The 288,358-nt window shown below is 47.0% G+C and overlaps 2 protein-coding genes and 1 pseudogene across 3 annotated transcripts; all 3 read left to right on the top strand.

Moving 5' to 3' along the window:
• Window positions 1-516: 516 nt before the first annotated feature.
• Window positions 517-26,061, top strand: Capn14 (calpain 14). Of its 2 annotated transcripts, XM_076833867.2 has the most exons (21): window positions 517-741; window positions 2,464-2,533; window positions 3,363-3,481; window positions 3,614-3,750; window positions 4,152-4,326; window positions 4,915-4,977; window positions 6,355-6,440; window positions 9,109-9,183; window positions 10,661-10,827; window positions 11,836-11,999; window positions 12,472-12,480; window positions 14,488-14,693; window positions 15,586-15,622; window positions 16,109-16,165; window positions 17,587-17,644; window positions 20,754-20,818; window positions 22,291-22,359; window positions 22,994-23,072; window positions 23,674-23,790; window positions 24,182-24,237; window positions 26,035-26,061. In XM_076833867.2, the coding sequence occupies exons 1-21, from the start codon at window positions 517-519 to the stop codon at window positions 26,059-26,061; spliced, it is 2,061 nt and encodes a 686-aa protein (XP_076689982.2). The 2 variants fall into 2 exon arrangements, with proteins under 2 accessions (XP_076689982.2, XP_076689984.2); XM_076833869.2 differs by lacking the exons at window positions 517-741; window positions 2,464-2,533; window positions 3,614-3,750 and having other exon boundaries at window positions 3,459-3,481.
• A 34,780-nt stretch (window positions 26,062-60,841) lies between these two features.
• Galnt14 (polypeptide N-acetylgalactosaminyltransferase 14) lies at window positions 60,842-264,409 on the top strand. Its single transcript, XM_076833382.2, has 15 exons — window positions 60,842-60,970; window positions 189,129-189,298; window positions 215,065-215,163; window positions 222,836-222,903; window positions 225,137-225,202; window positions 225,308-225,429; window positions 233,572-233,659; window positions 234,361-234,445; window positions 237,075-237,178; window positions 247,756-247,882; window positions 249,845-249,937; window positions 252,853-252,936; window positions 253,431-253,572; window positions 263,492-263,611; window positions 264,251-264,409. Exons 1-15 carry the CDS (start codon window positions 60,842-60,844, stop codon window positions 264,407-264,409), a joined length of 1,656 nt encoding a protein of 551 aa, XP_076689497.1.
• On the top strand, window positions 123,706-126,386 carry LOC143380666 (ubiquitin-ribosomal protein eL40 fusion protein pseudogene; annotated as a pseudogene).
• Window positions 264,410-288,358: the final 23,949 nt, after the last annotated feature.

Below are 288,358 nucleotides of genomic sequence, written 5' to 3'. Positions count from 1 at the left end.
AAAACCCTTCACAGAAGGAGTTCACTTAAAAAAAAAATGTAGGAGGCTTTGCATAGAAAAATGAGGAAGATATTGTAGTCGGAGGGACCACGTGTGCCAACCACCCTGTGGTGGGACTGACCAGGCAACCACCATTGCTGCCCGCTGCCAGGGCCCATGGCACCTGGGCCCTGAGCCCCAGAGCTGAGCTTCAGCTTCTTGCTTCTCTTCTCCCTGCTTTCTAGCTCCAAGCTGCCCCTGCGACATTGGCACAGGTGATGGTCCAGGCTGGTGAGACCCTGCCCTTCACAGAGGCAGGGTCTATGATCCCAGGTCCCCCACCAGGACCTAAGCACCTGAGTCAATGCTCAAGGACACCCACTTCCAGGGCTAAGAATCCAACCAGCTGCTCCAGCCTTCCCCAGGGCTCTTTTCTCCTGTCGCATTCTTTCCATCCTCCCCAGGAGGGAGTAAACTGAGTGTCCACACTTTGTTTCAGCAGAGACCACCGTTCTTGAAGACACGGGGGCCTTTGCCATGTCTGTGTGGCCATCTATCCGAGGCAGATGGAAGCAGGGGTGGAAGGACTCCACGCGGGGCTCTTTGCAGCAACCCCAAGAGGACTACGAGGCCCTGCGGGACCGCTGCCTGAAGGACCACTGTCTGTTTGAAGACAGCAGCTTCCCGGCCACCCAGAGCTCCATCGGCAGCGGGCCTCTGCTCCAGAAGCTGCCACCGCACCTGCAGTGGAGGAGGCCCCCAGTAAGGACGGCAGGGCCCATGAACAGCCACAAGATGTGACAGTGACCCGGGCTCGGGGCTAGTGGAGAACAGGTCTAAGAAACACAGGGAAAAAGGGCTTTTCCTACTCTCTCCTCTCCACTCAACACAGCAAATGCTTCTGACACCAAATTATGGGAAGACCCCCTCCCAACAGGTAGTTCTTCAGTGGACACCAGCCGAGTGTCCTCTAGTTCAGTCCAGTTCTGACATTATCTACGCTGCCCTTGCATTGGATCTCACAGGATGAGGGCTCAGTCCCCTCCACCCCCAGAATTCCCTTATAGGAATGTAATGGAAATGGAGACACTTTTGTCCAGGATTTCTAATTTTAGAAACTTTGGGGGGTTTCAGGGAAGAAAGCAATTCTAGTCCAGCTGATTCCTTATCTCTTTAGCCCAAACAGAGACTGCCCTGTTAGTGGAACACACAAGCTGAGCTCCTCTGTTCCTTGCTCCCCAACCCCACCCAGAGAATGCCGGAGGGAACTTTGCAAGTTGCAGAGGAAAACTCACCCTAAAGTATTTGGTTTTGGTACACAGAGATGTGGGTCTATCTAATACAGGGACTGCCTGACACACCTTCTAGTCCATGGAGCCTGGGGACTCGTCTGTCCCCACTTATGGACCCCCACTTGTAGTCAGTGATCTTGATGTGTGCAAGATTCCAGGTCTCTGAGGGGGTGCCTCACACATTCTTGAAGCATGACAGACATGGCCTGCTTGCAGAATCTGTGACTTTTCTGGGAACTGAAGGGCTCAGTCTTGTAAGGTTGGTGCCCACCTTGGATAACCTGTGCTTTTGACCCTGGACTACAGCTCAGTATTACCATGATCCACTCCTTGGGTTCTCTTCATTTGCTAGAGAGATTCATGGAACTCAGGGAAACACAGTGTTTATTATTAAGGATATTATAAAGGATAGTGATGAACAGCCAGATGGAAGAGATAGGGAGAGGATGTAGGAAGGAGTTATGGAGCTTCTGTGTCCACTCTGGGAACCTTCATGGCTCAGTGGTCCAGATGTTCCACAAACCCTGACTTTCAGGGTATGGGGTAGGGTTGGGGGTTAATAGAGACTTCATTACAAAGGCACAATTGACCAGATCATTACATTTGGTGATCAACTTAACCTTCAGCCCCTCTTCACTCCCTAGAAGTCCAGGAGAGTAAGGCTGAAGTGCCCTTAGTCTTTCCCAGAGATCAGCCCCCATCCTGAATCTACTCCAGTCTTCTCATTAGCATACAAAAGACAGTCATCATCCTGTTGGTGATTTCAATGGTTTTAGGAACTAAATGTTGTGAAAGAGGAGGGAGACCAAATGTATATTTCACACTCTCACACCAGGTCTTACTTACTGTCATTAATCCCCAAGAGATGGGAATTGGGTAAGTTCTCACATTCCCCTTTTCCAGTTGGAGGGGACCTGGGTGAACCTCAGAGTGGTCTAAGAGGTGGCTTATCTCTCAGGTCCTGACTACACAGAGTTCTCCAGGACTCCGAATTTTATGAGCTGTAAGAAGGACTTAGAAATAAAATGGACAGAATCTATATCCCAGATTTTTCTGGGACAGCACTGATTTCACATATATTCTTCATCTTTGTCCTTTGAAGTTCAGTTGTAGGAAATGAGAAAACACGGTCATTGTAGCTCCTGAGTTTCCTTGTTCTCAAACATAATGACAATTCTGTCTATCCCTTTAGGAGCTGCACAGCAACCCCCAGTTCTATTCTGCCAAGGCTAAAAGGATGGATTTGTGCCAGGGAGTTGTAGGTAAGTCTGTACCCAGCCCTGGCCACCTGCGAGCCTGGCCCCACCAAGCCAGGGGTGGTAAGCAGGGGACTCCAGAGATCCCAACTGCATAGGGGCAGGCAGATTGCAAATGTCACTCAGCAGCTACTCTACCTAACAGCACCTGGATGAGCTCTGTCCTTTGCTGGAAGTTTATAGAAACCTGTCCTCTCAGGATGTGTGGAAAACTCGTACTTTGCCCAGGCCCCCGGATCATCCTCAGTGTCAGTTTACAGGTCTAAATTTTGTTTGAGAAAAATGAGCCCTTTATTTCACTCCACATAGTGAGTCCTTGGGATGCCAGTTATTAGACTCTCTAGATGATAGCAGGGTTATCATCAACTTGGCTTTTTAAAATAGTAAATGGAAACAACTGTTGGCCCTCAGGGAAGGCACAAATACATTGATACCCATTTTTCAGATGGGAAATTGGGTCCTGGAGAGGTAAGACTTTCTCAGAAGAACATAGATCAGTCACCAGTAGGATTTAGAAAAAGTTGGTTGTGTTTGGGTCCAAATTCCTGAGGATGGCACATTTAGGAAGCTGAAAGCTGATCTAATAATGTGGCTCAATTATTGGTGTCAAGTTTGGATTACAGGCAATGCTCCTTACCCCCTGCTCTGGTCCTTCGCTGTACCCCTTCCTAGTGTATAATTCCCGTTTCCTAAACTAGGCTAAGCCCAGAGAGGATAGCAATTGGAACTAGGTGTTTTTTTGCACGCAAGACATCCTCAGTAGGCGCACGAAGATGCTGGCAGAATGTGCATGCGTGCACAGATTCCCGCAGCCACAGCGTGCTCTCTGGCGCAGGAGACTGCTGGTTCTTGGCTGCTTTGCATGCGCTGACTTTGCACCAGGACATCTTGAGCCGGGTTGTTCCCCTGAATCAGAGTTTCACTGAGAACTATGCTGGCATCTTCCAGTTCTGGGTGAGTGTCTTCCTGGTTCCTCAGCCTGAAAAGGGCCATTGGAAAACAGGGCTCATAGAAGGGCCATGTCTTTGCCTCTGGGCTATCTTCCTCGGCAGTCCTCATTCACCAGTGGGCGCTCTCTCCCTCCAGTTCTGGCACTTTGGGAAATGGGTTCCTGTGGTGATAGATGACCGTCTGCCCGTGAATGAGGCTGGCCAGCTGGTGTTTGTCTCCTCTACTTACAAGAACTTGTTCTGGGGAGCTCTTCTGGAAAAGGCCTATGCCAAGTAAGAAAACCACTAGAAATATTCCCCCTCCCTTCTCTATTTTTTCTCTCTCTCAGTTTTGAGGGCAGGGAGTGGAATCAGGTAAAGCTAATGAAGTGTGATGCCGAGGCATGCCTCGGCCAATGTCGAAGTGAGAACATCTTCAGGTGTTTTCTGTAGGAGTCAGCTGAAGAAGTAGTCAGGAATTTTACCTTTCTCTAATGGATGGAGGGGTTTACGAGGGACAGGAACTCTTAGTATTCATTCTTTCTTTTGATCCTGGGCTGGAAGGAAGGCTTGGTAGATACAGATACGTGCCAAAGAGCAACCCAGGAATGAGTTCCCTGCTCGTTTGGGCCCTCCCATCTATTGTAGAAATACCCTTTGCCTCTCCTTCTCATGTTAATTCCTTCTCTGGGCAGGCTTTCTGGTTCCTATGAAGACTTGCAATGTGGACAGGTGTCTGAAGCCTTTGTGGACTTCACTGGAGGGGTGACAATGACCATCAACCTGGTGGAAGACCCTAGCAACCTCTGGGACGTCCTAACCCAAACCACCTACAGCAGAACCCTCATTGGCTGCCAGACTCGTATAGGGGTGAGAGTGGGATGTGAGGCGGCACAGGGCGGCCTCTCCTGCTCCCATCAGCTCCCTTCATCTGCCTGCTACTGCTCTCTCCCGCGTGGGACCCAGGGCTTCCATCCAATACCACCTGGAGTCCTGATCTTCAAGCCAGGGCAGTGGAGCTAAGTCTTCAGGGCACGGTAGAATAAAAATGGTGTGTAGAGAAGAGAGGTATTAAATATCAACTACATGCGACGTCCACTTCCAATCCAACTACAACAAAGAACTGAGAACCAGAGTAGAGAGCCCTCCGTTCAGACCTGCCTCAGTGATCCGTGTCACCTCACACAATGACTTAGCAATTGACCTGAGTTTGTCCTCTGTAAAACGTGGGTTATAATCACTTCCAAGTGGCTCATTTGTTGTTGAGAAGGTCAAATGAGACTATGGATGGTGAAGAGTTTTGAAAACTGGAAGGTGCCACGTCATTTTGATTCTCTTCTACTTCTCTCTCCAAAAACCGCTGCTCCCTCCAGGTTCATTCCAGGCCTCCCACGATTCCTGGAATGAGCTGCATGCCACTAAGGACTGACTGTGGTCTCTCTGTTGTCTTTGCAGGAGGAGAGAGTGCAGGAGAATGGGCTGGTGGATGGCCATGCCTATACTCTCACAGGAATCAGGAAGGTGGGGTCAACTAGGTTTCTCATATCCCTCTCAGCCTCCTCCTTTCCCAGGGCTTCTTACCAAAGCTCTGGCTCATCTTGGTGAATGCTATTTGTGCCCAGTCTTGTAGTAAAGTAAGCATAAAGTCTCTGGTGGATCCTCCAGGGCCTGCCAAAATTGGTGGTGGACTCCTAGTAACTCTGTACCTATTTTCAGAGGTAAAGTGTTGGGCCTAAGTTTTGCCACTCCCAATGCATCATTTCAGCCTCTCCTAATGGGTCACCCCTTAACTAATCAGCCCTGCTGTGCTTCACTTCACCAGATGGCTAATGGCAGCCTTTGGCCCGGTTCTTCCCTCCCAGGTTACCGCTTCTCTCTCTTATGCTACTCTCCAATAGTCTCTCAGGTTCCTCCGATTGATATTCATCATTTGAGCTTCACGGTGCACTGAGAAGAAGGATCAGACAGGCACTCTGCCCACAAATTGCTTAGTGTCAAATATGGACACCTGAGAAGGTTAAAGAAGCAAAGTAAAAATGGAGAGAGAGGAGAGCATACAGGGAAGACTTTGAGGGCTCAGAAGTAGAAGAGAAGATTCACCAGTTGGCTTTGGGAGAAGTCAGAAAAGGCTCCACAGATGAGCTGGCATGGATTGGCTCTCACAAGATGGGTAGATCCCTGGGAAAGAGAAGGGCATTCTAGTGGGGCAGGGACACTGCATGGGCAAAGCATGGAGATAAGAAATCTTTAAGATCCTCTGACATTCTCTTGAGAGCCAGACTCCCCCAAAACTTTCCTTTAACTGTTTCAAATTTCTTGCATTCAACTCATTTGTAACTTCATACTTCTTGATCTCCAACAGCCATGAACTTTCATTTTTTTCATATTTATTTAACAAATTCATATAGCACTTGCTGTGTGCTAAGTACTATTTTAGGTGTTGGGCTACATTAATCTAATTTCTGCCTCTGGTTTTTGGTGACCTTCTCCTTCGGTGTCTTCTCCCTTTCTCTTATCTTGCAAGAATGATAATCTTTGGATTTAGGACCCACTTCCTAATCCAGGATGCTCTCATATCAAGATCCTTCCAAACAGGATCACATTCACATGTTCTAGGTGGTCAGATGCTTTGGGGATCCACCATGTAAGCTACTACCATAGCTGTGACTGTTAGCTTCATTTTATAGATCCCAAAACTAAGAGACATGAGGTTAAATCATCTGTTCTGGGTCCCACAAAGCTAGCAAGTGCTAGTAGCAGAGCCACATTCTACCATACCAACTCTTCAGGTCTTTGATTTTCCTTTGCAAGTTCTCAGCTGCAGGTCTGAGTCTCACCCAGATATCTGAAAAACTCAGCACTTAGCCAAGCCACTAAACTGCTTCTCATTTTATGTAGGTGACCTGCAAATATGGACCCGAATATCTAGTGAAACTACGGAACCCCTGGGGGAAGGTGGAATGGCAAGGAGACTGGAGTGACAGGTTTGGACTGCTGGGGAATGGGAAGAATCAGACAGGTGAAAAAGGAGGCTGCCATTTCAACACAAATTCAAATGTGTGCTTCCTTTGGCCTTAGGCTGGATTTAGAAAGCTTTCAGAGTGTGTAGCTCCATCTCTCACAATTTAAAAGATGCTTTATGGTATATAGGTCACTTTCTCTTTTTAAAAAATATTTTTCAGCTGTTGATGTACCTTTATTTTTTATTTGTTTATATGTGGTGCTGAGGATGGAACTCAGTGCCTCACACATGCCAGGCAAGTGCTCTACCACTGAGCCACAACCCCAGCCCATCCCCCCCCGTCACTTTCTGTTTTATTAGAATAATTAAAGTGAATGTTTATTGAGGACTTGCTAGAGCTATGCTAAATCCTTTGATCTTTTACTACCTATTCAGTTTCCCCAGACAGTGCTATATAAGGTGTGCAGCTACATTTCCACTTTACTAATGGAAAAAACAGATGCTTAGATGAAGATTTGCTTCTGGCCACATAGCATGACTCAATGAAGGTCTAGGGTACCTTTGTCTAGTGTTCTATCTCTGGAGTGTCCAATGCATTCTCGCGCTTGTTGAGTCAAAGTTAGAGAAATTTGAATTGATAGCTTCTGTCTCGTTACCTTAGTGACCTCTGGGCATTCTGACTGAAAGCTTACATTTAGGCTGTTTTTGCCTTAAGGAAGCCTGAAAGAGATGTGGGTTTCACAGGGAACAGACTGGGTATAGGGCATAGATAGGAAGAGAGGCCAAGTGTGAGAGTCCTTCTGCTCATTGTGAAGAGTTGCCATTTTTAACCCTGTGTAACACTACAGAGTACACAAACATGTCCACATCTACATTATACTTGATCATTTTTGTAGATGAATAAATTAAGACTTGAAAAAGAAGTCTTAATTGAGTTTTGCCCCAATAGTATGTGCTGCTTTGAATAAATTGACAGAGGTGACAGAAGAACTGAGTCTATGTGGAAAAATGTCACACACACCCCCCACCAAAATGCTTAAATTCTAAAGTGATACAGAAATATATCATCATAGTGTTGGTGGTGATTGTTCCTTCCTAGGACAAGTACTAACATTAGAGATAGGCGATGAGTCAAATTATCGTTTTGTTACTTTCTATCTGTATCATCTAAGGCAAGTTTCATAATTTTTCTGAACTAGAGGTTGGTGAAGATTAAATAAAAATAGGGACTTTTATTCCATAATGTTTTATCTGCTGCTAATCCCATCCAGTGTATTTTCCATTTCAAATACTATATTTTTCAGCTCTAGAAATTCCTTTTCCAAATCTCCCATTTCATCTCCCATTATGTCTGTATTTCCTTTTACATCCTTGAGAATACAGAGTATGGTTATAAAAGCTATCTTCACATGCTTACCTGTTATTTCCATCTTAATTATCTGTTAATTCTATCTATATTGGTTTCTACTGACTGTTTTTATTCCTAGTCATGGATCACTTTTCTGCTTCATGTGACTAGCAAATTTTTTTTTTAATTGGATGCTAGACATTGTAAATTTTAGTTTCTGAATGTGGAATTCTATTGTATTCTTTTAAAAAGTTGGGATTTTTCTGCCAGGTAGTCACGTTGTTTAGGGATGGTTTTGATACTTTGAAGTTTGCAAGCACTTGTGGGGCAAGTTAAGAGAAACTTTTATTTCAGTGATAATTTGATTCCACTACTAACTTGAAGACCCTCTGGGATCTCTAGTAAAGACTTTATGTATTCAAAAGGATCTTTTAACTCTTGCTGTTGGAAGTTCACATTATTCCCAGCTCTGTGTCACCTCTGAGAACTGTTCTGTCTATAGACCAGTCTTATGCAGTTTCATTTTAAGAAAGCACAGATAAAATTTCAGGCACAGACTCAAGGGAACCCCTGTGAAGTTTTCCGGAGCTTCTTTATGGAGTGCCCCCACCCCACTCCCTCCAGGCACTTTGCCCAGTACATTTTAGCTGCCTTGATTTCCTGGAACTCCAGACTCTATCTTCTCCATTCAGCAGGACTGGCAGGTTCTTTTTGTATTCCACTTCCTGTATCACTGTCCCGGAAACTCCCTCAGGAAGAAGCCCAGGTGATGTGAGAGCTCAGCCCATGGCTTCCTTCCTCCCAGGATCACAGTCCTGTGCTGACCACTGCCCAATGTCTGAAAATCATTTCTTATATTTTGTCCCACTTTTGGTTGCTTATGGTAGGAAGCTAATAGAGGACAGTTTTACTCCTTCATAGCCAGAAGTAGAAGTTTAATATGATGGGCTTTGCAAATAAGCAATTCCAGACTCAAATGCCAGCTGTGACATTGAAGAGTTTTGTGACTTCAAGCAAGTGACTTGATCTCTCTTAATCTCAGTTGCCTGATCTCCAAAATGGAGATAGATGTCTCTCTGTCAACATTGTTGTTAGCCTTAAGTGATGCTAGCCTTAAATGAAATAAAGTATATCAAGAGGCTAGCCTGGTGCTTGGCTTAGAGTAAGTGATTGATTAATGTTACATGTTGATCTCATAATGCAGACTGTAAGATTTAGTTGTCTGCAAAACAGTCTGAAAATAATACTAAATAATGACACCACCGAGCATTTACTAAAGAATTCTGGCATGTTCTTCACAATCTTGTCATTCCTCATGAAAATGTATCTTTTCTATTTTCAGTTCGAGAAAATGGGAGCTGCTGAGCCCCAAGGAGAAGCTTCTGCTTCTGAGGAAAGACAATGATGGAGAATTCTGGTATTTGACTTGGGGATTTGGGACACATGCCCTGGCTTACATCCAGCAAATATTTTCTGGGTGCCTCATGTATGCCGGGCATCTCATATAAAGAGGTCAGTAAGATACACTCCCTTAACGGGCTGCCAGTCCAGCAGGGCCAAAAGGGAAATAAACGGTCACAGTCCCTTGGATCAGAACAATACTCAACAACTGCTCACTGCCCAACACACATAGAAGCCAACTCTGTGGTTCCCAGTTTTTATAACAAGACCTTTCACTGGAGGCCACCTAACAAGGGGGCAGGTAGCAAGTTCATCTCCCTGATCCATAAGTAGGGGAGGAATTTAAGCATCCCAAGGTTAAGGGAAACAGGGTTGACAGGTGGCAGCCAGAGTCTTGTATGCAGGTCCAGGTGGAAGGTGATGATAATTTCGCTTAGTCCTGTGACTGTTGACGGCACCCTTCCCTTCTGCTCTAGGCCCAGCAGGCACTGCTCTCCTTCCTCAGATTCCATTATGCTCCCTTGGAGACTTTGGTTCTAAGGTCATTCTAGGGGAGGTCCTAGGGTTCTGCACCTGCATTTTGAAAAAAAAAAAAAAAAAAACAGCTTGAACTTTTTTTAGGAACAGGTGAAGATGCCATTTTGAGGGAAGGATCTTTGACATGGAGCCCAACGTGTGCTCCAAGCAGGGCTGGGAGGCAGCGGCCTCTACGGCCTCCATTTTGCTCTCTGCTCAGTGCACTCAACACAAGGTTTATCTTTCCTGTCCTGAAAAGGAGATGAAGACGGAGTAGACTACAGAGTCTCATCAAATGATCTGGGCCCTGCTGAGCAGAGTCACACTACACCTTGTCACCCCAAAGCTATCTCCCGAGACAGCCCAAGTGGGCCCTGCTGCTGCTGGAGTCCCACGGAGCCCCCTCTGCTCCCTCTGCCTTTGTTTCCCACCCTTTCTATTTACCCCACCCATGTGCCGTGGACTGGTGTTCTCCCCTTACCCGTCTACACTGCTGTGGGACCCTCACTGCTGAAGGTCTTTGGCTGAGCTCTAGAGCCCTGCAAATCCAGTCATTCTACCCTGTGGATGAGCAAACTGAGCCCCAGAGAGCTTATGTAGCAGGACTCAGCTCACAGTTAGCATGTGGGGGTGAAGATCTTGATTAATAATCGGGCACTCATCTACCTAGTGCCTACTGAATACCATCAGTCAATTGACTAGTTGTGAACACCTCAGTTTGGTTTTTGTCACTTTCACACAGAAGCGGGACCATCATCTTCAATATTAACAATGCTAAAAGCCAGAGGGCATGGGCTTCTTGGGGCTCCACTTCCCCTGATGGACCATCACATGGATCAGGCTCTGCACAGAGCCTGGAGGACAGGGCCTTGGTCTGAGAGAGGGTGAGGTGCCCAGACCAAGGCCCCATTCCTGATGTGTGTCCTTAGGACAGGGCATCATCTCACTTGTCTGTGCTGTTTCCTCTTCTTCTCCAGGATGTCCCTGCAGGACTTTAAAGCACATTTTGTGCTTCTGGTCATCTGCAAACTGACCCCAGGCCTGTTGAGCTTCGAGGTGGGCCAAAAGTGGATGTACACCATGCAGGAAGGGAGATGGGAGAAAGGGAGCACAGCTGGAGGCCGGATGAAGTCCTCGTGGCAAAGTGGGCACACAATGGGCTCTTGGATTGGGGATGCCATGTGGGGGAGCCCGTGCAGATGGTCCCATAGACTGATCCCTGTACGTGTGGCTAAGGAGGAGGGGGCTGTGCTTGTCAGCTGCCCACTCTAGTCCTGGGCTATGACCACAGGGAAGAGGGGGCACCTTTGGTCCCAGTTTGCACAGATGTACAGTCCTCTCTGTCAAGCTCTCAGCTATGGGTCTGCATCTTTCCCAAGTGGTACCCCCTCTAATCCACACCAAGGGGACACAGGCACACAGGCGTGGTCACTGAGTGGGTGAAATCTTTCTTCAGTTTTGGGATAAGAGCACTGGTGCATCAAAGTAACCGCTCCAGGAAGGGCAGGACTGGAACAGTAACCACAGCCAGGTATCTCCCCACTGGAGTCTGGTAGGCACACACAACCAGGACTCCTGGACTCTCCAGTTAGAGGAGAAAAATGTGCCTAAATTCTTGAGATGGGAGGTTGGTGACCATGCCCCTTCTTCTATGATGGAAGTGGCAAGCCTCCTTTTTGAAGAAAAGACCTCTGAGTCTGATCTCAGAGGGGCAGGGTGACCTTAGCTCTGATGTTCCCTTCCTGCCACCATATTCCCAATTGACTAAATCTGCCCTTATGCTAAGGCTTCACCCTTGCTAAAGCATGAAGGCTCCTGGGATCTTGGGCATGCTCTTCTCAGCAAGTTAACACAGTCACTTATTTAAGCAGCAGTTGTTCATGGGGCAGGATATCTGGGCCAGGCTTTGCTGGGCAAAGGGGCGACAGCATAGGAACAACTCTGGGCAGGTATGTGTAGGAGAACCTGAGGCAGAAGAGCAGGGGGTAAATGGGATGTAGAGCTGAGGACGAAGGGTCTCCACTCTGTCCAGATGGACCTCAGATGTGAAGCCTGGTGAAGGTGTCCTCAGTCTGTGCACCTCTCAGTGGTTTGGGAAGCCAGATACCAGCAGAACCAGAGTCCTGTTCTCACCTTGCTGTGTTTTGCCCAGATACATTTTGGAAAAATCCACAGTTCCTGCTGTCTATCTGGAGGCCTGAGGAGGGGAGGCAATCCCTGAGAACCTGCAGCCTGCTAGTGTCCCTGCTGCAGAAGCCCAGGCACAGGTGCCGCAACCCGAAGTCTCGCCTGGCCATTGGCTTCTACGTGTTCAGAGTAGGTGGCCTCTGGGGCCTAGAGTGTGAGGTCCAGCGTGGGGTCTCCAACAGCTACCACTTTTTCCTGGTCCTTGTCCTTTTAGCTATTTGTCCCTGTCCTTGGGACTGGGTTTAAGTCTTGGCGCTTTACTTAGTAATATGCAATCTAGAACAAGTCACCTCCTCGCACTTGAACATCAGTTTCTCCACCTGCCAAATAGGGGCCATGAAGTTAATGCAAAGATTGCATGAAAGAAGACGGTGTGGTCGCACTTTTCACAGTGCCTGGCTCATAGATGGTGCAGTCAATGTTGGCTCCTTTCCTCTCCCAAGCAGCCTGGGGTTCCTTCCCCAAGGCTTTCCCCCAATTTCCCACCAGGGATCGAAGTGCCCAAGGAAGGGACGGGACCCCTGAGGGGTGTCTTCTGTGTCGGATTTCATCACGGTTTGGGGTCCTTCACTGCCTAACCAAATCTTTCTTTGTTTTCCAGGTGAGCAAGGTGAGGTCCACACTTGACCTTGACCAGAAGCCCTAGTTTGGACTGATGCCATTTTTTGTGACTAAGCCACTATGAGATTGGTTTTGACTGTGCATCCTATGCAAGAAGCTGTGAGAATGTCTGGATAATGGCAACTCTGTGTGTGTGTGTGTGCGGGGTGTGTGTGTGTGTGTGTGTGTGTGAGGGGGGTGTATGTGTGTGTAAGTAAAGAGCATCTGCTATTCTTTTTTTGTCTGAGGATCCTGAGAAATCCTTACACTTCTATAAGGAGATCTCAGCCCAGCACAGAACCAATAAATTTCAGAATTCATTAAATCTCTGCATAAATACCTAGTGCTAATATTGAAGGCTGTCACAGCATAGGAAGGATGATAAATGACAACCTTGCCCAAGTTATAAAGCCCATAATAAAATAGACCTAAAACATACGGGACATCAAGAGACCACACAGCCCACATACTCAGGGACAAGGGATAAAAGCTTGGGGAGCTGGGTGTGGTGGCACATGCCTCTAATCCCAGCAGCTTGGGAGGCTGAATCAGGAGGATGGTGAGTTCAAAGCCAGCCTCAGAAACTTAGTGAAGTGCTAAGCAACTCAGTGAGACCCTGTCTCTAAATAAAATACAAAAAAGGGCTGGGGATGTGGCTCAGTGGTTGAGTGCCCCTGGGTTCAATCCCTGGTACCTAATAATAACAACAACAACAACAACAATAACAGCAGCAGCAGCAGCTTTGGGAAATGGGTAAGGGGACAAGAGCCATCTGGAGGCAGTGTGGAAGCACCAGAGAAGAAGCCTGAGGGATTCCAGCGGCGAGGGGGGGCGGGGGGCGGGGGTCAGCTATTGTTCTGGTTTCCAAGAAAACAAGAGTGAAGCCCTCATTTTCTCCTGTTGGACTGAATCAAGCAAAAGGACTTTTATAAAGAATCCAGTTTGCATTGGGTCGTGTTTTTGGTTTTCTGTTTGTTTTTCCCTCCTGCCAGAACACTGAGTACTCCCAAAGTTGCCTATTAAACTTAAAAAGTTGCCTATTTATATTAAACTTACAGTCTAAATAGAATTTGGGTCAATTTACAATAAAAAGTGTAAGCAAATGAAAACTGCAAACCAGTTATAAAAGTAAAAAGGCAAGAAAAAAGTCATAAGGGAATGAGGGAAGGCAGATCCATCATACAAGAAAAACTAAACCCAGAACAGTGATGAGGGCTAATTATAAAATTAAGCTCTGAGATTCCTAGCAGATAAAGCAAAGAGGGCAACTGGATGGTTCTCTAGTTCTCATTATCTGAAAAAGAAAACATGTATCATAAAGTGATGTATTTTGTTTCCCCAGCCCCAGGTGAAATCTGCTAAACGGGTCTGTGTTGATGGGTGATGTCTTTGTTAGCAGTTATATGTAAACCCAAGGCATGATCCTGGACCTCTTCTTTCTCCATAGCCTTGAGTGAAGACAAAGAGGAGAGGAAGTGAAAAATAAAAATAAAGAGAGGTAGGGGAAGAAGAAAGAAAAGCAGATAACAAAGCACATGCCCAGGCAATGTGAGATCCAGAGAACTGCTTCAGGTCTGAGTTCCCATGCGGTTCTCTTCTTCTGAGGCTGTTTTGGCTGGGGTGACCCTGCCATGTCCAGCTATCTGTACATAGCTCCTGTGGTGCAGGTGGAGGGATGGTGATGGTCCAGATGCACCTGTGACCACTAGTCATATCTCGGTCACCCTGAGATTGTGTCACATACATGGAGGCAAAATAGAGTGCACAAAGAACGTTGGAACTCAGCTGTCCTGAATGGGACTCTCCAGGACAGATGACTTTCCTTGGCTGAGCCCGAGCTCCTGGATGGTGAAATGGAGCCTGCAGGCAAATCAACTCACGTCAGCCCCTGCTGGGGGTAATGGGATTTGCCTGATCAAAGGCCACCTCAGTCCTGGCTCCTGAAAGAGGGCCCCAGGCCTGGTCACCAGCCCTGGGTGATCACCTCCACTGGTGTCGTTCTGTTCCCCACCCACAGCACTATAATGACAGGAGGAAACTGCCCGCTGAGTTCTTCTGGGCAAATGCTCCCCTGAGCTGGCCTGAGGTGTTCCTTAAAGAAAAGGAAGTGAATCAGGAGCTGTGGCTGGAACCAGGCACATACCTCATCGTGCCCTGTGCATCCGAGGCCCACCAGGAGTCGGAGTTTCTCCTCAGACTCTTCTCCAGGAAGCACATCTTGTAGTAAGGACTGGGGTTGGGGCCTGCGAGGGCCATTGCAGGCAAAGAGGACAAGGCTGGAGATGGTGAATGGGGAGTCTCTGCTGCTAGGATGAGAGAGAGAGAGAAGGAAAGCTGGGCACCACAGTGGCTCTCTATTTAGAGGCCATCCCTTTCCACTGTCCTTCCACCAACCCTGGAAGAGAACCATGCTTGAATGTCAGAGATAAAAGGATAGAGCAGACATAGCCCAGGCCCTTGTAAAGTTGAAGATCTGGTAAGGACCCAGACATATAGGCCGTTGTGGATATTGCAATATATTGAATATAAACATTTCTATGTCCAGAGGCTAGAGGAGTATCAGAGAAAGGTATGGGAGCTGAACTCCACAGTCCTGGAGGAGCACGGATGGCTTCAGGGAGGGGTGACTCCTGAGAGAGGCACAGGGCTTGTTCAGATGAAGGGTGGTTGTCATTCATTAGCTGGCTCAGCCACCACTAGTATGCAGTTGAATCTACACAGATTTATCCCAACCAAACTTAATATTTTGCCTGTGATTGATTTAATGTGATAGTCTTTCAATACCAGGTGCTTTGTTTTGGTTTGTTTTTTATGTCATAGCCATAATAGTTTGAGTTGATCTCAGGCCTCACTGCCAGGCCAGACCACTGAGTTTTGAACTATAAGTAGGGATAGTTAGAGGAGGTGAGGGGAGTTAGGAGAGGTGAACTATGCCCTGTGGCCAGACTGGACACTTCAGGGAGATGTGGGAGGTGAGAGATGTGAGCCCAGTAGGACTGCATGGCACTTCAGCTATAGAACTTGGAAGATGAGCTCCCCCAGGAGGGCCAATATTGGTTCAGAGGTTCCCAAGATGATCCCCCAGAGGAAATTCTCTGTCTTTTTCTTTCCTCAGTGAACTTGGCAACAATTCCAGGGTGGTCTACTCCAAGGTGAGAGGTCTGGTTGGAAGTCCACACGATGGGGCCTATTTCAGTGTCAGGGTGGTGGGCACTTCTCGTCCTGGTAAAGGGTCATCAAATATCTGTGTACCCTGGTTCCCTGCTCTATGGCAAAGGTACATGTCATCTGTTGTGCTCTCAAAGTGCCCATGTCAGCTGTTTTTGTACCAGGAAAGTATAGATAATTGTCCTTCTGGTTGGGTTCTCATCATCTAGGGCCCAGCGCTCCAGGGGCATGGGAGATACCTATACTTGCTTGGCTTCTGCTTCTCTCTCCCTGGTGTTTCCTTGGCTCATTTTGCTATTTGTTACTTCCCCAGCATCAGGGAGAACCAGAGAAACAGAGATGTTTGTGAATGCTGTGTTGCAAAATTTAAGACAATGCATGGTCAATTTCAGAGGCCTGGGAGCCCTGAGGTATTAACATTTGCAGGAGAGTCTATTTATACAGCTCTTTTTGTTTTTCTGTTCCTACAGGAAATAGTAGAACAAAATGAAGAGCAGAATGAATTCTTCACCAAATTCTTTGCCAAGGTTAGTTGACTGGTGGTGTTGGGCAGGGGTGGAAGGAGGAGGTGGCGATAAAGTAGAACATAAAATTTTATGAAATGTGGGCTTGTATTTGTTTGATGCTATATGTAAAATGTGATTTAAGGCTTCCTCTTTCCCTGTTGTAATTAGCTTTTGTCTCACCTTGACCAAAATACCTGACAAGAACAACTTAAAGGAGGAAAAGTTTATTTGGAGCTCATGGTTTCAGAAGTTTCTGTCCATAGATGGCTGACTCCATTGCTCTGAGCCTGGGGGTGAGGCAGAACAATATGGCAGATGAGTGGGGTAAAGGAAAGCATCTCAGGCCATGGCAAAAGGAGAGAGAGAGAGAGAGAGAGAGAGAGAGAGCGAGAGAGAGCGCTGCACTCACCAGAAGCACAATATAAACCCCAAAGGCAGTGATCCACCTCCTCCCATCACTCCCCACCTGCCTACAGTTATTGCCCAGTTAATTCAGATCAATGGAATAATGCAATGATTAGATCAAGGCTGCCATAACCCAATCATTTCACCTCTGAATCTTCTTGTATGTTGCACACATGAGCTTTTGGGGAACACCTCATACCTAAACCATAACATCCCTCGGCTGCTACTTTCTATTAAAGTCTTCACATTCTGGATGAGTGTGAAGAGGCATTGTCTCTAGAAGTAGTTAAGATGATTATCTATTCTTGGAAGCTATATTAATTAGTCTTGGGCAAAGCAAAGAGGAGTAATTGGAATCTTATATGTAGTGTTTATAAAGGTTTTCCTCCATACCCAGGGTTTCTAAACATTCTGTGCTGCAGTCCTTTAATCAAATGAATTCTAAAAGTGAATCCAAACATATAACACACACACTCTCTCTCTCTCTCTCTCTCTCTCTCTCTCTCTCTCACACACACACACACACATACACACACACACACAGAGTAAACATTATATATTATGACTATGTATAAATTTTATGAATTCAAGTGTATGATACTTACATTTCATTGATATTTTATAAAGTCAAATTTTAATTAAAAACTCTAAAATTTAAATCTAGAATTTTGGCTGATAAGCTTTTGTGAAGAACAAAATTCAAAGCAAATTGCTGACATTCTAAAATACTTCCACAGAGAATCACTGCTCCCTATAAACCTGCTTCTTAAGGGTTCTACCCTGCTGGTGTGCTCTGGACTTGGCAACCAGTCAAAGAGCATTGTAAAGTTTTTATAAAACCCCAGATTTAATTACATGTCTGGCCACAATCCTTGTGTACGATATAATGGTGTCACTTATTTCTGCTCAAAAATGGCACATAGAACGTGTTGAACCTATGCAGGACAGGATGTTCCCAGCCCCGATAGCTTGTGACCCCTCTGCTAATGAGTGTTCAGGAACAATGGTTTTCTCTCTCCATTCTGCTTTCCATCCAGTATCCGGAAATAAATGCTATTCAACTGCAGAAGATCCTGAACCGAATGACCTGGTCAAGTAAGTATCTTAGAGTCATCCAGTAGGACTCACAAGGGGACACACATTTTTGATATTCCATCTCTGTTTCTCTTGGCTTGGTGGGATGTGTGAATCAGTGAAAGCCGGTCTCACCTGGCAACCATGTTTGACACCAGGATGGGTTTTGTGGTCTGGCAAAGCAGTAGAGCTTTGAAATACTTATTTTTCGCTTAGTTTGGGTGTGTAGAGTATATGGCTATGAAAATGAAGACCTTTCCCCATTTTGCTAGTTTGAAAAGAAGAACTCCTTTCTTGGCATATCAATTCCATTTCTTCAACCTGGGTTATAAATATTAATTATTGACTAGACTACCAGGGAACTCTCTGATAAACTCATATTTAAATTAAGCAAGCTACAAAAATCTAGAATAATATAGCATATCATCTAGGAGGATTGCAGATGGGGAGCGTTCATATGATGTCTAGGATAAATTATTAGGAAAGCTTAAAGTCCATATAAAAACATTGCATGTACATATTTGGAACAAGAAGACCATGGAGGAAATACACTGATTTCTGCAGGGAGGCAACTGAACTTCAGAGTGAGAAAGATAAAACAAATGATTAATATCTAAGATATTTGATTGCCTCTTTATATGAAGCCAAGATTCTTAACCTGTACAAATTACAGTCCAGGGTATGTCTCAGAGTTTAAAATAGTTTCCAGATGTTTTCTCAAAGTCTAATTTACTTATCAGTGAAAGGTCCAGAAAGGAAGACTCTATATGTTCTAGAACATCAGAGACCCCTGAAAAAATTCTATGCTGATTCTAGAAAAATTATCTAAAAGAAATGGCTTGTGCCATTTTTAAGTTTTAAGTTTTATTTGTTCACACATTTCCTAAAAATGTGTGAACAAATTGCTTTTGTTTAGTCTTATGAGAGAATTTCTGGAACTTTCTGTCAGAGAACTACTTTAGGTTTTGACAAAATATTTGGTAAAATCTCCCACAATGTGAGTTGGAAAATAGTAATGCTAGACATATTCAGAAGTCTTAACACCATCCCCACAGCTATGCAAATATACAACAAGAGAAAGAATTATTTATTATTGGTGAAAATCTATATATATTTTAGATGTCTAAAGGAGAATCCTTTTATTTCCCTAACTTTAACCAATGGCTTAGAAGAAGACATAGGATGTAGGGTCAGTGCATCTGCAGATGGTGCCAAGCTGGGAAGAAGCACCTAAATAATAGACAGCAGAATAAAAATCCAGAACTTTCTCAATACACTGGGCCCAAAGCAAAAAAGATGAAATGTAATTAGGATGATCATAAAACACTGCCATTTTAATTTTTTTAAATTAGTTACACAGGTTTCTAACTTTCTAAAGACCTCTTTTTTTTTCTTTTGTTTTGTGTATGTGACAGTTTATGTAAGAGATATTTTTGTTAATTTAGTTGACCTCCAACTTATGAACTAATAATCTCAACTTGCTGCTAAATAAACTAATGCAAATTCAGCTCCGTTTAATGGAAGCACTTAGATCTGTGTTTATGAAATTGTACTCCCAGTAACATGTAACTCACTCTCTCTCTCTCTCTCTCTCTCTCTCTCTCTCTCTCTCTCTCCAAGTAACATTAGAAACTAAGTGGTTTTAGTAAATATTCTAGGAAGTGAAAGAAGTTCATTTCTGTGGTCAGTGACACTTGGGAAATTCTGTGTCACACTATCTTGTCCACAGCTCAGGTGTGTCAGGCCAGTGGGGTAGGCTGCTCCAAGAGGAGTTCGGTGGTGACAGCCTGAACGGGTAGCATCTCTGTCCCTCTAGGAGCCTTGCCAAGCACAGTGCCTCCATCCCTCATGACACAGGTCCAGAAAAGAGTGCCTCTGTCCCTCATGATGCTTTTTTCCAGTGGCAGCACCTGTGTGAGTGACAGGTATCCTCTCCATAGTGCCCCCAGTTCGCCCCCCCGTTGCCACTGAGAGAGGGGTTTTGTTAGGCTGCAGAAGCACTGATACCATCAGCATTAGTTTTCTTAGTTTGCTCACATGATCAGCATCCCAAGGAGCAATGGTCCTGGCGTACATGCAAGAAAGTAGCTTTCTAGAGATAACACTAACTTGCCCTAGTTCCCAGTGTGTACAAGAGAAAACCAACGTCCTTCAAGATAACATGGATCTGGACGTTCCAGCCCAGGCTCTCCCTCACTGTTCCCTTAACTTGGCTAGGTTTTTGGGAACAGAAAGGGGGCATTCAGGGACATGATGTTTTACTATCTCCTTTTTCTTTAAGGACAATAAACACATAATTTCAATATTGGCCAAGATGCTTGGTGAAGGGAGGAAAGGGGCTATAGACACAAATTATATATATATGATCACAAAACTCTCTGCAGAACATCTCCCTTGGAAAATAATTTGGGAAATGCTGACTGAGAACTTTGGAAGCCATAGGCCCACTGTAATCAAATTGCATCAGAGGAATGTGTTCAAGTCTTGGGGTCATATTTTAGACAAACACTGGCAAAGCCTAGGCTCCAGAAAGGGACAACAAGGGTTTAGAAACCATTCCATTTGAGCAATAGTTGGGGATATGATCGTGCGTAGAGGGATGGGAGAAGTCACAGAGGGGACAAACATCATTCTATGCTTTCCTGGAGACAGAACTGGGCCAGTGAGTGAATATTACAGGAGGATCCTTTGGACTCAAAAAAATTCAAAAAGTTTCTCTGGAAGCTCTGTCTGTGTGGAAAGGTGAGCACTCATCATTGACGGAGCAGCCATCGTGAAACCTGAGGCGAAAATCCCCCAGTTTGGGTGGGAACTTGAACCAGCAGGCCTCTCAGTTCTCCTTCAGGTCTGGGATCTGTGGCTAGGATCCTGGCCCTCCCTAGATGCAGAGCGTATGTTCATTCCTCCCACTGTGTAAACAAAGCCCAGCCAGGGGGGTGTGCTCTCTAGGGTGTAGGAGCCACCATCAGGTCCCTTGTCTCTCCACTGCTCTCTCCTTACTCTTTCCACCCTACACACCCGGTGTCAACAGAATCTCTGGCTGCCCTGGGCAGTACTGCCTCCTTCTGTTCAGAAAAAGGGCTGCAGTCCTAGGCCAGCCCCGCCATACAAACTCCTTTGCTTCCTGCAGGTCTGGGGAGCAAACAGCCCTTCTTCAGCTTTGATGCCTGCCAGGGGATCTTGGCCCTCCTGGACGTATCTTTTCAGGTTTGTGGGTGGGTGTGTGCTGCTGGTCGAGATCTTGGCTCATCCTGTCCAGGTTTGTATCCCCACCCAGGCCCTTGCTAGTTGTTTGATCTTGGACAATCATTGAACCTCATCATGCCTGCACATGAGGTACACATCTGATACAGTTAAGAGAGTATTAAAAACTACTCTGTAGGGTTGGTGTAAAAATGCAAATAGATAACTCAGGTAATGTGCTAAGGTCAGAACTGCCATCTATTAACTATCAGTAGCAATAGTCTACTGGGTGCAGTGGCTTATGCCCGTGATCCTAACCCTCAGGAGGCTGAGGCAGGAGGATCACAGGTTCAAGTCCAGCCTGGGCAACTTAGCAAACGAAATTTTTAAAAAGTAAAATAAAATAGGCTGGGGATATAGCTCAATAGTAGAGTACTTCCCTAGCAAATGCAAGGTCTTGGATTCAATTCCTAGTACCAACAAAATCCCCCAAACATATCTTATTTTCCTGAGAGTAAGGATGAGGCATCTGCAGAGTGCTGCCTAGAAGTCATTCTCCAGCATTCATAAGAGAAGGCAAGAGCCACAGGGCTCTGAGTCTTTCCTCTGATGATGGGCAATGGCTGCCCCATTTGCATGTCAGGAAACCAGAGCTCAAGGAAGTCAAAGACACGCAGGACCTCGGCTTTCCTCATTCCGAGCCCTGTGATTTTCCTAGCAAGCGTTCTGACTTTCCAAGTGGACAGTTAAATCAAAGTTTGATTATCTGTACTGCAGAGAGGCAGAGAACGGATCATCTGAGGAATTTTGTGAAAACAGCTCTCTTTGCAGACACTCAGAGGTGGTACAGGATGGTACAGGCAACGGGACAGGTTCCATCTTTGTCCCCAGCTCAGGGGGGAAAGGGGAGCTCATTTCATCTTCTAGACCATGGGGGAGCTAATGCTACAAGGTAAAGCATGCAACTCAGTGCCAGCCATGGAGGGCCCAGAGAAGGTATATGGTGTGTTTTGACCCAGTCTCTCTGATGCCTGCGTATTTTGACATTGTCTACAAGGTCACCCATTTTGCTTATAACTTTTCAAAAAACGAGTAAGTAAAAGAAGCAGCCTTAGCCACCCTGTGCCTAAATTCTTCCGTACATTGATTTTAACTCTTAACGAGAAAAAGTTACTGGATTTTATTTAAATAACATCCAATTGGCCATGATAAAATATCCTGCTTCACTAAATGATGGCTGTTGTCATCACTTTCGACATCATCACTTCTTCCAAAGCCACTGTGCCATGGCTCATTCTGTCCTTTCCTAGCAAGGGCAAGGGAGAGCTAGGCTGGACTGGCCAGTAAAGGGAGGCCAGGTAGGGACATCAGACGTTGAACAGGGCCATCCACAAATTGTACACTGCTTGTAGAGGGCCCAGTAGTGCTTCCAGAACCAAGGATGCAGTGCTGTCCTGCCAGAGTTCACCTTGACCTGTTATCAGCTTAATGCATCAGGGACTGTGAGCATCCAGGAGTTCAGGAGCCTGTGGAAGCAGCTGATGCTGTACCAGGTAAGGACAAGCCCCAGCCATACTCCTCTGGGGAGTGGTACAGAAATGGCAATTCTTCAACACTACGTAAGATATCTCTCTCCCCTTTATACCTGACCACTTGCCACATCTTCTCTGCTCTTCCTGCAGTGAGTGCTTGCTCTTCCTCTCTCCCAAACACAGACAGCCTGCTGCAGTGATCTCCTGAGTTTCTAAGACACACATATGATCAGGTTGCTTCTTTGCAAAAACCTTTTAAAGACCCCCGTTTGCTTTCAGAGGAAGTCCGACATCCTCAGCAAGGTGTGCATGTAAAGTTCTTCCGAAATTGGCTTCTCCCTACTCTTTCAGTCATTACTTAAAACTCTCCCACTTTTTTCTTGAGTCATGAAGTTAGAACCACTTCAAAGTATGGACAATGTACTTAAAATCAAGCACATTGACCCACACCCAGACTGTCCATACCCCATGAGAAGACCTTGGTCTTTTTCAGAACCTGTAGATAATGTGAGATGATAGGAGCCTAGCCTGGACCCTCTGCTGAATTCTAATCCACCAGCGGTCCTCCTGCGGCTCTGACACTGGCACACGTAGGGGCTCAGATGGTGCTTGGGCGTGCCTGCCTTCCTTAGCCTTTGATTTTGGTTCTTGGCAGGAAGTTTTCCACAAGCAAGACAGTAGCAGGTCAGGACTCCTGGACTGGGTGCAGCTGCAGGCTGCTGTGATGGAGGCAGGTAAGCAGGAGGAATGGAGGAGCTGGTGCCAGGACAGGTGCCCACTCCCCAGGCAGGGAGGAGGGGGTCCCATGACATTCTGAAGTGGCTCCCCAAATGCAGAGGCTCACAGGTGTGGATCTGCAAGTATCAAAAACATTGATTGTTCTGGTTGCTCTGATCGTAGCTAAGATTTATCAAGGATTGGCACATCTGGTCTCTTATTTAATCGTCAACAACACCCGGTTCAATCCACCCTACAGAGGAAGAAATTGAAGATCTGAGAAGTTAAAGAACTTGCTTGGGGTTTTAATGCAGGAATACTGGGCCCCGGGATTACCAAGTCAAGCACTGAATGCTAAGTCTGAGTACTAAGCAGTCTGCCTCCTGCCTTGGAGGCCAATGATCACATGATAAAAAGATTTCCATGCTGGTGGCCTAAAGGGGCAGGCATGGGGAATGGAGATGAAATTAATCGATTAAATTGTTAGAAGGTTTGAAATGAATGACATTAAAAAAAATCTTCACGCTCTCAGGATTCAAGTCCCTTAAGTGAAGGGATGGGTGGGGACACGGGTCCCAGAGCCCCAGCACTCAGCACGGGAGCCTGTGCTTAATGCAGGAATCGTGCTTGGGGACGACGTCTGCCAGCTGATGCTCCTTCGCTACGGTGGCCCCAGACTTCAGATTGATTTTGTCAGCTTTGTCCACTTGATGCTGCGTGCAGTGAATATGGAGAGTAAGTGAGTGGGGGACCAGGGGCTTTCTCTTCATGTCCCATGGTTGCCCACCTGTCCTTAGTTCAAGCTCAAGAGAGCATAGTGCCAGTCCAGAAACAAGAGGCTGGGGAGCCCTGGGGACTGTGGGTCATGTGCCAGTCTAAACTAATTCACACCCTGCCTTGCTCCAGAGGCAAAGGGTTGAGATATTTCATTTATAAGAAGTGTGGCCATGTGTGGGTACATGGAGGTGGAAGTTGGTTTCCCTTGCATTTTCAGCATGGATGTGGTTAAGGTATGGGGAGGTATGGAAGGAACTAGTTTATAATGTTTCCAACACACACACACACACACACACACACACACACACACACACAGTAGCTGTGTTCCTTTCTGCTGTATTTTTCACAGATGTCTTCCAAAACTTAACCCAAGATGGCAAAGGGATATACCTCCAGAAGCCCGAGGTAAGACTTCCCCCAAGAAGCCAGCAGTCTTTAGGCCCAGGCTCTGATGAAGTAGGAGGGTTCTGGGGGCCCTTCATTCTATTGTGTTGGAGATTGTTCACTGCATTTATGGACTTATTCATTCATTTATGAAATATTTACAAAGTACCCACTTCGTGTCTGGTATGTCTGAAGAGACCGGGGCGTGACTAGCTCTGATCACAACAATGCCATGTGATAACCCCATAAATTTTCAACAATGTATGACAATCATTCATTTAGTTCCCAAACCACATGACTGGGAGCCAGTGGGTCTCAGCTGGCTTGTTCATACTTCTATGGTCTGGCCGGGAGCTTTGCTGGGACACCTTAATTGAGGAAACTCTGACGGGGCTTGGACTTCTGAGGACAAAGACAGAAGTACAAGAACGAGAGCTTAACACGCAAGGCTCCAAGACCAAGGCTCTGATCTGACACACCACTCCTTGCAGCTCCTTCTGTCAATCAAAGCAAGTCACATGGCCAAGTCCATTTCAACAGACCGGCAAATAGCCTCCTCCTCTTTCATGCCACATGGCAGATAGCAGGCCATGAACCCAGAGATGGGTGAGGAACTGAGTCTAGCAGTGAACTCCAGCACAGTCAGTAATGAGAGATCTAGTCTCCATAGAGCACTCCACGAGGCCTCTCTGGAGGAGGTGGCATTGAAGCTGAAACCCCAAGAACAAGAAGGAGCCAGCCAGGGAGTATTCTGGCAAGGAAAGGCGTTGGCTAAATGGATCAGTGTGTGGAATTCTGGGTAGAGAAGAGAGTGAGAGGAACTGGCTCAAGGTGAGTCTCAAGGTCAGGGTCAGATCAGGCAAAACTTGAAGGCCAGAAATAAATCTCACTGAAGAGCTGGAACCGCTCTACCCCAGGTTCAGGCACTGCATTCACTGTCCTTGTGACCTTTTTCTGAATCTCATTTAGTGCTTCACACACAGTAGGTGCTTGACAAATGTTTGTTGAATGAAGAAGGTGATATGTTTAGGAGAAGACAAACAAATGCATGACACCAATGTTCTCCTCTGATCCTTCAAAATGCTCTGCTTTATCAAGGACCTGCTGTGAGCTGGTCCTAGCTAGTGTTCACTGCAAGGATGTTGGGGTCTGGAGTTGAGTCACCTGTTCTTTTTATTCTGTAATACTTTTTCCATATGAGCTGCTTAGAAAGGCCCCAGTAAAAGCTGAGATTTCTTCCTTGATCTCAAATCTCTACTTTATATCCTATATTTGACGACATAGAGAGGTCCTAAGCATCCGTGTCCTTACAGTCACTCCAGTAATTGATGTGAGTGTGGGGTGCAGCTTCATTGCCCCAGGAAGCTTTCTCTGACACCACTGGTCCTTTCATTAATATCACCTTCATCAGCAGCAGCGTCATTTTGATGCATTGCTCTGTTTCTCCAGACATCCCCTCAATGAGAGATCAGAGGGACCATAATTGTAAACACATAGAAAATGCTTTAATGATGTCTGCTACCCCATTGGCTTGTACACCTGCAGTGTGTGAGCATGCCACAGTTCTCAAGGGGGAAAAATTCATTGAGAATTGAATACAAAATCAGCCTGGATCTTGACAGTCATCATTCACAGGCACCGTGAGAAGTCAAGGTTGATTATATTTCAGGTTGATTTATACTTACTACCAGGTGGTGTGGTCCCTCGGGCTAAACCATCCATTAATGTCCCATCTCCATGACTCCCCAGGAGTCAGGGAAAGGGGCTTCAAGTCAGATGGGGTGAACTGATCATGATTTGCTTTTCCTTCGTATCCAGTGGCTGATGATGACCCTGTATTCCTGAGAAGTCTGGAACCTTGTCTGCCCTCACTACAGACTCTGCATATGGTCCACCGGTACCTTTGGCTGAGACTAACCCTCACTCACCCCAGTTACTGTTCTTCAGGACTGTGCACCAGCCGTCACCTTCTCAGCTGGGAAGATTTCTCTCCTGCAGCTCTCCCCTTTGGATGGTCAACATGCTGAAAGGAAAGGAAGGTGGCAAAGATTGCATTGCATTTGTTAAGTCCAGCTGTCCTTGCCTGTGACCATAACCTTGCCACCATCAGAGATGTTACCTGACATGACCTGAGCAATACAATTGTGGGCCTGGTGGGCTTAGTCTCTATGGGACACTTCATGGCTGTCCCACCTAAATGACCTTACATGCACCAGGTATCATCACACTTGAGATGATAGGTTTCAAGGTTTGAAGAAGGAATGCCGTATCCTTAGATATCTGTAAATTGGTAGAGGTATAGTCTAAGTTTCTACTCTTTGGGGTGGAGTTAGGGACATAGCAGGGCTTTCATGAACATAGAAAATAAGAGAATTGACTGGATCCAGGTGGGAACTGCTGGCTCTGGCACCTGGGACCACTCTTGACTTCTGCTGACAATCTCGTCAGATGATCGGATTTGGGGCCACTGTGGATTTAACATACTGAGTTCTCAAAGGCCTTCTTGCTTGTGATAGGCATCAGTCTATTTTCTTGACCTAGGGACTATTGGATCCATTTGAAATCAGTGTACCTCCTTCAAAGAAGAATGACAAATCCCTGCTAAATTATAGAGTTTGTCAGTGGATGGTTGGCATATCTAATTTTTTCAGCTACTATGATATGTCATTATGTGTGGCATCCCTACCAACCCCAACCCCAAATGCAAAACCAGAACAAAGGCTGTTTTCCAAAGCCCACACATTTCACTCACAGGTTAGCATCCTAGCACCATTCATTACTATTCTATTTGTTCTTAATATACAAATGAGTCTAACAAATAAGTCTACCAGGTCTCTAAGTCCACAGTGGACTAAAGGAAGCAGCTGAACAAGGGGCTAAGAGTGTGTCACTTGCAGAACTAAGGAGATTTGACAGCCTGATAGATAAGCAGTGTACTAGAAACATGGGACACTTTAAAAGCAAATTTCAAGGAGGTAGAAAAGTATTTTACGTAGTTAAAAAAAAAAAACACTTTCATTTATTCCAAATGATAATATGTATGTCTTGCCATAAAGTGCAAGATACGTGAGGTGGCACTGATTTTATAAATGATGATCATGTATTTATAGTTTAAAATTTTTTTGTCCTTTCATTTATTGGTGTATTTGTCCTCAGATTCAGCCATTGTAAATATTGTCTTAATAAAGTAGTCATTGGCTTGATCCATGAATGACATCTTGGAGATTTTAGGTGGTGGGAAGAAGATAGCATTTTTCCATTTGTGACATTTAGATGACAATGTGCTGGTTGTGTTCTGCGTGGATGGATCTACTTCCAAGTTAAGTCAGAGAGCTTTTTGGGGGTCTGCACTGCCCTCCTATACCTCTGATGTGTCACCCTCACTCCCCTGAATCCATGAATCACCAAGGCAACTCAAAGATGACCTATGCTCTGCTACTTATCCCCAATGCTCCCCAAAGCTGATCAGGAGCAGAGCCAGGCCCTCTCCCCATCTTCCGTCATTCCAGGGCAAGCAGAGATCTGGGGCAAGATAAGTGACCAGGATCAGGTGGAAGCTATGGGAGGTGGACATCAGCAGTCTGTAAAGCTGAAAGCCAAGTTTACTGTGACCAAGAACAAGTGACAAGTGTGCAGCCAGCCCATGAGGGACAAATGTCAGTCCTCCCATGCTGAGGCCAGGGGGCGTTCAGGGAATCCAGAGGTCAGGTTGTCTACAAGTCCATCCAAACAGACAGAGCACATACCCATTACTGGCTATCAGAAATCTCGGGGGGAAATACATGACTCTGGTAAAAGAAGAGGAGTAGAAAGGAAAAGGAATAGAAGAGGCCTTTAAAATAGCTATCATTTCTTTATTCTTTGTTTTCTTCTGTCTTTATTTCGTATTTTATATAAAAGCTCAGTCACCAAAGAGAACCTTTTAAATGCCAGGTGGGGCCTGGGCAGGGTAGTCAGCAGCTGACTAAATAGAACTTCTTTCCTGCTGTCACCATGCTGGGTTAGAGAAATGATTTCAGCCTCCAGGACTTTCAATCTGATGTTTCCCAAATGAAATATATGTGTTTATAATGGGGGAAAAAAAAGGAGAGAGAATGTTGTGACTGTGAGTAGATAAAAGTAGGCCAGCCCTGCCTGGCTTCATGGAGGAACAGGCCATGTGTCCAGGTCATAAGGGGCTCTGGAAAGAGGACCACTGGGATCTCTGGCCTCAGATCCTAAGTTACCATCTCTTCTCTAGTGTCCTTAGGACAGAGGGGTACAAAATCTAACAGGAATGAAAATGAAGAGTGTCTGTGAAGGAACAGTCTGGCTGTGTGACACGGAACCTTAGTTCATTCGTTGGTAAAATGAAGCCCAGAACGCCCACATCACTGGGTCATTTTGAAGATTATATAACACCAGCATGATGCAGCCCTCAGTAAATGAAGCTACTGTTTTTTTCCTGTTGGGCAGTAAAAGTATTTTTACAACTGCTGTTTTTAAAGGACATGGTCACTCACAGTGATCATTCTCTGAAACACCCAAGCTTTCATGCAACATTTTTCCTCTTTTTCCTCCTCCACATTCCCTCTCTGAATGTATGAAACCACTTTCTTGAGTGCGACATCAGGCCATTGAAGAAGTTCAGCTGCAGAGACCTCTGGGAAAGTGGCCATCTCGTTATTATAGTGCTTCTCAAGTTAGAGGAGGCCCATGCCCTCCGCTTACCTCTAACCTGAGATGCAGCAGGTTTCTATATACTTCAGAGCCCCATGTTGCCAAATAGGGGTTTCCTGGACCATATAGACCAACCAACTTGAGGAGACTGAGTACTGACCAGGTATTTTTCCAGAAATTCTGTTGGGCAATGTGGTTTCCTAGAACTGAAGTGACACTAGTGGCAGGAAGGAAGTTAGGCAACCTGGAACTCAGTTGCTCTTGGTAGGCTTCAGTGGGCAGGAAGGTCCTCTCTCCTGATGGACACCTGGTCAGTATGAGCTCAGCTGGTCAGTATGTGGTGCTGATGAGGTCCTGGAAGGGCTAGGCGGTTGGGCAGTGAGTTTCATCTCAACCCTCTGTCCATCCATCCTGCTGTCCGCTCATTCATCCATTCATTTGGAAATGTTTGTCAAGCTCCTACAGTGGGTCAGACACTGTGCTAGGTATTGGGGACAGCAGAATGAGCTGGGCCACGCAGGCAGGCAGCGGCTGAATCCTCCATGCCTTGTCATAGCATCTGGACTCTATTCTAAGGGGCTGAGCGTCGCCCAAGAGCTGGAAGCCTGAATGTGAGCGCACCAGTCTTTCCTCTCAGCGGGGCACGGGGTGAGCTGAGTCAAATCCCTGCCTTGCCGTTGGTTCACGGGCCTTTGATCAAGTGATTTAACCTGTCTTGATCTCTCAGCCTCATCCATAAAATGGTGATAACAGAGTCCATCTCGCGGGGCTCACGTGACGTCTAGACAATTTAACCTCTGTGAGCACTTTTGGCCTTTGGCGCAGACCAACTTGATTGAGCTCCACCCATTTCTCGGGGCGGGGGAGGGGGCGGAGCACCTTCCTCTACACTAGTGGCTCCTGCCGGGGCTGATGCCACCGCTAGATGGCGCACGATCCCCACACAAGGGCTCCTTCACGACGGTGGGACAGGAGATGACATCTTCAGCCAGGGCCAGCCTGGAAAACCCTAGCTAATTCAGTTCCCTGCCAGCCTGACTGGGCCCCACGGGGACTCACTCTCTTTTCCTTGCCCTTTTTTTTTTTCTGCCTAGTTTTCAGTTGATGTACTGTATTTTATGCCCTGCATTTTTTTTTCTGAAAAAAAGTAAACCATTTATTTAATCATTCATTTTAAGTACGTTTTCTTGAGGGCTTCAGTGTCACCCAGGGATGGTTGAGTGCTTAGCTCATGTTTAGTGCTTATGAATTTATTAAATGAAAGATTTTTAAGGTAATTTAAGTAAATCCTGTCATTTTAAAAATCAGTCTTGTGAGGTGTGGTAGTGTATGCCTGTAATCCTGATGTCTTGGGAAGATGAGCAGGAATATGTCAAGTTCAGGGGCAGCCTCGGCAACTAAGTGAGGCCCTAAGCAACTTAACAAGACCTCATCTCAAAATAAAAAAAAAAATAAATAAAAAGGGCTGGAGATGCAGCTCAGTGGTTAAGCACATCTGGTTTCCATTTCTGGTACCAAAAATTAAAAATAAATAAATAAATAAAATCAGTCTCTATTAAGTTGCTAACTGAAAATATCAGCTTATGTGATTGCTGAAGGACACATACAACATTTCTCTGAAAAGCCCCCTCCAGTGTTACGTAGGGTTGGGTGTCTAGACACTAGACCCTGGCTAGGGGACACCCTAAACCCTCACAGTCTCCATCTGATGACATTCTTCATAACTTGAGCATCATTTGCTCTTATACTTCTAGAATTCATCCTTCCAGGACGCTTGACTAGTTGGGGCAAGTTCTGGAGCCTGTTGCTTTTAGGTTGGGGGTTGCAGAGTGGATGCCCTGGCTGTAGTGGGAGGTCCTGGGCCAGACCCAGAATAAGGTGAGGCTGAGTTGTTAGTCTTTGTCTCTTCATCTAGCGATGGGGACCCATTTGTTCATCAGCACCACAGCCCTGCCAGGTGGCCCAGCCAGCTGCAACACACTCAAGCAGACCCAGTGGGGCAGGCTAGGGGGCCCGGCCAGCTCCTCCTCTCACTCATTTGGCAATGCACACAAGGAGGCATGGGCCTGGTCAGGCGTCATGGCAAGGCTGGTTTGTGCACTTACACACACTCCTGTTTATGTTGGTGGGTTCCCTGGGTGCAGCTTGGTGGGACTCATGCAGAACTTTTCCCCCCTGCACCTTGGCTTTCTTGACAAGGGAGGAATTAGAAATTGCGAGAGTGCCCAGGCCAGGGGCAGGTGCTGAGAGGACTGTAGTAGCCTCAGAGTGCAGCTGCTTCCTTTCCCAAACTGCTACAGGCCTCTACAGGAATACCCACTGCCCCTCTGCAGGAGCATCTTAACTTCAAGGGTGCTGAGCCCCAGGGGACTTCCTGTGGACTCCTATCATGGAAGAATGACCAGGCAGTTGGCTTGCAGGCCTGGCCTGGAAATGGTCCTTGATATTGCTGCTCAGACCTGCTCACAGAAACAAATCCCATGTCCCTCTCCATGAAGAGAAAGAGAGCAAGAACAGAGGGGACGGGGCTGGGAGGGGGAGAAAGAGAGAGAGAGAGAGAGAGAGAGAGAGAGAGAGAGAGAGATAGCCAAGGTTCCAGAATGATGGTTTCCTCAGATTACCCAGCTTTGGAGTTAGAAGAAGAAATCTGAATCTTATGAACTCTGCAATGAGATTTGGGAGTCCAGGGGTGGGCCGGTGAAACAGAAAGCACCTTGACCAGAATCCAGAGGACTCCAGCTTATGTCCTCTGTGCCCCCACTGAGTGTGTGGCTATGGCCTTGGGGGAAATCATTTAACCTCTGAGTCTCAGGCTTCTTATCTTCTGAGTTGGGGTGTTAACTCCTGCTTCAGGATGGGGGCAAAGGTGAAATAAGATTGAGTCTGACAAGGACCTTCTCATGTAGTAAGTGGGGTTCCAGGTTGTTCTAGTGGACTGATCTGGTGCAACGTGCCTTCCCTGGACTGTTTGAGGATGTTGAATTCTCTCTCATAATTAAGAGAAACAAACAAGTAAGAAGGATATTTAAAGGGCTGGGGCTATAGCTCAGTTGGTAGAGTGCTTGCCTCACATGCACAAGGCCCTGGGTTCAATACCCAGCACCACAAAGGAAAGAAAGAAAAGAAAAAAAAAAAAAAGGATAGTTAAAACCAAAGGTAGAAGCCAATGGCTTGTGAGGTATGTCAGACCTAGATAAAGAATGTGAAGCACACGTGTGTGAACGTAGATAGGAAGGGATGAAGGAGCTGAGTAGGCACTGAATATTCATGAGCCACACTAAATATACATGAGACACATGAAGCAACACATATTCAAAATACTTCAACCACACACAGACCCATGGGGCACCCAATAGTCAATCAACCACCCATTGGCAATGCCTCTGGAAATGCAGACTAACACAGCTTTCAGCAGATGAATCAATAAACTAAATTGTGTCCAGTCATTGTATTTGTCCCTTGTCTCTCTGATGGAGCATATGTGAGATTGGGCCTTAAGCACTTTCTGTCATTTGTAGTTTTTTTTCAAACTTCAGCTACTGCTCATAACCACACCAGCTGCAGGAGGAGCTGACAAGGCAGAGGGACGGGATGCAGGAACATTGTGCAACCCAGGATTCCATAGGTGGTCCTTCCACCCCTCCGTCACAGTACTGTAAGGGTGTCCCCACCCGTTTCTCTCCCCTTGCTTCTTGCTGTTCTAAGTGGACTTAGTTAGCCATGTCATTTGAGTCACTTACTTTGGTCTTAAGTCCTTTCATTTGGTGTCTGGGACAATGTGCCTGTGGTGGACTTGGGATCTGCCATTGCAGCAAGGTAACTTCCCCGGGACACGGAGGCAGATCAGCAGAGGCAGAGCTGGAGCTGGAGAACCCTTGGTTTCAAACAGCCCAGCTTGGCTCCTGAGTGTGGGCGCTACATCTGCAGGGGACTGAGGGGCTCTGCTGCTTCTCTGGTGAGATACCTCAGCCTTCTTCCTCTCTAGCCCTCATCAGTGTGGACCATGACCACAGAAACTGAGCAGAGCTTCTGACCACACACGTGTGGAGAGCTTCCCAGTGACCCCTGCTGCCTTCCCAATCCTGAAGATGCAGAGAAAAGTGGGCTCAGCAGGCAACTGGAAGATGGTCATGCCCTTCTTTCTAGGTTGCAAGAGTACTCTGGCCATTATTTTCCTGTGACCTCTCCAAAGGCCATTCATGAGAGAGGTTGATGTCAGAGCACAGTCTCTGTCACTTACTAGCTGTGTGACTTAATCAAGTCACCTGGACCTCTTATGCTTTGGTTTCTTCATCAGTCAAAATGGCATCTAACTAGATTCAGTAACAGCAGATGTTTATTGAGTAAAGACAAGCACAGTCACGACAGATAGGCCTTACTTTATTTTTATTATTTGTATACTTTTTCAGTTAAGAAAAAAATAGACACACAAGCTCTGGGCTAGATCTAGGATGCAGAGATGAAAATCCAGTTCCTGTCCTGAGGGAGCTAGCAGTGTGGTTGGGGAAAAATACAAGAAAATCAGCGCAGAATAGGGAGTGAGGAATAAAACCAGGGTCAGGGTCCTCACATCAGCCAGAGAAGTCTGGAGAAACTTCTGGAAGCACCTGATACTCAAGACTAAAGGCAGATTCAGGACAAGAAGTGTGCTCTGGGAAGAAGGAAGAGTGTGGGAAAGTCTCGGGGCTTTAGACAGCGGGATTCACCAGGAGAGGGACAGGTGGTTGTAATGACAAGCAGTTTTAACAGGATATAGAGCGCTTTGGAGAAGTCACTCTGGTAGCTTAGCTGAGGAAATACTGGCAAATGTAGAAATGGGAAGAAGTTCAGGGAGTATAAGGGACCCACTGTAGGAAGTGGCAGGTCCTCATGAGTCACTCCCAGACTCCCTCCTCCGGCTTGTTAGAACCCAGAGGCCCCGATAGGTGTCCTTCTGGTCAGGTCTGCCGTCAGTTCCCATCTGCGGGACTGTACATCCCCGTTGCACCACCAGAGACCAGACAAAGCTTAGGTTGAGAGAGTGATGGGGAAGAGGCAGCTGGAGCACAGTCAGGTGCAGAGTCGGTCTCCTGAGCTCAGCTCTCCTGCCTGACTTACGTCAGGAGGGACCCGAGGGCAAGAGGGAAGGAAGAGGAAGGAAGAGAGCCCTGTTTAGCTCTCGCTCCCCCCACTTGTAGAGAGGCATTTTTTGTATTTTTGTTCTATCCATCTTGTGGGGAAAAAAACCCAGATACTATGGATTCAGTCCCAGAAACAAATGGAGCATTCAATGAACTGGACTAGACATTTCTACCTGGACTAACTCAAGACAAGACCAGGCCCTCAGGGCGGGGACCTAAAACACCCTTTCCACGACCATGGAATTTTCTTTTCTTTTTTTTTTCTTTTTTTTAACCAGGGATTGAACCCAGGGGTGCTTAACCACTGAAACACATCCCCAGCCCCTTTTTTATATTTTTATTTAGAGATGGGGTCTTGCTGGGTTGCTTTAGGACCTCACTAAGTTGCTGAGGCTGGCTTTGAACTCGCAATCCTCCTGCCTCAGCTTCCTGAGCCACTGGGATTACAGGCACGGGCCACTGTGCCTGGCTTACCATGGAATATTAATGAACATTTGATGGGCTTTTGGACAAAGGACCAGGGATGGTCTAGAGGCTCCTGGGGGAGGAAGCCATCTTGTCAGTACCATCAATCTGGACCCAACCAGGAGAGACATACTATGCAGGAAGTTGAACAGGGAAATCTAATATAAAGGCTTTAAACTAAAGGTATCAGGGTAATAAGGATTTAGGTAGTAAGATGAAAGGAGGGAGCTAAACAATAGACAGGTATGAGGGCCATTCATTATCCTTAGGTAACACTGGGATAGGCCACCATGGATGAGGACTCTCCCGCCACCCAGAGCCATACAGACCTGTTCAGACAGGGCACAGCTGCAGCTCACTGAATGGCAGAGAAGTCACTGTGGTGCCATGCTGCAGAACTTGCTGGAAATCTGCCCTCAGGCACCCGGGGAAGCTGTTCATGGGAAGGCTTTTCACCAGAGGTACTCTGTTACTAAACAGCTTGCTTTATAAAGTGTAATTTCCTCATAGAAAATATTGAAAAGACAGGTATTCAAGGGTTGGGATTTAATAAAATTAATCATTTTTACTGCTTCATCGAAGACATTCTTAAATGAAATTGGCTTTTTCCCCCTTCTTTTTTACTGCGGGTGTGTGGCGGTGAGGATCATGGTGACTAGTCATTGGGTTTGTGCTGCTGCCTTGACTTGAGATAAGGCATCTGCAGTGTAACTCACTGTGACCTGCACCATCCACATAAATGTCAACACTATGAGAAAGCAAAATAGCATCTCAGAACCATTAGTGAAATAGTTGTGATCCTTCAGTCCCCTTGAAAGGATCCTGAAGTCCCAGGGGTTCAAGCACCACCCTTAAATGACTGAGTTAAATGACTTGTCCAGACTCCAACATCAGGAAGCGACAGAACAACAATTCAGTCATTGGACTCCTAGCTTCAAACCCTGGGACCTTGCCATCAAACCTGTGGGAGTCCCCAATGTATTAGCTATTTCTTGCTTATCCAAATGCTTAGTAAGCTGACATTAACAAGTTAACATCATTCTTATATCTTGAAGAGACCTAGCTGGAGGATGTAGCCTTAATCTGCTAATCAAGTGGGCATGTGGGCTGATTATTGAGAAGCTCCATCCGTCAGCAACACTGGCCTGGGAAGAGGAGAGGGGCTGGGGAGGAGCAAGGCCCCAGAGAGGCCGAGCAGAACTGGGCCTCTCTGCAGCTGCTCACGCCCAGGAGGTAGGGGGGCAGAGCTGAGCATGGTCTGTTGTTCCTGAATTGGATAAGTCTCTCCACCTTCACAAAATTCAGGAGGAAACTCAGCCTTTGCATAGAGTTTCCAGATGCTTCACTTTCCAAATGTCCTCACTTGCCATATTTAAGTGTTTCCTTAACTTCACCTCTGTATCCCCATCCTGCCTGGCCAAAAAAATGTCCCAGTCATCTCTTAGAGATGTTCGGCATCCTCTCTCTTCTTTTTGCAGCTTTTGACATCATCAATTTAAAATGATCACATACTTGTTGGGACAGATAAAAGACATCGGAAGGCCACAGACAATCCCATCCTCAGTGAGAGACAGTGGCCAGATGGGAAAGAGAAGCAGGCCAGTGCCCAGATGGGCCTTCAAGGGGCCAACCTGTGATGGGGGACTTCACAGCTCCAGGCTTAGCTGGTCAGATATGCCTAGGTTAGGGCACCAGAAATGGCCAGTCTTTGGAAAACCGGGTCCCCACCTGTCCTGTTCCCATTCTTATAATGTGTCCTGAGCATTTGGTCCATCAGTTGTCAATGGATGCTGCTGCTTTGGAGTGACCAAATGTTTACATCTCCTGCTAAGAAGAGCCACCTCTGGGCACCTGGAAAAGTAAACAAATCATTAGATGGCTAAGCAGACTTAAAGCCTTGGGAGTGATCGGCGCAGAACTGGCCTTTCTAGTGATTAAACATTTGTGCTGCCAGATGCGCACTGCCCTCGTCCCTCTGGACAGCCCTCCGCAGCAGCAGCAGTGAGCTCTGCTTTCCAAGACTGCACAGCGATCGGCTGTCAGTAGCTTCCCTCCATCTGCCTGTGCTCTCTGTGACATTGCCTCCTTCACTGGAACACAGGGGGCTTCCACGGCAGGCCGCCCTTCCAGGTTAAAGGATCATTTCATGTTGACTGCATCTTCCGGTGGCTGCTTCCTAGTGGCTCTCTCCCAGTCCGCAGTCCCCCCTCCCCCCAGCATGATTGACTCCCAGGAGAGCTTCCTTTTAGACAGTTAATCCCTATCAGGAGCGTGGGTTCCCATTAGGCCTGATCAAAGAGCTTCCCACACCCTGCTCTTCCTTCATGTGCCACAACAGTTGACTTATTTAACTAATAGCTGCTGCCTGGAATGGTGCTAGGAGCCCAGGGGAATATAAATGTCTTTTAAGTCAAAAACAACAGATAGAATTCAGGGGGCTTAAACAGAACCAATCCTTTGAGTTTAAGAGTTTGAGGTTTTAAAACAGTTTCCTATCCTTTTCTTAGACTTTTTGAAAAGGTAAGCAAACAATTAAATGTTGAGAATAGGTATTTAAGAGCTAATCTTTTTTTTTTAATATTTATTTCTCAATTGTAGTTAGTCACAATACTTTTCTTTTATTTATATATTTTTATGTGATGCTGAGGATCGCACCCAGGGCCTCACATGTGCTAGGTGAGCACTATATGGCTGAGCCACAACCCCAGCCCCTTAAGAGCTAATCTTTAGAAGAAACAAGACTTTTGTGATAAACCCCAGGACTTTGTCTTTCAGTGTGAATTATTCTCCCATATTTAAAAAAGATTCTTTTGAGGATTGTCTGTCTGCTCCCTGTAGCTTGGTGTTTGAATTGTTTGTAAGAGTTTTCACTATAAAATCCCATTCATAAGGCAAGTGATTCAGAAATGGCGGCTCCTGACTTAATGGATTACTTGGTTTTAAAGAGTTGCCCTAAAGGGATGAAAATGAAGAACCGAATGTTCTTTGAGGTGTGGAAGCTTGAGCAAGATAAGGGAAAGAGGTCTGAGTGTGCTGGGGGTGATCAGATACCATCAAGATAGCCCAAGAGTTAATAACTAGAATCAACAAACGGGACTTACTCAAACTAAAAAGTTTTTTCTCAGCAAAAGAAACAATAAGAGAGGTAAATAGGGAGCCCACATCCTGGGAACAAATCTTTACTCCTCACACTTCAGACAGAGTCCTAATATCCAGAATATACAAAGAACTCAAAAAATTAGACAATAAGATAACAAATAACCCAATCAACAAACAGGCCAAGGACCTGAACAGACATTTCTCAGAGGAGGACATACAATCAATCAACAAGTACATGAAAAAATGCTCACCACCTTTAGCAGTCAGAGAAATGCAAATCAAAACCACCCTAAGATACCATCTCACTCCAGTAAGATTGGCAGCCATTAGGAAGTCAAACAACAACAAGTGCTGGCGAGGATGTGGGGAAAAGGGTACTCTTATACATTGCTGGTGGGACTGCAAATTGGTGCGGCCAATTTGGAAAGCAGTATGGAGATTTCTTGGAAAGCTGGGAATGGAACCACCATTTGACCCAGCTATTCCCCTTCTCGGTCTATTCCCTAAAGACCTAAAAAGAGCATGCTACAGGGACACTGCTACATCCATGTTCACAGCAGCACAAGTCACAATAGCAAGACTGTGGAACCAACCTAGATGCCCTTCAATAGACGAATGGATAAAAAAAATGTGGCATTTATACACAATGGAGTATTACTCTGCATTAAAAAATGACAAAATCATAGAATTTGCAGAGAAATGGATGGCATTAGAGCAGATTATGCTAAGTGAAGCTAGCCAATCCCTTAAAAACAAATGCCAAATGTCTTCTTTGATATGAGGAGAGTAACTAAGAACAGAGTAGGGACGAAGAGCATGAGAAGAAGATGAACATAAAACAGGGATGAGAGGTGGGAGGGAAAGGGAGAGAAAAGGGAAATTGCATGGAAATGGAAGGAGACCCTCAGGAGTATACAAAATTACATACAAAAGGAAGTGAGGGGAAAGGGAAAAAAATATAAGGGGGAGAAATGAATTACAGTAGAGGGGGTAGAGAGAGAAGAGGAGGGGGAGGGGGATAGTAGAGGATAGGAAAGGCAGCAGAATACAACAGACACTAGTATGGCAATATGTAAATCAATGGATGTGTAACTGATGTGATTCTGCAATCTGTATACGGGGTAAAAATGGGAGTGCATATCCCACTTGAATCAAAGTGTGAAATATGATATATCAAGAACTATGTAATGTTTTGAACAACCAACAATAAAAATTAATAAAAAAAAATAAAACAATCTTAAAAAAAAAAAGATATAAGGAAGATCCGGTGGAGTAGAGGAAGGAGACTGAGAGGGAGGGAGGAAGGACAGGATAGGGGAGGAAATGTGGAGTGAATTTAACAAAATCATGTTCTATAAAATATGAATATATCACAGAAGATCACCTTTATGTACATGTAGGAAGTGCAAATCAAAAATAATAGATAAATAAAAGAGTGAAAGGAAGATGGATAGAGTAGATAAAGAAAAATAGGGGGAGAGAGGAAGGGAAGTAGGGAGAACTGGTAATGAATCAAATTTCTTGTGTGTATGATTTTATCAAAATGAACCCAATTACTATGTATAACTATAATGCTCTAATTAAAAAAAAAAAAAAAAAAAAGAGTTGGCTCAGTGGGTCTGGGTGAATTCCATTTTGTCAGATACCCAAATGCCTTATTGGGTTTCACCAGTGATAGGAAAAATCAAAATCCCTGGGAAGGTTTTAAATAGCTTCCGGGGTTTCATAGATCAACTTTTCATCTGAACACGCTGCACCTCCATGGCATGTTGTTGAGAGCCACAGCCGAAGGGCCCCAGCAAACTTCCAGCTGCCAGCAAACTTCCAGCTGCCAGCTGATGATTGGCTCACAGCGGCCCCAGCAAACTTCTAGCTGCCAGCTGATTGGCTCCTCTGTGGTGATGTTCATTGGGCTGTTTCCCCGCCCTTTCAGACCAGGGAGCTGCTCATTGGGGGACTTTTTTTGGCTCCGCCCACACGACCCAGCCAATTGGCCTCAAGAGCAGGAGGAGTGGGGGGGGGGGGGGGGTTGAGAGGCTTGTGGGAAGCGGGTGGTGGCAGTTGGGCTCTGAGGGAATTCCGGAAGAGCTCCTGTGGTGTGGCATGTGTGTGTGTGTGTGTGTGTGTGTGTGTGTGTGTGTGTGTGTTCTAAAAATAAAGTTAGTTTCTGCTTGATAAGTGGCTCCTGAATTGTGCCCAGCCAGACTGCGGCAGCATGTTGCATTCCTCAAGTTTTCAGATGATTTTGTAGTGGCTGAATTTTAAAGGGGCTTATTCCCTGGGTGTGCAGAGAGGCACCCTAATTTGCAAAAAGCTCCTGAATGATTCTGCTGCACGCAGATCCCTGACAATGCTTCAGAAACCACTAGACAACTTTTCTTTGTCAGTTCTCCTTTCTTCTATCCCTCTCCAAGATGGGCTGCAGCCATAGGTTTCCAGGATGTGACTTCTGTAAAATACTCAGCAGGTGAGCACTGGCAATCCTGACCTCTTGGAGTAATGCAAAGCACCAAGTAAGTTGTGCACGACTGCATTCTTCTTCCTGCTCTGCTCTCTTGGACTTGCACTTTCTCCAGGACTCCCCAGCCCACCCCTGAAAATGGATCCCAAGATGCTGAATCTGACCTGAGGGCAACGCGAGTGCATTATGGAGAAGAGAGGGAAGGAGTAGGAGTGGCGTTCGGTTTACGGGTGCTTGCATACACATATTAATTTTAGGGTCTTCATCTGCTTTGGTAGACAAATCACAAACATTTCCATGAATAACCACGTCTGTTATGCAAATTGGTTTCCGTCTGCTGGTCTGTTGAGAATAATCTTCCATAATTACAACAGTTATTTACTTCTGGGCAAATCAGCTTTCTTACCACCTTCTCCATTCCAGAGAGGCCTCCAACTGTCACAGGAGCCCAAGTGTCTGGACAGTCTCTGGGCTCTGACTTGCTAAGCCTGTGGTCTGGGCTGGGGGTCCTGGGACAGGAGGGCCCTCTCTGCCTTCAGCCAGAGGATGGGAATTAGGTTCTCTGGTGCTTCTCTGCAACTAAGGTGTCTGGGTCCTCAAGGGTTTCACAGCTAGTTGAGGAAACAAGTGAAATGGAACAAATGGAAGGTAATTAAAGCCTAAAAGGTGTAGTTCTGTTTAGAATTAGCACAGTGAGTACTCAGCAAAGAAGACAGAAAGAAGACAGAAGCATGGCCTACGAGTTCCTGGAAAGCAACATGTCCTGCCTGCTCTGCTGAAGATGGGCAGGATCCCTGGAGGGGCCTCCCAGGGGAAGGGTGTGCTGGCCCCCAGCAGAGGCTGGAGGAAGGAATTAGCATAGCAAGGCCTGCCTGGGCCCAGAGGAGGTGGGTCTCTCAGTCTGGAAGGGACTGACATGTAGTGCACAACAGCCCTCTGACCCATGTCCTGTCAGGTTAGTTTAGCTCACCGCTAACAGAGAGGTAGGCGGGGAGAAGTTGGAGTAGAAGTTAACTTGGATAGCCTAAGGTACCCAAACCAGGAAGGCTGAGAGACAGCGTTGAAAGTGTCAGCAGAATCAGAAGGCAATGGAAGTTCTAGAAATCTAGGAGTACAGTCAGCCCTCCATATCCACGGGTTCCACGTCCTTAGATTGAACCAGGACTGAAAATACTTAGAAAAATTTTCATCTGTACTAAACATGTATTGATTTTTTTTTTCTTGTCATTATTCCCTAAACAACACAGTATACCAACTCCCTACAATGTATTAGGTATTGTAAGTGATCTAGAGATGGTTTAAAGGACACGGGAGCATGTAAGTTACATGCAAACGCCATGCCATTGACAAGAGAGTCTTCAGCATCCAGAATTTAGCATCTGTGGGAGATCCTGGAACAGATGCCCCACGGGCACAGAGGGATGACTGTAGTTGGAACATTACTCTTTAGGATCTTGATCTAGAATGAACAGATTAGAGGTTTGGGGTAGGGGAAGATGCCGTGCTTCCTCTTCTAGATCTTTCATCTTCCCTCCTCTCCATGTTTTTCACCTTGATTTTATAAATTGAGCCCCCTGAGAATATCAACCTGTAGGACAGGACAGAACTTATTCTCTATGTCCTATAGATAAGGAAAACGAGACCAAGAGGTGTGTCATCGTCATCAGTCATTTGATCTGTTACGGGATGACCCTCCTGGGATGTGGTCTATCACCCTCAGTTATAATTATTAGTAATACTGATAACATACTAAACTAACCATGGGAGATTCGCTTCAGACTTTCTTGACTGTCCTTCGTATCTGATGGGATCCATCCTTGTTTCCAAACCGCTTTCATTCCAACATGAAGATTTCAATCTTCACTGGTCTGAGGTTTGGGAGAGCTACTGGACCATCTCCTGAGGAACCCTTCCTCTCACCTGGCTGCCAACTTGGGAGAAAAGGGTCAGAAATCTGAAAGCTTGAGGAACCCAAGGGCATTACACGACATAAAGAGGCTGCTAACAGAGCAACTACAGTTTGAATGAAATGAACTAATCTCTTTCCTTCACTATCTAATAGACAGAGGGCAGGATTGAAAAGGGGAGGGGGCTTGTGAGGAAAATCAGCTCAGCCTCAGAGAGATGAAAGGTGGATGTGGTTTTTGTGTGTGTGTGTGTATGTGTGTGTGTAGTAAAGTTGTAATGTCAATAGCTTTTTGGCCAGATCACACTTGAGCTCAGGCAGTTTTATGGAAGGAGGGATGTATACATTATTCACTTACATATCAGCTCAGTGAGAATTTATTGAGCACCTACTTTATGCCGAGAGTTGTGTAAGACTGGGTATGTAGAGAAAAACAGACACAGTCTTTGCTGAACATGATTCAGTCTAGTCAAGAAGACCCAAACCCTCCCGGGATTAAAGCTGGTGCAGTGCTCTGGTGAGAGGAGAATGTGAATAGTTATGCAAATCCAAGGAGGGCCCCTAATGCAGGACAACTTCCAGGAGGAGGTGACATGGACTCTCTATAACACTGTTCACCTGGAAGTTGCACGTTCTTCCCCCTTGCTGTTGATTCAGTATCAGATGCTGTCCCTCCTCCTTGGATACTCCCACGTATCTTTGGGTTTTGTCATCACCCCCATTTTCTCCAAGAGGCTTCTCCTGACCTCCCTCCCCAGAGCTAAGTGATGATCCCTCTGTATCTTCTCTAATATCTTATTCTTTTCTTTTACAACACAAATATATGTGTAACTCTGTGAATTTTTAAGTAATTGTTTACTTTCCCCAGTAGCCTATGAGCTCCTCAAGGTAGACGCTCCTCTACTCTGTCAACTACAGTGTCTGCCACACAGAGAACACTCAGTAAATATTAGTGGGACATATGAATAAAGTTACATGCAAAAGCAAGTTAAGGAACCCTCCAAATCCCAATTTCTTCATCTATCAGTGGGATTTATGTATCTACTTCATAGTTTCTGTACCATGGTAGTACAGAAATGAACCCCCACAAAAGGTTCCTATCCTAATCTCTAGAACGCATGAATACATTACCTTCCATGGTAAATGAGACTCTACAGATGTGACTACATGAAGCATCTTGAGGTAGAAGCTTCTCCTGGATTATCTGGGTGGATCTGATGTAATCTCAGGTGACCTTCTAAGAGGGAGGCAGGAGATTATAGGGACAGAGGCAGCATCATGGCAGAAGTAGAGACTAGAAGATACATGAATGACCTTAAAGGTGAAGGAAGAGGCCAAGAGACAAAGGCTGCAGAATGGAAGAGGAAGAATCTCCCCCCTTGAGCCTTCAGAAGGAACTACTCTGCTAACATTTTGATTTAGCCCTGTAGAATCAATTTTGGGCTTTCTATCTCTGGAATTACAAGAGGAAACAGCTATATTATCTTAAGTCTCTAAATTTGTGGTAATTTGTTACAGCAGCAACCGGAAACTAATACATGTAGAGATCAAATAAGATAAAGTGTGGGAAGACTCTTGGAAAAACACAAAGCCAGCAACCATTATTAGTTTATGACAGCTCACCCCTTGTTTATTTCATTTCTGTACACTGCTGTGTAAGTTCCAGCTACCATAATGAGGGGAGATGCTTAAATAATAGCCCTACACCTCAAGGAGGGATATTTTTTCATAGTTTATAATTGCCAAAGAGCTTGAAACTCTTCCAGGTCTTATAGTTCTTAATTATGTTCTCATGCATATGCATCAATAACCCACATGCTCCTACCTAGCTTGTTACTGCAAAGATAATTCTAAATATATGTATATTTGGAACGGTTTCCTCTGCATGCATCTCCCTCTGAAAATATCCTATGAAATATTTCAACTCCATTGCAATAATCTGCTCCACTTGGGAGGCACTTGCCAATCTTCCCCTGCACAATGGAATTAAACCTCCACTCTCATCTGCTCTACTCCCAGTGCCTGTTTATTTGACCTGGCAATTTTCTCCTTATAACTCCCAATGATTGAAGACTTGGTTCTCTAGGCTCATGTCTGCTTTGCTGGTAATGGTCTGTGATCTAGGAAGGAAAAGGGATGGTCTGACCCAGGAGCTGATATTTAAATGGCAGGAGAGGGGGAAGAAGAGGTGTTAACACTTGCTGTGTCTCCCTGTTGGAAATGGCTTTGTTGGGACTCTGCTTCTGGCCCACTGAACTCCAGCTGTGTCTCAGTGCTAGAGAGGCAGCTTTATCAGCAAATCCATGGCTTTGCCAACTGATGGCATGGGAATTTCCCATGTGGCCCTTGTGGTAACATTCAGTTCCACATGACTCTGTTTATCAGTCTGGAAGTCCATCCCCCTCTGCTTTCTGCTCCTTCTCTAGAGGTGGTGAGAGGAGCCCATAGGAACTCTAACTGCTGGTTTGTGTTGGGAAAATCATGGTGGATCTTCATGATTTTTTATAAGATAGACCAATATAGTCCTCTTCATGAACTAAAGTATGATAATCTGCCCTCAGTTTTTGACTGCTAGAGGACTTGATGTTTTTTTTCAATGTCAGATAAGAGTTTTCTCTTTTGGAGACTGCACTTAATAACACATGACCTATATTGTTAGGTAAATCCCTTAGCCTCTCTGCATTTTTTGTTTTCTTTCTGTAAAGTGAGAAAATGTAAACATGGGAGTGTCATAGGGAGGATTAAATGAATGAATATACAAAATGCTTGTCACATACTGAAGACAGTTGCTCTGAAAATGCTGGTTCCCTCCTCTGCCCCTCACTCCAATCTTCATCTTTGAGAAGGTATATGCACCACCACCACCCCGGGGATTGAGGAAGACTATGGAATCTCTGGACAGAGAGGCAGAATCAATTGGTTTGCAGAGAAGGCTGGTGATGTGCAATTTGAGCAAGCTGCCTGGGGCACATTGATGTTGATGATCGTCAGACTGTACTTTTAGAAACAGTTTCATGGGCTCCGAAGAGGGTGAGCTTGAACCATAAGAATTTTTAAGATAGCACCTGTGTAGGGTTACCTGTGTATAGTCACAATGCCTGTCATAGAAGAGACACCCAATCTATCTTGACTAATGTCAAATGAGTATCTCTGTGCACTTTCAATATTACCTGATTTATTTCTTCAAATTTTAATCCTCATTGGAAAATTGGAAGACTATGCATAAAATACAATAGTGCGGTAACACATCATTTGAACCTTGTAACAACTTCCTAAGGGTTAGCTAAAGCTCCCCTTCTCCCACTTTACAGCAGGTCCAAATCTAACCATCTTTCTGTCTAAATGTCATGTTCTCTATGACAACTTCCCTAGTGAGAGCTGGCCCTACCCTCTCTTCTAACCAGTTTCTCTGAATCCACCCAGAAAGCTCCTGGTTTCACTAAGTCCTGGGACTCAGAATTAGGCAGTTGGCCTCTAGTTTATAAGTCAGACTTGAAATTTTTGTGAAAATTAGTATATGACTTAACTTGGACTCTGAGTAACTACTCTGAGTAATTGTGATAAGACAATCTTCATTGCGTTGAAGCCCTCAAATTCTCTAAGAAATTATATTTTGATGACTAAATGACTTAAGGAACAGAATTTGGTAGACAGATGGCTATAGAGTACTATGACAATGTGAATTTTGGAGACAAATGTTTGAAAGAAATGGTGACAGCTGTGATTAGGGGTGTGTGTGTCTCTGTGTGTGTGTGTGTGTGTGTGTGTGACTCTGTGTGTGTGTGTGTGTGTGTGTGTGTGTTTGTGTGTGGTGGAGGGAAGACGTGGAGTCTCTGGATTAAAATCACATACCCTGCATTCAACTCTGAGATCTAGCAAAATAATGCAAGAGGAGATATGGCTGGCATGGGTAATGGGAAAGTTCAGGGAAAGTTCAAGTTGTATAAAGAAAATGGGGAAGAATAAGAAGGGGTGTTGAATGAAGGACAGCCGTGCACAGAAACAACAGGAAATGGAATGGGTCAGCAGGGTCTGATCATGTAACCTGCAGGTGAAATAGGTTGGGGTACCTGCCCTCACCCATAAACTTCCTTCTCAGGGGATTGTTGAAAGCAGTCCTAACTGCGACCTGCTCTGGGCCCCTGGTCTAGAGCAGGTTTCTGAGCAGACTGGAGTCAATCAGGCCCCTCTCTTGAAGTATGGAATTGGACTATCAAGGGACTGAGAGAGTTATTCATCAGAGAAGCTGGGCCTGGGCCAGAGTCAGCTCCAGGCAAGCCAAAACTGAAATTATGGGAGCATAAACCACAAGAGGAAACAGTTCTGCAGAAGAGAGAGGCTGGCACAAGTCAGAGAGGCAGAGGTGCTGGCTTATGTTCATGGGGCACAATAGCTGCTTTCTAATTCCTTGGATTCCATTTCCAGGAGGCCTGCCTGGGTCAGGTCACTGATACTATATCTCTTTGATAAGCCCTCCTTTGCATGGTCCAACTCAGGTGGGCCTCTCTGTGTTCTTATAGTCAAAAGATTTGAGAAGCAATCAGTGGTTATGTAGGCAGTAAGAAACTACTTACTTTCATTTTTGATTTGGGATGTTCTTGGTAGGACCCAAATTTGCCAAAGTCTAGTGCTAAGAACACAGCCTTAAAAGAAAGGAGGTAAAACTATCATGCTTGTCTGTTACTAAGCTGAGGGTTAGGTCTGGTGTTTGAGTGAAGGAGGTGGTCCTGATTGGACATCTGATCTAGCAGGAGTTGGCCTACTGGCCTGGGAAGGAGGAGCCATGCTGTGGCAGCGCTCCCAAGACTGGGGTCCAAAGTGGAGAATCATCTCTGTGGCCTTGAGAGTTGGTAGTGGAAGTGACCAGCTGGAAAAGATTCCAGCTTTTCCCTCTCTCCCCAAGTGGCGACCTGGCCAAGCAAAGGTCTTGTGATCCCTTCCCTGCTTTTCTAGGTTGTTTTCAAGGGGTTAGGACAGATTGGGACTCAAGTCACACTGGCTGCTCTTCTCTGTGGATGAAGGCTCGGCCACCAGCTGAATGCCCTCAGTAGTTCAAGACGGCAGACTCAGCACCTACCTCATTGGTCTCGGTGTTGCTAGCTGGTCAGAAAGTAGTTTGCTAAACATCCCCTGGGTGCTCATTTCTGCAGGAATTGGCTTTATGTGTGAAGAAAACAGTTGACTGCTCCGTGTGCCGTTCCCTTGGAAGGGTTCTGATGCTTTGGTGGGCATTGCCAGGGCAACCAGGCCAAGAGTCTAGTAACTAATTAATGCTATAGCAATTGCACCCAACCCTAGCTAAACACAAGAGGAAACGGGTGGAAATAACTTTCTTATTGGTAAGGGATGGGTTAAAGAGAAGCACAATTTAAGAGTCTGGGTCTCATTTTAAAGCTATTAGAAAAAAAAAGACACAGAGAAAACTAGTGTGGGGGAAGTTATGGATGTGAAAAGAGTTCATCTTATAAGGAAGCAGATAACCAGCAGCAAAAAATTCAATCATTCTCTTAGGAAAGAAGGAAACCCTGGCATCAAAAGGTCTGTCAAGGGCAAAGCTCAATTGCTGAATTCAGATGCAGGTTCACTTCAACACTGACCATCTAATCAGGGATCCTGAGAAGAGCCACTTAGAAGGGCTTTTATAGAAACACTGGGAATTCAGGAAGAAAGACATGCATATATATATGTGTACTCTATGGTTTCTGTTTTGTTTGAGTGTGTGTGTGTGTGTGTGTGTGTGTGTGTGTGTGTGTAATAACTACTCTTGGGAACTGTGAGATATCCTGCTATACATTTAATAAATTTCTCCTTTTTGATTAAGTCAGTTTGAGGGGTTTTCCTTTTCTTCCTGTTAACAGATTTCATTTTTCAGTCAACAAGGAAAATCTAAAGCGGTTATAAGCTATCTAGAATTTCAGCCAAGGCTTCCTTATCAGTGCATGTGACTCTTTATCACCACCCGATGGCCATATCCTTAAAGTGCAGGGCCTGTAACAAAGGCAAAACCCAGCCTGGCAAAGGAGATGACAGGAGATAATAATTCTGCAACTATTTCTTATTCCAGTTTTAACAAAATTTGAAATAGAAAGGAATTATATTCTCAAAAGTGTTCAAATAGCATGCACTTGTGCCAAGCTTATTCCATTCCAGCTGGAAGGTTCAGGAATCTTAGAGAAATGAGTTGCAACTTCTTGAATCAGGGGCCAGAACTGGTCCCTATCCTGACTTCAATTTATACAGTTGAATGTCTTACAGTTCTGAGCAATTCTACTTGTAATCCTGGGGAATGCTTTATTCCTGCTCTTCTCATGTCCCTTTCACTAAAAAACAAACCAATAAAGTGGGTTGTCTCTAGAAATATATGAATCCTTGAGGTATACAAACATCAGCAAAGAATATAAGTAGCACTGCAGACTGAGGTTATGATTGTTGCCTAGCTTGTGTTTCAGGGAAATATTTATTGAGAACCCTGGTACCAGACCCTGGACACACACTGAAGGGATGAACTTCATTCTGAAGATGAGGAAACTGAACTGCAGAGAAATAAAGTTCTGTGATGGATCAAAATACTTCAGGATTGAAAGCTACTGAGGATTCATCTGGCTGATAAAGCAGGAGTAGAATATTAAAAGAATTTGGGGAGCTCACGAGAATCAGGGCTAAGTTTCTAACGCTGCACTGTAGAATTGCTCTGATTAGCAGGGTGTGAATCTGGGCTCTAGCTGCAAGGGAGGCTGGACAGGAAGTAGCTAGCCTTCTCAACTCTGCTGGGAGAGGCTATGTGTGTGAGCCCCTCATTAAGGATGGGCGATTTTTGAGATAGGAAGCTGTTCAGATGTCAGCAGCCAAAAAAGTGTCACATGCCCACCAGAGTTGCCAACATCAACATGTCCAGTGAAGGGAAGAGTTGATTTCCCAATCATTCCTCTTCATACTTCCCTCCGTAGGGCCACTGAAATAGAAGGAGATTCTTGTTTTAAAACTATTCCTTGCCATGTGCAGTGGTGCATGCCTGTATTCCCAGCAGTGGGAAGGCTGAAGCAGGAAGATCACAAGTTCAAAGTCAGCCTCAGCAAAAGAAAGGCATTAAGCAACTCAGTGAGACCCTATCGCTAAATAAAATTCAAAATAGGGCTGGGGATGTGGCTTAGTGGTTGAGTGCCCCTGGGTTCAATCTCTGGTATCCCCACTCACCTCCCCAAAAAAACCAAACTATTCCTCAAGCATATTGTCCAATATTTTCAATGGGCCTGATGTCACTAAGTGATGGGGTTATAAAGATGCAAAAGACATGGTCCTCGCCCTGCCTGTTCATCCTCACCTGTCCTGAGCAAGAGTAAGGGTGACTAGTTTATGATGACATCTGCGCCAGGTGCTTCCTGTACATTATCTCTAAATTCTGACAGCAAACTTACAAGGAAAGGTTCCCAGGGTCATTTCCCCCACAGATAATGAAATTGAGGCTCATAAAGGTACACCACGTAACAAGTCACACAGTTAATAAAGGTCAGATACCGGCCAAGAACCCGAGGTTTGTGTGATCCACTCCTAACTTGAGAAACAAGAATTCAGTGGCTTGGGGAAAGCCTGGAACCCAGTCCTCTGAGTCTGGTGCCCATGAGCTCAGCCACTGAGCTAAACTGATTCTACACCCTGCATGTCCCTTCCCTGATTCGTGTGGCGCTCGCCTGCCCCTTCTTGCCTTCATTGTTCCGAAAGCCTTCTATTTGGTCCTAATGTTTTAAAATCTGTCTTTCTGGATCCGTCTTTTTGAGGGATGGTGTCCACCTCAGCTGATTCTGAGCAGTGGGTGTCACTAAAGTCAGAATACCCATAGACCCACGGTGTCAGGCAAGAGAGAAGAGGTCCTCAGCCAGCTGACCTCAAATGCCTGCCTCTCCATGAGGAGGGCTTGAACCTAGGCATGTGGGTCGTGGAGAGAAACCTCAGGGTTTCAATTTCCCTCTGTGAACCTGCTGGGCTTTATGATCTCAGGCTTGTCACCCTGTTTCTGACAAGTTCTTTCCCTAAAGGACACAGAGAGTCTACTACTGGTAATTAGCCTCCTAATGAAGGAAATGGACTTTCAAGGAAGGAACTTGCTCAATGAGCACATTATTGTCACTTGATAGGAGTATTATAAGGGACATTATGAGGGGATGCATTTCAGAAGTGTCTGGCAGGAAAGACAGTCTTCTGAAAGAGGTCACCCGTGGCCAGCAGAAATAGATTAGATGGGAGGGGGAAGGAGAAGGGAGGAAGAGGAGGAAGAGAAAGGGCAGAGACAGAATATGAATGAATTAGTGGAGTTAGGTTTCATTTCAGATGTTTCTCCCCTGCCTTCCACCACTGGCCAAGATTTTCCCATGGTTATCCAACCTTAGTTTTCATACTCCCCCTTAATATGCACCTGGTCTATATTTAAGATCTTAAATATTATTATTGTTGTTGTATTGGTATCAATGGACCATTATCATTTGGCTCCTATAAATGGGATCCATATCACCTCTCTTCCCCTAATACACACTCTCTCTCAAATACACATACGCACATCACCAGTGAAAACTTCAGAGCCATTTGCAGCACCCTGGAGATTGCTTTGTCTTTGAGAGACCGGAAAGAAAAACCCATCAGCCGTCAAGGATTTTAATTATTTATTTTTAATTACACAAGCAATGCATGAATATGCTCTGGTAGTAAAAAATTCACACAGTACATATAAAATGAAAGTCTCCCTAGGTGAAGAGTTTTAACTAGCTCTGGTCCTCACCTGTCAGCCCTCAGCACAGCTGTGGAAAGTCAGTGAACCTGGCAGGGGTTTATGGAGACAGAAAACTTACGTATGGGGAAAGGTTGGGGAAGCTGGGGTTACTTGGGAGATAAAGCGGGGGTTGTTGCAGAACTTTTCCTTCCTGCTTACTAAGTTGTTGTGACTGTTGGTAATGCACTCTTAATTCTTCATTTTCTTCCAAAGGAGTGGAGAAAAGGAGGCATAAGCTCCAGATCCCTCTCTCTCACCCTTAAGGCAGTGAGCACTGGAGGCAGATGCTTGGCATTCTGGCCATATTTGGCCATAGCAAGTGGGAAGGTTATGGTCAAATTCATCTCTTCCTCAATAACATTCTCATAGCAGGTATTTACCTTTTGACTCAATAAGCTCCTATATAAATTCGCTCTGGATCCAAATGGAGATGGATAAAGAGTTTTAGAAAAGGAGTCAGAAATGCATTGAATGAAAGATCGAGATGGAAAGGATCTTAGAGGCCACTGATTTAGTTCTTTGCTTTACAGATGAAGACATTGAAATCTACAGAAGTTTGATCTCTTGCTGCAAATCACACCGGCAGTGTTACAAGCATAGTAAAAACACCCAGCCCCGCTATCTTTCCATGGCACCAGAGTTGGGATCCAAGCTGCCACTGTGAGCTCCCTGGAGGACCTGGGGAGGTGACAACAATTCTTGGCTCCAATTTCCTCCTCACTCCTGTTCCTTAGGGGGCCATCACAAAGAGCATCAGAAGAAGTAATAACTGCTAAGTGCCACGCCAATAGCCAAACAATTTTCAAGCACAAAAGGTGCACTTTCAGTTATTGGGAAAACAAATATTCTTAGTCATCTAGGGCAGTGTTTCTCAAAGCACAGTCATCACTTAACTGAATCAAAATTTGGGAGAATCTGGCCCAGGGAGCTCTGCATTTTTTTTTTAATTCCCTAGAAACTTGATCATGGACGAGGTGTTATATGATCTTTAGGCATTGCTTTTAATTAAGTAAACTGTAATAAGAGGATAGGGGTTGGGTTGGAGAATGTCATTAATCTTAAGTAAAACATGCTGAGATATTTCTGGATTGTTTAGGGTTATTTTTTGTTCACGTGTTGCTATAGCTTGCATGTGGAATATCTACCACAGGCCCTGGTAGTGCCATTGTGGTGCTATTGAAAGATGGCAGAATCTTTAGGTGGTGAGAGGTCTTTAGGTCACTAGGGGCATGCCCAGTGATGATATTATGAGACCCTGGCCCCTTCCTCTTTCTCTCTCTTTTGCTTCCTGGACATGAGGTGTATGGTTTTGCTCTGCTATAGGCTTCCACCACCATGTGCTACCTCACTGCAGGCCCAAAGCACTGCGGCCAATTTATCATAGACTGGAACTTCCAAACTTTTAGCCACAATAAAACTTTTCTCTTTATAAGTCAGTTATCTCAGATCTTTGTTACAGTAATGGAAAGCTAACAAGGGTGTTATGTACCATAATGCCTGTAATTATCTTTTTTTTTGTGTGTGTGGGGGGGTACTGGGGATTGAACTCAGAGGCACTTGACCACTGAGCCACATCCCTAGCCTACTTTGTATTTTATCTAGAAACAGGGTCTGAGTTGCTTAGCGTTTTACTTTTGCTGAGGCTGGCTTTGAACTCATAATCCTCCAGCCTCAGCCTCCTGAGGTGCTGGGATTACAGTTGTGCACCACCACACGCAGCTATAATTACCTTTTAATAATTCAGAAATTACATACACATGCATGTATGGGCACATACATACCTGCCAAATGCCGATAATTTGTGAGTCTGGGTTGGAGGTATATTATGCGTGTGTCTGAGTGTACTACTATTCTATTTTTCCACATATATGCCTGAAAAACTTTAAAATAAAATGTCCAGTAAAATAAGTTCCCCAGGTGATTCTAATTCTGATGATTTGAGAATCACTGATGCAGAACTGTGAACCACTGACCAATGGCAATCTGTGAGTGGTCCCCTTCCATACAACTGATCATGAAGTGTGATTGTCTATACTTCTGGTTCTAGTTTAAAAAGAAGATAGGAAATCTTTGAAATTTCTGCCTTTGTGTCTCATCAGAGTTGGAAACACTTTTTCTTAGCAATGGGTTTTTTGTTTCCCTTTGTTTTGTTCTCCCTGAGTTGTCGGTCACACAAAAATGATGAAACAGTAGACCATCTCCCCATTTCCAGAGCCTACCTACTCGACTTGAAGGTGTCAATTAGACCAGTGGGGTGCTAGGGAATGAATTCCCACACTGGGGTGCTAGGGAATGTCACCCATAAAATTTCAGTGGGCTTAGGGTGAGACGGAGGCATGTGATTTTTTTAACACACACACAGATAATTCAAATGTACAACTAGGTTTGCGATGGATTACTTAGATCACGGTGAGGACAAAGCCAAGGTCATGGGTTTCATCCCGAATTTCAGAGCTATTTAACTCTATGTGAAGAAGATGTGCCTTGGTGACATTTTTACCCTATCTTTCAATTCAAAATGGTGTTCCTGGTGGAAATGGGAACCGGGAGAAAAAAAGGCAAAAAGAATCAGAGCCATGGACTAATGCATCAGGGCAATCATACCATATGTATTTATGTTATTATAGAAAAATATATATATTTTTTTCTCCTTGTGAGAAGCTGGCACATTCTCTTGTAGCAGTGACCGCATGTTATTGATGGGTGAAAAGAAGCTTTTATTCTTTCTTCTCTGATTACAAATGTATCAACTACCTCAGGAATTTTGGATGAAAAGGTAAAAATGTTTTGTCAGCATCAGTGAATCGTGATCAAAATGAGTGATGTTTTTAATGAGAAATACTTGATGAACACTTACCAGGCAACCATAAAAGGAGAAATTGAACCTCGGGAAACAGAAAAAATTACTCCCTGCCATCATCTTTATTGTTAATACTTTCTAGGGCCTTTCATGCTGTAAGGAAGACAAGAGCAGCTTGTAGGCATAGCCTGGTTTCTGCTGCAGGAATCAGTAGGGGCCTTGGCTGGCCTGCCGTGAAGTATGTAAGTATGCCCTTGTTCTTATGTAATACGTCTTTGCAGCTTAAACCTTTAATTAACCAGAGATGTCATCAAGAAAAGTTTGCCAAGGAAGAGGATGCCTGGTTTAATTAAAAAGATCTTTAATAGTTATTAAGGAAATCAATTTGGAATTCAGGCCTGAGAGCAGTGATGGGGAAGAAATCACTGAAAGGAACTTTCCCATCTCTCTGGGTAATGGATTTTAACCCTTTGATCTGCACTGCTTCAAAATCCCCTAGGGTGGTGGTGGTCGGGGCATGGAGAGGGATGCCTATCACTCATCATTTTCGAATCTACAACCCAGACCCAAGAGGCAGTTATGTCTTATACAAGGGAAGTCTAACCTTTCTGGAATGCAGTTATCCTGGTAATCAAAAGAAATAGGAAACCTTTATAAATTGAAAATCTCCTACCTCATAAGTATAAGTGATTTCTTTCCCCCAAAGAGATGCGTTATTTCTCTCTGAGGATTTGTGCCTGACTGTACATGAGGCTTCTTTCCATTACAGCTCAAACCAGCCTTCATTGGATCAAACCAGAAAAAGGGATTTGGGCTCTTTGGAGCACAAGAGAAATATTATTTTCACTTGTCTCATGAAAATGATGACACAAAAGGTGAGATAGCCAGAGGATGGGCAAAATAAATTGTCTGCATGAAGGAAACTGCAAAAGGGAAGGCGTTTTTATTTAAAAAAAAAAAAAATCACAGCATTCTGCCAACATGGGGATGATATTAATATCATTTTCTGATGCAGCCCAGTTGAGTTCAAATGCTAAAAGCACTTTTCAAATAATCTTATGTTTAATTAATATTTGTATTGCACTTAGAGAGGGAAATGGAAGACAGGTGCAGGGTATGGCTCCAAAAATGACTTTCCTGTTGCAATGTAGCTATTTCTCAGGTGGACTGAAGCACCTCCATCTAGTCATAACATCACGCAACAGAAACACAAGAAGAGGAACAAAGATCTTTAACACCCAAGCTTTCTTTCAAATTACCAGCTTCTACTTTCTGGAAGAGCTGGGGGCAAGCCATATATTTATTTGCAGCAAATTGCTCCGAGTGTGTGCTCATAATGTCTTTGTTGATTGTTTTGCTGACTATCTGGAAATTTCTGGGCTTAGTAGCCTCCCTTTCCCTGAAATGTCTCAGCTCCCTATTCTACTTGGCCAGTGAAACCTAGGGAGGGATGTCACTCGGGAACATTGGGGGATAAGACAGATAAGGTATAATCCAAGCTCTACCATGAATTTATCTTACCGTGGGCACATCACATGTCTGTATGTTCCTCAAATACAAGATGAGGAACTTGAACTAGATGATCTCCAAGGTCCCTCATTGGAGCCTAAGATAACCTGGTCCACTTTCCTCTTTGTCCCAGCTAGGCGCATCTGTTCCCAAGGTCGGAGATGGTATCCAAGACTATCTCAGTGCTTATTAAACCATGTATAGCTGAATATAGTTTGTAAACTGGGAAGCAGCGGGTTGGATCCAGATTGTGGACCTGTTTAGTTTAGTCTACCCCTTTGAGGAGGAAAGGGGAGAGGTGATTGAATTAGTTAACAACATTTAAAATCTAGAAGATTCCATAGCATCATCTGGACTTCTCTGTCTTTTGGGAAGGTGGAAAATTCTGGAACACTTGATCGCAATGGCAATGATAAGCTGGAGCTGATTTCTTGCTAGTCCTACATGGACACCACCCCTCCCTACTGTGTCCTCATCATGAAAACAGAGTAGCCAGGTCCTTTGTTTTTGCTGTGGTTATGTTGCTGACTCCTTGATGACACTCCATTTCATTCACTCGTGTTTCTTCCACTGACTCATGCAGGCACATGGGTGAGAGGAAGTGGTGTTGGGTGATGACTAGAACCTGAGATCAGGAGTCCTTCATCTCTGGAGAAAATCAGTTGCTTCCATGGCTGGGTGATCTCTACATGAGTGAAATATCTTCAGCTGAGTGGGTGGGATCAGATTACCATTGACTCATGTGCGCAACAGAGTTATTCCTTTATTTAAACCTGTCTTAATGTGTCCACATTGTCTCTTTTTTGAAGAGACATTTACATCATTTACTCAGATTACTGTCCCACATGAACACTTAGCATGCCCCAAACTCAGCACAAATATAACACAAACAGCAAAGAGTCATATTTTCAGTCATCTAAGGAAAGCAATCTTCCTTCTAGAAACATCACTGGGAGTCCTCCTGTTGGAGTGACCATCTAACTTATTGTCTAAAATAGGAGTTTCTTGAAAGTGAAAGGGGCATTATTAATAATGAGCAGAAACCAGGATGGTCCCAAGCAAACTTGGGCATGGGGTTACCCTGCTCCATCTGTAACACCTACTAGTGACATGATACAAAAGGTGTCAGTGGCTTCCAGAAGTTGTCCTGGTTTTGTCATTATCTACTCCTGGGGCATGTTTGGTCTCTCTTTTGGATGCAGTTCCAGTTAGGTTGGCAAGGTCCCTGAGCCATTTTGTTCCTTCTGGGACTTCAGTTATTCTTTCTCCTTTGACTCAGGCCTCCATGTGGAAGCCTACCAAGAAGAACTGCCTTGGACCACCAGAGACGATGCAGGGGCTGTTAGACTTGGTCATCTGACATGTGGGACCCAGGGCATGACTTCCGTCACCAGATCCCTCTATTTCTTCTTCTGCTTGTCCTTTGCTCTTTCAGATTCCCCCCTAGATAATTCAGGTTAAAGAATTTTCTTTCACTTTTTGTTAAGCTAATTGGGTCATTCTTTTATACTAGAACTTTGCATTTTCTGTCTGGGTGGAGGAACACTGTCTCAGATCCCTAGGCAGAATACCATCACTGAAGATCAAACCACTCTCCACAACCAGCAAAGACCTATCATTGTAGCAGTTGTTAAGTTTTTATACTTGGCATTTGGGTGAGCAACAAAGAAAGTTTGGGGCATTTCAAATTAATGGAAGAAGCAGGCTTTTGAAATGCAAAGATATAAATCCCATTCAAGGAAGCAAATTATACAGTGGTACATAAGAAAAAAGGTGGAGGGAAGGGTTGATGGTAGCAGGAGGGTGAAAGGAACTGTTTAATGGATAGAGAAAGATCCAGAAAGGTGACAGTCAGACCCTTTAGACATCCCTTAGATAAACTCTCTCATCTACTCATCAAAGATGAGAGAGAAGTCGGCTGACTTTATTCTGTTGACAAAGACGCACCCACGTGGCAGAAAGAGGGGGCACTGGGTTGATAATGGCACATTCTCATTTACCACTTGGCTTTAACTATTCTGTCCTCACTGTATGTAAAGCGCTTGCAGGAAAGCCGGGACATGCAGTTTTAACAGGATGTACAATGGAAAGAAAAGGGAGAGGAACGCAGAGTAAAGGGGCCCGATGTATTATTTACCCCTGGAGAAACTAAACTGAGCCGAATTCAGGGGTTGGCCCAAGGACTTGCTCCTGCAAGGCTGTGGAATAAAGACAGGTGTCTTTGCATTCTTAGTGCCACTGCTTTTGCTGATGGGGAACACTGCCAGTGCTGGGCCAGCGTGTGAGTCGCATCTCTTCACTGTGCTGCCATCTGCCCGACCACTGCTCACCGTTCCCTATGGCCCAGGAAGGGTTAAGACCTCCACAGAGAACAGCCTGGGCCTCTGTAGGTGAGATTTCATTAGGCCAGCACTGAGGGCATCTTGCTGGGTTGGGACAGGTCTTATAAGTGTGCAGAGGGCAAGATAAGCACACAGCCACATGCGCAGGAACACCCACATACATGCTCCCTGAAGTGGCGCAGTGGGCAGACAGGAGGGACTCGGGAAATCTGATCTGAGAGGAACAAAAGGTGCAGCCTCTGCAGCGAGAGTGACGGGAGGACAGCAAAAGGAAACGAAAAGCAAAGTGTGAAAACCTACAGCAAACGCCGCCAGGGAGCATATGCATCGGACTTCACAGCTTCCTCCTGTTTCCAGCTTACATTTGCTCCATATGCTGCTTTACACAGCTTTCCGGGGCCATAATGGGTTTTATTCCATAGTTTTTATACTAACATGAATGACTCACATCTGCTCCAATACCCAATTTGTTCTCTAATGTCTTCGGCTGTGAGGAGAGAGCAGCTTACGCAGGACTTGCCAATGGCAGGAGTGGGGCAGAGTCCTCATTCAGGGACTAGGAAGGTTACATCCCTGAATGGGGAAACTGAGACCATGAGAAACAAGGCAATTGCTCAAGAATATCATGCCCAGGGAGATAGATCAGTTTTCAGGCTCCAGGATGGTCCTCATTCAGAGCATACTAATTTTTCTCATTTTCTGTCATGTTAAATCTTTTGCTAGGAGCTTTTGCTTCCCATATTGGCTGTGATGAGAAAAAAAGGAACTTGGATTAACCACCAATGATAGCTAATTTCCCACTGGGATCAATTGTGCTCTGTGTTACTTAAGCTGGTTATTAAAGAGTTTTGAATATCTTCCTGAGCATGAGGGACCCCTGGATAGGCTGGGTCCTGGGACAGATCGACAGGGCTGTGCCCCGTCCCTGGCTTCCAGATGTTTGAAGATCCACCTAAAATCTACTTCTATCCTAATGTCACTGGTTTGACAACACCAATATGCCCTTTGGCTGGATACAGTAATGGAACTTAGTGAAACTGGATACCTTGACAGCTTCCAGAGGCCCAGGGAATCTTCCCCACATGAGTGGAGCACAAAATGATAATTCAAGAAGCAAGCACCTTGGAAGGAAACCTCCACTCTCCTGGGCATTATAGGCCCCACATGGAGCTGCTGCAACTCCGGGGCTTTGGTTTCCCCATATGCCAAACAGTCAGAATGAGGCACCTCAGCACCTCAGCAGCAGGCAGTGTGGGGCTGCACCATCTCCAAAGCTTGGCGGTGGTGTTGTGTAACTGTCTGCCATCTGTTACTCAGAAGCGGCATCACAAAGCACTGAGCAATGGACTCTGGTGCTGCAGCTCCTGCCTGGAGCTGACAGCAGCTCAGTGTCTTGCCTAGGGGGTCCCCTGCAGAGCCTGTCGCAGAATGCTTTGCAGGCCTAGGCCTGCAGGTCCAGGGGGAGGCTCCTGGAAGAGACCCAGGGAGCTCAGGATGCTGCAGGGGTGGGTCCTCTTGCTCCCTATCTCCCTTGACAGTGATTTACCTGGGCCTTGGCTCAGCAAACCAGTGATTGGGGAGCCTACCCGACCTTTCAGTAGATGGGATTCTAATGAAGGCAAGTGCTGGACCATCCCCAGAGTTCAGTGTGGTGGTCTGCGAGCTCAGCTACAGCTGGAGATGGGCTGGCAAAAGTGCTCAGCTTTTTCTGGCTGTTTGATTTTCATGGCTGATCCTGACTAAAAACTTCTCTATAGCCTGGTCAAGGATTTTTGAGGCTGTAAGGCAGATGCCCTGTGGCTGAAAGACAAGGTACCAAACACCAGAGGCTTTGTGTAGGCTCCTCCATTTCTGAGTATGTCTTAGGGGCTCCATCTTACTGGACAAAGAATTCTGGGGCCTCCTGATTTATACCTGTCTCACCAGCAGTCAGGTATGGAAGCTTCCTCTATGCTGACCCTGCAGGGACAGAGGCAAGGAGAATAGTGGCTGCAGTATTGGGTTCATTGTGCTCACCTTCAGAAACTTGAGGCAAGCATCCCTACAACTAAAATGACACAGTTTTAGAGGCCACTGCTCCCCAGGCAGAGCAAGGTTTTCAATTTCCCTCTTTGAGCTCTCAAATAACAGCAGCACCTGGCATTAGGAGTTCACAAATATTGACACTCAGTTGTCACAGGAGCGATTGTCCTCCCCACTTCACAGATGAGAATCCCAAGGCTCAGGGAAGGTAAAGGGCTTACCCAGAATTCACACAGCTGGGCTAGATCAGGAACCCCTTGTCTAGTGATTTCACCATTATTCCAGCCTAGTCCAGGCCTATGTTGGAATTGCATTCAGAATTTTCTGTCTCTAGATTCAAGTGGTTTTCAACTGCCAGTGGAAAGAGGATGTACTTCCTAGAGGCAGTTGGGAAAGGGGCTTTTGAAAGATAACCCTCTGCACCCAGTATCCCCCTGCTCAGGATCACTTTTTAAGAGCCTTACGTGGCTAGCCCAACTTTGTACCCCCTTTCTGGCAAGCACAAATCTCTGATGCTTACAGGGAGAGAAAACCCTTCAGGGAGATAATTGCACCTTAATTTTTAAGAGGATATCTTTAAAGTTAAATTTAGACCAGCTCAGATTTCCATTAAGCAGAAAAAGTTGCCAGGCACCTGCACGTATGCATAACACCCTGAGGTGTTGGCTGAGCTCGACCTTGGCTCTGAATGGCTGAACCCAGGTTGGGGCAGTAACTCTGTCAGTCTCACCATCCCAGCGACCGCGGGCGGACACCGCTGTGAGCGCCACGTGCAGCCCCCAGTGGTGAGCGGGAACTCCTAGGCACTGACCCGCCTGAGCGGGCCGGCCCTTCAGTCCCGGTTTGCAGCTGGGATGGCGTGCGTCCTGGATGTACCTACCGTTCCTGTCCCATTCTAAACCAGGAGGGCTGCAGAGCTGCGCTCCGGGTTCGGCGCGGGTGGCCCCTCTACAGCACCGTGCGCCTCGGTCGGCGGGCGGCGGTAGCGCCCCCTCCCAGAGCCCCGCTCGCGCCCGCTTGGCTCCCTCGGAGTCGGTCTGTGGGTCGGGCCCGCCCTCTCCCGCGCTCCCTCCTCTCCCTCCTTCTCGTACTCCTCCGGGGGTGCCAGGCACAGCCTCGGATTCCGCCCTCCCGCCGCTCGAGTCAGTTCCCCTCTCCGCGGCATTGGGCTAGGCGGCGGCGGCGCGGCGTGGGGAGCATCTCTGCAGCCACAGCGCTTCTCCCGTTGGAGCCGGCGCCCAGCTTGACTGCCCCTCGTCCCTTTCCTGCCGCGTCTCGGGCGCCCGGCAGCCCCCGCCCCCGGCTCGATTCTCTCCTAAGCGGAAAGGGCGCCCTGCTGGATCCTGCCCCTCTCCTCCGGGTTCCTGGGGCTAGTGCTCTCCAGAGAGGGGCGCTCTCGGAGACTCCTGCCCCGCCGCCCCTGACCGCCGGGGGGTGCCCCAGGGACGTCGCGTCGCGGAAAGGAGGAGGCAAAGGGGACCATGCGGCGCCTGACTCGCCGCCTGGCGCTGCCGATCTTCGGGGTGCTCTGGATCACCGTGCTGCTGTTCTTCTGGGTAACCAAGAGGAAGTTGGAGGTGCCGCCCGAACCTGAAGTGCGGACCCCCAAGGTACATGGTTTGGCGGCGCGCTGGGCATGGGGCAATGGCTTGCGGGAGGACGCGCAGCCAGCTCTTGGGGTTTGTGGTCTCCGGGAAGCCAGGGTTGGGGGTCTGGGTGATGCGAGCAGGTAACAGACTCCAGATGCGGCCACCACGAGGTGTTTCTTGAATTTAACGTGCTCCGGGCATCTCCGAACCCGTGGTGTGTCTAAGTGGCAGCGGGTGTGGGTGTTGGGAGCGCGCGCTCGCGGGCGGAGCGGGGCTCCCAACTTGAGCAGCGCGCTGGGTCCCGCGGAGGAGGGGGCGCCCAGAGGTTGGCGGTGGGCGGGCGCAGCCAGGGGATCTCTGCGGTTGGGGCAGATGGCACCGCCTGCCAGGGCCGGCGCCCAGGATAAGTCTGGCCGCTGTGCTGACCTCCTTCCCGCAGCTGCCAGTAGTGAGCTGGTGAGGCCGGAGGCCGGGGTGCGCTGCGCGCGCGTGAGCGTCGCGGGCGAGCGCCCTGCCGCCTCTGTGGCCCCAGCCCTCCCGGCCTGTTGCTACAAATATTCCCCAGCCCCTTGGCTGCATTGGAAGGTGAATGTGCTGGAAGCACTACTAAAGAGACTGTTAAGAACAGCCTTGGTATTGGTGGGGAGTTGGAGAAATGGGAATCTAAGTGGCTTTTCCAACTCCTGCCCAGTCGGTGCATCTGTGAGGAGCAAGAAGGTTCCCCCTACAGGATCACTCTTCCCTTGAGCTTCAGGGCTCCTCTTTCTCCTTCTCTTGCACAGACTTGGTGTGGGACACAGAGGGAGGTCTCTGGGGGATTTGCTGGCAGCCAGGCAACGTTTATAAACTATGTTCAGAGCAGTCCTCTAGGGACTGGGAAAAAGCCTGGGAGAAGCTTATGGTCTGAAACTGGAGAGTGAGAAACAGGAGTGTGTGTGAGAATCCCCTTAGTATGCATGGAAATCCTACTATGTGCCTGCTTTCTTCATAAGTAGTTGTGTGAATTGGTGGTGTTATTCTTATTTCATAGATTAGGAAGGAGGTTGAGGGTCCTTCCTAACTTGCCTTAGTTTAACTTGATGGTTTGAACTCCAGCCTCCACACTCAGAATCTTTTTCTCTAAATCAAGTTGTTTCACAGATTCCCCTTTTAACTAAGTCCTCTGGGCACTCATATCTTGGAATCTTGCCAATGTTCAGCTGTTGTTTAAGCATTTATTTAGCACCTGCCTTGTGCCAGGCAGTGTGCTAGGTGTTATGGGTACAGTGATGCAGAATTTGCTCCCTGGAAGAAGGGGATTCATTTGTCATGGACCAGGACACCCAGGCTGGAGGGTTCAGATGGCTCATGGCTCTGGGCATTCTGGGAGCCCCTGGGGACTTACATCAGGAGGGAGACTTAGTGGAACAGAGTTGAGAAGGAGGTACAGGTTTGCCAGAAGTTAGGAGAGCATCTCAGGTAGAGGTTTGCAGGGGCAAGGAATGACACAGCAGTTGCGTCAGCTTGGCATAATTTGAGCACAAAGTATGTGGCCACTGAACCAATGAAAGGTCAAGCTGGGGAGGACCTTGTGTTAGGATCTTGTGATGTTAGGAGTCATGGTGGATGTTAAGTAGGGAAGTGACAGGGTCAGGTTGGTGACTTCAAGTAGCTTTTATAGCATCACGTCTATTTTCTCACTCATCTCAGATCTAGAGAATTTTTTCTACCTTATCCCTAGGTGATTCTGCTTCTTGTGATGCAGTTAATGATGCCTGCAGGGACATGAACTTTCTGTTTTGCGTTGAACCTCATTACCTTAAGCTTATTTATTCTTAGTTTACTCCAGGGACCTGGGACAAGAGATCTGTTTCCTTCTGTGTGTTCTCTGTCATCTTCCTTTTCTACCTCTTCTCCTCCTGGCATGATTATTTTATTCTTCTCAAGTGTGCTCCTGAACCCAAGCTTGTGTGAGCATATGCGCATGAGCTAAATAACATTTGCTGGCATTTGTATAGTACTTTACAAATTCACAGATTCCATTTCACATATATTACCTCATTTAATTTTCACAACAACCACATAAAGGAGGTAATACTTTTATGCAGATGAGATTGAGTGACAAACATTTGGCCCAAGTTAACAAGGCTCTTCAAGTGGGAGCATCAAGACTAGAATGAAATGGAATCACTCTGGTGATTGCCTGCTCTGTGTTTCTTTTCTGTATGGCTCTGCACTTGTGGGTGATACAGCAAGGTTGGAGATGTTTACAGCATCAGCTCCCCATCCACCTTCCAGAGCTTCCTCACTCTTGGAGAACTGCAAGGGGTTGGCATAATTGTTGAGGTGCTAAGACAGGAACTACTTCAGAGGGAAGTCCTTCTCTGTTCTCAGAGGAGTTCACAGGGGGGTCAGGGGGCTTTTCTGCTTTACAGAGTGCACATTTGCAGGAAACATCCTTCTGATGGGTGGTCAGACTCAATACTCGCAGCAACATTGCTTTAGGAACCATCTGCCACTGCGAAGATAATTCCCTTAACAGTAGGAATTCAGATTGTACACTTGCTGATTGTAAGGACCAAATTCAGGTTTTGAGTGAATTCAGTAGACTAGGTTTTTCTAGGAAATGCTCATACATAGTCGTGGGGAAACTTTCTCCGGGACATGCCAAAGTCTTAGGGAAATTTTCATGCTACTGAGGTTTCTTCCCAGGGTAGAGGTGAAAAAAGGGGAGGGCCATTTCCTACCCATCATAAAGGGTCATTGCCACAGTCCGGCTGCAGCAAAATAACCGGGGGTGGGGGGGGTGACGAGCAACTTGTGTAGATTGATACAGCAGGAGTGGGAGCCAGGCGCCATCTTGACTTGCTTACAGACTCTAACAGGTCATGGCTGATGCCTCTGTAACAAAAGGCAGGTTAACAAGAGAAGAGCAAAACAAATTTATTTGATCATAGTTTTATATGATATAGGAGCCTTCAAGAGTGAAGACCTCCAAACCCAGGGTGAACTGTCTATATTTATGTTTAGATTTGGGGGAGACTGGGCAGCAGTATAGAAAAAGGACTGGACTAAAAGGGTACAATGTAGTGCTAATGATGGAGTGGGGAAACCAGCAAGACCTATTTATATGGCTTCTTTGTAAGGCTTTCTTCCCTCTTAGACCTTCTGGAATGGGGGTTATGATCTATCAGAAAAGGTAGGTCAGATAATTTCTTTATGGTAATCTTTAAGTCAGAAAGGTGGGGGAAGATAAGAGTAATATTTTTGGATTTTTGGCTTGCTTTGGGGAAAAGGGGTTCTAGTTTCTATGACCCAACTTGGAGAAGAGAAATTCTAGTTTCTACGGCTCGCCTTTGGTGGGGAGAATGGGGAGCAGGAGACAGGAGGACAGAAAAATTTCAGAGAGAAACTCTACTTCTGAGACCTTGACTTTGGAGTGACATTTTTTGAGCCCCAGTACAAGTAGTGAAGAGGGTCATGATTTTCCAAAGCAAAAAGCAGTAGGCTTCCTGTGGAGATGGGGAGAGGGCTTCTGGACTGGGGACTGCCATCTCTTAGGGTCTGAGGGGCAGTTTGGTTCTGGTCTGGTTTCAGGTTCTGAGTCCCTGTCCTCTTTTTCTCACCGTGCTAGGACATACGTGTCCCATTTCACCTAGAATTGGCACCCTCCAAGGAGGCCCCATACAACCTATGCCTGGTTGGTCACAATTCAAGTGATGTAAGGAAGGCATGCTGAAGTCCTGGTTTAAGAAAATTAATTGGTTTTTTTCCCCTTAGTTTTAAGAAGGGTTGGTTCTATTAATAGCTCAGATAAAGATTTCTTTAAATTTGACTTTTTAATGTTGATTCGATTTTAATACTGATTCCCCATTTCCAAATTATTCAGCAAAGCCCTAATTTCTAATTGGAAATCATGTAACAGGTTTGATGTTTTAATTCAAACTGTATTTTAATGATAAATACTATATCACTGAAAAGGACCCGAAAAATGTTTCCATTTCTTTTTCTCCTGTCATTTGGAGAATTATATAATAACTGACAAAATTAAGGGGAAAAAAAGCGCAAATTTGTCTCTTATTTCCAAGAAACTAAATTTAGTTCAGGGGCTTAGGGCTTAGTACAAGCAACAGATTTTTAGGCCCGAGGGTAATTTTTGAGAAAGGTATTAGAAACGTAAAAGCTTTGAATAAAGTGCCTCGGGCCCATGTAAATGTATTGGTCCTGTACTAGAAATATAGCAAATGCTATTAGAAAATAGCTTGTCTTTCTGTAGCATTTGCATACCACCAGTGCCTTAAGTATATGGCACTGTTATTTTATTCCCCATTTAGTAGATAATTTCTCCCATTAAAAAAAGTTATGAATTTTAGAGGGAGACTCTATTAATCCACTGATGCTCAGTACGTGCACATTGGATGCTGTCCAGGGAATTTTGACTCTGGCATGAGCAGAAGAAGTATCCCAGTATCAGATGCATGCTTGGCCTTTGGTTTGCTGTACTGATGCCCATGCAGAGGGCTGTGCTAGTTTCCCTTCTAACATGGATCCCTGGAGCAGGTGTCGCAGGTGATACCACCTGGTGGTATGGAACACTGCTCCTTTAGCAGTCTGGGTAATAAGCAAATAGGTTGGATTCGTTTTTAGGGAATAGCAAATCTTCACTTTCTAGATAGTAACAAGCTTTTATTTATTATTTATTTTTTAAACCCAGATGCCCTATTCCATCGGGATGGTGGGAAATTCACTTTGGGTCATATTTAGCCCACCCTGGTTTGTCCCAAGGGCCAGGGGCTTGCAGAGAATCCAGGAGTCAGCTCTTTAGTGATGTCTCTGCCCATGTCCCCCCTGCTCACTCTGGCTGTCCTGGCTCCCCCTCTTTCCCAGGTCCAAGTGGGAGGTCCTATCCCAGGGACCCAGGGATCTCTGTGGTGGGGGGATCTCTGAGTCAGCCTGGGGAGCACCTGCTCTCCTTAGCGTTGTTCTCGCCTGTGACCTGGTGTTTTCTGGAAACAAGGATCAGGCATTCCTCTCTCACTTCCTCTCCAGATGCATGGGATGAAATCTGCTCAAGTTAGGGAGGAGCAAAGCAGGAAGGAAGGTAACTTAATGCCCCTGTCACAAGCCTCTCCAGTCTGTCCAGAGAGTCCCCTTCTTCAGAGCTACCTGTCTGTTTGTAGCACTTAAAAGTGCTAATTTCCACTCATCAGAGTTCATTTATAAACGAACAGAGACAGAACAAGGCTGCCGTTGGCCGATGCCTAAAGTCGGATTTCTGCACAGCCTCGTTTCCATGCCGTCTGATTAGCTTCTTGCCACACCTCCCCATCCCAAATTTCCAAGAGTCTCGTTCACATCAGGCTCCCAGGAACCAATTTTGAAGAAATGTGTTGCTTGTGCCTTTGTTTGATTTCTAATGTTTACAGTTTTGTCACTCTTCCAGAGTGTCTCAAAGTCCCCGATGCATTTTTGGAAAATAGTCTGAATTAGAAAGCGGGGATGGATCCTTGGCTCCACTGTTTTTGGGGGAGAGTATGAACCCTGCCGTGGCTTTTGCACATCTCACCCTAGAGACCCAGAATGATAGCCTCGCCATCTGTTTGGGAAAGTGAGTCTGGATGTGCACGGTGCCCTCTGCAGCTGGCTGCCGCCTCTTCCCAGGGCCCGAGTTATCCTGAACTGGTGGCAGGCCCTTTCCTGCCAGGGCCCTCAGGCACTCACTGCTCACTAGAGGCAGGAGACAGAGTCTGGCCCTCTCCATAGCTCCCATGAGATCCGAATCAAGCATGGTTTCACCTTCCAGTTTTTCTCATGGACGTGGCAGCCTGGGTGTCCCTTTTTGTCCTTGGCTGTGCTAGGGATAACTCAGGTTCCCCTCTTCTTGGCTCAGTCTCCTCTCCTATGAAGTGGGAGCAGCACACTGTAGTACTGCCTACCTCCCACCTGCCGGCCTATAGTCTGGGCTGGTTCGGGTTGGTTGTGAATACCTCTGAAGGAGACCTTATGGCTATAAATAATCATACCACAGATACTCTGTGTCTATTACTTATCTTTTAATTATTTTACCAGAAACGCTAGATTAACCCCAAAATAAATCAGTGTCTGAGTCCTCAGATGTGGAGCTGATTAAGAAAGAACCCCTTTGGGATACTGAAGAATGAACACACACACACACACACACACACACACACACACACACACACACGTACCCTGGGGAGTTTTGCAGAAGCTCCTGAAATTTGCTGGCTCTGGTATTTTGGTATTTCAGAATAAATGGCCTGATATGACCTTCTGAGGTGCAGTCTTTGCATTTGGCAGCAGCTGCTGCCATCACAGGACCTAATGAGCACTGGATGCTGCTGGGGGCAGAGAGGAAGAGATGTCTGTGGTGCGAGAAATGTCGGTGTCACCGGGCGTCCTCTCCCCTCCTGCGTTTTCCTTGTCATTCCCTGCTTGCTTTATCACATCCTTCCTCCTCCTCTTACTCATGTCTCCTGAAAAACTGGTGCTGCTGTAGAGCCAGAAGCCCTGGAGTGTTGGGTCAGGAGGCCCCGGAGTGTCTGGAGGGACAGTGGGGTCGGCCCTGTGCTCTGCAGGAGCTCCCTACTTCCCCCGCAGGCTCCAAGGTCAGGAGCAGCCTGCTTTGCTGGTTCCAGGAGTCACAGCACCCTTCTGGACACAAAGGCAGCTCTTTCTGAAGTAAGTAAGTTGCCTCTCTGGGCCACTCTGAGCCATTCAGTCTTTTATCAGCCGGAGCCCTTATCTCTGGAAATAAGGGGCCATCTGATCCACTGCCTCCTGGACAATGCTGATTTCAAGTACAAAGCCTCTCCTGCATACCATTTCCTGGAGACAAGATTAGACACTTAAAAAAATAATTAAATTCTCCTTGTGTCACTTGTCTTCTTAACCGGGAGCACTACAGAGATCTTTTGAAGGAAACACAGGACAGCAGCGCACACACATGTTCCTGCCATTGGTTTGAATGCCCGGATGAAGAGAACAGCCGCCCCATCTGCCTTCTGCCTAAGGACCCTGCTGTTTAAGCCCATTTTGCATCTCATTCCAGGCCTGGAGAGGGTGGGGCAGCATCCACAGAACGGGTAGAACCGTCCCAACTTGACAAGCTCTCTTCAAAGAGGTTCACTTACCCTTGCGTCTGTCCTCACAAAGGCTTGGAAATTAGGATTTTCTTCCATAGTTGTCTGGGTTGAAGATTTATGTGGCTTCTTGTATTCCTCTGAGAACACTGGGACCATTCATGTTAGAATGTTCTTTCCCCCCAGCCATAGAGAGACTGGTCCAATCAATATTTATGCACCCATCACTTGCAGCTGCCACATGCAGGCAGAATGGATGCCAAATTCCTTGATGGCCATTGAAAAATTAGCGGGTGCCTGTATTTCAGGCCCATTGTTTCCCAGGATCTTGGGGAGATCAGATCATGTGATGCACAGATTAATTAAGCTACCCTGATAATTGGCTATTAATAGATGGCCAATTGATGGCTGACAGCTGGGTGCCGAATTGACTAATGTCCTTATGGTGGGCAGGTGGTCTTTGCCAGATGAGGAACTGGCTGAAAGACTTGACTAATTAAAGGGCGTATCAGGAAGAGGCAGATAAGAGGTAGCTTCTTCCCCTGCACCGTTCCTGTGATGTTTTATGGTTTACAAAGCATTTCTATTCACAGATGCCTCATTTGATCCTTACTGCACTCCTGTGAGGCGGATGTTGCTCTTCCCCTCTTGTGAAGTCTGAGGGATCCGAGGTTATAAATAAGAGGGAGGAGAGTGGCTCGCTTGCCTAACCAGCACGTGGGCTTGAGCCTGCTCTTGACTATGAAGCATGTGCTGTTTCTATTATGGCCCTGCTAAACTTCTTCTTTATCCAGAGAAAAATGAAATACCCACTGTACATGTGTATGTATGTATGTATATTTTCACAAAAACACTGGTGCTCTTGTTGAGAAATGATACTCTGCTTTTGATAAAGCACCAGTGTTGCTTTTTTAATTCTAAATGGAAGTGAGGAAGGGATTAAGGGAAATACAGGGCCTGTCTTTGGAGAATCAGGAGGACTGTGGGTTTCTTCCAGGAGAGGCCAACTTTGACACACTCTTGGGGCTGAAGTTGTACACTTTGTGATGTGAGCAGATAGATACTGTCCCACCTACATCCCCCATTCCAACTTCAGGCATCAGCTCTGTCCTGTGCTGGGAGCTGGCCTGCAGGGTTTGACAGCAGGAAAGGAGGCTCGCTGTCATTCATGAGTACGTCAAGTCGTCAACTCGGAAGTCAACAGGATTGTGGAATGAAGACAGAAACCGTTGATTTAATCCCTTTCATGATGAATGTGGTCCTTAAACAATCAGAAGCACTTCCCTTCTAAGAGGAAAAGTGTCATTTGAAAGAACCTAACACATCCTGTTTGAGATGCAAGGCAAGTGCAGGAGAATGACTCCAGGGAAGTGGCTTGGGAAGACACCCAGCATCCCCTTAGCTCCAGCCTTTTAGACTGCAGAGGGCTGGTTAACTGCTGGTTAACCTGGAAGGCTGACTCTTGACTGCTCAGTTCTGCATAGCAGACAGACTGCTGGTTCTACATGAGGCTGGTGTGGAGGTTGGGTGTGAGTAATGTATGTACTTAAACTTAGGAAAGCATGAAGTCAGGCAGCTGCTGGTGTCTTCCTGAGCATTTGGTCTGCAATTAGGGTAAGCTACCAAAGGGCTTATGGTAATGCTTTGTTAGGGAGGTTAATGACAGACAGGGTCCCTGCTGTACCCTGAGATCCTGGGCAGAAGCACAACTTTTCACTCCTGTGCACATCTCCCTAGCCTGGTAACAGTAAGGGGTGCTGTGTTTCTTGAAAACTATTATGCAGAGTAGGACTGAAAAGAAATGTAAACCAAGATAGCTGCTTAGAGGCCCTGATGGCTTTCCCATCATTTGTCCACTTCTGGGTCAGATCAGCTCTGTGATTCTCCCTGCCTCTCTTTAAACTGAGATTATGGCTTCTGCTCCAGGTTTTAGCTTTTCTTTTAAAACTGAGCATATATTTTGGAAAACTTCTTGGCAGTGTCTGCTACAGCTGAACATATCTACAGCCCTGCGATTTTACTTCTAGATACAAACCAACGATTTTATATGCAACCAAGGGTAGACTATCCAAAGAATTTGGCAAACTTCTGTCAAGGACCAAATAATACATACGTATATAGCTGTATGTGTATGTGTGTGTGTGTGTGTGTGTATGCATGTATGTATGTATACACATATACACACACACCTATATTTTCATTTACATGGTTTCTTTTGTAACTACTCAGTTCTGCAGTTGTAGGATGAAAGACAGTATGTAAATGAATATGGCTGTGTTCCAATAAAACTTTTTACTTATGGACAATGAAATTTGAATTTCATGTGTTTTTCACATCTTTTGAGATATTATCCTTGTCTTTATTTTCAAATATTTGCAGATGTAAAATCCATCCTTAGTTCACAGGTTGTATTAAGCCAGGTGGGGTTCTATTTGTTAAAGTATAAATAAGCAAAACTGATCTCTGGTGTTGAAAGTTGGCTTCCTGGCTGCTCCTGGCTGGGGTTAGTGACTGGAAGGGGGCCGGGGGACATTTTGCAGGACCTGGTGCTGCTTGGCTTCTTGATCTGGGTGGGACACAGGCGTGTTCATCTTGTGAAGAGCTATTGGTGGATACGTATTCTTGTCTCTTTGTGTAAACCACTTCAAAAGGAGGTTCAAAACGAAAAATCCGAACTGCGTGTGTGGCTGGAGTGTGACTTCAGGTTTTATCACCTCATTTAAGGGCAGAGCGGAGCAGCAATCTCTATTCTTTTTATAGCCACTGGTTTCTGTCCCCTGAATAAAACAGTCTTTGGAGAAAGGACTTGGTTTAACTTTGCACTTTACCAAATCATGCTCCCTTTTGTATACAGGGAGACATTTAACAGCTGGGGTGGTACAGGCTCCGGCCAACCAAGTAGGTGCTGAGTATTAGCCCTTTTGTTGCTGAATCAGAGAAAGATGAGGTCCTAAGGGTTCAGAGGGGGCAGCAGGAGGGCATCATAGGGCTTTGGTATGGTTGCTCTATGGTATGGCACGGCTGAAATCTACCTATGTTCATAGGTTAAAATCTGTCATCATGCTTGGAGATTGAATGGCAGAGAATGTAATTATATGACACAAGCTACTGGCTTGCACAAAACCAGGCTCTCTCTCTTTCTCTCTCTCTCTCTCTCTCTCTCTTTTTTTTTAATGCGTCCAGAAAAAAAGGCAGGGAGCTATCACCCTGTGCCCATAGTGAGAGCTGGTGCTTTCTGTCTTAGTCGTCCGTGCTTTATAACAACCCTATGTAGGAGGTGAGTTATATTTGTTTTTCAGGACAGAAACACTGAGGTTTTGGGAAGTCTAGTGACTTGCTCAAGGTTAGGCTGCCCATAAGCAAGCAGAGGATCTAGATGCCAAACTGATCTGTTGGCCTCAGAGCTCCTCTTTTCTTTCCACTTCACCGTGCTCACCCCAAGCTTGCTTCTCTCCCCACAGTCACACTGAACCTGGTCCCTTGAAAGTGAGGATTTGAATACACCTTTCCCTTGGCAACCAGCCTCCTGGAGCCTGCATTTGTTCTGCCTCCCAGAATTATATACATCTTGTTTAGATCAGAAACTCCAGAATGAAATCATTTTGTACCAGAGACTGTCTCTTCCAGGGGAAGTCACTTTAAAATGCCATTGGAATAGAAAACTTCACATTTTCAGAGAGGAAGGTGGGAGCTACCACCACTATGTGACCTCCCTTGTGAACACTGCTCTGCTGCAGAGCCCTGGGAATGGCTCTGCTCCTAGGCTTAAACTGGAAAAAAGGAAGCTCCAAAGTGTCATATTCTTGAGCGCACCCAGGGGCTTCCACAATGCCTGCACACTGATTGTAGAGGGGACAGTGAGGAATTAGTCAACAGGTGCTCAAAATACAAAGGCCGTGGCGGATGGCTAAAAACTCCCCAGCATCACCCCTCAGAGAGGACACGTCCTGTATCTAGCATAATCACACCAATTATTTGGTTGTTTGTGCTGAGGAGTTGAAAGCTATCATGTGCTGGGGGAAAATACTCAGCATGGAGCAGTAATTATAGATCAGCTGATAATAGAGGATGCATTGGATTGACTGCTAATTAGATTATTAGCACTCAAAACAAATACCTGCTATTAACCATAAATAAGCTACATTTATGATATTTTCTACTTTTTACATTTATCCCTTTGTATAGTGTGCCATTTATTTTCTTTCTGTGCCAAGACATTCTATTTCCCTGCAATACTAAGCATGTTTGTTTACTGAGCTGCCATTGAATTATTTTCTTGTTTCCTTCCATTCTCAGAAGGGGTTTGAGAGAGCTGGCATATGTTGAGGGTCACATGGTGGGTCCTTGATGCAATGTGAAAGGTCTTCTCAGGAAGGAGAAGGGGCTTCTTTGGGGATGGATGCAGGTCTTCCCTATGGGCCTAGAGTCGTGGTGAGAGGTGAGGGGTCACAGAGTCTTCTCTGTGATTGGTGCTGGGGTTAATTGCAAAGGAAATGACCTGGTTGCTTTTTTTGTGTGTGGCACTCGAGGTTTGGCCTTTGTTATTCTTGGTTCAGGAGGATGGGATGGGCATCTGGATTCTTCAGGATGGCCTGTGTTTCCCCCATCCTTTCTCATCTGGGCATTTTCTACAACTAGTTTGACTGTGTGTCCTCTGTAATGTGGGATGCCATCGGCTTCCTGCCCGTGGTGCCACAGCACTGTGGGGAGGTGATCTGGAGGAGCCCTGGGGAGCTCTCCGGGATGTCTGGAGATGGAAGCTCTGGGGATGGATGCTCCCGTAAATGGTTCAAGTGACTGAGCTCCCTGAACTTCCTGCTCCACCTGCTTTCCACCTCACCATGCTCATTCCAAGCTTGAAGTGTGAGAGGGGAACCGGGGACCTCCATAATACACCAAGAATCCATGCAGAAAGAAGAGGTTGAAGTGGGATGTTACTCTTTTTTACGAGAAGGGCTAGGGCTTCATCTGTGTTAACCTCTGTTGTTTATAACCACTCCATGAGATCAGCAGGCTGAAATTTAGCTGGTGTGTGCCAGGACAGTCATACTGGTTGCTTAAGGCAGGTGCTTTTCTATAAACAGTGTCTGAGCAGTACCAGTTATTAATTTTTTCTCTTTTGGATATTATCTTTGGATGATGTATTGATTATCTCTATTTTACTGATAAGTAACTTGAAGTTCCTAAAGTCCCAATAACTTATAAGTGGTGGAGCTAAGACAGGTCGTGTGATGCTGGAGCCCCGGCTGGAGTGCCACTGGAATATTGGACAAGTGAGAGAGATGGGAGAGCTCTTTGAAAGTCTCCCCCTTTGAGTACTTGTGCAATGTGAGAAGATGGGGTGGGCAAATCCGTCTACACCAGGATACTGGGTCCAATTCATCCATTCATTTAGCAAACTCATTCCTGAGTGTGAAACCCTGTACAGAGTGCAGGGTTGCGTGGGCTGGCCTGAACCAGGGTTCTGTTCTGCAGTCCAGGGCAAATCCCAAGGGAGCAGTGGAGTGTGGAGCAGTGGCTCTCACTGTGTCCTCCTTGGACTCTAAGATGCATTGCTGTTTTACTGTTTCACTGTAAAGATAGAACTGGTCCTGCAGATGACTGCTTAATGGGAGAAGGGACTTCAAGATGGATAGAAATCTTTTCTCTCTTTTGAGAGAAAGTAGATTGTGAAGCCGAGGGGATGGAGAGAATCTTCCTGGGACTTCATGGGGATAACAGGAGATGGCTGCTTTTGAATTGACTTGGAGTTGTTCTGCAAGGTTGACTCTCTTTCCCTAATCACGCCACTCTTCTGTTAGCTCGGAGAACTGTGGTTGAAGTTTAAGCTCATCCTTAAAGCTGTTTCACTAAAATAGGAACCTGTTATTCCACAGGGCCTCTTATTAGAAGAAGGACTTAGAGTGGTCTTTTAAAGTCATTTTAGTGATTCTTGAAGAAGAATTTGCCAGGATCCACTTATCCCCAAAGTGTCCATATTTCAGAAGCCTAACACAAGAGCAAGGATATGGGGAAAGGAATTGAAAACAGGCTATCTGAGCATTCCACTTCTATTTAATCAGTCAAGGATGCCTGTTGTGGGTTCTATGTTCTTTGGGGCACCCTGGATAAGGGATCAGGTCATAGATGAAATCCAGACTAATTTCCTCTACTCTTTTTGTATCTGTGAGATAAGAACAGAATGTTTGTTACCTTTTTAGATGGTTGGGAAAAAATTTCAAAGAAAAATATTGCAGGATAAAATTTACATGAAATCCAACTGACATTGTCCATCAACAAAGTTTTGTTGGAACACAGTCACACTCTTTACATATTGTCTAAGGCGACTTCTGTATTGTAATTGCAGATTCGAGTAGTTATGATGGAGACCACATGACCCATAAAGCTGCAGTTTTTAGTATTTACCTCTTTATTCAACATGTTTAATAGCCCCTGACCTAGATCTTTGCTTCTCGAAGTGTGGTTCGTGGGCCAAGGGGGTTGGGTGTCACGGGTTCGTTTGTTAAGAATGGCAGAACCTCAGGCCACTCCAGACCTCCTGATTCAAATCTGCATTGTAACAAGATCTATAGGGGAGCTGTGTGCAGTGGAAGTTTGAGAAGCCCCGTGTTAGGTAACACTTTTTGCTTATAATGAGCTCATGTGCTTCATCCTTCTTAAAACGAAACCTTTGGTTGTTGTTGCTGCATTTCCTTATTTTCTGAATTCATTTGGCTCTTAGCTCCCGTTCTTCCCTGGGTGTGGGGTCTACTCCTCTACTTATAGCTTCACAAGGAGTCAGGCGCCTTCCTCAATGCCAGGCAGTGTGGGGAGAGCCTATAGTCTTCCAGGTATTACTGTCAGGGCTGTGACATCATCGACCTAGCCCTAGTCATCCTGCTGGCCCTCTGCTGCTGGATTCCTGGTGAGGCCAGGCCCAGGGACTGGCCTTCCTAGGGACTTCCTGTGCTGCCCCCTGGGGGATCCACCACTCTCAGGACCTGCTGCCTCCAACTCTTTCTCTAAGCTGAGAAATCATCTTTTTCTCTGTGTGTTCCTAATGCTCTCCCTCTCCCTCCCTCCCTCTCTCCCTCTCTAGATCTCAAGAGCATTGCATTTCCCCCCACCCTGTGGGTTTGTCTGTGAACACAGGCTTTGGTAAAAGGTAAAGATGGGCTATTTCCTGACATCTCTGCTCAAAGCTCACAAATATCACTCCCTGGAAGGATCATCAAGTTCTGCTGAGGTTAGGGGCTGGGGCAGGACCCGTGAATGGGGTGGGTGGGATGAAGTGAGAACAAACACAGACACCCTCATTCCCCTACCGCACCTACGTGATGTTATGATGCAGTTGAGGGGACATGGCCAGCATTATCTAGGACAGAACCTCATCTAGGGTATCTTCCTATGGGACAGGAGGTCAAGTCTGTAGGAGTTAGACAAAGGGAGGTTGTGTGGGTGCAAGCAGGGGTTGGCAGGGGTTGTTCCTGTAGTGGGATGCAGCAATCATGATCAGAGATCCGTGCAAACCAAATTGCAAAAGAGTTTGGAAGTCAAGTCATTTGCTTATTTTTGTTCTTAGATGAGACTCTCTGTAAGTAAACAGACTTCCCTGGTTGGAAGCAGATTGTACTCACTAGGGACTTTGTTCAGTAAAATGTTTAGGGTTTAAGGGCTTTAACTGCTCAGGGTGTGCCAGTTTCTTTTAAAGGGGAGAGTCCGTGAAGTCTGAACTAAGCCTTGCTTCTACCCCTCTAGTCTAAATGATAGTTGCTATGAATTGTTCCATATTTCTCAGCAATTTTGATTTGGATTTTCTTGGACTACCAGTTTTCATCTTTAATGCATGTAGCTGCTCCTAGAGAAATGCCCCACGAGAAAGTCATCTTGCCTCTTTTGATTCCCTGTGGATGAGGATTTGGCAGAGCCATGGCCAGAAGTCACCTAGAACAGTCTGTTCTGGGAGGGGTGTCTGGACTTCAGAAGTCCCGAGTGCCTGCGCATGTTTTGGAGGAATTAAGATGTGAAGATGGACATCTTTCTGCTGTTATCAGGGCCTGGAAAAAATTCCTTCTCCTCATATACACTAGGTCGCCCAAAGCCTGGTGGGTCTGCTGGTGTTAGGTGAGATGTGTGACTGATACAGTGTGCTGTTCTCCAAACTGCCCTTTTGGGAAGCTGGGCCCAGGGAGGATGGAATGTGGCAGACATGAAAATACACATATATGTACCAAGTTAAAAAAAAAAAAAAGAGTAGGATTCAGAGTTGGATCCATAACAGGATCCCATTTTGTTAAAAAGAAGATATAATGAAGAAAATCTTAGAACATCAAAATGGGTGACGTATGTCCATGAGTTATCATGGGGTATCCTTCAGGCTCTACTCCTCACTGCAGCTTATATATTTATCTTCTTCCTGACTCCCTCCACCTACTCCCTCCTTAACCCCCTATTGGGCAAACAGCATAACAGTGTGGACATGTTAACGTCCATGTCTTTCTCTGTGTAATCAGTTTGTAAATATACGTAAATATTTATAGATCTGTTTTGCTTATGTTTAAAAAGGAGAGCAAGAGATCCATCATATATATATATTTCTTTGCATTTTTCTCTTTACTTAACTACACGTCCTAGAAATCCCCCTGTCAGCCAGCTTATTATTAATGACTGTGTAATAGTCTATGATATGCATGGGACTTATCCAACCATTTACATTTCATGGGTATTCACCTTCACTCTCTTGTCTCTGCAGACGGTGTTGCAAGAAATATTTGGGTACATGTGTTCTTACATATTGGAGCTCTTATTTTTCTGAGATAAGATTTTGAGTGCTGAGGGAATTCTGAGACAAGAGAGATTTGTAATTTTTATATTATGGATATTGTAATTTTTATATTATGGATAAAACAATCTACATTTCCAATGGGAAAGTATGAGAGGACTCTGCTCAGCGTTCCCTTTGGTATAAATGTTTTTGTTTCATCTTGTCAGTCAGGGTATAACATGGAGTCCAGTTGTAATTTTATATTCCTATCAGAGAGATTGAGTAAGTTCTCAGGTGTTTATTGAACTTAAGGATCTGCTCCTGTCTGAATGTCTATTCATATCTTCTGCCCATTTTCCCCTCCTATTTATCTTCTCATTGAAAATTATGGGAACACTTTGAATGTTATAGATAGCTCTTTATTGGTCATATGTGTTACAGGTTTTTCTAATAAATTTTTTACACCATTGACCTTATTTATGGTCTATATTGCCATACAATTTTTTCAGCATAATTTATATGGTCAAATATGTCTTTCTAAGAAATTAGGTGATGAATGTTCCATTTTGATTAAAAAGATATTTATGACTCTTAAGTTCTATGTAGAACATTGTCAATTTCCTCTTCTGTATGATTTTAAAAAGTTTAAAACCTTAGGTTCATCTGGAATTTATTTTTATGACATTTTTATTTTTGTACTAGGAAGTGAACCCAGGGGTGCTTAATCACTGAGCCACATCCCCAGCTCAAAATTATTTTTAATTTTGAGACAGGGTCTTGCTAAGCTACTTAGGGCCTCACTAAGTTGCTGAGGCTGGCTTTGAACTTGTGATCCTTCTGCCACAGCCCACTGAGCTGCTGGGATTACAGGCATACTCTACTGTGCCTGGCTTTTTATGTCAGATTTGAGGTAGTTCAACTCTTACTTTCTTTCAAGTGGATAATCATTTGTGTCAACATCATTAATTACATAAACCATCATTTCCCCACTCACTGAAATACCTGCCTCTGTCATATATTTATTTCTCATAAAATTAGATTCTAGTTCTTAGAACTCCATTCTCTTCTACTGACTTGTTTGTTTCTTCTTAAGGCAATATCATATTTTTATCAGAACTTTAAAGATTAAATCTGTGGCTAATTCTTCTCAATTAGTTTACTGATTTCCAAGGTATAAAGTCATGTCATTGAGCTGGGGTATCGCTCAATGGTAGAATGCTTCTCTAGCATGCACAAGGCCCTGCCTTTCAGTCCCTAGCACTGAAAAAAAAATCATATCACTATCAAAAGTTCAACTTGTCTTTCCTTTTTGAATATTTATTTTGATTATTTCAGTGTGTTGCATAAAAATGAGCTACCAGAGCTGTATAGGACAGGATTATTGATTTTTGATGCATATAACTTTAGTGTTCACTGTTTATTTTTATTAAGTATTCTTATCACATTTAGTAGCTTCCTTTTATTCTTGTTTTTAGGTGTTAAAAATTCTGTAGGAGTTTTTCCATCCTTTGATTGAATCATATTTTTGTTTGATGAGTGATTTATTTTGATTGCTTTGAACCATCCTTGAATTCTCGAACCAACTCTATTCAATTATAGTTTATTTGTATTTATGGCTCTGGATTTTATTTGTTGACATTTATTTGAAACTTTAACATCAATTTTCACATATGATTGGGTTATAAGTTTTTTGTATTCTTGAGATTTTTTTTTTTTAAAGAAAGAGTGAGAGAGAGGAGAGAGAGGGAAGAGAGAATTTTTTTTTTTTTAATATTTATTTTTTAGCATTTGGTGCACACAACATCTTTGTCTGTATGTGGTGCTGAGGATCGAACCCGGGCCGCACGCATGCCAGGCATGGCGCGCTACCGCTTGAGCCACATCCCCAGCCCATATTCTTGAGATTTAAGAGTATAATTGCTTCAAAAAAGGGAGATTTTACACTTTTTTAAAATGTGGAAATAGTTTAAATGACTTTGGCATCTCTGTCATTTAATGGCCATATGACATTCAGTGGTGAAATTAGCAAACCCTTTGACTTCACCAGTGGTAGCCCTTTAATCACCTCCTTGACCTCCACCATGATGTGACAGATACTTCTAATCGCTTGCCGCATTCCAGTCTCTCCTAAGGGCCCACAGCAAGATTGAATTTCCCATTCTCCCTGCATTCGGTAGAATGGGATGAAAATGGTGAGTTCTATCTATTTTCAGGCCAGGCCATAAAATCTCTTACATGCACTGCCTTGTATTCTTCTTCTGCCCCATTAATGCAGATGACAAAACTCTAGGGATGGCAGGGCCGTTCAACACAAGAAGCACTGGTCTCCAAAATGATTAATGGAAGAAAACTTTCTGTTGACCAGAACAGCTGTCTGAGACGACTGCATGAGCAGGAACTCCTGTTGGTCCTGAAATGTGGGCATGTATTTGTTAGCACAGCCTAGCCCATGCTTTGATGGCAACTGATATTTTCCCACAAGTTCTACTTATTTCATCAGTTTGAGTAGTGCTCGTTTTGCTAGTAAATTAACCATGTCCTTTGGGTTTTCAAATTTTACCAGTATTGCACATAGTATTCCCTCATAATTCTCATTAGAATTGTTTCCTTTGCATGTAACATGTGCGCTATCTTAGAGATTTTGGCAAGTCTTCTTCTCTTTCAATTTCTTACTAAATGATTTGATTTGCATTTTCTTTTTGTCCAAAAAGCTATCCAGGAACAGAGGATGTTTCTTAATTTCCAAGTTCTTAGGGTTATTTTGATACTTTTAATTTACTTATTTTTAGTTTTATCAAGTTATGACTAGAGAATAAGGTATATCAAATCTCTACTTTTCAAATTTCTTAAGTTTTTATTGTTAATTATAAAAATCCATTTTTGAAGTACCTTTGGCACAAATGGGGGGAAAAAAACCCTGAACATCCTTTATTCGATAGTTATAAAGTTCTGTGTATATACATATTAGATAGATTTTCTGGATTCGATTTATCATTGTCTTTCTTTGTTTATGTCATTTTTTGGTCTATTAGGTCTGTCCAGTTCTGAAACCGTACACTGTTTTAATTTTAATGTTTTCAAAATCTCTTGCCATCAGGAGCTTTATAATATTTTAGTGCCATTTTATTTGTTTTTTAGAAATCAGTGATTCAAGCTGCACCTTAACTTTCTATCTCATCTGATATTAAATTGTCTGTCCTGCTTCATTTTCATTTGCATTTTTCTATTGTCGATCCTTCTTTATTGCATAGGTTTCTTATAAATCACAGCTCTCTGTTGACTGAATACCTATTTTATTTTTCAATCCAATCTGTTTGAATTGTTTGTTTATTTATTTATTTATTTATTTATTTCCAGTACTGGGGATGGAACCCAGGGCCTTGCACGTGGTAGGCAAATACTCTACCGCGGAGCTACACTGCCTGCCCCTGTGTTTGGAATAGAATAGGAATGTTCAGCTTATCATAATTAGCAAATAACTGATATGCTATTTACTATTTATTTTACTTTCTCTAGTACTTTCATTGGTTTGGCCAATGATTATTTCAACTTTTTATTTTTTTATTTGGCTATTTTACTGCACTATCTGTGCTGATTGCTAACCTTTGTTTTCAGGACATTCAAGTACATATTTCTATGTAAATAAAATGACTTCCCATTAACTCATTCATTCATTAACATTATAATGAATTGAGTCTTTTAGGGATACTTTACTCCCTGTGTTTTCTTTTTAAATTTTTTTTTGTGTGTGTGTGTGTGTGTGTGTGTGTGCGCGCACCCTGGGAATTGAAAACTAGGAGTGCTTAATCACTGAGACACATCCCCAGCCCTTTTTATTTTTTATTTTGAGATAGAGTCTCCCTAAGTTGCTTACGGCTTTGCTAAGTTGCTGAGGCCTTGAACTTTTGATCCTCCTGCTTCAGCCTCCCCAGCTGCTGGAATTAACAGGTGTGTGCCATCAGGCCTGGCTTCCTTGGCTGCCTTACACTGAAGGCAGGTGGCCCTTTGGAGTCTGTTACTCATCCCGCCTTCTAACACCCTGACTCCTAGGTTTTACAGAGATCATTTAACACTTCTTGAACTAAATGTTAAGTTTTTCTTTGCAGAATGCCTCATCTTTCAAGTACTCCTGTTAGTCACTTCTATTTCCTGTTCCCAGTCCCTTTCATGCTACCTATTTAGATTTAACTGTGCAGATTGCAAGGTTCGTCACATCACTATTTCCTCTACATTTTAAGATTTCTGTTTGAATCACTCATTTTTTTTTTTTTTCGTTGGAATATTTTCCACAGATGGTGCATGTGAGTTACGTTTTCTGCGAACTCTTGTTTCCACTGATAATTCCATAGGCAATGATGCCTGGCTTGGGTATCTGGAAGTCTGTCGGTGCTCTTCTGTTGGCTTCTGGAGGTCAGTTTTGCAGATGGCAGCGATGCTTGAAGTCTAATTACGTTTCCCGTGTGAATTTCTGTTCTCTCTGTTGGGAGTGGGTGAGATCTTATCCTCAGAGCCTGGGCACACACCTTGGGGTGTGTCCTTCAGTGCATCTCCTGCACAGAGCTCAGTTTCACAAGCAGAATCATGTCTTTCTTCAAGTCAGAGAAATCTTTTACTTCCATTTGTTTAATTCTCATCTATATTTATTTGTTCCTTTCCCTCTTTCCGGGAACTGTTAACTCACAAATTAAATTTCCAGAATCCATTTTACAAGTATCTCTTTGCCCCTGATTTTTATTTCTTTGCATTTTTGTTCTTCTTGTGATATATTTTTCTGCTTGATCTTCCAAGCCACTAATTTAGGTCTCTGCAGCAACCATCCTTTTTATCAACTCATCTGCTGAGCTTTTCAGTTCGAAAACCATGATGTTTGGTCCCAGAAAGGCTTTTTGGTGCTATAATTGAATGTCATTAAGTGCTGTTATTATTTTTTTGTTTGCGATGCCCTCTGTCTCCTCTCGCAGCTCTGTTTCATCAATGGCTTTGCTTTCTGAGTGTTTTGCTCATTCATTTCTCTGACTTGTGGTCTCCTCCGTGAGAGGTTTTTTCCTTTGTCTGTAGGGAGAGGCTCAGGGTTTCCTTGAGGTGAGCTCCACAGACCGTCTTGATGGTGTTGTGGTCTTAGCTCCTAGACTTTGGAGGAGTAGCACCGTTTGGCAGGTGTCAGTTCCCCAAGACACCTGAAAGAACCCCCTGAGTAGCTCAGACTTAGCAGGACTGGTTAGCTTCCCAGCCCTTTCTCTGGTCTATAGAGACAGGATAACCCCTAAAATGTTCATATCCCCTGGAGCTGCCCTCCTCCCAGGGGCTCATCCCCTCTGGGCCAAGCTGTCCTAAGGATTCAAGGATATCTGATCTTGCACCTGTATCTGTGATCTGCTGATTTTCTCTCTGAGACCTCCTCTCAATCTTGCAACCAACTCCTCCATCTAGACTTGCAGAGCCTCCAAAGTGTCTGTCCCACACTCCATGCCACCCCTGTGTGCTGGTCTCAGCAGCTTCCAAACTCAACAGAGCAACCTGAATTCTGATTGGAGCCAAGAGAGAGACAACTCCATTGTTATTGGGGGCACGTTTAAGCCACCATTGCCCAGAATTGTTCATTGATTTCTGAAAATTCAACAGAGAATTTGTTTTCAGAATAATTTTAAGCAAAGACTCCCTTAACATTTCTTTGTGAAGTGATTAAGTTCTAGTAGAAAAATAAGAAGGTGGAATCTTTGCATTTATTTTGGATCCTACCACCTGCTAAGTGAAGGGTTTTGGTTTAGTTTTGAAATTTTTTATTCATTGAGAAGTGTTTCTACAGTTTTTTAGTATCTGCATATGCTAACAACACTAATTTATTTTTTTACCTGGTTTATTTAGACCAGGATTATATTCTTAGGGGGACATTTGGGGACTTCTAGGTTCAATTCATTGCAAAGTAAGAGTTCCAAAGTACTGGTGAGGAAACTCTACAACCAGAGGAAGGTAGATTTGGTGAAGCCTGAGAATCAAGTAGAAGAATTTGGGGCTGGAAAACATTTGAGAAGATTTTGAAGTAAAATCAGGATAGCTCAAATGGTGTCATGGTCATTGAGGCTCCTACTGGATCCTGTTCCCTAGAGGAGACTGAGGGCCAGCCCCGCACAGAATGCCAGGTCGACTCTGATTCACTGGCTAAGATGTTATCAGATGTCCTTTCAAGTGAGAAGAACCAGAAAACAACCTAAGTCATGAATGTTGACCTTTTTCTTTGAAGGCTGTGACCTTTGATGAGCTCATGAAAAACAATTCTAGAGATCTCATCTTTTTCAAAACTTAAGCACCTGCTCCACAATAGCTCTTTGCCTGCTTTGCTGTCCCAGACTGCCCTGGATCTCCTCCCAGCACTCTGTGTTAGGCAGCATTTTTACTATCCACTGGGAGATGATGAGGAATTTATTCAAGGTCACCTGTGGGTCATTGCCCACAAAACTTCTTATGAGTTGATCAGGAGGCTTGACGCATATGTGTCAGCGTGGTTGGGGAGCATAGGTCTTGCTCAGGCTTTGCTCACACAGTGCTTTGGTTTAGAAAGCAATAGCAGTTTATGTCCTCTTGTGCCCTGGCTTGTTACTTTCTGGGAGGGAGATTTCAGCGATCTAATGCTCCCCAGGCAGGAGCAAGAAGGCAGGAGAGTGACTGCTGGCCTTCCCCAGAGGACAATGTTATGGCGTTGGTGATTGAGTCAGTACCCAGCCAGTCCAGGGTTCTCTGTGGAGCAAGGAGGGATAGGAAAGGGAAAAAACAGAAAGAAAAAACTAAGCAAGTATAGAGAGCTGCAGGGGGAGAAAGCACCCAGCCTCAGCACTGGGGACTGTCACTCTTTGTGGGATAATCCTGTTGGTGATAGTGCATCTGATGGCCTATTTTAAAAATCAAAAGATGAATATACAGTGAATAGAGGAAAAGATCAAGCTGAAATTCAGAGTGCACAGGGAAAAAAAATGACTAATACCAAATAAGGACCATCGTCAAAAAAAGAAAAAGAAGTTTCTTTTTGCTAGTATCTATTTACTTGCGTCATCTTACTTCATTTTAAAAGGCAAAAAGCCCTTACGGTGCACTTTTGACTGTCACAATGATGAAGCCAGGATTCCCATAGGGATTGGTTCAAGGCTGAGCTTTTGTGCAGTTTGAGGTTGCTTGTTATAGTTTATTTTTGGTTTGATGGGTTGCAGTATGAAGTTGTGGATAAAAGCTATATGGGGACTTATAGGAAAGGTGTCCCCAAACCAGCTTGGAGAGCAAACAGTTAGTCGCCTCTGCCCTTGTGGCTTTCTTGCTGTTGATAATGATTCAATTAAACTTCTCAAATATTTAGTGCATCCAATACTGGGCTCTGCATTAGGGGGATAAAAGTGTAAGCCACACCCTTTGCCCTGGAGACTTATATATTTGTGCAGAGTAATCATCCTGGGAGGCCCCTATCCTGGTGGCCTTAGGGTGTACTCATGCACAACCTCTGGGTCTTCCTGGATCTGTGTGGGTTTGTGCCCTGCATGCTGGACAGCTCTGCGTGTTGGCCTTCCCCATTCCATCCCTGATGGTCCCCTGGGGCTTTGGAGCAGAAGCAAGCAGGCAGCCTTGTGTTTGCCTGATCCAGGTTAGTAAGTTGGAGACTCTAGAGTTCCTACTGATTTAGGCCCTTGTGGCTCTGTTCCTAGCCTGCATGGGGCACAAGAATGAGGGAAGACAAAAAGTGCTTGACTCCTCGGGCCATTCAGCAATTTGAGGTTACTGTTCAAATTCCCACCTTTTGCTCTAACCCACTCAAGTCAGAATGGGTCATATCTTTGTAAATCTGACCTTTAAGAATTCTTTCTGTATGGAGGCAATGCCTGTGTGGGAATTGATAGAAATCTTGCAGGGGCCATTTCTCTTGCTCAGAGAAAAGATCAATCAGTTTGATATTAATTCTCCCAAATTTTAGAACAGATGGTTTTCTGAACACTAGGGGAAAAAATGTGGTAATTACCCACAGGGCTAGCTAGCTTGGCTCCACTAAGAACTGAGCATACCATGTGAATCTCAGTTCTTCCTTCCTGTAGTCATCCCCTGGGAGGCCAGGGGACAGACATAGGGATGGGTGGCTGACACCTGCTGCTCCCTTCCATAAGCATTTCAGTTGCCTGGTGAGCAGGATGTGTCCCAAGTTTTCCCACAAGCCAGTCCTGTGCTTGATGTTCCCTATTGTGCTTTGGTTTTGCTCATTGAAGGCTGCTCTCTGGGTAAGAAAGATGGTTCTTTCTTTCCACAGCTTTTTTAATCCTTGGGCTGTTTAATCTCCAAGATACGCGCTGTTTGGGAACAGTTTCCTTAGAATTGCTTGCTCTCTGTAGGTAGGACACACTTTGACTTGTTTGGCCAATGAGTGGTGAATAGGGTGCCTAGAAACGGGAGCTAGGAGGAGACTGCCTGCCCCTGTATTTACAGAGAACACAGGGACTTAGGAGGTGAGAGGGGGAGAAGGAAGGAGCTGGTGTGGTTAATGCAGAGACCTGGAATATTTGTTTCCCAGAAAAAGGCAGTGCAGAAATTAAACCGTTTTTTGAAAGATGGGGCTCAAAGACAAGGAAAGAATGGATCTGTTTTTAACGATTTCAAGTAGAATTGAGGCCGTTCCTGCGATTGTTGGAAATAAAATTGGTTAGAAAATGATGTCAGCAGAGAGTGGGGACTGTGAACCAGGAAAATAAATGAGCTCTGAAATCACCTTCTATTTTATAAATATTGTTTCTGGAGCTGAGAAAATTGAGATAGATTATTCCTTTTTCTCTCTCCCAAGCCATGGGTAGAAGAAGCCCTGAGTATCCCATTTGGACCTTGTGAGGAACATCTCATCTTGTCCTGACGCACTAAGTGGCTTTGTCTGCATTTAGACACACTCCATTTCCTTTTCAAGGACCACTATCAGCAGCAGCCAATTACAAACACACCTCATAACACATTATTGAGACACACTGCACGCAAATAAGCCAGAGAGATGTTTAATGATTGTACCACATCGTGTCTATTCCACTCCGTCCTCACTGCCACAGGACAGAGGGACCGGGGCTGGGTGTTTCTTGTGTCTGTGGGTTTCTGTGCATTTCATTTTTACTGCGTTGTAATTAGACATAACTCAAGCCAAACCAGTTTAGACTTTCAAGGAAGGGAGAAGAGCATCGTTTCCCATTCTGACAGGCTCCTTTTGAGCAGGAGACTCCTTGTCTTTGGTTTTCTAAAAGTACCCGTGCTATTAGCAGCCTGAATTCATCTGAGAACAAGGGTTGATGCGTTTTCCGACTCAATGGGTGGCTTCCTTCTGTTATCTGTTTCTCGTGGAGAGGAGAAAGGTGGGTAATTTAGAGAAATGTTACATAGGCAGTCACTTCCTCTACTTCTTCATCTGCTGGCTGGCTTTTTGCAGTAAGAATGTGCCATATTTTAGTTTCCCTGAGATTCGCCATTGCAGTTGGTTCTGAAGAGTGACTGCATTTGGCCACAGTGACAGCTGCACTTCAAGCCTGGTTGACGCAGCAGCTGACTGACCAAGCACAAGGCCTTCTGTTGTGGTGTTAGGGGTATAGAATCTGGGACTGAGATTACAGCTCAGCTCAGAGAGGAGACCAGCTCCTCCCTTGTTAGCCCGGGAGCTTTTGAATTAATCAAATCCACTTGCCGTGTACCATGGTTGCTGCTGAGACTAGGGAAGGAAAGTTACTTTCTGGGAGTACTTGTCAGGTTAATGCCAGGATTTATCTAGGACCTGTCCTTTTGGTTCCTGGTCTGAGCTCTTTGCAAATGCAAGCCATGCTGTGTTTGCTACTAAAATGCAAAGCTTAGTCGGGAGGGAGGAGGGAGCTGCAGACAGGGGTGCTTGCTGGACCCTCCAGCCATGACAGCCATCACAGAGCATGCAAATGATTAACGCTCCCATAGTCCTCATTCCCCAAGGACACTATTTCCATGCTGCAGAGACTTCTGAAAGGGCATTTGGTTTCAAAGGATTATTTTATCAAAGGATTGTTTTTATCCTTATTCTTTTAGAAAAACCGAATGCCCAGTGCTCCCAGCAGTGTTTCCTTTCTTGTGTGTTGCTCTTGTATTCTGGGCCTTCCTTGAAGAGGTAGCATAAGGAAGAGAACAGACTTCTCTGTTTGCCTGTAAGTCAACCAGAAATGTTTCTGGCCTGATAGAAAACTGGGTTAGGTCTTTTAGAATCTGTTGATGTAGTTGAGCGGTGACTGGTCCAGCCTCCCAAACTTGGAAAAACTTACTGTTCACACTTTATTCATATGTTCCTTGGTCTTTGGCAAGCAAATTGCTTTTGAAGAGTTTATGTGCCCATCTGCGACTTCTGTAAGTAAGGGTGATATTTGTGACTGGTGTAGTGATGGCACAGTCCCGGGACCCTGGTGATTTGATGCTGCCCATTTGCAGCCGAAGTCTTCAGGGTTCACATGGGGTCAGAGGCAGGAGTCTGGGCTGGGTATTCCTGAATCACACTGCCTGGCTGAGGGAGCCTGTGTTTGCTCACAGTCAGGCAGATGGTGCCAAGTAGTGGCATGTTCCTACTGCTGCTTTTGCAGCCAGCAAGAGAAATGTGATGGGGCAACTAGCAAATTGGTATTTTGGAGAATCTGCTTTGTCTTTGAGTGTGAGTCTGTGTGTAATAGGTAATAGGAATCTAAGATGTGGTGTAAGGTTCTAGTCGTGAACTAGCTGTTCTGGATGGTGGTCCGAGGAAGAGCAGGTTTCAAGAGCTGGGGGGCAAACTTAGGGAAAAATAGGATGAGGCCAGGTGTGGTGCTGCACACCTGTAACCCCATCATCTGGAAGACTCAGGCAGGAAGATCACAAGTTCAAGCCCAGCTTCAGCAACTTAGCGAGGTCATGAGGAACTTCGGTTGCCCTAAGCAACCCCGTTTCCAAAAAAGGTTTAAAAGAAAAGAAAGAAAGAGCTGGGGATGTGGCTCGGTGGTTAAGCACCCCTGGCTTCAAACCCTGGCACCAAAAAAGAATGAGAGATAACACGATCAGCACCACGGACAGCACCATGGTCAGCACCTCGGACAGCACCATGGACAGCACCAAGGTTACTGATGTTTGGGAGACTTTACCAGCTGAGAGACTAAGCCTCAGGTCTCTGCCTTCTGCACTCTGCTTTTTTTTTTTTTTTAATTGGTTGTTCAAAACATTACAAAGCTCATGACATATCATCTTCCATACATTTGATTCAAGTGGGTTATGAACTCCCATTTTTACCCCAAATACAAGTTGCAGAATCACATCGGTTACACATCACATTTTTACATAATGCCATATTAGTGACTGTTGTATTCTGCTACCTTTCCTATCCCCTACTATCCCTCCTCCCCTTCCCTCTCATCTTCCCTCTCTACCCCATCTGCTCTTGTTTAATTCTCTCCCTTTTTTTCCCCTTTCCCCTCACAAACTCTTATATGTAATTTTGTGTAACAATGTGGGTATCCTTCCATTTCCATACAGTTTCCCTTCTCTCTCCCTCTCTCCCACCCCACTCGTCTCTGTTAAATGTTAATCTTTTCCTCATGCTCTTCTTCCCTGTTCTGATCTTAGTTGCTCTCTTTATATCAAAGGAGACATTTGGCATTTGTTTTTTAAGGATTGGCTAGCTTCACTTAGCATTATCTGCTCTAATGCCATCCATTTCCCTGCAAAATCTATGATTTTGTCGTTTTTTAGTGCTGCATAATACTCCATTGTGTATAGATGCCACAGTTTTTTTATCCATTCATCTATTGAAGGGCATCTAGGTTGATTCCAAAGTCTAGCTATTGTGAATTGTGCTGCTATGATCATTGATGTGGCAGTATCCCTATAGTATGCTCTTTTGAGGTCCTCAGTGAATAGACCGAGAAGGGCGATAGCTGGGTCAAATGGTGGTTCCATTCCCAGCTTTCCTAGGAATCTCCATACTGCTTTCCATATTGGCCGCACCATTTTGCGGTCCCACCAGCAATGTACAAGTGTACCCTTTTCCCCACATCCTCGCCAGCACTTATTGTTACTTGACTTCCTAATGGCTGCCAATCTTACTGGAGTGAGAGGGTATCTTAGGGTGGTTTTGATTTGCATTTCTCTGACTGCTAGAGATGATGGTGAGCATTTTTTCATATACTTATTGATTGATTGTATGTCCTCCTCTGAGAAGTGTCTGTTCAGGTCCTTGGCCCATTTGTTGATAGGGTTGTTTGTTATCTTATTGTTTAATTTTTTGAGTTCTTTGTATATTCTGGATATTAGGGCTCTATCTGAAGTGTGAGGAGTAAAAATTTGTTCCCAGGATGTAGGTTCCCTGTTTACCTCTCTTATTGTTTCTCTTGCTGAGAAAAAACTTTTTAGTTTAAGTAAGTCCCACTTGTTTATTCTTGTATTTAACTCTTGGGCTATGGGCGTCCTATTAAGGAATTTGGAGCCCGACCCTACAATATGTAGATCGGAGCCAACTTTTTCTTCTATCAGGTGCAGAGTCTCTGGTTTGATATCTAGCTCCTTGATCCATTTTGAATTAACTTTTGTTCATGGCGAGAGAAAGGGGTTCAGCTTCATTTTGTTGCATATGGATTTCCAGTTTTCCCAGCACCATTTGTTGAAGATGCTATCCTTTCTCCATTGCATGCTTTTAGCGCCTTTATCAAATATAAGAAAGTTGTAATTTTGTGGATTGGTCTCTGTGTCCTCTATTCTGTACCATTGGTCCACCTGCCTGTTTTGGTACCAGTACCATGCTGTTTTTGTTACTATTGCTCAGTAATATAGTTTGAAATCTGGTATCGCTATACCGCCTGATTCACACTTCTTGCTTAGAATTGCTTTTGCTATTATGGGTCTTTTGTTTTTCCATATGAATTTCATGATAGCTTTATGTATTTCTGCAAGAAATGCTCTTGGAATTTTGATTGGCATTGCATTGAACCTGTAGAGAACTTTGGATAATATTGCCATTTTGATGATGTTGGTTCTGCCTATCCATGAACAGGGTATATTTTTCCATCTTCTAAGATCTTCTTCTATCTCTCTCTTTAGGGTTCTGTAGTTTTCATTGTATAAATCTTTCACCTCTTTTGTTAGGTTGATTCCCAAGTATTTTATTTTATTTTTTTGAGGATATTGTGAATGGAATGGTTTTCCTCATTTCCATTTCAGAAGTTTTGTTGTTGATATACAGGAATGCCTTTGATTTATGCGTGTTGATTTTATATCCTGCCACTTTGCTGAATTCATTTATTAGTTCTAGTAGTTTCTTTATAGACCCTTTTGGGTCTTCTAGGTATAGGATCATATCGTCTGCAAATAGTGATATTTTAAGTTCTTCTTTTCCTATTTTTATGCCTTTAATTTCTTTTGTCTGTCTAATTTCTCTGGCTAGTATTTCAAGGACTAAATTAAATAGAAGTGATGAGAGAGGGCATCCCTGTCTTGTTCCAGATTTTAGCGGGAATGCCTTCAGTTTTTCTCCATTTAGAATGATGCTAGCCTGAGGCTTAGCATATATAGCTTTTACAATGTTGAGGTAAGTTCCTGTTATCCCCAGTTTTTCTAGTGTTTTGAACATAAAGGGATGCTGTACTTTGTCGAATGCTTTTTCTGCGTCTATCGAGACGATCATATGGTTCTTATCTTTAAGTCTATTGATGTGGTGAATAACATTTATTGATTTCCGTATATTGAACCATCCTTGCATCCCAGGGATGAATCCTACTTGATCATGGTGCACAATTTTTTTGATATGCTTTTGTATTCGATTTGCCAGGATTTTATTGAGGATTTTTGCATCTATGTTCATTAGAAATATTGGTCTGTAGTTTTCTTTCTTTGAAGTGTCTTTGTCTGGTTTTGGGATCAGGGTGATGTTGGCTCATAGAATGAATTTGGAAGAGCTCCTTCTTTTTCTATTTCTTGAAATAGCTTGAAAAGTATTGGTATTAATTCTTCTTTAAAGGTTTTGTAAAACTCTGCTGTATACCCATCCAGTCCAGGGCTTTTCTTGGTTGGTAGTCTTTTGATGGCTTCTTCTATTTCTTCCTTTGTTATTGGTCTGTTTAGATTGCTGCACTCTGCTTTGATGAACTTCCAAAGGAGCTAACAAGAAGGACAGCAATTCCTTCTGCCCACTCTCCTAATGGAAAGACTGAGTCTCAGAGGATAACTAATTTGAGATGTAGTGAGTCAGTCGACCAGGCAAACAGGACCACCAGGGTAATGTGGCCGTTGGTACAGAAAAAGAAAAACAAATAAACAAACAAAAACCTTTTGCTTTTTCCTCTTAGATTCCATTATAGAAGCAATAAGGAGAATAACAGCAAACACCAAAATATTTTTTAAGTGAAATTAAAGGATAAACATGATTTGTGGAATCTAAGTGCGAGGGCTACCCTGAGTGGCTGCATATGAGAGAGGTCAAAAGGCTGATGTGGAGAGGATTGGGAGAGGAGCTGGCAGGCCCAGGGGCAGCAGGATGCAGGTTCTGGAGGTGCAGGGAGGAGGTGACATTCTAAAGAGCTTCAGCTGTATTTTTACTCTGAAAATAATGGATGGGGTAAAGAATTGAAGGAAGGTGCCTTCTGAGCCTTTTGTTTTACAGAAGCAATGAAGTACATATCCATCTAGGGTCACCCAGAGGAGATCCACTTGTAGGGAGTAATGTCCTCCCTCTCTCCCTTCGTCTTTCCCTCCCTCCTTTCTTCTTAAACATGTCTGCAGAGGCATTGAATATATCCAATAAAGTACATAAAAATTTCTCACCTTGGCAAGGTTTTACATATATGTACCCTGTGTAACCACAAGCAGTCAAGTTATAGAATCTTCCTGCACTTCAGGGGCCTCCCTGTGCCTCCTCCAGACGCTGACCTTCACCGCAAAGAAGGCTTTCTAAAAAATAATGAAAGTCTACCCTGGCCCCTCCTCCCATCATAGAAACTTCCTGCAAAGAAGTGGTCCAAGAAAACCCCTTATACAACAATCAGTAACAAAAAAGACATTGAGGCTATCAGGAGAATAGAAGCAACACTATTAGAGGGAAACATGTTGACAAGAGCCATGAAAATTACCCCCAAATAAGGAATGTTCCTGAAGAAATATTCTTAGTGCACAGCTGAAGATTGTAATCAAGAATTTCACAATGAATTTAAAGAATTCAATGCAGCAATCGTTTCTGTGAAGAAAGACCACAAAGCAGAAACACAAATTCTAGAAAGGATGACAGGATGGCAGGGGGTAGTGAAATGTGAACTGGCAGAACTCAAGGAGGAAATAGGAAGAAATAGGCAAATCTGTTTCAAAAGTGAAGATAAAGTTGGAAGGCTCTCAAGGGTAAGAAGACACTGGAAAATACCGTGTGAAACATGGTGCAAATGGAAAGGCAGATGCATGCATTTGAAATAAGGGAAGGATTAATAAAGATTAGAGAGAAAATGGTAGCTATAGAAGACAGGTAGCGGAGATCCAACATAAGCATAATTTTATCCCCTGAAGGCAAACAAACACAAAATAATGGAATAAGACACATATTTAAAATACTAACTAGGAACGCTTTCATGATTATAAAAAGAACACTCCAATCTAAATGTAGAAAGAGCACAAATTTTGAGCATCAGGGAAAATTAACTAGAACGGTTAATACCAAGATAGCCTTGGAAAGTTTTAGCCATTCAATACAGGGAATAATCCCTTCCCTCCCCTCCCTTCCCACACCATGAAAGCAGGGTAGAGAAATGGGTATGGAGATGGTGGAAAGGATTGTGGCTAGAATGGCTGGAAGGTTGGTTATAGGGGGCAAATAAGCTAATTTATTGAAGAAGAAAATAAATATAGAGAGGATAACAGGAACTTTGGTTTTCACTCTTGAAAAGGGATTTATAAACATGGAAAGGGGGATGGCCAGAAAGAACCTAGAATGCTGGATTGGAGTTAGAAGTATCAGTATGCTTATATACCTACATGTATGCACTAGTGGAAGTATTAGCATGTATACATACACATAATGTACATACAGGTACTTCCTGGCTCTTCCTGCTGAGATGACCTAGAGACAGCGGAACTCCAGTGGCAATGACTACATGCTGAATACCCAGTTCATGGTTTCTACACTTAAAAGTTAACAAGGGGCCCTCAGAGTAATGGCTGATTTAAGGGATTTGGCAGAGCAAGTGTAACAAATGAAATATCTCATTATATCAGAAAGTCAGGAAATCCTCAAGAAGAGTTCGATGGGGGTCAAAAGTACACAGGTGCCAATTTGAAGGAGTTTCTACTGGCCAAATGGACAACATGAGCACTAAAATATATAAGAGTATCAGATTATAAACTACCAAATACGATAGGAATCCATGAGTCTATACTCTTAGGAATGAGCAAATGAATGAATGAGTGAATATATAGATAAATAGATAAGTAAGGAAATAAGTACATTGGAGAGAAGGGGAAAGTTTTCCTTACAATAGAATTCCAATTGATAATGCAGAAAGAATGATGGAAATAGATATTCACCACTGGGAAATCATCATAGTAGTAACTGATACAGGTAGGAGTTGCCACAGGATGCTTAAATATGTCTGTAGAGGGGTGGAAATTTCATAAGGAGCAGTATATGTCAAAAGAATAGAGCTTCCCACAAAACTGTGATCACATTCAGTGGTAACATGGTGAATTATCAGTGGCAATCGGTGTTGGGATGAGTTGTCCTTGTATCCCTGGATATGGTGCACTGAGCATAAAGCTTCATTTCCATTGTATTCCTGACAAGAACACATGGCTTATGTCTGGTCATGTGGAGATGTCTGACAGACACAGGCCCTGTGCAATGAAAGGCCTATAGTTTTTGAGACTTCCAAGGATTTGAGAAGTAGAGAAATCCCAAGGAACTATTCCAGGTAGGAGGAAACCGGTGAGACTTGACAACTAAATGCTGCATGTGTTGGTGCATAGGATCCTGGACTAGGCAGGGAAAAGACATTGTTGGGACAATTGGAGAAACTCAAATGGGGTCTTTGTGTGTGCCATATCAGTGTTGACTCCGTGACTAGGATGGTTGTATGGTGATTATATAGGCGACTGGTCCTTGCCTGTGGGAGGCTGCACAGCAGTATTTAGAGGTAATGGGCATCATGAAAAAAATTTTATCTGTGTCTATCTTTGTGTGTGTCTATCTGCAAAAATGGAGGAAATACAGCTGGGGAATTTATGGAGGGGGGTACAAGAGTTTGTGCCTTTCTTGTAACTTCTCTTTGCTTCAGTGAAAGTTACTTCAAAATTAATAAAAGGCTGCTAAAAAAGAACAATAAATAAAAAGAAATAAAGAATCTATGGGGAACTCAGGCAAAGATATGAAGTCACTTATGAGGAGAAAAATACTACATTGGCCCCCATTTCCTCTGCAGCAACGGTCAATGCCCACAGACGGTGAAACAGTATCTACAAGATAAACAAGGAAAGAGAGTGCAAACCAATGATTTATATCCATCCTATCCATTCCTTTAAGTATAAAGATGATTTTGTGCATGCAGTAACTCAAGGAATATTATTCTCCTGAGTCCTTCCTGAGCAAACTAGTAGAGGATGAACTTCAGCCAACAACTGAAGATGGAGAGTGAGCACTGAATGTTTCCAACTGTAAAACTAAACTCAAACTAAGATGGACAGACATGAGGATTAGAACAACAGAGCAGAAGGTCAGCATTCTGTGCCCTGATGATATGGAAATCACACTACCAACAAATCTTGTAAAGAGAAGGGGGAAGAGGAAGTTCTCTGAATGCCTCATTCATAATAGCAGGGAGTCAAAGGATGTAATTAAGAATTGACAGATGAAGTAATACAAGTAAATTATATTTAACAACGAATGGTAAACATTTAGAAAAATAATCTTATTGACTAAAATCAGATGGTGGAAGAGAGACTGCCAGAATCAGTGGTACCCAGGGGCTATATAATATGTCCTTTCCCTCCCTGCATGTGGTCACCATTGCATTAACATCTTTGTGCACTTTCAGAACTAGCTCCCAAGGAAATATGTGTCTTTTTTTCCCCCACCCTAATCATGCCTTTGCTATGCATCTGCAGAAAGAAAAGGAGAAGAAGAGAAAATATAACAATTTTATCTTTGCTTGTACTATTGAATTAATAAATCATGTCTAGAGACATAGGTTAAGATCATTGTGTCATATATAGTTATGAATGCAACCACTGAAAAATAATAACTTAAGCCTTCCTAGAAGGATCACACAGAATAAACAATCATAGAAAGACTAAAAAAAATGTCAGAAACCTCCAGAAGACATAATATAAAATGAGAGCCAGGAAAAGCTGGTTTGCCTTATTGCTAAACATAAATGAGTTTAACTTACCTTTTGAAAAGAATTTCAGATTGGATCACAAATCAAAACCCAATTCTATATTGTTTATAGAGCTATCCCAAAAGGAATGCCATGGAGGAAGGTTGAAAATACAAGGATGAGTAAAGGAACAACTGGTAAATTCTTAACAAGATTAGTAAAAAAAAAATAAATATAGACATAAAAAGTAGTGATCATGAACTTGCATCAGAGAAAGTAGAATTCAGTTTAAAATGCATTAAAGAAGATAAGGGAACTTCAAAATGCTAAAGGGTACATTTCATAATAAAGAAAACCAGCTGCAGTATTGAAAAAACAGATTTCAGGAGATGTGAGTAGAAATAAACAAAACACACTAGTAACAGATCACTTTAATTTACATGTCTCAGTCTCCAGATAGCCAGACAAAAAAAAAAAAATAAGAATCAATATTGAAGATCTAATTAACATAAGTAATAAAGTAGATCTGATAGATAAATATCAGATTGTGTAGACTAAATGAAGAAAATGCATCTTTTGAGGTCCCATGAAGCATTCACAAATATTGACCATCTATTAGGCAATAAAGATAACCTCAGTAAATCTCAAAAGGGAGAAGAAATACAGGCAATATTCTCTGATCACAGAGCAATTAAACCAGGAATTAATAGTAAATCAGAAAACTAAGACCATTTGAAGAGAGTGAAATCAAAATGAAACAAAGCAAAAAACACTAAATGTATGGCTCAAAGAGGAAATAAAACTGAAATTAAAGATTTTCTGGAAAACAGCAATTAATGAAAACATTACATATCCAAACAGATGTGCTATAACTAAAGCAATCCTCAGAGGAGAACTGGTGGTTTTAAATATTTACATGCAAGAATGATAGAACATGAATTAATCATCTGAGTAGGGAGTTCTAATAGAATAAAACAGAATATAGTAAAGGGAAGGCAGAAGGAATAGAGGGAAGTAGAAATTAATGAGTTAGAAAACAAAGTAGTTGGAATATATTTCAAAGTTGTTTTTGGAAGAGAAAAATAACAAAGTAGATAAACTTCTAGTAAGCCATATCCAGAAAATGTAGGGCATGTGCATATACATAGATGAGAAGTGACATGTGGGAAAGAATGACATGACCAAGAAATGAAAGGAATCATGAGACTACTTTGCTTAGTTCTATGGAATTACATTTGAAAGCCTGGGGAACTGGATTATTTTCCAAGAAAATAAAATTTACCCCAGTGACACCAGAAGAGACTCCAAATATTTCAAAGAAGGAGCTTAAAAAAATTCAAACAGGTATACCTTGCCCCAAAGAAAAAAAGCAATGATCCAAATGGTTGAATAGGAAAATTTTTAACAGAATTCCAAGGAACATACAATTCCAATACATTCCAGAGCATTAAAAAAAGAAGGGGAACAAGCATAACACTCACCAAAACCTGATAAAGTAAGCACAGATAGAAAACCAAAGAATAATATCACTTATGAATAGAAAAAACATTTAAAATCTAAAAAAGAATTTCAGCAGTAAAAATAATGTCAGAAAGACTAAAAAGACTATTTGAAGACTAATATTATCACGATCCAGAGAGTTTTATTCCTGGAATGCAGATGTAGTTCTACATTAGTGAACATTAGGAGAAAGAAATATGAATATCTTCCTCCATGCTGAAAAGAACTTTGAGAAAATTCAGTGATCATTCTTTTCTACTAAAAAATACTCTCAAGGCAGGAATAGCAAAGGTTACTTATTTAAAATACTTTCTTTAACATACTGAAATACATCTATCTCAGGTTAAAAGCTGATATCATACTTAAAGGGGAAACAGTAAAGAAACTCTCACTCAGACAAAGAACAAGAATCTGCATTATTAGTACTCTTCATCTTCATACCAGTGAATACTTGCCAATGTGATTAGACAAGGTAAATGAATTAGGAAAGAGAAGTGGGGAAGAAACAATTGTTGCTATATGCAGATTCTGTGATTGCATGGCTATAAAACATAAGAAATTACACTAAAATTATTTCAAGAATAAAAGAATCCTATAAGGTAGGAATATGAAAAAAGTAAATAAACAGAAATCAATGCATTTCATATACATAGAGATAAATGAACTATACTATAGGAAAATCCTGTAGTTGCAACAACAGCAAAAATATATAATAGCTAAAAATTTAAAAAATAAAACATGTAGATTTTATGTAAGGATTTAGAAACATTACAGAAAAATACAGAAGCCTGGATCAAATGGAAAGATATATCATATATCTATGGATAGAAAAGCATTGTCATTCTCTTTCTTTTAAATTTAATTCAATCTACATAAAAATGCAAGTGAACTTTTAAAAAATTACATAAGTTTATTTTAAAATTCAACTGAACAAAACTAAGAATAATCAGGGCAGTTCTGATAAAGAAAAGCAATGTGAGTGAACTGGTGCTACTGGACATTAGAACTTCTTATTGTTAATACAGATACACACATAGTTTAAAAGAAATAGAATGGATGGTTCAGAAATAGACCCAGATGCATTAATCATTTTGTATTTGATAAAGATAAAATCTCAAGTCATTGGCAGAAAATATTAAATGGTGACATTATGGGGGACAATTAGATCCATACCTCACACCATTTATTTATAAGGAAAAAGTTCAAAATTAAACTTTGAAATGTAAAAATAAGTTGACAAAAGTGTTAGAAGAAAACACAGAAGAGACCTTTCTAACCAAGACTTAAACCTAGAATCCACAAAAGAAAAATATGATATATTTGACTAGACAAAAATTGGGGGAGAATCATATGAGTAGCAAAAGAAATCCCATAAGTAAACCAAAAAGACAAATGATAAAGGGCTAATCACTTTAATAGAAGAAGAGCTCCAAAGAATTAATAAGAAACAGAATTTTTATCCAATAGAAAAGACAGGCAAAGAATACAACAGACAGAGAAGTATGAACAGCCTTAAATGTGTTAAAAGACATACTCAATTGTTCTTCATTAAAAAAAATCAAATTAAAACTATGTGGCAATAACCTTATAGCTATATATAATTTCATCTATCAGATTGATTAATGAAAAAAAAAAGCAAGTAGCAGAATAGTGTGTATGTTATATCAACTTTAGTACCAAAGGTGGGTGGGGGTGTGTGGAGGGCTGCAGAATTCAAATCAGTATCTATATTTGCATCTATATGCATGAGAAATTCAGGAAGGATATACAAACTAACAATGGTTCACCTTTAGGAAAGGTGGTGTGAACTGGAGAGGGCGAGGGGTGAAGGGGACATTTTCATTGTATACCGTTTTTTTTTTTTTTTTAAGCCATGTGATATATCCATTTTAAAAAGGATTATTATACTAATAAGATTCTGACATAGCCACTGATCTATTTATGTCACATTATACACACCTCAGGTCCCCTATCTCCAGAAAAGTATATAAATCTTCTGCTCCCACCAAATGTAATTTGCCCAAAGTCCTGCATTCCCTAATCAGCCATGAAGAATGGAGGCACAGCTCCTCGGAGTCCATTGCAAGTTTTTTGGGTAAAATCAGCCTCATCTCGAATCACTAACTTTTATGAGGCACTGGAGTGTGTGTTTGCAGAATGGCAGTGCATTTGCTGAGGGTGCAGTTTGCTTTTCCCCTGATGATACTGCATGGATCTGGATCAAGTGTTAGATGCTGGTTTTGCAGGTTTTTAATAGAGGTGTACAGTGTGATTGATACCAGCTTGGGATAACTCAGCTCCCAATTATAATTCTGAGAGGCGCTGATCATATAGAGCCTTGGGTGTAATGTGTTGAAGGAGGAAAAATATGAGGAAACCCTCCAGCCCAGGTTTCTAGAAGATACTCAGCTAGTTAGTGCTGAGCTGGAGCTACAAGCTGAGATCCTGAGCACCACTTCTGAGTTCTTTTCTGTCTACCTGTTTGCCTACCAGATCAAAGATCTTGGCCCAGTCAATACATTATTACCCCATGGACAAGACAGTGTTAGAGAGGGTCAGCACTGAGGAAATGAAGACCACCTGTGTTAGGATGTGGACACAGGAAACTCTTCACCCCTATGGTCTTAAAATAAAACTTTAAAATATAAAAATAAGTCGACAAAAAAAATCAACGATGTATCTAAAATTTCCAGATAATATCTTTGCTTCCTCTCTGCATCATAAACCCAATTTTTATTTTCTCATGATATTCTCCATATTTTGATTATTTTTTTTTCTCATTTGTTTGTCAGCTCCATAGCAGCAGGGGCTCTGGCTTACCAAGGTGCCCCTTGCCCAGAGCACATTTTTGGTGCTCAGTGAATACTTGTGGAAGGAGTTAATTCTCCACCCTTGGAGTGGAAGGTGGAGGAGGGAGCAAGCACATGGTTTGTGAGTGGAGAGAGGCATTGAGATGTGGCAGTGGATGCCAGAGGCCAAGAGATGATAAACTTCCACTGCACCAGCAAGACTTTCAGGTAATTTAATAGTCTCTTTTTGTTCTCTCAAAAATGCCTTTACTGTTCACATTCTACTTTCCACTGGAGTCTCTTCCATAATTGATTAGTTACTCTATCTCCCACAAATAGGAGGGCTGGAAACCGGCTGGCACTGCAGAGGACATGAGGCTGTCCAGCTTCTCCAGCTAGAGGCTCCCAGATGTCCCTGGTTTAGGACCAGGACGTGCTGATGGCAGGTAGTTTCTCATCAAGGAGGGAAGAACATAGTTTGAGGAAAATGCTTTCAATGGGCACAGCCAGACCAAGGACAGGGATCCAGAGTGGGGACCAGGCCTCTTCAGAGACCAGCACCTGCCGGTGCCATGATCAAGTAGTGCTTTGGCTGAGAGGTGGTGGAATGTTGGCATTTGCATTTTCCCTGTGTGTGCATGTCCATGGTGTGCATGTCACCAAAGATTTTCATGTAGGGCATGTTTAGTTAGACGACTTTAATTTGAAACCAGGGACTCTTAGGGGATCTTCAATGATCTTGGACAAATCATTTAATTACTTACTGTTAGGTTACATATCTACAAAGTGGAGACCAATGGCAGCAGCATCTTCTCTGTCTCCCAGGATTGATGTGAGGATCAAAGGCGACAGAGCTTGGGAAAGTGCTTGGAAGACTGTAACACACAAGACAGAGGCGAATCTTTTAATGATCTTGGTTTGTGTCCATAAAGTTTCAGATCTTAAAGATCTTCCTAGATGAAAGCCTTTAATATTAGATGAGGAAAACAAAGTGACAAGAGACTTGGCCAGGGCCATCTGCTTAGCTAGCAGAGGAAGTGTTCTCAGCCACAGGTGCTGTATTAGGCAGAATAATGTCTACCCCCCCACCCCCCAAAAATCCCGGAAACTGTGAATATGTTAGTTCAAGGGGAAATTAAGATTGCAGATGGAATTAAGTTGATAACCAGCTGATCTTAAAATGAGGGGATCATCCTATATTATCCAGGTGAATTCCTGTAATCACAAGAGTTCTGAGAGTGGAAGAAGGGGGCAGAAGAGGAGGCCAGAGTGATTCAGAGGGAGAAGAACTTGACCCATTATTGCTGGCTTTGGAGATGGAGAAAGAGGGAAGAGGCCATGAGCCAAGGCATGGGGCAGCCTTCTAGAAGCTGGAAAACAGAAGGACAGAGTTTCTGCTCTCCAGCCTCCGGAGGAACACACAGCCCTTGATTTTAGCTCTGTTGGACACATGCTGGACTTCCACAGGGCTCTCTGATGATAAACTTGCATTGTTTTAAGCTACTGAGTTTGTGGTCATTCATTATAGCAGTAAGAGAAAGCGAGTCCAGGGACTACTCCCTCCCATTTTACAAATGAGGAAATGAGGCATAGAAGGGTCAGTAGCCTTTTGCTAAGCCATGGATCTTGCAGCTACTTTGGGAACTCTTTCTAGGGAAAGAGATGTAATGAATATATTCAATAACCCTTCTGTGGGACATAATCTTGGAAAGATTAGGTTATCAAATAACTGGTCTTGGAAATAAATATTCCTTTCTTGTTAGCTAACCTGCACTCCCCCCTTGGAGAAGTAGAATTTTTTAAATTTCTTTTTTCAATAACATGGTGTAATCATTATTTGTCCTGATAAGGAGGCAGGTGACATTTTTAGGACCTGGGAACATCCTAAGGGGAAGTAAAAAGTAGGAAGTCAATGCAGAAATCACTTTTGTATACACGGAAATGGAGACTTTGGTGTGTGTCATTTTGTGGAAATGATTTCTTCTGTGTCCCAGTTAGGTCTAGGTCAGAAAGGAATGGCTTTGTGCAGAACCGTTGGCATGTTGGAGACTTGGCTTGCAGTTGTTCTGTTGTTGGCACCGAGGTGTATCTTGTTAGCACAACTGGCACAGGGTTGAAGTGCATAGACTCTGAGAACTGGCTGGGACCCTACCATCTCACAACAAATCCCCGCTAAGATCCTCAAATCTCTAATGCATCTCTTGTGTTGTCCTCTCTGGACTTTTTGCCACCTATCTTGCTTTTTTTAACTTCCATTATTTCTTCCACGACTCAACTGTGCTTTTGGTACTCCTTGAACTCAGCTCATTATTGGCACTCTGAGTGACTCTGCTGAAGTTTGGAATGTTCATTGATTCCACTGCACACTGGATGTTTGCCTGGTGCTTCTTTGGTCTCCACTCCTAGCCTTTTCCTGATTTTGATACTCTTACCTGTAGCTCTGACCAGGCACCTGGACCAATGTGCTCATTGGATAGAGGAGCCACTGTGCCAGAGAGTGGGATGATCTGCATGGGTTCCAATTTCATTGAAATAGCAATGGGGCCAGAGCCTGGTTCCTCCTACCCTCTCTCCTGCTCCTGTTCTGACCTGCCCCTGTGAGTCTAGAGAGGGCATTATTGCTGTACCAGAAACAGCCTATACCTTCTAATCTCAAAGCCAGCTTCATATTCTTTAGGAAAATTACTTAATGACATACTTTCATTCTTCATATGTGAAATGGTGAGAGCAAAGAAGCAGCCGAGAGACACCTGATAGTGGTGAAAGCTGGCATGCAGAAGAAACTGGATCGAGGGTGGCCCAAGGCTGTCTTCTTACCAGAATGGAGAGTGATGGAGAACATCTGGCTACATATTGTCCATGTCCATTTTCTGTGGCTATGACCACACAAACAGCTGTGGCCTCCCAGTAGGGCCAGGTCAATGCCTACAGCTGGAGTAGATCTTATTGCACCAAAGCAAATATGAATGACCTGAATTCGATAGCTTCTCAGCCAACCAATGCACTTGAGGGGGCTGTCTTGAGTCCTGCTCAGGGTAGTGCAATCTAGGATTTGGGAGAACCTGACAGCTTTAGTGTGCTCATGAATGTTTTTCTTTATAGGAGGCTGCAAGTCTGCAGAAGTGTTTCTCAGTCCATTTACATTCCACACCTGCTGGATGCTACAGAAATAAAGTGATGTATACATGATAGATAATAATAAGAAATGTAGCACTTGTCATTTGTTAACGGTGCTATTCATTATTCTTCACTACAGCGTGGCATGATAGATTCGTGTTATCTTCTTCCTAAAGAGGAGAGATGCGAACACGGTGTGTGCACATTGACATGTCATGACTGTGGTCCCTGCTCAGAAAGTGCAGTCCTGGACTCCCCAGGCGCTACCCTGAGCGTGTGGCGCCTCCCCTCCAGGCTGCCTGATAGAACCTTAGACTCCCAGAGTTGAAAGAGACGAGGCCTCTGTTTTTGAGCTTCCTTTTCTCATAAAAGACATTACAGTTTCTGCAACAAGAAACTGTTTTTATAGTAACCCCAAAGTGTGGTCATGGAACTCAGCTCTCATGAAGAGTTGTAAACCAGAGACGGCAAGGTGCTTAGGAATCCAGGAAGAACTTTCTCCATCTCATCCCTCTTCTTCTCTCCGTATATCTGCATTGTTCCTCTTTCCTAGCAGATCAGCTGCTTGGCTTCTCAGCCCACAAGGTGGGCAGCAAAGTTACACTCCTAGCCACAAGTAGAATACCATTATCTTCTCCCTGGCTCTCTCCCTGACCTCCTCTCAAGCTCTTAGATATGGGACCCAGGAGACATTCCTGGAACATGGCATCCAAGAGCCTACCCCTGTGGATGTTCATGGTGTAGTTAAGAAGGCCTTTGTAAGAGGAGTAGTTTTCTAAGAGGTGCCTACTGCATCTACCAGATGATTGTCTGGTTCATGGATCCTACATTGGGATAGTCACAATGTTCTACTTTGCTCCTTTGAATATTGTTAATGACAGGCAACTCATCTTTTGTGACAGCTCAGTCAGCCAGGCTGCATTTTTCTCTTGAGCTGAAGTGGGTCTTCCGTCCTGGGTTTATTTCTTGCAGCATAAAGAAGGATTCTTATTTTTGGATATTTGCAGGCACCTTCTGGTGATCTGACTGATCATTCTTTCTGTGACACATGCCTGAGTTCCAGCACATTCGTGGTTGCCCTCTTGAATATGGTCCCTCTTGCCTGTACCCTTTGCTGTAGACTGTATGCTTGTGTCATTGCCCCCACCCCCTCCCCTGTACACCCAACTCCTATGTTGAAATCCCAATCCCCAATGTGATGGTGTTGGGAGATGCAGATTTGAGGAGATGATTAGGTCCTAAGGGGTGAATCTCTAGTGAATGGATTAGTGCCTTTGTAAGACAAGCCCCCAAGGGCTCCCTTGTGCCTTCCAACATGGGGGTGTCATAGTGAGAAGAGGGCTGCCTCTGAACCAGGAAGTGAGCCTGCACTTCTCAGACTCTGGAATTGTGTGAAACACATTTCTGTTGTTTATGAGCCACCAAGTTTATGGTATTCTGGTGTAGCAGCCTCAACAGACCGAGACAATCTCTTAAAGAGGAATTCTCAGAATCAAATCCTGATTCAGTCTAGGTTCTTTTCTAGGAAGGGCATTGGGGCAGGTGGAGAAATGGTCGATATTAGAAGTTGTCATCTTCTTTTTCGTTAAAGAACCGGTTAGTAATGCCTTTCCAGGTCACGGGGTCTCTGCTCCAACTGCTTAGCACCAACGTAGTCTCAGATCTGTGAAAGAGCTGGTGTGGCTGTGTTCTCTAAAGCTTTGTTTGTGGACATTGTAATTTGAATTTCAAATATTTTTTTTGATTTTCCCAAACATTTTAAAATGTTAAAACCTCTCTCAGCTTACCTGCTGTACATCGTAGGTGGTGGATAGGATTTGGGTGGTGGCCATAGTGCACTGACCCCCGGCCTGTCTTTGTAATTAAGGGCCCTGAGCATCTGCTCCAGTCCAAACAAACATAATCCCTTTTGCCATACCTGAAGCACCACTGCTGAAGTTTGGAAACCTTGCCCTCTATAGAAGAGGGAAGTGGGAGGTCAGAGGCTATATTTACAATGTGAACTGAACTTTAGGGAGAGGTCATTTGATCTGAAAAACTTAGGTCTGAATCAGCATTGACTTATATTTGCAAAACACCTGCCAGGGTATAAAACATGTTTTCTAATCCCATCCTCATAACACTTCAGAGGTAGATATTTTAATGTTCTCTTCACAGCCAATAGCATCCTTGAAAGATGAGGCTGCACAATTTGGACAGAGCTAGGGTCTCCCAGGTGGATCAAGTGTGCTGGCTACCTATGCTGTTGGTCTAGAACCATTTATTGGGGTGAATGTGTGAAGAATTCAGTGACTAAGACACAGCCCAGCCTCAGAGAGCCCAGAAATCAGTGGGAGAAAGTCCTAAAGGCATTGGCTGCACTTGGATGGGAGGGAAGAATAGGCTGTGACCAGAAGCTCAGAAGACGAGACCCTCACTCAACCTCATTGTGGATTGGAGGACAATCTGGAAATGAGGGATGAGCCGGTTTGAAAAATCTGGTGTCTGGAAATGTTGGAAACTTGGGGGGGTAGGGGGCGGTGGCTTAGAGCCCTTGAGGCATAGAGGAATGGGTACCCCCGCCTGCTTATACTAATGTGCCTGCCATGTCCCTGTTGTCAGGCAACAGCATTATTGGGACCAGTCACATTTCCTCCACCTAGAACTTCAGTGGGTATTAAAGATGGTGGCACAGGACCTTCTGAAACTGTCAGGCTGAGATTCTGAGGCCCACTCAGCCACCCCGACTCAGCCTGTCAGGGCCCCTGCGAGGATGCTTCCTTTGCTCTCTCGGGCATACATAAGTCCACATAGTTGGGATGGAGTGAGCATACCAGCTGCTTGTTATTTCTGGGACCCCTTGCATGAAATATAGTCTCCCTCGCGTCACCTGTCAGATAGGGTGCTTTTTGTTTCATTAAAAATAAAACAGAAAGCCCTTTGAGCAGTGGCATTAAACAACATCTGGAAAATAACCCTTCTGCTTTTCCAGGGAAGATGTCAGTATGTCCAAGGCGGGATTGATGAAAAGAATTTTTGAAGCAGTCAAGAATAGAAAACGGATCAGGCTTCAGGGGAATTGGCATAAGAAGTGAGGAAAAAAAAAAAAATAACCCCAAACCAAAAAATAAGTCTGTCTCCAGAAACAATTGTTCTGGTGGCTAACTCTTAACAGCTGGTCTTGCCTGATTTGTTTTGGTCCAAGCCGACACTCTCCTGTGAAAGGAAACGGTGACGGATACTTTTTCTTCTTGAGTCAGTTAACAAATAATTATGAAGTCCCCTCATCGAGGCCGTCACCATGTCATTGGTGTTGTGGGGCACTCTGCAGAAGCAAACGACGTGCCTCCCATGTCTCATCAAGCTCAAGTCCAGCCGACGGGAAGGGATGCTTAATCCTACATCAAACACGGAGAAGTGCTCATCAAACGTTGGACTGCGGAGGAAGTGAAAAATGCTGTAGGAAGAGGGAGGGTCCTGGCAGGCTGGAGTAGTGAGGATAGGCTTTCCAGGAAAAGGAGGGCTTAGAATTTAGATAAGCAGAGAAAATTAGAAAGCATTTAAGAAAAGGCAAACAGCAGGCAACAAGATATCTGCTCACCACTGATAAAGACACTCTCCGTGGAAGATCTGACTTTGTTCATTGGGAGGTTTTAGTCCATCTGATCTGACCCACTCATTTTTCCTTCAGCAAACCTTCAGACCTTGTGGCATCTACACCCACCTTTTTCCTCCTGGTTTGGATGAAGTATGCACCCCTCCTTTTATCCAAAGCCAAACCCTCCCCCCTTGTCCTCAGGGTCTCATCTTCCTTTGATCCTCTCACGGGCATTGACCTTCCAAAGCTCTCTCCCCTCTCTCAGGCATCAGAGTCCTCTTTCATTTCCGCATACCATTCCCATTAGTATACAAACAATCTACCTCACTGTGCATTTCTCCTTGTGTCAGTCAGCTGTGTCCACAATGATGCCGCATAACAAATAACCACAGCTTCTCAGTAGCATACATCAAGCAGTTCTTTTCTGCCATAGCTATGTGATTTGGGCAGGGTTTCACATATTTAAGCTGTTGGTTTTATATATTGCTCATCCTCTTTCATTCAGAGTCTGTTCTTCTTGTGGAGAAGGTCAGGAACACAGGAGAGGAGGCAAGCAATTTTAAACCCTTGGTCAGGCATATCTGTGCATCCCATTAGCCTCATCAAGTGACTGAGCCACACCCCATTTCAGTGGGTAGGAGATATACTCGACCTGTGGAGCTTGAGGGAGAGAGTGTACGTGCTGATGACCCATCTACTGTGTTCTTCCACCGAAAGCCTCTATTTTCTGCTTCTCTTGAGAGCCCGCCCATTCCTAGAAGGGATTGCCTTCACATGGTGTCCCCAATTTCTCACTTGTCAAGCTCTCTCCATCCCATTGCAATTGTTTCTGCTCCAATGACTCAAGTCCCCTCTTTTCCTTACAGGATGCTATAACAGAACACCATAGACTGGGTCACCTACAAACAGCAGAAATGTATTTCTTACGGGACTGGAGCTAGGAAGTCCAAGATCAAGGCACCAGCAGATCTGGTGTCTGGGAGGGCCCACTTCTCACTATAACCAGAGTGTGTGTGTCACAGGAGGTCTCCGGGGCCTCTTTTATAAGGGCACTAATCCCCTTTACGAGGGCTCCACTCTTGTGACTGATAACTTGCCAAAGTCCTCACCTCCCAACACCATCGCATAGGGGTTGGGTTTCAGCACAAGAATTTCAGGAACACAGACGCTCAGTCTTCGCATTGTCCAGATTGCCAAACCCAGTGGATCTGTGTCCATCCCCATCTTGCCTCCTCCATCTCAGTAACATTCCTCACACTCCCGCCTTGAATTCCTTTCTCTTGTGGGTTTTATGACGTCACCAGGCCCTGGTGTTCCTCCTCCTGCCCTGACTGCTGTTCCCAGTCTCTTTCCTGGTTTATCCTCCTCTCCTTCAGCTCAGTAGAGCTGATTCCAAGGACTTGGTCCAGAGGTCCTCCTCCTTCTTCCCCTAGGTCCCTTGCTCTTCACCAAGTCTGAAGCCTCTTCTCAACGTTGAGGACTCCCAAGTGCATGTCCCTACCACAGCCACCTCTGGATTTTAGCCTCCTGTTCAGTGGTCTCAGCATTTCCACTTGGATGTCACGCATACTCCTCAAACTTGCTACAGCTCAACAGAATTGCAGCTGCTTTTTCCCTGTTACAATTTGCCCTCTTCCTGTCCCCATCGCCATCCATAAAGGTCCTTCCACAGAGCACACTGGCACTGCCTCAGGGCCTTTGTGGGACTTGTTTCTTCTGCCTGGAAAGCTTTTTCCTCCTTCTCCCTGCCACCCTCTCCTCCCAGGGGTGGTGGCTTGTCATCTTCCAGGTGGTATGGTCATAGAGCACCACCCCAGAGAAGCCTTCATTGACCATTCTGTCCACAGGAGGCCACGTTCCCCATGCTGCCTCATTTCTCCTGGGTTTTTGCCAGGCACCTTGGTTGAGCATTCTCTTCTTCATTCTCTTGGATTTTATCTGTCTCTTTAACTAGAATGTGCCCCTCCTAGCATGTTTTTGGTAAATCTTTGTTGAAATTAATGGCCTTGAATGGCCTTTGGAAGTTGTCTAGTTTGCCAGCCCGAAGTGAACCCAGAGGGGATTGTGGAATTATTACCTAGGATCCAAGAGTCCATTGTGTCCCAATTATCCCTTAGGAGAATGGAATAATACATCTCACTCGTGGATACACTAGTCCCCTCTTATCCACATGGGGTATGTTTCAAGACCTCACTGGGCACCTGAAACCTCCAATACACATGCACACAGACACACACACTCTGGTTTTCCTATACATACCTACATACATATGTGTGCTAAAGTTTAATTTATAAACTAGGTATGGTAAGAGATTAACAACAACAACTCAAATAGATCTTAGTAACCTCAGTATGTTATTAAGTTGAGATTTTTCACCTTTATACTTAAAAGAAAGTACGTACGGCTTTTCTTTGGCATATCTGAGTTGCCAGCATCAACTGCTGTTGTGCCCTGGTGTTATTTTAACTAAAAGAAGGGTTACTTGAACTCAGGCACTGCAGCACCATGAGAGTCAAACTGATAACTGAGAGAGCTACTAAGTGACTCCCAGATGGATAGCATACATCATGTGGATACACTGCACAGAGCGGGAATTGCTTCCTGGGGATGGAGCACAATGGTCCAAGACTTCATGATGCTGTGCAGAGCAGTGCACAAGTTAAGTTTTAGGAATTTTTGTTGTTGTTGTTGTTGAAAATTTCCACTGAATGTTTTCAGATCACAATTAAGGCAGGTAACTGAAATTGCAGAAAGTGAAACTGCAAGTAAGGGCGACCACTGTTCTACTACCTTCTATATGATAGTGTGAAACAAAGGACAGATTCATTTGAAGGTGCTACTAAATTCATAGTGCCTTTTTATCTTCATGTGTTTTCTCAGTTAACATATGTAAAAGTATACTCTTATATGGGTTATTTTTCTTTCTTACTCAAAGGTTGAAACACTGCTAATGAAGTTGGATTCCTGTCTTGACAGTGGCAAAAGCTGAGACCCACAGAGATAGTTACTTGCTCAAGATCATGTTCTTCAACTGTGGAAAGGCCTGGGGGAATGGGAAGGAAGAGGTCAGAGCATTAGGAAGCTAGATGCTTGGGTGATGAGGAGCCTGGCCTTGAAGCTGCTCTGTACAGGACTGCTCAGCAGGAAGGTCCCTGGCTGTAGTCCTGTGTCCTTGTGTCCTTGGTTAAAGGACATGACTTCTTAAGGCAAGAGCAGACAGAAGACTTAGTGTCTCTGGGCCTATAAACCAAGGCGTAGCCTGGAATAAACTATGGCCCTCGTTCAGAGATCCTGGGACAGAATGAAGGCCTGATGGCCCGTGGGAGTGACAGTGGCAGAGCAGATGTCACATGTGGGCAGGAATTGAGCATCTCAGTTGGAGAAGCATCAGAAAGGCACAGAGGAGCCGACAGGTCACTGATGCAGAGAAAGGAAATAGAGTGAATTCTAATGGGCCCCCTCCCATGAACACTGTGACGGAGGTGGCTGAAGTTGGTGTTGGGTTGTCCTGGGCTCTATGGCACCAAGTAGATCAGTGCCCAGGCCAGAATGCAGCAAAAACTTACTTCCCCTCCTTACCCTGTGTGCCCCCTGCCCATGGCAGTGTGCCTTCCTGTGGCTAAAGCTTCTCTCACTGCCTCTTGACTTGGATTTGAACTCTTCTGTGGCCATTTTGGGAGCATCTTTTTGAGATCTCTCAATCACATTTGGGCCCTAGCTCCTTCCTCTCTCTGGGGCCCCTTGTCATTGTCCTGCTGGCCCTGGGGTGCCCCTGGTGTTTTGGATAGTCAAAGTGCTGAGGAGATCCTGACCCACCTTCCTGGATGTCTGCAAGATGAGGGAAGTGAGGAATGGAGGCTTTGTGTCAGATTCCGAGTTAGACAAATTAGTCTGGCATGGTTACATGCCATCAGTAGGGAGCGGAAGAGCCTTTGTGTACCTTGCTCATTAGAAGTCACTTTATTTCCTTTCTCTGCATCACCTTGCGCTTCTGGTGGGTGAGCAAATATTGGCCTGAATGACATTTCTCATGTGTGGAGCACGGCACTGTAACTGTGCGGGACATCGCATAGCACATGTTACCTTAAAAACTCACACAAGCTGTGGCTTAGCCAGGTTATAGATGGAGACCGAGGTTCTGGAAGGTTAAGTGACTTGATCAAATCTACCGACTTACCAAGGAGCAGAGCCATTATTCCAGTCCTCTGTGTCTTGCGTGTGGTGTCCAAACCCGTGTTTCTCCTTCACGCTTCAGCTCATCATTGTTTCCAAGGATGTCGCCGATCCTGTGACCTAGGTGAGTCGAGCATTAGATCAGGGTGTTGGAGCCCTGTATAACCATGGAGGAGCTGGACACCTCAGCTGCAGGCTTTACACGTCACACTGGACAACTGGCTCAGGAAGACTCTTCCCCTGGCCCTTGGGGTCCTGTTTCCAGCATCGGCCGTCAGTGCAGCACCTGTTCCCACTCCACGTCCCGGCAGGTTTTCAACCAGCACACCAAGAGCTGAATTCATTGCTCGTCTTCTCCTACGTTGCTATATACGAGTGACAGCTAGAAATCACGTTCCTAAATCTGTCCTTAAATCTCTGCAGGAACCATGACACGCCCTGAAGTTCCCTTGACCACCCAGGCTTGCACCAAGAATTCTCTGGTGCTCCTGGCTTTCACCATATCAAGCTTCCCCAGCAGTGTGAGGTGTAGGCTTAAGGCTGTGTGACTGCCAGGTCCTCAGGCGACATGGGGGTAAGAGCTGGATCGTAGCTAGGGGAAGTAGAACCTGCCTGTGAACTGTGACTCTGTGGTGGTAATTCCTAGCTAGGGTCTCGCCTCTCCACAGGAATGTGCCTAGGAGGTACTATGACACATGTGGGCAGGAACTGAGCATCCCTGCCCACCTCTTAGCTTATTCAGATGTGGTGTACACAGACCAAGTGCCCACCTTGTGCCAGGCTCACCTAGTGAGGGGCTGGGGGGGGGGACTGGGAGAAGGCTGAGGGAATCAGTGGCAGCTCAGTGGCCCACAGTGCAGAGGACCCTGCTTCCTCACTCTCCTCCGACCCCAGTTCTGTTTTCTTTAACTGGAACTGACGCCAGGAAATGATTCGACCAAGCAGCTGGTTAACCATCATCGATTCACTACATTCCCGTTAGCTGGTGCCTTGAAGGGAAAAGCCGGACCATGATCTTCATAGGAGAGCTCTCAGCTTTACCCCCAGGGAGATGTGGTACCTGGCTCTCAGCCTCTCGCTGCTGCTAATCCCCACAGCCAAAGACACTTAGGCCTCTGCAGGTTCTGTCCCACCCCATGCTCTGTGGTCAAGCTGGGTGCAGTCAGGGATAGAATAGGCAACCATTGGGGTAGTCTGCCTTTTCTTATAGCAGTGAATGTCCCTTATCCTGGGAAGCCCCTCAATCCTGGGAAAACTGGAGAGAGTGTTACTCTATCAGAGAACAGCATTGTTATTTCATCTTATTCCTCCTCTGCCTCTTCCTCCTCCTTCTAAAAATGACACTTCTCATAGGACACACACTTAAATTTTCCTGAAGTAGCTTCCAGAAGGCAGAGAGGATCCAGTTAACTCACCTGATCAACCCTTGCATGGTTCTGTTTCCCTGAACTCCAAGTTCATGCTTCCAGCCTCCTGCTGGGGTTGCCCAAATCTTATTCTGGTTCTAGAAACTGGTTTTCTTCAAGCCTCTGCTTTGTCCAGGTCTCTGACTTTCAGCCTTTCTAGGATGGTGACCCATTGACCGTTACAATCCCAGGTGATTGAGGCCAGCCTTGTTCCTGATTTCTTTCATCCCAGAATTCTGCAAGAGCCTGAAGTGCTGAGTTTGAACTCCTATCACTGAGCCTTGGCCTTCACACCTGCTCTCTGAATCCCATGAGGCTGCCTTGACCCCGCCTGCTGCCCGCAGCCTAACCTACTTTTATGCATTCTCTGTCCATCAGGAAACTTTCTTCTCTGTTGCTGGGACTGTCTGCAGCCTCCTGACCATCCAGGACTTTGCTTGAGCCCAGGTCTTGGCATCATTGAAGCAGTTGGCCAGTCTCTTTTTAATTATAATTGGTGCTTGGGTGGCCTTAGCAGGATTGTCTGCTGTTGGTCCAAGTTTGTAGAAGCCTTTTCTCCCTACCCTGTTGAGGTGACATGGGGAACACAGCCCTTTCCGTATCCGTTTGAAAGCATTTTATAACTTGAAGACAGACCACTGAGAATAACACCTTGCACTCCAAAGACATGTCTAAGTGACTTTTGGATAGGGTGGGCTCGATTAAAATCAAATTGATTCAAATCATGATTTGAATCGCTAGTCAGGAAGAGTCGATTAAATCAATACTCTCCCTTCAAAAATGCATTCGTTTTTGATATAATTTTAATGCACAGGCTTCACAACTCTGACAGAGATAGATGTGGTTTTCATTTTTAGAAGTTACATACCATGCATTTTTAAGCTGTGATTTATTTTGACATTTCGTTGAATCAATTTTGCAGCCACGTCTGAGTCTTGAGTGATGACTTGGTTATTTTATTTACCAAAGCTAATCAAACAAATGTGTATAATTTTCCCAACAAAATAAGCATGTGCACTTTTGAATGTTTAACTATTTTTTGCTGTAAATGTAAAAATGTGTTTTTGCTGAGATAAATTAGACTGTTTCAGGCGGATCCAACCCCAAACACTCGTACTAGTGTATTTTGGAGTTAACCCAGTCTTTATCTTTCCATGCTGCTTATTTACATGTTAGAAATGAAAGGGAAGCTTTTCTACTTGTAGAAAACAATTTTTAAGTTTAGGCAGAATTACAGTACTCTTCTTTCTACATGTGGAGAAGAAATAGCTGTAATTACAAACTTGACATTTGTCTTAATCATTGTTGCAAATCCAATGTTCTTGACCTCTGTCAGCTGATTGGTGTAACCTCGTAAAGCCTTATCAGCATCTTCTGTGATTAACTGATCCTTAACATATCTGAAACAAAATTTTCTTCACTGGGATCAGTTAGTTGGATTTTGTTTTCAAAAAGTCTTTTCACAACAAACCAAACATTTGGCATCAGATCCGAAGTTAGGTAGGATGGTATCATGGAAGGGAACACTTCTTTTGTAACATCAGCTATAGTGTTGGGAGAGACCCTTACACCTTGAGAGGTCCAAAGAATCTAAAGGATTGTCTGAGCCAGCTTCTGGCTTCAACCATGACTTCTCTTAGTACAGGGCCACCTCTATACCTGCGGGGAGCCATCATCTTTCAAGTTGATTCCGGTGCCCCTGGTTTTGTTTTCCTGGGACTTAGAGAACAGATAACCTTTGTTTCATTCCCTTTAAGGACTGCAAAGGGCAGGGAATCCTAACACAGGGTAGGAAATAACACAGGCATTTCTAGTCCCATCTTCAAATGAACTCTTTAACATAAAAATTAAGTGGCTTGAACAAGTCACAAAGCCTGAGATGAGAACCATGCCCTCTGAGACTCCCAGAACGGGATGTTTCTTGGAATAAATCATTCTTGGATTTGGGTCATTTCTCCTTCTTTTGTTCCTCCCTGCAAAGTAATTATTTTTTTTAAATGTCCTACCTCATGTTTATTGTTCATCTATGGCTGACCTTTGCTGGACTTTGCAGGGCTGCATTTAGAGTCTTGGTGGAGTGGACACCACATAGCTCTCCAGTAAGGATGCCAGATTTAGCAAATGAAAATAGAGTAGTAAGTCCAGTTAAATTTGAATTTCAGACAGTGAATTGTTTTTTTAAAAAAAAATATAAGTATGTCCCCTGTCTTATTTAGGATATACTTATATTAAAAATTAATGTTTATCTAAAATTCAAACATGACCTTGTGTCTTGCATTTTACCTGACAATCCTGGTCTCCCTATTATTCAGAGTAATGTGTTCTGTTTGGTTTCTCACTGCTGACCTGGAGGAACTGAATAACATAGTCCACTTTTTAAGTACCCAGACCCACTCAAGTTAATTTTTTCCCTGCATAGTCTGCTTTTTGTGTCCTTTTCATTAAAAAAAAAATTCTTTTCGTCAGCTCTGATTTTGCATTGTTCTCATTAATTCACACTATTGCTGCCATTTGAGTGGGCATCCTGACACTTGCAGGGTTCATGCTTGCTTAAGCCAACCTGGGAAGGCACCAGGTTGCAGGGGACTAGTCAAAACCAGGATGGCTGGAGGTTGGAGCAGGGCCCACCCCAGATTTTCCTGTGTGCATTAAGAGGGCTTGACCTCCAGGGGTGACCGCCATGAAGGAGCAGTCATGATAGGGGCTAAATGACAAAAACTTCAGTGTGCCCAGGGTAGAGACCTTTTTGGTGCTGTGGGACCCTGTGTGGATGAAGAAGCCGTAGGGTGCTCTTGCAGGATGCCGTCACTTTGCTGGTCATGGGAGCCTCACCCAGAAGCCATCACTCCTCAGAGTGTGGCTTTCTAATCAGGAGAATCTCGTCCTGTCCATCTGTCTTTCCTCCTGATGTGGAGCCTGGGTGATGGCATTTGGTTCACACTGCTAGTGTCCCAAAGGAGTGGTCATCTGAGCCAAATATCTTCGCACACGTCTCCATGTCTTACTCCCTTGTTTTCTAGAATTGAAAATTGACTGCACCCCGCTCTGAAGCCAGTGGCAGTACCCCAATGTGGCTGGCTGATCAGGAGCCCTACCTTGCTCTGCCTATGTCCTCCCTTGCCTCCTTCTTAGCCCCTGACATTCTCTGATGCTGGTGGCTCATCTACTTTCCTGGGTTCCCACCACTTCTGTGCCCTGAGGCTCCATGTGGTCCTGAGAGCTGTCTGCTCTGGCTCTCCTGCAGGGCTGACTCCAGGAGAGCTCCCAACAGCCCTGCTCAGCACAGAGTGAGTGGGGCTAATGGATCAGATCCAACTGGTGGGAAGAGAGACCCGAATCCACCTAGGACTGCTTTGATGAGAAATTCAGACTTAGGTCCTCTATTCTAAAGCCACTTAGCTGGCTTTATCTCGGGACACAATTTTCTGGTAACCTTTAAAACAATGGGGTTTTCTTATGAATCTATGTTCCCTTAATAAGGAAAAGGCTGATTAAAATGGGGGCGGGGCCTGACCGGGTGAAGTTAGGATTGTCTAAGGTTATCAAATCTAATTAACATTTTCCCAGCCTTGCTGAAACCCCGAAAGTTGTCCAGGAGGATCTAAATTACCGTGCGCGTTTTCTCCTCCTAATGAGCCTGAACTTTCCCTGCCGGAGCTTAAGCCTGATGCTTTTCTGCTGTTGTCCCTGTTGACTAATGAATGTAATTGGTCCTGGGCTTTTTTCCAGCCTCCTCATTTCACAACCAGCACTGTCTCCACTGAAGCCAGTCTTTTCTCAAGATCACCCTGCCCCTTCAACTGTCCCTCCTGCCCGTTCACCTCTGGCACACAGCAATGTACTCAGCATCTTCTTCCATCGCTCCCAGCTCCTGGCCTGCCCTGGTCTCTCTCTTGCACAGGGTCAGGCTCCACAGCCCCCTTTGTCACCTTGTGTACACTTGCCCCTGGACACTACATGATAAATCTTGATCAGGTGCCTCAGACAGCCCCAAATTGCCCGTTAACCTTGACCGTAACTGGAAAGCTGTGCACAGATGCCGGGAAACAGGAAGGGCTGCAGCTCCCCTGACTGGAATGGAACCCCGAATAGTGGAGGAGTGTGTATGTGCTGCCGATGCTCAGAGAAAAGGAGGCTCGATTGGAGACGAATAAGGAGGGAAGTAAAGATCTGGGGGATTCTGAAAAAGGGTCTCCAGGGAATTTTCAATGTCATTATTGGATGATGTCACTGTTTCTTTTTTACTTTAAATTTTATTTGACAAAGTAAGCTTTCTTTTGCTAATGGAAGTCTTGGACATATCAGACAAGATTGGCATCTTTGGATTTTGGTAACAGGAATGGAGATGGGGAAAGAAATGTTTAGAGAGGGGGACATATTTCCTGAGATGATCAAAAGGAAAAGAAGGACAGAGTTAAAGAGCGAGACAGGGAGCTGGGGTGGTGGCTCAGTGGTAGAGCGCTCGGCTAGCACGTGTGAGGCCCTGGGTTTGATCCTCAGCACCACATAAAAATAAATAAAATAAAGGCATTGTGTCCATTTACAACTTAAAAAAAAAGAGCGAGACAGATGGTAAAATAGAGACTACCTAATATGGCCCCAGCTGAACTGTGAAAGGTCAAAGATCAGAGCCAACTGGTGGGAAAAGGGATTGTGTGAGATTTCATGAACTTCTCAAGAACTAGTGCTGAAAAGAAACCATGGGAAGACCTATTAGCTTGCAATTAAATGAGGTTCTTTAATAACCCGATCATCCTTTGAATACTCAACTTTCATGACCTTGGGCATCTCACTTAGCCCAACTCTTTGTACCCAGGTTCCTCACCTGTAAAATGGGTCTAGTAATGCCAGTCGATTGTCCTTGTGAGTGTCAAGGGAGATGATGTTTGTAATATCTTGGCACATTTTCTGTGACATCCAATAAAAGCTGCGGTTATAAGACTCGTTAGTGTGCTAATACAAAAAACAGCAGTAACCATTAATCTTTCCTGAAAATTCTACAAATGCTGCTGTTGTCACAGGAATAGGGTAGCATTGTGTAAAAGCCAGCACTTGGTAGGAAGCTTGAAAGGAGCGTGTGTGACGATGGCTGGGACTGTGACTTTCTAGCTGCAGTGACCTGACCTCCCCGTCCATCCTGGCTAGTCTTAGTTTGCACCTGTGATCCCAGAGAGGGGCCTGTTTTTCATTCATAAAAGCATTCCTGTTTGGATGATAAATCGTGCCGTGTCCTACCTATGGCTCTTACTGTCTAAATCAGTAAGACAGTATTATTGCATTATTCAGTTTCCGATTTTCTCAGGTAGATGATGAGTTTCTTGAGACCACTAAATAATGTGTATGTAAATATGTGTGCACCGCCCCCCAGGTAGTGTTCCTTTTGCATTTTCACTCATGTTTCAGCTGTGCTCATCAAAGAGATGCTGGCGGCCTCTTTCTACACATTATCTTTCTAGGACTCTACCCCCTGTTTGCTGATCAGTGGGCCGCTCCCAAAAGGGGATCTCTTCAGGATGGGGCGGGGGCTAATAGGAGGAGTGGAGACAGCATTCACAGGAGCAGAGTGAGCTCGGAAGCGTGGCACTGTGGAAGAGGAGCATGGATTGGCATCCTTGTCTGTCACTTAGGAACCCTCTGCTTCTGGGCCAATCGGTGATCGTTGAATTCCATTTCTCACATACAGAGAATGCAGCTCATAAAAATAGACTTTGAAATCTTGTTAGAAGGATTGCATTGTGCTCCAGGAGTCCAGGAAGTGCCATCTCAGAACAGGACACTTTGTATGCTGATTGTTTTGAACCAGGGCATGGGAGGAACAGTAGACAGAAGCTCACTCTGCACTCCCCTTATCTGCTAGAAGATGGACCCTACAGAGAAACCAGTGGAGAAATGCGCCTCCCAGGGAATTGTGTCCACTTGGGCAGGGTAACAGTATCTCAGGAGAGGCCACTTGGATTGAGAGCATGCCCAGGTAGCTGTTGTCCCAGGCTCTCACCCTTTTTTCTGAGAGCTCATTTAACTTTTTCCACACCATTTACTCCCCCGCCTCCTCGGTTGCCTGTTTCTCCTTTCCTTCTCCCCGGAGGAGAAGTAGAGGCTTCTAGACCTCAATGGCTTTAACTGTTCACTTTTTCCTTCATGCGATCGCCCTGGGCACAGGATGCACTAGTATGCTTTTTCTCCTGTTAATCTGCCTACTGTTGGTTTATTTTGTACACTCGACTATCAAGCTCTCAAAGGATAGAGGGAATATTTTTCCACCCCTACAACATGATGCCTGGCTATAATGGGTGCTCAATAAGTGGTAGACTTATTGAGACTCTCTAAGAATTTGGGAAGCATCCCATCCCCGCCTCCCCCTACCCAATACTCTTCTCTGGCTCTTCCAGCTGTTCTTTGTGCACGGTGAATTCCAGGGCTGTTGTTGACCTGGATTTGCTGTGGGTAAGACAGATTCTGGCTGGGTGGGAGGATTGGTGAAGTGAGTGTCAGACTTGATACTAGGCTTGGAGAATTCTCTGCTAAACTAGATGTGGACTCAGCTCTTAGCAAGTCCCACAGCTGTGAGAATTGTTTATAAGGGGCTTCAGAAAAATCTCTCTCCCAAGTTCATGCATATGTCTGCAGAACCTGCCAGAATGCAGAGCCCAGTGTGGAGGAAGGGTCTTCTTAACTGTGTGCTTTGAACTTCCTGTCTGCCTTGAAATGAAATCATGCTATTCAAATGGAATATTTGTGATTAAATTATCAATTCAACAGTGAAAGGAAGAGGAGTGGCTTGCCAGTCCTGGTGGAGTACATCATCCTGAAAGCGTACAAGGAGCAGCAGCCCCTAATAGCTCTTGTAAACATGCTGTCACTCTCGGGGTTGGGCGCAGGCCAGCAGAAGCCTTCCTGACACGCTCCTCTCTGCTTCTCGGAAGCACTGTGATATCCAGCTGTGACTCACGTTCTGCATCAGTTAAGAAACACTTTTTAAACCCCTGGCCTCCGGACCCGGAGATTGTTTCTGATTGTTTCCAGATCAATCAACAAACCTTTTAGGAGAGGCTTCTAAGTGGGGAGAAGCTCAAAAGATGTGTGATACACATTTGCATGTGGAAGATACATGGGGACAGTCAAAGGAATCCCTGATGTGTGCCCAGCTCTTCATGTATCCGGTCACAGATGTTTTCTGCCCCTGGTCCTTGTTAGCTCCATTTTACAGATGAGGAAGCTAAGGTGTGGAGGTCAAGTGACTTCTCCAAGGTCATGCAGCTGAGAGTTGGATGGGGGCTGACTGCAGGCTGGGGTCTCTGGTTGGCACTGTCAGCTATGTTGGTTCTTTAGACCTGTGTTGTCTCCTGCAGTGACCTCCAGCCCTCCATTATCTAATTCCCCTGCACTTCAGGGTCATTGCTCATCCACATTGACCTCTTCCAGGTCCCCAGCTCCCAGACAGTTATTGGCAGTGTCAAATCCAGTTGATGATTATTATGCACAGAGAACTCTGGCCCAAATAGAATGCAGTGGATAAGTAGCCAACCAGGCCGTGGGCCGTGTGAGGTGTTAGAAAGTCTTGGTTAGCCACTACCATCGCTCACCTGGCTTGTCCTAGTGGTTTCACTAGCGGCCCTTCTGTCTTTTGCCCACAGAGACCAATGATGCTTTAAAACAGGAAGCAGGTCAAACCCTAGCTCACGACCCTCCCATGGTTATTTGTCACCTTAAAATAAAATGCAGCCCTCATCCAGGCCTCCAGGACCAAGCCTAGGCTGCTTCCCCTCCAACCTCATGTCTTTCTGGTCTTTTCTTCCCTCCCCCTGCACCAGCCCTGCCAGCCCTGGCTGGTCCTTGAACTCATAGCGTGTTGTGCCCCAGGATCTTTGCAGTTGTTCCACTTCCAGGGAGCTGTGTGTTTGATTCTCATTTCACTTTATGCAGAGGCACCTTCCCTTGCACGCACATGCTCTGTCCTTCCTCTCTGCCTTGATTTATTTTTCTTCATAGGGGAAGTAATTTATTTATGTCTCTCCTTTAGAAGGCAAGCTCCATGAGGCCAAAGTCATTGCTGATTTTCTTGGTCACGATGTGTCCCCCAGGACTAGAATGATACCTGCTTGCACTTGGCCTCCAGCACATTTTATATTTACTTAGATATCATGTTTATAACTCACATGTTTTGAGCCCATAAAATCTGCCAGGCTTGGGGCAAAGTTCTCATGTTATTTATACCTCGTAAAACCCCATGGAGTGAGTCCTGTAAATATTCCTATTTTGCAGAGAGGGACCCTGGGCCCTGGAGTGTGTGCACATCTTTCCCAAGAGCTCACAGCTGGTTAGCATGGGAACCAGGGCTGTTTTATTTCAGATCTGAAGTCTTCAAACACTGACCTTGAGTGACCACTTATTGACATCACTCAAACAGTTGGGGGTGGAGTTTTTCCCTGCAAAGATTGCCTGTCCCTGTAGTTTCTAGTATTTCCCATGAATTTTGGTATTTCCCTTACCTTTATCTTCTTCCAGGTACCCCAGGACTCAAGTGTTTAAAAGCAAAAACCAATTTATCTTTATGTTAGAGAACATAGGGCTATAAAGCACAGGTAGGCAATTAGCAAGCCCAGTGTGGGGCGGAGAAGCCATGTGTGGTGGTGGCAGGAGCACTGGCTGGGAGTCTGGTGGTCCAAGCTACCCCGTTGGGTGCATCTCAACGTGGGGTCCTAGCGGGCTGAGCTTCCCTCCCCATCACCCCATCTAGAGGGCTATGGGGAAGGGAGAGGTTACTGTGTTTCTTTCCATCAAGACGAAGGTTCTTGTTGGAGGGACATATATATGGGTCATATTTGTCTTGGGACCAAATATCCTCTGGGTCTCCTTTGGCTCCAGGAGTTCCAGTCTGTAAGACTGTGGGTCCAGTAGGGAGAAGTGAGAAAGGCAGAATTTTACAAGCAAACCAAAGCCAAGAGTTGTGAAATGATAAGGAAAGAAGGAGAGGATGAAGAGAGGAGAAGCCAGGAGGCCGGAGGAGATGAGGATGACACAGAGAGAAGACAGCAAGGACGGAGCAAACAGAAAGAAAGAGAACATGAAGGGAGTGAGGAGAATCATATCTGGGGTGTGTGTGTGTGTGTGTGTGTGTGTGTGTGTGTGTGTGTAAGTAAAATAACCAAGGTGGAGGAAGGCGCCTGGGAGGGAGGAAGAGGAAGAGCTTTGTTATTGTTTGAATCTGGAATATTCCCAAAGGCTCATGAGTTGAAGGCAGCAATTTCCAGAGGTGGGGCTTTGGGAAAGTGATTGGATCACAAGGGGTCTGACTTCATCAGTGGATTAATCCAGGCGATAGATTAATAATTTGAAGGACCACTGGGAGGTATGGAGACTGTAGGCAGGTGGGGCACGGTCGGTAGGTTGCTGGAGGTGTGTTCTGGGGGACCATATGTTGTCCTTGGCCCCTTTTTCCCTATCTTCCTCTGTGTCTCTCTCTGTCTCTGTCTGTCCATCTCTCTCTTTGCTTCCTGGCTGCCTTGAGCTGAGCAGCTTTTCTGCACCACCCTTCTGCCATGATGTTCTTCCTCCCCTCTCAGGCTCAGAGGAATGGAGCCAGTCGGCCATGGACTGAGTCTCTGAAACTGTGAACTAAAATAAACCTTTCCTCCTCTAAGTTGTTTTTCTCAGATGTTTTGGTCACAATAATGCAAAGCTGTCTCGCAGGAGCTCCCTCCAGGCCCAGTGCCACCTGCCGTTCCTTTGGCCCTGCGGCAGGAGTGATGACTGCTGGTGTGTCAGCCTAACACCCACCATGCTCTTCCTTGGCTCCAACTCCGCATATCCTTCTGTGTTCTTCCCTGCGCCTCTTATCTAGAGGCGCAGGAAAGAACTTTCTGGTCCTCCTCATTCTCTCTTCTTTCCCCCACATGTAGCCGATTCCACCATAGCCTCTTTGTCCCTGGGCACCGTCCTAACCAGTGGTGTTGGAGCCAGCCTCTCCAGGCCCAGGGAGGCCAGCATCTTGGCTGTGCGGCTGGAAGTGCCACAGTCCCTGCTCTTTTCATGCTCCTCTACTGTCTTGAAGTGCTTAGTGATTTTGGAACAAGTAGCCCCAGAGCTCAGAAACCCACTTCAGGGTCTGGAGGAACAAGGAGCTGTCAAGATTCAGAGGACGGTGGGAGAGAGGAAGGGAGGCTCAGATAAGGAGAGGTTGAGAAGCAGCTTGGAAACCTTGGCTGGCAGATTCCTGGGAGCAGGTGAGCCAGATAATCTGGTAAGGCAGGAGGGCAGGCCAGGGACACACAGTGTCAAAAGCTACAGAGCCTGGGCCACGTTGGATCTGGCTGCATGGTGCCCTTCTTCCTGGGGTGGGTTGGGGTGGGGAGGCAGCTGGACCCTCTGTAATCAAGGAAAAGATGTTATTTGACACCATTTTCTGAACAAGTTTCTCTATTTTCACCCTTGAGTTCAAATCCACATTGCTGTCCTCGAAGCCACTGGCTGTTCATTGTCCTCTGGGCTTTGTTCAAGAACTAGCTGGAAAAGTTCAAGTCTGGGGAGAACTGGGACTGATGATGGGCCCCTCTTTGGTCGACCCTGGTCTTTCTTTCATTTTTCCAAGTTCCAGGAAGCCCTGGTACCTTTCTGCTAGTAAGGACACATGGCCCTTCCTGCTCGTACAAGCACAGTGCTCATGCCTGAGTAGGGCCAGCCTCTCTGAGTCCTTTAAACATCGAATTACCCAAACTTCCAAATTTGCATTTTTGCAATTGTACAAAAGGTCTTGCATCCATGGACTCAATGATTGGGGCATTTGCCTATACACGGATATAACCTGAAAAAAAAAAAAATCCAGACTTCAGGTTGTAGGATTTCAAATTAAAATGAGAAGTGTGGTTCCCAGCGTCGCTCCTGTTTGTTTCGGTGGCACTGGCTCGTGGCTGTCAGCTGCCTCTTCTCTTGCACACTGATAAATTGCTGCAGAGCGTTTTCCAGGCTGGTAGGAAATGGATGAGTCACAGGGTTTTTGGAGTCTAGCTGCAAGCTTGTTTGAATTCAAGGTAAAATGGACACATGGAAGAAGATGCCTTTCCAGGCAGGGGCTCACCTAAGGCTCACGAGCATGTGTGTGATGGAAGACAGGCCACCTGGGCAAGGCCTGGACGGTATTGCTATTTCTAGTTTCCTTGTAGAGGATCCCCGGAGCCTACATGGCTCCCTTTGTAACAGTGAACTGATCTTGTGGGTTTGTTTCTGGGCTCCTTTTAGGAAGTCTGACCAGTGCCCTTACTGACTTTATAACAGACACCTGGGGAATGAGTGGGTGGTGGAGCAGCCTGGCTCGGCCCCTGGAAAAAGGCCTTGGCCTTGGGACTCCACTGTGTGTCCTGCCATAGGTTGGCAGGGTTTCCTGGGACTTCACTCGGGTGGTGACCGACAGTCTCATCTCTTGCCTCCTGGAGGTGCCTGGAGGATGCGTGGAGGGATTCAGGAGGGAGGGGCGGGTGGACGGAGGGAGGACTGTGGCCTTGCTGCTGGTGGATTAAGCTGTTCTCCTTTTCCTCCCCTGGGGTTGGGCCAGCCTTGGACATCTCTCCTCCCTGTCACCGTGCCTACTCCTCACTGGGCAGGACAGTCCATCACCCCATCGGGATGTGGGAGACAAACGACAGCAGGAACGTGGACTGAGCAGGATTAGATAAAACCAAGGAGCTATCACACACCACCGTGGACAGTCATTTAAAAAGAAATCCATCTCGCCGTTGCCCAGGGCCTTTCCAGAAGAAAGAGATGTTTCCCTGTTGCGAGTTTAGCTTCTTTTTTTTTTTCCCTGCTGGGTGTCAGTTTCCAGGAAGCTCAGGCCCTGCTGTGCTGGGAGATGTGACCCTGGGTGGCCTCAAGTGAGCTCCCCCTGGGTTGGGGGGGGGGGCTCTGGAGACAGTCTTGCTTGCGCTCAGATCCCAGTGTCAATGCTCACTGCCTTCCTGTCCCCCGGCCAGGTGTTGCTGCACAGGTGTGGCCATTTCCTCATTTGTAAAGGGGCGCAGTAAGAGCATTTGCTTCACAGGGCCACTGTGAAGAATAGATGCGGGGAACTCTTTCTCTTCTACGAGGCTCCCGAGCGGCCGACGCAGAGATACAGCAGATCTTTGTGAGGACCCTGGCGGGCAAGAGCATCACCCTCGAAGTTGAGCCCAGTGACACCTCCGAGAATGGCCAAGCCCATATGCAAGACAAGGAGGGCATCCCCCCTGACCAGCCGCGACTGATATTTGCAGGCAAACAGCTGGAGGTGGCTGAAATTCCTCAGATCACAACATCCAGAAAGTCCACTTGGTGCTTCACGTGCGAGGGGGCATCACTGAGCCTTTCCTGCGCCAGCTTGCCCGGAAGTACAACTGCGACAAGATCATCCATTGCAGGTGTCACGCATGCCTGCACCCCCATGCTGTCAGCTGCCGCAAGAAGTGTGGCCACACCAACCTCTGCCCCAGAAGAAGGTCAAGCAAAGCCCCTCTGCTAGCTCCTTTCCCCAAAAGGTGGCCTCCTGCCCAAGCCCCATGTATGGCCTTGGGACCTCGATAAAGTTTCCTTTACACTGACTGGAAAAAAATAAAAGACTAAATGAGGGGATATAACAAAGTGCTTAGTATGCAACTGGGATCCGATAAATGATGGCTGTAAGGACCAGAGGGCAGGTTTGGGCCACCTCACATGTCTCTGGACAATACACTCCAATATAAACACAGTCCTTGTCACCTTCTGTGATTGGCCTTATAAATAAATGAGAACATTTAATGCAGTTTCTGACACATTGACCTTCTCATTGTCCCATTCCAGAAAGGAAGGCAAAGACAAGGCATGGTCCTGATTTTTTTTAAAAATTGCTTTATTGACATAGAATTTACATACCATCAGATCTACCCATATAAAATGCACAGATCAGTGGTTTCCGTGTTTTCACAGGTCACACAACTCTCACCATAATCTAACTGTGGAACATCCTGGTCCAAATCCTGCACCATTAGCACTTGTGCCCCAGCCCCTTACCAGCACCTGGCAACCATTATCTACTTTCTGTCTCCGTAGTTTGCCTCTTTTAGAATCTAGACCTTTCGTATAAACGAAGTATGCGGCCTTTGGCTTCTCTCATTTCCCATGTTTTTGAGGCTCACCCATGTTGTAGCATGAGTCAGCACTTTACTCATTTTTACGGGGAAAGAATGGTCCATCGTAGGATTATTCTACTTATCGTTCACTGGTTGATGGGCAGTTGGGTTATTTCCAGGGTAAGGTGAATGATGCAGTCTCGTCAGGGACCCTGTGGTTGCGCTCGCCTACGTGTTCAGGAGCATCACTCCTGTCCTCTGTCTGGTTTGGATACTTTGGAGGTTGGGGCCTGGGAGGTAGAACGGTTTGTCTCTTGTATGTAGACTTTGTCTTTCCTCAGAAGCTTTCCTGGCTGGCCCCAGGATCCTGATTAGTTTCTACTTTTGGACTTGGAGTCTCTTTCTGGGCAGGGCATGGGGGACAGGATGAGGACCCATCTGGAAGCTGGGAATGGAAGTGCCTGAGCTTTGGTTTGGGCACATCTACACCCACAGGAAGAAAGCAGATTTCAGAATTTCAGAAAGCAGATTCACATCTGTATAGCCTTTCTGGCTTCTTCTCTCCCGGTCTCAGATCATGGGAGCAGCAACGCTGTGTATGCCCACACTTCCTGATTTGCCTCTGCCACTGAGCGACACTGGGCCTGTCACTGAGTCCTCCAAGCCTTAGTCCTTGTCTGAAAAATGAGGCGAGACAAGCCCATTTCATGAATTTGAATGAGAATTTTTAAGTGAGCCTGTGGTAGTGAAAGCAGAGCTCTGTGTCCAGGGAAAGGAGTTTACCCAAGTAGACTCAGGCTCCTTAGTCCCTTCGCCACAGAGATAGGGGCTCCTGTCTTTGAAGCCGGGTAAACTCAGGTGTGAAGTGCAGCCGCGGTGACAGAGACACTGGAGCAGAACTGGGGATCCCACCATTTCACCGAAGAACGAGCCATCTACATGTGGATCCTTCTTGAGTCTGGGGTCTGTCTGTCCCCACCCTGCTCCAAGGAGGATACTTAAGGAGACATTTACATCTGTAAATTCCTGGGAACTCTACCGCAAGTCCATCCCATGTCCCCCGCACCTCCAGACCCATGGTGATGTTCCGGCCTCTTGGGGCCTCCCTGGGGCATGAGGACTCTCACCCTCTTTGACCCCATGTAGACTTGGGCCTCCTTCCTGGACTCCCTGTGAGGCTGGGAGGCAGGTGGTTCCCACCGCACAGAATGAGAGGTTTGAAGGGCGTCTCCTATGTCCTGCTCACCCTGTCCTCTCCCATGTGACACACCAAACACCAAGGCCAGGAGGATAAGGAGCCAGGCCAGGCAGAGGTGACAGCAGATAACATAGCCATCCGGGGATGAAGGTGCCAGGACTGTGGAGCAAAGAGAAAGCTCCTGGGCGGAGACGGAGGCCACCATAGGTCCACTGTGTCGCGGTCATTGCCGAGATGAAAGAGAGCTGGGGTCCATGCACCCGGGGCTGTGCGTGGGGGATGTGGGCCTGACTCAACCTGGGAACTGAGTTTTCCATGCCCTGGGCAGCTTACCACTCTGACCAGATTTCTCTTTTGTGTTCCTGGAGGGCAGCTCAGGCCAGGAGGCTGGTGGCCGGTGACAAGGGGGTGGCTGGCCTCCGGAGTGCCCGCCTGGCCGGCACCTCGGCATGCCGGTAGCCCAGCCCACAGACTGCTCTGCATGTGGCTTTCCACAGAAACCAATATTTGCAGCGGTTTTATCTTTCCGCTGGGGTCCGGGATGATGATGTTGGGGCTGAGATGTACTTCACGTCCGGCTCCTGTCGGCACTGCTGGGAGGAGCCCTCCTAACAGGCTTCCCGCACGGCCCCCTCCCTGCTTGCTCAGCCTGACTGGCATAAATAAGCCCCTTGTTTCTCTTTCACAAGCAATCTGAGACCCTTGAAGGTGGCTGGAGGCTCCCCGACTCCCGCCTTGCACCCCCTTGCAGCCACAGGGAGTCCTCAGGCAGAGCCAGTGAGGAATGGCCACTGTCAAAGCCCAGCCTCGTGCCTCTGGCTGCTGACAGGCTCCTGGGCTCATTACAGCTACGGAGGGTGCTATGAATTCTTCCTCGCCTCCCTCAGCAGTGGTGCTCTGGCTCCTGCAGGGGCCTGAAATCCGCTCAGCAGAGATGCTGGCTGGGACAAAGCATCCCACAGTTTGCCCACGCAGGATGGAAACTTCCTGTGGCAAAAAGGGGAAATGGGTCATGGGAAGGGGAGTCCTTTCATGTGTGTATCCTGCTCTCACCTGGGCATCCATGGCTGTTGTCTCCTTCCTCCCACAAATCCACCCTGTGAGTGACATCAGATGAGTGATTCAGAAAAGTTGAGCCACTTGCTTTAGGTCACACAGCCAGGGAAAGGATGGGTCAGGATTTGAATACAAAGTTGTAGTCCTGTGCTAGTCACCACGTCTGTGGCCTTCCCACAGGGTGAGGTTTTGGCTGCTCGGTGGGGTTAAGTTACAAAGCACAGAGATGGCAGAGCTCAAACCCAAACCTGGCTGCCTCCTGCTTCCTGCCTGGCTCTCCACTCTCCCTGGACAGCCAGGGAGGCTTTGTTGGATGCCCAGGGTTTGCTGGACACTCAGTGGGGGTTATTGCCATCTTTTTCAGGTCATAAAGCTTCACAGTGAAATTTGAATGTGACTCCTTCCACCCTGCTTCAGTTCACACGTAATTTTTTCAGTACGATATGGTGAGTGGTACCCATAAATCTGAGACCCCAAGGGAACACTGTCAAGTGGCAGGGTGGGCAGGCATGCAGCAGCCTCTGCTTACCTTGGGTCCCTTCTCCTGGCCTCCCAATGGTCCTCACTTGCCCTCCCCCGGCCCTGCATCTTGCCTGCTGCTTCTTGCTGGCCACTGAGCTGAGCGTTTGACCCATTGCATCTGATTTGCCTTAATTCCCACCACTCTTCTGAAAATCTTCATCCCATTTTTTTCCAATGCAGAACACGGAGCTCAGCCAGTGTGGACGACTCACCTAAGTCCACACTGTGATGAAATCCTGGGGAGGGATTTAGATTGGGCTCAGTGATGCTTTTCTGTCATCTCAGCTTCGTGAGGCAGGAGAGAGGAAGGGGGAGGCCAGGGGAAAGTGTAAAACATCAGATGTTGGCTCTGACCTCCAGGCCCTGGGGAGCCAAAGCATCACATGTAGTTAGAATAATAAAATACAAGTGTTAACAGTAATGGGCCCAGATAGACACGTCCACCGTGAATTCTCTGGGAGTCCGGAGCTGGGAGGTCTTCTGAGCCGACCTAAGAGAAGAGCTCCTTTGGGGTTCAGCTTCCACCCTTCCTCCTTCCCCTCACCTTCCTCTTCCCCAAAGAGGTTCATCCAGCCTGAGAGCCTGAGCGCTTAATCTGCTGGCTGCGAAGGGGGAGAGGAGACAGATCACCGTGAACCACTCAGGTTTTTCACTACCCCCTCCCTCCTCACCCTTGTTTATTCTGGAGATCGATACAGACAAAAGAAAAGTTATTCCCGGGAGAGGACCTGGCTATGCAGTTTTTAAAAATGCACTTAGTCCTTCTTCCCCCATCCTCCTTCCCTTCCCTCATCATATTTATTTAGAGCAGAGCCATTTCTGAGAAGTGACAGGGATGCTGATGTTGGATGGTGAGCCCTGGGGGCTCGAGTCCATCTGGCTAGGGCCCCCGTGAGCAGGCGTAGTCTTGTCTGGCCAGATCCAACAGGTTGATCTCCAATTCTGCCAGGGTACTTTGCATAGATTTTGACATGTACACATCCGGTCTTGGCTCTTGCATGAGTTTATTGACAGACCTGAGAGGTTGAGAATGCACATTAATTTTTGAATGTATTCCCAGCGGAATCCTTTGCGTTTCATTTAGTTCCTAGATATTACTCAATTAAAAATAGAACTCCTCTGGTTTGGGGGGAATAGGGTTGGGGACACATGCTACGCTTCAGTTTTCTTCCTGCACCATGGAACAAGCAGGGTCTCTGAAGGAGACCTGGAGAGTATCACAGTGGTTGACCCTGGTGGTGGTTGGTAGATCTGATTCTTTAGGAATTGGCCCTCTTATTCTCCTCTCTCTTTTGTGCCTGTGACTGGAGTCTCTAGGGAGCTGGTGAGAGCTGTGTGGGCAGAGATGTTATTTTACTCTTGATTTGTGACCTCACACGCAGTAGGAATGGAACAGCTGAACCAGTTGTGTTTCAGTCTCTGTTCCCACCAACACCACATCTTTGTAGGAAAAGGAAAAGTTGATAGGAAAGAGCCACCACCCACCTGTCTGGATATGACACCTATTCCAAGTTTTAGTGGAGCCACTAATGAACCTATTCTCCTCTCTTGCCCTTTAAAATAGGGTCTCTCTGTCTTCCAGGGACGAGATGAGAATGTCCCTCATTTTGGAAGTGCCCTCCTATGGAGTTGTCTTCTCGAGTCTTTTCCATCTGGGAAAAAGTATACTTCAGTTTCCATTGGCAAGACTTCAAATCATTCCCCCCAGAATCTATTGAGAACATTTTGTTTTAGGCACAGTACTAAATGCTGGAGTGTGAATAAATGTAAACTATGTTTGTATTTCTGAGGACGGTGCAGTGTAGGTGGTCACAGTAGGCACCTGGGGTCAGGTGACAGGAAAATGGCAGGTATGGAATAGACCGTAATAACTTTGTTCTGAAAGAGGCATGAAACTGGGCTTCAAGGCTAAGGAATAAATGATAGAACATTCTGGGCAGGAGGAATAACATGAGCCAACACTTGCAGGTATTTTTATAGTAGTCTGGGAAACTTGGAGTACTGGGTTTGTTGGGGAAAGTAGCTGGAGGTGAAGCTGGTCAGAGAGTTTGGTTGGGAAGCACGTGTGAGGATGGAATTTATTTCCAGAATGAGAAATTTATGGTCATTACCCAGTGTTAGGACAATCATCCTCATAGCATTTTAGAGGATGGATATTGGAATGAGGAGAAAGGGGTCTCAGTTGTCCTTGGGAATAATAATAGAAGCCCAGACTGAGATGGGATGGTTTCATTCTACACTGGAGGGAGGAAGAGGGTGGGTGTGAGAGTTATTCAGAAGTAGATGGAGTTAGTAAACCCATGGATGGGCATGATAATGAAGGAATTATGGAAAAGTCGGAAACAGTGGTGCATGCCTGTAATCTCAAAGACTCAGGAGGCTGAGGCAGGAGGATGGCAAGTTCAAAGCCAGCCTCAGTAACTTAGCAAGGCCCTAAACAACTTAGTGGGACTCTGTCTCAAAATAAAACATAAAAAGGGCTGGGAATGTGGGGTTGTGGCTCAGGTACCAAAATACAAACAGATAATAAAAACTAAGGAAGAGCCACATTTCTGGTTTGAGAAACTATGTCAGAGGGGAACTTGTTGTTCAAATTGGGGCTGGGTGGAGCAGGAGCACATTCCACATGGGAGGTGAAGGCAAGGTTGAACACCTTGAGAGGGAGTGGCTCACCTGTCATTCAGATGGGATGTCTGGTGGGGACTTGAGCTTGGGACACAGACCTGGTCCGTGGGTGATCACAGGCTGCCTGGGTGCGGATAAGCAATCAGGGACAGCTTGACTATGGAAGAGAAATACGAAGATTAGAAAGGGAAGGGAAAGGCAGAGCAGAAGGAATGCAGACAGAAGAGCCAGATGAGACCTGCCTTCTCTTAAAAGCCACCTGGAAGGAGGTCTGCAGTTCTCCAAGCAGCCCTAATTGGTCCCGCGGCAATAGGATCCGCCACCCTGCCATGCCCTAGAGAAGGGGGGACTGGATGGAAGGCAGGCAACACGCAGGGCCACCAAACAGAGCCCAGTGGTTCTGCAGAATCAATTGTCTCCAGGGCCAGCATCGACTTCCCTTGGAGAGAGGTGACCTGCTGGGCCCCAAGCACCAGAACTAATCGAGAGAGTTGTTTAGCTTAAACATGTTGCCCCAGCTGTGCCGTGGCTGGGCCCCGGGTGTCACGTTGGCAGCCACTAGCCCATTAAAGGTACAGCTATACTGGTGAGGCACGGCTCTGAGGAGCTGCTATTAACAGCATTTAATAGCAGGACTGTAGTTAATGGTTAGCAAATGTTTTATGAACAGGTTCTTCGTGCTCTGTGAAGGCTGATTCAATTTATTTGGAATGGATTTGCTTTCCCCTATTAAGCTCAGGAGTGTATAATCAGTTCCTTCCCTCTACTGAAGGGCTTTCTCTGGTGGGAGCAGGACTGTGTCACCCTGGTCCTCTTTAAGTGAAATGGCGCCTGTTCTGAAGGATTTTTTGGTGGCGGGCTTGTGTGTGTGTGCTGGGGGTTGAAGTGGATTGTTGGAAAAGTGGAGACCAGAGTGAATTGTTTCTGGTGGGCAGAGAAAGCCTGGAAAAGCTGGGTGGTTCTGAGAGATTCTGCCTGACCTGGGACCACTTGATTCAGGTACAGCTGGTGCCACCCTGGTCTCCTTTCTCCCTGGGCAAGCAAGTCAGCCTTTCTGCCTCTGGTCTCCTCACCTGTGAAGTGCAGCTAATAACATCTGTCCTCCTCTCAGAGGCATTGTAGAAGTTAATGACCATGGAGCATTTAAAAGGCTGGGAGGGGAGGGACTCGGGATGGTGTCGATCTCAAGCATCAAAGAGAATAGGAATTTCCCATCACGAGGGTAGGAGAAATATAATCTGCCATTGTCTTTGTCTATGTTCAAGCTGATATAACAACATACCATCAACTTGGCTTAAGGTCGAGTTGTTTGGGGGAATACCTACTTTCTGGCTTATGCATGCTATCTTCTTGCAGTGTCCTAACAGGGTGGAAAGGGGTCTCTCTGGATCCTCCTTCAGAAGAGCATTCATCCTACTTATGAGGGCTCCATCCCCATGACCTAATCATTACCAAGGACCCCTTCTTAATACCTTCACCTTGGGGAGTAGGATTTTTTTCATATGAGTATGTCTCTTCTGGGCCCCAAACATTCAGACTGTAGCAGGCATTATCAATGAATCACATGTTAAATTGAATTTCTGATAGTAGTTATTCAGGACGGGTAGCATTTGAGGATAGGTATATGAAGTGTTAGATCATTTCTATTTAGAGTAGACATAAGCTGTGGTTTCTGTTTTTCATTCAAGGAGAACTTAGATTGTTTTCTGTTTTGTTTTCTTTTGTGTGTGTGTGTTTTTTTTTCCCTTCATTAATGCCAGATGAGTGAGGAGACACAGCTACCAAGCTAGTTACTCTCAGCCATGTAGCCAATGTTAAGAAAACGTTTCCCCAGAGAAAGAAAGAGGCTGATATTTTCAACTCACCCACTTGTACTTAAGCATAAGGTGTTTCTTTTTGTCTGTATTTTTGACTGAAATTAATTTTCACTCAGCTACACAATTGAACACAAACACTCAATGACGGGTAGGCAGAGGACTGTGTCTCTGATGACATTTCTGATTCTCAGTGGAAGGACTTCCTTCTAGCTCCCAGACTACTGGCGGTCAAGGGTTTTGTTGACCCATTTGTTTCTGTCCCCTTAGGTCTTCTGTTAGCGAAGAGTTTAAGACATGGCCCAGAAAACTCAAGGGCTAGGACCAGTCCAGGAGTTTGGTAGCTGTGGGCAAGACTCTGGTCAAGTCTTGTAATATCTGACCGCTCTGTCATCTAGAACAATAAGTGGTGTCGTGAGGTCTAGTTCATAATGCTGTGGGGGTCAAATGGGGCATATTCTATATGAAAACGGTGCATGTGTCAGATGGCAGGGCGCACTGCCAAAGTGGGAAAGGAGGCTGACGGAGAGAGAACCTAGAGGGTACCCTATATATAGCCCCTCAGCTCCCTGGGCCCTCCCTCCCCTTTCTCCCATGGAGAGTGGTCTGTGGGCTGCTGAGCACTTCCATAGGCCAAAGGCCTGTGAGTTCTTTGTACCAGCAGAAGACCACCCCTAGACTGAGTCTGGTCAAGGGGTCTAGCAGATCAGTTCACCAGGACCATCAGCAGGGTGACCTGTCCTCAGAGCCATGATCAGTGACAGTCACCAGGAGTTCCTGGGTCCAGGCAGCCTTCTGGCCCCTGCCCCATCTGGTCCTCACAGCTCCTGTGAGGTGGGTGCTGCAGTTCCCCTTCCACAGATGGGAAGCTGAGGCTCAGGAGAGACCCTCACTCCATGAAGGTTGTCTCAGCGAGGGTCGTGTCAGTGGGAGTGAGGCAGCGCCTCAGGGACCAGCCATGGCAGGAAGCATTTACTGCACAGGGCTGGCAGGACGAGCAGGGCAGGGAGCCGGGGCCATCTTGGACCCCAACAGGAGATGGAACCGCCAAGAAGAGTCAGGGAATAAATCCCCAGCCTTGCTCTCCTTGGGTCTCCTGTCAGTGCCTTCAACTGACTCTACCCAACCCTAAACCACGGTTAGGATTAGGGAGCCCAAGAATGGGTTTGTGGGGGTCGGTCTCCAGGCCCTAGGGCTGGATAGGAAAGCCCAGATATGTCTGGACTGGGGGAGGTACAAATGGGTGACAGGATACAAGCCCAGGTTCCTGATGTCGAAGTCAGGCCTCAGCACGCCTCCCTGGCTGAATTGGCGCTTCCCGTCCTCAGGTAGAATGTAGTTTTATTGTGGTGATATAAGACTCAAGGGACATGAAAAATAAAGTGCCTAATGATTGTCCTTCTGGTGACCATGGAAGGGTCTCTGCCTTGGTCCTGGAGCTAGGCCCAGTGCCTCCGTGGTGAAGCTGGTGGCCAAGCTTGGCCTGACTTCACCTTCACACACTGCGGCTGTTGCAAGGGTTTGGAAAGTTTTCTGTAGCTGTTGTATTGCTTTTTTTTCATCTTGTCACCTGAAATTGCAGCAATTATTAGATCTTGTACGCTAATGAAGAAACGTTATGAATTGCTATATCACAAGTTTAAAAAATATTTTGAAACACTCTACTTCAGTATCATTTGTTTTCTTTGTAGGAATTTTATATTTATTTGTATTTTATTTTATGCACTGATGAGCATCTTTCTGAGAAGGGGTGCCCAGGCTTCTGGGTGGCACACACACAAGAAAGGCACAGAACCTCTGGGCTGGATGACCTTATACCTTCCATAGGCATGCTGACCTGTAATCACAGGCACCGGATTATGGTGGTGATGCCTATGTGTCTGGGTCATAGGGCCTGGCCAGTGGCTCTGGGCCCTGATGTCCCCTGACCCAAGCTCCAGGATATCCTAGGGATGATTTAGTCTCTTTCTGCCTCTGGATTCACTGACCTAAACACTGATCCTTTCTCATAATCATGCTTCTGAGATAACTGTCCCAGGAAAGAGAGCAGAACAGATAAGCTTCAATCTACCAAATGGACATGGACAAAACAGAAGACTGCCACCTTCAATTTGCTGTTTCCTCAGTGTGTGAGCCACCTATCACCTGCCTCCCTCAGCATCACTTGGGAAGCTTACTAAGGTGCAGATTCCCAGCACCCCACCCTCAGATCTGCTGTATCAGAATTTTGGGAGCAGGGCCTGGGAATCTGTGTGCTAGGAGCTTCTTGGGTGATTTGGGGCACACTGATACTCAAGAGCCAGAATCTCTGCTGAAGATCGCCTATACCCCCGGGGCTTTCAATTTGACCTGAAGTTCAAATTTTTAATTGGATTTTCAGTAGCGCATCCAATTTCTAAACTAAAGCTGCACTCCGGTTAGATTGAAAGGAGGCCAGCGAGGAGAGTCACCACATCCAGCCCATCCAAGTCTCCTCACGCTGTCCAGCACGAATAGAGATCTTGGTGTCAGGCTGAGCCGTAGCTCTGGTTGGCCTCTTTGGCTGGGCCACATTTCACAACAAAAAATAAAGCCACCAGTGTGAGAAGGATCTTTCCCCTGTGGCCCTGGAAGCCAGGACAAGCAACAGCCTCTGTTCAGTCCCCTTCAAGTGGCCATTCCCGTGATCTAATCCAGGGGCTGGCCAGCAGGGAGCCTGTCCCCTTTACGGAGAGCCTGCTCAAAACCCTTGTCGTCCCAGGAGGTTCCTCTGGTGTCCCAGTGCCCTGCTTCGATTGGTGGCCCAGATGCTCCGTGGTAGAGGGCACACCAGGGCTCAGAAATCAGATAGCGGCATAACGGGCAGCTGGAGTCTTTGCTGACCTGGGCTGCTCTGTTTGGACCTTGAAGTTTTGCATTCCAAAGGCCAGTCATTTGATCAAGTGAAATGGCAAGGCTGGGCTTTTATAGGACACCTTTAATTCAGGCCTTTAAAGTGCTATCCAAAGGTCAGAGCCTCCAAAGGGAGAAGTGCTTTGTGTCACTTACGTTTTTAAAAATGTTAGAATAAATGAGAAGCAGCGTGCCGGCGCCTCTCTGATGGGTTTACGCTTTCCAAATTTTCATTAGCCCTTCTGAAGAGTGCCAGTGTTGGAGAGAGGAGCCATTTGATAGCAGCGAGCCTGAAGATACGAGCTGTCTGTGCTGCGAATAATAATTTCAGCTTTCATTGAAATTACTCCTTTTCCAGAGCATGATTTATTTTTTTATGAGCAACGTTTTCACAACCAAATCTCATCCTTTGTTCAGGTGGTTGGTGGACTGGACCCTGCTGTGGTTTCTGCCGTGGCTCCGCAGGGCCTAGAGCTTCAGCCTGGCCACCCAGCCTGTCCTCCACTGGGAGGACCTTATCTACTTTATGTTGTACTCCAGGGTCTCCTCCCGTCCTCAAAGATGTTCTCCACTAAACAAATGGTTCTGATGTCATGATGCTTTTGTTTTTCCACTTTCATAACCAAAATCTGTTTACTAATTATTTTCTGATTCGCATGGGAACCAGTAATACCGGGTTGATATCATTCCAATCCCAGGCAAAGAAATGTGACATTTTATTGCTCCTATGGGGCTTTATCCAGAGTAGGCAAACAAGTAAAGCCTGTTAGGCTCTGGAATATATTGAACGTAGCTCTCAGTGCCCTGATGTGACATTCAAAGGCCCCTGGGGGTGGGGAACCGTGGGTTCTCTCTGTTCCTTCGTTTGTGCAGCAAGGCTGGGCAGCCAAGGCCCCGTGTTGGGTGCCGACGGTGGAGCGTTGAAGGAGACAGACAAGAATCAGCTCTAAGTGGAGGACCCACGAACAAACAAGAAAAGGCCAGGCGCTGCTAAATGCCATCATAACGATAAGACACCCTGATGGCATGGGGAGTGACAGGGCTGCTTTAGATCAGGCCACTGAGGAGAGCTTCTCAGAGGAGGGGACATTTAAGATGAGACAGGAACGGTAAGGAGGAGCCAGCCACTTCAAGGTGATCCTTGGTCACACTGACGGAACGGTCAGGATAAGTCCATACGCATGTTAATGTGACTTCAGGCTCATCTCAAACCACATTTTTAAAAAATCAGTCCAGCCGTTAAGCAGACAGTTCGCCCCAGGTGATCGGAACATTTGTCACACTTCCTTGATGCAGCCAGTTTGCTTGTCCATCTGCTTAGGTAATGGGTGACCTCCTTGTAGGCAGGGTCTGATGCGGTGCCTGGCATACCCTGGGCCTTGCTGAGCCGTGCCTGGCATACATGAGGCATGTAGTAAGTTTGGTGGCTGGAGGGGTGACAGCTGGGCTCATTTTCACTTCCCTTTGGGCTTTGGGGTTCTTAGCAAAAAAATAAAATGGCTGGTCTCAAAGGTGGGTATGAAGCGGTAAAAGAAGTCAAGAGGGAACTTATCGGCCTTGATTAGATTTGTTAGCCTCTTGCCTGCCGTGGCCTACAGAAACACTGATATAAATAGAAGGGTTTAGTCTTAGTAAAATATTAATGCCCTCGTATATCTCTCGTTAGAAAGCACAGATGCCAAGGTAGCTGAGAGGCCAGTCCAGGCAGAAGCCTGACCGTTTTGGGACTTAGGCTTCTGAGAAGCAGCAACCTCTTGAGGCAAGGCTGTGATGGAAGCAGGATATTGCTTCTTAGTCGGGATAGGACAGCCCTGGGATTCAAGCCACCGATGGAACAGCTCCAGCAAATTTTGGGGATTCTTGGGGTGGTGTGGTCCTTGGCCAAGATCTGAGCCACAGCTTATCTGAGTTGGTGACGGACAGAGCAGAGCCAGTGGGGAAGACGGGAGTTCAGGAGAATTGCACTCACTTGGTGGAGAGCTCCCCACCGCTGCAGGGGCCAGGGAGCAGGTTTTCGTCTACAGTAAGTGCAGGGTCTGAGGTCATAGCTGTCTTCAATGTCTTCAATGTCATCCACCAGAGAGGATGGTGGTACCCAGAGGAAGTGGCCAGCTGCCCTGGCTGTTGTCAGGGTCTTTCACCTTTTTTGCTGGGGCAGAGTCGCTGGTCATAAGGTCAGGGAAGGGACCGAGAGTGTCAGGTAGGTGTCCTCTGGCGGAGCCCAGCAGAGGCATGCAGGTATAAGAAGTGGAACGCAAGATGGGGGGCCAAGCGGGGGGCCAGTTGGGAGCACTAGGGCTTGCCTTGGTGTGGGTCTGGTGCTGGGTCATAGCGGCCCCTCTGCTCAGCTTAGGGTTGGGTGTGGGTGAGTGAGTGATTCCCAGCTGTGAGGAACGAGGCCGCGTTGTACCGAGGTTGGTGACAAGCAGGGTCTGGTGTGGTCACTGCCACAGCACTCTACCCCTTGAATCAGGAATGCAGATGAGACACAGGATCATTGAATTGTTTGAATTTTAGAGAAACAGTCAAACAAAGGTTTTCTTAGGAAATGCCCCAAATGTTACCTGAGATATTTAGTAGTTGATCTGAAATTCAAGTTTAATTGAGTGTCCTGTAGTTTTTTTTTAAATTTTTTCTTTTATTTATTATTATTATATATGACAGCGGAATGCAATTCAATTCATAGTACACAAATGGAGCACAATTTAAAGTAGAGTCACCCCATTCGTGTTTTCGTATATGCACTTGGGGTAATGATGTCGCCTCATTCCACCGCCTTTCCTACCCCCATCTCCCCACTTCCCCTTCTTTCCCTATCTAAAGTTTGTCTTTTCCTCCCACGCTGCCTGCCCCATCCCTGTTATGAATCAGCATCCTTATATCAGAGAAGACATTTGGCATTTGGTTTTTTGGGATTGGCTGGCTTCGCTTTTACTTGTGAAATCTGTGACCCTAACTTAAAGGTAAATGACACAGGCTATTAAGAGGCCCCTGATTTCGAAAGCATCTGCCTCCTGGCCTCCCCCTGAAGTCGAGGTTGCTTAAGGCTGGAGTTTCTCTTGCACTTGCCTGAGCACATGTCCCTCCCAGGTCAGCAGTGACAGTGGGCAGGAGCTGCAGTGGCAGGGCTGATGCAGAGCGGGGACATCTGGCCGAGTGGAGGGTTACCCTGACCTCTGCCAGGAGCCGCTGCTGCTCTTTGCTACCCCTCCTGGAGGAGGTGTCAGGGGGCAGGGGGCATCAGCCCCTGGACAGCTCCCTGCTTCCCACACTATTGCTGGACCTCTGAGGTGTCCTCTGGCAACCTGATTTCTGGGATGTCATCGTCCCACCTGGAAAGGTCTCTAATGTCCCCTTTGAGGAAAGTCCTCTGCTTTGCAGAGTGGGGAAGCAAGGCTCCGGGGAACACAGGGACAAGTGACTCGGGGCCATGTTGGGTGCTGAGGCTGCAACTCAGATCACCAGCCTCTGGCTCAGCGTCCAGCCCACGGCCGGGGCAGCTTTGTGGATGCTACTTTTTTTCTTTGCCAGGGGGACCGTGGACAGAGGACACCCAGAAGGACTAGCCTGTTCCCTTGAGGCACTTCTGTTGCGTGCCGCTGGCTGACAGCGCTCAGCCAAGGTATCTTCTTGGCGGTGGCACATTTGTTCTCATCTCCGAGGAACCTGTCATCCTGGAGCACACGTGTCTGGGGATGGGAGTGGGAAGTTGAGTGATGTGTTGTTATTTTTAAGTTGAAAATGAGAGATAGTGAAGGGAATGTCCACTAAGCTGTTTCTGAAATCTTTGTCACTTACTGTCACTTTTGAGCGCAGGGGAAGACATCCTCTTAAGACAATCAATACGAAGTCTTTATTTCAGTGACTGAGTGATGAAGAGGTGGCTTCTCTCGTGGAAGGTATCTCTAAACCCTCGGAGGCAGCGTCACGGAACAGCAAGTGGTGACAGGCCCTGGGACCTCTGCGTGGGATTTTCTCTGAACCCCTGCTTCCCTTGCGTTATTCAGGGTTTTTCAGAGAAGCAGGACTAGTATGAGGGAGGGAGGGAGAGAGGGGGTGTGTGTGTGTGTGTGTGTGTGTGTGTGTGTGTGTGTGTGCTGGTTTATTTTAGGACGTGGTCTAATCTGTTGTGGGGGTTGGCAAGTCTGAAATGCACAGGCCAGGCCAGCAGGCTGCCAATTTAGGTCAGAGTTGGTGCAGCAGGTTTTTTTGTTTGTTTGTTTATTGGTTCTTTTTAAGTATACCTGACAGTAGAATCATTTTGTTATAATTATACAATTCGGAATGTATCTTACTCTAGTTTGGACCCATTCTTGTGGCTGTACATGTTGGTAGGATTCACTGTGATTTTTTTCATATATGTACACACACACACACACACACACACACACACACAGAGGCAAGTTAAGACTGATTCATTCCACTGTCTTTCCTATTCCCATCCTTCCTCCCTTCCCTTCATTTCCTTTGTCTAATCTCATTCCCTTTGTCTAATCTACTACTTCTATTCTTCCCCTCCCCCGCCACTTGCTTATTGTGGGTTAACTTCCACATATCAGAGAAAACATTTGACCTTTGACTTTGGGGGTCTGGATTATTTCACTTAGCATGATAGGCTCCAGATCCATTCATATACTGGCAAATGTCATAAAGTCATTCTTCTTAAGGGCTAAGTAATACTCCATTGTGTATATAACTACATTTTTTTCATCTTTTCATCTGTTGAAGGGAACCTAGGTTGGTTCCAAAGGTTAGCTGTTGAGAATTGAGCTGCTATAAATATTAATGTGGCTGTGTCACTGTAGCGTGCTGATTTTAAGTCCTTTGCATATAAACCTAGGAGTGGGATAACTGGGTCAAATGGTGGTTCTATTCCAAGTTTTTTTTCTAGAATGGTTGCATCAATTTTCAGTCCTACCAGCAATGTATGAGTGTACCTTTTCCCTACCATCCTCGCCAGCATTTGTTGTTACTTGTATTCTTGATAATTAGTGCAGCAGTTTTGAGGCAGGCTGGAAACTCAGGCAGGGTTTCTGCATTGCAGTTGTGAGGCAGAATTCCTTTGTGGGGAAACCCGGATCTTTGCTCTTAAGACCTTCAACTGATTAGATGGGACGCACCCCCATAATGAAGGGTAATCTGCTTGACTCCAGGCCTGATGGTTATAAATGCGAATTGCACCTTAAAAATACCTTCACAGCAACATCAGGACTGGTGATTCACCAGACCACTGGGCACTGCAGCCAGTTGGTCCACAAATGCACTGTCATGCCTACCCTTTGCACCATCTGTGACCACAGTGCCCAATCCTCTCTGAAAGTCGGGAAACCATGCTGTTGCCTTGGATATAAAAACCCAGGAAGAGCCTCACCACCTGTGTTCAGAGACAGGATTTGGCAGGGCTGAAGCAGGCCCCAGTGGACTTCTTATCAAGAAGGTGGTCTCATTAAGATGATGCAGCACCCCCCGCCCCAGTCCCTGGACTTACATCTCCATGGCAATGACTGTTTCTCTCCATCTCTCCTTACTCATTTCCTCTTTAGTTACAATCTGTGGTTTGCAGGGTCCCTCTTGGGTAAGGCTGAGGCAGGGAAAGTCCCTGTGGGTGTTAGGCTGTCCCCAGGCTCCACCAGCCATCATGGGTAATCTCTCACCTCCAAGAAGGCTGTACATTGACTGTTGTAAAAAATAAAATTTAAGCTTAGAATAATTTTAAATTTACAGAAACGTAGCTAAGATAATACAGCAAGTTCCCCATCTCCTCCACCGGTTTCCCTGAGAGTTACCATACGTGATTGTGGACTGTCTCAAGCGGAAAACCAGCGTGGGTACATGACTGTCCACTCCAGTCCAGACCTCATTTGGATTTTACTGGTTTCCCGCTGATGTCCTGTTCCTGTTCCAGGACCCAGGACAGGACCCCATGGTGCATATGGTGCTCCTTAGCTTTCCAGGCCTCCCTTGTCTGTGCCACTGGTTCCCCGCTCTGCCCTCCCAGTTCTCCCTCTGCCCTCCCCTGGTGGAAGGGTCACTGCCTGGAAGTTCCTGGTGAGGCCCGTTGATCTTCGTTCAGGGCCTGACCAGGGCTGTTTTCCCCCTAGCATGCTGGGGAGAAGGCAGCCCTCTCGGCTGCTTGGTGAATATTTTACAGCATCTAATGGAATCAAGTTGTTTACTCTGCAGGAAATAGAAAGGCATTAGTTAAGGAAAGTAACAAGCGGGCTGGTTGCTGACGCCTCAGGTTTAGTGAGAGGCCTGGGAGCGTGAATGATTGCCACTCGGGAGCGGTGACGCTGGCCTACATTTAGGACATCCCAGAAGTGATTTGCTTCTGCTTTGCTTAGGACAGGGCTCTGGCCACTGAAGCCCTAGAAGTTGGATGTGGGCACCAGGCTCGCTCAGCCTCAAATCAGTGGGACCTTGGTTCTGTCCCTGCTTAGCTCTGTTCCCCCAGGGTCTCTGTGCAAACCTCATTCCTCAAGATTTCTACTCTTGGCCTCTTCCTCTTCAGCCTCTTTTTCCTCTGGGGTATCCACCATGAGGCTGTGGACCCCATCCTGAGCTTTCTTCCAAGGGGAGCCCCATGAGCTGTACGCATCAACACAGCCCCTCACTCCTTAGGACCACTGCTTTCTTGTCAGTAATGGGAATCGTGGTGCTGAGCACTTGGCTCAGAGACAGTGAGATGGGACTTCCCTGTGCAGATGAAGTGGGAGCGAACAGGTCTCTGTGGCTGTTGGTGGCATCTGTTTCCTGCTCCTCTGCCTTGCGTCTCCCACCCCTTGGTCCCATACTCTTCCATACTTTGCCCCCTGAGAGTTTCATTTTGCAGGAAGAGGGAAATGAAAATGTTTATTATTTAAACCAAGGCATATAAAGGCTGTCATAAATGGTTCTTACATCGTTTGCAAGCTGTGTGTTGTAGTAAAATTTAATGCAAAGTCAGAAGGGAATCTGTAAAGGGGATCTGAGCAGAATCCCCAATGAAGGGGAACTAGGTGTATGGGCCCGTGGGTTTGGAGCTAGGTCTCTCCTTCCAGCCCTGGTTGTGTCCCTGACATTTTGAAAAGGGTGCTGTCCATTTTGGTCCCTCCTTCCCTGCCCTGGAGTTTCCTCTCCCTTTCTTGGCCTGAGCTCCTCCCCTTTCTGCACCCTCTCCCCTCAGTGAGCTATAGGGTTCCCCACAAGCCAGGGCCAGAGAAGGAGCTGCCAGTGTGCTTCCACAGTGCCCCAGCCCAGCGTCCATGCATCTGGCTATGGCCTGGTACCTGGGAGCCAGGCAGCTGAGTCAGCTTGGCTCTGGCTTGGAGCTTGAGAAACCCTTGATTGAACTTTGGGGGATTGCTGAAGAGCCTTAGATCCTCTTTCTGAGTGGTCTTGAAAAATAATCACTCTCACTTTAAGCATTTAATAAGTGCAGGTGAGCACGTGATACCTGAGAAGGAGCTGAAGACATAGACCCTGCCCCTGAGAAGTGGGGGATCCCAAACTGAAGATGCTGAGATGGACAGACGGACCACTGCACTGAGTAGAGCAGACAGGGATTGAAGAGAAAGCAGTGGATAAATGTGTCACCCTATAAGAGAATCAGCTGGGTGAAATGTCCACTATGGTAATGTGAGGGATTTGCAAGGATAGAGAGGGAGACTGCTCACGGCCTGTGCTTTCTCCCCTCTCATTCTGAGGGAAGGCTGGCTGGAGCTGGGAGGGAAGGAGAGGAAGGAAGGAAGGTGGACCTGTGGCCCGGGGGGAGCATTTGGCCAGTGCAGGGCTCCTGGTTGGAAGGGGCCGGTCAGGGCAGCTGGCTCAGCTCTGAATCCTGATAAGTAATGGGGGAGTCGAGTTCAGCCCCGACTTCTCTGGGGTCTGGGGTGGGGAATTGATTTACACAGAATGAAAGAGTCCTCCGTAGAGCTCTGGACAGATTATGTGGGCAAGGGGGAGAGGATGAGGTCACACTTTCATGGTAGTCCATCTGAGGAGCAATGACAGTATCCATGGAAGGATGGAGATGTGGATAGAAAGGCGGATGAAGTGGGGGTTCCAGTGGGAAGGCTGTGCCAGGGCATGCATCTCTCTAGAACTCTCTTTATTTTTGCTTCTGAGAATCTTTTCATTCATCGTTTGAGCTTCCAGGAAGAGGTCTCTCCAGCCTTAGCTGCTGGGCTAGGTCTTGCAGTCCAGCCACGATGAGGGTTCTATCTTCCTTTTCTTATTCTTTCTTACCAGGGTCCTCAGGAAAAGTGCCTGGTAAAAAGGCACATTTGGGCATTTGTACATCCCCTAGCCAAAAACATGGACCCAGGAGGGTTCCAAGTCTATAGTTTCATATGAAAATATGAAAAAGATCAATATAGGGTTCCTACCCTCCACCCCTTCTCCTAGAGTGGACAACACGTACACCCAAGGGTCCACCATGGAGTGATGAAGTTATCTCAGCCCTGGGATCTAGGCAGATGATCTTATGACCTTCATGTCTGGGCTGTTTCTCCCAGAGGGCTGGGAACTGGCTCTCATAGGCTCAGCAGCTTTGGATTAAGATGTTCTAAATCTACCTATTGTGGACCCTAAGCTGGATTCCCAAGGGACTGGTGCTTGGCAGCTGGCCAGTACTACCCAGAATGGATTGGTACTGGGCACTGAAAGCAAGCCTCGAGATGGAGTTTGGTAAGTGGTGGTGCCTGTGCTCTGCTGGGTGTGTCCTCCCCTTCCTGGTCATGGGCAAGAAGATAACTCTATCCCAACTTTGAGCACTTAGGATAGGAGACTTATCTCTAGAGATGGTAGACATGCAGATTCCAGGGCCTGCTTGTGGAGTTTATGATTTGATATGTCTAGGGTACGGCTCAGGAATCTGCACTTTGTAGAAGCTGTCCTTGGTGATTCTGACATTCAGCCAGATACGGGAAACTCTTGCTCAAAGCCACCTCTACTTCTAAAAGCAAACAATAACTGACTTTTGAATGATAATTTTTGATTGTTGGCCTTTGGCCAAATTTGGCCCATCGTTATGAGTTATTTGAGCCTCCCTAAGGCTGGGGGAGACCTCTCTGTGGAAGCTGTAACAATGAATGGAAAGAGTCTTAGAAACAAAAATAAAGAGTGTGGCAGAGATGCGTAGGCCATGGGACAACCTCCAGGCTCCCATCCCTGCCGCGCCTGACTTTCCACCAACATCAGCATCCTTCCACACATCTGATTCTTCAGGGTCACTAGCTCAGGCTCTCCTGAGAACAGGTACTGAGGGGAAACTGGGGAACGCCTTGCTCCTCCCCTGCCTGTGCTTAGTTGTGCAAGGTAAGACATGTTACCTGTGGTGCACGTTAGATCTCAGGCTAGAGACTCCATAAGAAGACCCAGCTCCAGAACTGACTACTTAAAGTCCCAAGAGTGGCCTCAAGGGGAAACCCTGGACCCTAGGACACTTATTTTCCTACTTTACTAGGAAGTAGGAAGGTGGGGAGCAGCTTGGGGAAGGTGTGGGTTTGGGGTGAATTAGGATATTTTCAGCAGGATAACTGACTTCCTCCGGGATGAAGTTACCCTGTGGGAAAGCCTGTAAATACCCCACTTGCTGATCTCAGGTCAGGTGTTGGTCACTTACCCTCCCCACTTGCCTTACTGGGCTCTGACTGGGGCCAAGTCTGCAGGGTGAGGTCCCCTGGATTCCCCTCTTCATAGTCCAGCAGCTCAGCCTTCCAAGTCAGGTCCTGTCCTGGTTTTGTCCATAAGAGTGCTCATTCCTCCTGTCAATCACTGGCACTGTGCACCCCGAGTTCTTCAGAACTCTGCAGAGAAGTGGATCTGGGAAGCAAGACTGAGCCCCTCAGGAAGAAGCAGAAAGCTGGGATGGGATCCACCTCCAGCCAGGCCACTTCTTGACATATGACCCCGAGTTGAGGGGCTCATCTTTCCAGAAACTTACTTCCTCCATGTGTAAAGGGGATGGTGCTTTGTCTTGTCTCCCTTGGAAAAGATGTCAAAGACTACATGAGCTGACAGACGTGAGAATGTGGCAAATTCTAAAGCAAGCCTCCCAAACTTGAAATAAGGGGCTTAATGAGGGAGCTGGATAGCAAAGAATAGTGGGAACATGGAGAATGGAGAACCAAATTAGATTAGATCAGGAAAAAAATCCTGGAGATTCAATAACTCATATTGATGGGCCAAATTTAGCCTATGGGCCAACAATCAAAAAGTGTTGTTCAAAAGCAAGGTAGTTGACATACATTTCCATGCCACAGTGTTCTATTACAAGATAGCAACGTTCCAACCAAGGCTCTACAAAGTACTTTGTGCCTGGGTATATGCGTAGCACTTTAAGAATGTGGGGCTGAGTCAGCCTTTAGATTCAAACCCCGTCTCTGGTACTTGGACACATCATTTTAGTTTCTACTCTCATCTTTTTTCCTTTTGTGTATAAAATAATTCATGAGGATAATAATTGCACCGACTCTGTTGGAATCCTGTGAAGATTAAATGAGATAATCCATGAAAAGTGGTTAGCCCAAGGACTGCTCATAACTTGTTCAGTTTCAGTCTGTATCCTGTACCTGATCCCATCCCTAACCAAACTGGTCACCGATCTCTTCCCAGCGTGCACAGGATTCCTGATGCCTGCCTGCCTGCCTGTACACACCCCCCATCCTGAATTCCTTTCTGAAGAATCCCAGAGGCTGCTCTCTTGTGTGAACTTATGCCGTGTGAATTTCTGATGCTTGACAGGATCTGACACCCCATACACCTGACTACCCAAATGCACTTGGGATAGAGTACAGTCAGTATGCAATTTCAAGAAGATTCATTTCTAGTTTGTGCACTGTTAATACGGAGTATTGAAGTACAAGTTCCTAGACTGGAGAGACTATTCATCTGTTTACTTTGCTCTGAATTACATCCTAAGCACAATTGGACACTTAATAAATCAATGTCTCGATGAAGATGGTGGTGGTGGTGTCAGTCAATGATAATAATTGGGAATGTAAGAGGAAAACATTGTTTCTTTGAATGGGAAACCTTGGGTTCTGGGGAAAAGAAAGCTGTCTACCCAGTGTGTTTATTTTAACAGCGCAGTGTGTTGAGTTTGCAAGCACAAGGCAAGGGCTGGATGAAATGAGTGGTGTATTATTTTACTGCCGAGTCCTTCCAAATATTTCTGGGAACTCTGATGGGTCAGGACAAAAGGCCTGTCTTTTACAACAATGTGTGGCTTTAAAAGGCTTCCTAATGGGAGCATGATGAAACAATCCCAAGAAACTAATGGATCTTGGGTGATTAAAGGGTCTCTTATAATAAAATAAGTTACCAGCCCTTCACCATGTTGTTTTGGAGTACAGTACACCCACTTGGCAGTCAGCAAACCTGACAGCAGCACAGAAAGTGGGTGGGTGGGTGGGCCTTTCTGGAGCTGGTCTCCAACATCCAGGGAGGCCTACTTCAGCCTTGCTGGGCCATTTTCTCGTCATCCTTGATCCTTCCCCACACCCCCACCCCTTCACTGATTATTCTATCTATGATTTCAGTGTGCTTTCTACAAATGAAATGAGTGGTGTATTATGTGACTGCCAAACCAACTGTATTCTGCTGTCATACTGTATTGGGAGTCTTTGTTTGCACACAAAGGTCTCTCTGGACTGAGGACAGACTGGTGTGGGTGGTGACTTACCTTTCCATGCCTAGGACCTAGTAGTAGTAGGTTCTCACTCTATGTTTGCTGAATGAATTAAACAATGGGAAATACACAGAACTTTCACTTTCTCTCTCTCTCTCTCTCTCTCTCTCTCTCTCTCTCTCTCTCTATCATATGGAGATCCCAGAGAGTTTTCATACCTTGTCTGAGCCCCTCAAGACAGTGGCCCCGCAGGGACTAGATCCCTCCCATCTTCAAAGGCCACGAGTTTGGCCGGAGTTGTTGAGTTGTGTTTTTTTTTTCCCCTCTTGCTTATCCTCATGGTTTGTTCTTCTTTACTCATTCATTGACTCATTCCTGCATTATTTATTGAACAGCTATTAGGGGCTAGGTACAAAATAAAACAAATAAAGAACCCTGCTAGCTTTCATTTTTAGCAGGGGAAGAGGGCCAATAAATAATAAGCATAATCAATAAAGTAAGTCAGAAGGAAGTAAACGCTATGTAAAAAAGAAATAAGAGAGCCAGAGGGAGGAGTGGAGCTGTGAAGGAGGGCAGGCTGCCGGTTGCAGCAGGATGCTGAATGAGAATGAGAAAGTGAGATTTGAGCAAAGACGGAAGGAGGCTTTGGACCTGGTCTTGCAGGTACGTGGGGGAGTGTGTTCCAGGTGGAATGAAGAACTCAGGCCAAGGCTCCAAGGCAACAGGAGTGTTTGAAGATCAGCTGGGGGCAGTGGAGCTGGAGGCGTGGTGTGGGCTTGCCTGAGGGCAGAGAGGAGAGCCGGAGATGCAGAGAGCTGGGTGATAGGGGCCATATCAAGTAAGGCCCAGTGAACCCTGCGGTGGATGTGGCAGGCAGAGACAGATGCTCGATCAGTTTTGAAGTGAGAGCCAGCAGGGTTACGGATGGAGTGGACAGGGAGTCTCAGACAGCAGAAGCGATTGAAGGGTCACCACGGGTTTCTCATCTCCACAGATGGAAAGATGGAGTTGGGATCTGTGAAGATGAAGCAGGTTGGAACTGGAGCCGGATTCCGCATTTCCCAGCCAGCTCCACTGATTCCATTCCTGGATTCAGGAAGAGTAGGGAGAGGGAGGCGCCCCATCCCAGTGAGACTCCAGACCCCTACTTTTGTGAGCCTTCAATCTTTTCAACAATTCAGGACTGCCTTTCAGATTCATCACTTCTTCACGATTTCTACCTTGATTAATTTTACCTGGCTTGGGTCTCCCCGCTCATTCCGTATTCATACATAGCTATGCTTTACTTCACACAATAGATGAGTTTTTGAAAAGAGAGGTGTAAGTCACCTTTTAAAAAAATATTAAAGCCTATTTTATATTCACCAGGGGAGCTAACTATTTCAAGTACCCTATTATTAATGCTTTTGTAAGGTGAAGAATCCTTTGGTTAGATGACTGTGGATCTCCACTGATTTATCTGTTTTTGAAAGATCAGGTTATCGTGTATAAAACTGAGCACTCACATAATGTGCATCTGTACACGAGGTCCTCATTTCATTGGAGTGGTCCACTGGGACCACAGGCTCAGTGTGCCCGCAACCTGAGCTCATTTTCCTCTGGAATCCTCTTTCTCCTCTACTCCCTGTTCACCCAAGCTGCAATCTCAAATTCATTCCTGGATATCTGTCCCCATCATTCTTTTCCTAGCTTCTCATTTTTTTTTTTTTTTTGCCTTGACTAGCTCACAATCTAGACACCTGAGCACAGTGTCTGTAGTCCTGTCTGTGACCAGTACGTGTGCCTCAAGTACCCCAAAGATCATTGATGGTCAGGCAGGTGGGAGCCCTCACCTTCATCTGCCCTGTGGGCTCCTCACGCCACCTCATTCTGTTCCAGTTCTTTCCATCTGCCAAAGCCCAGCCCAACCACTTTTTGAATCCTTCTCTTTCGATGGCACTTGATGCAGATCATTTTTGTGGCACGCACCCCTGCTCTGGTGGATTGTGCTCCCCCCCCCCCCATCACACCTTGCTTGCCCGCCCATATGCATCCTGCCCCCTGGGTCCTGTCTCTTTCCATGACTTTTCCCCGGATAGTATGTGTAGTGAGTGCTTAGTAATAATGAATCAGATGACTGTGAGGTTGTTCTTTTTCTTTTTAGTATTTTATTGCTGACACATGCTATGTTAACTGTAAGCTGGGTGAAGTCTGTGACTCAGACTTTTTTTCCCCCTTCACCTCTCTTCCTTCCCACACATACAGTCCCTGCAGATGGTGTGCCCTGTGCTAATGCTCACTTCTCCCTTAGCCCTGGGTGTTCAAGGTTGCGGGACCCCCCCACCCCCCGGTGGTGGATAAAGAGCCAATTGGGAATTCATCCCAAGCACTTTGGCCTCAGGTTTGTTTATTTATTCATTCATTTATTTATATCCCGTGTGGTGGATGTGAATTTCAGGCCACCACAGTAGGGTGCAAGAAATGTCACATTTCTTTATTTCTCTAAATCAAATTTAAACGATGCCAAGCTTCTACCTGCTGAGCTGGCAGGAAATTCAATCTGTCTTTTGAGAGCTCCCCTCTTCTCCACCCGAGGATTAAGCCTCAGTGTTCTCATCCCTTCTGAGGCGCTGGGGAAGAGCTCCTTAGTTACAGGTCTGGTCTATTCTAGCCTTTGTGGTCTGCAGTCCCCTCTGCTTCCAGATCCATGTTGAGAGAGCTCCAGAGCTCAGGTGGGGACAGTAGGTGCCTGCTGAAATTCCCCTGCAGTCCCAGAGCCCTGTGAGAAGAGACCCGGTTTCCACTCCCCAGGGTAACTCCAAAAACTAGAGCCCTTCCCAGGCCCAGGGAGCACTCTCTAAACCCTCCTCCCCTGAGCAGCTCTACCACCCCGTGAGCACCCAGTGAGGCTGGCTTCTTAGGACCCAAGTTGGTAACCACTTCTGAGGCAGGGACAATCTAGATGAGAAAGGGTAATGTCTCTTGTTCCTTTCCGCCTCTTTAAATATCACCTCCCTAAACATACAAACTCACAAACAAAAACCCCCAATCTGATTTTTCTGTTATGCAACTCAAGAAAATGATTTATACTGAGGACACTTGTCATAAATACACAATAATACAGCAACAGAAACAAAGAATTTGAACCAAGGAAAATATAAGTGTAGATAATTACAACCAAGAAGGAAAGAACCCCAAATTCTGTTAACTATAGTTGTTATAGTTAAGCTTCACGTTTGGCTCTAAGCTTTCTGGTAGCCAAAGTGAAAATGGAAATGTGATTTCAAAACTCTCCTAGATGCTCTCTGAAAGGGAGAAGCCGTTTCTTAAGCGAAGCAAAGCTTTCCCCCTTCCTTGGTTCTAAAATAAATTTCTCATGTGAGGCTTCATCAAGTAGATAAGAAGCAAAAATTCTTCTATCAGATTGTTGGCGTATGGTCTGCAGATCTCTGCATCTTGTAGTTTTTACCTCTTGATACGCACTTAGCAGGGTAGTGTGCCTGTGGGCCAGCACATAGAAGCATTGACCACTGATGTTGGCCCCTGCTTTTGTTGGGCTTTAGCTCCTAGATGTGGGCAGATGTTGCTGATAGCACTGCAGCACCAGAGCCGAAGCAGAACCAGCATAAGGCACATCTCTGGGAAGATCATTACCTAAGTCAGAAAAGGGCATGGCTGGACTGAGCAAGTGGGTTTCAATCCTGATGCTACCTCTGCCTGTGGAAGGCCTTGTCCATCCCTCCTCCTGCTGAAATCCACTGAGCACAGGCACTGGGACTCCATGTCCACCCCGGAATCACCAATGCCAAGCACAGAGCCTGCCATTTATCAGCTGCTAAATCCATCAGTGTTCACTAAGGTGCTTGTTTTCTCCTTTATGTCAGTTCATATCTGTAACACGATCTTTAAGCTCCCCTCCTGTGTTTCAGGAATAATCTGGAGCTAAATGAGAAATGAGTTCTTCGAAGGTGCACTCTTTCCCTTTGCAGGTGACAGGACTAGGAAAATAGGACTGAGGCTCCATCAGTGACTTAGGGGACATCTGAAGAAGAGCAGAAGGTACTGTCAGGACAGCGAGCCCTGGTTGGCTGCGAGGTGGAAAGCATGAGGTTTTGTGTTCTTGTAGGGGGCTGCGTGAGCCAGGAGCCCTGATGCCAGTCCTGCAGCAAGACTTCACTATCCTGAGAACTTGGGCAGGTCATTCAGTTTCCTCATTTGTAATAGGAGGACAATGTCAGCTATTTGAATGGTTCTTGTTTGAAATAAAAAGGCTCTCTGCAAACAGAATTGCATAAGGAATTGTGGCTTATTCCTAGTGTAGTAATGAGGGGTAAGCTTTCCAGACAGGGAAACTGTAGGACAAGGACTTAGTGATCAGAAGGAATAAAATATATTAAAAAGTCAGTGATTGAAACATGCCCCCCCCCCGCCAAAAAAAAAAAAAAAACAACTCTATAAAGAGAACACTGGGAAAAAAAGTCAAAATTAAAGTTCAGAACTTTGGAAATTAATCAGACTTTGAACAATCTGAGGAGCATTTGTTCAAGAAAAATGGCTGACTCTTAGTAAGAACCATGAGCTCTGTGGCATGTTAATTTGCCCTTTGGCCATTCACCCGTCTTCAACACTGCGGTACTCTTAAAGACCACGCAAAACTCACAACCACAGTAGCTGTGATTGTTATAAATTGAGGTGTTAATTGTAATCGACAGGTAAACTACTAAGAAAATAAGAAGCAACAACAGAAGAATAAAAATGGGGTAATAGAAAACATCCATTTGACATAAAAGTAAGGCAGACATGGAGAGATAGTGGAATAAAGGTGTAAGACATAAACAAAAGAGGAAATGGCAGGAATAATTCCTCCTTGATACTGATTATATTAAGTGTAAATGATCTGCATATTCCAACAAAAAAAGCAGAGACTGGCAAAATGGAGTTTGGAAAAATAAGATCTAACATTATGCTGTCTAGAAGAGACACTTGAGATTCATATAAGTTGGAATAAGAGAATGGTTAAAAGGATAGCAGGCACATAGTCACCAAAAGAGAAGTAGACTAAGAGTAATCAAAATAAACTTTAAGACAAAATTGTTACTGGAGACAAAGAAGAATATTTTATGATCATCAATGGGTCATTGTCATGGCCCCCGGGAAGGAATCACAAATGACATGACAGAAGACCCCCCAAAATACAGGAAGCAAAAACTGACAAAGAGAAAAGCAGACAATTCAACAATAATAATAAAGACTTTAGCACCCCACTTTCAATAATGGGTGGAGCAACTAGACAAGATGAGTGAGAGGTAGAAGACTCGAGTGACACTTTAATTAGGCCTAACAGACATCTGTAGAATTGTCCATCCAACAAGAGCAGTGTACAAGGTCTTCTCAAGGGTAAAGGGAACATTTGCTAGGAGAGGCCATATGTTGGGCCATAACACAACCTTAAACTTACAAGGATTGGAATCATGCAAAATAATTTCTCCAACCACCATGGAGTTAAACTGGAAATTGATAACAGAAGGATATTGGGCAATTCACAAATATGTGGAAATTTAACTACACTCCTAAATAACAAATGGGTAAAAGAAGAAATCAAAGGGAATTTAGAAAATACTTTGAGGTGAATGAAAATGAAAACACAACATGCCGAAACTTCTGAAATGCAGCTGAAGCGTTGCTTAAAAAGAATTGTCTGCCCCTACATGCCTCCATTTAACAGGAAGATCTGAAACTAATAACCTAAATTATTACCTTAAGAGATTAGAAAATGAACACATTAAACCCAAAACAATAGAAGGAAATTAATAAAAATATGAGAAGAAATATACCAAATGGAGAATTTAATAAATAAATAAATACTAAAGAAAGATCAAAATGTTGGTGCCTGGAATGTCCACCGGATATTTAGGAGGACCAATTTGGTAAAGCTGGTAAGGACAGCTCTGGTACTGGGCTGCCTTCTACTTTGAACTGTGAGACACAAACTTTCTCCTGGAAGAGTGACAAAATGAGATGACCATTTGGTCGTAGTGATCCAGATGTTTCATAAGTAGCTTAAGAATAAAATCAGTAAGGTGAAACAAGAGGCCCCCATCATAATCCAGCAAACCAGGGAGAGCGTAGTGGCAGCAGATGGTCAATTTCAGAATAAAAGGGATTAGGGAGGAGGGAAAGAAGGATGGCTATTTGGATCTTTAAGAAAGAAAAACCGAGTTTGGTCCCAGCTCCATAATGTATTGCCCTTTGGTCTCAGCAATTCCTCTGAGTTCACCATTCCCTCACCTATGGAATGAAACCAGCAATGTTTGCCTGGCCTGCATCACAAGAGCTTTGTATGATTAAATGGAATAATGTGTATAAAATAGCCAGCTGCGAGCTCTCAAACTCTTGACAATGTGAGTTTGTTTGCTACCACCATAATGAGTTCAGCTTCTGACCAGAGTGCTCAGTAGTGAATTTCCAAGTGGAAATGTTGAGTGGGCAGGTGGAAACATGGGCAGGTTTTCTGGAGAGAAATTAGTGCCAGAACAAGCTTTTGGTCATTTCCTGTCTGTCTCAAAGAGAGGAGAGAAGAGAGGAGGGGAGAGGAGGGGAGGGGAGGGGAGGGGAGGGGAGGGATGGGGTAATGTGGGCAAGAACTCATCGTGGAGAATCAGAATATTTAGGGGTAGAAGTAGCCAGGCTTGAAGGAACCCAGAGCTCAGGCAGGTTGCCAACACCCTGAGATGTGAAAGGGAAAGATAGGGGTCTCATGTCAAGTAGGCATCTGTGTACTATACATAGGAGTCTCAGAAAACAAATCAAAAAAGAGCATTATCAGAAGTTAGTGGGTGAGCCAGGCGCGGTGGTGCACGCCTGTAATCCCAGAGGTTGGGGAGGCTGAGACAGGAGGATCGTGAGTTCAAAGCCAGCCTCAGCAATAGCCAAGCGCTAAGCAACTCAGTGAGACCCTGTCTCTAAATAAAATACAAAATAGGGCTGGGGATGTGCCTCAGTGGTGGAGTGCCTCTGAGTTCAATCCCTGGCACTCCACCCCCCCCCAAAAAAAAAAAGACGTTAGTGGGTGAATCATGCATAGGGAAAGGTAGGCACCAGGGTAGAGTTGGCCCATCAGATGAGTGGCTCAAATGGCAAGAGAACTGGGGCAATTCAGAGTCTTGATTTTGTGGTTCTTTGTTTTGAAATGGAAACTCATGGATCTCTTAGTAAAGTGCCAGGCCATGTGGGAGTCACTAAAGGAGGACAGGTGACTCCACCTTGTCCCTGCTTCTGGTACTTAGGTGCTGCCATGCCCCACATGGTAGGTAGTGGGGAGCCCCTCTGCAGGGAAGCAAGGAGGGAAATGCCTGACATGTTAGAGCCCCAAAGCTTCAAAGCTCAACAGGTTTTGTTTTCCAAGCTCAGTGACGGAGATGTCGCCCACTCAAGCCAGCAGACTTATTTGGAGCCCTGATCCCTCTATTGCCATCTGCCCCCCTCACCTGGGGTACCAGCTGGAGTGGGACCCATCTACTTCCAGACCCCAGGATGCTCACCGATCACACGAAGGGCACTAAACGGGCTGGGTGTCATTCCAGATCCCTCCCAGCTCAGGACTGTGCTTTGAGAGCTGACTGACTCGGTGGTCCCCTGCACTTAGGGGACGGGGTGCAGCTTCCCAGCTCCTGCTTCTGCTGAGTCCAGGTGTTTCTCTAGCATCCAGCAAAGTGAAGCCAGAGGTAGAGCTTCCTGGATCCCGAGGGCAAGACCTGTCTTCTGCTTTTCATGGTGACCTGTGGGAAGTTGAGCCTGACTGCTCAGCAGTGCTGCAGAGTTGCACTGAGGAGGGGCTTCTTCACTAGGAGAGGGGGGACTGTGTGTGTGTGTGTGTTGGGGAGGGTGTATTCTCCATAGCCTCCGTGGCAGAAAGATCACAGGATTCAGTTGTAGGCCTCTGGGCTGCTGCAGTCATTTCCCAGCCCCCAGGGTCCTTCCTAATGCACTTGACCTCTGCAGTGAAGGCAGCAGGAGTTGAGCCCCGCTATCCTCAACTGCCTACTTCATCTGTTTCCTGAAGCCTGGAAATGGAGTTGGTTGTGGTTCCGTGGCATCCGGGAGCTCCAGGCTGTGGTTTTGGTAGCCACTCTTGTTTTCCCTGCCCACCCCTCATCTTCCTCATTCCCAACCTTGGGCTCGAGATGCCAGCGGATAGAGGTGCCTCGAGTGAGTGAGTCCTCAAGCAGCCGTCACCACCAGGTCCCCAGGGACCATGGGCACAGAGGACTTGCAAAGAAAAATCCTTCTTCTGCAGGTTGGGACTTTTGACCCTGAGCCCCTGATTGGTCCCCTACCTCAGAGTTGACCTCATGGCCACAGACCTCCAGGACGCCTACTGGGCCCTTGAGAGCCACCCTAGGCAAGTCATCTCAAACCCCACCATAGCTCCTGGCCTCCAGAAGGACAAAGATGCCTCTCTCCAATGGAAGTAAGGTCCCCTGCAGATTACTGTGGCAGCCACACTGTGTCCCAGAGGAGCAGCAAGACGGAGCAGGGCACAGCTCAGCAAAACTGGAGACAAGTTCAGAACAGGAAGAGAGGACATTCGGCCCCAGGATCATGTGCCCGCCTGTGCTCTTGCTCCTCCTTAGGGGTGTGGAGGGCAGTACCCACAGCCACCTTGCATCCCAGGAGTCTAAGGCTTAGGTAGGGCACTTTTTCTCCACGTGATCTTGTTTGAATGGGTCCTGGTGTCGTTTCATCAGCAAGCTGAGTTTGGAAGCTGAGTTTCCTCAACTTGGTGAGTTAAGTAAGGGGTGGCCCCAGTAGCATTGGGAGGCAAGAGGGAGTCTCTGCAAAGAATTTGCAGGGCAGGACAAAGGTGAACTGGACCATATGTATGATTGAATGCAGAGCCTCAATGTAATTCATTACTGGTTCTGGGATGCTAGAATCATATGTAATAGTGATCGCTTAAAAATGATGGCCCAGTAACCTCAGAGTGAAATTGTACAACTCACATGCTTTCTCTTATCAAGTTTCGCGGGAACCCACCAGAGGCAGTGTTATCACAGGGAATAAAAGGACCTTTTCCCCAGGTCCAGTATCCGCCTATACCGGAGGGTCCCCTGATGGGACTCCTCAGACTAGCCAGAGACTCACTTCTGAAAGATCCCATGGTGTTAGAACAGGACTTGGGGGTCCTTTTGAGAAAGGGATTATGTCACTTAAAGTTGACATCAAACTCTTTAACTCCAGAGGGATTTCCATTCCAGGAAACCCCACTCTTATATTAGAATAGTACAGTTGAAGCTTGGTGGCTTGGGGCACATGTGTGTGCACATTTATGTGCCTACTTTGTTCTGATACTTAAATATTAGTGGCTTTCCAGCCTGACATTGGGGATATCAAGATCCTTCAGTTCCCAGTGACTCCAAGTCACACAGATACATAGGCATCACAAGAGAAAAGAGTTGCCTGGGGTCTGAGCTCTAAACCAAGTCTGGGTCCAGGCTGACAGGTGCTGACTGTTGGTGCTCAGCTTTGTCCCTGTCCTTCTTGATGTCTTCTATGTATCAGGTCTGGAAGCCTGCAATCGTTTCTCAGACCCTTCACTATAGAGAAACTTCCAGAGGGAAGCATTTGCCCAAGATTTGGAAGGTAGGAGAGAAGCAGAAGCCATGGTTGCTCTAGCAGCTTAGTGGGAAGGCTCATGGGCTTTGGCAGATGGCAGACATGAGATTTTTGCCAGTGCTTCCTGTGCAGGTAACACAAGTGTCACCCTCTTCTTTGCTCTAGGTAGCTGAGACTGTTGGTGGCATTTTTCTGAAATTCCCATATTTTCTGATTAACACCAGCAGTGACTTAATCTTGACTTTTGCTCTGTTAGCCTTTTGAGCAATTTCATGAGCAATTTCCAAGTGCCTTCATTAACCCCCTTTTGCTTAGCATACCTGAATGGTGTCTGCTAGCAATGCTTTGATTTTCTCTGCTGTCCAACCCTGATGCCCAGTCTGGTGCCTGATTCCTTGGAGGTGAGTGGACAGATACTGCCTTTTCTCACACTGGTAATTTGCAGCAATCCCTACAAATCTTGTTGGCTTCATTCCTAGCGTATCAGTTACATGCTGAAGGCCCTACTGCTTCCTCTTGTGCTATTCCAGAAACTCAAAATGGTCTATCTATTCTACACATAATTATTCCTGACCTAGTTCTGCTACAATTAGGACTCTTGACAATGTCCTGGGATAGTCTAATAGGGAATTTATTCATTCATTAAACTGTAATTTTGTGAACATCTATTCTCTGGCAAATACCTTTTTTTTTTAGGTTCTAGGGATATCAGAATGGGGAAGCCGTAAGCACTGCCCTTAGGCTGCTCATAGTCTTGAAGTCTCAAATAATTCATTTGATGTGCAAAGTACTATCATAGGGATGATGTGCTGTGGCTGCACACAACAGAGGAGGACTCACTCTTCCTGAAGGACAGTGTAAGTTTTATGAGTTAGGATAGAAGAGAAGCTGCTATGACAAAGATGCCAAAAATTATGGTGTTAAGCCAAGATGCAAGGAGCTTCTTCTCCTTCTAGGGTGGCCCCGGTGGTAGCACTCTGCTACCCAAGGCCATATGGACAGCCAGGGTATAGTTGCTGCCTGGACCTAGAGTGTTGTCCTTGGCTGCATGGTTGAGACTGTCCATCAGCATCACATCCATGCTCCAGCCTAAAAGAATAGGAAAGAGGGGTGGGGACAGTCAGTTTCCATTTTAAAGATTTTGACCCGTGTGATGTGCACGTAACTTCTGGTCACCTCCTGCTAGTTGATGGTTCCATCTGACTGCAAGGCAAGCAGAGAAACATAGTCAGCAACTGGGAGCTCATGCCTAGCTAAAACCCAAGGGTTCTGTTATCAACTGAATGAAGCAGAGAAAGACACATGGAAACAATGATCAGTCTGCCCAGAAAGCTCTCCAGAGAGAAGGAGCTGAACTGCTCTATCTGCACGTGAAATGGGACCTGGGCAGGGCCAGATAGTCAGATGCTGGTGGTGAGGACAGTCGTGAGAAGATGATGGTGGCACAGGCAGTGCAGGTAGTGTCATTATGGAGGTGACACTATAGTCCCTTTGATATTGCATGTGGAGGTAGAAGAGGCAGGGTCCGCGTGAATAGGCAGGTGGTTTTCCTGACTTTGGCTCCTCAACTTTAAATAGAAGTCACAGAGCTCATCTAACCCTTCCTTCTGCAAAAGGTGAAACAGAGCCAGAGAGGGGTGGAGCGACACGGTCACACCCCTAGTGAGATGTTGCAGAGACTCTAACACAAGTCCTTTCCTCTAGGCACATGACCGTTTTGGGGGGGGCATCTGAGAGAGCTGGGAGTGCACAGAAGTGCTGATCCATGCTCCTGGTGCTTGCACGGGCCCTGGAAAGCAGGGTTGGGTGTTTCTTTGGCTTGTGACTTGGTTGTCCCTCGACTTGAGCCACTCTCGGTGGTGGTGCTGTTTAGCATGGAGCTGGCCCTCCCTTCTCCTCACCTTCTCCTCCCCACTGGATATCATGGCAATGAAATACCACCTTGGCTGAGCTGGAGAATTTGTCATTTTTACATCTTCACATCCTAGTGTCTTCTGCTCCCGTTGACAAATAAATCCCCAGGCTGATGGCTGGCCCCAGTCATTCATTAAGCAAATAAAGCCCCAGCGTGGGAGTCACAGGCTCATAAATAATCCCGGGTGTTTTATCCCCCCTTGCCTGCTGCCTCCCAAGCTTTGCATATTTATAATAAAGGAGCCGTATTTCTGACACAGACTATTATGTGTGGGAGCACGTGGTGGAGAAGGGCAGCAGCCGCAGCCCTGGCAAGATGCAGGGGCCCTGCTCATGGGTCTGGCTGAGGGCAGTTGTCCTGAAGCCCTGGATGGTGGTGTCATCCTCCAGCAAGACCAAATCGGGGCTGTCTTGGTCAGCACTGAGGGGTCCTGGGTGCCCTTAGAACTTTGAGCTGCCTTCCAGTCTTGATGGGAGGGGGGAGAGACCTGGGTGAGTAGCAGCTTTGGCCTGTCCCATCCTGGGGCTTGGGGGTCATCGCCATCTTGGATGAAGGAACTGGTAGACATAGGGAGCCCTTCACACCTGTCTCCCTGGGCGACCTCATGGGTGGGGAGGTTAGACTTCCCACACGGGGGGGGGCAGGGAGGAGGAGAGAAAGTCCATCCTGGTAGTAACAAGAAGGATGAGAATTATTAACAAAGACTTTTAATATTAAAGATGGGGTTAGGACTTGCGAGCATAGATGTTCATTGTGTGCCTCCCTACCTCTCCTCATCAGCAATGACCAAGCAAACTTCTTTCACCTGATGAAGATACCGCCAATACAGACTCCTTCCCCCAGCTTGCACATGCACACACGCGTGCACACCCCCCCACCACCACAGCACACCCTGGCCCTCTAGTGTGTCAGACCCCCAGGCAGCAATTGTTGCCTAAAGCTTTCTAGAGGCAGAAAGTATTGTTTATGGTGGTATAAAATCTACGCTGTAGCAGATGTGATTTAATTTAGATTCTTATTCTGCCACACCGGGGAGGGACATGGAATTGTGGTCTAAACAGAAACACAAATAATGGTCAACCAGTACCTATGTCAATCCTGATAGGAATGCTGAGGCCCCACTATTGTGAACCCATGGGTCTCCCTGTACCAGACTTCTTCCTGATGTTGACAGGGTTGGCCGATAGCAGATGAGACCCCTTTTGCAATGTGCTAAGACAGGCCAGGATGAGGGTTAGGTCTCTGACGGAGTTCCCATTACTTCTCAGAGTATGACCGTGCGCAAGATGGGGCCTGTCTTTAATGCCTAGGTGAGAGCAGGTGTGTCCTGATTCTTCATCCTGCTCGATACGGTGCCAAGTGGACCGGGGTTTCTTTTTAAAAAATATGGGTTATGATGCATCAGTGAATTGTGGGTTTTTTTAGGACCCAAGACAGAAGGAGAAAGCATTACAAGTAAAAAGGGAAAGTTTCATTCACAAATGGTGATTCTGCCATGCTCGTAGGTGTCTGTGCTGTCTTGGTGTGCCGATGGCCATGTGAAGTGTATCTCTTAAATTGGGTCGCACTCAAAAAAGTGGCAGCACTGGCAAGAGTGGGGAAGAAAGTGCCCTGGACTTGGAGTGGAGAGACCTGGCTTCATTTCCCAGTGGGCCCCCTTTCATCCTTGAGCACATGTTCATTTTGTCCTTGACCTAGGCCAGACTCTTTGTATGAGTGTGGCAGAAATGAACTGCTGGGCTGGGGATGTAGCTCAGTTAGTAGAGTGCTTGCTTCACATGCACAAGGCCCTGGTTTGATATATCTCTCTCTCTCTCTCACACACACACACACACACACACACACACACACACACAAATGACCTTCTGGGATGGTGTAGGAGAATTTTAGAGCTGGGAGAAACCTCAAATATTAGCCAGGTGTTTAAGGAAAGATCAGAAAATGCTGGTCCATGGTCACTTGGCACATTATAGGCCACAGAAGACTGCACCTCTTTGTGATCTGGGGGGTAACCCACTTTCTGATAAGTGACAGGTGCAAGAGACCTGGGGATCTCCTTTCAAGCGATTGCCTTCGTGTGGTGTTATGATGACCTGGCTTCACTCGCTTCTGGCCTCGCCAATCTCTGAGCCAGGGCAGGGTGACCGACCCAACCCTTACAGGCCTCCCGCCAGCGTTCATCTGGGGAGAGAAGACACCCTTCACGCAATTAAAAGCAACAAGAGGGTGTAAGGGAGACGGAAAGTAATTCTCCTTCTTGGAAGCCAGCCAGGGCATCCTTGTGCCAAAATCAGCAAGGATAATAATAACAACAGCCAAAGTAGTGGGAAGAAAAGGCTTCTACGAGGCCTCGGAGATTTGGCCAAGTAATAAAAGAGAATGGGAAATTAAAGATGGACACTCTGACCTTTGCAAGTCTCAGGTGGAAAAGTCGGTAGTCCTGTTCCTTACTGCAAGAAATGTCCTCCTGAAGGGGCCTAACCTTCCACGTGGGTCTCTGGCTACCCAGAATGCTCAGCTTGTCAGGGTGGGGGAGGACAAGCTCACTGGGATGGTCAGGGTCCTGGATCAACTCTGCTAAACTGGGGTGCCCAGTTGTCTGTTCAAACACCAGTCAGCTGTGAAGATATTTTTTATATGTTTAACATTTAAACCAGTAGACTGCGAGTAAAGATTAACATTGGAACCTGTAGACTTTGCACCTCACGGACTCCATTCTATAAAGTGGGTGGACCTCCTCTAATCAGTTGAAGGGCTTAGGAGCAAAGACCGAGGTTACTTGAAGAAGGGATTGGCCTGAAGACTGTACCAAGGAGCCCTGCCTGAGTGACCAGCCTTCAGACTCAAGTCTGCAGGGCATAGTTTCCACCCAGCGGACCTGTGCAGATTTTAGACTTGCCAGCCCTACAAATAGCATGAGCCAAGTTTAACAACAACAACAAAAAAAAATCTCCTTCTCTGCACACACACACACACACACACACACACACACACACATTGTTCGTTTTATTTTGTCTGGGGAATTCTGACTAGCTCATTTTCCTTTTCCTTGTGTTTTACCTGTGTCTTTGACCCTGTCCACTCGCAGGTTAGAGCTGTCCAGTTCACCTGGACTTTGGTCCTTCCCCTTCCTCTGTCCAGTAGGCCAGTAAGCCTGTCCTTGTTTTCCGTGTCACCTGTCTCAACTCCAGCCCCGCCTAGTCATTCTCTGGTCTCCCTTTTAATCTTATTCTGGGAAATCGCAGTGGCCTCCAGAGCTGGCTCCTTCCAGGTCCCTCTCTGTTGGCTGTGACCCATGGCTGTCTCTGCCCCTCTCTTTCCACACTGTGGAGTGTTAGTGTGAGGCGGGCTCCTTGCAGGTCCCGAGATCCACACCCACTCATGGGCAGGCAGAAGGGGGTGGGGAGGGGCACAGGCCCTGGAGTCAGACCTCTGCCATTGGGACCTTGGCTTGTGACCCTCTTGGTGTTGGACTAGATCGTTGTGCCGGTCTCTGAAATGGGGTTCCTAATAATACGCACATCTCAGAGTTGTGGCAAGGATTAAATTAGATGAGCCGTGTAAAATTCTTCACTCATTCCAAGTACTCAAGTCAGTCTTAACTATTTTAATTATTATTATCATGAAATTTTTAAAAAATGGTCCCAAATGACTGCTTGCTGCACCCAACAGTCCATGGAAGAACTGAGCCACATGTCAGATATTTTGACTGCTGGTCTGGGGCTCCTTATATATCATGCCACTTGTCTGCCGTCACTGACAGTTAGATTGACCTACAGCCCTGCCTGTGCAGCGTCACTCTTCTCAGAACTTTCTAGTGATTCCCCACTGCTTCTCCATATAAATTCTCTACTTTTGGGTTTGACATTTATTCAGTAAATATTTACTGAGTAGGACTATGTGCCAGGGTCTGGACTGGGTGTTAGGGATACCCAGTGGGTTTCCTGCCCTGAGGAGGCTTCTGTTCTGATGAGAGGGACAGAAGCAAATAGATACATAATCTATATGGTGACAATGAATGCTATGAGGAAAAACCAGCAGAACAGGGGAAGAGTGAGCCAGGCAAGCCGTTTGAATAGTCAATATTTGAGCAGGAGCCGGTGAGCCATGCCGAATCTGAAATGAAGGCATTCCAGGTGGGTGGAACATCCAGGGGAAAGGCTGTCATGGTGAAGGAGTAGCAGTAGCCCAGCGTGGCTGGAGTAAAGAAGGAGATGAGAACACATGGGGCCTTGGCCCCTATAAGGACTTTGTCCCTGAGAGAGATGTGCAGTCAGGGAAAGGTTTGAGCTAAGATGGGACTTGACCTAACATCACTCTCATTGCCTGCTCTTTGGAGAATCATCCCTGAGAGTAGAGGGGAGCAGCCAGGGAGAACTAGTAAAGTTCAGGTGAGAGATGGTATTTACCTGGGCTCAGGTGATGGTGGTGGAGGTGCTGGAGGTTACCTGGAGTATATTTCAAGGAGTTCACAGGGCTTTCGAACAGAAAGGATACGGTGAGTGAGAAAGAGAGGAATCCAGAGTGACACTTGGGTTTAAGTTTGGAGAAATGGGAAGAGCTATGAATTTGCCTCTGGATAAGAGGGAGACAGTTGGTAGGTGCAAGTTCAGAAAAGAAATCAAGCCCTGAGTTGGGGACATACGCTCAGGGTATATTTTAGACCTTAATGTGGAGACGTAGGATCGGAAACGATGGGCAGAGAGGTTGGATGCAAAGACATAACTCTGGGAATCATCTCTGTTTCTAAATCCATGAGACTAGATGAGTTCACCTAGGAGACAGAGTGAGAGTGGACACAGAGAAGGCAGGGTGCAGAGTGGGGTGCCCGGCAGGGAGGAGGCTAAGAAGGACGACCAGAGAGGTAGGCGGGAAGCCAGGCAAGAGTGGTGTCCCCGAGGTGAAGGAAGAGAGTGTCCGAGGGGAGGGGTGGAGCTATGGCGTGCTGCTGCTGGGTCAAGCGTAAGAACTGTTGGTGGGATATAACCGCATGGCAGTCACCTAACACCCTCACAATGGCCATTTCAGCCCCTCAGGACTTGATGGAAAAGAAAGCCGAGAAAGAAGAAAAGTGGGGAGAGGACTCTGGGGACCAGGGAGGGTGTTTTAAAGAGGGGGAGCTCATGTGTGGGGGGGCCAGTGGGGCTGACCCAGAAGAGGGGAGCTTTGTGACTGTGAGAGAAGGAGGGTGTGGTCATGGGAAAGAATTCCTGGTGGGACGAGGTCCAAACCGTGCACCAAGGCCATCCATACCCATTCTCAGCATTTTTGTTCACCCACCAGAGCTTTATCTCCAGGCAAAATTTAAAGGGTCGGCCTTCCTTCAAACATGCCTAGTTTCTCCCCCTTTGTAACTTCACTGGGCCAGACATTAGGCAACCTAGAGAACTTCCTCCCACATCTGTCTGTGGGCTCCTTAGCTATTCTCCAAGGCACTTTCAAGTGTGCCCCTGCCCCACCCCAGGTAGCATCCTCACGCAGCCCTCCGGGAAGTGGTCCCTCTGGACCAACTGTGCCCTCTTCCTGGGTGCTCCAGAGCACTTAACTGTCATGCTCTTCAGTCAGTAGGCAGAGTGCCTACCCATGGCAGGAGCACAGCGGGGTCACCCGTGGGCAGGGAGTAGGAGAACGAATTTGGCTCCTATGAACTTATCCAGAAGTTTAATGTAATAAAAGAAAGCTGCAAAGAACCTGTGTCCATTTTGATATACTCCTAAGTCTCATGCTTTCATGGTGACTGTGAGAGAAGGAGGGTGTGGTCATGGGAAAGAATTTTTTTTTTTTAATTCAGAAATATCAGGAAGGGAGGACCATGATTTCTCCTGTGCTCAGGGTCCCAGTGAGCCCTCTCTGGCCCTGCTCCCTCCCCCAACTCTGCCTTGCCTCTAGGAAGCTCTGCGTTTCTGGATCAGGCATTGCATCCCTTCTGCCTTGGAAGTACTTCCACTTTGGCCAGGGGACAAGACATGGTTTTGTGGAAGTGTTTGACAGCACCTGTGAGCCCTGAATGGGAAGGTATTCTAACTCTGGTGACAGTAGGCTGTTGGTTAAAACTGGCCTTATTTCTTCATGAGCTAGGAGTGGGGAATGCAGGACTGAGTACCAGGTCACGCTTCATCATACTTAGCTCAAGGAGAGGCTGATCCCCAAGCCAGGTATGGAGATGAGGCCTAGCATCTCACTGTACCCGTCCCCCGCCCCATGGCAATATCTCTTAAAAAAGCAGGCAGGTTTTGATTTGCTTGCCTGTCAGTATTTTTGCTGAGAAAACCAGTAAAAAAAAGTACCAAAGAGAGCCTCTCCCGGTCTCCCGTTCCCCTCCCTTTTCTGCTTCCACCTCTCATCTGTGTACATATTTGCAAAACATCTTCAGGCTGTCTGAAGATATTCCAGCCCATGAAGATCAGAAGACTAGGATGCAAGGATATGTCCCAGAAGGAAGACTCTCTCTCTTCTGGCTACCCAGTTACTTTCTGGCACATCCATCTTTGAGGCCTTCACCGCATATATGGCTTGTCTCATTTTATTAGTTATGATAACCTGTAAAGTAGATTTATATTCTCATTTTACAGATGAGAAATACTGATCTCGAGAGAACCTACTGAAGGCCACACAGCCGGCATGGGACAGAGTAGACATTTGATTTCAAGTCTTTGGCCTTCAGCCCCCGAGGCCCTTGCTTCTTTGGCTCCATCAGGATCAGCAAACTTTCACTCTGAAGGGCCAGATAGTAAAAAATTTAGGCTTTGTAGGCCAAATGGTCCATAGGGGAGTTGCAGCCCCTGAGCTCTGCTTTGGTAGTAAGAAAGCAGCTGCAGACATCCTGTACAGAAATGGTGTGGCCCTGTCCCCCTAAAGCTGTATTCATGGGAGCGGATGGTAGCAGAATCAAGAGGGGGCCCCAGACTTCCTCCAAAGCTCCCTCTTACTTTGCTCCCCTTTACTTGTACACGGCTGGGGGTGTGGGAGTGTTCCCTCCATAACTTTAAAATGGCCCATCTGCGGGGTGCCTGCTGGCTTTTCCAGCTCTTGTGTGAAACTCTCTTGGCTCCAGGACGGGCATTCTTGCTCCAGGCCCATTGGCAGGTGATTAAGAGCCCAGCTATACATTCCTGACAGCAGAAGGGGCCGGGAGGCTGAGATAAGCCAGTGTCTGCTGGGGAAGGGGGCTGGCCACGTGGGATGCAGGTTTCACTCCTGGAGAGGAGTAATAAGCATGTAATTGGCTTTTCAGCGATGCGTGAGCTGCGGGAACCTGCTTCTCCGGCTTACCACACTGTCTTCAGAGCAGCCGAGGCTGGCTCCCCAAGAGTGGGGTAGAGCTGGGTGGATTCTGCATCAGCCAGTGGCGGCCAGCTTCTCATAGATGATCTCTAGAAGCTGGGCAACACGTGGGGCTGAGGACAAGGCAGAAGACAGGTTGATCCTGCCAGCAACTCGCACCCCTTCTCCAGGGACAGGAGGACAGGTCTGGGGGACTGAATATTGAGGAGTAGAGCATCAAACAGCTTCCTTAGAGTGGCAGGTGTCTTAGGTATGTAGAGGAAATCATCCTTCTGTGACTCCACAGGCCACTTGGACACAGGTGGGACCCTCCCACACCCACACCCAGCTTTGTGCTGCCCAGAGGAACTGCTCTGAGATGGGGGATTGGGGACTGCTTGAAATCCCCTGCTTCTCTCTAAACTTCTCTGTTCCATGACGTGTCACTGACCCACATGAAAACTGTAGCCGCGTTTTTGATGGAATAGTTACAGCAAAATCAGCTTTCACTTTAGGTTCATTTTAGATTCAATCCCCTTTTAATGAACACAGTTAAAGCATACAGCTCTGGAGATTGAATCTGTTTCCATGACACGGATAATGATCTGCTTTGCTCTGTTCTAGCAGCAGCACCCATTCATCTAACATGCCAGTTCCCTAGTTTCTGACTATTCGCACTTTTCTGCTCTGCAGAGCTGTGCTCGCAGGGAGACTGAGTCACTCACCCCCTACCCCAGGACAGTCCCATGCTTCACTTCTGGCACAATAGCGTGCCTTTATATTTGTAGGGAGCTGTTGGGTTGTCAAGGCATTTTGACCTGCATTCTTCCCTTAATTCCTGTAGTGACCCTGTGACCTAGGCAGCCCAAGTGCCATTTTTCCTATTATTCAGAGGGGCAGAGTTTCCAAGCTGGTCTACAGGGAGCGGATCAGGAGTTGGGCTTGGAATCCAGTACTCCTTCCTCTGCCCCAACCTGCTGTTCTCAGGAGGCTCCAGGCACCAGGCTGAAGCTGGAGTGCCCACCTCAGGGGCAGTAAGTGATAGCTACTCAACTCCTGCAAGAAGACCTCATGTCCCCTGGCTTCCCAGAGTAACTCTGTGGCCTTCCATGGTCCACTGCAGACTCCTTGGGGGAAATTATGTGGTTGTGGGGTGGTCTTGTGTCCCCCTGCCTGGCCTGGGCCTGTAGGACACAGATAGCTTCTGAATGAGTACCTGTTGAATGGGAGAATGAGTGAGTGACCACAGGCCCCCCTCACAGTGACAGCCTTGGGTGTCAGACACTAGGCTGTGCAGTCCCAGGAAGAGGGATTCCTTCCAAGTGAAAATTAAAACAAAACCCACTTAAAATAAACTCTTGCAGCAGCACATTCTCAGCCCAAGTTAGATTTGAAAGGAAGTCTACATTATTTTTGTGCCGAATAGGGTTGCAGCAGAAGGGTTGCAGAGGGTATTCTCTGGGCAGGTTCCAGCCTTGGGTTTCTGTTCCTATCCGTGAGGCAGTGAGACACATGGGGTAGTGATTTAGGAGGCCTGCCTTTGAAGCCCGACTGCTTTGTACCAGCCTGTGGCCTTGGGGACATACTTAGTCTTTCCTACCGCATGGAGTTGTTCTCTGGATTATATCAGATGGTACCCAATAGAGTGGTAAGCATGGGACTCGGAGAGACCTGACCCTCTCTCACCATATCCTGTCCGCTGCCATTGTGGGGGGCCTGGGGTCACTCCCTCACGGAGTGACCAGTCAATGAAAAGCCCCTGCAGGTCAGAGCTAGGCAGGAAGCCACAGGGCTCCACTACACTGAGAAGATGGCCACAGTGAAAGGTCACCAGGCCCTGAGGCCTCAGTGCTGAGAAAATTAGCCATGCCTTCTCCTCGTCACCACCCCTAGAATTGCACTCTCGCCTCCCTGAGGACCTGCAGGAGTTTCCTTATTTCTGTTCACTCATTCCCAGAAGCCTCGACTCTTCCAGGTGTCATTTGTCAATTGTCTTTGGAAAAACAGCAGGACCCTCCCTCCTGGGTCCTTGGCAAGAGCAAATAAGAGGCTTGTGGTTAGTAATCCCCCTCGGCTCCTCCGAAGCTGGCTCTTCCTGTGCCTGCCTCTCATCTGCCAGTGCGGGTGTCCCCCTCTTGCTGCTTGCTCCCCAGGGCTTTCTTCCTTTCATTTCCCTTTTCTCTCATGGAAATTGCCTCTCCCGAGGCTGCCAGGCAGCTGAGTGGCGGGCCTTGACCTCAGTCAGGGAATGAGTGGAGTGCTGCCCCCGAGGCCGAGGGCCTGTGGCGAGGGTAATTTCACCCTTGTCGCTATAACTACAGATGCCCTCATTGCTCACACGAACGTCTCACCCTTGTTTAACAACATATTAAACCATTAGTCTCCATGCCAGTGGGTTCAGCTAGTTCACAGTGGCAAAAGCTGATCATTAAATCCCCCTTTCCTTGCTTAATCTCTTTTAAATTGGTTGCCTTTTAATTTCCTCAAGTGCCCTCTTTCTCCGTGGTTCCATTGTGTCCTGCACAGCACGCTGGCATTCCCCGAGGAGACAGGAGCTGGGCTTCCTGGGGCTTCCCTGGGTGGTCTCTACCGACTGCAAGATTTGGGGCACAGGGTCCTGTCCTCGCAGAGTGGGGAGAGGTGATCCGTTTTGCCCCGCTCCCCACTCACCTCTAACTTGGTACCTGGAGCACAGGATTCTAGTCTTTAAACTTTTTGCTCCACCAGTCTGAGAACCTGGATCCCCTGTAGGTAAAAATAAAAATCTTGTGTGTTCTCAGTAGGAAATTTAAATATTCATAAAATGAACACAATGTTATATGCATTATTTACAGTAAATTCAAATGGCTTTAAGGTTGTTGTGGAGTTAGGAGAATTCATATTGCTAGGGCCCAACAGCAGTGTGGGTGGTGGGCAAGGGAACTGGAGATGGCAGGTAGATGCTGGGTGGCCACATCTGCTGCTAGAAGCTTATATGGGCCATGGGAGGAGGTGTCTGAGTTTGCAAGGAGCTAGGGACAGGTCATAGCTGCTGAGGACTGTGGGGATGAAGGAGGATTCGAGTTTTAGGAACCTTTTTGAAAATGTGGGAACAGACGTTGTATGAAATGGAAATAGTACTAACAGATTGTGCATGAGGCCAGACAGTTCAAATTAGAAGGCTGCCGCAGCTAGCTTTGGGGCTTTGCTACCCCCTGAAACACTCATCACATTATCCACCTTGCAGGGTTGCTAGAGGATCCAGTGAAAAATGAGTGTGGTGCATCTGGCGTGGAGCCTGGCACGTGCTGGTGATGATGGCAAGCGTCCCATGAGCAATGGCTACATGCAGGCACTACTCTGAGCCCTACAGGTGGTTTTTGGGTTTTGGGTCAGAGCCTGTGAAAGTGATTTAATATGAGTCCTGCCAGGAGGAGGAGATGAGGGAAGCAATACAGCAGAGGAAGATGCTATCTAAGGATGTGGACTTGGCTGCATTTTAGCTTTGGCCTGGTCCCAAGGGGAGCCCTGGAGCAGAGATTGTCCAGCTGTTGGCACTGTTCACTCTCATTCACTTTTTGGGGATTGAGATGTAACTATCCAGGATGGGCAGGTCTTGGTCAGTGGAAGGTGGACCTCTGTAGAAGAGGTAGCAGCCAACATTACCAGCTCCTGTGGGCTGGCTGTGCAGGTTCCCTGGAACTGCTCTGTGCAGAGCTGTAGCAGCACCCTCGGTGGAGCACCCTCTGTAATCCATGCTCCATCCAATGATAGTTTCTCTGGAATTCTGTAGGGCAAGGTGTTATGGATTGGATGTGTCCCCCTAAAATTCATACATTGAAACTCTAATCCCATTGTGACTATATTTGGAAATGTGGCTGCAAGGAAGTAATTAAGGTTGGTATAATCCAGTGTGACTGGAATCCTTACAAGAAGAGGAGATTAGGAATACTGAGAGAGTGTCAGGGACGTATACACACAGAGATAATACCATATGAGGACACGGGGAGAAGGCAGCCATCTGCAAGCCAGGGAGAGAGGCCTCCAGAGAAACCAGCCCTCCTGATTTTTATCTTGGACCTCTGTCCTATAGAACTGTGAGTAGATGCATTTCCATTGTGTTAGCCCCAGGTCTGTGGTATTTTGTGATGGCAAATGGGTGCAGCTGATAGGACAAAATATAGACCCTGAGGCTGCAGTTGCTCCTTCAGTGGTATTTAACTCTCACCATCCCCCTCCTCCATCTCCCATTCTAGATCGTCTCCTCCACCTACATTCAGTCTGGCCCAGGCACCTTTCCTGGTGGGCTGATCCCTGAGATGCTGGTTGCCATTCCAGGATCCTGCATTGTGTTATTGTTTTCTCTCCTTCGTCTCTCCCACTGTGGAACCTTTTCTCCATCTTTCCTCGTCATCGATGGCCTTGACACTTTGAAGGTGCTGGTCAGTTACTGAGTAGAACATCTTTTATTTGGATCTCTCTGGTGTTCCTTCTTGATCAGGGTAGTTAAAAGATTTTTGACAAAAAATCAGTTGTGATGTCAACCTCAGCACATCACGTCGTAGATACGTCACATGGATATATTTATTACTGATGTAACCTTGATTGATCAGCTAAGGAGGTGCACTTTCCCCCTTTGCACTAATAAATATCTTGGGGGATATATTTGAGACTAAGCAAATATCTGACTTGGCTTGGGCATTAGTCTGCTGACTTTAGGATAGGAGGATACAGCTTTTCTTGGACCCTTCTATAAGATGGAGTTATCTCCTTCCTTCCTTTTTTTTTTTTTTTCTCTTTTATTGGTTTGAAGCTTTTTTATTTCAGTTGAAACACAGAGGGAATACTGAGAATTACACATTTCATAGTGTACAGACTATAAGACTTATAAGACTATAAGACAGTACCAAAGCTCAGGAGAGGTATCTTACAATGTTCCTGGTCTTGAGATGACAGAAAATTCAGTATCATAAAGATTTTTCTTTTCGGTTCTTTTTTATTTGTATGTGTTAATTATACAGAATGACAGGTTTTATTGTGGCATGCCACCTGCATATGACATAATTGCATCAGCTTCACTCCCTAATACCTCCCCTTGCCCTCCTGCTCCTCTTCTTCCACCCTGTTGGTCTCCCTGCGACTTCATGATGACCTTCTCTTTCTTTCCTCTCTTGGCTCCACGTGTGATACTTCTTCTGAGTCTGGCTCACTTCAGCTAACATGATGCTCTCCCATTCCATTTGCTTTCCTCAAAATGACATAATTTCACTCTTTTCTTATAGTTCAATACAACTCCTTCGTGTGTATCTGCCACATTTCTTTGTCCATTCATCTGTTGACTGACACCTAGGTTGGTTCACGACCTGGCTATTCAGAGCTGTGCTGTGGCTAGGCGGGAACCTCTAAAGGCGGCTGACTTTAATTCTTCTGGGTAGATACCAAGAAGCAGCCTTCTTCTGGCAGCCCTGCAGCAGGTGTGGGTTTGGGGTGCCCTGTACAAGTTGCATCTCAGGGACTGCTAACTCGAAGCTGTCCTTGGTAGGAGTGAACTGACACTTCTTTTAAGACTAGTGACCAGGTGGATTCTGTCATGGGCCCCAGGGCTTAAGCCCCTCCCCGCCCTTTCTCTTGTCCCCTCACCAGCTAATTTGCCCTTCACTGTCCTGTTTCCTTCCCCTTTCTCCTCCTTTCCTCTGATTTGCTTCTTGAATTGATTGTGACAGCAGACACTCATACAGGGGCACAGTTGGACAGAACTCTGCAGACATGGTAGACCCAGAGGCGCTGTAGAGAGTACTGATTCTTACACTCTTACTGAAAAGGGGAGAGTCACAGAGAGCTTAAGCTCAAGTGACTTGCTCAAGGCCACACGGTGAGTGGATGCCAGATTGGGCCTATGTCTTGGCTGCCTGACCGGTTTCCAGCGGGCTCCACTCCTTAGGACTGGTTATACAGAGGACCTCAGGAGGAAGTGCCTATTGATGAGCACGGGACCTCTCCCCCTGCTCCTGCCAGGAGATGAAGTCTTCTTCCTGTTTACTCAGTCACGGGCACAGGGATTTGTCTTCTGCCCTGTTGGAGACCACCAGAGGCCCATTGCTTCTCTGTGGAATAGTTTCTTTCTCCCTCCATGACTTGGAGTGTCGGGACAGGGACTTGTGAGAGCCCAGAGTCTCCCACTAGCTGTCTTGTGCTGGATCTGGTGTCTCCCTGCCCCACCACCTTCATTTTTTTTTTTGGTGTGGAAGGAGTGTGCACTTCTCTCTCATTGTCATCCTCCTGTCTGGTCACCTTCACCTTATAGTGGACAGTCACCATGTGCAAGTCACTATCTTCACATATGACATTTCATTTAATCCTTAAACCCAGCGACATCGGTTATATTCTCCCCATTTTGTAGGTGAGGGCACTGAGGCTCCAGAAGCTAAGTAGCTCACTCCACATCTGTTTGCCTTCCTCATCATCATCGGCCTTGCTGAAAGTTCACAGGGAGAGAAGCCTGGACCAGTTTTCTGCATTACCATTATTTTTAGGTTGTCAGAATCTGTAACACTTTCATAGAATTGCCCGCATAGCTGTTTACTTTTAATTTGATAATTAAATAGATTCCATGATTCAGGTTCTCACCCTCCAATCCTGGGTTGTTGTTTTTTTTTTTGTTGTTGTTGTTTTTTTTCATTTTGAACCATTCCTTCATTGACCAGATATTATTATTTATCAGATTCTTCAAAATGGGCTCACAGGTGTAGGAATGTTCGTCTCTGGTCTTTGAGCATGAATGTCACTCAAGCTAGTTCCAGTGCTCTGGGGCCACACCTGTGCCTGCCCTGTGGCCATCATCTGGGTGTCCTCTGCCACTGGATGTGGCTATGAGGAGGCTTCAGGTCAGCTGGATTTTTCTTTTTGCAGGTGGCTTGATTCTGCCTCGGTGCCTGATGATTTATTTCTTTAATTTCAAAGTGTGAAACCCAAATCAGGAAGTATCCTCATGTCACTGGTTGTGTGTTAATTTTTTATGGAGCATAGCTTGCTCTTTTAATGTGCAGATTCAGTTCTTTATTCATTTTAGAAGACTTAAAAAAAAAAAAAAAAGAATACCGTGCTGTGTTCCATCTGTTTCTCTGCTTCAGGTTCACCGTTTCTCTGGTGCTGGATCACCTTCCCTGTTTCTGTGTATTTTCCTCTCTCCTCCAGTTGCTTTAATAACCTGCGTCCTTCTCCTCCACAGTTCCAGTGATTTGTCCACGGTTCTTCCACTCGTGGGTGGCAGAGCCTGGACTGGAAACCTTTAGATGGTATCAATAATTAGACTTCCTGCTGTGTCTGCTCTGCTTCTTGGAGTTTCTGCACTCATTATTGGTTTTGTAAAAGTATTTTTTATTTCTCCATTTTTTCATTGCTTTGGTTTATCAGTTCATCTCTTTGCTCTTCTCTTATTAAATTCATGCTCTTAAAATGTTCTATAGCATGAAGCATATTTGGGGATTTCCTTCTGTTCCAGACTAGAAGTTTTGTTATGTGTGTGTGAGTGTGTGTGTGTGTGTGTGTGTGTGTGTGTGGTGGTGTTTTTAATTTTATTTTCACTATACTCCATTCTTTCTATGGTGGGAGGGGGCACATCCCAGTGACACATTTGCATAATTGTCCCATGGTTCATTTTCATCTCGCCTGACTTACTACAATTTAGGACAAATCTGTTCTCGACCCCTTTCCCATCTTGTCTGAGAGTCTTCATTTCCTTCATGAGGCATGATGGAAGGGCTGGAGGTTCACTGTCTCTCCTTTTCTTGGCCAGAGTGGGAGAGCTGGCCTGAGGCTGTGAATGGTCTTCCTTAGGATACCTCTGCCAGGTGCCTGGGGCTCAGACAGGAAACCCACATTCCTGCCTCCAAGGCATAGGAGTTGGGGGCAAGTGGGCCCAATCAACAAGCCATGACATAAGAAGAGGGGACACTTGTAGGTAGCAAGGACCAGATTCACTTAACTTACTTTGAGTCATGGTGGTGGCAGTTTCATGTAAGGATATGAGTGTGTGCACATCAGGATTCAATCAGATGCGGCCCAAAGTCCAGGGCACGACTTGCTGGCCATGGTGAAGAACTTGGCCATTATTTTGTTGATGGGATCCACTCTGCAACTGTGTAAAAAGTTAAATATAAGTCTAAAGACATAAATCCCTAGCAATATCTGTTCAACTCTGCATATCATCATGCTGGGAGATAGAACACCAAGGGGTGGAAGGTTCTGAAACACACCAACGTCCCCGTCTTTCTCTTCCCCCAGCCCACCTCAAACACCTTCAGCTTCTGGAAAGCCTCCAAGGGACACTCCACCTCCTCCCAGTGGGCCTCTAGAGGTGTGTTCCAGGGCCACTCAGATGATAGCCAGGGCCAGGGCAGCCTGTCAGGAGGACACATCACAAAGTTGTTGCTCTTTTAAACACAAGCAGAGCAGGGACCAATTATGGGGTTCCTGTGCACAGCAGGCCTCATTAATGCACTCAGCATGGGATGGACAGAAGCTTGTAGAACTGGAGAACCAGCTTGAGCCCCCTAAAGCAACTGGGAGGGAAGAAGGGAGGACATCATTGGCCTCTTTGGTGCTCAGGGGGTCTTTGCAGAGAGCCACCTCTCCTCTATGCCAGACTTGACTGCTGGGAGCCTCCTGTGGCTCCAGCATGGCATGGGATCCTAGATACTGTAAACAGAGTTTTGCATCTATATTTCCAAGAAAGGTGTTCTGGGAAGAAGCACTGTGGCTCCCATCACATGAGGCTGGGTGTCCTCAAAATAGTTAAGATTGCCTGATAGATGGGAGACTAACCAGAAACCCTGCAAGTTTGTGATTGGCCTAGGGATGTGCAATGGGGAGGGGGAGGGCAGATCTGTAAGTGAGTTGTCCAGGCTTCCTCCACGACTCCTCTCTCCCTCTCCAGTGAGATCACCTTACTGACAAGTAAGGGTTCAACTATTATTTATTGAGCGCTGAAAGTGTGGATGGCATGGTGCTCAGGGCTGGACTACCCTTAATGCATTTGATCCATAAAATGGTTATCACAATATTGCAGAGTGCACTGCAGAGGCTCTTTTGAGGGCAAGAGGTTAAGTCACTTACCCAGGGCCAGAGATAGGACCTGGAGGAGAGATGCAGATCTAGCTCTCCCGCGTGTCTGTGCTTCCTTCCCTCCCTCTTTTGCATGTTCTTGTCTCAGTCTGGTCCATCCCTGAAGCTGAACCATGACTTGCCTCCTCCTTGCACCTCCCTACATCTCTCCCTGAAGGGACCAGCTGTACTGGTCTCCCTTCCTGGATAGCAAGGCCACTGAAAGTTGTTTGTAGGTAGATGGTCCTGATCCTGGTCCTGCCACTTCTCACCCTTGAGCACTTTTATTTATCTTCCCTTAGCCCCTCTGCTTGTGTATGACACAGGAATGATGATATCCAAGTCCTGGGGCTTTTGAGAGCAGATAATGTCCATTGAGTCTGGATTAAGCACATAGGGGAAGGCCTCCAAGGTGCCAGTGACACCATCACTGTTCTCAGAAAGGCCATGGCCTGGTCCAGAAGCCAGGCAGGAAACATTCCTGAGAAGGCTGTGACTGTGACTCCCAGGGGGCATAAAGGAGGTGTGCCAGGTCCAGAAGAGCATAGAGGGGACCTGATTCAGCCTTGAAGATTCTAGAAGACAGAACACTTAACTTCAAGCCAGATTAATGAGTAGAAATTGATCCGAAGAAGAATATTCTATGCAGAGAGCCCAGCAGACAGGGAGGACTGTGTTGAGAGATCACATCTTGCTTTACAAACAGAAGAAAGTCCAGGGTGGCTGTAACCTAGGAGCCAAGAGGGAGGTGGAGGAGAGGCTAGAGATTTGCAGCCCAGATCAGGCAGGGCCTTGGGGTCACAGAAAGGAATGGGGATGTTGGTCTGAGCACAGTGAGCTGTTTGAGCCAGAATGGCGACCATGGCCTTAGATGTCTATTTTGTGCGTGTGTGTGTTGTTGTTTTTTTTTTTTCTTCAGTCACAAGTACTTTAATTTTTAAAGACAAGTCTCTTATTTAAAAATAAGCAAATGGTGATCTACTTTTAAGTTGATATAAGTAAAAAAAAATTAAAAGGCACCATTTTCATAGGTGATGTGCTGAAAGTAAATGCTACACTTGAAAATCTCAGCTACGGCATACATTTAGCTTATCTGTAAAGTTGAGCACTGCTCTCTAAAGTAACATTTGACTGTCACAACTGTTTGACGTTAAAAGGTTAACCAGGGGCTGGGACTGTGGCTCAGCGGTAGAGCGCTTGCCTAGCACATGCAAGCCCCACATAAAAATAAATTAATAAAATGAAAAAAAAATTTTTTTTAAAGGTTAACTAACCCAAACAGTTTGAAGAGTTTTAGTTTCAAATATCAATAGTACAGGGCATGATTTCTACATTGTAACTTCTTAACGTGCCAATAGAAGCTTTTCAGTACAATTTTCCTCAACAAAATTATAGCACCCAAGCCCGCTCGCACCCTTGCCCTCTCTCCTTGAACCATCAGCAGGCAGCGTCTTGTTTGTGTGGCTGGACCGACTCCTCTTCCTTCTCCATTTGGGTGGGCATCGGGGCAGGGCCAGATTCACTGAGGCGTATTCTTGCAGGTTGACAGATCCTCACAGAGCATCCTCAGGGATAGCAGCTTCAAGGTGTCTGGTGCCCACTCCTGAAAGGACAGTTGACTCATCTCCAGGGCAGCAGACACCTCTCTGCTGGGGAGAAACAGCCCAGCCAGTAGAATGATGGAAAATCAAGAGATTCTGTCCCTCCTCACCTAACGTTGCCTGGGGACTTGAGGGGATTTGAGGGGGGGAGTGCAGAGCCTTCTGAGAAGGCAGGAGGCTATGTCAGGTGTCATTTTAAATAAGAGGACTTTGGAAAATGAGTCAGAGGGATCAAGAATGGAAGTATAGAATGGTTAGTGGAGGTTGGCGTGGTTGCAGAGTGGGAGAGCAGGGTAGATGTGGAGACATGTTGGGGACAGAATGTGGTGATGGGTTAGTGTGGGAGGGGTGTGGTCAGGGTGAAGGTGAGGGTGAGGGAGAAGGACATGTCTAGAAGGACTCTCAGATCCCCTGGTGTGGGCTGCCAAGTAGCTTTGTGCCATCTCTTCTCTTGGGAAATCCTGGAAGAGGCTGGTGGTGACTGGCAGGTCAGAGTCCTACTGGGAATCTGTTCCAGGGGAAATGCTTAGGAGACTTCCAGGGGGTCTGTCATTTAGACATTTGTTTAATAAATTAAAGAGAAACAGCTGGGAAACTGTTTGAAGCCACAGTTACGGGAGAGGTTTTCTATCCTTTGGTGAGTGCATGGGAAACCAGGGAGGGAAGGAGATGGAGAAGATTGAGGAGGAGAAAGCCAGAAAAGAGGGCTCCTGAGAGTAAGGAGCAAGAAAAAATTAAAAGGGGGCTTTGATGGGGGGTGGGGGTGGGGGGTGCTCAGAGGTCAAGGAAGATGAAAGAACAAAGTATCCCCAGACCTTTCCCCTTGGATTACAATATATAGAACCCAGGAAATAAGGAATGAATGACAGGACATGGTAGTGCACTCCTGTAATCCCAGGAGCTTGGGAGCCTGAGACAGGAGCATCATAAGTTGGAGGCCAGCCTCCCCAACTTAGTGAGGCCCTAAGCAACCCTGCAAGACCTTGACTCAAAATAAAAAAAGAAAAAGAAAAAGGGCTGGGGATGTGCTTCAGTGGTAAAGTGCCCATAGGTTCAATCCATGGTACCCCTTCCCATCCCCCCAAAAAAGGAAAGGAAGGATTGAAAGAATGCACACATGCAGAAATCAAACGAATGACAAGTTTTTATTGGTGAGCCTCCAAAGTGGCACCCCGGTGGCCCAGGGCATTGATTTTTGTCCTAGGGCTGGGCCACATGCAAGCTTCCTGGTAACCCATGGTCCCTGTCTAGCAGAGGGCCCTCGGGAAGCCTCTTTTCATGCTTGTCAGACATCCTGGTCTGAGCAGCCCCAAAATGGTCCCCCTGGCCACCCGGGCAGGGAGCCGCCTTCCCCAGCAGGTCGCTGGAGTCCCTGTCGCCTTCTCTCCCCGAGCACTGTCGACTGCACTGTAATCACACAATTATGATGCCATTAAAATGTCACATTTGAAGAAATCCATATAAACAGAGCATTAACAACCGCTTGAAAATTGTAGTCTTTAGCACTAATGACCTACTTTCTCTATGCGCCGCGCCCTCCCGCCACCTCCACTCGGCTGCCTCTTACCCCTGCCTGGATTCCAGAGGCAGGTGAGGAGCTGCCTGGAAAGCCTGATGTTGAATGTGCTGGGAGAGGCTCTTTAATGGCCAGGAGCAACCAGGCCAGGGAGGCGAAGGAGATGAGAGGATGGCAGCCTAAGAAAAGATCTGAGGTTCTGAAAGAGAGGGCCCCCAAGAGGACTGGGTCCCAGGGAAATCCAAGAGCCCAGTGGCATTGAGAAATTCAAGGCTTGGATTTATTCCATTGGCTTTGACTTCCTCACCCTGGGAAGAAGAGATGAACTCTGAGATATAGTGGTCAGTCGTAAAGCATGACAAAATAGCGGGAGGGACATGCCCTGTTCAGAAGTGGTGGCCAGAGAGCTTTGCTTCCTGGCTCCTGGGAGTGGAGGGTGAGGACAAAGGTGGGCAGAGAGGCAAGGGGGTGACAGGGGTTTGGTAGTGTGTGTGTGTGTGTGTGTGTGTGTGTGAGAGAGAGAGAGAGAGAGAGAGAGAGAGAGAGAGAGAGAGAGAGAGAGAGTGTTTTTTCATTCTGTGGCACTGGAGATTGGACTCAGGGTTGCTCTGCCACTGAGCTACATCCCCAGCCCCTCTTTATTTTGAGACAGAGTCTCACTAAATTGTTCAGGCTGTCCTCAAACTTGTGATCCTCCTGCCTCAGCCTCCCGACTCAATGGGATTATAAGTGTATACCACCGTGGCTGGTGGTTTGGGGTAGTTTTGACCTCATTGCTCAAAATATTGCCTTGGAAAATTATTCAGATGCTGAACTTTGACTCTGGATTCTAATTTTAATGCACTGAAGAAGCAGATTACCAAAAGGACTCTCCCAGTGAGTACGGTTGGGAAGTAAATCAGAAGCCAGAACAGGTCTTACAAAGTGATCCACCTCTTCCTGATGTGTTTGAAGCACATCTGGGTCCTGAACAATACCAGGTTGGATGAAAGTTGTATGTCCCTTTCTGAAAAGCAACCCGAGGGCCACTGTGGAGAAAAAGAAGTTGAATGGGAATGGGGGAGAGGTTTTAAATATCCCTCTAGCACTTAACACCCCTACAGCTATTCAGATGGACATGCAGACCTTGTCCAAAGCCCAAGGATGGTTGGTGACGAGCATGTCATTTGTGACGAGCAGTTCTTGGTTCTTCCAAGGACAGCATTGTTTATATAAGCGAGTGTATCATAAATCCCTTTTTGACAGTTCATGTAAATGTCCTGGAAGAGCCTGCTGCTGTGTTGTGGAGATGGCATGTATTGGGGACAGGCTCGTAAGGATTTCAGTCCACTGCCATCATCGCCTACCTGCACTGTCCCCAGCAGCACTCAGTTTGCCCTTGGCTCAGGCAGGCAGCCCATCCTACTCCACATGCAGCAGGCTCACATGGTATCTGGGAACTATGGGTCTGTTTTTGACATGAAAAGAGCCCCTTTCATTAAAAGCCAGCCAGCAGCCGTCCAGGAGTCCCCGGAGATAAAGTCGATTCAAAGTCATCGCGCCAACCCCACACCTACAGATTCAGCGGCTGACCTAGTTTCGAGGCAGCCAGAGGGCATCTGGATGTCACCTTATTTACTGAGCAGATAGGAAATGTGCGACGCTCTGGCCTTGCTGCACACGGTATCTCGGTATCTCAGGAGATCAGTCTTCCACCTCAGAGGCGCAGAAGAGAGGGGAACAGCTTCTGCTCAGCTGAGAGTGGGAGGTTGTTCACTGAAGTCACCTTTGGGGAATGAGTGACAAGGACTTAGGGGACACTTGACTCTGAAATTCTCTTTCTAGCTGTATTCTGGTTGAGCACCTTTTGGCTTATGGATGAGGGAAGGAGTTTCTAGGACAGCCTTGACCAGAGGGTGCAGAACTGAGCTTGTGGCCAGGGCCTCCCCACTCAGCCTGCCTTTGTCTCTACCTGGGCTGGGGCCTCGCTTCCCTCATGATCCTGGGTCTGCCAAGTCCTGGCCCAGCACGTGCATGGAGTCAGCCTGCCCAGGATTAAACCCAACGTCTGCTTACTGTGTTACCTTGAGCCACTCTAGCTCCCCAAACTTAGTTTCTTCTTCAGGAAAGTGAGGTATGGTAAATAATTAGGTTTGAGTTTTGAAGGAGTGACATTTTTAGGTGGAACCTGGCATGCAGTGAACCCAGTGAGCGCTGCAAAATGATCATTTGCTACAGTGGTCATTGCTATTTGGGGTGATTGTGTCCAGTGTGAGAAAGTTCTTTTACTTGGGCTTCTCATAATTTCCCATCTTGATATCTCCCAAGAAATAAAATCTTCTTCGCCTGAGAAGAGGGAGATTTAAGGAAGCTTCAAATCCTGCTAGCCATGCTTTTTGTGAGTGGAGCAGTTAACCTGGGCATCCTGGCCCCAGGGGAAGTAAAGCCCAGGAGGCGTGGAGAAGATCTACTGGGACTGACAAGGTTCAAAAAGAGGGCCCGAAAGTGAGCAGCTAACTCTGAGTTCAGGTTCCTGGGCCTTCTGGGTGCTCAGGGTCTCAGGCAGTTTGGGGCTGGTGTCTCCCCAGAATCACCCAGGACAGTTCCACCTCCTTGTGCATAAAAAGGGAGTCAGCACAGAGCTCCATTTCTGGCCTTCTAAACTGCAAATAACCTTACCAGTATGTATTATGGTTGTTAAAATAGTTTCTTGTTTTATCATTCACCTGGCCCTGTGCTTCCCACTCTGTGTTTGAGATGGAGACTTGGGGGAAAAAAGACCTCCAAGCTGCAGAAAGCACCAGTGTTGATAATGACCCATCCCTATAGCCAGACAGTAAGGTGAAGAAGCATCTAGTCTCCTGTGGATGCTGACAGGGACCCCATTCTCTGCCACAGGGAAGGCAGAAGCAGCTCAACATAAATTGGCTGAATGTAAATTGCATTTTCCCTCTATTAGCATTCAGCCTCCAAAATAAATAATAGTGACCACAGCCATGTTGACGATAATAATATGTTACATATGCATTATGTCTTACCAAGCAATTTTTCATACCTTATCTCACTTCTGAGATCTGATTGGAGCCCGTAAAACCGGACCAGAGGAAGATTACTGTTGCCCTTGGGATGGAGGGAGACACTGAGTGCAAGAGTTTGAAAGGACAGGCTAGGCAAAGCCAAGTTCAGGGCATGGCTTTCTGGAATTAAAGGATCATACCTGGGGCCCTGCTTCCCACTCTTTGCTCACCTCCACTCCTCTCCTGCGCCCCACCCCCAACACACACACTCTTGCTGCTGCTTTTCTGTCCACAAGAATTGGACTGAAATGAACAAGGGACCCTTGAAGGAGAAAAGAAGTCACAAAAGCACAAGGCTTGCTACGATTCATTTCCCATTTATTTGATGCTTCCCCTTTTAGTGTTTCTTGACCCTTTTCCTTTTATTCCATTACTGTCATAATCTGGTGGCCTGCAGGTCAAAATCAGCCCATGGGCACATTTTGTTTAGCCCAAAGGGAGGTTTAAAGCAAGGTAACTAGGCAGGTATTGTGCAGTACCTACCAGATACCTCCGCTCTCACATTTCCATCCACAGGCACCCTAGGCCTGCTCATTGTGGCCCCCCTAGATACCCTGGTTCACTAGGGCCTTGAAAATTGTTTGGCCTCATAGCTATTTCTTGCAGCTGAAGAGCTTTCTGATGATGCCTGATGATATTTCCTGGCCCTGTACAGCAAGCTAAGGGGACAGATGTACAACTCTTAGAGAGGGTTCATCTATCATCAAGAAATCCAAGTCTGGTACCTCTGCCCCTCAGAGGTGGCTGACACATCACCCCGAAGATGCACAATAAGGTGCCCACGATAGCTCAGCTGTGCACACCAGAGATGGCATGTCTCAGTGTCCAGCCCTGTTCAGCTGGAGGCTGCCCTTCCGGAGCTACTTCCAGCTCTTCCCCTACATCCACCCACTCTTCTGGGTGCTGGTACCTATTGCTAGCAATGCTCTCCTCTAGCACTGGCCTTCTGTTCAGGGACAAACCCACTCCTCTGTGCCACTATTGGGTCTACTAAACCCTCCTTCTCCCGAGCCCCATGAGGATACTTGTGCCTGCTGCCCTTGATCTCCTGCTCTCTGGGTACCAGAGCTGGACAACACTGACTTCTTGAGTTCCAGTGGCCAGCCTGCTGTCCCAGTCCCTGAACACAAAGGGATGAAGAAATAAACAGCATGGGCAGGGCCAGCTCTCTCCCAATTCATCAGCAATTGGGATGTATTCTTCAGGCAAGTGACAAGCGCTTCCATAAAGGAGCTGCGGGTCTAGTCTTTGGAGGTGGGATTTCGGGATGTTGATGGGCAGAAGCAGGCCCATCAGCACTGGGGCTCACGCGTCCTGACACGTGCCTGGAGCCGGCCGGCCCTCTTCCCCTGTCATGCTGACTTCCATTTCCCCTGGCACCTCCCTCTCATGCTAATTAGTAAGCAAATTAATCTCCATATAAGGTCTTAATTGTGTGAGCTTTCTTTTTTTCTATTCCAGAAACAAAACCTGGGCTTTCGTCCATTCAGCTAATCATATTATATTTCACAGTTGGAATTTTCAGGCAATTATAATAATTATTGGAACTTTTTCTTCTTCCAGAGCGCTCGAAGCTCCCCCCCAAAGTTGTATCTGCACGTGGCACTCAAATGAGATGTGGGTGGTGAGTGCAGACCAGAGGGCAGCGTGGGGAGGACAGAGGGAGGCCGAGGTCACTCTTGCCCTCAGAGACTAAATGAGATAAAAATCAAAGGAAGAAAAGCCCAGCATGAGAGAGGGGTCTAGGCTTGGTGTCCCAACCTGCAGACGCCTCAGGGGCTCAGAGGCCACAGAGGGGCAAATCCCAGCAGATCCATTTTCTAGCACCTGAGTGTTAAGTTAGAAAATTGGAAAAAAGGACAGGAGGGGGGAGAAGAAGAGTAAACTCATCCCTGTTGAATGATATGCTATCTCATCTGGTCTGAGAAATAGCTCTTTCCTCCTCTATTATATGTCCATTCTCTCTATCAAACCCTTTAAGGAGTGACGCTCCTATAATTAATACCAACCATTAAACTACAACATTGAAGGAGCAATTGTCTAATTCCGAGGAAAATTTAAATTTATGACCAGCACCCGAGATAAAAATGAACACTAAAGAAAAGGAGAGAAAACCCTGCAGAAGATAAATAGAAAGCCAAGTGGGATATTGACTTGATCCTTCTCCAGTGCAGGGTAATTTGGCTTCTAAAGTGAGTTAGATCATAATAAATTAAATTTAGATTTCTGCACATCAGTTAAATAACTCCCAAGACAGAATTCCAGTGAGAAGAGGAGGTGATAATACATGGAGGAAATATTAAAATGAAGATCTGATCTAATAATCCATAATTGATGTGCTGTCCCTCGTGAAGGGAAAGGATTTTCCAGCTCTTTCCTTTGTTAGGAGCCCAGGTGGGCGAAGGGCTGGTTGCCCCTCCTTTGTTGGAGTTTGTCCTGCCCGTTGGGGGAGTCTGTTACCAACAGTCATTCTTTCCCAGAGCATCTCCTGTCGGTAGGATTTCCTGTAGCAGGTTAGAGCCGTGTGGGACCATTTGTACTCCCTCCCGATGATAACTGCCCTTGCTGGCTGGATAAGTACAAGGGTGAGCAGATCATTAGGTACTTTTTGAGACTAACTGGAAGGAGGGCAAAATGGTCCTGTGGTTATATGGTAACATCTGGTGTGATGGAAGGGACACATTTTAACGTCAAAAGTCTTGGGTGAGAATTTCCGTAGTGGACCGTATTGATGTGCTCTTGAGGAAATTTCTCTGTTTTCTCCAGATTCAGTTCTTTCATCTGTGAAGTGGGAACAATATGACTAGCCCTGACCCACTTACTAAGGGTAACGATGATAAGACATCCAAGTGAAGATGAGCTGCAGATTGTAAACATTTCTCTTTGGCCTGGGTGGTGTTGACTTCCGATTGCTGTACTTTGCATTTTTAAAATTTCTGTTTGGTTCGTTTTTGAATCCGTCTGACCATTTCTACAATCATATTTTGTTCTCTGTCCGATAATTTCTGTATTTGAAGCCCTTGGATGATGTTGATTTTTTATCGATTCCACTGATTCTTGCCTGTAGTGACTTGTTCCCTTGTGCATCTGGAAATTTTTTATTGTGAGTTCATCTTTTGTTGGACTTCATGGGAGTCTTGGAGCCTAATTGGGGATACTTTTCTCCAGATAGGATTTACATTTCCCTCTTCCAAGAGCCAGGGGTACAACCCATCTGGACCATCCCATTTTTTTTCTTGAGATCCTAAGTTTAACTTGTCCAATTTTGGGGGAGTCAGGGACCCAACTTCTCAATAACCTTTCCCCCCAGGGCAGACTCACATTTTGTCTTTGCTTTTCATTCAACTACCCCAACTGTAATTGTAGCACCCTATATTTTCCCTGGCTTTGCATGTTGAAGATTTTCCTTCTGGAAAGCCCTACAATACATCAAAAACTATGCTTATTGTACCTTATTTAGGTTCTAGTTGTAGGTTGGCATGAGGATCCCTGTGGGCATCTGGTCTTCTGGGAGCTCATGGAAATCAGGAGCACACTGGGTGGTACTGGGGATGCAGCGGCTATGGTCCTGGCAGCAGCTTGGATGTGTGCAGATGAGAGCTCAGCCCCACAGCTGGCTTAGAAACTGCATCTGTAAGAAAGACAAGCTCCGTGACAGACACCTGGCTGTTGTGTGAACTTGGGAACACACGCCTCAGTTTCCTCATTTGAAAATTAGGAATAGAGTTTGCTATTGTATTATAGATTTGTGGGGGTTTTAAATAAATTTCAAACTCCCCCCCCCCACTACTTCCCTCTGAGGTTCTGACAAGGGGACCTTTGGTAGTTAGTTTTCTGTGTCAATTTGATTAGGTCATAGTGCCCAGATATTTAATCAAACATTATTCTGGATGTTTTCCTGAGAGTATATTTTGGATGACCTTAACGTGTAAATAGGTAGACTTTGAGTAAATCAGATCACCCTCCATAAGGTGAGTGGGCCTTGTCCAACCAGTTGAAAGCCTTAGGAGTTGTACAAGGACTGACCTTCCCCCAAGCACAAAGATATTTCACCAGTGGGGACTGCCGTCTGTCTCAGACTCCAAGTTTCAATTGTGTGAGCCAATTCCTTAAAATAAATCTATTTCTCTTTCTTCCCCCATCTTTCCTCTCCACACACACACACACACACACACACACACACACATATACACACACACACGTGCACACACACACACACACACACCCTATTGGTTTTCTTTTGCTGGAGAACCCTGACCAATACAGGAATACACTCAATAATCAGCAAGTGGGAAACAACATTAATCTTCTTAATGTCATTCCTTCTGGCCAGTGAGCCACCCTCCAATGCCAACGTCAGACTTCTGGTAAAAGCTGCATTGGACAATGTGGAATTGCCTGAGAATGAAGTTGGGCCTCCTGTTTCCCCATTTTGACTCTAGACTGAGGGACCAGCACACCCAGGGGTGCCTCTAGGTGTGACCATGGAGCAGATCCCAAACGTACTCATCCAAACACCTGGGTGAGACAGGAGGCTTGCTTCTGGGAGTGGTGAGCACTTCCTGTGTGGGCACGAGCAGAGCAGTCGATAGGCACGTGCAGCCCCCGCTGGTGAGGTTAGTCCTGCCCGCCCTGGAGAGGGGAGGCCAGGGCTGTGGGGAGCCCCTGACAGTGTTTCAGTGATCAGGTTACCAGTGCCAGAGAGGGGGGAGCCCCTTGTGCACCGACCTCCGTGCCAGACTTCACCAGGCTTTATTTTGCCTTGTGTGGAAACGTGATGGGGTGGGGCTGGGCAGAGGAGAGTTCTTGCTATGGAAATAAAATGTGGTATAATAAGTGCTCAGTGAATGGGGGCATGACCATAGGCACAGCATGTTCAAGGAACAGCTCCTATGAAAACTTGATGTGAAAGTTAGCCTTCATGGTGGGTATTGTCCCCTTCCTGCACCATGGGGTCGAATCCCTTGCTGAACCCATCTGACTTCAGGAGGTATAGAACAGCATGACCCTCTGGTGCACTTTTTACCCTTATAGTTTGTTCCTGTCTGTGGCCTTGGGGGGCCTGCTGGAGGATTAATTAAATCAGCGCTTTCACCCTTTCCTAGCTGGAGAGCTTGGGCAAGCTGACCCCCGCGCCCCGCACAAAGGGGTTGTGTGAGGGGTGTGTGACGATGTATGTGTAAGCTTCTGTGTAAAATTAAAATGTCATTATTTTAAACACACCTTCACCATCGTTTAATATATTCAGATGTCACTGTAGGAAAGCCCAGCTCCCAGGACAACTGACACCCCTCCAGGGGTCTCAGTGCAGCGGACTGGAAAGGGACTCTGCACATGTGACATCCTGAGGGGACAGTCCCCTGCAAGGACGCCTGCCACTGACTGTTCATGCGATTTCCCTTGCCAGCCTGGCTGCTGCTCTGGCTTTCCGGGGCCAGAATTCCAGCTGAGTTCTCATAGCAACTTCTCTAAGAGGCAGAGCCTGCAGAGATGCCCGGGATGCTCTGCTTCCTGTGGGTGGTAAGAGCCAGGCTGAGCGAGCAACCACGGCCTGGTGCCATCTTGGCCCTGGGTCTCTGTTTGGTATGAATAAAGAGTAGGGGCTGGGATGAGACTAAGAGGTGGTTACACCTCCTCTTCCTGTCCCCTCATGCTGTCATGGGTGCCTGCCCTTCCACCTGATTCTCCAACAGATGGAAGGAACCATCCAGTGGCACCCAGGAAGGCTCTGTTGTAAGGCTCAGGTTAGGTGACTGCAGCCAATCTCGACTGGTCCCATTGAGGGAGTTCTCTTCCCTCCACTTCCACTCCACACATGTGGCTAGAGACATTTTCTCCGGGGCGTACTTCCTGAGACCTAGCTGCATTCTAGATTTTTCCTTCATCATGTCCTCTTTGTGATCCCTGTTCCAGCCCTCCCCTCCTGAGCTAACCATGCCCTGAGCAGAGTCTCTGTCTCTGGACCTCCTGCCTGTGCTGGTTAATTTTATACGAGGCTCAACCTGACTGGGCCACAGGGTGCCCAGTCATTTAGTCAAGCTGTATTCTGAATGAGTCTGTAAGGGCGTTTCTGAATGAGATTAACATTTGGGTTGTAGATTGAATAAAGCAGATTGCCCTTCCATTGTGTATGTGTGCACACATGCATGTGGGGGCCGAATATCTGGTCCACTGAAGAAGGCCCCATAGAACAACAAAATTAAGAGGGAACTCCTCACTCAGCGTAATGGTGATCCCAAAGATTTGGGAGGCTGAAGCAGGAGGATTGCAAGTTTGAGAACAGCTTGGACAACTTAGCAAGACCTATCTCAAAATAAAAATTTAAAAGGGCAGGGATGTAGCGAAATGGTAGACCTCCCCCCTTCCCCCTCCCCCCACCCCCTGGTTCAATCCTCAGTGCAAAAACAAAAAAAAGAGGGAACTTCTGCTTGACTGCCTTTGAGCTGGGATGGTTTTTTCCACCTAGGGCTTGAACTGAAACACCAGTCAGCTCTTCCTGTGTCTGACCACCGCAGGTCTTGGAATTTGTCAGCCTCTATAATCCTTAGCCAGATCCTTATAATCTTCCTATGTAAACTTACACACACACGTGTGAATGTGCACACACACCTTATTGCTTGGTCTCTATTAGCTTAAAGGACTCTAATATACTGTCTTTTACCTGGCTGTTGCTACACACTTATTTACCCCTTCTATTGTCCCTTACACAATGTAAAACCCCTTCTCATCCTTCAAGATCTAATTTATTTGACACATCATCCAGAGCTGTCCCTGTAGCCCTCAATCCTCTGTGCTTTCACAGCGTGCCATGAAGCTTATGTGGTTAACTCCCTTTGTGTGATAGCATAGGGTCTCCATGGTATCTCTGCCACCTGGCAACCCCCTTGAGGGCAAGGGCCCTCCTCTCCACCTCCCCTACTCCTTGGCTTAGAGCAATTTAAGGGATCACAACTTACTTCGAGAATTGCAATGAATTAAGCTGGAAATGAGCCAGTGGGAGACAGTTCCACGGCCCTTCCCAGGAAGATGGGATGTCAAGGTCACTCTGGGGAGATGTTCCAACCATAGGTGACAGCTGTCAGACTCTGACAATGCGCAGCACAGGCTTGGGGTTTCACACGCCCACTTAAATTCTCCCTAGCATGTTCTGGAGCAGCAGTATCACAGGACATTAATAAAATCAATTATTGGATAAAAATCACTGGTTTCCAGAGCTTCATCTTGTGCTATTAGCAGGAGAATGCTGTTTCAAAAAGAGATAACAAAGAGGGAGAGAGAGAGATCAATTACCGGATAAGATCGCGGATGCCCAAGATGAACGAGCAGACTGGCGTGGCCCCTCTTACCTGCCACAGCTGCCATGTGCCTGCACCCCTGTTGGCTGAGCCTGTCCTGGGCCTTCCCACTCAGGTTCCCCGGTGCAGGAAGCACATCCTGCTCTGTGATGGGGTGCAGCTTTCTGCTCCCTTAAGACCCTGGCAGCATGAGACACTTGCATGACGATTTGGGTCAGTGACACATAAATGAGCAGCTCCATCTCAGTGACGATGCCAGCCCCAGGCCACCAGCCCTCCTGTACCAAGTCAGAACCCCATCAATAAGTTCTTCCTAGAGACACAGCATTCATGGTGCAGGTGAACCTGAAAAGTCCCAGGTCCTTTTAGATACAGACTGTCCTCCCCAAGGGTAAAAGTAGTAACATCCCTTGGGAAATAGCATCCAAATGTAAGCATCTCTCTTGTCCAGCCAGGAAGTCCAGCCCTGCTGGCTACGTAGAGAATCTCTGTTGGTCAGAGAACTGGTGAGTTGGGGGGGTGGGAACCAGACATCCTGAGCTCTGGTGGGAGGCAGCCCCTTGTCTCCCAGGCTGGAGGGGCCCAGGAGGCTGTTTTATGCCTTGGATTGCACCATTTTGGTAGTGTGCAACCCCACACAGCCCAGCCACCTACATGGAACCCTATCTTTCCTGCTCAGCCCAGAGGGTTATGGTGAGTATGATGTGAGATCATTAAAACAGAAACCATCTGACACCTTCTAAAGTGGTGTGTCCATGTCCATATACAGTGAGGGTCATTACTCACTCTGCCATTTTGATGCTTCCTAAAAACAGTCACAGATTCTTGAGTTGCACAAAAAAAGGACCTGTCATGTAATGAGGACACACTGTTATAGGTGGGTCCCCTACTCTCTGTCACCACCTTTCCTGTGGCAGAGGAGGAGAGAATGGTGGTCATTGTGTACCTGCTCTGTGCCAGCCATTGTGCCAGGTGTTCTCAGATTGCCCTGGAGAGATGGCCTCTGGGGTCAGGATGCTAGAATGTCCCAACTTTGTGGGATCTTGGCCAGGTACTTACCTGTCTCAGCAGTCTCCTCTGTATGATGGGAATCTGAGCCACATCCATCTCAGATGCAGCGAGGATGACATGAGATGAGGTGAGTCAGGGTCCCAGGACAGTGCCTGGTGTGTATCGCTCACTAACTGGTGGTAGCCAATCTTGTCCTTGTCCTGTTGTTCTTGTTGCTGGTGGGTTTATTAATATTCTGCCTCCGGCCTCACCTTTGAGCCCAGCGTTGCTGAAACCACCCTCATCTCCATGGTTGGGTGCTGAGAGATAGACAGGGGGCTCGTGGAGGACAGGGAGCCATTCTTACAGACTTTCTGTCCTTGTCACACAGCCTTCCGATGCTGACTGGGAAGACCTATGGGAGCAGTTTGATGAGCGGCGGTATCTGAATGCCAAAAAGTGGCGCGTTGGCGAAGATCCCTATAAACTCCATGCTTTCAACCAGAGGGAGAGCGAGCGGATCTCCAGCAATCGGGCCGTCCCGGACACTCGTCATCTGAGGTGCTTCTCCTTCTCCCAGGCCACTACCCCCACCCCTCCCTGCAGTCAGGCCAGATCAGCAACAGGCTTGATTTGGGGGCCCACTGTGTATACTGCCCAGTGCCATCAGCTGGGGCATTTGCTGCTGGTTGGACACTAAGGGTTCATGATGTCTGTGCAGCTATTGCCGTGAGCCACCCCAAAGCCCCCCACTTTCCACCACGAGGTTGGGGAGTGGTGTGCCTACCCCCACCCGAGGTGACACTTGTCCTGAACTCATGGAGACTATAAATGCATGACTGTATATTTTTCCCTGAGAGATTCCCAGGGCCTGGCCTGCCTTTCAGAGTGGGGGACAGCAGGATGGACATACCCCATGGAAGTCAGGCTGGAGTCTCTCCTGTCACTGGGGGAGACCCTTCCTGAGATAGCTCTTGCACATTTGCCATGTGATAAGAGAAGCTAAGAGGCATCTCCACGTGCCATTGGTTCTGTCCTTAGCGAAGGGGCCCATTCACCCAGCTTCCCTCTTGCCACCTCTTGATCAGGCCACCCCTTCATCAGGTGACATTGATCAGGTGTGGCACTATGCAGAAAGCTTTGTTTCTCAACAAAAAGAGACTTTGTGGAGATGCTTAATCTCAGGAATAACCATTCCTGGTGTCATGGCAGCCCTTCTGCTTCCTGAGGAGGCTTGAGCAAGCAAGCCAGGCCTAACTCCAGTCCTCTCTTCTGGGCTTCCTGGCCTCTGCCCTGGGAGTCCAGAGGTGTCATAGACCTGTGTGGACACATTTCCTCTCTGTTGCAAGTCACAGACTTTGTGCCAAACAGCAATCTGCCCGCTGGGGATGGAGTTTGAAGGCAGTGTTGACCAAGAGGCTGTAGTACTGGCATTGGATTCTTAGCTTCCTATATTTGTTTGGGTCTTTGGGTACCTACATGTATAAAATTGGGATTTATTCACAGAGAAGAAAGAATTTCCAGGACTTATGAAGCTAGTTACTTTGATCGTTCTTAAATTGACACTGGGTAAAGGCTTGTGGACTCAGTTTCCTTGATGAATTTGCACAATTCAGAAACCTTATCTCACATGGCATATATTCATGGAGCCATGGGACCAGTTCTTGGTAATCACCACCATTCCCAGAAGGAGCCAGAATTTTGATTTCCCTGTGAATATAGCAAGGGAGATTAACTCGATATTCTGGCTTCTTCTAACCCAGACAGTTTGCAAATTTAACTCTCCCCTCAAGGTACTATGAAACCTTCCTTAGGAGCAGCGCATGGCATCCCCTATAGCAGAATTCCCATGACGTGAGACATACCGCTTCCATTCTGTGGGCCTGATAGCAACTTAAAGTCGGAGCCCTAAATTCCTATTTAAATCCCCCAGAACTTTTATCTTGCTTCTTGGCATTTGTGAGAATTTTCTTTAAATATCAAGTTATTGTATTTCCCTAAGCAAAAATTACGTAAAAGAGACCAAGGAAGAGGGAGGACTGAGAAGCCCTCTGGGTATCATGCAAGTAGTTAGTCCCTTGTCCTAAATCCAGATACAGAGGCCCTAGGAGGGACAAAAGGAGGCCTCCTAGCCAGGAAAGCTGCTGATGCATCAGGACAAGAGCCGTTCAAGAGACACTTGGGACTGGTCCCACCTGCAGAAAGTAGGCTCCATGAATTCTCCATGTAGGCGCACCTGGGGACACTCAGAGCGGGACTGATTTCCACACTGTCACTCATCTCTGATCTGAGAGTGAGGAAAAGGGCATTTTTGCAAGGGCTGGAGTATGCTGTGGTAGGTGATAAAGAATTGAGCCTGTCCCCAGGGGTCCAGCTCACCAGCCTTGCTCTGGGCTCTGCACCTCACCCAGCGGACACTCCATCTGTTAAGGAGCTGTGTTCTGGAAATGCTGCGAAGAGGGAAGAGAGGAGTTAGGCAGAATTTAGGCACCCTTTGGGAAGACAGAAAAGGAACTTGTATCAGCCATATGTCTGCCTCAGGGCAACAACCTTGCCCTGCAGGAGCCAGGATTGTTACTTGAGAATTTTGGGTTTATAGAACTTACTCTGAGTGTGCAGGAAGAAGAAGGGACAGGGGTTGAGCTAACTTGGGGTTACGGAATACTAACTTAGCACCAGGATAGAACTGGAGAGGCATCAATGGGATCAGCTCTCCTGGGGTCCAGTTTGGTAGAGTGCACCCCCTGCTGGTGTCACCCGTAGTGATGAGAACTTCAGAGGCTGCCAGCAAAGCCTTTCTTCCCTCAGATGGGCCCTAGCTAGAGGACCTTTCTCTTCCCGCCCTTGCTACTCAGGGCACTAGCTGAGGTTGGAGTCCCTAATCCCTCCCTGATTCCAGCCTCCCTATTGTATCCTGACATTTTCCCTGAGGCAGCACCTGAGGTTTTCCTGCCTGGGCTAATGGAGCCCTGGGGCTCATTTTTGGACCCTGCCATGGCTCTGACCAGCCGTGTTTCCTGGGGACTAACAGCCTGCAGATCAGGGATTCTCAATAGCAGCACTACTAACATTTTGGCTTAGATAATACTTTGTTGTGCATGTATCCTATGCATTGTAGGATTTGAGCAAAATCTCTCATCTCTACTTCCTAGCATACCCTCTCCCAAGTTGTGACAATCAGAAACACGTTCAGACATTGCCATGTGTCCCCTGGGGGACAAAACTGCAGTAAAGATAGCTACTGTAAATCTGACTCTGCTTTTCACCTTGATTCTTCAAAACCGAACATAAATATGTATTACCAACCCATCACCCCAGCAAGATAATGGGGCAAACCTCCTCAAAGCAGAATTTCCTCAGAGGTTCAGGACAGGGACTCCAGGTTCAGACTGTCCTGTTTCAAGTCCAAGCTGAACTTGAAGTTGTCTAACATCTCTGTACCTCAATTTCCTCTTTTGACAAAGATAAAATTAACAATAATGATCCTACCTAATTTGGATTTTGTAAGTATCAAATAAAAATATGTGGTAAAGACTGACCTATTCCAAACTAAATAATTCAGAAAATTTCAGCATGTTGGAACCAGACCCCAAATTAAAGAAGCGCCAATATCCCAAGAACCAGGAAGAGGCATTATTAATAAGATCATTGAGTCGTTATGCATGGCAGTGGGAGAAGGGAGAACAGATGTGGGCTTCAAGGTCAGGCTCAATGCCAGAGAAATGGGAGCAAGTGGAATCAAACCCCTGCAGTGTAGAGTGTTGTTCGTAAGCATTGGCCTCAGCAGCTCTCAGTCCAGGCTCCTTACAAGAGGCACTTGGGGAGCCTTTTTAAAGTGCTGATACCCAGACTCCAATCAGCTGAAGTATGTCCTTTCTAAGCTCCACAAGTGACTCTAACGAGCTTCGAGGTTGAGGACTACTGCTCTAGGTAAGTGCTTCTCAAACTTAAATAGGCAAACAAACAGATCCTCTGCAGATCTTGTTTCAGTCTGATTCAGTAGCTCTGGGTTGAGACCCTAGATTCTGCATTTATAAAAAGTTCCCGGTGATACCAATGCCACTGGTCTGTGGATCAGACTCTGAATGGTGAGGGCTTAGAACAATGGTTCTCAAAGTTGCAGAATAGCAGCATAGGTGTGGCATGGGAGCTTATTAGAATGCACATTCTTAGGTTTCACCTAGAATTCTCTGTGGCTGCATCTCAGCAATCTGGTTATTAGCAAGCACTACCAGTGAGCTGATTCTGAGGCTCCCTCATTAGAAACCACAGGACATGGGCTTACCTTTGTGGCTTGCTTTTGTGGCCCACATGAAGTCCATGGGTGGAATGGTTCAGCTGAAAGGCCCGGGGTTTGAGTAGAGAGTAGAGCCCCTGATTAAGGCCACCTACCTGCCATGTGCTGCAGCTCTCTCCCTCTGTCCAGGTGATGTGGCTTCAGTCTCTTCCCTGTGGAGACTTTGACCTCTTGGGCTCCTTCTTGTTCCTCCCTCTTCTCCTATTTCCTTCATCCACAGGATCCATGGCCTGCCATTCTCCTGGCATTTGGCATCACCTCTACCAAGAACCTGCTAAAGCAGGGCCACCCCTGAGCGCAGGTCCATAGGCCCACACTGGGCGTCTGGCTTCTTCATGGGATTCAATCCCATTGATACAGGCTTTGCTCCCCCGGGGCCATTTTGTGTTCCCATCATGCCTTGCAGCTAAAGTCCTGCTGAGTATGATACCCACCAGTCACCAGCTGCCCTCTAGGGTAACATGCTGAGTGTCCACCACAGTGCCTGGCATGAGATAGGAATTAATTATTTTTTGAACAAATGGAAGAGTAAGATTGGAAAGACCATCGGCCACTCTCTGCCACCTGCCTTACACGTAGAGAGGAGAAGAGGGGCTCAAAGAAGCTCTCATCTCATTATCCTTTGACCCTCAGGGGCCTCATAAGAGGAATCAAGAGAGCAGACACAGAGTTAAAGGAAAAAAGGCTTTTTCCCTTAAAGAGTTCTCATTACTGAAAGGAGAAGAGTGAAGGAACAGCATGTGGGAGGGGTCCGAGCTTATTAAATTTGCTTCCAATTTTCTTACCACAGTAATTGGATTCTGATTTATAGGAAGCGTTTGGACAGCGCCTGAAACAGAGAACTATTAGCCTAGCATTAGAGCAGGCGCTGCCAAGAGGGCGGTTGTGGGGCGAATTGCTTAGGAATCCGAAGGTGCCATGTGACGGGGAGGGGAGGAAGGCTGTGGAAGTTTTCACCCGACCTGCCTCCGTGCTGATGGAATCGCCAAATGTATTGGCGCTCTCCTGGCACCGGGTGGCAAGAGAAGCCCAGGGTCTTCATTCTGTGCATGCAATAGAACAGTTACCAGTTCCCCTGCTTCTGTAGTCGGTCTGCAGCAGGCAGTCCGGTTTATCCAGAGTGTGGGAGGCCTGAGGCGAGGAACGCAAGATCACACTGGGGCAGGCTTGGACTCCCCCTTCTCAGGGTGTCCAGGGTCCAGGGGGTGGGTAGTGGGTGATGTGACATCCAGTATGGTTACAAAGCAAGTTTCTACAGCCTCAAATGGAAGCTGGTCCCCTCCTCATTCACACTGCTGAGCTAACACCCTTCCCACGCCCCTAGCCTACTCCTTACATCCGTTTTCCAAGACTTTCACGATCCCAAGGCTGGAACTGGCTTCTACTTTTTTTTTTTTTTTTTTTTTTATACTGGAGATTGAACCCAGGGTGCTTGACCATTGAGCCACATCCCCAGTCCCCCCCCCTCCCCTCCTTTTAAGATTTTATTTAGAGACAGGCTTGCTGAGGCTGGCTATGAACTCGTGGTCCTCCTGCCTCAGCCTCCCCAGCCACTGGAACCAGGCCCTTCGACACGCATGTCCTGGCTTGGTCTCATTCCCAGCACAGGCTGGGTGAGAGGAGTGGCGATGAGGGAACCCGAGTGGCCTTTAGAACGTCCCAGCTCCTCTCATCTGTAAAGTGGGCCATTGGTCTAGAGAACCTCAAAGATTTATCATTCTGTGAGTTGCCACACAGATGTGGATTGATGTCTCCCTCTGTGGTTGGTCTTCTCAGTGCAGATATGTACACATGTGTCCCCCATTCCGGTCCCACCTCCACTGAACAGAAAAATGGGGCACCCTGATTTCAACTCCCCACTCCCCCATACTAATGATCAGTTTCCACATCACTGCCCTGGTCCTGTGGATGAATAAAATGTACCTACATATGTCATATAGGGGGTGGTACGTAGTAGGTGCCATGCAGAACGGTGTTAGCATCAAGACGGTGTCAGCGTCAAGAAGAGCAACTTCTAGCTGGGGCGAGGTCCCCAGAGGGAGCTTGTGGTTTATAAAGCAGTGACTGCTCTGACATACAGCCCTCCTTTTCTAGTCCTCCCGCCCTGGCCCCATCACCAAGTACTGGTGACAACAGTTGGGTTTGCCATCATCCCAGTAGCACATAAAATATCTGGCAAACAAGAAGCCATCAGATGGAGACTCAAGCAGGGGGAAATATTTCGATCAAGCCAATGTATATTTTTGCTGTTGCCTAGCAAAGCCTATTATGGGGTTGCTTGGATGGCAGGGGAGCAGGTAACAGGGTGGACATGGCCCTTGAGCTGTGGGCTGCACCGAGGAAGAGCCAGGGAAGCTTCATTAGGTCACCTCCCCAACCTGGCTGGGTCTGCCTGCTCCCTTGGGCACCTTCCCCCTGCCTCGGTCCAGTGTGGTGCTAAATGATTCAAACAGTGGGGCGCCCATTGCCTGCCTGGAGGGAAAATTCCACACTTGGATACATCTCACCAGAAAGACATTTTTCCTTTGCTCCTTTTCATCCTGGGAAATGAAGGGGCTGTGGCCCGGGCTCCCAACGCGCTTCTCCCTCCTTGTATTTACTCGGTTGGAATGACTGCCAAAGATCATCATCATTTCTCTCCTTGTGCTCGTCACTTAGCAGTAATAGGATAAAAATCTTTACGGCTGGAACGGCTGAGCGTAAAAAATGCTCATATTCCCTGAGAGTCAAGGCTATTCCACTAGCTCAGCACAGCGTAGTGATTCCGCATCAAGGCCGAGGGGAGGGAAGGGGAAACCCATCACAGACACTTAGCTTTTGCAAACAAGTTATCCCCATCTGCTACTTTCTGGTCCCTCCAGTGCGCCATTTCTCAATGTAGGATGTAAACCCATTGAAAGTGGCTCTGAGTGTGCTTCACTGAGGGGCATCGCAGAGTTCAGGTTGCCCTGGGGGAGGACGGGAACAGCAGATTCAAAACATCCTGGAAGTGACTTTGCAGTAGCCCCAGTCAGGGGACCTGGGCAGCTGTTTGCACTTCCCCCTACAGGACTTCTGGATCATTCTCTGCAGGTGAGACAGAAAGACCTGCCCTGGCCTGCGATGGAAGGTGCCTCTCCATTCCTGGTGGGAATCATCCTTGAACACTGAGCCTGCTGGCCTCTTCTGCATTTGCCTGCTCTGAGTTTCAGGGGGATTTCTCAAGGGGCAACCCCTCAGCCTTCAACCCCTCAGGCTTCCCCACCTGCAAAGGAGAATTCATCTGGATATACTGGCTTAGCCAATTTGTTTTCTTGCACCTTGTTTTCTATGAAATTTTGCCAACTTTGGACTTGTGTATCTCATTTATTTATTCATCTGCTCTTTCATTCATTCAATGAACACATTTACTGGGCATTTGCCACACTCCAAAGTCTGTGCTGGGAACTGGCCCCCACCTCCTAGGAGCCTGTTGGTCTAATAGGAGAAAACCACGTGGGACAGATTCCTGAGGCTCAGATGTGGATTGCATCAAGTCCCTACCCCCTTGACTCTGGTGTTGATGCCCTGACTTCTTGCTCACAGTGACCAGACACCCATCCCCTACCCTGGCCCAGGTTGTGGAGTGACTGTTTCTATCTTGGTTGTGGAGCCAAGTGCAGGAGCTGGAAGCTTTCCTGAGAAGACAACAGAATGGCATAGGCTGGCCTGTGCAGGAGAAGGATTTACATGTGGACAGGAAGCTGAGGCCTTTTGAAGGAGATGGCATTTGGGCAAAAATTAGGACAGACATGTAGAGTTTAGGATTTCACCAGGTGGTAGGCATTCCATATGGGGAGAAGGACATAAGAACATGTCAGGAAGTGGTAGAACCACAGTGAATTTTAGGAACTGGTCGAATTTACCTGGGAGTATGGGGTGATGGAGGGGAGGAGTGGGAAAGAACATTCTGGAAGGGAAACTCTGGGACATGTTTGGTCAAGTCTTGACTTCAGGATGAGGGGTCTAGATGAACTCAGTAAAGGTTGCGATACCCTGGCTTTCATGCTGCCATTGCCTCATTGCCATAGCAACATGGGAGATGCCCTGAGCAGCAGCTCCCCGTCCAGCATCACCTAGGGGTCTCCTTACAGGGGAGAGGAGACCGACGTGGTCAGGCAGCAGTGGTACTCCCTCCCCCAAAGGGCATCAGTACCAAACCAAGCTTGGACTGACTTGGGGTCGACCCCAGGGGTAGAGTAGGCCATGGAGACCCAGCCTCCACAGTGAGACTCCAGCTCTTACACTGAAGAGTTTGTTTCCCAGTGGGGTGGGAGAGGTGAGAAGCAAAAACTGTGCCCAAGAAGAAGGAGCTGACAGGTAGCAGGAAAAGGGGTGTGTCCTTCCCTCCTGAGCCAGCTACTGGGTTTGGGGACTAAGCATAGGGTAGGCTGCAGAAATCTGGGCATGACAGCAAGACTAGAGATGAACCACATACCTCGGTGGGAAGACTCGGGTTCAGGGAGGTTAAGGGGTTTGTCCAAGTTCACACAGCTGATCAATGCTTCACTGAAACCCAAATTCAAGTTCAGATTCTGAGCCCATATATTTTTTTCCCTTCTATCACAAATATAAAACCACCTTTATGCCCAGGTTCCCTGAGATAGAGAGAGGGAGGAAGTGTGTGTTTGACTTATACTTTGGAAGCAAGGAAGATACATGATACACGAGGATCCTGGGTTTCCCAGTTTTGATAGTTTGATAATTAATGACATTTTGGTTTTCTCTAAAAGCACAAAAATGGCATTTTAGTCATCTAATGGAATAAAGAGTGTCATCTGGCTGGATGTGATGGCACACGCCTATAATCCTTGCAACCTGGGAGGCTGAAGCAGGAGGATCACAAGTTCAAGGCCTGTCTAGGCTGGCAAGACCCTGTCTCAAAATAAATAAGAAGGGCTGGGGATGTAGCTCAGTGGCAAAGCACACCTGAATTCAATCCCCAGTAGCAATTAAAGACTGTCTTCTTGTCTTCTGGGACAAATCCTAATGGAGCAACCAGGGAACAACCTCGTGTGACTTTGAAAGGTACCAAGTGGCACTGGTTCTGGGGACAGATTCCCCTTCCTTCTCCCTGAGTTTTTGCCTCCCTCATTTCACATTGTCTGCAGAATGAAGCGAAGGACAAGAAGTGTGGAAAGAGATGTAGACATATGTTCAGTGCCAGAATGAAAAACGGAATGGGATTAAATATTTGTCATGAGGAATCCATTCTACAAATTATGGAGTTGAAGGCTATTCAGGATGTATCAGTGGAAAGGTACACTGAAAATTTACTCTCATGAGATGTAGATTCTCCACATGAGTAAATCCCCCAGTTGGATATTTAGGACCTACCTTACTGCCCTCCCCAGGCTACTTGGTACATCCCCACCTTGTGCACTATTTCCCACAGCGGGTATGTTCCCTGGGGCCACCATTGAAAATATGCCCTGGCCCTTGGGCTCAGGGGTTTAGTAACAATGAAAATCTGCACCCCAGGGTACTCTCTTTAATGCTGCATGGAGTCGAGAGGACAGTATTAATGAGTTTGATGGTGGCTCTCTCCTCTTTTCATAGACTGCATTGAATCCTTCCAGTTCCACGACTTTCAAAATCTTCCTACAAGATTAAAATTTGCCCCAAGACCAAAATGTCCCTTCATCTTTTCTTAAGTAAATTTTGTAGTGAAGTATAGTACATTCAGAAAGGACACACTTCTTACGTGTGGATCTTGAAGAATTTTTCCAAAGAGAATACACCCATGTTTCTTTTTCCACAATCAAGAAAAAGAACATAAGCCTTTGCTAGAGGCCACTCTGTGCCCTGCCCCATTGGTACCCATCTGCGTAATACTATCTTGGCTTCAAGTGGTATAGATTAATGTTGCTTGTTTTTGAATTTTATACAAATGAGATCACACATTATATTCTGTGTGTCGGACATTCCTTGACATTAAGGTATATGAAGTTCAGCCACATTTTGCAAGACATGGGGTATATTACATTTGATATTTCTGTTCAACTATTAGCTCTTATTTAGGGTTTTTCCATTTGGAGCTCTTAGGAGTAGAGCTCTGTGATTAATCTTTCACTTGTCTTTTGGTGACATGTGCATGTATTTCTGTGGGGTGCATTCCTAGAACCTTTCAGAAACACTTCCACATTTCATGAAGTGGTTGTGCAGAGTTCCAGTTGCTCCATCTAGGTTGTCCATCACTTGCTATTGTTTGAGTCTTCTATTGTAGCCTTGCTGGAAGCTGAGTCGTGGTATCTTGTTGTGTTCTACACCTGCCAGGTCCTGATGAACCCTTTTTCATCAGCCTGTTGGCCAGCCTCATGCCTAATTAAGTGTTGTGTCCTTTCTCTTTCCGTCTGTCTATGCCCTTTGCCTCAGAACCAGACACCAAACCTGGCTCTTAATCCCTCAGCAACCTGCTTCTCTTCTGGTTATTGTTGGCATGTTTTCCAACATTTTTGAGGCAGTGTAAGAAGATTAGGGGAGAAAAATGACTGGTCTGAGCATCAGGATGCCCAGGTCTTCCTAGGATAACACCCAATAACCCCATTAGCTCCCTAGTGTCGACTTGGGCACATGTAATAGGTCAGAGATAACTATTAAGATGACTTCCAGCTCTATCTTACTTCCACCAGTAAGAACGTGTGGGCACTGCTTAGGAGAGGAATCAGGTTGGATGAACCATAGAGTAAGTCCTTAGAATAAGACTGTTCCTTCCTTGTATACGTGTAGGACTTTAGGAAGTGCTTTCCCATCTCTTTCTCATGATGTTCCAGTAACCTTTTGGGTGAAGGGTCATTGCCATTTCAAGGAAGGATACTGAGGCTCAGGCAAGGGAACTGGTTGACTGAAGTAGAACTTGATCTTCTACCTCTGTGAGCTTTGAGGCAAAACATCTCTGCCACTTTGCTCAAATTCCCTAGACTTCATTTCTTTATCTGTAAAATGGGGACAATGATGGTAGCCAGAGGGAGGTGAGATGATTCATGTCAAATGCTGAGCACAGTCTTTAACCTCTAGTAAGCACCCAGTGACGGTCAGCTGTGCCTTTGAGAAGTCAAATTAGTTTCACGTTAGGACCACAACAGGCAGTGGGCCCGTTGATCTTCCTGCGGCTTCACAGATATGGGGGAAGGCCCATCAGGGAAGCAGGGCAGAAGGGGCAGATCTGGAGGTGAGAATGGGGTGATGGGGCCCCTGCGCTTGGTAAGATCCTGGTTCAGCACCCACTGCCCACCTCTGAGCCGGGTACTGTGGCTCCTGCAGGGTGCCCTGAGCTGAGAACAAGGCCGGGTGGGTGGAGGGTGTGGTGGACCAGGCAGGCCTCAGACGGCTTTTGGCGCTGAGCCTTCCACTTGCCTGAATGTCAAACTTACTTTAGAACTGGAAAGCAAATAAGTGACGAGGCAATTGTGACACCATGTCTGGTGAAGTTTGCACTTGAAAGATACTGAGGATAGAAGCCAAGGCCAGCCGGAGGAGTGATTTAGGGCCCAGGGCCAGCAAGTACAAAATGTGTTTGACAGGAGATGAAAAGAGCAGGAGAGGAGATGACAGCTGTGGGTGGGAGACGCGGTGGAGAGGAGGCCCGGAGCCCACCGTGGTGACAGACAGTGGGATGGCGCGAGGAGGGCCACGTGAGGCCTGCGGCGGCTGGAAAACCAACTGAGGAGCACATATGTGACAAGTGGAGGGAGGGCCCTGCAGGGTCCCCATCACTTGGCCAGCGAGGGACCTTCTGTGTTAGCAAGGGTGAGGTCTGTGAGTGTCCTGTTCCTGGACGTTATACCGTCCCTGTTGACCGAAGCTTTATTGTAGCTAAAATGCTCTTACCTCTGACCTTGACCGACCCCTGCAAGAGCCCTGAAGCTCCAGAGCAGAAATGCTGTCTCTACACTCCTGCGGCCCCTCCTCCCTGTCTCTCCTCTGTCCATCATGTAGGTGCTTCCTCTGCTCCTTACCCCAAACCTCGAGGAGCCTGCCTGGGCCACCTTTCTAGACAGCCGCTTCCTGTTTGCCCGACATCTGCTCCATCCCAGGAAGGCCCCCCCATTCATTCCCCTTTTGACCCAAGCCCAGGTCTGTGGAGTCATCTCCCTGTCGCCCTCCTGTTGTTCTGTCTGCATCCTGGATTCTGTGGGTCTCTACGCTGGCAGCTGAGCTCTACCCTTCCCTCCTGCTGAGGGGATGGTGGCAGCCCCCACTGCCCTCCTGGTTGGCTGTGTGCCAGCCGCATGCCATGCTCGCACCCCCGCCACCAGGAGCTTTTCTAATGTACACGCCCTGCCCTTCACCTGCAGTTGGCTCAGGAGCCTGACTTGTCTATACCCCACCCAGAAGCAAGCCAGGCTTGCTCCCCAAGTGTCCTATGTACCCCAAGACTTGGGACCTCCTTAATTCTCTGTGATCTGTTTTAGGGTGCTCCTTCATCTTTCAGAAAATCTAAGCGAAGGGGCCCATTTTCAGAAACATGCCTGTCCCCTTGGCCTGAGTTGGCACCTGCTCTGTATGCTGCTGCCTCCTCTAAGCAGCACGCATCTCACTGTGTTGTGAGCACAGTTTACCTGCTGTCTCCTCCCACACCTCGAGTGACATGGGGCAGGGACACTGACTACCTGTGTCCCCAAAGCCTGCCACTCAGACACCATTCATCACTATCAGCTCAGTGAATGGAGGAGGCTCAGAAAGCACCTTCCCGGATTCATTCTTGAGTTATCTATTGAAAACAACGTTGGAGCGCACAGGAGTGGGAATGAATCCTCAGAACAGAGGAGAAAATCAAATCACAGGAAATTTAAAGCCACCTTCACTCCTCAAAGAATTCTTGTGTCCGCTCGTAAATCCAGGACCATAATCGGCAAACACTTATTGATCATCCTCTGCCCCTGACGTGTGGTAGGCACCTTATATATGTGCTCTAGGGTAAGCCTCCCAACTGTTCTATGATCCTGGTTTTAGAGATGAGGAAATTGACTCCAGTAGGTTGAGTAACTGGCCTCCCGGGGTGTCAAATGGTAGGAAAGTGTCCCAGCCCACAGGAAGGCAGATGTACCTCGGAAGATGGACGGCTTCGTGGAGAGTAGAACAGGAGCACCAGGCAGTCCCTGGGAAGTGCGATGGAGGGAGACCCAGAAGGGAGGGCGGCAGGACTGGGGAGGTGTGTGAAGCCCTGAAGGTGAGGGGTCACGTGGGGAAAGCAGGCTTGGGGGAGATGAAAGTGAGAGCAAAAGGAGATGAAAGAGGCAGATTCAGGGGCCAGGTTGACTCAGCAGGGGGGCGACTGCCAGAAAAAGTAGGAGCCTGTGCTTTTCACCCTCTTGTGAGACCTTCAAAGGGCACACTGTGGGGAGTCCCTGAAGAAGAGGTGCCGGACACTTGGCCCTCAAGGTGCCAGAGACACTTGGCCCGCAAGCAGACCACTGCTGAGCTGGAGGTGCCACGCCGGGCCCCTCCTGGAGTCACCTGCTGCACATCTGATCTCAGCTTCTTCTGTGTGAGGAAGTTGCCCCTCACTTCCCAAAGCGGGGAGTGACTCTGCTCTGAGCCTTCATCTGGAAAGCCTGGGAAACGCCATGAAATCGTGCCAGGGATCAAGAGGAGAAGTCACTCTTCAGCACGTGAGAGACCCTCAGCCACCCCACGACATTTCAACTTTCCAGAAATCTCCAGCAGGCTACCAGTTTTCAAATCACACAATGGAGAGAAAGGCCGATATGAAATAGGGTTTGAGAGAGTCGGGGAATCTAGATGGTCCTGAAGGGCACTCTGATGGAGCTGGGGACATACAGACAGGGGGCCAGGCCACTGCTTGAACGCTGAGGCTCTGCTGCTCACGGACTCCGACCCGCAGCCCCCTCCACGAGGAGAGGAGGCATCGCAGGACCCACCTCAGAGAAGTATGGTGCAGATTTAGCGCTCTGGGAAAAATACCTGAGACAGAGTGAGGATTCAATAAGTATTATCTGTTATTACTGTTGTGATTCAAGCCGGGGCTAAAATAAGACATGAAGGAGCCGTGGTCCCAGATGCTGAGGAATCTTTTTCAGGAAACAGTTCAAAAATAAGTCTTGGCTCACCTCCATGCTCTATGGTCCCAGGGAGGTTCTGCTTTTGCCTTTGGAAAATACTCTCCTTTGCACACACATGTACACACACAAACACACACAGGCTCACGGACACACTGCTGCGGTCTAGGTGGTATTGGTACCAGATGATATGGGGCCTGGCAAGATCCCAAGAGGATCCTCTTCATGGCATCCAGAGAGCTCTGCAGGTCTTCCTGGGGAGAAGGAGCTGCCCCTTCCCCATAGTCTCCACCCAGCTTCAGCATCTCACTCATTTCCAAGAGGCTGGTCAACATTAGAGACCAAAAGTAGTTGTCTGGGAAAGCAAAGGGAGCCTGGTGCAAAGTAGAGCAATGGTCTTTTGTAGAAGGTCTAACACAGCCAGAGGAGTGAGTCTGCATCCTCTAAGTTGGGTGAGCATTCTGAGCCCAGATTGCACCTACCTACATAGGCAGCAGAGGAGCCCAGGAGCTAGACTCGGGCCAGAGATTAGAAAACCCCCTGACTGGTGAGCATTGGCAACACCAAGAACAGAGACGGGTCTGCTGGTCCCAGAACAAAGAGTGGGAGCTGTCCTTTCTTCTGGTGGTACTTATACTCTCTATTGACCCCATGAAAACCACACCTACTTCCACCCTACTGTCCACTTGATTGAATGGAACACACCCTTGAACTATGCTTTCAGATACCAGTTGGTAAATTAGTGCAGGTCTGATTCATGGAGCTAGGAGACAGAGGAGATAATGAGGGACATTTCCTCAAAGCTAAACTTTACAATTTTAAAGGGCTATTAGTTATTTCTGAGATTGTGGCCTTTTCTGTTATTTAAACACCCTTTCTTTTATGAAATGACGGTGGTAGATGATAGAATTTTTAAAAATATACCCTTTTCTACAAAGTAAAATGTTGCAAAACTAATAATGGCTTCTGTAATGTTTTTATTTTATTCTTACAAAAGAATCTAATACCTGGAAACCATTGCCTGATACTCGTGTTGGCATTTTAAATTATATACAAACTGAAATTCAGTGACAACTTAGGACAACAGCGTCCAATAGAAATAGACGTGAGCCATATGTGTAATTAAAAATTTTCTAAGAGTCATGTTTTAAAAAAAGTAAAAGAAGAAAGTGAGATTAATTTTCATAATTTATTTTATTTACTTCAACATATCCAGATGTTAACATTTCCACATGCAATCAGAGTAAAAACAAACTAGTGAATTATTTTACATTCTTTTTTATACTGAGTCCTGGAAAACTTGTGTACTTATGCTTACAGCACAGCTCCATTCAGAGGAGACACATTGCCAGTGTCTCCGTAGCTGCGTGGGCCATTGGCCACCACCACATCATAGGTGCCTGTCTAGAAGACAGTGTCTGAGCCATAGTCGGATGGGATTCAGCCTCTCCTCACTTTGGAAGCATTGGTCATGGGACTTTGGTAAACAAGAAACCCCTGTCTTTTAAATCCAGTGACTGTTCCTAGCAGAAAAAGCTTAGGAGGACAAGTGCCATCCCAGCTGTTCTCCCAGGACAACTTCCACCCAAGATCCCTTCTTCTCCTCACCATAGCGCCCCAGCTTCTGGACTCTTCAGTTTCTCTTACTGGCTTGATCTCTGCTACCTTCCTGACCTTGACCTTCATTCTCTGTATCTCCCTCTCGCTGGCGTCACCCATGGCATGGCAAAGGATATCCCCCCCCTCCCCGATATTGGCCCCATGAAAACCGCACCTGCTTCCACCCTACTGTCCACTCATTCTTCAGACATTATTGTGTGTCAACTGTGCTTAGTCACCATGCCAGGTACTGGGGTTACAGCCACAAATAAGTCTTTGCCTTCATCGCAGCTGCAGTCAGTAGAGGAGACAGAAAAGTAATTTCACAACACTTGGTAATAAATTACAGCAATGGGGTTGAATGCATGATCCTAGAGAAGCACATTGGAAAAGCCTCGGGAGATTGAGAAAAGCTTCCCAGGGGAAGTAACTTCCAAGCCAAGATTAGAAGAGAGAAATAAAAAAAAAAAAATAGCCAGGCTTTGGAAGAAAGCAGAGTGCATTTCAGATACAGCGGGAAGAGAGGGCACTTGCAAAGGTCTATAGGGGACAAAGAACAGGTTAAACAGAGTGTGACTGGTGCTTTGAAGGTGCAGCAGGCGAGGGTCTGAGGACTTCAGAATCCAGGGCATTCAAGGATGGCAAGCCATGATTAGGAGTCTCGACTTTATTTTGTGTTAAGCAGCATCGAAAGGTATAAATGATAGTTTCAGAAAAATCATTCTATCTGCAGCACACAGGATAGATTGGAACAGGATAAAGACAGGAAGTTGCTGCAGTCGTTTAGAAAAAAAAATATGATGGAAATGTGGCGAAACAGCCAGATGGAGAGATAAGGAAGAAGGATTGACAAGATTAGGTGTAATTGGATTGGATGTAGGGGAGAGGAGGGCAGGGTGGGAGAATATATCTTCAGCTTGGGCACATGGTACATGCAGAGCTAGAGAGCACAAAGGGTCAGCCGTCTTTGCCAAGGTGTAGGAGACAGAATGTGGGTGACCAGATCATTCATGGGGACATGCAGGGGAGGGTGTGCATCAGTATGTAGGTTAGATGTTGTTAGCAAACAGGTGGGGAATGGAAGGGTTTTAGACAAATAAGATGGTCCAGAGAAGAAGAAAATTGAGAAGTCCTCAGAGTTTTTTGCAAAACCCCAAATTTAAGATGAGAGAAGGAAAAGGAAAGCCCAGAGGAAACAGCCTATGAAGAGAAGAGCCACGCCGGGGGCAGAAAACTGAATGCTCAATAGAAGGCGAGACCCTCGATGCCAAGATAGACTTCAGTTCCCATTGGATTGAGCAATATGGAGAAGGAACAGGGACCTTGATCAGAGTGTTCTTGGGACAGAGTGTGGTAAAGGGCCATTGAAGGCAGAGGTGGCCAGTAACCCCACCGTGGGCTGGGCCTGAAGCCTCCATGTGTTGTTGGGAGGGTCCCCCAGCCTGAGTGCCTTAAGGAAACAGCAAGTTCAGTTGCCAAGAAGCAGGCGAGCTTAGCCCTGCCACTAGGGGGCTCACTGCTCCCAATCTCCCTGTCTGTAAAACAGGAAGCTGGAGCCAGTGTTTTCTAAACTGATGTCCCACAAATTTCTGTTTCATGGACGGTGTGGTATTTTGATAAACATATATCCAATAAGTATTTGAGTGCCAATTTTATATTGAAGAATCGTGTGCTAATAGAAAGGAAAGAGTGTAAGGGGACAGATGGAGGAATGGCGGGATGGATGTAAGGTTTGGGAACAGAAACTTGGTAAAGAGTGGGCCAACAGAACTCGCAAACTTTTTTAACAGGTTCATAAGCATTTGCAAATCATTAAAAAAAAAAAAAAAAGTATAATCCAGTATTGAGTATTTATTGTTTCCCAACGACCCTTTTCTACTTTAATCACCAAATGTGCGTAGACATCCAGAGATACTGCCCACAGCTTGACTTAATGGGGGGATCTATGTGTGTCCCCTCCCTACTCCTGTCCCCAGTCTAGTATTGCAACAACCCAGTAGTTTGCTTGGAGCCACAGACAGAAGTCTTATAGCTGTTGATAGTTCAAAAATAAAGAAACTAAGCCTTTAAGAGAGTCTGGACAATAGGGCCTTAGCATAGTGTCCCCTTCTCCAGTTAGCATCCCATGTACTCGGAGAGACCCCAGGGGCACTCTTCCTTTGCCAAGAAAAAAAAGGACTTGCAGATCATCATATTTGGGATCATCATTCTGATGGACAGCTTGCAATTAATCAGACAGTGGAAGGGCCCTAGAAGTGTCAAGGTGTAGCTTTTCTTAAGAATCAGATGTTATCAGAAGCAGGCAGCGAAACATCCAGGAAGGGTCCTCCAAGGAGCAAGAAGTGAACAGCAGATGTGAAGCCAAGTTAGTTGAGAAAGACTCCACCAAGAATAGAGTGGTGTTAGGTGAAGGGAATGCATGTGTTGGCCTGAATAGGCTGGCCCTGAGTCCAGGTGCCCTGCAAAATGGACTTGTGCTCAGAGAAAGGAGGAATGTCCGTGTTAACACCTAGGACACCCTTTTGACTCTGGGCTATGGAACAAACTAACTTCTACCCTAGGCATGTGGAACCGTACTAGTTAAATACCATCCCCGGGTGAGAAACAGTCACTCAAATAGTGACTTCCCTCTGGATGTAGGAGCCCCAAGGCATCCCTCCCCTAGCACCATCTTGTAATGGAGGCCAGCAGAGTGTGAACAAATGGTCCCATGGGGAACCTAGGGGAGTGGGAAGGATGGGGATGCAATCACATGGCTCTTCCTCCGGGTACAGGGAAATTTGCCTTGTACCCTTGCACATGAGTAACCATGTTGAACTTGTTTTTCTTGCATAGCTAAGGGAGTCCCGGCTTTTTTATCTATGACTGTGTAACACATTACTTCAAAACATAATGGCTTAAAATGTCATCTCAGTTTCTGGGGGTCAGGCATGGCTTCGATGAGTCCTCTGGTTCAGGCTCCCTCCCAGGCTGCTATCAAGGGCTCCTCGGGGATTGTAGTCATCTCAGGGACTGACTGCAGGAGGACTGTCTTCCAGGCTCAATCCTGTGGCTGTTGGCATGGTTCTGATCCTTGCCATGCAGGGCTCTCCACCATGGCAGCTTGCTTCACCAAAGCATGCATGCCCGTCTTTTGTGATATCCCCCTGCTTCGGCACATTCTGCTCTTTTGAAGCCAGTCAACAGGTTCAGTCCCCACTCAAGACAAGGGGCTTCTACAAGGAGGTGAGGTTTTAGAAGCTGCCCATCACTGTGCCCAGCCAAGGTCCTAAGCAGTTCGCCTCTCTGCTTGGACCCATTTATTCCTTTCCAAACACGCTGGAATTTAATAACATGCTAAAAATGTGGCATCATACTGGAATGGCCAATCTCAGCACTGCTTTAAGTGTCTTTTATGGGACACGGGGTTTCTGCAGCTCTGAGTGAGGGTGAGTGTTGAGGCTAGAAGTGGGAGCAGTACGTGTTTATGTGGATGAACAAATTAATCTGCATGTGAAATCCCAATAAAATTGACATGAAATAAAAATTTCATGCCTTACAGTGTATCAGTGTTGCCCATGAAATGAGATTAAAAGGAATTTCTGATTTTGCAGTTGTCATACTTTTTATACTGCTTGCAATTTTTCCCTTCTGAGGAGTTGGGTTTGAACCTAAGAGATCAGCCCCAGAGTTGGCGTTTTATATATTTTTATTCATCTTCCCTTTCCTCCTAGCTGAGAGCAGGTGTCCTTAGATAGAACAGAGCTGGGGGTGGATTAGATGTTCTCAGCTCTAAAAATGAAATTTGTGCTTCTAAAGGCCAGTAGTAACAAGTTCTCTGCTCCCTGTCCTGAGCGAACTGATATTCGGGGAAGGACACTGGGCCAAGAGCTCCTCCTTGTCCCTTCTTCCTCACCCACATCCATCCTGAGTTGGGCCGTGGTGGTGAGGAAGGAGAGGGGTGAGTCTGTGAGGCTTCTGCTGGATTAGAACAGATGGCAGAGGTAGGGACAAGAGGAAGATGCAGGGGACAGAGCATGTGTGCCACCCCACCTGCACCAGGGATCCACAGTGTCACTCCCTTGTGAACACACAACTCCCCTAGAATGTTAGTCCCACCCCCGCTGGATATCCTCTGCCTGTGTTTCCTGTTGCCTCTGGCTGTGAAGTCGAGGGACATGGAGCATATGGAGAAGATGACTTATTCATTTCCATGGCCTGGGCCTGACCTCTGCAGCATACGCTGGAAGTGCAGAAATTGGCAGGAAACCCTGATTTCTGTTCAGGAACAGATGTTCATGAACCATTCCACCTAGGGCCTTTTTGTGGGCACATCCTCCCCACCCTTCCAGGCCTCAGTTGGGCATTCTATAGAAACCCCTGTTAGGATGTCCCTGTGGTGGCCCAGCCAGTATTTTCACCATCTTCCTTTGCAAGAGCAGGAGCCTATTCTTCCCTCCTGGGCAACGGCTGGTTTCTGGAACTCAGTAGAAACTGCTTCTCTAGATGCTGATTTGAGTAGGGGCATATGGGTACCCCCTCAGGGTGCAGGGGTGCAGAATGGACTTTAAGTAATGATTAGGTCAACCCTAGCAGGGAGAGCATTATACGGGACAGAGACCCTGGAGTCCAGCAGCCTGAGCTCCAGTCCCCTCTCCCAGCTGTAGAGAGTTGGCCTGTCTGTGCCTCAGTCTCCTGTAATGAGTCTGTAAAACAGTGTCACCTCCCAGAGCTGCTGTGAGCATTAAATACTCGAGGTGCTCCATACAGCACCTGGTGGTAGGGGTCCCACAAGTGTAATTTAAACACACTCCACAAGATGGATAGTGCTGTTGCCATAAACTAGGGACTAAGTAGACCAGGAAGTCACTGGTGAGCTCCCCAGAAACTGAGGTTCAACCCAAGACGTCCCCACCCAGGCCTGTTTGATTCCCAGTAGGTCATGCTACATATCGATGCGATCTTCCCCCATTCAGTAACTGTCCTCCGTCTCCCCTCGAGGACACCAGAGCCCTGCCTCACGACTCAGAGCCCTTGTCAATTCTGGGGGAGCCAGTGTGGCTCCTTTTACACCAACATCATAGTAAAATCTGTGCTTTCCCTTCTGTTTCAGTGAGCAGCCTCCCTCTCCATCACTCCCTCCTGCTTTTATGCCCGAGAATAAAATTCTGAGTGTTTATAATTCATGAGCAAGTCTTTCCTTCCATGGAGGCAGCATGCAGCTAGAGGAAGACCATTTGTCCAGAGAGTCGCAGCTCCTGGGTCCTGGCCCCAGGCTCCCCGGCGAGCTGTGGGACCACCGGGAGCCCCATTGATAAAATGGAGACAAGTGTGATAATCATAATTTTCTAAGCGGCTGTGCTATTTCATGAGCTTGTGGGATAAACAGCATTGTGTACATCATTACAGAACTGCTGTTACTGACAGCAGGGGTCACTGTGCAGGCTCTGATGTACTCATGTTGTCACATATTTGTGTGCCAGGGTAGGCAGGAGGTGGTGGTGGAGTGTGGGCTTGTCCTTCTCAGGTCTGGGTTAGCATCTCAGAACACCTCTCTGGAAACATCTCTGGCCAGTAAGTGGCACTGAGTGTCCTGATGTTGGTGGTCTGGGAGGCTCGTTGAGCCCACCTTAACAGAGAAATCCAGGGTCTCCTCTGAATCTTTCTTTGAAAAGAACAAGAAATCACATGTTAGAAATCGAGTTAGAGCAGCGTGCTATCAGGAGCTGCTGCGGCCATCTGCCGGCACCCCACACAGCCAATGCCCCACCTTCCTCTTGGTTGCAGGAGATGGGTTTGGCACCCCCACCCCCACACGGATCCTCCCTGCTCACCGGCTCTGCTCTTCCGTAAAACCCCTGAATCTTTAATAAATTATCAACATGCTTTCTGTGCTGGCGCCAGGGCTCAGCCTTGGCCGCCTTCTCTATTCCCCTGTGCCCCTGGAAGAGCTCACTGTTGGATTTGTCTTTTCAATCCCTCCCACAGAAAGCCCACTGTCTGGGCTGACTCTCCTCATGGCATCCAGCATTCAGGATTTTTCTCGACCTCAAAGCCTTTTGCGAGAGCCCAGCGCTCACAGGCTGTGGGCCGGACCTATTATGGCAGGTGTGCATGCTCAGAGGCTGATGGGCCCAGCCAGCACAGCACCCTGGGCTCCTTGCCTTGAATCAGGGAGAGTTCACGGGAGACACTAAGGATGAGCACCAGCTTGGGAGTCCCCTCACTCCGTTCACATACCTGCCATTTGATCTAAAGTCAGTTCTGCCTCCCCTTACCTCATCCACAGAGGGGAGGTTCTCACCTGTTGCTGTGACAGTCAGCTGAGGCAAGAGGTGAGGTTTGGCTCTGTGAGCTGCAGCAGGGCAGGGCGGTCCCAAGGAGTCCTGAGGGTGAGACACCCCGCCATCTGCCCTCCCTGGGTTTGCATGCGCAGGGGACCTCCCAGGTTTCCTGTCCAGTCTCCAAACAACACCTGCTGAGTTACCAGTTCTGCCCATCGGGGTTGAACTGGGTCATCTCCAAAGTCCCTTCATTTTCTAGCCCGTGAGCTTATGATTCTGGGAAGTGCCCACCCCCCGGGGGCTACTGCAGCCGCTCTGCTTTCTAGCTGGGATAACAATTCTAGCTTCTGTTTACTTGGTGCCTACTGAGTCCCAGGTGCCCTTTGTGCATTATCTGCTGTCTTCACAGCAAGCCTGGGAGGGAGGGAGGGGTTCATCCACATTTTACAGTTGACAACATTGAGGCTCAGAGAAGGTAAAGGACAGGCCCAGAGCCACCAGGCAGTTCTCAGCAGATCCAGATTCAAATCCACCATCTTGCTAACGTTGGTGCTGCATTCTTTGAACCCTCCCTCCTCCTGCCTCCCTCTGCCCCTCACCTGCTGTTGGAACAGGATGGGACCACTCACAAAAGACCCCTTTCCCGTACTTGAAAGACCTGACCATGTCACACAGACAGGCAGTCACCTGCAGATTTGGACTGCTGTTAGAAATAATGATAGTTCCTATTTTTGAAGCATCTGCTTGGTTTGGATATGAGGTGCTCCTCAGAAGCTCCTGTGTTAATGCAGGAATATTCAGAGGTGAAATGGTTAGGTTATGAGAGCCATATCCTAATCGGTCCATCCTAGTTTGACTGAGTGGTAACTGTAGACGGGAGGTGGTTGGAGGAGATGGGTCACTGGGGTTGTGTCCTAGAAAGCGGAAGGGCTTTGGGCCAGCCCCCTTTCACAATAAGCACCCTGCAGGCTGGAGAGGTGGGTGATTCATTCAAGGTCCCATGCTGGTGGGTGGAGTCAGACCCCTAGGCCAGGAACTATGAACTGCTATATTCCATTTTCTGTCTGCATACCCCTGCCTTACCCTGTGAGATTCAGCACCTCCTTTCTGCCTTCTTTACCATTCTAGATGATCCCAACCCCTGCCTAATTGTGTGCAAGCTTCTGTCACAGTGCATCCACACACTTGCCTCCCCAGCTAGCACCTCCAAGACAGGGAAAGTGGCTTCTGTCCCCCAAAACTCTTTCAGCAGATAATAACTCCAAATACTATCATTTTGCTCCAGCTTTCTTCTCAATAACCTACATCATAAAAGCCAGAACTTGGGGACCCACTGCCTGAAAGCATGTAGAAGAAGCAGCCAGTCCCAAGGCAGTGTTCACAGTCTGCCTGCAGGAGATTCTTCATAGCTTCTTTCCTGGGACCAGAGCAGCCAGGAGGAGCTTGGGGCATGGCCACTGGGTACATCTGGGTCCTGGAACTGTCTGCCTGCAGAGTCTCTCTGCTCTGGGTCTCTTTTCCCTGCCTGTCTCTGAGTGAGTTCAGGAGGCTCTGGGAGCCTGACTTACGACTCTCCCTTTCAGAGCTGGCTCCGCTGACTTCCCGCACATTCCTCATGGTGCTGAGCATGCCCACTGTTGTTCCCCACTGCATGGGCCTTTCCAAGCCCCTTCTTGCAACTTCCCACCCCTGACCAAAGTCCAATCCCATCTGTCCTCCTGGCTCCCCACTGTGCCTAGCTCAGAGTCTGGGCTGTGTCCAAACACAGGCAAGTCCAAGGCCTCTTCTCCCTGGGACTGACTCATAGCACTTTCCTTCCCTTTGTATAATAGTTTATTTTTTGTTTGTTTGAAATATACACACACACACACACACACACACACACACACACACACACACACATGATAGTAGAGTATATTTGACATATTATACACACATGGAGTATAACTTATTCTACTCAGGAGCCCATCCTTGTGGTTGTACATGATGTGGAGTTACACTGGTCATATATTCATATATAAAGATAGGAAAGTTTTGTCCAATTCATTCTACTGTTTTTCATATTTCTATCCCTTCTCCCTTCCCTTCATTTCTCTTTGTCTAATCCAGTGAATGTCTATTCTTCCCCTTTCTACCCTCCTTTGTTGAGTGTTAGCATCCACATATCAGAGAGAACATTTGACCTTTGGTTTTGGAGACTGGCTTGTTTCGCTTAATGTGATATTCTCCATTTCCATCCATTTACCTGAAAATGCCATAATGTCATCCTTCTTTACAGCTGAGTAATATCCCATTGTGTGTATATACCACATTTTCTTTATCCATTCATCTGTTGAAGGGCACCTAGGTTGGTACCATAGCCTGACTATTGTGAATTGAGCTGCTACAAACATTGATATGGCTCTATCACTGTAGTATGGTGATTTTACGTCCTTTCTGTATAAATCGAGGAGTGGAATGGCTGGGTCAAATGGTGGTTCCATTCCAAGTTTTCTAAGGAATCTCCGTACTGTTTTTCAGAGTGGTTTCTCCCTCTCCCCCATTAAACTTACTAGCATAAAACGAAAGTCCTGGGTCATCTTCGCCCTGTCTGTGCTTTAGGAATTTGAAACAGCTTGGCTGGGTCACCTGTGCTGACTCTTTAGGCTGCAGTCAGAAGTGTGCTACCGCCGGTGTCATCAAAAGGCTTGGCGGGGACGGGACAGGTGGGTCCACTTTGAAGGTGGCTCATTCAGATGGCTGGCAGGTTGGTGCCAGTGTGGGCAGGTGGCCTCAATTTCTCTCCTTGTGGGTGTCTCTGCAGGGCTGCTTGGGCATCCTCACAGCATGGCAGCTAGCTTCCCTCCACACGGCCAAGGCAGAAACTGTAGGGCTTCTATGATTTGATCTTGGACGTCACTCACTGTCCCATCCACCAACTCCTATTTGTTATAAGAGATGCCTGATTCAGTGTGGCAGGGGGCTGTGCAAGGACACGAAGACTAGTAGGTGGGAATCCCCGGAAGCCATCTGGGTGGCTGGCTTCCACATCTTATAAAACCACAAAGACTAAGATGGCTACTGACCCAGGAATGCATTCCCTGACTTTGTCTCTCCCTCAATATGCACCTGGTATACTTAAAGCTTGTTCTAGGAACACAGATATAAACAAAGTCATGAGTCCATCTTCCCAAGGGAGAAAAAATGCACATTTGCACAAAAAGTTTGCAAACAACTTCAGAGGGCTCCACCCCCTTGAAGCCCATCCCTTGGTCTCTGGACCCCAAATTAAAAGACCAGGAAGAAATGGGGAAATGCGAGCAAATGTCTGACTCCCCAAACATCTGTTGTTTGCTTCCTCGTTCACTGCCCCCACCCCTGTGCATAGCTGGGTGACCCTAAAATAGCGAAACCGGAGGCAGTGTTTACTCGGGGATGGCCCCCTGTGACACCAGCATCACTTGGCAGGTTTATTTCCATTATCATAGTCATTTTCGGGCTGCAGGCTACACTTTTCACTTGCAGCGAGGTATTAAATTGAAATTACCCCGGATGTAATTGTCATACAAAGTCATCCTGGGCACGCGGAAGTGAACACTTGCTCAAGATGGGGCTTGATGGCTGACATTGGGGCTTCAGGGCTCTGCCTCTTAAATACACCAGATCTAGGTGTGTGTGGCAGAAGCTCCACACAGTGTGGTAGGCAGAGGTTGCAGAGGCCCAGAACATGCCACCATGAGGCCTTGCCACTGAGATCTACAGGCTGGTCTGTGGCATGAGCAGGAGGGCTGGAAGGGCAAAAATGTAGGGGCAGAGCCCAAGACTCAGAGTTGAGAGTATGCAGCTGCTAGGACCATAGTGCACTAGCTCAGGTGTGCATCATTTGTTTGCTGTATCTGAACTTCCTTTGGCTCCAAGTCCAAGTTCCTTACAAGGCGACTGAAATCCAGCTGGTCATTTCAGGAGCTCTCTGCCTCCCCTTAGGGCCAGGTGAGGCCATGGGACTGACCCGGTGCTTAGTAGCTAAGGAGGCCCCAGCAGAGGCCAGACCTCTGTTCCTACCAGTGGCCTCCCTGATGCCTGCAGTCCCAGCCCTTTAGGTCTGCTCTGCCCCCAATGGTCTTATGTGCCTTGCACTTTCCTTCCCAGGTGCACGCTGCTGGTGTATTGCACAGACCTCCCGCCCACCAGCATCATCATCACCTTCCACAACGAGGCCCGCTCCACCCTGCTCAGGACCATCCGCAGGTAAGGCAGCCTCCCGCCCCTTTCTCACTGGCGGTGCACCCTGGCCCCTGCTTGGCAACGCTGTGTCTGCTCACTGGGTCACCTGAAAAGAGGACTGGGCCCTTCTGACTACACATTGGGTCACTTGTGTACCCTGGGAGAGGCCATCGCCCCATTTACGGAGACAAAGTCAGAGGCCCAAGGTGTTGGGTAAGTCAAAGAAGCTCATAGAGAGCAAGCAGAGGAACTGGTCCCAGAGCCCTTACCCTTCACCTGCACCAAACTGCCTCAGGAAGGAGTTCTTATTTTCACAACTGATGGAGAAACCAAGACCCAGAGATGCTAAGAACAAATTCTATTCCCATCATCCAGCTGGGATCAGAACCCAGGTCTGCCAAAGACTTCCCCTCCCTGTACCCCTCTCTCCACAGCCTCCCTCCCACCCGCAGGGCAATGGGGGTGTGGATCAGAATGGCCACAGGTCATCACTTCCTGGCTGTCTGCCTTTGGTTCCAACCCTGTTGCCCTCTGGCCTTTCTGACTCTAATTGGTCCATCTGCTATGGCTGGCCTGTGGCCGGGGTTTGGTTTTTCATGGGGTCAAACCCCAGTGATAGCCCCAGCAGAACTCCCAGAACAGAACTGGGACCCAGAAAGCCTGCCCAGGATCCCTCCCCAGGTTATCAGAGGACCCTGGGGATTTCAGACCACTCCATACCCCTCCCTGCATGGCAGCTGCCCTACCCTTCCTCACACAGGCCCCCAACAGCGTCTGCATTGTAGTTGGCAGAGAGGGCAACTGAGCCCCAGAGCTCAGAGAGGTTCTGCTCACCCTCAGGCAGATCTGGGCTCATGGCTGCAGCTGGGGAGGTGGGGAGGCCATTGCTAAGTGCACTTCACAGCCGAGGAAGCTGAGATATGGATATCTTAAGGCAAGGTCTGTAACACATGCCCTGGTGGAGCCCATCCCCACGCGCTAGGCAGCATATCAGATGATTCCCTGATGCCACAGAGAAGAAATAAGATTAAATGTGGGCCGCAGAGAGCTCCAAGCACAGCAAAGCCTCTCATCACCTCTCTCAAACCAGCCATGCTCCCCGTCTCTCCCTGCACACCGGAGGGACCCTGTGCAGGGCAAGTTCCAGGTGAGGGGAAAGGAGCTCAGCATAACTTGCCCTGGAGGGAGGCACCAAGCCTTCAGCTCCACTTGCCACTGAGTAATGAATGTCCACTGTACAGGATCAGTGCATCCCTTGGAAACACAGGGAGGGACCTGCCCAGGCATGCAAGAGGCTGCTGTGTCTGTTGCCCACATGTCCTTGGCACTTGATATCTGTCTGCATCCAGCAGCCACTGGCTCTGACCTGGTTTCCACATTCACACCATAGGTCACCTGAGTCGAATTTGATTTCCCAGCAAGAAAGTGTTCGAGGTCACTATTGGATGTCACCATGAGTCTCAATGTAGATTAATAAATTGCCTCGCTGACTTGAATACTGCAGGTGTGGGAGAAACAGGGATGAGGGGCAGCCTGGCATGAGTGGGTCTCCTCTGGTGAGGGGCAAGGGGAGAAGGGAATCTGTAGGCTTTCCAGACCAAGCAGGTACACAGCGGAGCAGAGGGGACTGATTTTGAAGCACTGGGCTTTAGCCCTGCTACCATGGTCATCTGCTGGGCACCTGGGCAGACTTATGGAGCAAAATCATGACAGCTTCAGCCTCCCCACTGCCTTGGTGGCTGCTCCAAGGTCATGTCTGGGCATGTCTGCTAGAGGTTTCCATGAGGACACAGCCTCCCAGAGAGGCTCCTGCTTTTCAGGTGTGTGTGTGTGTGTGTGTGTGTGTGTGTGTGTGTGTGTGTGTGTATGAGAGAGAGAGAGAGAGGGAGGGACACAGCATGTGCTCACACATACATCGCCAGCAGAGGCTTTCTTGGGCCCCTTTCTGCACATGACAATTATAGCACCTACTGCACTTTTCCCTCCTGTCATTTTCAGTGATCTCTGTTGGGACAAGGACTATATCTTATTCATCTCTTAGTTAATCTCCCTGTGATTCAGGAATACTCAGCCTGCCTAGTGCACAGGGTTGCATGAGTTAATTCCGGTACAGACTGAGAACTGTGCCTGGTGCAGAGTAAGCGCTCCATCACTGTTAGCCAGCCCTCCAGCTGCTCAGCTAGTGAGCTCTCAAAAGAAGCTGTGGGGTACTTAAAGGGCACTTGGACTCAAAAGTCCTGAGTCAAGTCCCTACCCTACCACCTCCTAGCTCTGTGACTTTGGCAGGTTATGAACCACGTATGTAAAAGCGTTGAGGAAAATATTTTGCGTGTTTCAAGTTCTTTAACATTCCTGACAGTAAATTTTTCTCCTGGGATCATCTCAGATACTTGGGGGACATTATAAGATAATCAGGACCAGGGGGCTCCCAAAGCCCCAAAACACTGTGTTTATATTCTCAGGGGCATTTTAGCTGCTGCCCTCAGACCCTTCCTCTTTAGCTCTAACACATCTCTCCTCTTCCTGCTGCTTCTCCATCTCTTTGTAACAGTAAGAAACACTTAATGATTTAACAGGTGACTGCTTCCTGAGCCTTGAGAGAGGTGATGAGAGGAACCATCTCATCTCCCACTTGGCTTGGAGGCTCATGCTGTGCCTGAGCAGGGAATGTGCACAGGGTGAGGTGGCCCACAGACCTGGGCTGGGGAGCAGACAAGCCACCCTGAGCTTTCTGAGGTCCCCAGTGGGGCAGCCCCAGCTCTCCGGTAGGCTGGTCTGATGGACGGCTGCCCCATGCCCTGTACCTCACTGTCTAGGAAGGGGCTTGGGGCCCACTGGCACCATATCTTTCGGAAAGCACCCTCGAAGCTCCAAACCACTTGGCTGAGAGCTATGGGCCATTTTCTGACTCCTTGCAACTTTCAATGTGACAGGCCTCAAGCCCCACCCATGTGTGATGCACACAGAGCACAACAGGAACCTGAGAACCATGTGCCAACGGACGCGTGCTTACATCATCTGCAAGTTGGCTGGAAAAGAATTTTAGGGTGGGGACAAGGAAGAATATTTCTAGAAACTTCCACGCTTTCAGATTTCCTTCTACCCCTGGTTACATAAATAAATCACTAGACGCTGAGAGAGATGCCATAAACAATACTTCCTATCTTTCTTTTGTCACTGATGAAAGGATGGTCTCTAAGAAAACTTCAGCTTTAACTTTCTAGAATTCTGGATGGTTTTGCTGCCAGGCTCTCACAAGGGAAAGATGCTCCAGGAACCCAGGAAGAGTAGAATGCCCCCCTCCTCCCTCCCCACTATGCCTGCTGCTCAGCGCTTGGCTTGCTTCTCTCTACCCATCCCCGCCCAGGCCCTCTGGTGCCCTGAGCACTTTTCCTTAGCTGGAGATCTGGGAGGTGCAAAGGTGCACGTGGGGGGTTCTGAGCCAGGATGATGGGGGTAGGGTGGAGCGCATCACAGCCTTGAGGAACGAGAGACTTGCCCATTTCAGGAGAGGGAAAACAGGCCCTAAAGAATGCTTTACCTTGGCCACCTGTGTTAGTCAGCTTTCTATCACTGTACAAAATGCCCAAGAAAAATCAGCTTATTTTGGCTCATGGTTTCAGACCCATGGCCACTTGGTCCAGTGGCTATGGCCTATGACTTTGGCCTTTGATCTGCAGCAGTAGCATGTGCTGGAGGAAGACTGTTTGTTCCACGACTGCCAGGAAGCAAAGAGACAGAGGAAGGGGCTGGGGTCTCAATATCCCTTCAAGGGCATAACCCCTATGACCTAACTTCTTTCCGTTAGGTCCCACCTCCTCAAGTTTCCAATGGCACCGTCAGCTGGGGACCAAGCATGCCACCCATGAGGCTTTGGGGATGTTTAAGATCCAAACCATAACACTGGTGTTCCAGCCAGTGCTCAGGTCTATGTGAGACCCAGGGCTCGTCCCTTCTCCTTGAGGGACCATTCGGCTCTGCACCTCCCATGGGGGCTCAGGAGCATGTGTGGTCTATCGCTTTACATCCTAAATCTTCTCGCTGTTGCTTTTGCTTTTTTGAAATGCCCTAGACCTAGGGGGGCATGTTCTCACGTAGAAGTGGTGAGGAATTTGGACTCCAGGGCCAGGGTTTGCCTAGCTCGGCCACAACAACTGCGTGACCCTGGGCAAGCTGCTAAACAGCTCAGCCTCAGTTTCTTTTTTTGCAAAACAGGTACTACTACCGAGAACTCCCCGGCATGATGGTGGGGGAGACTGACTAAGTGGGGGTAGATAAAGGACTGGGAGCAATACAGGTGGTGACAGGTGTGACTGCGGGTCTCCAGGACCAATAGACAGCAGATTCTGATGCAGTGGCTTTTCAGCATGAGCAGGTGTCAGAAGCTCCCGGAGGGCTTCTTAGAACATGGTTTCTTGGGCTGTAGCCCCAGAGATTCTGACTCAGTCTGGAGTGAGGCCCAAGAATTTGCATTTCTGACAAGTCCCCAGGCGGCGGTGATGCTGCTGGCTCAGGGATCAGACTTTGAGAGTCACAGCTGTGCCTCATGCCTATTGCTGTCAGCGGCTTCGGTATTCCTACTCTCAACACCCACGTTCTGAGAGCAGCTGCTGTGTGCCAGGCTCGGTGCTAGGCTCCTGTCATGCAGCCCAGGGAGCAGCGGGCCTGAAGGCTCAGTCCTGCCTATAGCTCTCCCGCAGGCAAGTGGAACTACACAGACAGAGCACTTGAACCCCAATCTGTCTCACTCCAGAACAACGAGACTCAACTGTCAGCCAGCCTCCGGTCTTCATTCAACTGGTATTTATGGAGCGTTTGATAAAACCTGCCTGCATATAGCACCGTGGAGTTCATGAAGCAATTTCAAATACATTTCCTCATTTCATACCCACAAAAGCCTGTGAAGTAGGTCAAGTATTAATATCGCCTGCTTTTACAAGGAAAAGGTAATTACAGAAAGAAAGGGAGGCTGGGAGCTGACAGGCGCCTGGCTCAGGACTGCACAGCTGGTGGGAGGGGCCCACCTGGCCTGCCAGCCCACGCTGCCCACTCTGCCCTGCTGCCTCTCGGGGGCTCCGTGTGGGCCTCACAGTGAGGGCACAGCTGATAGCAGCAAAGAAAGGAGCAGAAGACATAGATGCTGCCCTTTGGCAGAGAGGTGAGCTATACATAGGAGACTGTTCCAGAATAATCCCAGGGAGAAAGTGCATATGCCCGCGTGTGCCAGGGAGGTGAGCATTCACTGCCGTGATGAGGCCATGTGAGGAAGGACATGGGGCAGCTGGAACAAGGGTGAGGCCGAGAGCAGCCACCCTAAGCTGGGGAGAACCAGGGACTCTGGCAGAACCGGAGAGAACCTGGCAAGCCCCAGGGCTGGGGCTGTGGGGATAAGAGGGGGTAGGCAGAAGGGAGGGCTCTGAGGACCACCTGGGCCAAGCCCCATCCCCTGGGCTGGACTTGACCTTCTTCTCCATCCACTCCAGATGCCCCAAGCACATGCTCATCTAAGGCCCTCTCAGCCTTTAGCCACTTTTAGGGAGACCCCACCATCGCTTCAATTGCTCTGATTAGAGGAGCAAAGACAAGCCAGGTGTTACCAGGAAATGGTCTAATTAGCACTTACTGCTGACGAGTCTTTCTTTCTTTTTTTTTTTTCTTTTTTTCCTTTTCTGTTTTAAACCCTGGACATTTTTTATTCGCTAATCATCTCTCAGTTCAACCAGCGCAGAGCTGCACGCGATTTACCTTTTGATGTTCACAGAAGAGAACTCTTGAATTTCAAAGAGCCGGCAGGGATTTGGGGGAATCGAATGCAGAAGCTACAGCCGTAATCAAACCTCATTAGAGGTTATTCTTCAAGCGGATTTTTTCCTTCTGTCTGCCTCCCTTTCCCCTCCCTTTCGCCCTGATTAGGGGGCTGGCGGTCGGGTTTGTTGTTTTCTTTGGGACAATCATGGTAAGCGATCGCCTCCCACCACCTCCAGTGGAGGCTGAGGCCTCCTTCCCCTCCTTGTCCCCCACCTTCCCACAGACGGTGACAGTGGGCTCGCGGCTTTGTGTTGGGGTTCCTCTCTGCACCTTACACTAGTTGCCATGGTGAGAATTAAGGCTTCATAAATAAAGGTAGCTCCAGGCAAATTTCCCTTCTCAGGAGCCTCTGCATCCTGCATAGAAAGGGGGGCTGCACCAGAGACAGGCTCAGAATAGGCAGGCGAGGAGCGATGTCTTGACACCTCTTCCAGCACCCATTCTGGACCGCCTCTCCAACATACATGGGGTCTGGGCTGAGTGGCTTCTGTGGCCCAGGAATGCTTCTGAGAAACCATGAGATTTGGGGGTGTTCAGGAGAGGTGTGGGAAGCAACCATCCCCGGCAGGCTTGAGATCCAGAGTTAATATTAAGCCCAGCTCGTGCCCCTTGAATAGAGATCCACTGCACGGGATGGGTAACAGAAGTCAATTCAATTAAAAAATCATTAATGTTGCACAAAGTAGTAATAATTGCTATCGTTTATCATCGCTTAGTGCCGAATGCTAGGTTAAATGACTTATATACATTTTTTTTCCCTCTAAGTCTTTTAACAATCCTATGAAGTCGGTACTATTATTATTATTATTATTTTCTAGATGGGATATTTTGCTGCACAGAGTAGTAATTTGCCCAAGATTGCACAGCTTGTAGAGAGCAGCTGGAAGGTGAAACTCATTTCTCCTGTGCTCATCTTTCCATACCCAGTGCTAAGCACCATAGTAGGTATGCATTGAATGACCCTTAAGCACATGGCTCTGAGCCAAGACCTATGCTGCACTCTGGCAATAGAGAGGACAGGATCCTCCACAAGAATCCTGCCCTGGGATATGACAATCCAGAGGGGACAGTAAGCAGGTGAAGTAAAAAACCAACCACCAGGGTCAGGAAGTGATAAAAGCCATAGGACGCTTTGGATAGAAACAGCTGAGGGATCCCAGAGGAGGAAGCAATTAATTTGCTCTAAGTAGATTGGAAAGCTGTTAGAGAGGAAGTGACATTTGAACTGGTCCTGTGGGCAGCATTGGGCCATTTCAAGCAGTTGGAGAAATGTCCCTCTGTGAATGAGCAGGACATGTTCAGATAGCTGCACTGAGCATGGGACCTGGTGGGAGGCCCTGAGGAGCATGCAGAGAATTTGGGGTGCAGATGGCGGGGAGCCACAGTGGGCTTTTTGTCTGTTTGCATTAGTGAGGCAAGTCACTAAGATCATGCACATTAGATCTGCATCTGAAAGCTTGCTGTGTGGCTACAAGGAAGACAGTCTGGGACAGGGGGAGGCTGGGCCGTTTCAAGCCTGCTGCAATAAACCAGATAGAAAAGGGTGAACAGGGACAGAGGTGGAAGAGGCAAAAGTGATTTGAGTGACATTTCCAAATAGAACCACCAGTCTCGCTCACTTCTTGGACATGGTTTTGGGGAGGCCTGTTGAGGATGGCTCTTTGATTCTGGTCTGGGGCACTTGGTGTGTGGCAGCAGCATTCACTAAGAAAGGAAAGGCAGAATTCCAGCCCTGCTGGCTCACAGTTGAGCAGTGTAACTGGACAAGTCCTTTGGTGGCTCTGAGTTTTCACTCTTCCAGTGCAATCATGTCTGTTTTAAAACTGTGGTTCATGTATACATATTGCCACTAGAAGTCATAATGATTTTTCTTCTTTCCTTCTCACAGCGTATTAAACCGCACCCCCATGCATCTGATCCAGGAAATCATATTAGTGGATGACTTCAGCAATGACCGTAAGTAATATAGCTCACTGGCAATGTAGGTATAGTGTCTGGACCCAGCCCCTGTGTAAAAGGCAGAAGAGAGTTCACTGATTTTCTGGGTATGGAAGAAAGCCTGGGTGGATAATAAGCATGGGAGACTCCTGGGCTCAAAAAGGAGATAAATTTTACACTTGAGAAATAATTCCTTGGGTTCCCTGATGTCAGTTTTTGAGGATTCAACTAGCTAAACGTATAGATTCTTGAGTAGGTTGGTTGGTGTGTGAGTGTGCATGGGTAAGCATGCATGCACACATATGTGCAAGTGTGTGCACATAGGCACATGTGTTTGTGTGTGCACATTTGTGCATGCACCATGTGCATGAGCAAGTATATTCTGCAAGCACAGGCCCTCTAACCTACATTCTTAGATGTGGGAAAAGACACCAAAACTACAAAGGCTCAGTGCTAGAACTGAAAGCCCAGAAACCATGACTGTTGTTGGAGGTTCCTGATTCTAATGCTGCATTAATCTGTAAGTCTGAGCTGAGACTGGCAGGCCTTCCCCTTTTCATTCCCTAAGAGGCCTGATGGGGATCTACCCATGGGTGGTTGGGACCCTCATGGTTCATCCCATCATCTGGCCATGGCACAGTGAGCAGCTGCCTTTGAACCTTCCAACTCACTGGTCATCACCATTTCCTTGGGACATCACCATGTCCCCTTATTCTCCTATCAAAGAACCTGGGTCCCACTCAGATGTACACCCTAGATCTACTTTCCCCCAAGAAAACATGCTGGGGGTTCCAGAAAGCTGCATGATAAGTTTGAAAGGCCCAATAACTGCACTAGCTCTGTTAGAATTCAGGAATTGTTAATACTGACACCTTCTCCAAGAGCCATTGTCCCGGTAGTCTGAATGCAGTTCCCTGTAGTCACTGTCATCTAGGCAGAACCACCTCTTCCTGGTTGCAGGGGAAGTTGGGTGACCACTGGGGACAACTTTAAGTCTCAGGAGAGTAGAGCCCATCCCCACAGCTGCTAGAAACAGGGCACAGGGAGCCCCTCCCACCACAGGGCTGTCTGTGCACACACTGGAAACCCACACCTGTGAACCGCCCCAGAACTTCTGGGACACATGTCACAGTGGGCTGCACACAGACCCAGGGCACTAAGATCTGGACTCCCACTTCTGGAATGTGGTGATCATCTTCCCCTTCCCTAGTGAAGAAGGGCTTGAGGTGGGAGAGACATTAGCTCTGCTGGGGGTGCACTGGCACTGAAGCAGGAGAAAGGCATGCTGTAGGACTCACTTAGGGGTGAATAGTCAAGTGGTTAGAGCTGGGCTCAGGAGCTAGACTGCTGGGGCTCAAATTCTCGAGCTGGAACTTACTAGTTCAGCAAATCATTAACCTCATGTGTGTCCGTTTCTTGTCTATTGAAGGAGCTGGCTAGAATAGTATAGAGTTTCTATAGGGATTCAGTGTGTTAACACAGCCTCAGCGCTCAGAACAGGACCTAACCCAAAAGACCTGGGAAAGTGTCTTCTGTCACTCATTAGAGTCCAGAGTCAAGCAGAGAGGCCAAGACCAGTAAATGAACACAGCAAAAGCAAAACCAGAACGGTGGGGCTGAGGTATGGAGCTCAGTCAGGAACTGGCAAGCTGAGAAGTATGGAGCAGCAGGAAGCTCAAGGGCATGGGAGTAGGAGCCTAAGACGTGGCCTCTCGCCCAGCCTCGCACATTGTCCTATGGCTGGAGGCCTTCCTTCCAAGAGCCATTGTCCCGGTAGCCATTATCGGCTCCCTATAACAGAAGGGACACTGGCCAATCCCTTCACAAGAGGGTCTCCATAATCTGAAAGCAAAGTCCAAAATCCTCATCTATGCCTGGCCTCCCCACAGTTCTGAACAGACCCAGAAAAGTATACAGGACTCTAACCTTGTCCTTCAGTGGTCTGTAGCCAAGAAATGTCCCTAGGTGACCATGCCAAGATTTCCCACCTAGAATGTTTTCAAGCAAATATGCAGTTGCTACTATATATGGCCTATACCAGAGAGGCCTAGCTGCAGCCACCTGCCCAGACTGACCACCTTTATAATGACAGCAGTGATCATCAGCCCCATCCAGGAGCACCCTAGTGTCAGGACCAGGCTCAGCATCTCAGGTTGGGAATGGTGAGCAGGGCTGCCTTCCCAGGCGGTCAAGTTCACTCACTGGTGGTCGCATCCCTGGGTGCTCACTGGCACAACCTTTGTCTTTGCAGCTGATGACTGCAATCAGCTCATCAGGCTGCCCAAGGTCAAGTGCTTGCGTAACACCGAGCGGCAAGGTAGGTCTGTGGTGTGGGGCAGGGCTGGGGGTCATGGGTGTGTGTTTGGGTGTTCAGGTGATGGAGGGACAGTGGCACCCACCCGATCATTTGTCCCTGATGCAGGTCTGGTCCGCTCCCGGATACGGGGTGCTGATGCTGCTCAGGGCACCACTCTGACATTCCTGGACAGCCACTGTGAGGTGAACAGGGACTGGCTCCAGCCCCTTTTGCACAGGGTCAAAGAGGTGAGTGGGGCCGAGGAGCAGAACTGGGTTTCCTTCCATCCAGTTCTGCTGGGGTCTCTCATTACCTCACATAGGCCTCCACTTCTGAGAGTTGGGCAGGACACATGACTGACCCTATTTTACAGAGGAACTAACTAAGGTAGTGTGGCCTTCCCAGGGTCCCACCTCAGCCAGTAGAGGAGCAAGGATCCAGACGTGTTTGTTTTATCCCACTGTCACCCATAGTAGGTTTCCAGTTAGGGCTCCCAATGGGTTATATGTGACACATTCAACTTCCTGGTCAAGAGAGAACCACTCAGAACTATTTCTACCAAACCAGAAAGTTCCAGAAAGGGAATCATCAGAAGGGTCTCTTGTAGGAAGAAGCAGCAGAATGAGCCAAGCTTCATCACTCAATTTCTGAGGCCTCTCTCCTCCTTCTACTTCTGCAGTACTATCACCCCGAGGCCCTGCCCAAGCAGGTGGGCAGAGAGACCTGAAGCCCTTGCCTCTGCCCACCCTTAACTGACTCTGGAATTCTATATGTGTCTTTTCTGCCTGTGTCAGTTACTCCTTGGGAAAGTGAAAAAGAGATCCAATTTTTCCCTTAATTATTTTATATTTTAAAAAGTCCACTCACTGTTCTGCCAATCCACAGTCTACTCTTCTGTAGACAGTGGTGCCAGTGACCAGCATTTGCATTGCTCCACACCCTTATCAACTACTGACTCAAACAGAGGGTCCGTGCAGTAGGAGCCGGGTGTCATCATACCATTTCACAGATGAAGAAACAGTCGTGGGGCCTGAAAGTCCTCAGCTGGTACCCCCAGCACCAGCACCTTGGACGTTGCTTGAACAGCATGTTCCCTATACGAGGATTCTTTCTTACCTTTCATGGTAGCTGCTCCAGTCCTCCCGGCATTGTGCCATGTCAAGGGGCTGAGAGGACTGAGCATGCAGACCGCTCAGGAGAGAACCACGTAGTCCTTACCCATGCTGTTCTTCCCAAGCAGCCAGCCTTGGGGGCCTGCATGCACAAGACCAGCCCGGACTACTTCCCCAGAGATGCAGAGGGCCATCCCCTCAGTATTGTTAGACGGATCCCCTCTGCTGTGATACAGAGAGGTCTGAGTTGAGCGACACAAAGTTGCAGACTGACCGTTCATTGGGGTAGGGCTTCTCCTGGCACCAAAGTCTCATTCAAATGCACCCCTCCCTCTAATTCTCATCCATGGCTCCGCAGCCTGCCCGGCATTCCCTTCAACACAGCTGGGCTGCTCCTTATCCCCGAACTTGCCCCCTGGCATCTCTGAGCAAGCCCTTCCATCCCTGGATGCACTTTGTCTCCTCTCCACAAACCTTCCTGCTGCGTGCCCGTCTCTCCTCCTCCAGGTGGGAAGCCCGTCCTGACTGCAGGGCCAGCTAGGATCTCTTTGGGCAAAAATTGCTCACTTACTGGGCCCACCGATTCCTCTCTGGGTTCTTTTCTCTATCTACCCTAACAAATGACAAACCTGAAGCAGGGGACCAGTTCTGTCCTTGGGACCACCCTGTGTGACATAGAATAGGAGCTCGGTGTTTGGAAGTGATAAGAAAGCAGAAGTGCTGGGGTTGGAATTAGGAGGTGAGCAGGTTCACTTCTGGCCCCTAAATTAGCAGACACTTACGGAGCACCTATTTGGGGCAGAGGCCAAAGAACTGGAATGACCCTGTAACAGAAATCCACACCAGCTTTGTAAGCCCCTGCTGTCCTCATTACAGGGCCCGCACTGCTTTGCAATTGACCCCTAGAAGGGAGATGAAACAGGCTAGGGAAAAGAGATGTGAACACTCTAGAAACAAGGACATTCTGAGATGTTTGAGCACCTGGATAACGAAGTAGGGAAATCCACTTCTGGCCAGTGACCTTTACCTCCCCCAAAAGGTCTTTCTGCCTGTCAGTTGCTGACATGAATCCAGGGAGGTCCTGCTGCCATTCATGCCTGGAGCTAGGAGGAGACGGAGTGGATAAATAGCAACCACCAAGGGTTAAGGTTGCAGAATCAGAAGGAAGGCTAGAAAACCTAGGGTGGTTAGCGGGGGGTGGCCTTGAGACTTTGTTTATAAGGTTTTATACAGAAGAGATGAGGTTCCCTACTTAAATTAAGGTCATATGAAAAAGGAATAGATTTGAAGCCCAGGAACGTGGTATAGTGGAAAAATCTCTTGACTAGGGAGCAGAGGACAGGAGAGAAGAGGCCAGGACCTCTCATTTTCCATTACAAAAGTGACCCACAGCCATTGTAAACATTGGAAAATATGGAACAGTAGGATCAAAACTAATCAGCCGCAATTCTACCATGTGAAGACATCCAACGTTAGAATTTCTTTCCATTTAGGATCATTTTCTCTTTGCAGAAAGTGTCTTTTATGTAGTTGTAATCATGCTGTATTTATACAATTTTGTATCCTGCTTTTTTCCCTTACACATAAGCTTTTTCTGAGCAACGACTCTCAGGCAATTTGCCCCTTACCCAGAATGGCAGATGTGTTGTAGTGTCCCCTGAAGAGTCAGGAAATTCATCTCCAAGGAAGAAATGAAGGGCTGGGGTACTGGGCCAAATGAGTGCCCATACTGCTGGCTCTGCCTCACCCCTCAGGAACCTCCTGGCCCTGCCTGGCACCCCTCCCTGTCCCTACCTGGCACCCCTCCCTGTCCCGGCTAGCTGACCATGCACCCTAGAGCACATGATCACTGGGTCCAAGCCCTAATGACATGTCGGGGAGCTGCTGGGCTGGCACGTGGTCAGGGCTCAGACCTGATTCTAGGAGCTCTTTATCCAGAGCTGTGCCCAGGCCCCTTAGGGACTGCCATCACAGCAATGGACTCAGCCCCAGGACCTTTGCCCCTGGGCTGCCTCTGTGTATGTGTTATAAAATACATATAACAATATTTGCCATTTTAACCATCTCCGAGTGGGCAGTTCAATGATGTTCACAGAATTGTATCACACTGAACCACAATCTAATTGCAAAACATGTTCACCACCTCAAAGGGAAGCCTCACACCCATGAGCAAGTAGTCACTCCTCATTTCCCTATTGTCCCTGCCCCGGCAACCACTAATTTTCTTTCTGTCCCTATGGATTTACCTCTCCTGTACATTTCATATAATTGGAATCAAATGATTTGTGGCCTTTCAATTCTGGCTTCTTTCACTTGACATATATTTAAGCCTCATCTACCATGTAGCATATATCAGTATTCCTTTTCATGACTAAATAATACTTTGTAGCATATATAGACCACATTTGGTTTATACATTCATTCATGGATGGACGTTTGGGTTGTTTTTGCTATTGTGTGTGATGAGGCTGTAAACATTCATGTACATGTTTTTGTTTTTCAATTCCTTGGGGTATGTATATGGAGATGTAGAATTATTGAATCACATGGGATTTTGATGTTTCATCCGTAGGGACCTCCGGGAGGACTCTGTCCTTGTAGGATGTGTTAAAGGGACTTTGCTTTCCTGGTTCAGTCTTACTAGCCTTCAAGTTTTCTCCATCCTCATGGCTCTGAGCCCGTCTCAGAAGCCCTTCCTGAAAAATGCTTTCATTTCTGCATTCGCAGCCAGCGTTCCCTGCTGGCCAGGCCATACCTCCTTCCTCTTCCCAGATGTAAGTGCTGCCTGCCCCCAGATGCCTGATCACGGGGAGTCATTTGACTCTAAGATTGAGTTCAGCCTCCCAAGCTAAGCTCCTTGTTCCCCACTATCTGAGCTAAAGCTTTCATAGCAAAGAGATTAGTAAGACAAACTCCAAGCTGGATACAGCTCTGCCCCTTGCAGAGCTGTGGCGGCATCATTGGGCTGCAGAGGTTTCCCTGAGACCCTGCCTCTTGATGTCCTCACGCTTCCCCTGGGACAGTCCCCTGGGGATGGGGAGTGTGAATGCGAATCTACTGGTGTTTGTACATGTCCCGTGTCTTGGCTCAGCCTAGAACGTCATGTGATCTTATGAGCAGACGTGGAAATTTTTAGCTGTAATTGGAGTTTGGGATTTTCAAAAATAGAGATAAGAAAGAGGCGGGGCTTCACCATCCTCAGCTGGTATTCCCCACGTTGAAAATCTCCCCGACTTTCCTTGTCTTCACTTCAATGACATGATGATATGAAGCGAGCACCAAGTTGTTTTGTTTTTGAATGGGGGATTCTTTTCTTCCCCTCCTTATCTACATACTTCTTTAGTAGGAAAATATTTTAAGAAATCTCGATCTCCGTAGCATTCAGTAAATTTACATAAATAATAGCTTACACGTTCTTCAACGCCTTCTCACATACTCTCCTCCTTTGCTTCTCACGGGAGCCCTGTTTAAAAGGCAGGATTGTTTTGGAAATACTAATTTGTCTTCGCTTTCTAGATGAAGAAATGGAGTCCCATGGAGCATGCCAATTTGCTAAGTTCAAACATATTTTAGATGGCAGGGCCAGAATGGGAACCCAGGTGTCCTATCCATTTGTCCCTGCTGCCTAGGTGTCACATCCTTGAGGACCCCTCTCCTGCCTACTGCCCCTCCCTGCAGGCCAACTTAGAGGCCCCTGGGCTTTGTCTGTGTCCCGAATTGGAATCACCTTCTACCTGTCCACCTTCCCTGGACTATGAAGTCTCTCCCTCGTCCTGTACCTGCCACCATTCCCACCCTGTAGGGATGCTGGTGACTACTGGAGGAGGTACCTCTAGAAGCTTTAGATTGCCCATTCATAGCGTGGTTTTAATTATGTCAATCAATGAAGAAACAGGAGACATGACAGCAGCCATGATTGATGGCTACTGCCTGAAGCATTCAGCCTCTGTCACTGCTCCTGGCAAGGGCCAGGAGAGGAGGGGGTGGGGTGCCTTAATTTGCATGGGGGAGGGGGGAAGAGGGACCTGCCTGGGATTCTACCAGCTGCCTACCTGAGCCGAAGCATGGATGTAGCTGTCGACGTACAGCCTTCAGGGCACACAGGCCTCCGGTGGGTCTGGGTGTTTGTACTGAGAGTCTGCTTCTCCAGGCATCCAGGAGGCGAGGTCACCCTGTTCTGCTGTAAATGGCCCACTATCCACATTTGCTGGCACCAACACAGTATCCTCATGGGAGCTAATAGCCGCCCTCTTGTCGCCAAGGCTGATTGAACACCTGCTGCCTACCAGGCTCTGGGCTGGTGCTGAGGGATTCAACAGCGGAGCAGATGCCAACAGCCCCTTCCCACAGCCCCTTTTCAAGGTCATGGCTCTGTGTAGCACTTTGTCCCAGACAGCCATCACTGCCTGTCTGGTCTCCATGACTCAGCGGAGCAGTTACCATAGCTGAATTGACAGAAATCACAGGACAGAAACCCTCAAAACCAGTAGGGGAGCACCCCAGAGCCTGTTGCAAGGCTGGAGGCAGAGCCCATGGGTGATCTGGGGGAGTCTGTGGCCAAGGTCAGCAGCCAGCTTTTTATTTTACATTTTGGCTTTTAAATATTAAGGACAGTTTGTTTTTTTAAAAAAATCAAAACAGGATTAGAGTTTGGGGGTCCCCAAGACTACCACTGGGCTCGGTAATTTGCTAGAAGGACCCACTCGTGGTTATGGTTTATTACAGTGAAAGGATATAGGTTAAAGTGTAATAGGAAGGGGACAGGAGAGGGTTCCAGGCACACGCTTTCATTTGTCCTCTCCCAGGTTTTGCAGGTAACAATCACTTCTCCCAGCAAAGACGTGTGGCAGCACTCGGGGGAGTTCACTCACACTGAATGTGTCCAGGACTGAGTGTTGACCACACAGACATGGCTGACCTCCCTGTGGTCTCCCATGGCCCTGCATTGCCCACGGCCCTCACCCTAAATCGCTCTGTTAGCCTAGTGTTAGCACAGGTGTGTCCCAAGGCTTCCACGTAAATAATGACACTTTCTAGGCAGGACACTCGAAGGCTTTAGAGGACCAGATGTGTCTGTGGGTGAGTTTACTCCTGTACTGCAGAAGGTTGGCAGGACTCAGTGCAGCTGCAGAGAGCTCAACCCTCAGAGAGCAAAGGTAAAATGAGACTTGGTCGGACTCACAGAAGATGCATCTGAACTCCTAAGGGCATGTTTGAGGGTGTGTGTGTGTGGGTGTGGGTGTGGGTGTGTATGTGACATGTGTATCTACACATAGACGCTGACAGCAGCCCAAGAAGAGCCCCAGAGGACTGTGGCGGCGGGCAGGTGCAGTGCTGAGGGTGAATGAAGCATCTGTGGTGCCCAAGAGGTAGAAGCAGCACACTGACAATGAGCATCTCCTTCCGCGGGGGCCCATTGGTTTTCAGAGCACCTTGTTACTGTCAGAGGGAGCTGCATGTGGGAGGCTCAGGGCCAAATTAAGTCTGTGAACTTAGAATCAGGCACTCAGTGAATCTGAAGCTTGAAGTAAGAAGACAACCTCGTCTGGGGGAAAAATTGAACCAGGAAATTAAATGGCTTCAAGGAGAACCAGAGGTTCCTGCCTGTGCTGGCCAAAGGGTGACTGCGGAGGAGAGGGAAGCGGTCCTGCCCAGCTCCCCAGACCTGCTGGCTTTCCCAGGCCACTGAGTGTCACTGAGTTATCCCCAAGTATCCAAGTCACAGCTCTGGCACACTGCCCTCAACCCTGACTTGACCCTGCTGCACACCTGGTGTGGTATCCACTTAGGATTGGGAAGCTTGAAAAACATGCAATGCTTTGGAAACCCCAAAGAGCTAGTGACTTTGGCTTGTATGTTTTGAAAATTTTCCCTGGATGATTTTGATGTGCATAGACAGTGTGGCCTGAAGAAAGCAGCAAGTGATGAGGCTAGAAAACAAAATACAAGGCTTCTTTTTTTTTTTAATTGACACAGTGATTGTACATATTCACAGGTTATTGTGCGATCGTTGGTTACATGCATAGAGTGAGTAATGATCAAGCCAGGATAATTAGCATTTCCATCACCTCTAACATTTATCATTTCTTTGTGTTGAGAACTTTCAAAACCCCCTCAGTTTTTTTTAATATATAATAAATTATTATAAACTATGTTCACCTTACTATGCTACAGGGTTTATTCCTCCTTTCTAACTGTATTTTGATACCCGCTGTCCCACCTCTCCTGTCCTCCTGACTCCCCTGCTGTTCCTAGCCTCTAATGTCTTCATTTTTACTCAGAAAAATGTCACATGTCCTCTCTCCTGTGGGAGCAGGCCTGGTTTGGGTGGTCTTGGATGCCATGCTAAGGATTTTATACCTTACCTTAGAGGCAATTCAAGTTTTTATCAGTTTAGCAGTCATATTTAGATGGTGGAAAGATGGCTTTGGCAGCCATATGTGGAACCACAGGAGAGAGGGATTAATGGGATGGGGTGGGGGTTAGGGCCCATTGCTAAGAGGGGATGGAGACAGGCAGGGGAAATCAAAAGAGCCATTTTAGAATAAGAACCAACAGAACTGGATCTAGTTGATGGACAAGGTGAAGTGTCCTCATTCACTGCCAGGTGAGAGTGATTCGTGATGATTCCAGAAATAGGGAACTTAGAGAAGGGAGCATGCGTGGGCAGAAGATGGTGAAGCCACCTGTTGAAGTGCAAATGGAGGTGGTCAGTGGCATATGGGTTGGGAGCTAGGAGAGACATTGGGCCTAGAGGTACAGAGTTGTGAGTATCTAGCTACAGGGGACAGATATTCATAAGCTGGTCTGGGAACCAAAGGCCTAGGGTGAAAATATCTAGAAGCTCTGAGAGCTTCCCCTGTGGGTGCGTGGCTTTGCTTTCTGAGGCTGGCGGCTGGGGTCACCTTGCCAGCTAACTGAATCCTCTGCCTCCTTGAGCCCCACTGATGGGAGAGGACTTCTGGAACCCCTTCCTCCCGGTGTTCCCCTTCTCTGTGTGCAGCACTCCTCAGCCAACCCCTACCATGTTCCTCCACCATTCTCAGATGGCCACTGTGACTGACAAGGTCCCCAACAGTCAAGGCTAGATTCTTGGCCTCTTATGCATCCAGAACCAGAGAGGTCACAGTGTCCAGCACCCACTTTTGTAGATGGTGAAATTGAGATGCAGAGATGCAAGTCATTGCCCAAGGTCATCTTGGGAGGCCCTGTTAGGCTGCCTGACTCCTGGCCCGGCTCCTCCCCACAGGCTGGGTGTGGGGGTCTTTTGTTTTACAGGACTACACACGTGTGGTGTGCCCTGTGATTGATATCATTAACCTGGACACCTTCAGCTACATCGAGTCTGCCTCAGAGTTGAGAGGGGGTGAGTGGGACAGACACCTTCTCCTCCTTGTCATTGCTTTAAGTGGGAGGGAAGTGAGGGGAAGCTTGTTAGTGTCTCTGGAGCACCCTGTCCTGCACCCTATAAGAGAATTCACTCCAGTTTGGCTCTTACTCCTGGAACTGTGAAGGGATGGGCCAGGGGCACGGGCAGGACACCCCAGCCCCCACAGGTCTAGCTGTAAGCCAGGGGTCCTCCTGGGGCCTCCCCCAGCTACATGGGATCTCCATGTTGGCACTGCCCTATCCTAGGAATTTTCCACTGCTCTCTGCCCAGGGTTCAGCACTGACCCCACCCCCACCCCAAGACCAACTTCTAGATAATTCAGGAGGTCTATAGGCCTCTTAAACCTGCTTACACCTTCCTGGCACTCAGGGCTGAGGGCCACACTCTGTAGCTATCCATTTTGTCACCCTTGTGCCCTACCCTGGGGTTTTATCCTTTGCTCTTTTTCTCCTAACTCTATCTAGCGGAGAAGCTTCACAGAGGCAGGAGGAGGTAGGTCAAGAGAAGGAAGCTGGGAGAGAGAGCTCTGGCAGCCCTGCTGTGGGTCCCCACAGGGGGGTCCTGTTGTCCTGGGGACCTGCTTCCCCCGGAACCTGAGTGTCTCCCTGAACTTGTGGGAACTAAACTCTGTAGATGCCTTGAGAGACCAAATCAACAGGGTTGGTGCTGTGTTTTAGGGTTTGACTGGAGCCTGCACTTCCGATGGGAGCAGCTCCCCCCAAAGCAGAAGGCTCAACGCTTGGACCCCACTGAGCCCATCAGGTGAGTAGGAAGGGTCAGTGCAGGGTGGGGTGGGCAGGTTTAGCACCACTTGGTCTTTCCTGATATCCCACTGTATGCAGAGGGGTCCATATTCGATGCCCAAAGGGCAGGAATGAAGAGAACCCTCTGCTAGGCCATCTCTACTGCTGCCCTTATTTTGTGAGATTTCTGTCTCCAGGAAACTTCCATTTAAGGGAATGGGCTCTGGTGACCTGTGCTGAGGAGTGGGTGCTGAGCATCGTTTACTCTCACACAGGCCATGATGGCCTCATGCTTCCTGCTTAACTTGAGGATCCAGGATGCTCCCTTAGGGCCAAGGGCCCCCATGTCTTGGCTGTCCACACTCATCACAGGAAGGCTGAGTGGCTGCAGGCCCTAGAAGTGGAGGCTGACATCAAGACGTGGCTCCTGCCACGTGTTAATGAGCACATCTGTCCTATTCTTGGTGAGAGCACTGTGGTGTGATCTCTAGACCACTTATGCCATACTGTGGAGGGATCTGCCCTGCTCTACTTTCTCCTCAGGGTCCCATTGTGACGCACAATGCACCCTGGCAAACTTTCTCCCTGGTGCTCATTGCTCACACCCCAAGGGTGTGGCACAGAACAGAGCATAGTGTTCCATCCCTGTGGTCCACTCCTCAGAGGCCTGTGGTCTCTGAGTCAAGCGTGTATGAGGGCCTACCTGAGACTGGGTGGCAAATGCACCTCAGGCCTCTCGGGACCCTCCAAGCTAAAATAAGCCTGCCTTAGGTCAGACAGCAGGAAGATAACTGCTTAGAGAACCCTAGAGAAGGCCATGGGGTGGGGATTTCTGTGCCCAGGGACTTAGGGACACCTGGCATTATCCAAGGGCATCTGTGTCTCTGATGCCTGTCACAGTAACTGTTTGAGCATCTTAATTGGATTGACATAAGTCAATCCGAGGACTGAAAGGGCTGCAGAAAGCTGAAGAGTGTGCTCCAGGCAGATGGGTAGTGACCCCGAGCTCTACTCTTCCTCCACCTTCAATATCTGAAGTGATGCCAAGAGAGAAATGAGAGCCAGGTGGCACTCTGGACAGTGGGAGATGCTTCTCACCAGGCTGAGCACTGAGCAGGCGCATCAGCCCCTCGGCTCCTCATCCGTCCTGTGTGAAGTGGGAGTGGTCATGGGAAGTGGCTGTCTAGACACCTCAGAGCAGTGGACCAAGTCCAGAAGGAAGCTGGTGCCACAGCCCAGCAGAGGGGTTCTCTGGGTGGTCCTCCTCTTGTGGGATGCCTCTGCTCATCAGACAGGGAGCGTCTCCCGGGAGTAGGCCAGTTCTCAGGGAGCAGCAGCCTGTGCCATAGCTAAGGTACACCTGGGCTTCTAGCTGTTCCCTATCAATTAATTGTTTGATATTGGACTTTCCCTTTACCCTTGGGACCCACTGAATGGGGCACAGGAACATGAAGGCTTACAACTTACCCCGGCCGTTTGATCTAACAAACATATCTGAATACTATTGGGGTTACTTGCTTGGATTCTGCTACTCTTGCCAGCCTCCTTCTTCAATCCCTTTCCTTTCCAAGGACCTTCTGTGACATCTGCCTCAGCAATCAAGAGCCAGGAGATTTGGGGTGGGACTCCCTAAAAAAAGAAAAATGTGGGTATTTGAGTTTGCTATGGCTGTAGTAGCAAGTCCCACAGATTGGGTGCAGAAATTTATTGTCTCTGGTTCTGGAGACCAGAAGTCTAAGATTGAAGTGGGAGCAGGGTTTGTGCCTTTTGAGGGCTATGTCTCTCTGTCTCCACCATGTCTTGTTTTTGTGCATTTTATAAGAACCCTGGTGACATTGGATTAGGGCCCACTCTACTGATCCTATTTTAACTTAATTACCTGTAAGGACCTCCCTCTGAAAACAAAGCATATCTCAGGTACTGGGATTTAGGACCCCAACATATGTTTCTGGAAAGAGGGAGACCAAATTAATTTAATAAAGGAGTAAGGATGGGCCAGGTGTGGTGGTGCACACCTGTAATCCTAGCAGCTTGGGAGGCAGAGGCAAGAAGGACTGCAAGTTCAAAGCCAGCCTCAGTATCAGTGAGGTACTAAATAACTCAGTGAGACCCCATCTCTAAATAAAATACAAAACAGGGCTGGGAATGTGGCTCAGTGGTCAAGTGCTCCTGAGTTCAATCCCGGTACCAAATAAATAAATAAATGTATGTAAGGATGGAAAATAAGGGAGTGAGCTGGGTTTCAGGAAATGGATGTGCTGCTAACAGGTGCTGCCCTAACCCTTCTCTGCCTGGTCAGTGACCCCTGCCCCTGCTCCCAATAATGGAGCCCCCTCAAAGAGTCCCACAGGGCTGCATCTGAGGAAGAGGTTGGTGGGAGCTCTCTTGTCCCACAAGCAGCTGAGGTTCTGAGAAATCCTGGCCCCCATGGGAAGGGTGCTGGTAAACAAAGTTACTTGTCTGCAAGGAGAGATTTACAATCAGAGTGCAAAACTCTAGAGCAGGTTTTTGTTTTGGGAGACAGGACAAGGTGTTGACCATTCTGAAGAGGAACAGAAATGGGAAGAAAATGGCCTTGAATTTTGGGTACCCAGGGCACAGAGTGTCTCCTCCTTTCCTGATCCCCCTCTTTCCTTCCAAATGCACAGGACTCCCATCATAGCTGGAGGGCTCTTCGTGATTGACAAAAGCTGGTTCAATTACCTGGGGAAATACGACATGGATATGGACATCTGGGGTGGGGAGAACTTTGGTGAGTTCCCACCCTGTGCATCCTTACCTAGACCGTTCTCCATTGCATCCATCCTGAGAGCTGAGGAGGGGAGCTCTGGGTTCTTGGGCCTAGCGTGGAGCTGAACTGTCACACATGCTGGGATCAGAGCCTGGGAGAGGGTAAGCAAGTCACTCCTTGGGGGAAGGCTGAATGGCGCACCAGAGCAGTGGTTGTTGGAGGGCAGCCACAGGATGCTGGGCGGGGAACATGCCAGGGAGACTCTTGGGGGGATGGTGAAGGGCAAAGGCCAGGAAGGCCGCGGGGGAACACCGGGTCCCAGGGGCCAGACCCAGGCTCAAACTAGGAGCACTGAACTTGGGAATTTGGTGTTAGAAGAAGATTGAAGAGAAAGAGAATGAGGAATAAGAAAACGAGTAACATTCCTTCACCTCCATTAACCTCCCTTGGCACCCTTGAGTATAACACTCAGCATTGTGTGAATGAAGAGGGTCTATCATAATTGACATGGAAACCCTGGGGGCATCTTGCCCTTATCTTTTAGTGGGAGAGGAAAGGGTGAGGAGAGGGGCTCATTACAGGGCCCCAAACCCTGCACATAGATGGCCCAGATCTGGTCACAATGGTGTAGAGTTGAGGTTGGCAGCTATAGGAGAAGTAGCATGGTCAAAAAGCCCCATGCCATCTAGCTGATGACCCCAAGTGACCCTCATTTTCCTCCTGCATTAAAAGTATGACTTTGGGATAAGGATCCTATTTCTTTGAGTTGTGAAAACCCAGTGAGGTGAGTGTGTGAAAATCATGGCACCTGGTAGGGTAACGAGTGTGTTTCCTTCCAGCAGTGACACTTTAGGGGATCCCCAGAATGTAAGCTGCTCAAGGGCAGGGACTTGCTCTGTTTTGTTCATGGCCATCTCCAGCACTTAGTTAATGTGGCACTGGCCACTCAGGAGGCCCCTAGAAACTACTGAACAAACCAACCCCAGTAGAGGGGAGCGAGTTCGGCACGAGCCCTTGGAGCAGTGTGCAGGCCCAGAGGGATCCTCAGGGCTCATCTTGGCTCTCCGCAGTAATCCGGGCATTGTCCACTGCTACTGTTGTCTCCTGTTCCTGCCCCTGGAGTGTTTTACAGCTTTCTTCCTCAGTCACTAAGAGTTATTTCCTGGAAATTTATGGCTCCTGGCCTGACCCACAGCATCTGTTCTCCCAAACTGGGCAGCAGAGAAAAAATCTATCAGAAAAGTTGGTCTCTTGCCAGACAAGGGCCAGGCTGGAAGCACAACAAACAAAACAGAAAACCCCAACACTGGCCAGCCATACGGAATTCCCCTGTGGGACCTGTCCCTGAAGGCCTCAGATAGTGCAATAGGATCATGGCTGTGTTGATGTGGGGATCAGGGCTGGGTCAAGCTGCACCAACCCTCCCCCCCACCCCCATCCCCCGCTGGGAACTTGGAGCCAGGTAGATCCCTTGGTGTTCTCAATGGGGCAGGGCTTTCTATCTTACTGGGCAGAGCTGATGGTATGTCCTGATGCTCGACCTATCCCTTATTTAGTAATGAGTTCCAGCCTTTCTCCCCATAGGCAAAAGCATCCTCCCTGGAATACTTTTGACGATCAGCCATCCTCTACTGTCTGCTCCAGTGCTGCTTGTAATGTGGCATTCACTGTTTCACAGTTCAGCACATTCTGTGTTGAGATTTTTGTGTGTGTGTGTGTAGAATTGTTAGAATATTCGTTGAAGCCCGGCCCCCTCCCAGCTTGTCTGTTGGGGTTTGTTCTGCCCTCTTGAACCACACTAGGTGAGCAGTCGCATTTGGATGTAGACAGCATGTTATTTTCAACGATGGCACATTCTGGTCCAGCTTACTAGTACCTTTTCTTTATAGCAGCGTTAACACACATCTGCTCAAATCAAGAAGCAATCTCATCTAGCCGACTTCCGCATCGTTTGGCATTAACAAGGACTGATTTGAATAAAGAAGTTGGGAAGGGGTCCTGGGGAGGTGTGGGAGAGACAGTTTATCATCCATCACAAAAATTTTAAAGCACAGAAAAAGCTCTGCAGACAGCCATCGCAGGAGACTCTCTGTTTTCTCGCACCTGAACATTCCATTATGCTATAGCCAGCTTATAGCACTTTGAAAGCCATCTGGATTTTTTTTTTTTTAAAAAAAGCATTTCATGTGCCAGAAAAGGCAGTGCTTTTTCAAGGGACAGCATAACACCTGCAGGTGGGGATAACAAGGCACCCAAGTATGCAAAGGTGGGAATTTGAAAGTAGATCCATGTGATGATCAGGGATTGGGACAGGGTACATGAGCCATGCTTCAGTGACAAAAAAGAGGTGCTGTGCAGAGGCAAAGGAGCTTGCCTGTCAGAGTAATGGGACCCTGGATCCCTGAATAAGGCAGAAGGGGCCGCCTTACCCCACAAGTTCCCAAGTCCTCAAGATACATTTCCTTTGCAACCCCCTCACACCTATTCTCTTTTTTCTGTCCCTACCAATCCTCTCCCGGTGATGCTCCACCTCTGTCTCATGCCTGCCGAATCTGTCCTCCCTTGTTACTGCAAAAATGCTCTCTCTGAGATGCAAACTTCCTAGTCCTGGGGCCACAGTGACTCCCTCTGGTCCTAAAGAGGAAGCCCACACTCACTCCTCCCCTGGGACCTTGCCTACCTCTCCAGCCTCTCCTCCCTCCAGCCTTGGGTCCAGTGGTACTGACAGAGGCTCCTGCCATCTCAGAATATTCCCCAGACTTCTACTTGACTGTACCTCCCTTCTTCACCAAATGCTGGTACCCTGCAGAAGGTAGCTCTGGAGCAGCCTCTGTGAGTGACCAGGGTACCTTCCTCACCCTCCCTCTTGCTCATCCCCTCCCTTACTCTGTATCCCTCCGCACCCCTTCAAGGTCATTGCACTGATCCCTCTTAGGTGTTTGTTCTGTCATCTGAGCCTGCCACCCTGTCCTATGTCCTGCCAAGCCAGGAGCTCCTTAAAGGCAAGAACATGTATCCAACTCCCCATTCTTGAGACCCAGAACAGTAGGAACTGACCAATGTCTGTGCAAGAAGCAACAGACCGAATAAGGGAATTCAAGGAGGGAAGGGCAGTGTAGACACAGTTGCCCCTTGGTGACTGCAGGGGACTCCTTCCAGGACCACTCAACGCAACGAAATCTGCAGATATCAAGTCCCTCGTATACAATGGTATAGTATTTTCATATAACCTACACACACAGCACCCTGTGTGCTTTAAATCATCTCTCAATTACTTATAATTAATATGATGTAAGTGCTATGTAAATAATCGCTCTTTATGGTTTAGGGAATAATGACTAGGAAAAGGAGTTCAGACGTGTTCAGTACAGATTGCAGTTCTTTTTCGAACATTTCAATAAAAATTATAAACCACAGTTGGTCAAATTCATGGATGAGGAACCCCACCAATACGGAGGACTGACTGGAATATATGAGGTGCCACTTAAAATGGGTCTCACTGCATAAACGGAGCCATGCTTAAGGGTCCCCTTAAAACATGAAAATAATAAGAGCAGGCAGGAGCAGTTTTCCTTAACAGGAAACAGAATTTCTGTGTCTTCTAGATATGTTTGTATGTGCTGGGTTCACATTATTTCACAGCCCAGAAATATATGAGGATATTGGCCCGGACAACCTTGACCTTGCTCAATCACAAGCCGCCCTTGCCCCCCCCCATCTCACTTTTCATAGGTTCCAAGCAGTCACTGGTGGAGGGTGGAGTGGCTGCAGGGGCCCTGGGAAGCCTAGGCCAGGTCCTACCCCACCCCCACAAAGGCTCACACCCTCTGACCCTGGTGCCACCGTTCCCACCAAGTATTTCTAAAATAAGCTGAAGAGTTTTGATAATTATATCCACAGTTTAGGATATGAGTAGGCTTTAGGGAAATGTGCCTTTTAAACTTTTTTTTTCCCCCAGAAGTTGATTTGCATTAAAATTGGATGCTTAAGCTCTCATTTGCATAACACAGGATCCATGTAATATATCTACTTACTTTGAGCTGCATCTTACTTTTAGCTTTTGGTTTTTAGAGATAAAGGGAATCTATTGCCCAATAAGAAGTGTGTGTGAGTGTGAGCATGAGTGTGAGTGTGTGTACACGCATGTGTGTGTGTGTGTGTGTGTGTGTGTAGGTGGTGGGGGTACACATTTCTGAAAAAGGAGGCTTTGGCACACACAGGAAGGGAGAATATGGGATTCCTGAATTTAGAATGAGGGATTTCCAAAGCACAGCAGGCACAAAAGACAGAGCTGGAAAGAGAGAGAAGAGGTGGGGCTCAGAAAGGACTTGCCACCACCCACCAGCCCCAGAATATAGTCTGGAATACCAGGCTATTCTGGGCTTGGTGTGTGCGCGTGAGTATTGTAGGAAGAAGGGGGGCTGTGGAATCAGACAAGACTACATTTTAATCCCTCCCATAGTCCTCACTAAGTTCCCTCATTTCCAAGTCTTTAAAAAGGAGACAATGATCCCCTGGGAGGGAGAACAGGCCCCCAAAGACATACACACCCTAATCCCTGGAACCTGGTAGGATGTTACCTTTCATGGCAAAAGGGTCTGCACATTGGATTAAAGTCACTAAGAAGTGGCCTGAAGATAGGGACTTAGGCAGGTGGGTCCTGTCTCATCATAGGAACCCTTAAAAGCAGAGAACAGTCTTAGGCTGGAAGCAGAACAGAAGTGACAGAAGTCAGAGATTTGGAGCTCAAGAGGCATTTGACCACCTCTGCCAGTTTAAAGAAGTAGGGGGCAACATGGAAGTGGCCCAGAGAGACCCCAGGCCAGCCATCTGCAAGGAAAGGGGAACCCCTGTACTACAGTGCCAAAAACTAAGTTCCACAAACAACATGAAAGAACTTGAATGTGGATTCTCCTTCAGAGCCTCAGAAGGAAGCACAGTCCTGCTGATGCCTTGATCTCAGCTGCATGAGACCCTGAGCAGAGGATCCATCTAAACCCACCCACCAACTTCGTGGTAATGCATTATTGGCAGTTGTAGAAAACTACCAGAGTCCCCATATCACAGGGCTGTTGTGAAGATGAGTAGGTAATGCCAGTGCCTCTGCTCCAGCAGGGTTGGCACTTTCCCTCCAGTCTGCATGGACATTTGTTAAAGGAGGCTGACATCTGCCCTGCTGGGATGCTTTGTTCCTCCTACTTTCTCCTTTGGTCTCATCCTTTCTATGCTCCATGGCTCAAGGTTAAGGAAAGATCCTCATCTGGGAAGAGCACCCAAATCTGATTAAATCTCTTCCCCCCCCCCCCCCCCCCCGCAGATGGAGAGCAAGCTGCAGCATCTCACTTTGTTTGTTCCTTTTCTGGACTATTCTATGAAAGCCATGTGCCCAGGCACAATCCCACAAGGCCATCCTTCACACTGCTCTTGAACTGCTCCATGTCTAATCAAGTCGCATCGGAGAAGACACTGGTTGTTGGTTTTCTGTAGGGAGTATGGAAAGATAAAGGGTGCCACCTTGGTATTTGTAGTCATTTGGCCACTGGTGACCATGTGTTGACCCATGGTTCTTATTTGTCAACAAGCAGGGACCTGGCTACAGACTTGATTTCCCCAGATGTGGGTGAAGAACAGTTTTGCTCACAGATTCAAGGCTGTCTTTTGTGGGCCAATAAGATTAGTCAAGTCAATGCATTCATGAAAGAATAAGAGTGTCTAAGCCCATTTTGCGCCACTATAATAGAATGCCACAGACTAGGGAATTATAAAGAGCAGAAATTTATTTCTTATAGTTCTGGAGACTGGGAACCGATCAAGTCAGGTCCTTCTTGCTGCATAATCCTTTGGTGGAAAGCAGAAGGGCAAGAGGGCACACATAAGGTAATGCAGGGGTTTGGGGTATGAACTCATCCATTTCTCATGAACCCACTGCAGTGATAACTCACTCTCAAGATAACACCATTAAACCATTTAGGAGAGCAGAACCCTCACAACCTTCTCACCTCTTGAAAGGTCCCACCCCTCTTCTGTGTTGCTTTGGTGATTCAGTTTCTAGTACATGAATTTCAGGGGAGACATTCCAACCATAGCACAGAACTTGCTTCCAGGTCCAGTAAGCCTTTAAAACTTAAAGATTACTGTTGCACAAATGTATGTGTGGATATATGAATGACACCCGTCAGGCAAGTCTGTCTCTTTCTGCCCACCACTGTCCTCTCTACTCCCTTGGTCCTCAGAAGTCTTAAAATTGACCAGAAATAGAATGGTGTATACACACACACACACACACACACACACACACACACACACACACACACACAATATATATATATAAGAGGCTCCATTTAAAACAAGGCCCATTGATGAAGTGTTTCCCTTTGTTAGAAACCACGCTAAGTTAGAACTTTGACCAGCACAGTGATCAGCGGCATGTGAATAGCTGCGATTCGTTTTTCCTGGGGAGAAAAAGCTGCTCATTCTCTCCCTAATCCCTGCCCATCACTCAGGGGCTCCACAGGTGGGTGTTGGTTCTGGTGAACAGAGAGGGCTCTAGGAGAGCTGGTTAAAAAAAAAAAACAGCTGATGGATTGATGAGGGGATAGAAGGAGAGAGATGGGAATGGAGGGCAGGAGGGCAACTTACTTTCAAATATTAATTTGCATCTCAAAAGAAGTAGGACCATAACAGTGCCCCGGTGAGGACACAGTAATTACACATCTCTCTGCTCGGAATGCAGGGCGGATCTGGGTCTGCATGATACTCATCACTGGGGAGATGATGCAGGCCCTAACTCCACAAGAAGCCCCCTTAGAGTCCCTATGCAAAGTCTTTAGCTCTGCTCTCCTCCTTCATTTAAGAAATGGTGTCGTTGCAAGAATGCAGGCCTGGGGAACAAGGCTCTAACGGTACCTGGGAGGGCCCACGGCCTCGACCTCAGTCCATGAAATTCTGTTGGCACTTTTCTCATAGCCCCCCCTGCAGAGGACTAGCAAGACTCCCAAAGGCTTCAGCAGAACTCTGCCAACATGGGGGCCTGGCTTGCCGGCCCAGGAGGATGCATATCCTTATGAAATCAGTGGTACACATAAGGGCAGGGCAACTACATATCCTGGGTTTTAAATAATCCACACTGTAGTGCCTATAAATCACCACACTAATCTGGAAACTCCAAGCTGCCTCCCCCAGATTGCCTCTTGACTCTGGTGGGAGCACAGCAATCCATGTCAGACTATGTGTCTCCAAAAATTGTAGTTACAAAGATCTGGATTCCTGAAGCCTAACTCAACGCAGCCTGCTGTCCTAAAGCAGAACTAAGACAGGCATTTTGTGGAATTGGATGAGGAAGTTGATCAAGTACAAGTGATCTCTCTGGTCATGTGTTAAAGGCTGTGGGGGCCTTGAAGTCAGTACCTGCATTAGCCAGTAGCAGATGTCAAATGTGAAGACAAGGTGGTGTCAAGGCAAGAACGTGGACTACTTTGCAAGGGGGCGGGGGGTGTACTTCAGCTTCCAGCTACTGGTGTTAGTTGTCCTAGCAGAGGTGCTGCCTTGTTGGATAATAAGGACATCAGTCACCACTGAGCGAGGTTGCTAGGAGGACCAGTAAACGGCCCCTTGAGAAAGAACCTAACCATGCCTGGCCCAGAGGAACAGGAAGGGGCCATTTTCCTCCCTGGCTAATGTTAGTAGAACATACACACTCCGAATTTTTACACCCACCCAGCAGACACAAGGAATTGAGGAAGAGGGAGAATAGGCCTGGAGAACAGAGGGTGCAGGGCAGCAGCAGTTGAGGGTGGAGGCCAGGGGACTGTCACACCTCCCTGAAGTATCAGCCCTTGGGAGGGGGCACTGCTGCTCGGAATAGACGGAGGACTGGTGGGACAGAGGAGAGTCCTCGGCATCCAGCAAGCACTGGGATCAGACGAGGAAGGAATTTCAGGACAACATTCAAAGACAGACCCTCATAATTAAGGAGGAGATCAGGAGAGCAGAGGAAGGAGAAGAAGGACCATGGCCCTGTGATGGTACTGTGCCAGGTGGGAGCCCGTGCAAGATGGTGGCAGAGGGGAGGGAGTCGGTGGATTCAGAGAGCAGCACAATGCTGAGCAGAGAGAGCTCAAGGGGGCTAAGCAGCTTGTGGGGTGGGGGATGGGGTTGTCCCCCCCCCCCACCAGTTGGAGGGATTTGCTTTGCAAATGAGTGGAGACATATGTCTCATTTGAATACGGGGAAAGGAAGAGAGAAGCTAAGGCACATGCATATCTTCGGAGGAAAGCTGGCACCAGTGTGTGAGTTATATCTAGTAAGCGAGGCTGCCATCTCTCATTTGGGGGGTTGTAAGTGGTTTCCTTTTGGGGAAGTGAAGCAGACTCTGTTTGGAGTCCTGGGACAGGAGTTGATTGGAGCACACACATCTGAAGGCAGACATACTGAGACTCCAATTCACACATGTACTGACACGATTCCACGCCCCATCCCTGAAGTCCCTCAGTGTACTCGCTGTAAGCTGGAGAGGTGGGTGTCAGGCAGTTGACTGAGCCACTGCTTGCTTGGTGACTCACAGAAACACCAGGCTGCATGCAGGACACATGACTCAGAAGGTGCCCCAGCCAATTTGGGGCATTTGCCACCTGGTTCTGTAATGAGGACCTTTATGGAGAGTCAAAATTTTCAGATTTTTGGTCCACAAGTCCACGTGTCTCCTGCAGCTTGGCAGAAGATGGGAAGGAGGAGGAAGCTGTAAATGGTCAAAGAAGTGAGGGGCAGGCACGGTGGGTGATGCAGCACAGTGTCCGAGTTTTAGAGATGGGCTTGAGGAGGGGGTCTCATAAGACCTGCTGCTGAGCTTCCAATCACACGTAGAGTTCACACAGTCATTCTCACAGTTCTATTTCATTTGATGGTGACGGCGGTCCTGCAGAGTATTTTTATGATCTTTGTTTGACATGTGAGAAAAAGCAGGCCGCTGCAAGCTGAAGCAGGTTTCCCAGGGACACAGCTAGTCGGTTGCTGCAGATTTGGGTCTGCAGAACCCCGAACCAAGTTCTTCCTATTTTTCTCTTCCTTGCGTTCCTGGGAATGAGCTGCAGCCTGCTCAGGAGAGAGCCTGGATGGCAGGCAGAGGGGCAGGTGCAGAGGTGATGGATCACTTGGTGTGAAAGAACACTTGTCAGCAACTCAGTAGCCTATGCACAGAGACATGGGAGGGGGCAGGAGGGAACATGGAAGGGCAGCCAGGGACATGTGGGTGAGAGCAAGAGAGGATCAGGGTGAAGAATTTGAGGCCAGGTGCCTGCTGGGAGAGTTGGAATGCAGGGACTCTGCAAGCTAGCGGTAGAAGGGTCTGCAGATGAGAGAGGCCCAGTGGTGAGGAAACCTGGGGAGGCCTGGAGGTGTGGCCCAGGCTGCTGGAAGGCACAGGGAAAGCATTTGGCCGGAAGTTCCTTGAGTATCTGTAATCTTATTCCCTGCACTGGGACCCCCAGCCTATGGTTCCTTACTGCTGGTAGACACCCCCAAGCATGGCATTTTCCTGAGTCAGCCTGTCTCCTTCACACTTAAGCTTGACTGCAAAAGCTTGGACCAGGAGAAGTTCCCACAGACCTTTCTACCAGCGACTTACCCAATGGGTATAGTAAGGGGGTGCGTTGTAGAGAATTGCAGAGTAATCATACAACTATTATTTTTAATAGCACCATGCACTGGCAGTCCCAAACAGTGGCGGTGATAAAATGTTCCCCTGCCCCACCCTGGTATGACATTGCTTCTGCTGATACAGAAGCCCTACTTGGATCCCGCTCCTGAGCAGTCCTAGGGTAGTAGACTAACCACCCCACCCACCACTTGGATCCCACAGCAGCAGCCAACCAGGAAGAAATGGGTGTGTGGGCAAAATCTACACACTGGGAAGCACTCCCAACAACAGCTTTGCAGCTTCTAGAATTTTCTCCAACTATTCTCAGCTCTGGGTTTGCTTAGCTTTCCTCCTCCTGGATCACCCTGTGGGTGGTAGAATTGCAGTCTCACTGTGGAAGGCATTTTCATGGATACCTTGTCCAAGGACCTTCTGGGGACATTCTTCTCTGTTGCATCTCACCATGTAGTTTTCTAGCCTGTCCTGAGTCTTCTCTTGATAGACATCTGGTCCCTGACTTGGAAAATTCTCTTGTATTCTCAAATAGAAATTCCTTTCTCCTCAATCTGGATTTGAACCATCTGTAGTCACAATGGGGAGTGAGTTGAAACATCTTCCAACTGATACCTGTATTTTCCAAAGCAACTCTCCCTACCCCCAAGGCTTCCCTGTTCCAGGTAGAACTCTTCCTGCAGAGCACCCTGCCTCACCACATGGGTCACCCAGTGTGTGACCACATGCTGGCTCCTGGTCCTATATTACCTCACACTGCCCTTCAAAGTGTTACAACTGCCATCTCTATTTATTGATGTGCTTCCAGCCAATGGAGCATCCTGTTTGGCTGCACAATATTCTTAGCCACCCATAGCACCAAGGCCTGGTGCCAGGGCTCCCTGGTGCCTAGTGCCTCAAAGCCAGAGGAGCCGTATTAGGAGGTAACCAGAGGGACATGGCTGTCTTGCAGAAATCTCCTTTCGTGTGTGGATGTGCAGCGGCAGCCTGGAGATTATCCCCTGCAGCCGAGTGGGGCACGTCTTCCGGAAGAAGCACCCTTATGTTTTTCCTGATGGAAATGCCAACACATACATCAAGTAGGTACATGTTCTGGGCTCAGCACATGTGGGCAACAGTGATGTCGCTGTGGCTAAGGATTGGCAGCTGTCCTGGTGTCCTGTTAGGTGGCCTGTGTGCCCTGAATAGACACCAGCTGCACATCTGTCCCTTAACTCTGCCTGAACTTCCAGTGCTAGGGCTGAGGCTTGACAGGGTCCCCATAGGGCCCCAGGGGCATCAAGTCACTGTTCAGCACTATCCTGCAGGACCCACTAGGGAGGGTCCTTGGGAAGCTGTAGGGAATGGGGCCACATAGGAGGATACAGGCTGTGTGCCTGCACCAGGGCCTCACAGGGCACCAGAAGGGTCCAGAATGGGGCACTTCTGAGAACCTGGCCCCTAGCTCAAGGTATTCTCACCTCCTGCCTCGAGGTAGCATGTCCACATCATAAATATCAGGCCTCAGCCACCCACGAGCCCCTGTCCCTGCTCCCTCCTTCCTACGCCTGCTTTCCTTCCATCATTTCTCCTCTTTTGATCTTCTCTTCTTAGAAGATAATTCATGTATAGTCCTTTCTTCATCTTTTCCTCCTATTCTAGCTTCTCTCCCTTTCCTTGATCATCCACCCGTCCCCTCTGTTTCCTGTCATTGGTCCATTAGGGTCAGGGGTGCTCTGGGCCCCTTTGGTGGTACCCTTCACCTGGGGTATTGTTGTCCTCTGTTCTCCTTCCTTGGTTTTTCACACCCTGAGCACGTGCGCATCCTGCCAGCCGCCTCAGAGAAGGCGTGGATCTGAGCAGTGGAAAAATCAGTAATATCTTTTATAGCAACATGGTGGGCAAGGGTAGGGTGTGAGAAAAAAAATCAGCAGGCCAGGAAGCATCAGGGAAAGCAAGGGTGGGTCTGCCTTCGCCTGCAGGTTTTCAAACTGCAAAGGGAAGCCAGGACATCAGGCCTGGCAAAGTGGTGTGGCCACCTGGAGTCAGGCCATCCTGGGAAGGAGGAGGCAAGATCTGGGACTGCAGACATTCATTCTGTTTCCCACTGTGTCCTGGCCAGGGAGCAGCAGCAGCCAAGCCACTGAGCCATCCAGTGTTAGGGAAATGTGGCCTAGTGTCTACAGAACAGCTTCCAAATAGCTAGGCCAGTGGGAAGGACCAGCAGAGCACTGTTACCTGCCTCCAGTGCCCCGAGAACTGGGTTGTATATGCATAATGTCATTTCAGGTCACAGCTCAGAAGGGCTTGCAACACTCCTTTATCAAATGCCTCTGCTCCAAAATAGAACTGGAGTCTGAATGAGCATGCCACTTCTCCCAAGTTCATGCCTCACAGGTGCTGCCACCTGCTATCTCATTGTTTCTGATCTTTTTCTGTCTACTTTGAGGCTCTTTATGGGACCCCTGCATCCCCAAGTCCTAAATGATAACATCTTCAGTGTCTTACTGCCCTTCTCCCTGTGTTCCTTTTCTATAACCTTTGGGGTCTGAACATGACCTGATCCCTTGTCCCTGCAGGTACTCATTGCTTGGCCTTTGTGCTGATGTCCCCTGGAGAGCTGGGACACAGCATGTCCCCTGTGGTAAAGGGGAGAACCCTGGAACAAGAGCCCAAGAACCAAGGCTGGCCGGGGTCAGATGCTCAGTTCAGGACCTGCCTTTGTGCTTGGAGTTACTAGCAGCAAATGAATGCCCCATGGCTCTCCTGGCCCTTTGCTCTTTATTTTTTCTGAGTTCTATTTCTGGTGTGATTTTTCTGATCTGGACCTTTTGGTGAAAGGTTTATTGTTCCTGCTAAAATTTTGTGCCTTGGGTAAATGTGCCTTTGAAGATTGCGGAGGCTTGGCTGGGCTCAGTGTTCTGAGAGCCATAATGCTAAGGCTCAGTCATGGTGGTCCCCACCTGCAGGATGCTGCCAGCTTTGCCCATAGGTGTGTATTTCAGCTGGGTACATCACAGCTCCTCCCAGACAGCCATTCCTAACACTACTTGTCTCCCCAGGAACACCAAACGGATAGCTGAAGTGTGGATGGATGAGTACAAACAGTACTTCTATGCTGCCCGGCCTTTTGCCCTGGAGAGGCCCTTTGGGAAGTAAGTGCTGCCACAGGACTGCCCACTCATGGGGGAGCTGAGCTGGGCCTTGCACAATGTGCTGATATTTCCAGCTCTTTACAGAAAGATAGGATGTTGGACCAGTTCCTCCTTCTATTTTTTAATGGCCCAAGGTGGAGCCCATCACTACCCAGGAGGACCAAATCTGAACCAAACCAAATGACTCACACCAAATGAAATCACAGTCCACACTGTCCCTCTGGTTACGCTCACTCTACCTTGCTGAGGCTTTGGCTCTCAATCTCATCATGGCTTCCAATCTACTGGTCACGCCCACCACCCCTCCTCTCTTTACCCACTTTCCTCTCCAGCTTGGATTCCACTGTTGCTTAAAGACAAATCTCTAAAGGCCTTGTCCACAGATCTTATGCCCTATGGTTCATCTAGCCATACCCTTCCCCAACCCCACACAGTTTTCTCAACTCTGGAGGAGCCTGTCTCTGTACCTCTTCCTTCCCTGTGCATGAACTGCTGGACAGTACTGGTATCTACTTAGTGCTACTGACCACACTCCATAGGCATCCGTCTCAGGTAGGCCACAAGATGTCCACTGGTCCTGCTAACTTTCCCAGCCAGCAACCCCCTCCATCTTCATTAAACCTCCACTCCCCTCCCCCAGTCCACCCCCTCCTTTCCCTTGCAGCAAATGACACCTGTAAGATGTAATAGACAACATTGATTCCCCCAAAACAAATAACCCATTAGCATCAGCGCATCTACGCCATCCTTCTTGGTCTCTTTTGTCTCAAGGGACAGGTGTGTTTCCTGTAGTGGTGGGGTGCTAGACCAGCCCTCCTCCTGCACTCCGGATGCACCATTCATACTTGTGCTCATTCATAAATCAACACTTATCAGGTTCCCACTGCCTGGATTGATCTCCTCCTGTCCCCGGGTGCAGGGCCTCTCAAACTTTAATGTGCACACAGAGCTCCCGGGGATCATGTTAAAATGGAGAATGTGATTCTCCAGGTCTGCGTTTCTAATAAGCTCCCCAGTGATGCCGTGCGGCTGGTCTGAGGATCCAATTTGAGGAACAAGGTTCTAGCAGGCAAGTTTCCAAATTGTGTTCACAGTGGGGAGTTTCAGATCCCCCCAGCTCCAGGGCTCCTCCCCAAGTGGGCTGATTTACTGTGTCTGGGGCATGGCCTGAGCTGTGGAATTCGTGGAAGACACCCCTGTCTCCACCCCATGATTGCAGTGTACAGATGGCAGGGCTTGCTTCCAGGGGCCTCTGCTCACCCTGACCTTGGCAGATCTGATGTAGCATTCCCAAGCACATCTACAATCACTCCACGGCTCCCACAGCTCTGCAGTCTTGGCTTTTTTGACCACCTTTTTGGCCCTATATCCAATCTTAGTTTCTTCTCCCCACCCATCGTATGTTGGCCTTCCTGCAGGGCCTGTCATAAGCCCTCTTCTTGGGACACATTCTCCCTGGCACTCACAGCCACATCTTCACTGCCCATACTCAGATCTCTGTTTCTAACCAAGACCTCTCCACTGAGCTCCAGTCACTTATATCCAAGTTTCAACTGGGCCACTCCCTGGATGCCTCCCAGACACCTCCCAACTCAACAAGTCCTAAACGCATGAAGTTCACTCCTAAACCTGCCCCACATCCCATATTCTCCAGCCCCAGGAACCTTCTTCTTGGGACCTTATTGGCCAAATCAGAAATCTGGGCATCACCCTTGGCTCTTCCCTTTGGTTTTCTGTCCCCATTGCAAAGATCCCTGGGTCCTGGCAATGCCTCAGTCACACATTGAGCTTGTTCCGTCCTGCCCTGAAGAGCTGAGAGCTGGTGGGGAGGCATGGTTTGCGCTCTGTGGGAAGTTCTGGTGTAGCACTGTGAGGCCAAGAGAGGAGGGGTGTGGAAGGCAGCCATGCTGCGTGGGAAGTAGGGCCAGTTCTGATGGCAGCCCAGGAAGGACAAGGTGCAAATGGAAATTAGGTGATTACCAGCAATGCAGATGGAGAGCAGTGGAGGATTGACCCTCCTGGGCCTCCATGATAAAGTGTGATTGGCACCTGGGGTTCCACAGTCACTTCCCTCCTGCCCTCCCTGTCCCCCTAGCTCTGCCTTACCAGGTCCATTCCAGAATCAACTGCGAGATGTTCTCCAAGTTCAAACATTGTCCTGTCATACCCTCCATAGAACCCCTTAGTTTCAACCTGGTTTCAACCTTAAGATGAAGCCCAGCTCCTTGCTCTCTTCCCACTCACATCCCTCTTCACACCTGCTGAAATCCCACCCCATCCACTTCCTAGTTTGTCTAGATGACATCCATGGTTCCTTCCACATAATAACGTCACCATTACCACCTTGGCCACCATGCACCCAACAAACACCTCAGCATTACCCACAGCCCCCACAGACCTACCCAGTGCCACCATCCTATCCCACACTGGGTACAATACCAGATACAGTAGGTGCCCAGTGAATATGTAATGAGCCGTCACATGCCCAGACCCCAGCACCAGTCCAGGAAGAGGATTCTTGGTGGCTGGGGCATTGTGGAGTAGTATTTCAACTGCAGAATCCAAAGAGAAGCTGTGAGGAGCAGGCCCGGAGTCCCGTGGTATGTGAATACCAACACACTGAATGTTCCAGCACCTTTATTTTAAGGAAAAGTCAAAACAGCCCCAAATTCCATTTTCAAGTGGAAGCTCAAGTCCTCAACACCACTGCTGCATGGTCATGAGATAAGGCTGGTTGTCCGTAGCCCTGGCCTGAGCTGTAGAAGTCTCTGCATAGTTCATTTCCCCAGCACCTTCCAGAGATATGTGGGCCCAGCGCATGGGCACTGCTTGTGACTTAGGCTCCCAAGCCTGGGCCACTGTGGCCAGTTCTGCCTCTGATGTCTGTGTTTTGTCTTTGTCCCCATCACCCTCAGCATTGAGAGCAGAGTGAACCTGAGGAGGAACCTGCACTGTCAGAGCTTCAAGTGGTACCTGGAGAATGTCTACCCGGAACTCAGGTACCCCCACCCCCTAGACCCTGAGCTGGTAAGGAGGAGAGGCCCTCAGCTGGCTTCACCTGGAGGAGACAGACTGGGGCCAACTGAAAGAGGAATTTTAAGCCTAGGGAAGACTAAGAACCAACAGGGCTAGTTGGCTCCCTTTATCCCTGAAACTAAAAAGGGAATTAGGTCAAATCAGCAGCATGATGGATTGAGGGTAGCTAGTAACAGTATTTCTCAACTGCTGATGTTTGTACCTTTGGTTATATCCTAAAAGCGTGGACTTACTGATGCAGGCTCCATCCCAGGGATCCCTCCCACTGTGGCTCCCAAATGCTCATTTGCTGCCTTACTCCTAGTGATATCCTTCTCTGAGCAGATGTCAATCTTTGTGACAACCCAAGGAAAGGTGGCCCTGCCATTATCAAAATACCCCCACAACCTCTCCAGCTGCTAGTGTTCTTGATCCCCAAGGTAGTGGGTTCTCACCTCTCTTTGTGACTTTCCTCCAGAGTCCCCGAGGATTCCTCCATCCAGAAAGGTAAAATCCGGCAGAGGCAAAAGTGCCTTGAGTCTCACAAGCAGAACCCAGAGGTCCTCACCCTCAGGCTGAGCCCCTGTGCCAAGATCAAAGGCGAGGATGTAAAGTCCCAGGTAAAGTCAGCTGGCTGGGCACACAGCACCATGTGCCACCGAGGAGGGAAGTGGCCAGATGAGCCTTGGTCACCTGCTCTCGTGTGTCATCAGGGCCCCAGTTCTACTCAGAGATCAGTAGGGGAGTGTGAGAAGGAAGACCCCCACCACCACTCTGCCGCGCGTTCACACTGCCAGGTTCCAGAGACCCAGAATTCCTGTTAGGACAGCATAACAGGCAACATTTTACCAAAAGGAAAGGGCTTGTAAGTTAGCAGGAGCTGAGTCTGCTGTTGACGTTGTTCCTGCTGCAGTGAATGTGGGCTGGGTTAGGCAGGGCGGGGGTCATGTGGCATGGGCACTGCCTCTGAGACCAAGTGCCCACTCATTGAGTCTCCAGGTAATCTGAGTTCTGGGCAGTTCCATCAGATTTGGTGACAATCACATCCTCTGCCTCGTCTCTGGGCAGTGTCCTCATTCATCCTGTCCTCCCCTCTGTAGACCAAGGGTTCCATTTCTCCCTCTCCTGCTCTCCCCAAGTCCGCAGGACTGCAGGCCAGCTCTTTTCAGGGTTGCTGACGAATTCACAACCTGTCTCAACCTCTGTCGCCCTTGGCCAAGCACATCCATCACCTGACGACCCTCCCTGCTCTGCAGGGTCCCCTTTTGCCTGCATTTCTGTCTCTCCTGATTTCTTAGCTGGCTCCTCCCCCCACCTCCAGGCCCCACCCCCCGTGGATGTTCACCAAGGTTCTCAGGCCACTGTATTTTCTCTATAAACTTCTTCATGGAGTTTTTTTTTTTTTTTTTTTCCTACTCTGACAATCTCCTCTGTCTATTGGTTCACAAATTCTGTGTCTCCATTCATTCACTCAGTCATTCAGCAAATACTTCCCTGCTAACTTGAAGATATAGAGATGAATACCTAGTCCCAGGCATCAAGGGGTTGAATGCAGGAATAAGCAAGAGAGCAGATACCATGATATAATTCCTGACCTGGGGAGCTTGTGCCGGGCGCTGCAGGAGCAGAGACAGGTAGCATCTGAGTTATGTGTGAGAACTGGGAAGTTGTCCCAGAGGATTTGAAAATGAGCTGTGTCTCAGGAGATAAGCAGTAACAGACCTGGTCAGGAAGGGAGAAACAGTGGCTTAGGAAATAAAGCAGGTACTGAGAGCAGGGGTGCCACCTTTGAAGGGCTGCAGGGAGACAGGGTCTGAGGGGGCCCAGCAGATGTTGAGGCCAGCAAGAAGCAGGAGCCAAATTGTGCCTTCTTCCCTGCCGAGCTTGACCTTGATCCTCAGGAGTGGGACACAATGAGGTCACAGGAGAGGGCTTGGGGATGGAAGGTTCATGGTTCAACTCCCACGTGGGCCACTGGGTCAAACTCAGTTGAGATTCAAGTCAACAGATGGTGTGAGTAGCTGGTAGCACCCTGGCTGCCTTCCCATCCATACTAGTTCTCTCCACCTGACCACATTCTTCCAGGCACCACGATTCCAACCCTGCCCAGTGCCTGTGGCTCCCCTTCCTCCTGCAGTCCCCACGTCTGCCAGCCCCTGCACGTTTTCCCTTAGAGAACTCCCTTGCATTTGCTGCTTCTTGTTAGATCTGTGTTGCTCAAACTCAGCTCTATGGACGTTTGGGGCAAAACAATCCTTTGTTGTGGGGGACTGTCCTGCACATTATAGGCTGCCTAGCAGCAGCCCTGGGCTCTACCCATAGATGCTGGTAGCACCTGCCACACACAAGTCACAGCCATCAAAAATGCCTGCAGACATTACCAAATGCCCTCAAGGAGACAATGGTCCCTGCCAGTAGCCATAGTTAGGTTTGGCAATAGCCACCAGTGGCTTCTCCTTCCCTGCTCCAATCCCTGCCCCTCATCTCTACTTTAGCTGTGGTCACTAAACCATTGTTCCCAACCTCAGCATAGCTTCAGTATTCCCCTATTGTCCACCACAAAAATCCAGAATCCTGGGCCTGGTACTTGCATCTCAAGACCTAGCTCTGGCTTACCAAAATTTCTCCAGGAACCATGTCTGCTCCAGCAGGACAGGGGAGATGTCTTTCTGAGTCAGACAGGAAAAAGGGAAAGGAAACCAAGGTGTTGATTTTGTCTTAGGTGTAGTTGCCTGATTGAGAGTGACACAATTTTTTTTTCATGTGGCATTTTGTAGAATGTTAAGTGACACACATCCTTTCTTTGAGTCTGTATGTGGGTGATGCTCCTGGGAATCCCAACTCCTGGGACAGGAGATTGCTTTTCTGAAACTTTCTGTCTTAGGCAGCCTAGAGGATCTGCAGTCCTCTGAGAGGGGTTCTGCAATGCCCTGGCCCTAGACAGGGGTAGCCAGGCCTTTATTGGGCTGCAGGAGAACCAGCTCATGCCAGCCAACCTTCTGGTTCTCTGACCAGGCACCCCCAAGTCATCATGGCAAGGGTCAACAGGTGAGCAGAATTCTCTAGAAGACAATGCTGGACTGTGGCTCCACTCTGCCTTAGGAGTACCACAGTGTTTGTGCAGCAGCCTTGTGAATTCAGGATGCTAGTGGATCCCTGGGGGATACGAAGAGGCTCAGTTCACCTGGGCAGACTGGAGTGCAGCACCCTGGGCTCACACTGCCTGCTAGGGGGCCCAGGGGGGCTGTTCATGCTGGATTAGACACAGCCTCTGTTCTCCAGGGCCCTGCAGCAGGACTGGGCACTTGTTCAAGATTCTCTGACAGTGTTAAACCCATTTTGGATCCACAGAAATCCACATTACCATTTCAGCTAAGATCATCTCTCCAAGCATGTGTGCGTGTGTGTTATAATATACACTCTGTAGGACTGATTGTTGTTTTTTTTCTCGTCCATATTGCATCTGCCCCTTAAAGCCTGTGCTTAACTCATTCATCCATCTCTGTCTGCACCCACCTCATCTGACTCAGAAGTGACATGAGAACCCTATTGAGTAAATATACAGTTATCCCCATTTTACAGATGGTAGAATCAAGGCCCAGAGAAGTTGTTTAAGGTCATACACTGGCAGTGGCTCCCATGCCATTCTCTCCAACAGCTCTGCCATTACTATTGCTGGCCAAGAAATCATGGCCGATTCCATAGCTCATGGGAGAAGGGGTCTGTCCCTAAGATTTCCTCTTTGAGGTTGTGTATATTAAAGTCATAGATCAGTTCCACCTTGACAGGAGAGAGTTGGAGATAGCAAGAGATTCTTTTTTTATCCACAAAGAGTCTTCTCTGTGGTCAATTTCCATTGACTACACTTCTAAATAGGCAACAGACATATCCTATATCAGGGTCTGGGTGGGCAGGCCAGAGAGTAGACCCTTCCCTGACATTTATAGGACCTGGGGCAAGAGGGTGAATGGAGGCCTTTGCTCCTCAGATTCCACCCCAGGCCCCCGGGGACGCATACTTTCTTCCTAACCCTGGGTCTGCCTCACACTGCGAGCTCTCAGCCTCCGTATATAAACATAGTCACACCTCTCTAAGGGTTGTCCTTGGCCTAGAGGTATGTGCTGGGGACATAGTCCACTGGGAGGATGCATAGACATGAAATCCACACTGGTCCTGAAATCAGGAGGGAGGCACTGGACAAGGGATTCTGAAACCCAGGACTAAAAAGAGAGTGGGGACCAAGAGCTCTGAGTTCCACATCCAGCTGTCACTCACTCTCCAGGTGGGCTGAGCCCTGGGCACTGGGCGGTTTTATCCTCCAGCAGTGGGTTGGCTCACATACCTGCTCACCCCCACCTCCACGCCTCACTCTGCCTCACCTGCCTTCTTGCTGGTTTGTCAACTTTGGGAGCAAAATGTTGAACCCACATGTGTATCAAAGGTGCCAGTGAACCGAGGTCCTGTGGCAGATGCGAGAGAAATACATCAAGCCTTTGAAAACCTGTGAAGCCCAACAAGTCTTCAGGTTAAAAAGTTTCCTCTTGGCTTTACTGAATTCTCTACAAAAACATCTGTGAAAGGTAGAATTTAAAAGAATTTAAAGAATGAGGAAAACATAAACTAGAAATTTCAATGTGCTCCTTCCCCCAGCCAATAGGCTCCTGGCCTGTGGAGCACACAGGTAGGCAGCTGGAAGCCCTGGGGTGGGCGAAGACAAAAGCTCTCCCCAGAGCCATACCCACCTGAGCCTGCGCCATCTTCTTCCTGGTGCTTTCTCGGCACAACTTTTGGAAGAGCCCCTCATAAGCCCCACGCCAGCGCCTCACTTGAGCAGTTTCCAGAGGCAGATGTGAAGGGCCATCGCTCTCCCTTCTCCCAGTCACTGTGAGCAGAGCAGTTTCCTAAATGGAAAGCACCGTCCTGGGAACACCTGTGTTGACCCATTCATTCCATAGAGTGACCTTCTGCCACGGTGACTGGGAGTATCTTCATTTTGCATTTGAAGTCACTCAGGTAGAGAGCGGAGTAGCTCACCCAAGCTCACAATGTCATGGAGCAAGTGAGCCAGGATTCTAGACCCGCAGTCACCCAAAACCCAATTCCATGACGCAACACAAATGTGCAGCGGTTTTAATCCCGCGTGCATCTATACTTTTGCAATGTGGAGAAGAGAACAAGGTGGGCCGGAAGAAAAGAAAAGATCCCAAATGTGAGTCCAGTGTAGGTCCCAATTGAAAGAGGAGAATGTGTGAGACCTGCCGGGTCACCCTGCTGCCTCTGGGCAGGGCCCTCCACCAGGGTGTGGCTGAGGCCCATGTTTGTACACCTGATGAAGGGACCCCACCTGGACAGTTGGTGCACTGGGGCTGTTGTCACAATCAGTACCAATCACCGTGGCTGATCCTTCAGAGATCCACACCTAGGAATTTGCCTGAATTAAAAGTTTTGTTGAACCCAGGCCCATTCATTCTGTGTGAGAGAGCTCTAAGGATATGTTTCATGGACTAACGAGTTGCCTGGTATGACTAACAAGGCTGGAAGCCCACTGGTGGCCCTGGGTACTGTCAATTCAGGTCCCATCTCACTGAGGAGGGCTCATGTGCAGATTCAGCTCCAGGGTCCGCTCCTTGTATTACCCAGGCCACTCCCTGATCCCACCAGCAACTGGCCTCTTTGATCCTCAGTGCCAACTTCCCTAAAATGGTAGCTTCTTCCCGTCTTATGAGGATTGAATAGACAATGTGAAACACCTAGAAGTGGGCCTGGCCCTGAGAGAATCCTTTTCAGACAGGAGTTACGTTGGCTCTCTAATCACAGCAAAACCAGCAACGCAGTCTTGTGCTTATTTTTTCTTCTTAGTAGTTTAATGGTCCCAGCTCAGAATCATTTTCTTTCTTTCTTTTTCTTTCTTTTTTTTTTTTTTGTACTGGGGATTGAACTCAGGGGCACTCAACCACTGAGCCACATCCCCAACCCTTATTTTGTATTTTATTTAGAGATAGGGTCTCACTGAATTGCTTAGTGCCTCATCATTGCTGAGGCTGGCTTTGAACTCGTGATTCTTCTGTCTCAGCCTCCCAAACTGCTGGGATTACGGGTGTGCACCACCGTACCTGCTCAGAAGCATTTTTGAACATGGAACTCACCATCATCAGTACATGACATGGGCTCCTTCCTTACTAAAAACACTGCCACCTGACTTCCCTGCATGGGTTCATATTTCTCTTACTTCATCTAACACTTCTCCCCTTGTGGCATGGAAATCCAACTTATGAAGCACTTACTCTAAGCTAGATCCAGGCTCTGGGCCAAGGGCTCACCAGGAATCACCTCATTTAGTCCTCCAGCACCCCCTTGCAAGGCTGTGTCCTGTTTTCATCCCCACTCGACAGATGGGGTAAGCAAGGCTTATTCTACCCAGGTTGAACATGAATGCTGTCACAGCAGGGGTGCGGTACAGGCCCACCGCCTGCAGAGTGCAAGCCTGAAGACTAGGCTGGGGGTTCTCAGCCTCAGCACCATGGCATCGCATCAGAAAGGGTTTGCTCCTTGTTGTGAGGACTCTTCTGTGCGTCAGAGGATGTTTAGCAGCATCCCTTGTCCCGCCCACCAGATGCCAGTAGTACCTAATCATAATAATTAAAGAATGTCTCCAAACACTGCCAGATGTCCCCTGGGTGAGAATGGGAGACAGATTCTCTCCACTGCTCCCCGCTGATTCCCCCTGCCTATTAGAGGAGGGAGCCCTGGCCCATTCCAAGACCAGACCCTCTTCCTGGTCTCATCCTCACCCCTGCCTCTCTTAACCTTTTAAGAAAAATCTTCCCTCTCTGCTTCTCCATCCAGGGCAAGACAGTGAGCCCCAGACTGGGCATGTAACCCCTTGGCTTCCTGTCCCAGCTTTCAGTTGTGACCAGAAGGGTGCTTGCTGGAGAGAGAAGGCACTGCCTGCCCCCAGCACCAGGTCACTCCCTGACCCCACCAGCCCTGGGTGTCTCAGAGACATGCCCTGAACACAGGTGGTCAGTTTCCCTCCTCAGGACAGGGGATGGAGGGACAGCAGTAGGCCCTCCTTTTTGGCCCCTGGCTGGCCGGTCCCCATACCAGCCTCTGGGACAGCCTCTGAATAGCCTTCCCTGGGGTCAGCTGTGAGTGTATACCCTGGGGGTGGAGAGGGACATCAACCATGGGCAGTGTTTTCGCCAGTCCCCAGATGGAGCCATCAGCCTCAGAGGGCCTAGCACTTGTCAGTCGAGGCCAGACCAGCCTGGGTGACTTTTTTTTTTTTTTTGCCTCCGTGAAGTCCATTTCTCAATCAGGGTTTGTTTAACAAATTCATTCATCCCTGGCCCTTTGGGGAACTCTGATGGGTGCAGGGTGGGCCTCAGAACGCCTCCCTGCCTCCCTACCACACCTGCTCCTGGCTTCAGCTTTCTGTCTCCCCTCCTTCTGAACAGGTGGCCAGAGGTCAGCCCTCTCCCGGGAGATCATGAGGCTGAATGAAATCCCAGGAATGGACCAAGTAATGGAAAGCCCACTTGTGGAAGGGCTTTCTCCCACGTCTGCTCCCCCTCACACACTCTCTTGGGGATCTTTAGGTGACTTCCTCAGACCCTACCCCAGGCATGTGCCATCTGGCTATTCCTTCCCAAAGGCATTTGTGAACAGGGAGCCTCAGATGTCGGGAGAACCCATCCCTAGCACTCCCAGGCCCCTAGGACATTCACAAAGAAATGCCAAAATGAGATTTCAGAAACTGGTATAATTTTATGTTTTTGTGTTTAATCTGTTAATGCTTTTATCACAAAAAAACACAGTGTCATTATATTGTGGTGGTCAGGAGATAATGACAGGATTTATTTTTTAAATGCTAATTCGTGCTTCCCTACAGGCTATATGGGCAGGTAATGGACCAGAGGAGCAAACCTCATCCTCTGTCCTCATCCGTGACTGTTCAGCCTCATTTCCAGAGAATGGCAGAAATCTAAATTTGAGGGTGGTTGTTCTGGGCCTGGACAAATAGTTCCCTGGCAGCCCTGCCTGTAGATCTGGGCCTTAGGCCCTCTTCTCGCCTCCCCTTAGGACAAGGAATATTCTGGGCTCATATGCAGGGTTCCCCCTTGTAGGCCACACTCCAGATATCCAGGATCGCAGAATCCCCTGCCTGGTGGCCTCAACTTGATTTCAGGACCTGTGTGGATCTCATGCCTTAGTTTGTCCTCTGAGGTAGACTTTGCACTAATACACACTCTTAGACCCCAAGGGGAGCTGCGTAGCAGAGTAAACATGCTTGGATATGGAGGCTACAGGTGGGAAGGGAAGGGAGAGCACAGGCTGGAAGCCCGCGCTACAAGTGTCCCCTGTGGCCTAGTGTGGAATCCATAGAGCGGAGGTCTCTGTTCACCCTCTTTCCCAGTTCCCATAAATAGCAGAGAGGGGTAGACTCTCTGGCCTGCCCACTCCAGACCCTGACGTGGGGGTATGACTACTGCCTGTTTACTAGAGTGTCACTGGAAATTGGCCACAGAGAAGAGTCTCTTTGTAGATAGAGAAAGGATCTCCTTCTCTCTAATTTTGTCCTGTCGAGGTGAAATTGATCTATGGCTTTAATACTTGTAACCTCAAAGAGGACTCAGAGACAGGCATCTTCTCCCATGACTTAACTTGTCTAAAGGAGCTGCAGAATCAGCCAGGACTCAGCCAGCGTCAGCAATGGCAGAGCAGTTGGAGAGAGCTGGTGTGGGGGCCACTGCCAATATGTGACCTTAAATAACCTCTCTGAGCCTTGGTTTCATCATCTGTAAACTGGGGATAATGATAATATCAACTTAATAGGATTCTTATGGAGATTAAACTAATCAATCCATGTAAATCTCTTAGAACTGTGTCTGGCACATAAAAAGTGCTCGATAAATGTTAGCCATTATCAGCCACTTCAAGGTCATCGCACCACTCTGTGCAGACTTCCTTCCCCTTTCAGCTTATCCTGGAGGAAGGCAAATGGCTTGGGTGCAATGATGATGTTCTCAAGGTCACAGAGCTTCTTGATATGCCCCAAGGAATATATTTTGTGACTTTTTATTACATAAAACATGTAGATATAGAAGTCGATGGAATGAAGATGGGTTCTCCCCACGTACCCATCACCAGGCTGCAAGAAACATCAACTCGGGGATGATCTTGGCTCATCTCTAGCTATGTACCCCTCAAGGAATACTTTCTGGTCTAGGTAGGTCTCCCAGCCCAGTAGTATGAAATGGGACAAAAGAATCCTCAGGCAGGAGCCTTCTCTAGGGATAGTGGCTGGTGGCCCCATTGAGAGGTGAATGGGCTGGGACAGTTCTAGATCAGGAAAGGCAGTGGTCACCGTCCAGCAGGTAGGGCCAAGCCAGGTGAAGATGAGCTGTGCAGACAGGACGCAGAAGGGCTTGAGCCTGTGGGAGAAGAGGAGGAGCAAGGCAGGTCCCACACGGTCCTGAGAGTGTCCAGCAGGCCCAGGGGGGAGGATCTGGGTCTAGGAGCGGGTGGGGGAGGTGCAGAAAGAAAGGAAGATGAATGCCATGTTCTTAGGGCACACTTGGCTGACAGCAGGATGCTGGCCTGTGAAGGGACCCTTTTTTCATTCTCAGGCCACAGAAAGGTCATCTATGAGTGGCCTGGTCCAGAGGCTTAGGGCCAACTAGTTGGCAAGAATACAACCTTGACAGGGTCCTCTGCAGCTTCCCCAGGGTGGGGGTTGGGTAGGGGGGTGGTCTGGAGTCAACATCTTTGCCCCATGGTGAAGGCCAGGGTACCAGGACCTGGGAAAGCCTCTTCATGGTGCACTTGCTGTCCCCAGCATGAGGCCTGGAGAGCTTGTCAGGCTTCCTGAGCAGCAGTTTCTCTGAGGTCTCCAGCACTTTGGAGGGAATATGCATGAGAACCATTCCCCGTGCTGAACTCACCGAGGGCCCGTTCCTTACGCCATAGTCTCTGCTTGTCAGCCCAGTGCCAAAGCTTCTTTCCCTGCAGGAGTTCAGCAGCCAAACTGCCCACTCTACCGTGTTGGAGTATATTCATTCTCTTAGAATAGTTTGATGTCTCATAACCTCAGCTCCCAGGTTTGGACTGTCTTGAAAGAAGAGAGCACATTCTAAAGACAGCGGGGCGGGGGGTGGGGTGCTGTGTGAAATGTCAAGAGAGGGGAGCAGACTCAGTGTCTGGAGACATTATGTCCAAACAGACTCTGGACACCACACAGCTCAGTTCGAGTGCTGTTCAGTCTCCTGCCCAAAGCCCAGAAGAGTTCCGTGACTCTAGAAGCTGCCTGCACGCCAGGCCCACCCAGGCTGCTTCATGGGATATGGGGACAGCGACTTGTGGTGGAGGCACGACCTCCCTTGCGTAGTATTTTCCAAGGTGACCTTGTTGATGGTCGGCGCCTGCTGGGCCCCTGACACTTCTCACCCAGCTGTGCTGATTCTCTTAGGTGGGCACAGTGGTATCCCATGAGTGGTGACTTCCTCCATCCTGAGTGCACATTCCCGGTCTCCCCCCTAGGTGTGGGCCTACACGTACACCCAGCAGATCATCCAGGAGGAGCTGTGCCTCTCAGTCGTTACCTTGTTCCCTGGTGCCCCGGTGGTTCTTGTGCTTTGCAAGAATGGAGATGCCAGACAGGTAAGGGCTCAGCAGGTCCCTGGGTCATGGCTGCCTTCCATAATGGGATGATCTGGATAGGCCTAAATCTCAGGGGCAGGAAGACAGAGGAACTGTTGGAGAAGGAAGGGCGGAGAGGGAGGAAGGATGTGGCTTGGCATCCTCTCCAAGGTGCCAACAGCAATGCTGCTTTGACGCCCCCTGGTCTGTTTGGCTTATGAACACCTGTGACCCCAACTGCCCACGCCAAGCCCACACATATTGGCTCGCACTTCTTCACAGCCACGCAGGTACCCAGTGTGGATGGCTGCTTTGATTGCTCCTATGACTAACTCACTTCACATTTTCTGGCCTATTGCTTGGAAAGTTATTGCCTCCTAATGAGTTTTCCTAGCAGACATATTGATTTTGCCTTTAACTTTTTTTTAATCTATTTTTAAATAAAAAAAAAAAAGAAAAGAAGAAGAAAACCAACAACAATACCTGGCAGAGTAATTAGTTACAGTTTCATTCCTCCATGAGACCATGAAATCAAGTCTCTGGCTGACCCTAGACACGTGGTAGCAACCTTTCTGATTAAACCTGGAACTCTGATGTTATTGATAGGACCTGGGGGCCTTAGCCAGAGAAACCCAGCTCATCCTTTCTCCTCCTCTCTAGCAATGGACCAAGACGGGCTCCCGCATCGAGCACGTAGCATCCCACCTCTGCTTAGACACTGATGTGTTCGGGGACAGCTCTGAAGATGGCAAGGAGGTTGTGGTCAACCCGTGTGAGTCCTCACTCATGAGCCAGCACTGGGACATGGCCAGCTCCTGAGGACCCTGGGCAGATCCAGCTTGGGCCAGGGCTGGTGCTTGCCCAGGCCAGAACAGACTGGAAACCAGGCTTTGAAGAGCCACTGACTGCACCAGACGCCCTGAACTGGAGGTGGAGCGAAGCCCCCCCCACCCCAGGACAGGAGCAGCTGTCTCAGGGAGGATGGAGGAAAAGATCACAAGCCAACAGGCTCAGTGACAATCCCATGTGTTCTCAATGTTGTGAAGTTCCAGTCCTGGCCATATCTTCCCCGGATTGGTCCCTGGAGAACCAGACCTGATGGGAAATGTTTGTTGCTCCCTCTGTGTACAAAAGAGGCACCCATGGAGACCAGGGACGAAAGTTCTCCTTGTCACCGGGCCAGGACTAAGTTGAGAGATGAAGGATGGAAGTGGTTTTCAGGAGAAATAAAAATAACCTTTGAAATTGTCCTTAAGTACCCAATGCTTTTCCTTCTCCCACTGGCCGAGGGATAAGCTGATTTCTCCTCTGACGGTGGGCAGTGGGAGGGCATCTGGTGGAAGAGTGGATGAAAAAGACAAGGGAGGTGGGAGACCTGCACCTTTATCCTAGGTTGCCACCAACTAGCTATATGATCCCCAAAAGACACATCCCTTCTTTGGCCCATCATTTCCTATTATGTCACATGGGGAAGTAGGGCCAGATTAGTGGTTTTTACTGAAGATACATACCTGACTCACTGAGGAAATTTGTCTAATTTGGAGACCCAACATTCCTGATTTGTAGGTCTCTGACCAATTCTGATGCCCCCCCCCCTAGTTAAAACACTGTCTCTGTGGCCATCAGCATAGGAGGATCTTACTTTAATAAATCTCCCCATCCCTGGTGTGCTCTGCAAGTTGGTTGCCCGGTTGCCCCTTCTTTTCAGCTAGGGCTTAAGAGAGAAGCAGTCCATATTGTTTAAGTTTCCTGTCCATCCTCTGCCAAGGTAAGTTCACCACGTGTTCTTTAGTAACTGTCTTTGTTATCTACTGCTGCATAACTAATGACCCCATAACTTAACAGCTTAAAGCAACACACATTGATTTTCTGTTTCTATGCATCAAGAATCCAGGTACAGCTTACCTGGGTCCTGTGTTTCAGAGAGTCTTACAAAGTTGTGGTCGAGGTCTTGGCTGGGGCTCCCATCAGCTCACCTGGGGCCAGATCTGTCCTCAGCTCACGCCGTAATTGTTGGCAGATTTGGTTCCTTGCAGGTTGTTGGCCAGTGGCTGACCTCAGTTGTTGCAAAGGCCTCTCCAGCTAGCAGCTCGCTTCTCCAAAGCAGGCAGGCCAAGAAGGCAGAGTAGGCACAAAACAGGAGTCAGAGGCTCTTAAAAGCAAACAAGTTACCGCCCATCCCTTTTGCCATATTCTACTCGACAGAAGCAGTCACCAGCTGCAGCCCATACACAAGCAGAGAGGATTACTCAGGAGAGTGAATGCCAGCAGGGATGATTGTGGGGAGCCATTTAGAATCCACCCACCACAGTGACTATTAAATTCTAAGCAGGTGTCTATCCCCCTCATCCAGAAAGGCCTTCAGTAAAGGAAAATTTTTGGAGCTCATTATAAAACCCATTGCTGCAGACTACTGTGGACTGGGAAAAGCAAGAGTGGAAGGGTGCAGACCCAGAACCTCCTCTGGTGGTTGCATTTGCTATGCAATCTTCCCACCACCTTCTCTAGTTAGGATGTGGCTCTGCTTTGGGGGCTATTTCACGCCGTCCTGGGAAAAAGAGAAGAGGCCATGGAGAGGTAAAGCCATCTATAGAAGACATTCTGTAGGCTGCATAAGCTTTGTGCCTGTAAAGCATAAACCAGTTTGCAGAAAAGAAAAGGGATAGGCCATTTGCCAGTCACCTTTCCCCTAAGTAACTGGGATAGAATAACATTATAATTCTACTACAGTCTCACACATTAATATGTGATGTCAAAGCAAACAGAACAGCTCCAAACCTCTACCAACCAAGACAAAGCTAACAATACCTATAGGACAGCAGCCTACAACAACCCAGGCTGTGGCCACGCCTTATGGGCCACCAGATCCCCTGGTGGGTGCTGGATTAGAGTCCTCAATTTACTCTCTGATCATTGAACTTGAATGCCAAACTTTAGTAGCCTGGATTAGCTCACTTAGTTGACCACCCGTAGCTATCTAATAAAGTTTGTTAAATGACACGAAACTTTCAGGACAAAAAAGACCTCTACTCAGGATCTTTAGGGTCCACAAGATTTGGACCCCAAGCCATGCTTGGAGAGTCACCCCTCTACAGCAGTCTCACCACACTGACAGGAGAGGAGGTCGCAGAAGCCCCTCCTAGATCACATCTGCCTTTGGGAATAATATGAACTTCTTTCTGAGTATCTGAATGTGCATATTAAATGAGAAGGAATTTATACCTGTTACGAGAGTGTGTGTGTATACAGTCTGCCTTCCACATCCATGGGTTCTGTATCCATGGATTCTACCAACTGCAGATTGAAAATATGCAGGAAAAAAAATACACCTGTACTGAACATGTATGGGCTTTTCCTCTGTTGTTATTCCCTAAAGAATACTACAAAAAATATTTACATAGTATTTACATTGCACAAGGTATTTTAAGTAATCCACAGGGGATTTCAAGTATGTGGGAGAAAGTGAGAAAGTACACAGGTTAAGCACAAATATTACACCCCTTTATAGACAGGCCTTGGGCATCTGTGGGTTTGGGATCCATAAGTTGGGGGTGTACTGGAACCCACTCCCCATATATACCAAAGGTCAACTGTGTTCTCAGGAACTAGGAGAAAAAGGCAGAGGCTTTGTGTACTCTCTGGTGTCAGGATTAGAGTTGGGGCATGATGGTGTTCGGTGACTGGGGAGAAATGGGAGATTTCAGGTGAATCTGGGCTCCGCGTGGGTGTTTGAGCCTGGTGCCATGTTGAATCTGAGACTTAATGCTCCTGGCAGTTGGTTTCCATGTGCTTTGTAATTTCTCTCTGTGAGCTCATCTTCAGTGGGAGTTTCTCCTCTGGGCTTCCCAGGCACCCTGGTTCTGGAGACATTTCTCAAGGAAGAGCTAAGCTTGCCTCTGTAGGTTCCAGTTGGACTGATTTCAGGCCCTTTTGTACATTGACTTCTCTTGGTGGTTTTTACACTGAGTGATGAGAATTAGGACCTGCCTATGCCTGGCACCAGCTCAGAGTGTTGACCATTCACACATTGCTCTTTCCACCCCAAATGTTCATCCTGCTCCATGCCATCTCCACTCACCCAGCTGGTTGATGGGCTTATCTAGCCCTTCCCCCGCAGCTTTATGGAAGGTCCTGTGTTCGGCCTCTGCCACCCATGAGGCCGTGGATCTCCTCCTGTCTGCCTCTGCTTGGATGAAAGCCCCAGCCTTGGTGACATGTTGTTGCTTTGATTTCCCTCCAGCTCCCACTCCCCACTCTCACTGAATACCATTTGATTTCGGAATCTGATATCTCTCCGTTCTCCCTTTCAAATACAGCTGTGATTTCAAATTGTTTTATCCAATATTTATGTGTTTGGGGGGGCGGGCTTCCTGTGTCAGCTCAGAACAGAATTCCTTGGTGCCATAATTAGCTGTCACCACTCTTTCACAATGGTTGTGGGATCATTTCTTACTGTAGACACTCAATAAATTTCTGTGAATGAGTGAGAGAATAAGCCTGTGATTCTTTAGTACCACTTCCTAATTACCTCCTGGCTAGTTATCAGACTTTAGAGTTTTAAAAAGACAGCCAAGGCAGAAATGGAAGACCAAGAAGACAAATTTATAACAATAAAATCTTGTTATAGTACACATAGATTTAGAGATCATGCATATTTTACTTCCTAACGACGGAGTTTAATACAGAGAATGCTAACTGGAAAGAACTGTCAGTAATGGAAATCTTTAATACTACAGTAGAGCAGGCCAGAGAGAATTTGTTCTCATAAACTGCGGTCAGGTGACAGAGGGTGGGCAGAGCCCTTGTGTTTCATCTATGAGAATCTCAGGCACATCCACCTGCGCCTGGCAGCCTGAGTCCTGGAAACAGGTTTGCCTTGCCTTGTTCCCATGGTCCATCTGGTTGACCCCCTGTCCTGTCCTAGTCTGTCCATTCCCTAAAGCACATGGGACAGTGGTTGCACACCAGAGTGCAGTGAGGGTCTGAAGGCCTTAGGGGAGGTCTAGCAGCTGTGCACACGTAGTGGCCTCTGAACGTCCCACGTGTCAGGCGGAAGCCTATTTGTCCTGCCGTGCAGAGCTGAACGTCTGAGCTCCCTTGTGGGCTGTGGTCTCTGGCAGCCCAACTCGGATTAGCCAACTCCAGAGCTCTGAGCATTTTTCCATTTGCCATGGAGCCGACTAATTTAATGAAGCCGTCAGTGTGCAAACCTCGGGGCTTATTGGAAAAGGACCCGAGCAGGACATTATTTCTCAGCAGTAGATTGCATCATTTTCATTTCACAGCTTTCCAATGGGAAATAATAAAACAAAATTACAAACATAATGAAGAAAGAAAGAAAGGGGAAAAAATAAACCTGTGGGTGAGAGACGCATTCTCTGTGCTGTGTCAGGGCTGGTTCCCTTACTCACTTGAGCCAGTAAATATTACCTGGCTTCGCTCTGCAGGAAGCAGCAGCCCAGGATGCCTCCACCTGCTGCGGAAGATAACAGGCTGCAATAACTCACTGTCCAGATGCAGTGAGGAGCCAGGAGCGTACCTGGAGATGGTCCAGTGGATGCCTTTCTAAGAAATCCCAAACATCAAAAGCACAGCCGGCCATGCGGCTGGGGTGAAGGGCTGCATGGGTGGGGCAGGGGGAGCAAATGGGGTGTGGGCAGGCACCCCGCTCTCCTTTCCCTGGAAGACTGCTGCATCTCCAGTGGGTCTTCCCTGGTATGGAGAAGAGAAAGCAGGTCACTGCCTTCGTCCATCCTGCAGTGTGACTCTGGGTGATCTGACAGACAGAGGCAAAATAGGAGTCAACAAAGGGCCAGAGCTCTTCCCAAAACCTGTTCTCATTAACTGCACGGAGGTGTACAGTTGCAGGGAGGTGACAGAGCTCAGCCAGGCCTTTTATTGTGCTCTGCAGACATGCCCTTCGGCTCAAGGAGATGCCCCAGGTCTGTCCCATAGCAGAGACTGGATGCCTTCATTCCATCCAGCCCCCAAATTTCTCCCCAGACTGTTACTGAAAATAACTTTTCTGACAGTGGAGGAGGTTGAGGCCATGTGGAATGAGGTCCCCGTTCTTTCTCCAAGGTTCCCTGTGACTCCCTTCTTCCCTTCTCCATCTTCAGGTATACCTCCCCCTCTGCCTTGCTTCTCCCCATCTCCTGAACAGCATTCAAATCTCTCCCACCCTGACTTACAGAAAAAAAAAAAAAAAGGCTTTCCAGCAGCCCCATCTCCTCTTTTCTTTGACCAACTGGGTCCTCTAAAGCACAGTGGTCAGTTCCTCTGCTCTTGAGTAATGCAGATTCGAATCCCAGCTCCTCTAGCTCTTAGCTGTGTGCTAGGGGCAAACTACTTAACCTCTCTGAACTCAGTTACTTCCTCAGTAAAGAAATCAACAATCATACCTGGCCCATAGTTTTTTGGGGAGATTAAAAGAAATGGCCGGAAGGAGGTCCCTGCACAGGATGAGGCACATACGAGCTTCTCCACATGCCTGGCACCCTCGTGGCTTATCAAGAAGATCAGACCTCAAGCACTGGAGCAGAGGCCAGGGCATGTGAGTATGGAAAGTGATCCCTCGTTTTAGTCCATTTGGGTGCTATAAAATAAAGACTGGGTATTCAAAACAGCAGACACTTATTTCTCAGTTCTGGAGGCTGGGGATCTAAAATCAAGGAGTTCTGGTGTCTGATGAGACTCCACTTCCTAGCTTATAAATGGCTACCTCAGTCTTCCCTTCTTGCAGTGCGGATCTGAGGTATTACAGATTCTACACTATAATCTCGTAGTGTCCCTGCAGATTACAATGAGACCAGAGACCCTGCACCTAACAGAGGAAAAAGTAAGCCCGAATCTTCATCACATTGGGTTAGGCCCCGACTTCCTTAACAGGATTCCTAAAGCTCAAGAAATAAGATCAAGAATCAATAAATGGAATGGATTCAAACAACAAAGCTTCTTCTCAGCAAAAGAAACAATCAATGAGGTAAAGAGAGAGCCTACATTTTGGGAGCCAATTTTTGCCACATGCACATTAGATAGAGCACTAATCTCCAGGAAATATAAAGAATTCAAAACACCAAAAAAAAAAAAAAAACTCAATCGATAAATGGGCTAAGGAGCTGAATAGACTCCAGAGGAAGTTATACAATCAATCAACAAATATATGAAAAAATGTTCAACATCTCTAGTAATTAAAGAAATGCAAATCAAAACCGCTCTGAAGATTTCATCTCATGCCAGTAAAAATGGCAGTTATCAAGAACACAGACAACAATAAAGCAAAGTATTGGTAAGGATTTTGGGGAAAAGACACACTCATGTGTTGCTGGTGGAAGTGCAAATTGGTGCAACCACTATGGAAAGCAATAAGGAGATTTCTCAGAAAACTGGGAATGGAACCACCATTTGACCCAGCTATCCCACTCCTCCATCTCTACCCAAAGGACTTAAAATCAGCATATTACAGTGACGCAGCCACATCAATGTTTCTAGCAGCTCAATTCACAATAGCTAAACTGTGGAAGCAACCTAGATGCCCTTCAATAGATGAATGGATAAAGAAACTGTAGTATGTATACACAATGGAATATTACTCAGCATTAAAAGAAAATAAAATTATGGCATTTGCAGGTGAATGAATGAAGTTGGAAAATACTATGCTAAGCAAAGTAAGCCAATCCTCAAAAACCAAAGGTCAAATGTTCTCTCTGATAAGTGGATGCTGATCCATAATGGAGGGGGAGGCCTGGGAAAAATGGAAGAACTTTTATTGGGCAAAGGGGAATGGATATGGGGTCAGGAAAGATGGTGGAATGAGATGGACATTATTTCCCTAGGTACATGTATGACTGCACATACGGTGTGACACTACGTCACATACAACCAGAGAAATGAAAAGTTGTGCTGCAATTATGTACAATGAATCAAAATGCATTCTTCTGTCATATATACCTAATTAGAATAAATAAATAAATTTTAAAAAATAAAATAAACAAACAAATGGCCACCTTCTCTCTGTGGCCTCATTTGTCAGGAAAAGGATGAGAGAGCTCTCTGGGGTCACTTCCATAAGGACACTAATCCCTCTCACGAGAACTCCATCCTCACCACCTAATCCTCTCCAAAGGCCCCATACCAATGCCTTCACATTGGGGGGTTGGGATTTCAACATACAAATTTGGGGGCTTCACCAACTTGATCCTTAGAGAAGTCCCTTGATCCTTAGAAGTCCCTTAAAGGTCAGACTAGGCCGAGACTTCCCTGTGGGATTGCCTGTGGAATGGAGTCCTGGAGAAATCTCAGATGTGAGATGTGAGACAACAGAAAAGAGTAGAGAGGGTCAGTAGGACAAATGGTGTCCCTGTGGCTTCAGGTCTCTGCCGTTTCCCGCCTGGTGCTTCCCCACCTGTGCACATGGGTCAGGCCTCCACCTCTGCTGAGCCCTGTGAACTCTCAGCACCATGGAGAGCACCCATGGTGTAGGAGGGCAGAAGAGGAGCAGAGAAACAGCTCCGCAGACCAGGCCTCACCGACACCCAGGGAGCATCTGCAGCTCTGCTTCCCACCTCGTTAGGAACTTCTGACCCAGGAGCTCAGCCCTGAGTGCTACCTCTCATGGCTCCTCTCCAGCCTGGCATCTGCATGATGGCCACCTCGTGCCCTGGGCCTCCACCTGCTCCCCATAGGGGTCACCTGCTCAGGGGGTGGAGTCTGAGCCATCTCACCAAACCGGGGACAGATGCTCTTTATAGGACACTCAGTACTGAGCAAGGGGAAAGAACGAGAAGGACCGCAGAGGCTCAGGTAAAACTTTGCATCAGGGAAGAGTTTCAGAGAAAGTGCTCTGAGGCACACAGGAAGAAAGGAAGCCCCCTGAGATGAACTTGAAGTATAAAGTGGGATTTCAAGTGAGGACTCACCCCAGATGACAGGCAGGGCCTGAGCAAAGGCTCAGAGCAGGGGGATGGCCCTGTCTCAGGGAACAGACAGGTCAACCTGAGACATGGAAGTGACTGGGGGTCAGGAAAGGTCAGAAAGGGGCCCGTGGGCACCAGGCAGAGGATTTGGAACAGGTATGTAGCTATGAGCCATTAAAGGTTTTGAGAAAGGGAACAATGTTGTCCAGTGTCTCAGAGAGTGACAGGGTGTGAAGCCGGGGCATGTTAAAGCCTCCAAAAATTCTATGAGGCCTGAAATAGTTCCTGTCCCTGTCTGTCAGGGTGGAAAACAGACGGTGGTTATGAGACACAGGGTGGCAGCTGTGAGCTGCAGAGAAGAGAGGCCCTGCAATGTGGTTGGAGAGGGGCCTTCATACCCAGCTGATTGGGCAAATGCCTTCATAATACCTGCCTTTCATTTATCTCTTTATCTGATAATCGGGCTCAATTTTTAAATTATAAAACATTATGAGTACACAGGGAAATATTAATATCTAATAACCACGTGTGGAGCGCTTCTTCTGTACCCACCATTGTGCTGAGAGCAAGCTCCGATAAAGCGCCATGTTAACAACGGCCATCCACTAATGGCTTCTCCTTTGATCATCTGGTGAGGGAGTCCCCTGAGGGCCAGGAAGATTAGATAACTTGCACAGAGCTGTGCAACTTGTAGTAGAAGTGCTGTCCAAATCCAAGAAACCCTCCCCCAGATTCTGGATCCATTACTACAAGGTGCCATTGCTTCTCTCAGGAAGGATAGAATAACAAATACTTGTGTTCTCAACAGAAAGAAAATACTAGAAATGCAGTTGAAATCTCTTGGGTAAAACTCACCAATGGGCTGATTTTTAAATTGAGTCATTCGCTATCTTCAACAACCGGTTCGCCACACTGATCCTCAGATTTATTCTCGAATCTGCCATTTGTTAGGCAGGAGAGGGACCGGAAGTATGTAGTGAGCTATTAAGATGTGCCCAAATGATGTGAATGTGCTTTCCATTCACTATTTTATTTAATGCAAACAGTATCCCTACAGGGTAGGTATTAGCATCACAATTTTACAGATGAGGAACTTGAGTCTTGGAGAAGTTAAATAACTGGTCAAGGTTGCCCAAGTGATAAATAGCACAGCAGGTGCCTCACCTCAGTGGTCATGCCTCCAAAGTGCATGGCAATTCAACCCCCAAATGTAAATGTAAATCACTAAGCCATAAATATTTAGTAGGCACCTGTCATATGATAGCACGATGCCAGGATCTGGCCACCAATCCTTGCCTTCAAGGACAACGAGCAACAGAGAGAGAAATGGGTTTTATGTAAGATGGGGGTGGGGTGTGCCTGGCAACATCACCTCTACAACAGGCCACTTGGATTCAGAGGATGCAGAGGAGAAGGGAAAGTTTGCAGAGAACCGGATGGCTGCAGGAGCGTTGTGAGATTGACAGGGAAAGAGGAAGAGGCGGTGCAGTTTCACTCAGAGGAGCCCACATTTGCTTCTCTGTGGCATCTTTGAGGCTCTGGTTTAATTCTCACTATTATCAGTGAAGCATTTTCTTTATGAACAGTGGACTGTTTTGAGGCTGGGGAAGAGCATGGTACCAAAGACGACTGAACTCCCCTCGAGGGACTGTGCCCCAGCAGAAGAGGTCCACGAAGCTAGGTGTCCCTTTGTCCCCAGGGCCCCACGTGTCCTCATGGAATGTTTTGTGTCTCCACATCCTGTCTCCGCACAGCATCCTCTGCATGGCCTATCTTAACACTTCCTTACCTGCACATCCTTTCTAGGCCTGACACCTGGCTCCGGTGAGTGTACGCGTGTACCACATGGAAGACGGAATGTGGAGAGTGGCCTTCTTCGATGGATCGGAGATGTCACTACTTTGCTTCCAGGGCAGTTACAGGAACAGCCTGAGGATCTCATTCCACTGGACCTCATTACACCTGAGATGAACTTGAAGAATAAAGTGGGATTTAGCACTTGGGGGGGGGGCGGGCGTGGGGAGCATGGAACCCTGTGGGCAGTGGGAACTCCCCTGGGATCCTAGTCCCTCAAGGAGCTTCTGAGTGCTCTGAGGTTCCTGTTTGTGTTGTCACCTCCCCAGGGTGGCACAAAAGCACCCAGTTGTCGATCGGCCCCTGGCAGGGTCTGGCTCTCAAAGGGTATGTGTTGAACTGAGATGCCCCAAGTGGCCAGAGCAGATGGCCTGGATTAATCCGCTTCCTCATCTCATCAGCCAAACCAAGATCACTTCTCTGACCAGAAGAGGCCCTTGAACTTGGACAGCACCTAAGAGCCCTTAGTTCATTCCAGCTTCCAAGCAATCTTCCAGCAAGCTCTGAGTGGTTCCCAGGCAGCCTCAGCTGAGTGCTCAGACACTCAGAAGCTCCTTGTGGGACTAGGATCCAGGGGAGTTCCCTGCCCACAGGGTTCCACGCCCATCCCCACAGCAGGTTGGCACATGGGTATGGCAGAGCTGTATGCCAGGAGTCCAGAGGGATGACCGCCGGCTGCCCTCCTCTGCCACAGCTGGCTTCAGGACATCCAGACTGAGTCAGCTCCAGAATATGGCTGACTGGCATGCTCCAACCACAGAGAGGGATTCAAATTCCAGAGCCTGAAGTTACAATTTGCAGACCATGAGCCAAAGACTAGATCCCCGAACCTGCTGGAAGGTCTCCATTATCAAGCAAGCCGGTCCTGTGAAATCAGGTTTGGTTCTCTCGCTCTTTTCTCTACCAGTTCTTTCTGATTCCAAAGTCCATTTCTAAGCATTGCCTTGAATTCTGTATTTCTCTGGCAAAATGAAAGAAAAAAATCTAGAATACTGATCTGAAAAGAGTGTTTCTGAAGTCCAGCCCCAGCTTCTGGACAGGCCTTTGCCCAAATCAGCATCCATTTGCTTCCATTTTAAAACATCTTTAGAAACTATTCTTCATTTGCTCAAATAGAGTCACTTCTTAGTAGGTGCCCACTCCATGCAGGTGGTCAGGTGTAATGTGGTACAGTGAGATGAGATCCTCAGGCTGTGCCTATAACTGCCCTGGAAGCAAAGTGGTGACATCTTGGATCCATAGGACAAGAAATGGAGCTCAGAGCAGCAGAGTAACTTGTCCAAGGGCGTACGGTAAAATGGCTGGAACTCCCTCAGCTCCAGATCCCAGGCCCCTGTAGGCTTTTCTTTTCTTCAAATAAGTTTCACCTCTAAAAATCTTTAATCAAGAAAAACATGAGAACAGTTTAAATATAGTGTAACTCAAGAAGCTTAAAAAAACATTTTTAAAATTGTCTTTTCATGAGAAGAAAAGATGAGGTTCTGAGATGGTAATGACTTGGCCGATGTGATAGAAAAAAAGTAGATACAGCCCACTAAAAGGCTGACCAGCTGTTTGTGTCTCTTTAAGAAGCTCAAATTCTGATTGCTATCAAAGCAATCATTGTTCAAAGTAAAGCCCCCATTCCAAACCCACTTCCTTCTCCAGGAACAAACATTCTTCCACTTGTAGGTCTTTCCCCTAGCATCGATGTCTATAATTTTTAAATTATACTATTTCTTGAAATATCATTTTTAGACATTTTTATTGACTTCGTGCCAGTGTAAATAAGGACTTAGTTTTTCTGCACCACTACCCACATTCCTCTCCTTTTATGCCTGTGGCATATTTAGAAATAAGTTTTAGAAAAATCAATAATCACCATTTACATGAACCAAACAGTAAATCTTGACCAACTTTCTTTCTTGTACAATCTTTTGTTTTTCCTGGAATTAATAATTGCCTCAAGTTCATTTTTTTTCACTTCCCTATTTTTCTGAGAATCTGTCACACTTTTCTCCAAATTCCCCAACATGTCATAATAATATTTTTCATGATCTCAAACAAATCACCCTTTCCTTTCTCTTAAGAGTGTCACTCAGAGGCTCCCTGTTCAGATTCTTCAACGTCATTCATTGCTTTTTGTGCATGTTACATAGCAAACATCATAGGAATTTCCTCCTCCAATCTCTAAGTTTCAATTTGGAAACCCTTCTACCCTACATTTCTGGAGTTTTTTTCTCATAATAGTTCTTTGATTATTAGATGGTTTCTTTCCCCTTTGTGCACCCTTATGAGATTCTCTAGTTCTCTTTGGATTTGTTTGTTTGCTTTGTTCTCTGTCTCTCTGTTTGGAAGATTTTATTAAATCTATAGTTACCTGTGGTGGCCAGTGCGTGTATCTGAATGAAATCACTGAAACAGCTAGAGATTTGGTGTTGTCGGGCAGAGCGCACCATCTGGTGAGCTGAACCACAGCATGGTCAAGGGCGACCTGTCTTTTCACTAGGAGGATCCCAACTGTCCCTTCTGGTAGGAGTTTGCTCTTGGTCTCTTTGGGTTCTCGAGAGAACAGTTGATCAGTTTCCTGCCTGGAGACTTATGCCGGAATGGGCTTTCTGGACGCAAGGCTGGAGATCACTAAGGCGACCATGCTTCAGCAAGCACATTTTTTATGAAGGAGAAGGAATAATTACAATGGATATCACAAAGCCCTTGACCTTGGTCCTCCCAATAGTCCTTCCCTCAGCCCTCGCCTCTCAGGGCCTGGGTCTTAGCTTAGAGCCCCCAATTCCATAACAGGGAGGATACCATGGGGAAAGGGATGGGTTCAACAGGGCGCCCAGTTCCGATCCCCACCTGTCCACAACGACTGAACTGCGCCCTCACACTCTGTGCCATTCTTTGTGGGTCTGTTGGAGGCGGCAAATCTGATTCAGGACATCTGAAAAGAGACCTGGAGCCTTTGCAACTAGATTTCCACATGGTACTTTCATAGAAACTGTCTTATCTTCCTGTTTCTTTTTATGTAACTTGACCTTGGTTTCCTGTGTGGAGACTCGTGATTTGTGCCCAGCAAAAGACTGCGGCACCTGAGCTTCAAGGTGGCATTTGCCCTTCTTCAACTTTCTCTTCTCGAAGTGTTGATCTTATCATAGTCGAGTGCCACAGCGAGTGCCCTCTTGGTACACCTTTATTGCATCTCGGAGTCTCAAGGCCACTGCCACTATGAGGCCTTCCTTGGCCGTCACCTGCTGTGCGTGTGCACCTGCAGGAGATTCCGCAGTCCCTTCTGATTTACACTCTCAGAATCTCAGTGGCTAAAATCTGGGAATCTGTATTTTGAAATACAACCCCGCCCCCCCCCCCCCAAAAAAAAAAACTCTTTACATGATTCTGGTGACCTGCTAGGCCTCCGTGCCTAATGCCTGAACCTAGGGCTGATATCCTAAGCCACATGTCCCTGGTGCCAACTACCTGCCCAGTTGAACCTCTGACACTCCACTGACCTGGCTGGACAGAGCCTAAACCCCAGAACTTGGACTCTGCATCATCACTCACTTGTGGTCCCCTCACCTTAAATTCTCTGTCCTCACACTGACCTTCCAGTCTCAGGCTGGCTTTATGGACTTACCTGTCCTTGCCAAGGCTCATATCCTGACCCTTCACCCACCATCCTTCCAAGTCCTGATTTCCTGCCTACTCTGCCTGGACCATCCTGATGCTGCCTGGGCCTCAGGTCCAGTAAGTGGAAAGGATGCTACTGGGTGGTACAACGCTTGGCCCAATGAGAAATGCAGATGAGGAGCACCAAGGAAGAAGTGAGGACTTGGGACCTCATCTCAGGGAGGTTGCCCACTGCCGTGGGTCTCAGTAGGACTTTCAGTGGAAGAGTGTTTTTGCATATTCATAGAGAAAAGGAAGTCAAATCCAGGAAATATCAAACACCTTCTGCTGTTACAACACAGGTACTACTATTGCTGTTCCTACTGATAATCATACCTGGCTCCACTGAATTCCTACTGTAGCAGAAGCACCTACAAGTAAACTAATTTACATATATTTTTGAGACTATTCAACAACCCTTTGAGGGAGGCATGATCATCCCCATTTTAGAGATGTGGAAAATGAGGTCCAGAGGAGAATGATTTTCTTGAGATCTCAATCAAGATCTTTAGGGGCCAGGAGGAAGAGTGGCATTCCAGTCTCAGGACAGGTTTCTTTTCTCAGTATGCTCCTGCCACTACCTTGACAAGAAATAATGCAGCTCTCCTCTCCAGGAGGAGCAATCTCCTCGCAGGGAGACATCTGCAAATGAAATTCAAATCAAATCATGCTGTGTCTCCCCACTCAGCCAGGGAGAGCAGCGGAGACCCGCTAGCAGGCTCCTCCCTTGCTGGTGACCATTATTCTGGCAGGTGAGTGTTGCAAGTCGTGATGCTAATGATTCAGTGGCCACAGAGTTGACAGAAAGGCGAGCTGGATGGCCAGGCTGCAGGCTTATGTCCTTCCACGCCCCTCTCTGTCCTCCCCACAGCTTTCTGTAACATTTGCTTGGAGACTAAAAATACTGTTGGATGCGATGCGGCCCCAGGTCCCAGTTATTTTGTAAAACTTGTTAAGTGCTTTTAGAGTTAAGCAAGCAAGAAAATATTTGACTTTTGTTCTAATGAAAGCTATTTTTAGCCTTGGAAATATACAAAGCAACCATACTTCTGCGTTTCAAACTCCAATATTTGCCAGCGTGCTGCAGTGCACAGCCCCTTAAGTACACAATACATGAAAAATCTAGGTTTACAGAAAAATTAAATTAGAGATTACTTATTTGTTTACAAGGTTTTCCTTATTTAGGAATTTCAATAGTTTGGAAACCAGAATCCTAGGTCAAGCCCCACCACTTACAGGAACAGCCTCTCTGCCCTCAAGTGTTATCTCTGTAAAATGGAATTAGGTAGGGGTAGGCTATCTTACCTGCCCCTCTGGGAAATCTAATGAGGTGTAGAAGGTAAGCACTGAGGTGCTCTAGAAAAGTAAGGTGTCTTTGATGAGAGAAATGGAGGGTTGGGTGGGGAGAGAAGTCTCTTCCAAGTTGTTAGTTCCCCAGGTTGTTGGGGAGCCAGCCCCCCACCTCCTCAAGCTTGTGAACAGTCTAGCCTTGGTCCCCATAGCAATTGGAGTGTGAGCCATTTCAAGTTTCATTATCCTGCGCAGGATCACCCTGCAGCCCTGACGTTCAGTTAAACACCGCAGCTCCTGAGTACATTTTAATTTCTGATCATTAGTTACAAGATTTTCTTGTTAATTCTGATTCAGCAGATTTTGCTGAGACAGCTCTATTTTTCCCCCTTTATTTTGGTCTTGCTGCACAGAGCCTATTCAGACAGACAATAAATCCGGGTGGCTAACCTCCCTCCTGGGAATGAATCATCTGCAACTCTAAAAAGGACACTGCCGCAGGGGTGGTGGCAGGGAGGGGTCCTCCTCCCAGGTTTCTTTATAGGCCACCCTGACTCTGGGGGAACCTGACTTGTGGGGGATCTTTGTAATTCTGGCCCCAGGACACAACCCTGCAGGTAATTAACATCAACCGACAAAAAGATTCCCCCAGAACTCTACAGCAGGCAAATCAAGGGGGAGGGGGCTGTTAAGTAAAACAAGATTCCTGCTTTCTGCCTCTCATTCAATCACAGGTATCACGCGACTGAATTTGCATATTCATGCAACCTGGGAGGAACCAATAGAATTTTGCAACGAGCAAGATTGGTTTAGGGCCCTGCACTCTTCTCCTCTCCTTCCTTGATGATGCCTAGTTGCTTGCGGATGGCCACTGGCAAGAGTAAATTTATTGCTGTCCTTGATCTGGTAGGCCGTCCTCCTCCAAAAATGAGGAGCTCATCCATGCTGAATTGTTTTTTCTAGTTATAATGTCTTTTCCAAGGACCAGTGTCTTAATTTTTAGATATTGTTAATGAGAACCAAGACTTATGGAACATTTACCATGTCCTGGCCACTCTTCTGAGCCCTTTATTTGTATTAACTCACATTATTGACACGCCAGCCCCGTGAGATAGGTGTAACAATTTTACCCATTTTACATATTGGGAAACTGAGGCACAAAAAGATTATAAACTTCTCTTTTTAGTGATGCATATAGTAAGTAGCAGAGCTGAGATTTGGTCCCCAGTTCTAGAGTCCATGCCTTAGCAATTGAACTTTACTGACAAAACCAATTTTTGTCACAAGATACTTCTGGAGTGGCCTGGCAGAGTAGCAGGACAGCTCAGTCTCAGGGGACAGAAAGGGTCTGGGTTAGACCTATGACAGGGAGAGGACTGGAACTGGAGAAGCAAACCTAGCTGGTTGGCTGAAAATAAGTCCCATCTAGAGATTTTAATCCAGGGCAAGAAGTAGTAGTTCATGCAAACAACCTGAGAGCTGACAGAAGGTAGAAGGGTGTCCCAGACTAACAGGGAACGCACAAGAAACCCAGTAGTGCAGGCATCAGGGGCAACTGCTAGCAGGCTACAATGGGTTGAAACCCTAGCTAAGTGGGCTTGAGGAATCAAGAGTGAGTTATGAACCCCTACCTCAACACCATATCGGCAAGTCTGAGGCCAGCCTGAGCAACTTAGCAAGACCCTGTCTCTAAATAAAAAACGGAAGGGCTGGGGATGTGTCTCAATGTTAGGATGTTTGTTAGCATGTGGGAGGCCCTGGGTCAAATCCCCAGTGCTGCAAAAACAAAGCTTTTGTGCATCAAAGGACAATATTAAGAACATAAAAAGGCAGTCTACAGAATGGGAAAGATATATGCAAATGGTATATCTAATAACAATTTAATATCCAGAATATATAAAGAGCTCTTAAAACTCAACAACAAAAAAAGTCAAAAAACTCAACTTAAAAATAGCAGAATTAAATAGACACTTCTCCAAAGAAGATATACAAGTGGCCAACAAGCACAGGAAAAGATGCTGAACATTGTGCATCATCAGAAAAACGCAAATTAAAACTATAATGAGATAGGCTTCACTAGGATAGCTATGATTTTTAAAAATTCAAAAAAAATTTTTTTAAAAGCAGAAAAATTATATTTGCAAGGACGTGGAGAAATTGCAACTTTCCTACATTGCTGGCAGGAGCATAAAATGATTTGGCTGCCGTAGAAAGCAGTTTGGGAGTTTCTCAAAAAATTAGAGTGACCATTTGACCCAGAAATTCCACCTTTAGGTCTACACCCAAAAGAATGAAAAGAGCTGTTTATGCAAACACGTGAATGAATATATTATGAATGAATGTACATTCACAGCACCACTACTCACAGGAGCCAAAAGTGGAAACAATCCAAATAGCAGTCAACAGATGAATGGATAAAGAGATTGTGGTGTATACATGCAAGGGAATAATTATTTAGACATAACAAAGAAGGAAGTGCTGATACAGGCCACAACATGGATGAACCTTGAAAACATTAAGCTCGTGAAAGGAGCTAGTTACAAGAGGTCTCGTACCATGCAATTCTGTTTATATAAAATATCTAGAATTGGTAAATCCATGGAGGCAGAAAGCAGACCGGTGACAGCAAGAGGGTAGGGGAGGAAGAAATGGAAAGTAACTGCTTAATGGGTAAGTAATTTACTTTCCAGGAAATGAAAATGTTATGGAACAAGACTGCTATAGTTTGGCCTTCAAATGTTCCCAAAAGGTCCATGTGTTAAAGGCACCAGATGGTGGAACTATTTGGGGGTATTAGGACCTTTAAAAGGCGGAGCCTAGTGGGAGAAAGTTAGGTTGCTGGGGCCATGCCCTTGAAGGGGATATTGGTACTCCATCTCTCTCTTCTTCCTCTTTCTTCTTTCCACATCTGGCCATGAGGTGAACAGGCCTCTTCCACCATGATATATTATATGGTACCAGGCCCAAAGCAATAGGGCTAATCAGTCATAGACTGGAAACTTCCAAAACTATGAACCAAAATAAACCTTTCCTCTCTTTAAATTTATTTATCTCAGGTATTTGTTATAGTAACAGAAAACTGACTAACACAAAGGTAGAGGTGATGGTTATACAACATTATGAATGTATTAATGCCACTAAATCGCTTACTTTTCAGTGGTTGGTTTTATGTCATGTAAATTTCACCTTAGTCGAAAAAAAAGTATAAATTAGAACCTTAGACTAATCATAGCATCAGGCAGAGAGCAAGATGGGTTACCAGGTACATGCATAAACAAAGAGTATCAAGTTCAATACTTGGCAGCAGCCCTGTTACTCAGTATAAGGATGACCTGGTGCTGACCTCAGAATATAGGAATAGGGCCCTTGAAATAGGTTTTGCCTTGGGAGTGGGTCAGGGTCAGGGAGATGGCCTGTGTCCAGCTGGGTAAAGAGGAACCTGAGATCCTTACTAGAAGCTGCTCCATGTAAGCATTCAAGAGAGGCAAATGCCAGTGACCAGGGGACACAGGACAGCTTCCTGTGATTCAGGCATTTCTGGCCTCCCTCTCTCTTCTCAAGTTGTTGTGTAAGCCTAGAGGCTTAGACCAATGCATTTGGCTGATAATGAATCTCAAGCACAAAGGAACATGAGGGAGGGGTGGAGAGGGAGGGAATGTTCTGTTGTTGTTTAGAAAATGAACAAAACAGCTGGAGGTAAAGCTTTTGTTGCAGGCTGCCATCTCTGATTCATGCATCTTTATAATCCTGACTGCAGTTTGAACGAGCCAGGAAGAGCGATGATTACCTCTCATGCTGCACCCACCAGCATGGGGTTTATTAGAAGCAGACGCCCATTTAGCAATGTCAGGAGTGTGCTCATCATCTCACAGAGCACAAGTAGAGAGCCGTTCTCCTGCTCGGATGCCCAGGGAGGTGTTCAGACGGTGCAAGGCTCATCTGAGGAATTCTGGGCCTCTGAGGGGGAACCCCTGCTTACTAGCTAGGATTGGGTGTCCAGCCTGAAACAATCATGGAAACCTTGGCCTGGACTAGGCAGGGAGAAGCTTTGGGGACAGGGAGTTGGGACCTTCCCACTCCCTCCTCACCATTAGCTGGGAGATGCAGGAAAGGAAAGGAATTTATAAAAAATAAAAGATGCCTTGGACACCCCCCTCCCATATTCCTGGTGTCCTTCTTCTTCCTTCCTAAGGCTGGTCCTTCCTCCTGCCTCCCCCCAGCCAGTCTTTTGCCACAGATCCCTCTGTATTCATCCACTACTCCCCCTTCCAAACACTGATGCACCAGCCAAGCTGAAGGCTATTCATTTCCATGGCAGTGCCCACCCCCAGGGTTGTTTTGGAGTGGCCCCCTCCCTGTGCCTGCCTCTAGTGGCTTCTTATTGGGCCCTCCCGACCTGCCGCCATCTTACTCTGTCTAGAATGGACGGTTTGTGTGGCCTCCTTCTCAGAGTCTTTCCTCATTGTCCAATCAGATGCATTCTCCCTTCCTTTGAAAACCTGTTTGTGTATCTCTTGAGAGATTTTTCTGTTTGGTTTTGCATTACGGTTATTTCTGGACTGTTCGGAACCCCTCTTGCTAGGCTCTGTGCTTCTACCTCTGAATCATCTTACACCAGCACAGGGCCTGACCCGTGTGAGATGGTGTGTGTTGAATGAATGGATAAGTAATGAATTCTCCTAAACTGAGTCAGGGGAGGAGTCTCCAGGACACTGCATGCAGCTCCCTCTGAAAGCCTAGCTATAAAGTGTCATCTAGAAAGTATATTAGGAAGAAGTGCAGCAGGGACTTTAGGGCCAGGCTTCTGCCTCCCTGGAGAGTACTCTGGCCTCTGTTCTCTCAGCACAGGAGGTCAGGCTTAGAAAGCAAAACCAGGAAGTACATGACCCTCCCCCACTTTTTTTTTTTTTTTTTTTTTTTGGTACCAGGTATTGAATCCAGGGGTTCTTTTTTTTTCAAAATTGCTTTCTTTTTTTTTTTAATTAGTTATACATGACAGTAGAATGCATTTATGTACTTTGATATACGTAGATGGGATATAATTTCAATTTTCTGAGTGTATTTGTTGCAGAATCATATTATAGTCACATATATACATAAAATAATAATGTCTGTTTCATTCAACTATCTTTACTATCCCCACATCCTCTCTCCTCCCCTCCCATCACTTCCCTCTACCTAATCTACGGTAACACTATTCTTTCTGAGTGCCCCCCCCTTATTGTGACTTAGCATCTACATATTAGATAAAACATTCAGCCTTTGGTTTTGTGGGATAGGCTTATTTCGCTTAGCATGATATTCTCCAACTCCAACCATTTACTGGCAAATGCCATAATTTCACTCTTCTTTAAAGCTGAGTAATACTCCATTGAGTATATATACCACAGTTTCTTTATTCATTCATCCATTGAGGGACACCTAGGTTGATTCCATAGTCTAGCTATTGTGAATTGAACTACTAGAAACATTGATGTGGCTGCTTCACTATAGTATGCTGATTTTAAGTCCTCTAGGTATAAACCAAGGAGTTGGATAGCTGGGTCAAATGGTGATTCCATTCCCAGTTTTCTGAAGAATCTTCATACTGCTTTCCATGGTGGTTGCACCAATTTGCAGTCCCACCAGCAATGTATGAGTGTACCCTTTTCCCCACATCCTTGCCAACATTTATTGTTGCCTGTATTCTTGATGATTGCCATTCTGACAAGAGTGAGATGAATTCTTAAAGTAGTTCTTGCATTTCTCTAATTACTAGAGATGCTGAACACTTTTTCACATATTTGTTGATCAATTGAATTTCTTCTTCTCTGAAGTGCCTGTTCAGTTCCTTAGCCTGTTTATTGATTGCGTTATTTATTTTTTGCTGTTAAGTTTTTTGAGTTCTTTATATATATCCTAGAGACTGATACTTTGTCAGAGGTGCACATGGTAAAGATTTTCTCCCAAGGGCTGGGGTTGTGGCTCAGCGGTGGACCCTGGGCTTTTCTTGGTCAGAAGGCTTTTGATGGTGTTTTCTATTACTTGAAATTGATCTGTTTAAATCATGTATGACTTCCTCATTCAGTTGGGGTAGTTCATATGTCTCTAGAAATTTGTCAATATCTTCAATATTTTCTATTTTATTAGAGTATAAATTTTCAAAATAGTTTCTAATTATTTTCAGATGTGTCCATTTTGATATTTCCTTCTTCATCTTATATTTTAGTAATTTGAGTTTTCTCTCTTTTTCTCTTTGTTAGCATGGCCAGGGTTTTATCTATTTTATTATTTTTTCAAAGAGTCAATTTTTTGTTTTGCCAATTTTTTCAATTGTTTCTTTTGTTTCAGTTTCATTCATTTCAGCTCTGATTTTAATTATTTTCTGTCTTCTACTGCTTTGGGTGTTGATTTGTTCTTCTTTTTCTAGGGTTTTGAGATGTATATTAGGTCATTTATTTCTTGACTTTTTATTCTGTTAATGAATGCACTCAATGCAATAAACTTTCCTCTTAGTACTGCCTTCATAGTGTCCCAGAGATTTTGCTATGTTGTATCAGTGTTCTCACTTACCTCTAAGAATTTTTTTACTTCATCCTTGATTTCTTCTACGTCCACTCATCATTCAATTGTGTATTATTTAGTCTCCATTTGTTACAGCAGCTTCTATTTTTTATTTTATCATTAATTTCTAATTTAATTCCATTGTGGTCATTCTGGGTTTTTTTTTTTATTGATTGTTCAAAACATTACAAAGCTCTTGACATATCATATTTTATACATTTGATTCAAGTGGGGGGCTGGGGATGTGGCTCAAGCGGTAGCACGCTCGCCTGGCATGCGTGCGGCCCGGGTTCGAGCCTCAGCACCATATACAAACAAAGATGTTGTGTCCGCCGAGAACTAAAAAAAAATAAATAAATATTAAAATTCTCTCTCTCTCCCTCTCTCTCTCTCTCTCTCTCTCTTACTCACTCTCTCTTAAAAAAAAAAAAAAAAAGATTCAAGTGGGTTATGTACTCCCATTTTTACCCCAAATACAGATTGCAGAATCACATCGGTTACACATCCACATTCATTTCTGGGTTTTGATTTGTCTTAATTTCTCATTTGGTTGAATGTCCCTTTAGTGTAGAACTTTCCTTTGCTGCTTTCACTTTTTTTTTCACTTCATCCTCATGGAATATTTGGTTGAGATTGCTCTGAGGTGTAGACTTTCTAGTTGTGAATTCTTTTAATTTTTATTGATGATGGAATGTTTTAATTTCATCTTCAAATCTGAAACTTAATTTTTCTGGATATAAAATTCTTGGTTGGCATCCGTTTCAGAGCTTGAAATATATTACTACAGGACCTCCTAGCTTTGAGGGTGTGGGTTGAGAAATCAGTTGAGATCTGAATTGGTTTCTCCCTATATGTAATTTGATTTTTTTCCCCTCTCACAGCCTTTAAGATTTTATCTTTATTCTCTGTGTTACACAGTCTCATTATAATGTGTCTTGTTGGGGGTCTGCTGTAATTTTGTACATTTGGGGTTTGGTAAGCCACTTGTGTTTAATTTTCCATTCCATTCCTTAGGTTTGGGAAATTTTCTACTATTATATAATTGAAAAGATTGTGCATTTCTTTGGTTTGTATCTCTGCTCTTTCATCTATTCTGATAACTCTTAAATTTGGTCTTTTCATGTTATCCCATAATTCTTGGATGTTCTGTTCATGGTTTCTTACCATCTTCTCTGCATTTTCAACTCTACTTTCAAGATTATATATTTTGTCTTCATTGTCTGAGGTTCTGTCTTCCATGTGGTCTAGTCTGTTGGTGATGCTTTCTATTGAATTTATAATTTTGTTCACTGATTCCTTCATTTCTTGAATTTCTGCTTGTTTTTTCTTCACAGTCTCTAACTCTTTATTGAAGTGGTCTTCCTGTATTTTGTTCTTTTATTTCACTCCTTATACTATCCTTTACTTCACATATCAATTTAACAATATACAATCTAAACTCCTTCTTGGACATTTCTTCTGTGTTATCAGTGGCTTCTTGGTATGTTTGGGGCACTTTATTCCTTTGTTTTTTCATGTTGTTAGTGTGTTTCCCCATTTAAAAGTATGGCTCTAAGGCAGGATAAATTCTGCCCTGTAGACCTACAGTGTCCCTGAAGGTTTCCAACACTTTGCCTTTACTGGTAAGACCAATATTGACAGCACCCAGTGTACATAATATAAAACCTTAAACCTAATAGCTCCTACTAAGGCGTCTCCTGCTTTCTTGCATTATATCAAAATGATGAGTTCAATAACTATCTATAGTACAAACTGAATATTTTTTAAAACTTTTTACAATTTCAAATGGTGGATGAGAGACCAGAGGTAGTGTAGTATGCAATATTCACAAGGGAAGAAGAGAGACACTAGAAGTAAAAAATCACAGGAAGAGTGGAAGAGGAGCTGACAGAGATTGGCTGTTGGTTGGAGAAAAGTTGGAAAGAAAATAGATAAGAGAGAGGAAGAATATGAACAAAGAGAAAAAAATTAAAGACATAAGAATACAACAAAAAATGCAAAACCCCATCCATATATCATTGTCCTCCACACACTGATGCATAAAAAATATCCTATTCCAAATATGGTAGAGACTTTAGTGAATCAAAAAATAAAATAAAATAAATCTTGCTAGAAAATCAAACTGTCTCTGTTAATGTTCAACAGCTTCTCAGCCCTGTCTCTACGTCTCTCAGGATCACCAAACCCAGCTCAGCCCTTGTAAACCCAGTCTCTGTCCCACAGATCTGGGCTTCAGATACCTCAGGCTCATCCACACTGCAGTTCCAAGATCTCAATGCCGCTCCTACTTGCAGAGAGACCAAGAGGGTTACACTCATGCAAAGGAGCAACCCCAAGATGCAGCAGCAGGACAAGGACCACCAGCACTGTCAGCAGGAAGACCCCCAGGCTCCTCCAAACCTGCAGGCACCCCCACACTGAAACTGCATGCTCCAGCTAGAGTCCCCAGAGACTCTTGTGGTGGTAAACCTGCTGGCACCCAGGCCAAAATGGGTGCAGTCACACGTGCAACCAAACCTGG

Source organism: Callospermophilus lateralis, chromosome 14, assembly GCF_048772815.1.
Source record: "Callospermophilus lateralis isolate mCalLat2 chromosome 14, mCalLat2.hap1, whole genome shotgun sequence".
Classification (NCBI taxonomy): domain Eukaryota; kingdom Metazoa; phylum Chordata; class Mammalia; order Rodentia; family Sciuridae; genus Callospermophilus; species Callospermophilus lateralis.
Note: the sequence above shows the minus strand (reverse complement) of the source record. Positions and strands in the feature narration are given on the sequence as shown.

Coding starts and splice junctions, on each gene's coding strand:
- Capn14 (XM_076833867.2), top strand. CDS start 517: ATGTCTGTGTGGCCATCTATCCGAGGCAGATGGAAGCAGGGGTGGAAG. Junction 3,482..3,613: donor CTGGCATCTTCCAGTTCTGG/GTGAGTGTCTTC, acceptor CTCTCCCTCCAG/TTCTGGCACTTTGGGAAATG. Junction 4,327..4,914: donor GCTGCCAGACTCGTATAGGG/GTGAGAGTGGGA, acceptor TCTTTGCAGGAG/GAGAGAGTGCAGGAGAATGG.
- Galnt14 (XM_076833382.2), top strand. CDS start 60,842: ATGCGGCGCCTGACTCGCCGCCTGGCGCTGCCGATCTTCGGGGTGCTC. Junction 234,446..237,074: donor GACCCCACTGAGCCCATCAG/GTGAGTAGGAAG, acceptor CCAAATGCACAG/GACTCCCATCATAGCTGGAG. Junction 249,938..252,852: donor CTGGAGAGGCCCTTTGGGAA/GTAAGTGCTGCC, acceptor CATCACCCTCAG/CATTGAGAGCAGAGTGAACC.